This window comes from Musca autumnalis, unplaced genomic scaffold (genome assembly GCF_047663935.1).
Source record: "Musca autumnalis isolate F117 unplaced genomic scaffold, ASM4766393v1 scaffold_2, whole genome shotgun sequence".
Classification (NCBI taxonomy): Eukaryota; Metazoa; Arthropoda; class Insecta; order Diptera; family Muscidae; genus Musca; species Musca autumnalis.
In genome coordinates this window covers 253,748,310-254,036,667 of record NW_027411755.1, presented here as the reverse complement: position 1 = coordinate 254,036,667, position 288,358 = coordinate 253,748,310, and the positions used below count along the sequence as shown (strand labels likewise).

The 288,358-nt window shown below is 36.5% G+C and overlaps 12 protein-coding genes across 29 annotated transcripts in view; 6 read left to right on the top strand and 6 right to left on the bottom strand.

Moving 5' to 3' along the window:
• fusl (transmembrane protein fuseless) overlaps positions 1-25,410 on the top strand; it is a 53,370-nt gene extending 27,960 nt beyond the window's left edge. For all 5 annotated transcript variants that reach the window (XM_073971500.1, XM_073971501.1, XM_073971498.1 and 2 more), the window contains 4 exons: positions 19,023-20,820; positions 24,063-24,215; positions 24,284-24,467; positions 24,531-25,410. In XM_073971500.1, the coding sequence (XP_073827601.1) occupies positions 20,125-20,820; positions 24,063-24,215; positions 24,284-24,467; positions 24,531-24,874 (1,377 nt within the window). In that variant the 5' untranslated portion in view covers positions 19,023-20,124 and the 3' untranslated portion in view covers positions 24,875-25,410. The remainder of the gene's footprint in view (positions 1-19,022; positions 20,821-24,062; positions 24,216-24,283; positions 24,468-24,530) is intronic.
• Positions 25,411-39,154: 13,744 nt separating this feature from the next.
• LOC141395508 (acylphosphatase-2) lies at positions 39,155-56,486 on the top strand. Its single transcript, XM_073971505.1, has 3 exons — positions 39,155-39,719; positions 55,979-56,105; positions 56,177-56,486. The coding sequence occupies exons 1-3, from the start codon at positions 39,656-39,658 to the stop codon at positions 56,289-56,291; spliced, it is 306 nt and encodes a 101-aa protein (XP_073827606.1). The 5' UTR covers positions 39,155-39,655; the 3' UTR covers positions 56,292-56,486.
• A 5,979-nt stretch (positions 56,487-62,465) lies between these two features.
• cype (cytochrome c oxidase subunit cyclope) lies at positions 62,466-63,281 on the bottom strand. Its single transcript, XM_073971506.1, has 3 exons — positions 63,152-63,281; positions 62,726-62,919; positions 62,466-62,647 (listed from the first exon to the last, which is right to left on the bottom strand). The coding sequence occupies exons 2-3, from the start codon at positions 62,893-62,895 to the stop codon at positions 62,584-62,586; spliced, it is 234 nt and encodes a 77-aa protein (XP_073827607.1). The 5' UTR covers positions 62,896-62,919; positions 63,152-63,281; the 3' UTR covers positions 62,466-62,583.
• A 9,767-nt stretch (positions 63,282-73,048) lies between these two features.
• Positions 73,049-96,531, top strand: Ncoa6 (Nuclear receptor coactivator 6). Of its 3 annotated transcripts, XM_073971490.1 has the most exons (7): positions 73,049-73,361; positions 73,466-73,930; positions 74,015-74,707; positions 81,977-82,160; positions 82,233-90,146; positions 92,003-92,602; positions 92,670-96,531. In XM_073971490.1, the coding sequence occupies exons 3-7, from the start codon at positions 74,693-74,695 to the stop codon at positions 92,729-92,731; spliced, it is 8,775 nt and encodes a 2,924-aa protein (XP_073827591.1). In that variant the 5' UTR covers positions 73,049-73,361; positions 73,466-73,930; positions 74,015-74,692; the 3' UTR covers positions 92,732-96,531. The 3 variants fall into 3 exon arrangements, with proteins under 3 accessions (XP_073827591.1, XP_073827590.1, XP_073827592.1); XM_073971489.1 differs by lacking the exons at positions 73,049-73,361; positions 73,466-73,930; positions 74,015-74,707 and adding an exon at positions 76,299-76,601; XM_073971491.1 differs by lacking the exons at positions 73,049-73,361; positions 73,466-73,930; positions 74,015-74,707 and adding an exon at positions 76,798-76,956.
• A 14,611-nt stretch (positions 96,532-111,142) lies between these two features.
• On the bottom strand, positions 111,143-117,498 carry PolrMT (mitochondrial RNA polymerase). The gene is made up of 11 exons (XM_073971488.1): positions 116,894-117,498; positions 116,698-116,829; positions 116,224-116,635; positions 116,027-116,167; positions 115,213-115,966; positions 114,893-115,155; positions 114,316-114,832; positions 114,149-114,256; positions 113,854-114,084; positions 111,597-112,819; positions 111,143-111,523 (listed from the first exon to the last, which is right to left on the bottom strand). The coding sequence occupies exons 1-11, from the start codon at positions 117,168-117,170 to the stop codon at positions 111,394-111,396; spliced, it is 4,188 nt and encodes a 1,395-aa protein (XP_073827589.1). The 5' UTR covers positions 117,171-117,498; the 3' UTR covers positions 111,143-111,393.
• A 9,915-nt stretch (positions 117,499-127,413) lies between these two features.
• LOC141395492 (uncharacterized) lies at positions 127,414-155,527 on the top strand. Its single transcript, XM_073971479.1, has 5 exons — positions 127,414-127,704; positions 135,746-135,932; positions 147,361-147,580; positions 147,782-148,373; positions 154,309-155,527. The coding sequence occupies exons 2-5, from the start codon at positions 135,853-135,855 to the stop codon at positions 155,082-155,084; spliced, it is 1,668 nt and encodes a 555-aa protein (XP_073827580.1). The 5' UTR covers positions 127,414-127,704; positions 135,746-135,852; the 3' UTR covers positions 155,085-155,527.
• Positions 155,528-162,965: 7,438 nt separating this feature from the next.
• Tango14 (transport and golgi organization 14) lies at positions 162,966-216,402 on the bottom strand. Its single transcript, XM_073971385.1, has 4 exons — positions 216,077-216,402; positions 164,985-165,172; positions 164,191-164,925; positions 162,966-163,824 (listed from the first exon to the last, which is right to left on the bottom strand). Exons 3-4 carry the CDS (start codon positions 164,767-164,769, stop codon positions 163,486-163,488), a joined length of 918 nt encoding a protein of 305 aa, XP_073827486.1. The 5' UTR covers positions 164,770-164,925; positions 164,985-165,172; positions 216,077-216,402; the 3' UTR covers positions 162,966-163,485.
• Positions 171,242-230,335, top strand: capt (adenylyl cyclase-associated protein 1). Of its 12 annotated transcripts, none has more exons than XM_073971374.1 (9): positions 194,844-194,940; positions 207,034-207,606; positions 208,368-209,100; positions 212,020-212,228; positions 225,486-226,029; positions 226,110-226,305; positions 228,888-229,248; positions 229,320-229,846; positions 229,911-230,335. In XM_073971374.1, the coding sequence occupies exons 2-9, from the start codon at positions 207,123-207,125 to the stop codon at positions 229,992-229,994; spliced, it is 3,138 nt and encodes a 1,045-aa protein (XP_073827475.1). In that variant the 5' UTR covers positions 194,844-194,940; positions 207,034-207,122; the 3' UTR covers positions 229,995-230,335. The 12 variants fall into 12 exon arrangements, with proteins under 12 accessions (XP_073827480.1, XP_073827476.1, XP_073827475.1 ...); XM_073971372.1 differs by having other exon boundaries at positions 194,844-194,974; XM_073971373.1 differs by lacking the exon at positions 194,844-194,940 and adding an exon at positions 195,301-195,617.
• A 4,634-nt stretch (positions 230,336-234,969) lies between these two features.
• Vps29 (vacuolar protein sorting 29) lies at positions 234,970-236,420 on the bottom strand. The gene is made up of 2 exons (XM_073966408.1): positions 236,202-236,420; positions 234,970-235,725 (listed from the first exon to the last, which is right to left on the bottom strand). Exons 1-2 carry the CDS (start codon positions 236,270-236,272, stop codon positions 235,248-235,250), a joined length of 549 nt encoding a protein of 182 aa, XP_073822509.1. The 5' UTR covers positions 236,273-236,420; the 3' UTR covers positions 234,970-235,247.
• A 564-nt stretch (positions 236,421-236,984) lies between these two features.
• Tfb4 (transcription factor B4) lies at positions 236,985-240,045 on the top strand. The gene is made up of 6 exons (XM_073971484.1): positions 236,985-237,087; positions 237,155-237,335; positions 237,391-237,586; positions 238,054-238,435; positions 239,740-239,776; positions 239,842-240,045. The coding sequence occupies exons 1-6, from the start codon at positions 237,060-237,062 to the stop codon at positions 239,900-239,902; spliced, it is 885 nt and encodes a 294-aa protein (XP_073827585.1). The 5' UTR covers positions 236,985-237,059; the 3' UTR covers positions 239,903-240,045.
• On the bottom strand, positions 239,898-241,907 carry l(2)10685 (5-methylcytosine rRNA methyltransferase l(2)10685). The gene is made up of 3 exons (XM_073971483.1): positions 241,563-241,907; positions 240,714-241,250; positions 239,898-240,648 (listed from the first exon to the last, which is right to left on the bottom strand). The coding sequence occupies exons 1-3, from the start codon at positions 241,810-241,812 to the stop codon at positions 239,936-239,938; spliced, it is 1,500 nt and encodes a 499-aa protein (XP_073827584.1). The 5' UTR covers positions 241,813-241,907; the 3' UTR covers positions 239,898-239,935.
• Positions 241,908-252,338: 10,431 nt separating this feature from the next.
• MFS3 (major facilitator superfamily transporter 3) lies at positions 252,339-277,882 on the bottom strand. The gene is made up of 5 exons (XM_073971371.1): positions 277,548-277,882; positions 254,291-254,538; positions 253,340-254,132; positions 252,990-253,276; positions 252,339-252,924 (listed from the first exon to the last, which is right to left on the bottom strand). The coding sequence occupies exons 1-5, from the start codon at positions 277,585-277,587 to the stop codon at positions 252,718-252,720; spliced, it is 1,575 nt and encodes a 524-aa protein (XP_073827472.1). The 5' UTR covers positions 277,588-277,882; the 3' UTR covers positions 252,339-252,717.
• Positions 277,883-288,358: the final 10,476 nt, after the last annotated feature.

Below are 288,358 nucleotides of genomic sequence, written 5' to 3'. Positions count from 1 at the left end.
CCCGCTACTTTCAAAGGTATTCCAAGCCATGTCTGAATTTGGTATCCCCGCAAAGCTCATTCGGCTTTGTAAAATGACTCTAACTGACACAAGATTTTCAGTTAAAATAGGAAAGAACCTCGCCGAAGAGTTTTCTACCAAAAGAGATTTCAGGCAAGGAGACAGCCTTTCGTGTGATCTTTTCAACATCCTGCCAGAAAAGGTTATACGAGAGGCAAACGTCAAAAAAAAGTGGCACAATCTACACCAATAGCCACATATTACTTGCTTATGCTGATGATATAGACATCATGGGTCGATCAGTAAAAGAAGTAACCGATAAGTGGGTCTGGTGGTAAACGGCGAGAAGACCAGGTTGATGGTGTCGACGCGCAATGCGTCCATTGAGATCGTACCAACTGTTGAAGTTGGTTCCTATAATTTTGAGGTAGTAAAAGACTTCTTATACCTCGACAACGCCGTAAACACAACAAACGACATCAGGTGTGAAATAACAAGTAAGAAAAGCGTTAAGTTCGGCCGGGCCGAACTTTTTATACCCTCCACCACGAACTGTATTGAAGTGAATAGGAGCAATTAGTTTTATTTCGTTTATGAAAGTACTTAACTCTTCCTTTTATTGCAGGAGTAGTATATATATATATATCAACTGATAATATTCCCTTCAAAACAGTTAATATGGGGCGACATTTTTGTTCTTTCCAAAACATGGACCAATATTTAAAATTTTCCGAATTCGTTCTATGGGGGCTATATGAAGACATAGACCTATACCGACAAATTTCATATGGAATGTTTTATACCCCAAATGAAGATTAACCACCAAATTTCAGCCATTTCGGTGGAATATTGAGGCCACATCCTTCAAAATACCTAAAATCGGGAGGTACCGTCCTATGGGGGCTACATGAAGGCATGGACCTATACCTAAAAAATTCCGGGGGAAAGTTTTATACACCCAACGAAGACCAAATACCAAATTTCAGCAATTTCGTTGCGATAATGAGGCTAAAACCTTCAAAATACCGAAAATCGGGAGATATCAAATCTGGACCTATATAAACATTTTATGGTAGAAATATTTCTTAGCCTGTGGAAACACAAATTACAAACTTTCAACCGATTCTGTGGTCAAATGGGACTAATACATTCAAAATATCTTAAAGTGACGCGTGCTATATATGGGGCCTTATATGGGGGCTATACTAAAACGTGGACCTATATAAACAAAATTTGGTAGAAATATTTGTTAGCCTCTGGAGACACAAAATACCAAATTACAACCAATTCGGTGGTCAAATGGGGCAAATATCCTAAAATTTCTTTAAAACGACAACGCCGTCACTTTTTATGGGGGCTATACGAAAACGTGGACCTACATAACCCGCTTTCAATACCAAAAGTCCTACATACATACAATAGATTTTACCAAAATTTCATCCACCAACTTCAATCCGTTCGGAAGCTAGAGTGATTTCCACAGACGGACGGACATGGATATATCGATGTAGAATTGCAAGCTGATCAAGAATATATATACTTTGGGGGTCTAAAATGATTATTTCAAGTAGTTACAAACGGAATGACAAACTTAATATACCCCCCATCCTATGGTGGAGGGTATAAAAAGAAGAATTGTATTGGCCAACAGATGCTACTTTGGCTTAAGTAAGCACTTCAAAAACAAAGCCACAAAGCCTCGTCAAACAAAAATAACGCTTTACAAAACACTGACACTACCCGTGCTGATGTATGGTTCCGAAGCCTGGGTACTTGCGCAAGCAGATAAGGCAGGCCTTGGGGTGTTTGAGAGAAAAATTCTTCAATCTGCGTTGACTGTGAAAATATGTGCCGTCGTATGAACCACAAGCTGTATCTGCTATACAACGACATCAATATATTTAAACGTATCGAGATGCAGCGATTGCGTTGGCTAGGCCATATAATAAGAACGAGCTCTGATGAACCCGCTAAAAAGGCGTATAAATTCGGGCCACATGGCGGTGCACGCAGAATTGGCAGGCCAAAGAATAGATGGCGCAGAATCAAAGCACTAAACAGAGAGAATTGGAGATATTTTCTTAGTTCGGTCTATGGAACAAATGTTCTGTAAGTAAGTAATATGTTGTCCAAACTTAGTTTAAGTTCCAAGATATGTCATATCGGTCCACTCCTTCCGGTACCTCAACCACAAAAGTTCAAAAAAATTCGCTAAAATGGTGCGCACGATAACTCTCTATGGTAGAAACCGATTTGGTCCAAACTTTGTACATCGTAATATTTTTACGAGACATATATCACGTTCGAATATGGACTATATCGATCCACTCCTTCGGGTAGCTCCCACGCAAAATTTCAAAAAACTGCAGTTCCTGCTCTGGAATCGGTTTGATTCTTTATGCAGCAACTAGTATTCGCTGCCCTCATTACGACGGTACAAGTTTTTAGGGACTTATTTTATCTGAAAACCACCTAAATTATTGCAGAAAAGGAAAAGGTTTTTTTTCTCGATTCTTCATACCTCTTCCGACAAAACCGACTGATACTTTTTTATACCCTCAGCATTTATGCTAACGAGGGTATATACACTTTCATACGGGCAAAATGTGTCTCATCGAAATAATGGTTTTAGACCCCAAGTATGTTTGGACGAAATGTATTTCAGACAATTTGGAGTTGATTTAGCCATGTCCGTCCGTCTGTCTGTCTGGCTGGTGAGCACGATAACTCTCGAACGGAGCAACCGATTCGGTTCAAGATTTGTCTTTTGTAATATTTTGCCCAAACTTAGTTTAAGTTCGAAGATGGGTTATATCGGTCCACTCCTTTTGGTACCTCCCCCACAAAAGTTCGAGAATGTTCGGAAAATTTGTGCGCACGATAACTCTTGGAGGGAGTAACCGATTTGGCCCACACTTTGTACATCGTGAAGGTTCTACCAGACTTAGATGAAGTTTAAATATGGACTCAATCGGTCCACTCCTTCGGGTACCTCCCACACATAATTTCGGAAAAGTTCAGTTTAGGACCTGCTCTCGAATCGCTTTGATTTTTGTTGTAACAACTTGTATTCGCTGTCCCCCATACGACGGTACAAGTTTCATAAGGGGCAAGTCCATACTTCCTGAGAAAATAGCCTGAAAGGTGCCAAAAAAAAAACCCTATGACACCGTGTGTAGTGGTTGGAGCGCAAGATAAATCTCGAACGGATCTGCCAATTCGGTCCAAAATTTGGCCTTCGTAATATGAACCATGTCGGTCCACTCCTTCAGGTACCGCCCTCACAAAAATTCAAAAATCTTCGGAAAAAATATGCACACGACAACTCTTGAAGGTAGTGACTGATGTAATCCATACTCTGCACATCATAATATATCTCCCAGATATAGACCAGGTTCGAATATGGACTATATTTGTCCACTCCTTTGGGTACTTCCCACACAAAATTTCGGATAAGTTCACTTTAAGACCTGCTCTCGAATCACTTTGATTTTTGTTGAAGCGATTTGCATTCGCTACCTCCATTACGACGGTAAAAGTTTTTTTAGGAGCAGGTCCATATTTTTTGGGAAAACATGCCGAAAGGTGTAAAAAGCCCTATCCCACCATATGTGGCTCTCGAACTGTTCTACCGATTTGGTGCAACATTTGGTCTTCGTCATATTTTATCCCCACTTAGTTTCATGGGGCAATAACGGTCCCCAACTTCCGGTACTTCTCCTCAATATTTAAAAAATGTCACTAAAATGTTAGGACGATATCACTTGAATGTTGCAACCAATTTGGTCCAAACTTTGGATCTCCTAATATTTTGTCAAAATTTAGTTTAACTTCTAAAATGGCCCATATCGGTCCTCCCTAAGGGTACCTCCCCCACAAAAGTTCAACATTTGTGTTAATTCCTAATCCACATTTTTGTCGGCAAGTTCAAGTTTTATAAAGGGCTACAAAATTCTGAAGAGACGCTAAATACATTCAATCTGTCCGTAGATGAAAGTTTCAATTCACATTGGCTGAGGGTATACCTCTGTCGGCAAAGCCGACTGACACTTTTTTACTTGTTATTTGTACTTTATATGCAATTGGGAGAACGGGATATACCTGTCTCTAATTGGAACACACGGTCTTGTCGACTTTTTTGTGAGCGAATCATAGAATAATTGGTTTTCGATTATTCGGTATGTATTTATCTTGTCAGATGGTGCTCGGCTGGTAACCCATTAGTTATACCAACCTTACTGCGCTTCAGTCGGTTTTTAAGATTATCTTCGATGGAGAAACCACCGACTTTCGTAGGTTATGTTTGCCCCCACCAGCCGTACCTCTTTTTCAAAAATGTTAAAAATATTAATTACAAAGTAATAAATAACTGATGTGTTAAAAATTAATGGTACCGGTAATAAAAAATAATTTATACACCGGCAACTAATCACAATTACACACTTAGGTACATACCAGTACTTACATATTCAGGAAGACTGAAGAATTTACATTTAGAACAAACAACGTTTCACAAATGTAATTCGATTAGAAATAAAACGTTGTCGTTTTAATCGTTGACAGTTGTTGCATTGACGCGATGGGGAGGGGAGATACGACACGAGTTTAGACACCAGAAAACATGTCGGGTGCTGCTGCCGCTGTCCTCATATTTGTTTATAAATGCAAATGCATCCAGTCGTCTCTGGGCGATTTGATTACAACGCATTTCCATCCATCAGAAATTTCCATTTTTATTACAAAGACATTTTACCTTAACGCGAACACCTTTATTTGTTTACTTCAACATGGTTTACCTTGAGCAGGCAAGTGGATGGATGGACGGCGGTTGGGTAAGGCGATTGTCATTGTTGTTGATTTGGTTAAATCAAAGTTATCATAATTTGCCATTATTCTTAAAGTGTTATGGGCAGGGAATTTGTCAATTATAATGAAGTTTAAGGTTGCGCAGGTGTACCGACGCGAAGTTATTTCCAATCAAGTAGTTTTCCATGCTTACCAAACTATCGCATTTCCTAATTGTTTTCTTTATTTACATCTGTGAGCCAATTATTGTCAAATAATACACAAATTATAATAATCACAGACTACTTTGATGATCCAGTACAGTGGTGTACAAAGTAAAAAAATCTGCCCCCAAAGTTAGCCTTTCTTTCAACCTTATTTCAGATTTTATTGATTCAAAGACTTAAACAATGAGTTGATAACTTACAAGAGCTCGTTAAATTACTTAGCCTATTTCGATGTTTCTCATTAAAGTGAAGGCATTATGTCCACTTAGGCGTAGTTGGAAATTAAACATCGAACCTCGAAACATTCCACAAATTCCACTGTTCCGCATTGTCACACTTTAAAAATATTTTTTTTTATATAAATGTAGGCACCACTGAAGTGACAGTAAGAGTCATTGTTAAGTCGTTAAGTGTGTTCTCTCAAGTGTTATGTTGTGATGTTATTGCTCCTTTTGTTGTTGTTTTCCATTCCATATCATTTGTTTAATCAGATGGATTTTGTCCGAGAACACTTTCAGAAATGCATCGGCATTTATCTCTCGGCTAATCTGCAATATTTATTCATTTGTCAAATTTTTAATTTTTATCAACAGCGCAGCCTAGCTTAGCTGGCTGATTGTTTGGTTGGCTAATGGGAAATTAAACGAAAACAAACATTTCATTATCAGAAATGTTTAAAAACAAATAACAGGAAAGGGCATTGAATGTGAGTAAATGCATCGATTGGGTTTTACCAATCATCATTTGTTTGTAGCTGTTTTTTTTTGTTCATTTTGCACTTGAATTGATTTCGATTCAACAGACACTCAGAAGAACAAATAATTGAAAATGATAATTGTTACAACAACAACAACCGTAGCAACAATCATAATTATGTTAATCAAACAAAGAAAAAATCTGCTGTTGTTGTTTTTTTCTTTACATTGCCGATGTCTACAGTCACACGAATTATATCAGCAACGTTGTTGTTTTTTTTTTCTAGCCAAAGGAATGCAGTTTCAGTCAGTTTGAATGAGAGTGGGCGAGATAATCAGTTAAAAAAAAAAATATAATATAAATTAATTATTATGAATAAAATGTCAATGCATATATAAAATGAAGAAAGTTTGCTAGAACTATTGCATCACACGTGCACATCATCTGACTATAGGTATTCGTGGGCAATAGACCAAGAGGTCTAATAAATGCCGATTTTTAGAAAAAGAAATACATATTTAAAAAATGCTTTCTTGATAACCTTACAATATAAATAAACCCCATCATTAACTTCAACCCCACATCAAAAAAAAAAATACTTTCCACATTAATCCCGTAGGAACTAGAAATGAGCGCGTGCCAAAATCGTGACACTAAACAACAACTAAGCCCATAGTTATTTATGTGCAATTTAGTCACGACTAAGTACGACAGTACCGTACGCCGTAAGAGTACCTTTCTTCGTAGGGTGGGAATGGTTTTTTTTGACTCCAGATAGTATTTACATGATTCTTTGAATCTCATTTTGTCGCTGTAATTCCAAAATTATGGATTTAATGCATTCACTTACTTCCAATTATGTGGGGACTTCAGCATTAGGTTAGGTTAGGGTTTAGGATGCATAGCTGCTGTGATGGCAGCCACTCCACTCGGAGACCTTGGGGTCCATTGTGATCATCCTGCATGTTGAAACGGATTATAGATGTGGTTGTGATATAAAGGAGATGTAGATGTGTGATGGTAGTTGTGGGTAGATGAAGATTGTGAATGATGTGGTTGCAGATGCGTAGAAACCAATGGTTCAGGTGTGGTGGTGATGTGAAGGTGATGACGGGTGAGATGTAATGATGTATAGGCGATGTCTGTAGATTGGATGTAATTTTCCGATGCAACTGTAAGAGTAGAAAGAGGGTGTAGATGTGGTAGTTAGATATAGACGTAGTGAAGATTATAGTTGTGAAGATTAAGTTAGTTGTAGCTGGGACGTGTTTGACAATACTACCGTGTAGAGATGGTGCTTATCGTGTTCTCAACACGTTGGAGCCATTTCAGGCCTTTTGCAATGTTTAGTAGATCCGCCGGCTCTGTTTGGCAAAATGCTGTTAAAGATTGGATGGTGTGCACACCCATGGTGCGTTGTCTTCTAGAAAGGAGCATAGGGCAACGACATAATAGGTGGTCGATCGTCTGCAGTAGTCAGCCGTGTCCTCTTCTTCCCATTTGCTCGTCATGGATCCTATTCTGCAGTGACCCGTGATGATCCCTACTGCTAGTTTCAGGTCTAATTTCCTCATTGAGAGCAGTGAGGCGGTTCTTGACTTGGACGGGATTGGCCAGATTGCCCTTGATGTGCTGCAGTTTGGCGTGTTTTGCCAATGTTGGCAGAATTTCTCTCGAAATTTTTGGTCTATTGTTTTCTTGAAGTGGCACAGTGGTGGCTTGATGGAGTAGTCGATTTCAATGGTTTGTGACTCCGATCCACAGCGTGCCAGTTCGTCGGCTGCCTCGTTTCCTTCGATGTTGCAATGCCCTGGGACCCAACACAAGGTGACGATTGATTTTAGTGGCTCCAAAGCGTGTTTGCAGTCTAGAACAGCCGCGGACTTGATGTAATGGGACTTGAGTGATTTTAGGGCCGCTTGACTATCGACGTAGATAGTCACTGGTCCAACTATTTCCCCTCTCATGTTGTTAATCAGTTCCGCGGCCTTTCTGATCGCAAAAACTTCGGCTTGGAGGACACTACAATATTCCTTCAGCTTGTATGGTTGTCGTAGACCAAGGGATTTGCTTTAGACGCCTGCTCCTGTGCCTGTTTCCATCTTAGAGCTATCAGTATAGATCTCTATACCGCCTAGAGGTTGGCTGCTGTGTGTCGATTCATCCATGTGGGGTATGTGCACCTTCGTTGCCTCGAAACACATTTGTGGTGATATATAATCACTAATGTTCCCCGAGGCCGTTGATAGTCCGAATCGACGTAGAATTGCAGTTCTTCCGTGTTAGGAACTGCGCCATGAACCTAGCTCCTTAAGACGAAGTGCACTCATTGCTGTCAGTTCCTGTACTACTAGGTCTAGCGGGTGTAGATCCAGTAGCACATTCAGGGCTGCTTGTGGAGTGCTCATCATGGCACCAGTGATTAGGACTGATGCCGCTCTTTGGACGCTGTTCAGTTTGTTTAGATATGTCGCTTTGTTGAGAGCATTTCACCATACCAGAGAGCCATATGTAAGAATTGGACGTACAATGGTCGTGTATATCCAGTATATGATCGTTGGTCTCAGACCCCAGCTCTTGCCAATGGAAGACTTCAGCATTAACTGAATTATCGTTTCCACATTTATTGACCTACCAATTTGCCACTAAGCTCATATTTTCCTCATTAACCCAGATATGCCCAATGACCTATATGTGTTGGCATGGTACTTTACTGTTATAGAAGTACCGTTTTTATGTTGACACACTTAGTACTCATCAATACCCACTGGGAGATTTATTGATCGCCTCATTTCTTCTACTATTGTTGAGTTATTGAAAAATTAATTAGTGATATTTTCAAAATGAGTGAATATGGGGTACGTAATTTTGGATACATTTACAAGTGAATAAATATTATATCCGCTGCTTCGTCGTCTTTAGCCTAAAGGCTGAGGATATAAAATTGGACTCTTCCAAATAATGGTTTTGGACCTCAAGTATATGGACAAAATTTGAACGAAATTAGTTTCAGACAATTTGGAGTCGATATTACAATGTACAAAGTTTGGACCAAAATGGTGCGGTCCATCTGTATGGGTGGCTGAAGCGCACCATTACAATCCAACGGATCAAATGATTTTGCCCAAACTTTGCACACCACAAAATGTTATACTGACTTAGACTCCTAATTTTTCAATGTACCTCTTAGGTCCAACTCGAAAGAAAATTAATTCAAATATCACTATAAAACAAGTAAAAAAGTATCAGTCGGCTTTGCCGACAGAGATATACCCTCAGCCTGTACAAATTGAAACACTTTTTTTCACAAAAAACTTATGTATTTATGGGGTTTCAAAATTTTGGTCTCGTATGAACCGACAAAAATGTTGATTAGGATTAAAGTTCAAAAATTTTGCTGAAAAGGTAAAATAAGTTTGGAAACAATATAACGAAGGCCAAATTTTGGCCGGATCCGGCATTTCCGTTTGAGAATTATCATGCGCTTCCACTCATAAACATGGTGTCATAGGGTTTGTTTTTCAACTTTCAGGCTATTTTTTCAGGAAGTATGGACTTGCCCCTGAGGAAACTTGTACCTTCGTATAGAGGACAGTAAATACAAGATGGTACAACAAAAACCAAGGCGATTCGAGAGCAGGTCCTAAACTGAACTTTTCCGAAATTTTGTGTGGGAGGTACTCGAAGGAATTTACCGATTGAGTCCATATTGGAACCTCATCTAAGTCTGGTAGAAATTTCATAATGTGCAAAGTATGGACCACATCGGTTACTCCCTTCAAGAGTTATCGTAAGCACAAATTTTCCGAACATTTTCGAACTTCTGTGAGGGAGGTACCGGAAGGAGTGGACCGATATAATCCATCTTCGAACTTGAACTAAGTTTGGTCAAAATATTACGAAAGCCAAATTTTGGACCGAATCGGCAGATCCGTTCGAGAGTTATCTTGCGCTCCAACCACTACACACGGTGTCATAGGGTTTTTTGTAACTTTCAGGCTATTTTCTCAGGAAGTATGGACTTGCCCCTAATGAAACTTACAGCGTCGTATAGAGGACAGCGAATACAACTTGCGTAAACAAAAATCAAAGCGATTCGAGACCATGTCCTAAACTGAACTTTTCCGAAATTTTGTGTGGGATGTACCCGAAGGAGTGGATCGATTGAGTCCATATTGGAACCTAATCTAAGTTTGGTAGAAATTACACGATGTGCAAAGTATGGACCAAATCGGTTATTCCCTACAAGAGTTATCTTGCGCACAAGTTTTCCGACAATTTTTGAACATTTGTGGGGGAGGTACTTGAAGGAGTGGACCTATATGGCCCATCTTCGAACTTAAATCGAATCTGGACAAAATATTTCGATTGATCCGTTCGAGAGTTATCGTGCGCACCAGCCAGCCAGACAGACCGACAGACAGACAGACGGACGGACGGACGGACATTGCTAGATCTACTCAAAATTGTCTGAAACGGATATCGTACAAACATACTTGGGGTCTAAAACCATTATTTCGATGAGGCACATTTTTGGTCGTATCAAAGTGTAAATACCCTCTTTAGCCTAAAGGCTGAGGGTATAATGACCTTTACCTTAATAAGGCAAAAATGAAATTATTTCAGCATGAGCCAGACTGGGATTCGAATCTGGATTTCCAACAATCAAGTTGCCGACGTCTCAGCGTTCTAAGCCACCATCATGTTGTCAAAGCTTCCGATGACAAATATTGGTGATCAAATCTTCTGATACAGAAGGACAAATACAAATAAAGGTGGAAAAAGCTGTCATAGTATTTGTGATAAACTTTAAAAAATAGGGTTACCAGCCAAGTCGGAAAAGTTTCTCTTGTGCCAGACTATGAAAATTTTTTGAACTAATAGGTAAGAAGGGAGCGCCTTCACTTCCGCTCTCTCCTAAAAGCTAAACTAATATCATGTGTTATTTTCAATGTCTGGCACAAGAGTTTGGAATTAAATAACTGAAATTGATTCGTATGTACAATTTTAGAATGATTTACGTATAAATGCTAGTTTTCAAGCTTTGCCTTCGTCTATTCACTAAAATAACATTCGATCCACTCCTTTGAATACCTCCAATATAAAATATAATTTTTTTCACAAAAGTACACGGATCGTGTTGAAATTTTAATAGAGGGTAGTCGTTGTGTTAACGACTATATTTTTTTTTTTTTTGCAAGCACAGGCCAATACTTCCCAAGACATCTGCCCTTAATATCTTAATATTTAGGGCCACTGCTTCATACACCTCTCGCAAAGTTATAAGTCTTTGTTGCTGCGCTATGATTTTATTACCCGTACTTTACTCGATAATGGTCTGAATGCAATCAGTATAAGAAGGATTATTTTTATTTGAAAATGTTGCCTATTAGGGCTAATATAATTTTTAATATTAATTTTAATTAATTTCTCGTTGGAGTCGTGCTTAATGACCAATGATGCAAGTAAAAAGGGAAAGCCGAATGTTTAATATTGGCAAATATAATTTGCTAATATTTAATAAAAGAAAAAGATTGCAAAAACTTTTATTTGTGACAGACTGTCATTTGTACTTTACTTGTTTTTTCTTATGACAACAATGGCGTTGCCATCAGGTTTTACTTTGTTTTAATGTTGATGATGTTACCATCAGTTTATGCTAATAACGATCAGCTGCAATTTATGGTAATGTTGAGTCAGCTGTCGTTGATTCAACACCGAAGATTCGAACCCACAAACCACCACTATGTGACATGCATGTTTCGCCTTTGGTAGAGGCTTTTCAGACATATCAAATGCAATTTGTTTTTTACAACGCTGAATATTTGTTCAATTATTGTATGGCTTTCCTCAAAAACGCTTAGCGTAGTCTTTGAAAGTTATGAGTTTTGCTCTGAACTCTAACACGCCGTGACAACACTTTTTTGTTTCATGTGTTTTTCAAGGTGAGAATCGGTTCAGACTTGGATGTAGCTCCAACATGTATATTTTCGGAAGATTTGAGGTATTTGACGTACCAAACATGGTACACCTGTAAAATTTTTATAAAAATAGGAATATGTGACGAAATTTCTTGTAGATATAAGTTCTACGAATTATTATATTTTCGGCCGATTTGACGCATTAAACACATGTCTTTTTAATTTTGAAGACATTTACGCAACGTGACAGAATTTGGATCGTTTCAGATTTGAATATAGCTTCCACTTATATTTTTGTCCGATGTCATCTATTCGATGAACCTCATGTCAATCAAAATTGACGAAATTTAAAAAATTTTTACCGATTTTGGACTAGAAAAAAGTTCGCCAAATTATATTGAAACGATATATATTTTCGCCCGATTTCATGTATTTGCCGCACCACCCACATAAATGTATAGACATATTCGTGAAATTTCGAAAATATGACGAAATTTGGTCTAGAATAAATTTCGCCAAATTATATTGAAATCGTGGACCCGACTTTGATTTTTTTTCTTACAGGCTATTATTATAAATTAATACTGTATATCGCTTTTGTGCCTAATATTAAGCGTGTTGCCTTATTTTTATACCCTCAGCATTTATGCTAACGAGGGTATATACACTTTCATACGGGCAAAATGTGACTCATCGAAATATTGGTTTTAGACCCCAAGTATGTTTGGATGAAATACGTTTCAGACAATTTGGAGTCGATTTAGCAATGTCCGCCAGTCTGTCTGGCTGGCCGGTGCGCACGATAACTCTCGAACGGATTAACCAAACAGGTCCAAAATTGTCCTTCGTCATATTTTCTCCAAACTTAGTTCAAGTTCGAAGATGGGTTATATCTCGAACGGACCGATTCGGTCCATATTTTGGACTTCGTAATATTGTGTCCAAACTTAGTTTAAGTTGGAAGATAAGCCATATCGGTCCACTCCTTCATGTACCTCCCCTACAAAAGTTCAAAAATGTTCTGAAAAATTGTGCGCACGATAACTCTTGAAGAGAGTAACCGATTTGGTCCATACTTTACACATCCTAATATACCTACCAGATATAAATCGAACATGGATTATATTTGTCCACTTTTTCGGGTACCATCACACAAAATATTGAATAAATTCACTTTAAGACCTGCTCTCGAATCACGTTGATTTCTGTTGATGCAGCTTGCATTCGCTGCCTCAATTACGACGGTAAAAGTTTTTTAGGGGCAAGTCCATACTTCTTGAGAAAACAGCCCGAAAGGTGTAAAACAAACCCCTATGACACCATATGTAGTGGCTGGAGAGCACGATATCTCTAAACTAACCGATTTGGTCCAATATTTGGCCTTCCTGATATTTTGTCATACTTTCAGTTCGAAGATAGGCAATACCGGTCTACAACTTCTGGTACTTCCCCCGAATATTTAAAAATGTCACTTAAATGGTATGCACGATATCTTTTGAACAAATTTTGTCCAAATTTAGTTTAACTTCTAAAATGGAGGTACCTTAGGGTACTTCCTCCACAAAAGTTCAACATTTGTGTCTAAGTGCAGTTTAAAGTCTGTTCGAAGATCCGTTGGAAATGTATGCCGATGCTGTTTGTTGTTGTCCTGCTGACAACGGTTTTATGTTTTCCGTGGACAAGTCCATGCTTCCTGGCATACTGTTCTATAAGATATACTAAATGAGTGGGCGCGATATCTTTCGAAAAAATATGACTCCCAAAATAAGATCCGTTTCCATAATGGTCCATTCCTTTAAGTACCTCCTCTTCAACACTTTTGAACTTTAATCCTAATCCATATTTTCGTCTGCATGTTCAAATGTCCAAAAAAAGGCCACAAAATAATGAAAAACCATAAATACTTTCGATCTGACCGTACATGAAAGTTTCAATTCACATATGCTGAGGGTATATCTCTGTCGGCAAAGCTGACTGATACCTTTTTACTTGTTATTTCTTACTTTCAACCTAAAACACAAATAAATACAATTGATTATAATTAAAAATGCAAAATATTCGGTTTTGTTGATTTTTTTCTATAAAAAGGGTCCATTTTTTTTTGTGTTCAACTCTCCTTGATTTTTGTAGTGAGAGAAAATTTCCTCAAATTCTCACTTTTTTACATTTATGATAGCTAGTTTTCTCACGAGCGTGAGTTTTGTTCTCCCTTATGATGTTTATAATAAGGGAGGAGGTGAGAGTGAGAAAACTCATGGTGACATGTTATGAATGGGCTGTTAGTTGATTTTAAGTTTTCTTGTTGTGACTCCTTACAGTTTGGTGTCCTATATGTAGGACATTGGGCATATAATATGCTATGTATTTGACGTATTTTCCATAGAGGATTCTCTAAATATACCTGAAATGCTTACTTGGTGTAATTTTTCATGGTGGATACGTTCATCTGCGTCTTGGGAGTGCTCGAAATGGATAGAGCGGATCATTTTGAGCAGAACTATTAGAGAAAAATTTTGTATTTCCCCAATCATAGCACACTGTGTGGTTCTGGGGGCACATAATGCTTGGCAGATTCAGAAGCATAATGGGAGAACTATAGATCATCTTTTAGAAGAAGTATCGCTAATGCTCTACTTTTTGAAACCAAAAATGTTCCGATACTCCAAAGGTGTCATCCATCGCTTAGTCTAAATCAGGGATGTACAAAACAATATGTGTGACTGTAGTGGTAAGAGTACCAAAATTACTCTCCGATTGAGCACAACATTTAAAAATGTTTCTCGGCAAACATCCGTGCCCTCTAAATAATTGCGTTAGGTAGAAGTGTAAATCGCCGTCTTGTCTGCTGCACCAAGTATCAACATTTGGGATTAGTTTTTACGTCGATATGCTTTTTGTTGGTTCACCCATAAGAACTTTAAATACTTGGGTTGGAATTGTAGCCCTTCCCTCCAAAAAGCAACATATCGTCACCTTAAATGCCCAAAGACGTAACCCTAAACGTAACCCTTTGAGGGTTACGTCTTTGGGCATTTCAGGTGTCGATATGTACTATGAAACAAGTAAAAAAGTATCAGTCGACCTCGCCGACAGAGATATACCCTCAGCCTGTGTTGATTGAAATACTTTTTTCCCAAAAAAAACTTATGGATTTAGGGGGGGTTTTCAAAATTTTGGGCGTATGAACCGACAAAAGTATGGATAGGATTAAAGCTCAAATATTTGCAGGGATATCGATAGATAGGGCTTTTTTATCACACTATCCAACGAAAAACATAATATCGCTGTAAACAGGGCCACTAAAAAACCTTCGGTAAAAATATCCAAAGGATCCTCGAACGTACCCTTAACCACACAAAAATGTTGAATATTTGTGTGGGTGGCACCACAAGGATTGGACAGATAGGCCCTAAATTTGAAAATAAACTAAGTTTCGGCAATATTTAAAGATCCAAAGTTTGGACCAAATTGGTTGCTACGTCTATGAGAAATCGCGCATACCATTTTAGCGAATATTTTCGAACTTTAGTGGGGGAGGAACCGGAAGGAGTGGACCTATAAGCAACACCTTCGAATTTCATCTTATATTCGAGAAATATTACAATATCCAAAGTGTGGACGAACGCGGTTTTCGGTTCGAGCTCTCCAGTCACTACATATGGTGCCATAGGGTTTTTTTTACAACTTTCGGGCTGTTTTCTCAAGAAGTATGGATTTGCCCCTGAAAAAACTTTTACTGTCGTAATTGAGGCAGCAAATGCAATTTGCTTCAACAAAAATCAAAGTGATTCGAGAGCAGGTCTTAAAGTGAATTTATCCAAAATTTTGTATGGGAGGTACCCGAAGGAGTGGACAAATATAGTCCATATTCGAACCTGATCTATATCTGGTAGATATATTACGATGTGTAAAGTATGGACCAAATCGGTCACTCCCATCACGAGTTATCGTGCTCAAAATTTTTCCAAACATTTTTGAACTTTTGTGGGGGAGGTACCTGAAGGAGTGGACCGATATGGCTTATCTTCGAACTTAAACTAAGTTTGCACAAAGTATTACGAAGGCCACATTTTGGACCGAATCGGCAGATCCGTTCGAGAGTTATTTTGCGCTCCAACCACTACACACGGGGTCATAGGGGTTTTTTGTAACTTTCAGGCTATTTTCTCAGGAAGTATGGACTTGCCCCTGATGAAACTTATACCGTCGTATGAGGGGCAATGAATACAAGTTGCTACAACAAAAATCAAAGCGATTCGAGAGCAGGTCCTAAACTGAATTTTTCAGACAGACAGGCGGACGGACGGACATTGCTAAATCTACTCCAAACTGTCTGAAACAATGACCATTATTATGCACATAACATTAAAATTATTCTAGGCGATTTTAATTGGAAAGGGGAATATCTTTGGCCCAACAGTCAGGAAACAAGACAATGGTGTGAGGCTGATAAACTTTGCAGTGGCAAAAACATGGTAGTTAGCAGTGTCAGATTTAAGCATCACAACATTCATAAGGGCATCTGGCTGTTACCAGACCAAAAAAATAAATCAAATTGATCACATTATGATAGATGGAAGATAAAAGCAAACATAAACTCGGATCACCACCTTGTTGCAGCATCCGATTAAACGTTGCAAATAAAGTATGAAAACACAACACTGAAGTTGGACATCGGCAAGGGGTAGTTTACACTATACGTAAATGTCATATGACACGAAATAAAAATATTCCATATCTACCCACGGAGGCAATGTGGAAACGTAGTTTTTTACATTTTTGCTGGTGTGGACGCACAGAGTAAATGGCGTAAGGAAATTCTCCAATATTGCACATATTAGCGAATATACAACGATGGGAAATTTCATTTCATACATATGACATTTACATATAGTGTAAACTACCCCTAAGCTACAATCCCCACAGATATAATAATAATAATTGTTCCACAAACATCCCAGGCGGGACAGGGGAGACTTCTCTCATATCAATGAGTGCACCCCGATTCATATTAGCTCAATGATATGGGATCTACTGTTTATCGCCGAGTCCGAACGGCGTGTCTAAGACACCACTTGTAGAGAAGTTTTACATGGCTGAAATACTCAGAAAACGTCGCCAACACTACTGAGGGGTATTTTGCCACCGTTGAAAAGTGTTTGATGTTGACTGGCCGGGGAATCGAACCCACGACCTTAAGCGTGCAAGGCGGGCGTGCATACCATTGCACCACGGTGGTACCCACAGATAGCCACATCATTTTCCACTCAACTGGCCCAACTGCTCAATTAAAGCTCTCCTCGTCCCGATAACATATCAGCACAATGGCAAAATATTGCCCACTCCAGGCAAACAGCTGCAAAATCCATACTTGGATACCAGAGACCTCCACCAAGGAACTCATGGTATGTCGTGCTGCTACCGAAGAGAAAAATGCGGCATACAGAGCTAATCTACAATCAGTTGAAACGGGTAGCGCAAGAGAGAGGTATCGGGAGAAAAGGAGAAATGTCTTTTCGAGGAAAAAGAGAGAAATGGAAATGCGGGAGTATGAAACAATCGAGATGTACAAGAGCCAGAATGAAGTCCAAAAATTCTACCAAAGTGTAAATCATGGCTTTGTTACAGACATATCCTCCTGTAGAAACCAGACATGTAATTTTGTATAGATACAGATAGTGTGCTTAGGATATGGAAAGAGCCCTTGCTGAACTATTCAATACTATCATAGATAACGAAGATGCCACAGATCCAATCATAGAAGATGGTATTGGATGTATACCACAGGAACCGATGGTTTACCAGCCGAGCTCTTTAAAACCGGAGTCGACACACTGATAAGGTGTATGCATCAGCTGATTAGCACAATCTGCCAGGAAGAAAGCGTACCCTGTGTCTCGCCTTGGACAGCCCCTTAGGTTCAAATGTAGTCCAAACCATGTCTGAATTTGGTATCCCCGAAAAATTCACTCGGCTTTGTAAGTTTCTCAGTTAAAATAGGAAAGAACCTCTCCGAACAGTTCAGTACCCAAGGAGGTTTCAGACAAGGAGGCAGCCATAAGTGTGACCTATTCAACATTTTGCTGGAAAAGGTTATACGAGATGCAAAGGTCAAAAGAAATGACACAATTTATACTGTGGCTATTGGTGTTACTTGCTTATGCTGATGATTTAGACATCATGGGACGATTAGTAAGGGGTGTACCTGATACCTTTAAGGTTTGAAGGAGAATCTGCTAAAGTGGGATCTGGCAGTAAACGATGACAATACCAAGTTGATGGTATCGACGCGCAATGCGTCCATAGAACTCGGACTAACTGTGAATGTTTTCGCCTATAATTTTGAGGTACCCCCATAAGCACAGCAGACAATATCTGTTGTGAAATAAGAAGAAGAGTAGTGCTGGCTAACAGATGCAACTTTGGCTTAAGTAAGCAGTTTAATACAAAGTCACATCTCGTCAAACAAAGAGCTAATGTATGGTTCCGAAACCTGCTTATTTGCACAGGCAGATAAGGCAGTGCTTGGTGTGTTTGCCTAGGCCATGTCATAAGAATGAGCAATGATGAACTCGCTAAAAAGGCATATAAACACGGCCCGCATGATACACACAGAACTGGAAGGTCAAGACTTCGATGGACGATATGTTGGAGTAAGTTCTACACTAAACATGACATGGCACGTGTCCACTTCAAACCCGAACACGACCATTAAAAAAACTCGAGCAAGCACGAAACATGTTGTACACGCGTGACCCGAATTCTATAGAACAGATTTAACAGGAAGTCCGCAATAAAACAAGGCACGACATGTTAACACTATAAATAGTGTCTTTAAAAGAACAATTGTTGAGAGCGGGCTCCATATTTAAGGAAGCATGCTGTAATACAGGGACGTAGCCAGAAATATATCACGAGATCAAATCGGGCACCCAACAAATGTCTAAAATTTTGGACAACCGCAAGCACTACCTGTGTAAAACGATGTCTTCATAGCTCTTAAACTGACCTTAAGCAAACATTTTGGAGCTTTTGTGAGGGAGGTACCGGAAGGATTGATATAGGTCTCTTTCAAACTTTATATGAGTTTGGAATAAATATTACGATGTGCAAAGTTTTGACAGAACTTCGTACTCCCTTCAAGAGTTATAGGGCTCTCCAGTCATTTGACTGTAGGATTTTTAAGCGCTTAAAATCTAAAAACGTTCGAGCATCTTCCTTAGTTAGAATATTTCACAAAGCAGATATCTGTAGATAGAAGAAGGTATATATAACAGCTTTCTAACATTTGTTCGCCAGAGTAGGTTTACAAATTATTTCTATTTTAATTGTAACAACATCTTTAATAAATTATCGTTTTTAATTTGCTTTCTATTTCTGTTTCTAATTACAGATTATCGGATAATTGGCCCGCAACTGAATGTTACAAATAGCGATAGACGTAAATGCCTAACATGTGCTGATGATGCCCTACTGTCATCAACTTATCTTCGACAAATAGCAGATATTATTCCAAGTGGAGAGTTGTGTACAAATATTGGAAATTTTTGAGATTGAAATACAAAGATTCACAAAAGCAAATAAATATAACAACAACAAACAAACCCAATCACCCCTCCTCCTCCAACATTTATGCAGCATATTTGAGGAAGTCATTATAAAACAAGGCAAAATCGTGGCAGCAATTAGCACATCATTTAATAATCTATGGTCCCATAGATAGGTGGAGGTAAAGACAACTCGTGGGTTGAGGAGGCAAGACGTCCTCGGCAAATTAGTGATTGCAACATCAGTGATTCGATTGGATTGAATGGTTGGTTGGTTGCAAGGAGGTGGTTATGACGTGTGGTCAAATTTACACCACAACTAAAGAGAGGGCATAAGAAGAAGAAGATCAGCAGCATACACCAACATTCCTACTGTTGTTGTAGTTGCTGTAGAATTGAGACAGAAAACGACAGACGTTGGCCGTCATCGTGATAATTGTACCTGATAATTGCCATAAATTGTGTTAGAATTGCTGTGTGGCTGCTGTCGTCCGTCTATCTATCATTTAAAACGGCAAATTTCTCATTGTCCCCAAAACAATTTGACAACAACAACAACTACAAACCAACACATAAGACCGTCGGCAGCGAATACCATCATCTGCACTAATTACCCTCAAAATTCAGACAAACAACAGCAACAAAGTGACCACCCTCCTACCACCACCACCGCCGCCATCTTTGCTGCCATTGATTGGTCCCTCATCCATGAAAATGTTTCCCTATGATGCCGGCTTGAGATGATATTTGTTGCAGAAATCGTCAAGCTCAAGGTCAAGGCTGGTCGAAGCTTTTAAAGTTTACAAAAACAAAGGGGCTGCCGTTTAAGCTAAGCTAAGCTATTTTTCTTCACACAAAAATCCCTCAAAATATTCTTTTCTCTTGAAACAGAGGAGACTAGTTTAAGGTCAGAAGACACACGCACACACCGAAAGACGGACAGACACTATGATGCTAAACAATGAGGCAGATCACAAAAATGAAGATTCTGAGCCATGTCTACCACCACCCACCAGCTGCCAGAAACCACAAATAGTAGCCACAACAAATGACACGACAAACACATCACCCCCACCACCACCAACAACAATAACGCACTCCACAACACTACCCTTACCCGCGGTCACATCGAAAAAGAAGAAACCTCGAAAAAACTCACACGATCTACTACTCGAAACTCTAGACATCATCTTATCCTGCTTCGTTGTGGCACCCTGTGTCATTGCCTATTGGCGCGGCACATGGGAACTGATCGGTGTCCTGCTGTTTCCCCATAACACACCCTTATCCGCCCTATGCTCATTTCTAATCGGCGGCGTTGGACATTTTGTATTCACACTGTCACAGCGATTTTTTGTCGATCACGTACATCCCGACAAACATCGCCTCACCTATTATGTAATCTCACGTTGTTACACCTTTGTGTTCGGCATTGTCTGTGTGAATATGTGGCGAGGGTCATGGGTGCTGTGCGATTGGTTAACCAGTGCCAGTTCATTGATAATAATTGCTGTCGTAACCTCGGTGGCTATACTGTTTTTAATTGCCACACGAACTGTACGGAATTTGGGAGCTGCCCCCTATTCAGTGATTATGGATCATAAGAGTGATTATTTCGAGGTGGAGACAATGTTTAAGATATCGGTAAGTGAAGAAGGAAGGATTGTAAAGTAGTCATCTACTGATAGAAGGCCTCGTAAAGGGGTATATCGATGGAGTCTTCTACTGATAGAAGACTTCACAGAGAGATCTTCTACTGATAGGATATAGAAGACCTCCTAAAGGTGTCTTCCGTAGACAAAGGATCTTCTAGCGACATGTTGTATAGAAAGAACACCTCCGGCGAAGACCACCTAAATATGTAGATAGAAAACCTCCTAAAGAGATCCCCGACAGATAGAAGACTTCCAAAAGCGGTTTTCCAGAATTAGAAAAGCTCTAAAAGGGGTCCCTTAGAGTTAGAAGACCTCCGCAAGAGGACTTCTAGAGTTAGATGACCTACGAAAGGGTCTTCTAGAGGTTGATGACCTCCGAAGGGGGTCTTCTGTGATAGAAGACTCCTAAAAGGATTTTCTAGAGTTATAAAACCTCCGAAAGTGGTCTAATAATGAAATAAAACTTCCGAAAGGGGTTTTCTAGACTTGGGAAACATCAGAAAAGGTCTTATAGAGTTAAAAGACTTTCGAAAGGGGTATTCCAGAATTTTAAAACCTCCGGAAGAGGTTCTCAAGCGTAAAAATACCTCAGAGAGGGGTTTCTAGAGTTAGAATACCTCTTAAAGGAGTCTTCTAGAATTAAGAAACATCCGAAAGGGGTCTTACAGAGTTAGAAGACCTCCGAAAGAGGTGTTCTAGAATTAGATGGCCTCCGAAAGGAGTTTTCCAATTAGATGACTTCCGAAGGGGGTGTTATAGAGTTAGACGACCTCCAAAAAGGGTCTTCTAGAATTATATGGCCTCCGAAAGGGGTTTCCCAGTTAGATGACTTCCGAAGGCGGTGTTATAGAGTTAGAAGACCTCCAGAAACCTCCGAAAGTGGTCTAATAATGATATAAAACTTCCGAAAGGGGTTTTCTAGACTTGGGAAACATCAGAAAAGGTCTTATAGAGTTAAAAGACTTTCGAAAGGGGTATTCCAGAATTTTAAAACCTCCGGAAGAGGTTCTCAAGCGTAAAAATACCTCAGAGAGGGGTTTCTAGAGTTAGAATACCTCTTAAAGGAGTCTTCTAGAATTAAGAAACATCCGAAAGGGGTCTTATAGAGTTAGAAGACCTCCGAAAGAGGTGTTCTAGAATTAGATGGCCTCCGAAAGGAGTTTTCCAATTAGATGACTTCCGAAGGGGGTGTTATAGAGTTAGACGACCTCCAAAAAGGGTCTTCTAGAATTATATGGCCTCCGAAAGGGGTTTCCCAGTTAGATGACTTCCGAAGGCGGTGTTATAGACGTAAAAATATCTCCGAGAGGGTCTTCTAGAGTTAGAAGACCTCTTAAAGGAGTCTTCTAGAATTAGGAAACCTCCGAAAGGGGTTTTATAGAGTTAGCTGAAATCCGAAATGGGTCTCCCCAAAGTTAGAAGACCTCCGAAAGAGGACTTCTAGAGTTAGATGTCCTCCGAATCCGACCTTATAGAGTTAGAAGACCTCCGAAAGAGATCCTCAAACGTAAAAATACCTCCAAGAGGGTCTTCTAGAGTTAGAAGACCTCTGAAAGCAGTCTTCTGGAATTAGGAAACCTCCGAAAGGTGTCTTATAGAGTTAGACGACCTCCGAATGAGGACTTCTAGAGTTAGATGTCCTCCAAAAGGGTTCTTCTAGAGTTAGATGACCTCCGAAACGGGTCTTCTAAAGTGAGAAGACTCCGAAACGGGTTTTCTAGACTTATACGACCTCCGAAAGGGGTCTTCTAGACTAAGAAAACATGAGAAAGGGTCTTATAGAGTTAAACAACCTTGGAAAGGGTCTTCCAGAATTTCAAATCCTCCGAAAGAGGTCCTCAAAGGTAAAAATACCTCCGAGGGTCTTCTAAAGTTAGGAGAACTCCGAAAAGAATCCTTCAGAGATAGAAAAAGTCCTGAAGGGGTCTTCTAGAGTTAAAAGACATCCTATAAAGGTCTTCTAAAGATAGAAGACGTCCTAAAGGGGTCTTCTGGGTTAAGAAAATCACCGAAAGGTGTCTTTTAGAGTTAGAAGACCTCCGAAAAAGGTTTGACATAGGTGACTTCTGCAGTTAGATGACCTCTGATCATCTACAAGGGTCATCAAATATAGAAGACATCCTATGGATGTCTTCTGCAGATAGAAGACCTCGGAAAGGGGTCTTCTAGAGTTAGAAGACCTCCGAAAGAAATATTCTAGGGTTCAAAAAACTTCTAGGACGATTATTTACAGCTGGTAGACCTCCGAAAGTAGTTTTTTAGAGTTATAAAACTTCGGCAAGGGTTGATTTAGAGTTAAAAACCTCCGAAAGGCGTATTCCAGAGTTAGAAGAACTCTGAAAATGGGTGTTTAGGGTTCAAAACCTCCGAAAAGTGTCTTTCAGAGTAAGAAGACCTGCGAAATGGGTCTTATAGTGTTACTACACCTCCGAAAGGGGTCTTCCAGAGTTAGGATACCTCTGGAAGAGGTATTATAGAAGACCCTTTGAAGGGGTCTTATAGAGTTAGTCTTCTTATTTTAGAAGACACACGAGAGGGGTATTTTAGACTTAGAAAACCTCGTAAAGATGCCTTCTTGAGTTAGAAGACCTAAGAAAAGGGTCTTCCAGATTATGAAAACCTATCAATCTAGAGTTAGAAGACCTCCGAGAGTGTTTTCTAGAGTTAACAAAACTTCGAGGGGATCTTATAGGGTTAGAAAACCTACAAAAAGGGTCTCTTAATATTTCGAAAAGAATCTTTTATAGTTTGAAGACCTCTTAAAGGGGACTGCTTGAGTTAGAAGATCTCCGATAGGAGTCTTCTAAAATTAGGAATCCTCCGAAGGGGGTCTTATAGAGTTACAACACATCCGATAAAGGTCTTCCAGAGTTAGATGACCTCTGAAATGGGTCTTCAAGAGTAAAAAAGCCTCCGAAAGAGATATTATAGGTTAGAAGATATCCGAATATTTCATCTATAGTTAGAAATCCTCCGAAAGGGATCTTATAGAGTTAGAAGACTCTCGAAAAGGGTTTTATGTAGTTAGAAAAGCTCCTTATAGAGGCCTTATAGAGTTAGAAAATCTCTGAGTTGTCAAATATAGAAAGAAGAACTCATAGAGAGGATTTCATAGATAGAAGACTTCATAAATGGTGTATTCTATTCAAATAAGGCCTCTTAAAGTGGTCTTCTATAGAAAGAAGATTTCACTGCAATTCTAATTAATTTTGTTTTGCCTTTTCTCTACAGGGTTTCCAACAACCCGGCTTGTATGTCATGGATACATTATTTTCGATATTTGTTATTGGTACCCTGGTGGTAATAGCATGGAGAGGTTTATGGGGCATCATGGATTTAACGGTATTTCCAGGTGAAAAAGCCAAATCAGCATGGTCATCATTGGTAAGTTGAAGAATTTAGCAGCATAGTGGCATACCTTGAGCTAATCTCTGACTCACTCTCCTTCCCAGATTATGGGTTATGTTACAGTGGGTTTTACATTTATCCTTCATCCCTTTGTGCGTTGGGTGTGCAAACGCATCGATGGCATCTTCAAGTTGATATTTTGCGATATTTATTATTTTGCCGAATTCTTCGGAGCTGTCAATGCATGGCGTGGCATTTGGAATCTATTGGATGTGTATGTTTATCCCGGTAAGTATGGCGGCAGAGAGTGGTGAAGTCCTTTCGATTTAACCCCACCATTCTTTTTTGCAGATAATCTCATTCTGAGCTACTGGTTAACGCACGTCATTCCCTTTTTGATTTTGGCTGCCCTGAAATGTTCCAATTCGATATTGGTGCGTGGTGTATATTTGGATGCTGACGGGGTGGGTGGTGAATGTGTCGATATACCCATACACTATGTGCGCCTACATTTTGAACGGGAGCGGAAGAAACGCTCCTCCGGCTTTGGGTATGGCCACCACACCAAACCAACGACGAATCTTTTAGTTAAGACACCTAACGATAAGAGTGCCCAAAGAGTTCTAATTGAAAAACCCATGAAATCTGAGATTAAAATCCAATCCGGTATGGATGCTGCCACGCAATTGGTTTGAAACGCTCTAAATTGCACTGACTAACCAACCAACCAACCCTGTGCCGCCTCCACATTCTCATCATTGTAGAAAGAAAGTATCTCTTCAGCACTTCTCAACATTTCCCACAAACTACATTCCACTTACAACAACAACACTATTACTCATAAGAGATTATGGAAAAGAACCACCAGCAACAACAACGATTCCCTAGACTACATTCCGCATTTTTTGTATTAGACCTTATTATCCTGAAAAACTATATCTCTCCCCCTCTCTCTCTTTGATAAGACAAAAAATTCACAAAAAAATACTTAAAGTTTTTTGTAATTGTTGTTTTAGATTTGTTGTTTAATATTAAGTTAATTATTTTTATTTGTTATCGATAATTATTGCTATTATTATTAAATAATACTGTTGTTATTAAACAAAAACAAACAAAAAAAAACAAATTGTAAAATTGTACAAATCTTTCGTTTTTAAGTAGCAAAAGTTCCAAACGATCAAAAATCCTAAGAAAAATGACAATAAAAATGATATTGAAAAGTTTTAAACAAGTTGAAGTTGTTGTTCTTCGAAAAAATACCCCCTGTTTATGTATTTCGAAACGAAAATGTGTGCGCTTGAAACACACCCAAACTTTAGTTTTGGAAATATTATTTCCTTTGCCTTTGCTTCAAAGCAAAAACAAATTTGAAAAACACACTCAAATTTGGTAGTTTTCCTTACGTATTCATTTTCTTATCGACATACATAAACAGGTCCATAGTTTCTAGCCCTAGGCTGCATCTAAATAGGCTTTATTATTTACGTTTGTTGTATTTCCATGGTCTTTGATCTATAGAGTGCCTGTTTCTGTCAATAAAAGACCACTTTAAGAAGTGTTTTATCTTCAATCTATGGAAGACCCCGTTGTGATCAGTAGTAAACCCTTCATAAAGTCTTTCATCAATACTTATACTTAGCTGGCCCATTACAGAACATTTGTTCCATAGGCCGAACTAAGAAAAGATCTCCATTTCTCTCTATTTGCTGCTTCGCACTATGGAATACCTCGCCTTTTCATCACTTCATCTACTTGTTTGCGCCATCTATTCCTTGGCCTGCCAATTCTGCGTGCACCGCCAAGCGGTCCGTATTTATACGCCTTTTTAGCGGGTTCATCTTCGCCCATTCTTATGATATGGCCTAGCCAGCCAACGCAATCGCTTCATCTCGATACGTTTAACTATATTCATGTCGTTGTACAGCAGATACAGCTCGCGGTTCATGCGACGTCGATATTCACCGTCAACGCAGATTGATCCGTAGATCTTTCGAAGAATTTTTCTCTCAAACACACCAAGCACTGTCATTTCTGCTTGCGCAAGTACTCAGGCTTCGGAGCCATACATCAGCACGGGTGGTATCAGTGTTTTGAAGAGCGTTATTTTTGTTTGACGAGATGTGGCTTGGTTTTTAAACCGCTTACTTAAGCCAAAGTAGCATCTGTTAGCCAATACAAGTCTTCTTTTTATTTCACAACTGATGTCGTTAGTTGTGTTTACGGCGGTGCCGAGGTAGACGAAGTCTTTTACTACCTCAAAATGATAGGAACCAACTTCCACAGTTGGTCCGAGCCGAATGGACGCATTGTGCGTCGACACTATTAACTTTGTCTTCTCACCGTTTACCGCCAGACTAAAGTGGGTCTAGCGGTAAACGGTGATGTCCACGATGTCTATATCATCAGCAAAAGCAAGTAACATGTGGCTATTGGTGTAGATTGTGCCACTTCTTTTGACGTTTGCCTCTCGTATAACATTTTCCAGCAGGATGTTGAAGAGATCACGCGAAAGGCTGTCTCCTTGTCTTCGGAGAGGTTCTTTCCTAGTTTTACTGAGGACCTCGTGTCAGTTAAAGTCAGTTTACAAAGCCGGAATCATTTTACAAGCCAAATTCAGACATGGCTTGGAATACCTTTGAACGTAGCGGGCTGTCGAAGGCTGCTTTATAATCGATCTGCATCTCTTGGGTCTTCTCCAGGATTTGCCGCAGGGTAAATATCTGGTCAATGGTGGACTTGCAAGGTCTAAAGCGGCATTGGTATGGTCCAATTATCTCGTTGGCCATAGGCTTTAGTCGTTCGCACAATATCCCTGACACGATCTTGTGGGCAATAAGGAGTAGACTTATTCCACTATAGTTAGAGCATACATTCTTATCTCCCTTCTTGTGGACGGGGCACAGGATACTCAGATTCCAATCGTCGGGTACTCGTTCTTCCTGCCAGATGGTGCTAACTAGCTGATGAGTACACCTTATTAGCGTTTCGCCTCCGGTTTTGAACTGCTCGGCTGGTAAGACATCGGCTCCTGCTGCCTTATTATTCTTCAGCCGATTTATTGCTGTATTTACCTCATCTTGGCTGGGCGGTATACATTCAATACCATCTTCTGGGATTGGGTCTGTGGTATCTTCGTCGTCTTCGCTGCTATTGGATACCAACTGTTTTGAAAAGTGTTCTTTCCATACCCTGAGCACACTATCTGTATCAGTTACTAAATTACCTTGCTGGTCTCTACAGGAGGATGTGCCTGTACCAAAGCCATCAGTTTGATGCTTTACTCTTTGGTAGAATTTTCGGACTTCATTCTGGTTCCTGTACATCTCGATTTTTTCACACTCCCGCTTTTCGATCTCTCTCTTTTTCCTGCGGAAAAGACGTTTCTTCTCTCTCCTTTTCAACCGATATCTCTATCGTGCGCTACGCGTTGCTACAGATTGTAAAGTATCCCTATCTGCCGCATTTTTCTCTTCGGTAGCAGCACGACACTCCTGGTCATACCATGGATTCCTTGATGGAGGTCTCTGGTATCCAAGTATGCGCTGATATTTTATCGGGATGAGGAGCGATTTGATTAAGCAATTGGGCCAGTTGAGTATAATATGCTGTGGCTATCTGTTGTGTTTGCAGCCTATCGATGTCCAACTTCCGCGTTGTGCCTGTTCGTGCTTTATTTGCAACGTTTAGACGGGTACGTACCTTTGCTGGAACAAAGTAGTGGTCCGAGTCTAAGTCAATAGAAAAAGTTTTTTATATATAGAATTTATCTTAGGATTTGTTCTTTAAAAGGTATTCCTTCCACTGAGGACCCCTTGATGAGACTTTATAACCACAGAAGATCCCCTTGTATTTAAATACCATCACTGTTAGAGATGTTTACCTGGGAGGTTATATACTTATAAAACACCTTATATACTTATAAAACACCTTCTATACATTTAAAATACCCCAATGGAAAGCATCTACGCACAGGACGAATACCCCTCTACCTATAGAATAAGAATACCCTTTTTAGTGACATTACACCTACAAACAACCCCGTTAGGGATTTACAGAAGTCTGCTTTAGGTGTTCTTCAGTAAGATTTCTATCTCTAAAGATCCATTTCGAAGGACTTCTATCTGTAGATGACACATTTCGGATACATTCTAACCGTGGAAGACCCTCTGTCTTCGATTTCTAGATCTTTTATCTCTTAAACACCCCTTTCGTAGGTCTTTTATCTCTAGAAGAACTCTTTTGGAGATCTCGTAGGGCGAGATTCGAACATACATTCGGAGAGGGAGGTCCACCTCATCAGGGTAAGCTGAAATTTATAAGGAAGTTCGAGAGAACTTACCCACGTGAATTTCATCGCGAACTCCAGGTGGAAAGGATCTTCCTCCCGAATAAAGTAGTAGAGCCAACTAAGCCAACTGCCTCTGGCAAATGTGCTGAGCCGAACTCCGTCCCGAAGCCTAACCCGAGCCGAAAGGTAAACATTGTCTTCTGGTGGAACGATGCCCACAGCATAAATCTGTGAAACGCGTTCGTTCCTCCGAGGGTCCACAGCCTTCACCTAAAAAGACGATGACTTCTCAGCTGGTTGAACCATCAACCTCGTATGCGGCAGCCGTTGAACGTACAACCAAGGAGAAGCAACTGAGTACGGAAAAGTCATCCACCTCCTCTGGAAAAGTTAGCTCCGAGGCGCACGGTCAAGGACGCAAGAAGCCATACGTAAGACCGGCCACAGTCAAGTGACAATCATCGACAGAGCTGACCCTAATGTGAGAATCAGCGACAGTCACTGGTTGTTATTTGAAATCGGTCTTCGGTCTAACATAGTATCTGGACCGGAAGATCAGGAGGATCGTCAGTTTGGCAGCGCCTTCTTGCGAAAGGGTGTCAAGGTGATTAACTGTCTGAACTGTCTGAAAAGAAAACTATATTTCCTCGTTCGGACAGTGGATAACTTTGGTGCACTTCGGATCTGATCTTGCGGCGGTCTCCTTATCTAATATTCCGTCCAGGAAAATTCTCTGAGCCTGGGTTCCCCCACCTACTGTGGACAAAGAACTCTTGCTGAGGATGTTAAGATTGCAAAATCCCAACCTCGCTACATCGGGCTGGACTGTTATCAGTCTAGCACCCTGTAACGAGGACGGTGGGATGCTTACAAGAGTGGCGGTTGACCCCCCTGGGGAGTTATATGTCAGAGAACGTGAAGGAAAACTGAATTGCGGTTCAGGATTGGTTCGGTTTCGACTGAATCCACCCCACTGAACTCAGTAAGATTAGGGAAGCGGCAAAGGCTGCGCATCTTGCAGATTAATCTGCATCACTTCAAATCCGCAGCCGCTGAATCACTCTTGTCCCTCCCGACCTCTGAAGTAGACATTGTCTTAGTCCAGGAGTCTTATATCTATAAGAATAAGGTTTCAGGGCTAAGCAATGCCAATTTCGACATCTTCGCCCCGTCCGAGGGTGACAACGTGAGAACTTGTATAGTAAGTAACAAGTAAAAAGTCGTTAAGTTCGGCCGGGCCGCACTTTTTATACCCTCCACCATAAAATAGTCTTAATTAAAAAGGAATAATTAGGATCCTTTCACAATTTTAGGTGGAACAACTTTTCGACAATGGATAGACTCCTACTGCCTCCCACTATTGCTTAAATTACACTGTGAACACAAATGTTGGGGCAGAGATTATTCCTTTTGGAGGTGAAAGCCCTTGGTGTGTGTATATTAAAAACCCCGATGGACAGATGCGCCGTGAGTCGATCTTCCGCGTTATGGCGTGATGAAGTTTTTGCAAGAGACCCTGTAAGCCATCATGAATTAGCATTATATCTTTGTTTGTTGTTTTTGTAGAGCACTTAAGCAACAGTGAACAAAGATATAACGCTAATTCCTGATGGCCTCCAGGGTCTCTAACAAAAATTTCATCACGCCATAACGCGAAAGTTCGACTCACGGCGGATCTGTCCTTCGGGGTTCATAATATACTCACCAAAGCCTTTCTTCCCCAAGAGGATTTTTCCGTGCCCCAGACTTTCACCTCCATTTTGTTGCACAGTGTTATCTAATCTAATCTAAAAAAATGTGTTAAGCTAGGTGAAAGGTACCAACTACGGGGCTATATCAAAGAGTCAACCTATCTTTAAAATTTTTGGCGGAAAAGTTTTATAGCTGCAGGGAACTTCAAGAGTCAAATTGAGGGAAGTTTCATCGAAACAATGGAGACCCTCAAACATGGACCCATGTTGACGAATTTTAGTGAAGAAATTTCGTGACCACTGAAAATTCCCGAAAATCGGGAGGTACAGTTACGAGTATATGGGGGGATATACCGAAACATGGACCTATATTGACGATTATTTTTGAATAGACAAAATTGTAGCTAAAATTCTCAAAATACCGATCATTACAGCTAGTTCAGTTAAAAATTTCAGCTAAAATTCTCAAAATACCGAAAATCGGGAGATACCGTTATATGGGGGCTATACCAAAACACGGATCTATGTTGACGATGTTTGGTGGAGATGTTTCATGACCACTGAGAACTTCAAATGGCAAATTACAGCTAGTTCGGTTAAAAATTGTAGATAAAATCCTCAAAATACCGAAAATCGGGAGGTACCGATATATGGGGGCTATACCAAAACATGGACCTATGTTGACGATGTTTCATGACCACTGAGAACTTCAAATGTCAAATTACATCTAGTTCGGTTAAAAATTGCAACTAAAATGCTCAAAATACCGAAAATCGGGAGGTACGGTTATAAGGGGGCCATACCAAAACATGGACCTATGTTGACGATGTTTGGTGGAGATTTTTCATGACAACTGAGAACCTCAAATGTCAAATTGCAGATAGTTCGGTTACAAATTGTGGCTAAAATTCTCAAAATACCGAAAATCGGGAGGTACCGTTATATGGGGGCTATACCAAAACATGGACCCATGTTGACGATGTTTGGTGGAGATATTTCATGACCACTGAGAACCTCAAATGGCAAATTACAGCTAGTTCAGTTAAAAATTGTAGCTAAAATTCTCAAAATACCGAAAATCGGGAGGTACCGATATATGGGGGCTATACCAAAACATGGACCTATGCCCATATCCTTTGGGATATGAGGCGAAGAACGTCAAAATACCTCAAATCCGGAGGTACCGTTATATGGGGGCTATACGAAAGAGTGGACCGATATAGCCCATCTTCGAACTTGACCTGCCTATGGAAAAAATACTTTCGGGTGCAAAATTTCAGCACTCTATCTCAATTATTGCGGACGCTAGAGTGATTACAACAGACGGACAGACGGACAGACAGACGGACATGGCTAGATCGTCTTAGAATTTTATCCTGATCAAGAATATATATACTTTATAGGGTCGCAATTGATTAGTTCGATGTGTTACAAACGGAATGACAAACTTAATATACCCTCCATACTATGGTGGAGGGTATAAAAAGAACATAAATCTAATATTTCTATCTAATTACAGCAACGTGACATGTGCACGGTCAGGCTGGAGCATGGTACGGGGATGGCCACGCTACTGTCATCCGTATACATGCCTTATGAGGAGCCGGACCCATCAAACCTGGATGTCCGACGATTGCTCGATGATATGATGGGTTCCTGCAATGTGGTCCTAGGATGCGACACAAACGCTCACCATATTCAATGGGACAGCAAGGACACCAACAAAATGGGTGAGTCTATATTTGATTTTATTTCATTAGAACTTTTAAAATTAGGGATAGAGAATGTTCCTTCTCGGATCATATGAAGATATTTTTCGAGGTCTTTTTGACGGAAGTCGCCAAACTCCTTATATGAGCCCGGGAAGAACAAACTGGGATAAATACACGGAATTAACGAGTTCTCAACTGACTCTTAATATTAATATAGAAACAGCTAAGGAACTTAATGGGACTGTAAATAATCTTACAGACGTTCTTCTCCGTTGCCATAAGGGATCCTGTCCACTAACCTATGCTTGAGAGAAATCTCAGCCGGTGTGGTGGAACAAGGAACTTGGCGAGCTTAGAAAAACCACCAGCCGCTTGTGTAACAGGTCGCATGAGACTAAACTCGACATTGATTGGGACTCCTACAAGATGAGTTTAGTCTCATGCGACCTGTTATACAGGCGCCTAGTGGTTTTTCTAAGCTCGAACCCACTTCCCAGGCTGTAAGGATGGGGACACCGTCAACAGTGAGTGTGACGACTTCCAAATTCAAGAGGCTGTGGATTTGGATCTCATTGGCAAGGTGGTTAGCATAAATAAGATTAAATGGGCTGTCAACACTTTCAAGCCATATAAGTCACCTGGACCTGATGGTATAACGCCGGCGATGCTTCAATTTGCATCAAATCCTGGAGGAAATCTATATAAATCACTCTGCACCAAAGGACTACAGACCCTTTCTCCTTAAGACTCTCAAACGACTGATCGATCTGGAGATAAGGAGTCTCTCTAAGCAACTCACAGCACGCCTATATCAAAGGCAAATCTGTGGAGTCTTCTTTGCATGAGGTGTTAGGTTTTATTGAGAGGAACATGGAAAACTCAAACTTTCCTTGGCTGCCTTTCTAGACATCGAAGAAGCTTTCAACAATGTAGAACTTGAATCCATAAACCTCTCACTTAGAAAAGTTAACACACCTGAAACCCTAACTTGTTGGATAAATAATATGCTAAAAAGCAGAATTATAAACTCCAATATTGGGGAGACAAAAATTAGGGAAAAAAAGTAACTAAAGGCACTCCCCAGGGTGGAGTGCTCTCATCGTTACTGTGGCTACTTGTTATAAACAATTTTCTGACGGAGCTTGATAATCAAAGTATCAAAGTTGTAGCTTATGCGGACGACATAGTATTACTGATTTCCTGTAAGTTTCCGTCCACTATTTCGGAGCTTATGCAAGGAGCCTTATCGACGCTGTCGCGCTGGGCCAAGGCTAACGGCCTTGGAGTAAACCCAACTAAGACAGAACTGGTAATGTTCACGAGTACGCGTAAGCTCGGCGTCTTTGTTCCACCAACACTGGATGGAGTGCAGATTCAGCTCTCGCCCGAGGCAAAGTACCTTGGTACAATCCTGGACTGTCAATTACGATGGAGTAGGAATGCTGAGAAGCGGGCGAAGAGAGGACTGATTGCACTTTATTCATGCAAGAATTCTATTGGGAAAAGTTGGGGTCTAAACCCATCGATTATACACTGGTTGTATAACACCGTGGTGAGATCCATCTTATCCTATGGTTCTCTTGTTTAGTGTCACTCACTGCGCCAAAAATCGACATCCAGCAAAATAGACAAAGTGGAAAGAGCTGCCGCGATTCTTATAACTGGAGCCACCAGGAGCACACCCCAAGCTGCTCTGAACGCCTCAGCATTAGGTGTCAGGCAACTCGTGGTGCCCTAAGGCTGCATGAACAGAATCTCTGGCGCTATTGTGCCTATGGGCATGGATATATCCTGAATGAATCAGGTATCAATGTGAACCAACGTGGAAAACTAAGCGACTATATATCACCAGTCATGAGATTTGATGATATAGATGTCGTTATAGTAGAGACTGGAACTGCAGTAACCCCCTCTGGACGGTCTGGATTTTTATACAGACGGTTCCAAGATGGTGGAAGGTACGGGGGCTGGCGTCTACTGTGAAAGGCTATGTCTTGAGTACGCTTACAGGTTAGATAGAAAATGTAGAGTTTTCCAGGCTGAAATCTTCACGATTTGGAAGGCAGCTGAAAATTTGGATGCAGAAATCTTTGAACCGATGACTATATTTGTGGATAGTCAAGCGGCTCTTAAAGCCATCAAATCCTGAAACATCAAGTCCGATGTCGTCCTTAAATATAGATCAGCCTTGGGGACGCTAACTAACAGCTATCGGCTATGCTGGGTACCAGGACACTGCGACTATATGGGTAATGAAAGAACAGATGAATTAGCTAGACGAGGATCGCAGTCTACAGATCTAGCAATCGCTGACTCCATCAAACCACTCATTTGTCACTTTTTCCAAAGATTTTCAGGCCTGCCTCGTAGGCGGCATAGATTAGTGGGTGTTCACTTTCCACCGTGCCTAACCTTCTATTCAAATGTGGAACCTCCTGTAATCTACAACAACAACAACCTGAACACGTGAACCGTATTTCAAATATTCTACCAACCATCACCACCCAAACTTTTTTTCCATTAAAACTATTTTTCGTTTCTAAAATTTTCTACTCAATTACTTCTTTTACACTTGCATAGCTTCCTTTTTATTGTTTGCCTCTTTTCTCTATCATTTCTTTTCTTTACAGTACATTCCTCGTTTTTCGCCCGGATGATAACAATGGACCGGAAGGTCTCCGAGTGACGCAGTCACAAATTGATGGCTGCACATCCCCAAACCTAACCTATGTCTTCTATTACTAGCTTATCCCTTTAAGAGACCATTTGAGAGGTCTTCTAAATTCAGAAGACTGTTTTAGGGGATCTTCTGATATTAGAATAACCCTTTTGGGAGGTGTTCCATCGGGAGGTTTCTATCTCTAGAAGGCCCTTATAGGAAGATCTTGAACTTTAGAAGACTTAAAGTTTTCTGACTCTTTATAAGACCTTCTATCTCTAAAAGATACCTTTAGGAGAACTTTGATATCTAGAAGACCCATTTGGGAGGTCTTCTAACCCTAGAAAATTTGGGAGGAGGTCTAGAGGACCGCTTCAGAAGGCATTCTAATTATATTAGATTCCTTTCAACGTCGTCTATCCCTGGAAGGATTTTTCTGAGGTCTTCTAACTTCTGAGGACGCCTTTATGAGATCTTCTATCTTTCATAGACCCCAATTAGGGAGTCTGGTATCTCTAGAAACCTGTACTAGAAGGTATTCTATCTCTAGATAACCCTTTTAGGACGTCTTCTGCATGGTTAGGTCTAACAGACCCTTTTATTAGGTCTTTGATGTTTGGAAGACTTCTTTATGAAATATTCTATCTTCTAAAAAATCGTATAAAAAATCTTCCAAAAGTTTTATAGTACGTCTCCGATCTACAAAAGACACCACAGTGCTCTTGAATCAAATTTAAATGGAAGGTGCTTACACCTGGGAAGTTTTTGCGGATTCTGAAACTACAATGTTCATAGATGAGAAAAATCAAAAAACAAAAAAAAATCGCCGAAGCGCTTTTTAAATAAATCGCGATTCAAGTTGACATTCTTAGGAGTTGTTTAGGTTTTCACTATTTTGCTTAGAAACCGCAAGTTTTATCAAAATGAGACTGAAGAAACTGTTGTAGTTATGAAAATTCTCTGCAAGATTCACCTTTACGGTATTTTCGTAGGATTTACTATTTTCGAGATATTGAAGTTCAAATTGGGACAATGCACTGACTGTATCGCCCCCTTATAAAACAATGACATGAAGGGTGCGCCTTAACTAACGTTTAATGAAAACAACTTACACAGGGGAAGTTTTTGTGAATTCTGAAACAGCAATGTTCATAGATGAGAAAAATCCAAAAACAAGAAAAAATCGTTGTAGGGATTTTTAAATAAATTGCGGCCAAAATTCACATTTTTAGGTGTTTTTAGGTTTTCCCGATTTTGCTCGGAAACCGCAAGTCCAATCGAAATGGACCTAAAGAAAATGTTGTAGCTGTGAAAATTCTCTACAGGATTGACGTTTATGATCTGTTCTCAGGCTGTACCATTTTTGAGATAAAGAAGCTCAATTTTCATTTTTAGGTTTTTTTGTTAGGGTTTCGCGATATTGCTTGAATACGGCAAGTCTTATCGGCATGGGACCTGAGAAAATCTTATAGCTGTGAAAATTCTCTACAAGTCTGGATTATGTAATTTTTCCTAGGTTCTACCATTTTTTTAGATATATAAGTTTATGTTGGGAAATTGCAGTCATGACATTGTTTATAAGGAGACGATACAGAATTGAATTGAATTTGAATTGCCCCAATTTCAACTTCTATATCTCAAAAGTTGTACAACCTACGAAAATATCACTAAGGTCAATCTTGTAGAGAATTTTGATAGCTACAACATTTTCTTTATTTCCATTTTGATAGGGCTTGTGGTTTCCACGCAAAATCGCAAAAACCTAAACAACCCCTAAAAATGTGAACTTGAATCGCGAGTTATTTAAAAAGCGCTCCAGCGATTTTTTTTGTTTTTTGATTTTTCTCATCTATGAACATTGTAGTTTCAGAATCCGCAAAAACTTCCCAGGTGTAAGCACCTTCCATTTAAATTTGATTCAAGAGCACCGTGACACCTTAAGAAGGTCTACTATCAATAAAGGGCGCGTTTATGATCTATAGAAGTCTCCTCACTATAAAAAATATTCTACCACTAGATGACTCCGTTAGAAGGACTTTTAGATGATGATTAACAAGAGATTTCCCTTATAGGGGACGTCTTTTGGACCTGGAAGAGTTATTTACGAGATCTTCTATATATAGAAAAACAGCTTATAAACGATTCTATATACAGAAGTCTCCTTTAGTAGATCTTCTGCCCACAGAAGAACGCTTTATCATATCTCCTCTATCTAAAAATGCACCCAAAGTAGATCTGTAGGAGACTCCTTTAGTAGTTTGAAAAAATAGGGTATATCTGAACACCCCATTAGGTATATCTTTCCATAGAAGACCGCCTTTCGAGTTACTCCATCCGCAGAAGAATCTTTATGAGGTCATCCATCTACGGAAGGGTTTTCAAAAGGTCCGATATCCGTAGAAGAAAACTGTTATTCTATGGAATATCCCTTTAGAGTGTCCTTTTCCCAAGCTCATTGAATGTCGATGAAAATCTTTAAAAAAAATAGTCCACGTTTATTTTCCCCTCTTGTTATTTCTCTATTAGATTTTCCACCCTATAATGACCCCTTGGCTTGTGGCAATGATTGACACAAATTCATTTTTTATAATAAAGGAATGACAAACTTGACATTTGGCAGGACGTGACCATTTAAAACAAATAAAAATAGTTGGCCCAAAATAAGTTGCTGGCACCTGCAATTAATTTATTTTTGAAGCCAAAACTGATGCCAAAGAATATGACGTTTTTTATTTTTAAATAACAAAAATAATATAAATATGTATATATGTATATGTTTGTACAAAAGTAAGCGGAAAAGTAAACAATTTTCTATTCATTGTCAGCCAAATATTGACTTCCGTATCAAAATATGAAATTGAAACAATGTAAATTAGATGCACCAGCCCCTCTATATTATCCGTTAAGAAATTTGAAAAATCTCCCTTCCTATTTGTCGTCAAATTTCGCATTGTGCGGTCTGTAAAATATTTAAAATTTCGTTTGTTTTGTTTATTGTTGAAGTTCAATCTCATTTTCGATTGTTTGAGTGGAGTATTCCCCCATTGGCTCAACTTCATTTATTACCCTCTATTACAGAGAGTAATGTTTTTCAAAACGAACTGACAGTGTTGCAAAATTTTACTGATCGCTACCAATATCATGATTTCATCCCGGCGAAGGGAATTATCAATTGGCTTCTCAGTTTTTGAAATGATGCCTTTTTAGCGAAAAACCGAACTCTTTAAGTGTCTAGTATTCTCATATGAATGAGAATCACACTCACTTTTCAGCTTTTCCAAAGAAACACCAAAATCAAAATATTTTGCAACATGTCAGCACGTATCAACTAAGAATTCTTCGAATTCTGTGAGTTGAAAAGAACACCAACACAGTTGCCTGTGAGGTTGTTATTGGAATGAATGAAATGAAGTTGAGCCAATGGGGGAATACTCCACTCAAACAATCGAAAATGAGATTGAACTTCAACAATAAACAAAACAAACAAAAAACAGCCGAGGCACGGGCGAATGAATGGAGCTTTGTTAAAAAACAAAAAAACAAAATTCCAATAACAACCTCACAGGCAACTGTGTTGGTGTTCTTTTCAACTCACAGAATTCGAAGAATTCTTAGTTGATACGTGCTGACATGTTGCAAAATATTTTGATTTTGGTGTTTCTTTGGAAAAGCTGAAAAGTGAGTGTGATTCTCATTCATATGAGAATACTAGACACTTAAAGAGTTCGGTTTTTCGCTAAAAAGGCATCATTTCAAAAACTGAGAAGCCAATTGATAATTCCCTTCGCCGGGATGAAATCATGATATTGGTAGCGATCAGTAAAATTTTGCAACACTGTCAGTTCGTTTTGAAAAACATTACTCTCTGTAATAGAGGGTAATAAATGAAGTTGAGCCAATGGGGGAATACTCCACTCAAACAATCGAAAATATTTAAAATTTCTTTTTTTGTTGAAATGTGTTGAATTTGGGCACCAAGGTGTTTACAAAAATATTCAAGCCATCATTTTCAATTTAATGCAAGACAAACCGACACAAGATGATCCACATAAATCAGTTTTTTCGGTTTGTTTATCATATCAAGAAGAGCGATGACGTCACAATGATTTGGTTTAACCCATTGGAGGGGTGGTAGGGAGATATGTTAAGAAATTTAAGTAATAATAACTAAAAACTAGAAGTAATTCTTTAAACCCTAAAATATATTATCTGCACTCGAAAAAGAGATATTATTGCTCTCCTTGAGCCCTCCAACAAATTGTTTCAAAATTCACATTAATTGTCTAATAGGAGTTCTCCTTAGAAGCCTTTACAAATCCCACTGTAAAAAATTAAAACTGTCATAAAATCCACATTACCGTCTTCTGCAAATCCTCCAAATATGCCTTTTAAAAGCAGTTAATGCTCCACTCACAAAAATCTGCAAACAATCAATTTTATTATCCTCCCAAAAAGTGTTAAATTTTTGTTTGTTGTTTGTTCAACAAACCGTAAAAGAAAATTCTTATAGAAAGTACTGGCAAAAATACGACAACAAGACAAATAGATTTGAATTGAAAATATCATGAGTGAGCGGCTAATGTAAATCAATCGGGGACAATATCAGCAGCATCAGAAACAGCAACAATAACACTTTGCTTTTGGTCGTATGTATTTCATTTAAACTTTGGGTTTTCGGATATTCAGTGGTGCAGGCAGCCAACCAGCCAGTCAGTAGTCTGTCAGTTAGTCTTTTGCCAACATTTACTCATTTACTTAAGGGAAGCTACAAAAATACAATCGATCGGTGAATCGCAAAGCGAAAAAACGTTTTCACTTTAGTTGAAATCGAAAGAGCAAAGAATTTGGGAATCGCGAAAATCAAGAAAAGCAAAGAAAATCAGAAGTTGTGGCCTCTGTCAAAATTACGAAATAGGGGAACAGTGAAATTTTACTTTGAGTTTCCATTCATTTTTGGAAATAATTACTGTGTGTGGCCTAAAAGTGGCATGATCAACTATTTGAAATTTTAAACGTTAAAAGAACTCAAATAAATCGAATACTAAAACTGAATCGCTGCTACAAGTTTATATAATCCTTTGTGTGGGTGTGTTTGTGTGACAGAATAAAAACTCTATCCTAAAGTTATGGGTATTCCAGATATTCGTCATTTAATCTCTGTGGAATTTGAAGTATTTGGTCATGTACAGGGTAAGAAGATACTATTTCAAATCAAAAAAAAGAAAATATTTTTCGTACAAGTTCTAGAACATTACGATGCACAGTGTAACAAACTTGAACAAAAAAATCTACATAAATTTACAGTAGGACCCAACTGTGGGACATGTTAAGCTAAGTGGAAAATATAAATTTTGATACTTATGGAGTTTAAATAAACAATTTTAAATAAATCGGTTTGATAACAAAGTCGTATCAATCTTCGCTACCCTGTGAGTTGTTTGGAGCCTTATATACTGAAGTTTGCTGTATTTGTGTGTGAATTTCGTTTATGGCCTGTTTCACTAAGACGATTCGAATTCAAATTTGTTCGAATTACTACCAAACTCCTTTGTTGAGAAAATGTTTTTTGATTGAAAACAAAAAAGAATGAAATATTTTTTTCAAAAACATACGTTTGTTTGGTAGTAGTTCGAACGAATTTGGATTCGAATCGTCTTAGTGAAACAGGCTATTAGTCCTGCCCGATAACCAAAATATAAAGAAGCTACTTATCTACTCTGTCAATGTAATAAGTTAAAAAGCAGAGAAGTGTGGCCGTGCCGAACCTTTTATATCCTTCAACACGAATAGGGTATATACCAAAACGCGGTCTTATGACTTCTGATGGAGAAGTTTTTTGACCACAGGGAATCCTAAATACCAAATTACAGCTAATTCGGCAGGGAAACTTTGCTAAAATCCTCAAAATACCACAAATCGAGGTACAGTTATATGGGGACTATACCAAAACATGGACATGGACACACCACACAGCTATTTTGTCGTCATATGCAGGTCCACGTTTTGGTATAGCCCCTATATAAGGGTTCCTCCTGAGGATTTTTAGCTACATTTTCCTGACGAATTGACTGACATCCAATCCAATAATTGTAGACAAAGTTCCACACGGTACTCTTAAAACAACTTTAAATGGAAGGTGCTTACACCTGGGAAGTTTTTGCAGATTCTGAAACTACAATGTTCATATAGATGAGAAAAATCAAAAACCAAAAAAGAATCGCCGTAGAGCTTTTTAAATAAATTGCGATTCAAGTTGACCTTTTTAGGTTTTTTTTTAGATTTTCACGATTTTGCTTGGAAACCGCAAGTCTTATTGAAACGGCACTAAAGAAAATGTTGTAGCTATGAAAATTCTCTACAAGATTGGCCTTTATGACAATTTCGTAGGTTTTACCGTTATTGAGATATAGAAGTTCAAATTAGGACACTGGATTGACTGTATCGCCTTCTTATAAAACAAGTTCATGACTGCAATTTCCCAACTTAAACTTATATATCTCGAAAATGGTACAACCTAGGAAAAAAATACGAAAACCAATCTTGTAGAGAATTTTCACAGCTAAAAGATTCTCTCTAGTCCAATTTCGATAAGACTTACCGTTTTCAAGCAAATCGTGAAAATCTAACAAAAAAGCTTAAATAGTGACTTGAACATATACATATGTATGTCAAAAATGGTAAAACCTAGGAACAAATCATAACAGTCAATCCTCTCGAGAATTTTCATGGCTACAACATTTTCTGTAGCCCTATTTCGATAGGACTTACGGTTTCCAAGCAAAATCGCTAAAACCTAAAATAAATCTAAAAATGTGAATATTGAACGCGATTAATTAAAAAATTCCTCCAGCGATTTTTATACCCTCAGCCTTTAGGCTAAGGAGGGTATATACACTTTGATACGATGAAAATGTGCCTCATCGAAATAATGGTTTTAGACCCCAAGTATGTTTGGACCAAATGTGTTTCAGACAATTTGGAGTCGACCTAGCCATGTCCGTCCGTCTGTCTGTCTGTCTGTCCTGCTAGCTGGAGCGCACGATAACTCTCGAACGGATGAACCGATTCGGTTCAAATTTTGGCTTTCGTAATATTTTGTCCAAACTTAGTTTAAGTTCGAAGATGAGCTACATCGGTCCACTCCTTCCGGTACCTCCCCCACAAAAGCTCGAAAATGTTCGGAAAGTTTGTGCGCACGATAACTCTTGAAGGGAGTGACCGATTTGGTCCATACTATGTATAGCGTAAACTTTCTACCAGATTAATATGAAGTTTCAATATGGTCTCAATAGGTCCACTTCTTCGGGTACCACCCACACAAAATTTCGGAAAAGTTCAGTTTAGGGTCATCTCTCGAATCGCTTTGATTTTTGTTTTAGCAGCTTGTATTCACTGCCCTCTATACGACAGTACAAGTTTCATCAGGGGCAAGTCCATACTTCCTGAGAAAATATCATGAAAGTTGCAAAAAACCCCTATGACACCGTGTGAGGTGGTTGGAGCGCAAAATAACTCTCGTACGGATCTGCCGATTCGGTCCAAAATATGGCCTTAGTAATATATTGTCCAAACATAGTTTAAGTTTGAAGATAAGCCATATCGGTCCACTCCTTCGGGTACCTCCCCCACAAAAGTTCAAAAATGTTCGGAAAAAATTTTCGTACAGTAACTCTTGAAGGGAGTGGCCGTTGGTTTATACTTTTCACATCCTAATATATCTACCACATATAGATCAGGATAAAATATGGACTATATTTGTCCACTCCATCTGGTACCTCCCACACAAAATTTCGAAAAAGTTCACTTTAAGACCTAATATCGAATCACTTTGATTTTTGTTGAAGTAACTTTCATTCGCTGCCTCAATTACGATGGTAAAAGTTTTTTTTAGGGGCGAGTCCATACTTCTTGAGCAAACAGCCCAAAGAGTGTAAAAACCCCCTATGGCACCATATGTTGTGGCTGGAGATCCACTTCCATAACGGTCAAAGTCGATCCATTCCTTTTAGTATCTCCCCCGCAAAACTTTTGATCTTTAATCCTAATCAACATTTTTGTCGGTTCAAACGCCCAAGATTTTTAAAACCCCCTGAATACATACGTATTTTGGGAAAAAATTGTTTCAATATACACAGGCTGAGGGTATATCTCTGTCGGCAAAGCCGACTGATACTTTTTTACTTGTTTTCCTTGTTTTTAGATTTTTCTCATCTATGAACATTGCTGTTTCAAAATCCGCAAAAACTTCCCGGTGTAAGCGGTTTCCACTTAAAATTTGTTTAAGGCGCACCATGTATGACATTTGAACTTTTATATCACAATAACGGTTAAACCTACGAAATTATCATAACGATCAATCTTGTAGAGAATTTTCATAGCTACAACATTTTCTTTAGTGCCATTTCGATAGGCCTTGCTGTTTCCAAGCAAAATTGTGAAAATCTAAAAAACCCCTAAAAAGGTCAACTTGAATCGCAATTTGTTTAAAAAAGCGCTCCGGCGATTTGTTTTTTTCTCATCTATGAACATTGTAATTTCAGAATCAACAATAACTTCCCAGGTGTAAGCACCTTCCATTTAAAGTTGCTTTCAGAGTACCGTGTGGAACTAAGCCTACAATTATTGGATTGGATGTCAAATTTCAGTCAATTCGTCAGGAAAGTGTAGCTAAAAATCCTCAAAATAGCTCAAATTAGAAGGACCACTTATATAGGGGCTATACCAAAACGTGGACCTGCGTATGACCACAATTTGGATGTTTTGTGGTCACGGAGAACCTTAAATGTCAAATTTCAGCTACTTCGGTCAGAACACAGTTGTCACAGTTGGTAACATTCTAACAATCCGCTACGAAAGAACCCGCTGTCGTTGGTTTGCCGGTTGGTGGTATTGTCCTATGGAGGTTATGACAAATTGTGGACCTATAGCGACAATTTTCTGCAGGAACGTTGTATATCCCCAATAAAGACTATAAAAGAAAAAAACGAAAATCGGGAGGTATCGTTTAATAGGGGGGTGGGGGTGGGTTTGTGTGCTATATTAAAACGCGAGCCTGTATTGAAAAATTGTTGGCGAAACGTTTTGTAGCCACAACAAAGGCTTAGACTAAATTAATCTGCCTGCAATCAAAAGTTGCATTGTGCTACAATTTTAGCTTCATATCTCAATTCATTCGGAAGTTAGAGTGATAAACACAGACTGACGGAAATGGCTAATTCGACACAGTATGCCATGCTGATCAAGAATATACGTTCTTTATAGGATCTAAAATGGTTACTTCGATGAGTTCCAAACGAATTATGGTGGAGGGTATAAAAAGTATAACTGTTACTTCCTGTGGTACTTAATGGAATTTGGACATTACGCTGGTTGCATATATATCTGGAGAGCCACTATGGTGGATCGAAATTTCTTCTACATATTTTGCGAATGATATGATACATATTTTGTTTGATTTGTTATATTGGACTTAATAAGATCGAAAACAAAGTACATATAACTGCTCTCTCTTTGAGCTGTCGCGCTTAGAGCGTTGCACAAATATTAGGTCGGTCTGGTTACGCTAAAACTTGTAACAATTTGTACCAATTTTTGCTGGATGTCGTCTGTTAACACCAGGGATGGAAAATTCAGTACAATAGTACTTTTTTCAGTACCATTTCACTATAAAAAGTACCGAAGTACCCCCGCGGCCGATTCAGTACCATTTCTATAAAAATTGTATGTAGAAATAAAAATGCAAAATTCACACTTTGCTTCCAAGATTGAAATTTTTATTATTCATACAAATTGCTAGAAATGAAACCTATATTGATCATTTTCTTCGTGGCGTTCTTCCACCTATTGAGAATCCGAAATACCAAGTTACAGTCACTACAGTAGACTAATAATTTAAAATGTTTCGCTTCGGGCGGTATCGTAGCACCTTCCAATCAGAGATTCGCAATACCTCCCCTAAGAGGCCAAATTAGTGCTACCAAAATATCGATATAGTCGGAAAGTTTACATCGGCCACCAAAACATTTTTTTTTTGACTGTCACGAATTATTAAAAAAAATGTTTAGAGTTCAATATAAACAAAGCTTTTCGGCAGGGATCAAAAGGATAGTGACACTATCGATAATTTTCCAGCTCTATGCATACAGTAAAGCGTGCATTTATTCCCATAATTCTTTATAGGAATGTTTAATACCGATATCCAATATAAAATACCTAACTTAAACCTAGAACCTTTAAAATGCCGAAATCGAAATCTACGGTGGCTATATCAGAACGTGGACCTGCACTGACAAATTTCTGGGGAGAATTTTGTAGACCCAACGAAAACTAAATACCAAATTTCAACAATTTCGGTATGATAATTTAACTCAAACCTTCAAAATAAAGAAAATCTGGAGGTATAGCTTTATGAACGTGAACTAATAGAGCCCATTTTCAATACCAAACATCCAAGGAGTTTAATTAAAATATTGCGATTTTATTCCATCAGACGGACGGGCGTGGTTATTTACATTATATGATCTCCGATGAATATTCCGATGTGTTATAAACAACAAATGACTACAGTATGGTATAAAAATATCTGCGATTTTGCAACATTCTTCAGATTTCATAGATATAAGCCTTTGTTGTTGTATTTTTTACTGAAGAACTTTTTTTTTTAAATAATAAAAAAAGTATCTTTTTAATTATTAAAAAAGTACCATTTTTGTACTTTTTTAAATTTTTAATTTTCCATCCCTGGTTAACACACAAAAACCAGCAGAAGAGAGCGAATCGAGAGAGACATTTTGACAGTTTTTTTATTGTGAGAGTTTGCAAAATCTTCTAGCAAGCACATGCAAACTCTTCTTCTTACTGAAAACAATCAGCTGTTTTTAATTGTTAGGTGATTTATGAGTAGTGTCTTTTTACTTTTTCAGTAATAATTATTCAGTAACTTCTTTTCAGAGAGTAAGGGAGATTTTAGGCTTTGATACGAAAATAGAGAAAAATGTAAAAAAGACAACATTTAGTAAACTTTAGCAAGATAACAGTTGATAACAAAAAGAAAAACATTGGCACCAATGCATGAAAGAAAAAATAAAATAATAAATAAACATAGCTAAATCCTAATACTTATAGTATTTTTCCACAAAAATAAGGTAAACATTGAGCAGCTGACCATTATCAGATGATTTTTTAAACAGCTGATCGAACGTGCTAAATGTTGCTGGGAAAAATTCATTCAGCAACTTTTAGCAATTTCTCAGCAAACAACTGTCAAAACTGTTCTCTCAATTCGCTCTCTTTTACTGAACTTTTGTGTAAAAAGACAGCATTTAGTAACATTTCGTAATCACGTAAAAGGCACACCTATGTTTGTGAAAATGAAAAACAATTTTATTGTGGAAATAGCAAGCTTATTGTACCGGTTTTTTTTTTTGGGACAAAGTTGCAAAGTTGACAAAAAATTTTTTTTGGGTCATTTTCTTTTTTATTTTAAATAAAATACAAAATTTTGTGCTTCTTTTGGTTCCTTTATTGGCTTACAAATTGTTCTGTTTTGGAAAGCCAGCTGATTGCTTGCTGGTTTCAGCTGGGAAGATGTCTGTTTACTTTTTACAATATTCTTGCAAAAGAGAATAAAAACTCCTTACTCTCTGAGACTGTTCTTGCTGGGAAAGTAACCAGACAGACCTATTTCTAGGCGGATTGTTGTTTGTTGTAACAACACAAATATGATTCTGGTTAGTCAGTGAAGCTGCGTGAATAAAGAATCGGGAGACAGGCGAGCGGGTTTAGAGAAAACAAAAGAAAACAAGTCGAAAGAAAACAAAAAATAGCCACAACTTCCACGCAAATTAACTTTGGAGGCCAACATTTTCGTAATAAAGTGAAGTTTACCTAGCAAAATGTTCGATGTCATTCAATCATGGGTGCAAGTGAACTAGGATGTCATCTTTTTAGCATTTTCATCGATGAATTTTATATGGGCGTGGACCCCAAATGTTGCTATTCATTTTTGGATCCAAAGCATGTCATTTACACCAATGCTTTGACATGTCATTTTCACCAATGCTTTGGCATGTCATATCCACCAATGCTTTGGCATGTCATTTTCACCAACACTTTGCAATGACATTATCATTACGACGGGAGTTTTAACATTGTTGGTTGTGATTTCGAGTCTCCGACAACACCAAGCCAATTGCAAATAATTAATCTTATATATTTAGAAAAATAAGTATAAATAAAAACACAAAATTCATCTCTATTGGATTGATGGAATGGGTTCAAATGCTGATGAAAAGATCGGATCTTTCACAACTTCCTTTGCATGGGTTCAAATGCGGATGAAACGATCGGATCTTCCACGACTTCCTTTGCATTGGTTTAAATGCTAACGAAAAGATCGGATCTTTCACGACTTCGTTTGAACCAATGCAAAAGATGCCATGAAATCACGTCATCGTATGGAACCCCTTCCTTAAAATTGTGCTGGGTTAAGAACTCCTCTCGGATCGGGTACCATTTTATGGAAGCCGTGGACCTGCACTGGCAAATTTCTGGAACAGAGTTTTGTAGCCCCAAGAAAGACTAATTACCAAATTTCAAGAGTTTTGTTATGATAATGATAACCTTCAAAATACCGAAAATCGGGAGAAATGTGGTTTGCGGCTATATTAAAACGTGGACCGATAGAACCCATTTGCAATGCCAAACATCCTAGCAGTAATTGAAACTTCTGTACCAAATTAAAAAACTCTATCTTGATTTCAACAGACGGACGAACAGTTATACACTTTATAGTGTCTCCGACGAATATTTCGTCTATATATATTATACTATATATGTACGATGCAACATTCTTTAGATTTATAGATATAAGACTTTGTTGTTGTTTTTTCGCTGAATACTTTTTTAATTTAATTTAATAATAAAAAGTACCTTTTGAATGAAAAATGTACCATTTTTTGTAATTTTTGAAGTTTTTAATTTTCCATTCCTGGTCTGATAGGTTTGTTGACATAGCGGTTCTCGCTTGTACCTTTGGACCAATGGTGGGCAAATTGCGAGAGACTCATGTATTTTTTACACTTTTGTGTGTGAGGGAGAGCATTTCTGCCCATCAGTGCTTTGGACCTCTCTCTCTCTCTGTAGATCATAAAGATCTCTCCCGAGGCGCCAGGGTTGGGAAAGTCAGTCCACAACATAGTGGCAGGGATGTGTATTGCAATATCAACCAATGCGCAGGTAAAATCTCCGTCTCCTCATGAAGTTGTTTTAATATCCTTCCACTATTCCTTTGTCAGCAACCCAATTTGCTGAAGCTTTAAACATCATACGGAACGTTGCAATCAATATCTTGTGGTAGTTAGTGATCGAAAACAGGATGCCATAGGCGAATATGTTCAGGGGGAGCCTGATATCAGTGAACATTGTGGCAGCGGATATTGTGTCGGATATGTTCATACTGCTCTGATGGAAGAACAGCAATAAGTCAGCTATGTAGGTATTTAAGCCATATTTATCACATATGTCATAGATAATAGGACCCGAAGCCAAAATCGTACATTCATCCGCATACATTACAATCTTGATGCCGTATGGAGTGTGTGGAATTTCAGAAAGCTTGTGGATAGGATTAAAGCATTAAATAAGTAAACTGCAATTTTAAAATTTATGTTTTTGTTCTGATTGGTTTAAAATATCAAAAGAAACAACAACAAATTTCATACATTTTCGGAAACAGCTGACTTTCTTGCAAGTTTTTGCAAAATGTTGTTAGGTGTGTACGATAACTCAATAATTTGTACAAATTCGTACAAATTTTTGCTGAATGTTGTTCGATAACAAAATTATCCAGCAAAAGAGAGCGAGTTTGGAGAGATTTTTGGAGAGTTTTGTGACTGAGAACTTGCAAATTTTTGCTGGAAAAATTTGTCCCGCAAAAATTTGCAAGTCTGATCAGCTGACTTTTAATCACATGTTCAATGTAAACAAATCGAAATGTTAACATTTTCGACCAAGAAAATTTCACGATTGCACATTTTTTTAGATTCTAAAGCGTTGTGGATAGGATTAAAGCATTAAATAAGTAAAGTGCAATATTAAAATTTATGTTTTTGTTCCGTTTGGTTTAAAATATCAAAAGAAACAAAAACAAATTTCATACATTTTCGGAAACAGCTGACTTTCTTGCAAGTTTTTGCAAAGTGCTGTTCGATAACTTTCTGCAATTTTTCTTGCTTGAGAGAGTAAAATTCACTGAGAGATGTTGCTGGAACTGACTGAGTAATTATTGCTGGGAAAGTTATCGTACACACCTGTTGTTCGATAACTTTCTGCAATTTTTTCTTGCTTGAGAGAGTCAAGTTCATTAAGAGAGGTTGCTGGAACTTTGCTGAGTAATTATTGCGGGGAAAGTTATCGTACACACCTATTAGTAGTCTGCTAGTAATTCGAACGAATTTGAATTCGAATCGTCTTAGAGAAACAGTCCATTAATTTTTACGAGCAATCCTTGAGGTCGAAGGATTTAGATTTTTTAAGGATATTTTTGGATTAAAAAAAAGATTTTTAGGATCACACAAATCGTATGAAACTCGCCGATTTTTTACAAAGAATTTTAAAGGGATCTCTATAGAAGTATTTTTAGAAGTACCCCTAGCTGAATTTCAAAACGTCAGTTGCTTTGTTGTCATGAAACAAATTTCATGAAATTTGAAATAGCAGTATAGAACGCCTAATTTCATGACAAAAAAAGCAACTGACCTTTCGGAAGTCAGCTTATTAGATTTTTAAGAGAACCCCAAGCGGACCACAATGACCATTAAGAGTGCCACTAATGAAAAATAATTTTCGGAGCAACACTAGATGACAAAAGCGGTGAACTTTTAAAAAATGTTGTGATCTTTTCAGGATTTGTATAGAAGTATAGGTGGACAACAACATGAACAAATAACGTGGAATTTTTAATGACTTTGAAGGGGACTCTGGATGATAAAAGTCGTGGATTTTTAAAGAGCACACACCTAAACGACAAACCAAGTGTTTTCCATGGAAACAACGAAAAAAAAATCCACTAACGATGTTTAGAACAGCGTCGCCCATAATATTTCCATCCATACTACAGCATATGTGTATGCATGGGTGAAAAAAACAACAACCACATGATATTCATCGTTTGTTTATTTACACGTACACTGTACGTGAGAGAGAGAAGCAAATGCAAAAACAACTCAGTGGGCGCCCTCACTATACTTCTTTGCAAAGACAGCGCGACCCTGGTTTAGAAGCACCCCAGTGGAATATAAATATGTAGAATTTATTACATATTTTTAGGAGCACCCTGCTAAAGACTTGACAATAAACGGGGACCTATCCTGATTACATCTGTTAAGCTGGGTACACATTGTCAGTTTTGAATGACAGCTTTGTTGTTTCTTGCTATTGTGGCCGTTCATGTTTGTCATTCATCATGCAACCACAAAATGTTTTGTTTGCGAAATATCGACATTCAAAACTGACAATGTGTACCCAGCTTTAGAGACTGAACCTTTTTCCATTCGTGGAATATGCAGATATCCACGACAAAATCAACAGCCGATCTGTTCACCACATGGACAGCGCAGTTTGGAAGAGAATTGAATGTCGCGGTCGACGGTAGCAGAATTCGGACCACAAACTGCCCCAAAATTTTAGGGATCTCATTCGACACTACTTTCACGTCGTCCGGGCACCCCACAACTATCTGCGACAAACTGAAAAGTAGGAACAAAGTCCTCAAGTCCCTAGCCGGCAGCTTGGGGTGCAGATAAAAAGAATCCTTGTTGACCACATATAACGCGATAGGTCGGTCTGTGGTAAGCTATGCGGCGCCAGTTTGGTCTCCGAGATTATGTGATACGAATTGGAAAAAGATTCAAACCTGCCAGAATGCCTGAGAACAGCAACAGGGTGTCTCCTCAAGTCTTCAGTGGACCATCTACATGAGGAGGCAAAGGTTCTTCCAGTAAAGCAACACAATGAGATGCTTTCGTTGCAGTACTTGCTTGGGTGTTACCGTGAGAACCATCCCAATCACCATCATGCTCTAGAGAGGGAGGTCAAGCAATAAAGGAGAGAACCCATAGATCAACAGGTATATCAAGCAGGTTTAAAAAGTATTCACACTAGATTGTGAATCGTTCGTTCGTTGATCGTTCTTCGTGGATCTTTCGGTTGGCGCTCAGTGATCTATTGAACTATAATGAACTATATTGACTGATCTAGTTCATACACTCTTTTCGATGAATCGTTCAATTGAACTAGTTCGTTCATGAACTATACAACTCTAAAATATATCCATCTAGGAGCTGAGGAGCGTCAGCTGCCACGACAATCTAGATTAGTATTGGCTCAACTGCGCTCGGGATATTGCAGCAGTGTTGTCGAATTTGACGATTTATCGTAATTTTGACGATTTTTTGGCCCAAAAATTGAAAAATTACGATTTGACGATTTTATGGTCCAAAATGACGATTTTTCACGTAATCCAAAATTGCATTAAATAAAACACGATAACTATATTTTGACCAAAATTTCATGAAAGACTTTAAGGAGAGCAATGTTCCAAACTCGATTTTATGAAATTTTTTCATAATGTTTTATAGCAATTTCCAGACGGATTGGCTATATTTAGGCATATATCTAGAATACAGGTATTTTCAGAGTTTTTGCCTCATCATCGATTTACATCAGCTGAAATTTTTAATTTGGGATTGTTAATGGATGAAAATCTTCCTTGAAAAGTTTTCGAGATAAAATACTTCTTACCGATGCCCACTTTAATTGCTATTTTTGTCGCTTTCCGACTGCCCATCAAACAAAATGTATGTATACCCAGCAAAATTTGACGGAAGTGGTTCTTTGCGATGACGTGATTTCATGTCATCTTTTGCATTGGTTCAAAGGAAGTCGTGAAAGATCCGATCTTTTCATTAGGATTTGAACCAATGCCAAGGAAGTCGTGAAAGATCCGATCTTTTCATCAGCATTTGTACCCATTCCATCGATCCAATAGAGATGATGTTTGTGTTTTTATTTACACACCTGTTTATTTTCATTTTGGTATGTTCCAGTACTGCAAAAATCTACTAATTTTTACTATTTTTTTTTTTTCGATAACATAAAGGAAAAATTGTTATCGTAGTAAAAATAAGTAGATTCTTGCAGTTTCTGGAACAGACCAAAGTTGTTAGAACTGTCGTCGTGATGTTGTCTTACATTTCCTGCATATCAAACAACTAAAATTTCTAAACAATTGGTATTATATAAAGTCCCAACCATCGAGCTAAAAATAGAATCGGACTGCACACATTGCTATTTTAAAAGTTCCCTTGTCTGTTCTAAATCTGACATAGAATGAAATCAATAAAATCTCGCTTCTTGGAATTTAAAAAAAAAAGTCCGAAACGAAAAGGAACAAGAATCTGAAAATAAAGAAGAAACTACTTTTGGAAAGAAACAATTAAAAATAAATTAATTAAGCATAAATGGTATTTTCCATAAAAAGTCTCTCCTCCCCGTTCGTTACATTTTGTTCTTAGAGATCCCTAAAGCAAGCCGGGTTGTAGATCCCTACATATTTCCGTCACTAAACAAAAGTCCCAATTTACATTAGGCGAGTTTACTTGCGGCAATTGTCAGTTTGTAGGTGAGAGAGGGGGCTGAGAGGCAAAGGGTTACCATATGCCTCACCTCCCTCTCCATCAAACGGACAATTGCCGCAAGTAAACTCGCCTAATGTAAATTGGGACATAGAGTATAAATTACCAAAATGTTGTTATAAAATAACAAAATTATAAAATAAAAGTAATTTACGAAATAAAAATACCTAAAGGAGTGCATTTGGAGTCCATGTTGAAATCTGAACTGGTGATGGGAAGATACTTGAAAAAACCTTTTGTAAGATGAAAGAATATCAGTTGCGGAGAACGGAGGAAGTAATCTTTTGCGTTGCAGCGGTGGTGATTACATTGCAATTTTGGATGTAAACTTTTGAAAAACTAAACTAATAAATTAATTGTAGCTATTTCATGAATTCGTTTGAATTAATAAAGAGTTTTGTTTTTCATGAAAACCATATTTCAATACAGCATTTCCATTTTCCAAACAAGACATGAAAATTTCATGCCAAGGGGTTGGTGAAAATGACATGCGAAAGCATTGGTTAAAATGACATGTCAAAGCATGGGTGGAAATGACATGCTTAGGATCCAGAAAAGAACGTCATCTTTTGGGGTCCACGCTCATATAAAATTCATCGATGAAGATGCTAAAAAGATGACATGCTAGATCACTTGCACCCATGATTGAATGTCATCTTTGGCATCGAACATTTTGCTGGGTATCGACGAACATAGACGATCACAGTGTCAAGCAAGCGACATTTGAGCTAATCTGTCATTCAAAACTGGCAATGTGAACCCAGCTTTACCTTGCTACATTTCTGCAAACTCGATAACCATAGCGAAAACTATAATCTTCAGAAAGCTGTTTTTATAGCGGTATTTAAGTGAGATTGGGTTAGATTTATTTCTGTGGGTTTAATATTTTGCGTTGTCAGTGAAAAAGTCGCACTAAACGGTAACCCAACCTAGTTTTGGACCATGTTGACGATTTCCGACCAAAAACTGTCGGCAACGCTGTATTGCAGTCGCCTGAATTCTTATTGGGCGGAAATCCACCGCGCCGTGCAAGACATCTGCCCAGTATGCGGCATGGGCCCGCACGACACAAAACACCTTTTCAACTGCCCAGCCAAACCTACTCATCTAACTCCAGTGGATCTGTGGTTACATCCCATCGAAGCAGCCACATTTCTGGAACTGGAGATAGACCCAAAGCCAGATTGAACAGAAGAACGAACATACAAACATTATAGCTTCGTTCCCGTACTTTTTAATAGTAAAACTCGTAAAAGAGAGAATTGCCAAACATTTGTTCGCACACACAAGTTTTTTGAAAAACTGGAACAAATGTCAAAGTCGGCGTATCAGCCAATCAGACGCCGGCAACCATGTTACTATTTCTGTACTCGGCCAAATTTGTCGTGTTAAAAATTTTAAAAAGAGAGCGTCATTCAGCGCCATTTTTGTTTAAAGAGAAGTGAACATTTTACAACTTTTTTGTGTACGGGAACGGTTTTTCGAGTAAAATGTGTAAAAGTTGTAAAAATTGTAAAAACTTTTTAGTTCTGGAACACAGCTTATAATAAACACTGTTACAACAACAACAACATAAGCGGAGACTTTTTTAACCTATAGGACAAAAGGGATTCATTTTTAGAGACAAACCTGGATTTTTAAGATTTTAAGAAGAGGAAAACAAGTGGATTTTTTTTTTAATTTGTTAAATGCACCTCATGATGACAACAAAAATTAAATTTATAAAGAATTGTAAAAGTGACTGTAGAGGACAAAATAATCGTATTCTTTAGATTTTTAGCTGCGGCACTGGGGGACAATACACGGTGTATTGATTACATTTTTATAAGCACCTCTTAAGCAGATTTTTAGAAGTATCCTTAGATTTTCTTTTAAAAGGTATACTTTACAGGTAGTAAGTAACGTCTCTATACGCTGGCAAAAGTGGTGTTATCTACAGATTTGAAGAAACAACCATAAGAGTACAAAGTGGAGTTTTAAGAGTCTATTTATAGGACAAAATGTATTGTTTATATAAAAATCTCGACAATGGACTCTAAAAAGTATATACCGTGTTTTTTTTTAGATTTTTGGAGGCTCCCATTTGTATAAAATACTTTCATTTTATTGCAATGCTGCCAAGTTAACAAGAGAGGTGGATGGGGTGGGATAGGATTTTATGAGTCTACCTATAACAAAATACATGAGTTTATAAAAATGGCGGGTCTGTAGAAAACAAACTACATATGTTTGTTTAACGATTTTTTAGACCCATATGGAAACAAAACTACGTGACAAAATAGGTTCATGTTTGAATATTTTCCGTCGATGATATGAGATGACAAACGGCTTGTCCACATGCAATTGCTTTGTTAAAATTAATGCCTATAATCATTTTGGACCCATTTTGTTTTAATTAGACTTTTCCGCCGAGATTTAAGATTGCCTTATGTCCATACAAATCTAAAAGAAATATGTTTAATGAGCTCAAGTTTATTTTTAAAAAATAGCAAAAAGCTGACTTTAAGTTCGAATTACTTCCACGCAAATCCTGCAAATACTACCAAATTGGATTTCAGGGACATCCAAGATATTCCTCAATGACAATAAAGTATTATATTCCTTCTGTTTCTATCTCGTATCTGCTTGTAGCTGTCTGTTCTGCAAAAGACATTTGATATTTAAAATAAATTCAACAGTTAGCATATTGTTTAACAAAAAAAAAAAAAAACATATACATACGTACACATGTCTATCTAATATTCTTTAGAAATATCTTAAAAATATGGCACAATAAAGTTGTTGGCAAAGTTCACAACGCAAGTCAAAAGAAAAAATGCTCTTTTGTCAGACATTGAAAACATCACATGATGTTTTTTTAGATTTTAGGAGAGAGCGACGGAGCTCCCTTTTTACCCATAAACTAAAAACTTTGTCAAGCATGTTGACTTAATATGCCTCAACATTCAATTAATGACAACTTAAATTTGTCTAGCTTTACGAAATTTAATTATTTCAAAATCATATTTTAGTTTGACTCCACTTTCCATTACTTATAACTTTGTCTAACTCTACAAAATGAAAATATTCCAAGATTCCTTATAGTGCCAAATTAATGTACAAAAACTTCTTTGGTCCACTGTTGTGTGCTTATATTTATTTTCAATTGTTCTAGAGAAATTTTGTTTCAAAAGTAGTGAATTAAATTATATTTAGATCTTCTTAAATGACATCCATTGTCCGCCTTTATGGTTGCTCAGTACTTTTTTTCTTTAACATTTTGCTAAATGATGTCTGTCTGTCTTTCGATTGTTCTACAGGCGCAACTAAGTGTCAACAAATAGAATTTGCCACGGTCAGCGAATGAATAAATGTGGTTGGTGTGTGGTCGACGTTCTATGCGTAAGTGAAGCCATGCAATAAAGGGGCGAACGGACGAGCGAACAAACACCCATGAAATGATTAAAACCCTACCTTGACATTTAAAGAAAAATATTTATAAAAAAAGAGATAATTTGGAGTAAGAAGAAACCAATTCTTAACATCAAAAATTCTTGCTTTAGAGTGCAATAAAAATATGTTAAAGAAGGTAAAAAGGAAAACATAGGAGATAAGGGTATTCAGTAAGTTCAATAAGTCACTCTAAGTAATGAACTGTTAGAAGGAAATTAGCTTGTTCAAATTAATTATCCACAACTTGTTTCCTTTAAAGATCAACAAATATTGTAGAAAAATGTCATAATAAAATTGCTATAAATATCTTTCACTATCTTCCAGGTTGCTATTTTACAAAATACACACGAGATTTGTGCAAAAAAGCTGGCATTACAGGCTGGGTAAAGAACTCCAAACAAGGTACGATTGTTGGTAAAATGCAAGGACCCAAAGAAGAAGTGGATAAAATGTAAGTTACTCACAGTAAACCATCTGAATTCGTATTTAACGCCAACATATATTTCTTCAATTTCTTCACAGGATTGATTGGCTATCCACAAAGGGGTCACCAGGTTGTCAAATTGAAAAATGTGATTTAAGAAATATGGGCACATTAAACCGTCTCGATTATAAGACATTCGATATACGATTTTAGTGTTGTATTATTTTTTTTATTTAATTATTTATCTTTGTTAGTAATTATTTTTAGCTTAAGCTTAAGTTTTTGATGATATTAATTAATTTATTATCATTATTTTGTTATAACAACCATACTTTGTGAAAAAGAAGAGAGTAATAATAATAATTATTTGACATGTTTTGTAACAATAAAATTTGTAAAATTAATAAACGATTTATTTTGGGGAATAATTTCAAAGTAAAATGTTGATATGCCTAAAAGTATGCTGTAAAAATAATGTATACCAAAGTTGCAAACTTTATTTTTTTTTTAATTTTCAAATTTACAAAGAATAGGCAGACCGACCCGACCGGTCGTCGGTCAATATATAATATATTTTTTATTCGGAATGAAAATAAAATATACCATATAAAGGACAAGATTATTGAAGTTCTTCCAACAAAATAAATAGATCTAGGAAACAAAAACAAAAAAGCCTATCAACAAAAACCAAACAAAAACATTTCATAATAACATCCAATCAATTGCAAATTTGTGGCTAAAATATTGAGCAAATTAACCTAATCTATGATCAATTTCTTATAAATGTGTACCCAGGATTATAGGTGACAGCTATAACCATTGGACATCGTATACGTCTTCTATTAGAATTATTTTTACCGTCTCTTGGCTGAGATCAGACCTACATTCCATATCACATTGATATCAACCACTTAGAATTGATTTGTCGTTTTCATAAACTGGGAAATAACAATCGATTTAAACAACTTCTCCCACGAAAATGCATAAGAAGTAAGGGAAGGCTTCTTTCATATAATGAGAGCATGCTGTTGCTATATTTTGCTCAATGATATGGGATATACTTGGCTAGCGGCTGGCCGAAACACTATGGTTTCGGGTCAATCCGGTACGAAAGAACCCGCTGTGGTATTGGTGACGATATTGTTGTTTGGAGCCTTTGGAAAATTATCTCAGAAGGTATGGACTTGCGTCCGCAAATGGTACTTTTGCGAAATGTCTTCAAACTTCACTTTTGTCATAAATTTTGTGCGGAAGGTACCGGAAGGATTGGAACGAAATAGTCCATATTCGAACCTGGATGTAATATTTTTGACCAAATCGGTTATCCGTTCGAGAGTTATCGTGCGCTCCAGCTAGCAAACCAAATGGACGGAAATGGCTAAATATACTCCAAATTATTACGATTTGCAAAGTACGGACCAAATCGGTTACTTCCTTCGCACCATTTTAGCGAATTTTTTAGCACTTTTTCAGAGAAGTATTGGACCAATAGGCACCAGAAATATTACGATATGCACGATATGCTAAGTTTGGACCAACACAGTATCCAGTTCGAATATTGTCGTGGTGGCCGTAGGGGTTTTAACAGCTTTCGTGCAATTTTCGCATGAAGTATGGGCTTGCTCCTAAACAAGTAAAAAAGTATCAGTCGGCTTTGCCGACAGAGATATACCCTCAGCCTGTATATATTGAAACATTTTTTTTCCCAAAAAACGTATATATTTAGGGGTTTTTAAAAATTTTGGGAATTTGAACCGACAAAAATGTTCATTAGGATTAGAGATCAAAAGTATTGCGGAGGAGATACTAAAAGGAATGGATCGCCATTGACCGTTATGGAAGTGGATCTCCAGCCAAAACATATGGTGCCATAGGGGGTTTTTACGCTCTTCGGACTTGCCCCTAAACAACTTTTAACATCGTAATTGAGGCAGCGAATGCAAGTTGCTTCAACAAGAATCAAAGTGATTCGATAGCAGGTCTTAAAGTGAACTTATCCGAAATTTTGTGTGGGAGGTACCGGATGGAGTGGACTAATATGGTCCATATTTGAACCTGATCTATATCTAGTAGATATATCAGGATGTGTAATGTATGGACCAATTCGGCCACTCCCTTCAAGATTTACCGTTTGAACAAATTTTCCGCACATTTTTGAACTTTTGTAGGGGAGGTACCTGAAGGAGTAGACCGATATGGCTTATCTTCGAACTTAAGCTATTTTTGGACAAAATATTACTAAGGCCAAATTTTGGACCGAATCGGCAGATCCGTTCTAGAGTTATCTATCGCTCCAACCACCTCACACGGTGTCATAGCGGTTTTTTTGCAACTCTCAAGCTATTTTCTCAGGAAGTATGGACTTGCCCCTAAGGAAACTTGTACCGTCGTGTGGGGGCAGTGAATACAAGTAGCTAAAACAAAAATCAAAGCGATTCGAGAGATGGCCCTAAACTGAACTTTTCCGAAATTTTGTGTGGGAGGTACCCGAAGGAGTGTGTGATTGAGTCTATATTGAAACATTGTGTAAGTCTGGTACACATTTTACGATAGGCAAAGTATGGACCAAATCGGTTACTCCCTTCAAGAGTTATCGAACTTTTGTGGGGGAGATACCGGAAGTAGTGGACCGATATAGCCCATCTTCGAACTTAAACTAAGTTTGGACAAAATATTACGAAAGCCATAATTTGAACCGAATCGGTTCATCCGTTCGAGAGTTATCGTGCGCTCCAGCCAGCAAGACAGACAGACGGACGGACATTTCTTCAAACTTACTTGGGGTCTAAAACCATTATTTCGATGAGGCACATTTTGCAGACTACTTTCTAAAAAACAAGAAAAAAAGTATCAGTCGGCTTTGCCAATAAAGATATACCCTCAGCCTATGTGAATTGGAACTTTCATCTACGGACAGATCGAATGTACAAGGTGGCGCAAAAGTAATCTTCCTATCAGAAAATGCTATAATTTTTGCGATTGGCCCCTAATGTCAGTTCTGTTTTGACATTTGTGTAGTAAGCACATGTAAAATACACGTTAATAAACAATGTTACGCTACACTGCTCCAGAACGCGGAATATTGGTGACTATTTATTTGGCCAATAATCGGTCGGTGACTTTGGCACAACGTGAATTTCGTCGCAGACGTTTAGCCGCTCGCCTCGAAGAGACTGGCACAACACGTGATGCTGTCATGCATGGCAGACCCCGGAGTATCCGTTCTGCAGAGAATATTGCTGCTGTAGCCGAGGATGTCATGGAAGCGCCGTCGACATAGACCAGACGACGTGCCACGCAAATGGGTATCAGTTGACGGTCTTTACAGCGAATTTTGGTACGATATTGAAGATGTTTCCGTACAAAGTCCAGACGGTGCATCAGCTGTTAGATGCTAACCGCCAATCGCGTCTAACATACGATCAAGCCATCCTTAATCACCACCAACAGGAAGATGATTTTTCATCAAAAGTAATCATGAGTGATGAGGCGCTCCAGACTTCTTTTTGTGGGGCTTTTGAAGTCGCCGGTTTATGTCAACAAGCCTTAGACTCTTTCAGCTCTTAAAGACAATATCCGACAAGAATGTGAGGACCTATCGCCGGAAGTTTTGGCCAAAGTGATGTAAAATGGCATAAAAAGGTCTCAAAAGACTATAAACTGTGGCGGCTGCCATTTATCTGATATCATATTCTCGACTTGATGTAAAAAAATTAAAAGACCAACTAATAATAATCCACAAGAAAAATCAAAGTTTTTCATTTTTTTTTTAATTACAGCCAAAATACTTCGGAAGATTACTTTTGCGCCACCTTGTATATAGTGTCTTTTCAGAACTTTGTGGAACTTTTTGTACATTTGAACTTGCCGAATAAAAAGTGGATTAGGATTAAAGTTCAAAAGTTATGAGGAGGAGGGAATGGACCGACATAGTGCATTACGGTAGTGGATCTTATTTTGAGAGTCATATCTTTTCGATAAATATCGAACCCACTAGTCATTTCAGTGGGTAATCGTACACCTGTTGGACCAGTATGCCAGGAAACATGGACTTGTCCAAGGAAAACATAATATGGCTGTAAACAGGACCACAAAGAACATAGTCGGTATAAATTTCCAAAGGATCGCCGAACAGACCCTAAACTGCACTTGGACATAAATGTTGAACTTTTGTGGAGGAGGTATCCTAAGGAGAATATCGATATGGGCCATTTAGAAGTTAGTTCGGACAAAATATGGCGAAGGCCAAAGTTATCGTGCGCACAAATTTTCCGAACATTTTTGAACTTTTGTGGGGGAGGTACCTGAAGGAGTGAACCGATATGGCTTATCTTCGAACTTAAACTAACTTTGGACAAAATATTATGAAGACCAAATTTTGGATCGAATCGGCAGATCCGTTTGAGAGTTATCTTGCGCTCCAACCACTGCACACGCTGTCATAGAGGTTTTTTGAAACTTTCAGGCTATTTTCTCAGGATGTATGGTTTTGCCCCTGATGAAACTTGTACCGTCGTATTGGGGGCAGTGAATACAAGTTGCTACAACAAAAACCAAAACGATTCGAGAACAGCCCTCCTATTCAGTAACTTTTTAACAACTTTACTCATTGTTTATTTTACAACAATTTCATTTGTTTGTTTTGTAGTTGTTACAAAAACAAATGAAATTTTAACAACTTTTCAATCGATAAAAGTTACAGAATAGGCCTACAGGTCCTAAACTGAACTTTTTCGAAATTTTGTGTGGGAGTCTATATTGGAAATTTCACGATGTGCAAAGTATGGACCAAATCAGTTACTCCCTTCAAGAGTTATCGTGCGCACGATTTTTCCGAACATTTCCAAACTTTCGTGGGGGAGGTACCCGAAGGAGTGGACCGATATAACCCATCTTCGAACTTAAACTAAGTTTCGACAAAATATTGCGAAAGCCAAAATTTGGACCAAATCGATTGATCCATTCGAAAGTTATCGCGCGCTCCAGCCAGACAAACAGACAGACGGACGGACATTGCTAAATCAACTCCGAATTGTCTGAAACGGATTTCGTCCAAACATACTTGGGGTCTAAAACCATTATTTCGATGAGGCACATTTTGCCCGTATGAAAGTGTATACCACCTGGTTAGCATAAATGCTGAGGGTATAAATATTCATGCTCGAAAAAATCCATGAAGAAATAAACCACCAGTTTTGTAAATAAGAGTTGTTGAGCTTAAGGTCAGTGTTTTGATTTCACATTTTTGTTAAAAGTTAGATTTTAGGCACGATGACAATATAACGGGTATCATCAACGTGTCACTAAAGGTTGGTCTGAAGCATAAAGATCTATCGACCGATATGCATCATTACATTGTGGGATTATATGAAGATACCGTGGAGCAGCGGAACAAACATTTTCAGTGTAATTAATATTGGCTAACATTTCTTGGGTATATCAGCCATGAAAAACTTCTCTACAAGTGGTGTCGTAAGATTCGCCGTTCGGACTCGGCGATAAAAAGTAGGTCCCATATCATTGAACAAATATGAATCGGCGTGCACTCACTGATATGAAAGAAGTCTCCCTTGTCCCTTTGGGACAAGACACTAACACACTAAACACCATCAATGTTGCTAATGTGCCGTTTAGGCGCATATGTTGTATTGGTTTAAAATGTTTATCTAAATTACTCACTTTTATCCTTATCACAACGGAATATAGGCAGGATAACTACGTATTATAAAATTTAAATCAATCCCAAGTGTGCCCCCAAACAATGTAATTGTAAAACATTTCCGAAAAAATCAAGACCCATAACTCGGGAAGTATGGACTTCCAAAAAAAAAAAAATGCAGGGTTTCAGGGAATATCTATGATAAAATTTTCAAAAGGATTGAAGAGGTACTCTTTCAATATTTTCAAAGGTAATTAAACCCTCTAGTGTAATACTTTTTTGTTCTTCAAATAAAAACTCATTCAAATTAACACAGAATTGAGAGACCAAGAAGATGTTGGGTTTGACTTGCAAAACATTTACATTAAATATTAACCCTAATCCTAATTGTTTTTCCAGAAATTTCTCAACTTTGACAAATAATTGAGCTTCTTCCGATAATAACCGGACGAAACTCAAACTGTTTCTCAATATGAAGCAATAAGGAACTTTTTTTAATAGTAAAATTATTTTTCCAACTACAATACAAAGGGGAAAAAATAGAAATACACTACAGAAGTAAAAAGATCTTACCGCTACGGCAGAACAACAATAGGTTTCTTGCTCTAATTGAAATTTGCTTTTCATTCTTGCGATTTCGATTCTTGATTCTTGTAACACATTCACTTCAACGCTTAATTATGCTAATTAATAAAGTTCTCTTTGCCCATTAAACACTTACAAACGTATTTTTCTTTCACAGATTTCTTGTTTTTCTTTTATTTGATATAAATCATACTGTTTTTAAAGCTACGAACTAGCAATAATTAGCTAAAATGCTTCCCCCAACATAAAACAAAAAACTGTTTAGCAGGATTGGAAGCGACCGTTGGCCTTCATGCGTTCGAAAGATTTCTGCGCATCGTAATTCCTGGAAAACAACAAAAGGCCATTATATTATAATTGATGTCAAAGGGACTGAAACCAACATATTCCAAAGAAAACTTACTTGTAGAATTCAGCGTAGGCTTCTTTTTTGGGATTATTCACAAAGAGTTTGAAAGCTGTGGTGATGACGGCAGTCAAACCAATGGCAATAGCCAAACCACGTTTTGTTTGGGCATTATGCAAGCCACGCATAAGGGGAGCGTTGTTGGAAACAGCAGGAGCGTTAGTCATTTTGGTAATTCAAATTGTGAACTCCTGAGGATGAAAGGACATAAAATCAATCAAAAATTATAGGTTACGTAACATGTAAAAAAGATTGCAAAGAGAAAAATTCAATGTTGTCAAAATGCCACCGTTGTTTAATCAATAAATCAATTATTCATGTCCCATCAATGCAAAGCGTTTACTTTTATATTTAATTTACATTTTTCTTTTGCAATTTCACTATTTTTATTTTTTTCTTATAATTTTTCCATTTTTTCCTTACTTTTTCGTTCTCAAAATCTGTGTGACACCTGAATTTGTAACTCTCAACTCGAGTATTTTTTCGTTCTCTACAGCTGTAAAACTGATTTTCCAATCAGAGCTGTATATTTTGGTACTTTTTTACTCATCACCGTTTAAACTAAATGAACGAAGGCGTAGCGTATGTCGTTGAGTTGTTCCTGTATTAACCCAGCTAAAAGTTTGCATCCGCGGATGCAGTTAAATCACTAGAACAATTGCCGCTGGAGTATATCTTTTCCTATGAATTTTACAAGAGAGCGCGCAGCTAGGATGCACTCCATGTTGCTTCCACGGCACACAGCTAGGATGCACTCCATTTTCGATCCAAATCGCAGCCTTTGATGTAGTGTTTTGGATTGAATTTAAATGCAGTCTAAAGATGTTATAAAATGCAAGCCATTGCAAATATCCCAAAATAAATAAAATACATTGCTTATTCGTGTAAAACAAGAATATTAACTTTATTACATTAACACAAATTACAAAAACTCTCAATTATATTTGATCGTAACTAAGTTTACTTCCTCTACTCTGCTTTTTATGACATCGAAATTGATATTGCTTCATCATCCAAATGGTTTTTCATTTTTATACCCTCCACCATAGGATGGGGGTATATTAAGTTTGTCACTACGTTTGTAACTACTCGAAATAATCATTGTAGACCCCACAACGAATATATATTCTTGATCAGCGTGCAATTCTACATCGATATAGCCATGTCCGTCCGTCTGTCCGTCTGTGGAAATCACTCTAGCGTCCGAACGGATTGACGTAGGTTTATGAAATTTTGGGAAAATATGTTATATTTACGTAGGACTTTTGGTATTGAAAGTGGGCTATGTAGGTCCACGCTTTCGTATAGCCCCCATACAAAATGACGCGTGACGCGTCGTCGTCGATATTTGGCCCATTTTACCACCGAATTGGTTGTAATTTGGTATTTTGTGTCTCCAGAGGCCAAAAAATGTTCCTACCAAAGTTGGGTTATATAGGTCCACGTATTGGTATAGCCCCCATATAAGGCCCCATATAAAGTACGCGTCATTTTAATATATTTTGAATGTATTAGACCCATTTGACCACATAATTGGTTGTAATTTGGTATTTTGTGTCTGCAGAGGCCAGAAAACATTCCTACCAAAGTTGGGTTATATAGGTCCACGTTTTGGTATAGCCCCCACATAAGGCCCCTTATAAAGTACGCGTCATTTTAATATATTTTGAATGTATTAGACCCACTTAACCAAAGAATCGGTTGTAACTTTGTATTTTGTGTTTCTAGAGGCTAAGAAACATTTCTACCATAAAATGTTTATATAGGTCCACGTGTTGATATAGTCCCCATAATACAATATCTCCCGATTTTCTATATTTTGAACGTTTTAGCCTCATTATCACACCGAGATGGCTGAAATTTGGTATTTAGTCTTCTTTAGGCGTATAAAACTTTCCCCCAGAAATTTGTAGGTATAGGTCCACGCCAGCATATAGCTCCCATAGAACGGTACCTTCCGAATTTCGGTATTTTGAAGGTTGTGGCCACATTAATCCACCCATGGTACAATAAAGTAGAGGTAGGCCAGGTATGAAAATCACTGAGAAATGCCACCATGCAGCCATGGCTTAAAACGTCAAATGGCATGGTACAATAATAATGGTAGATGTACCTGCATAGCTATCCCGTATTACAAAAACATATGGAACTTAAAGCTTCACTTTTTATATGTTAAAAGTGCCATATAGTGTAAAAACATTTCTTTAGCTAGGCTCCAGAATATTCTTGTTGGAAAAGTGTTCCAAAAATAGCAAAAGTTCTTCCCAAACTTATGACAGTGAAAAAATGTCATTCACTTATTTTCTACTTGACAAGTTTGGCTAATCTGACATCGTGATTGCTGGTATCCGATTTGCAGATAAATGTCAGCAGAATTATTACAAAAATTGTAATTTTTACATTCTCATACTTTTGGAACAAATTTAAATTAATATCAATATTTGATAAATTGTTCATTCGTAAGTTTTGCTAAAAAAATCAGCAATTTTATTTGCCACGCGAATACCTTTTTTTGTCCTTGTTTTCAATTTTAAGATATAGTGTTACAGCAGAAGTTTTTTGTTGGAACAATTCAGCGATACATCTACCTTTATGATTGCATAATGTCAAAAATAGAGTTGTACAATCTAGTTCATTTGAAAGATCTAGTTCAATAGTTCAGCTCTTTTAACTGAACTAGTTCAGTAATCTAGTTCATAGTTCACTATCCAGTTCATTCGGATCATAATCGGTCAATCAAACGCACACATACACCAAATACATAGAAACAAACAATAGAATAATATAATTTAACTACACCAGAACAAAAATATTACATTTACGTGTTTTATTCCATTTATAAAGAAAGATTAAGTTGGTATTAATTTAGGAAAACACGTCCTTCATTTAGGTGGCTGGCAAAAATCTAATACCCTAGACAGACGGCAGAGTTAATTTGCATTAAAAATGTCCTAATTTGAATTAATTTTTTACCCTGACAGACAATAGTATCTGCATTTATGAAACAGCTGTTTGTGTTGTTTGTTTGTACCCAGCAGACCATTTCATAAAGCTTTATGAAAAGTTCGACAAAATATGCGAAACAAATACACTTTCTACCTTTGACCTTTTCACCACGATGAAGCAAAAATAAATTTAATTTATTCGCGATATTTTTGAGTCTTTTTAATATTATAAAACTTTAAAAAACATTTGAGGAAGATATAATTTTCGATAGAATTGGTATGGTGGGTAATGACATTTTTTGTGAAAATAAAAATTTGAAAAAGAGATTTGTTAGAAGGCGTGAAAAACGATTAGCTGCTATTCTACTAGCGAAAGACCACTAGTTATTTGGAAGAAACGCGAAAATTGCTGATTTGCTTTCCATTTTTATTTTCTTAAACATGGAAATTTGACAAAAGACAATTAATTTTCAACAGCATTGCCATATTGAAATTGCTAAATTCAGTTTAAATTTCCTTTGATTTTGTGCATTAAGAATGTGGATAATGCACGAAATTATTTGAATTAAGGCAGTTAATGCAAATTAACGCTGCCGTCTGTCTAGGGTATTATGTTGTGTGTGTGTAGAAACTATCAATTCGAAAAAGCTTTGTGCGTGTTTTCTTTTTATTTATTTTTTCTATCCAGAACAAGGCACATTCAATATGGAAATATGTGGAATTTGTTGTGTTTTTGAAGAAATCTTCACTTTCGAACAACTATTCATTGTACCTTGATCAAAAGCGTAAACAAACTCATCACATTACGAAGGCATCACTTAATACTGCCGACGGTAGAGCTGGCAAACCATCGATATTCCCAACATTAGATATTTTCGATATAATGTTTTAAAATATCGATTGCTATCGATATTATCGTTAAGTTGTCATCGCCATTAATTTGGAGATGAAAATGGCGCAAATGTCAATGATTTTCTTGAAATTATGCAAAAGTAGTTCACAGAAATGTAAAGGAGAATAAACAACTGCCATCATTTTATAAAAAATGTAAAAAAATAAATTTTATTTTACCAAAAAATGTGTACGTGTGACTACGGACTTACTTTCTTACAAAAACATAACCGAAAAGCAGCGAAATTTCTATTTATTTCAATGGATTTCAGGTTAGGGGTTTTTATTCCGATAATATCGATAGGAAAAACTATCTATCGATATTGAATTTTTAAATAATAATCGATATTATCGATAGTGCCATCGATTTTTTGCCAGCTCTAGCCGACGGCGTAACTTTATGCATATGTGAACGACATGTGAACTAGATTGTGAATCGTTCGTTCGTTGATCGAACGGTCGCCGACTGATTATAGTTCAGTGAACTATATCGACTGATCTAGTTCATACGCTCTATTCAATGAATCGTTCAATTGAACTAGTTCGTTCATGAACTATACAACTCTAGTCAAAAACAGTACAAACATGGTACAAATACACAGGTAGCCGCATCGGCAATTGTTGGTAACATAAGATGTCAAAATTTGACATCAATTCAAAGCAATTGACACATTATGTTACCATCAGCTGGCTTGATAATGCTACCTGTATGATTGTACCATGAGTACAAAATGTCCATGAAATGTACCATGAAAATGTCCACCCTGCTTTTGACAGATTAGGCCATAAAAAGAAAAAAATTGTAATCAGCTGTTAGCTGTGGCCTACTTTTACTTTATTCTACCATGAATCCACCGAAATGGCTGAAATTTGTGGTGGAGGGTATAAAAAGTTCGGCCCGACCGAACTTAACGCTTTTCTTACTTGTTCCTCCTACTTCTGTTCAGATTTCCAAAAAACTCCAACTCCTCTTCAAAAATCATTTGCGTCTCGTGAATTACAGCAATGTTCATAACTTTACTTTGTATTTCTTTATTTTTTATAAAACAAATTCTTAGAATTTTAACACTCTTTCTTGTGTTCAGAAAAAAAGACTGCGATTGTAGGGATCAAAAAATTGGCTTGCTTGGCTAGGGATCTATAAGCGAGTGCTTCCAAAATGTATCGAGCGCAGTGCATTTTCATAACTCCGTGTGGACTGCATCGAAAGATGTATTGAAATCATAACTCAGCATTGCACTACTTCCAAACTTTTTTGCTGGGACGATAAATGCAATTTACAAGAGTTGTGTTCGAAGCAAAAAGTTAGCATCCGTGAATGCAGTCCCAGCAAAACCTAGTAAAAAGTTTGCATCCGCGGATGCAGTTGAATCACTACAAGTGTACAGTACATTTGCCGTTGGAGTACATCTTTTCCTATGAATTCACTTAGTCGAAGGTCACACTAGAGTGGTTTCATTGAAGGTATTTATAGATCGAGTTCCCCACTACAGCAACTTCATGATATCACTCTACTGTGAAACTTGACCTAGGAACCCTTGTTTTCATGAAATTGTTTCAATGAAACACTCTAGTGTGACCAAGGACATATGAAATTTTATGCTACGTTTACATTTACGAAATCCACTCGATTTCAACTGTCAATTCCATAGCTCAAACGTCAAATGAAATCTCACCTGGATTTCATTTGACGTTTAACCTATGGATTTGACAGTTGAAATCGAATGGATTTCGTAAATGTAAACCAAGCATTACAAGCGAGCGCGCAGCTAGTATGCGCTCCATTTTGTTTCACAGCACACAGCTAGAATGCATTCCATTTTTTATCCAAGTCACAGCTTTTGATTTACTGTTTTGGATTGAATTTATGTTTGGTTTACATTCGGCGTCTTTTCGTGATTTCGAAGGCGTTTCGTGATTTCGCGCGGAATCAAGCAAAAATTATCATGATTTCGCATACAAAAATGAAATCATCTCAATTCGTGATTTCAGCGAAATCAACATCGAAATCACAGTACACATGATATACAACCCTGCTTTTGCCTGAAAAAGTACCAAAAGTTGCAACACTTTTCACGTATCACAATAAACAAGGTAGATGGTCAGTTGCTGCAACAAAAAAATTTATTGTCAAAATTTGTAAGCAATGTGAAAAAATATGAAATTACTTTGTTAAAATGCTGTTTTTCATTGTGTTCCCGTACTTTTTAGTGGTTATGTTAGAAAAAAGAGCGAATTTTCATAAATTGCTTCCCCATACAAATTTCTTAAAAAAGACGGGAACGGAAAAATGACGGAAATTGCAAAAACTCAAGCAGAAATGTCAAAATAAACGTATCAGCTATCGTAGTTAGATGCCGACGAACATGCTGCTAGTTTCTAATAGGCCAAAATTGTATGGCAGAAAATAGGAGAATAGAGTGTTATTCGGCGCTGTTATTGTTTAAAGAGAAGTGCAAGTCTTGCTAGATTTCGGAGTACGGAAAATCATTTTTAGCACTGAACGGGCAAACTACTTCAAGTAATAATATTTTGCAGGTTCTGAGCACAAATTTTATCTATCAAAATTTATTATTATGATGTCTCAACGATAAAATAATTTTTTATTTTTTTATTTGTTAGTACTATACACAATTAATACGATATATAGATAATTTTACGGTAATTTTCGAAATAAAGTTGTAAAGTTCTATATTGTCGTATATTTTTGATGACTAATTAAATATACAACAACTTGTTTTGAAAATTCATGTTCGATCAGCTGTGCATATGCATCTACCTTGATAATTGTGATATGTTTGAAATCAACAAAAAAATAAGTATAAACACCGGGGTGTATTTCAGGATTTCGTAAAATCCAGTGGATTTTGGAGCGCAAGTGTAAACTTGGCATTAAAGGTACTATTTGGATTACATTTTTAGTCAGTCTAAAGATGCAATAAAAATGCAAGCCATTGCGAAATATCCCAGAATAAATAAAATGCATTTATTATTGGTGTAAAACAAGTATACAAAGAACTTTATTATGTAAACACAAATTAAAAAAAGTTTACATTATATTCAATCACATTTGAGTTTACTTCCTCCGTTCTCCATTTAATCCAAGCGCATCTGATTTTGCATCATCATCCTAAAGGTTTTTATTTTGCTTTCCCATTACTAGTTCAGCTTTCGACATTGACTTCACTCCATTAAAAATTTCCGTCTCGTGAATTACCGCAAAAATGTTCACAACTTAAGTTTTTATTTCTTTATTTTATAAGTCCGGTCCACACTAGAGTTATTTCATTGGAAAAATTGCATGAAATTATGCGTCTCTAGATCGACCTCCATAGTAAAGTAAAATCATAAAATTGCTGTAGTGGGGAATTCGATTTAAGAACACCTAATTTCTTGAAAATTCACGCTAGTGTGGACCGGGACTAACAAATTGTAAGAAATGTATACACTCTTTTTTATTTGTGGTAGAAATTATTTCGCCAGCGGCGGATAGGGATCAACCAACTGTTTTTTTTTTTGTAGGGTTCTCTAAAGCGCCTGCTTATACATTGGATCCAAATAATTGCATTTTTCATAACTCCGTGTGGACTGCATCGAAGGATGTTGTGAAAACATAACTCCACATGCATCACTTTCAAAATTTTTTGCTGGATATCGATTTTTTAGGATTTGTTCCGAAAATTTTCAGAATCTCAAAACAAATATCCGAAAAGAATTCTTTTTTCTACAAGTTTTGGAATATTTCTTCAGAGTGTTGTCCGAGATTCAAAATATCCCTCAGAATTTTTTACAAAAATTCCTTTCGAACTCTAAACGTATTCGTGTGGAAACTCGAATGTACTCAAAGTACATTTCCCTCGACAAAATGTTGCGAATTCTGTGACACGCTTCACACAAAAAGGTACATGTTTTGCATGCGAATACGGAATCAGAGATGGAAACTTGTGCAGAGATTTCTTCCGAATTCGATACGGTTGTTTAGTGGGTTTCTACTTTCTCCTACTCTGCATTTTATACAAACCCAACTGATTTTGCTTCATCATGAAAATGGTTTTTTATGTTGCTTTCCCATACAGCTTTCGACATGGACTCCAGCTCCACTCCATTAAGAATTTCCGTCTCGTGAATTACCGCAAAAATATTAAGCGGGGTACACACGATCAGTTTTGACTGTCGATTTTTCGGAATTATCGATAACTGTCAAACAATCCAGCAACCACAAAATATTTTGTGGTTGCCTGATGACTGACAAAAGTATACGGCCACACTGGCAAGCAACCGATTATTTGAGCAAAACTGACAGTCAAAACTGATCGTGTGTACCCCACTTTAGTGTTTAGCTTGCATTTATTTATTTTAGACTGTCTGCAAATACAACTCTGATTTACTAACACAAACATATGCTAAGTTTACATTTACGAAATCCACTCGATTTCAACTGTCAATTTCATAGCTCAAACGTCAAATGAAATCTCTTCTGGATTTCATTTGACGTTTAACCTATGGATTTGACAGTTGAAATCGAGTGGATTTCGTAAATGTAAACCAAGCATTACATTTGTCGGCTGTCGTCTACCAGCTGTCTATCATTTTTTCACAGACAGTCGGGTTAACAAATTTTTTGACATTTTTGTAAAAATAAGTGAGATAATAATTGAAATGTTTTGAAAACAAAAGAACATGAACAAAAACAAAATATGTGAACGGAAAACAAAAAGAAATCGACGATTTTCATTCATAATTTTACATTTTTTTGCAGTTGTCTGGACGCCTACATCACACAGGCAAGTTTTGGGGTTTTGACAATCAATACATGTACTCAACTGCATGGTACAAATACACAGGTAGCCGCATCGGCAATTGTTGGCAACATAAGATGTCAACATTTGACATCAATTCAATGCAATTGACACATTATGTTACCATCAGCTGGCATGATAATGCTACCTGTATTATTGTACCATGCTCAACTGTCCTGTCATGTCCCAGCAAAAAATTTTGGAAGTTGTGCAATTGGAGTTATGATTTCACAACATCTTTCGATGTAGTCCAACCGAGTTATGAAAAATGCACTCGGTTCGATACATTTTTGGCCTGTTCCCGTACTTTATAAAGTTGTAAAAGTCGTAAAAGTTGTAAAAGTCGTAAACGATTTTCATATAAATTTTGTGTACGGGAACGCAAAATGTGTAAAAGTGGTAAAAATTGTAAAAACTTTTTAGTTCTGGAACAGAGCTTTTATAAGCAGTTGCTGTAGAGATCCCAACACTTAAAAACAGTTGGTTGATCCCTACACATTTCTTCAAAAGATAAAGAAGAGGGTATACATTTCGAAGAATTTTTTATAAAATAAAGAAATAACAACTTAAGTTGCGAACATATTTACGGTAATTCACGAGACGGAAATTTTTAATGGAGTGGAGTTGGAGTCCATGTCGAAAGCTGAACTAGTGATGGGAAGGCAACATAAAACATCTTTACGATGATAAAAGAAAATCAGATGCGCTTGGATTAAATCGAGAACGGAGGAAGTAAGCTCAAATGTTATTGAATTTAATGGAAACTTTTTTAGTTTGTGTTTATATAATAAAATTCTTTGTGTTTTTGTTTTACACAAATAATAAATGTATTTTATTTATTTTGGGATATTTCGCAATGGCTTGAATTTTTATTGCATCTTTAGACCGATTAAAAATGCAATCCGAAGAATGATTATAAATTCAATCCAAAACACTGCCTCTTAAGCCGTGATTTGGATCGAAAATAGAATGCATCCTAGCTGTGTGCTGTGGAAGCAAAATTGAGTGCATCCTAGCTGCGCGCTCTCTTGTAAAATTCATAAGTGAATTCATAGGAAAAGATGTACTCCAACGGCAAATGTACCGTACACTTGTAGTGATTCAACTGCATCCGCGGATGCAAACTTTTTGCTGGGTTATCTCACTTATTTTTACAAAAATGTCAAAAAATTGTCTTCTCTAGTGTCTGTGAAAAAATGATGGACATCTGGAAGACAAACGACAAATGTATGTATGTGTTAGTAAATCGGAGTTGTATTTGAAGACAAACTGTCTGGTGTAAACGCCAATAAGGTCGAAAGACTGGGCATATGTGAATTGAAATAAATAAAATAAAAAAATAATTGGTCTGTTCCTTTACTTCTGAAAATGGTAAAACCGGCAAAAGTAGTAAAAGTTGAAAACTGCTCCCATATGAATTGTATTGTGTCTGAAGTAAAGGAACGCTTTTCGAGTTAAAAGTTGTAAAACTTGAAGATTCTTGAACGTAAAGGAACAGGGCTAATGAAATGTTACCATGTACCTTAATTAAACAAAAAGCTGAATGCTGTGAAACCCTTAACAGTTTTGATAACCACTACACAATATTTACCGATTACCAAATAACAAACGGGAAAAAACTTCTCCCCATTAAATAACCGGTTATTCGGAGAGAAGAGTGGAGAGTGGAAGTGACTCAAATGCAAGAAAATGGCGGCTTCTTGTTATTGTTGGTCGGAAATTTTTACAGCACGAATTTTTTTTACAAATTTCATCTAGAATATACAATCTAATTGTAATAAATTTATGAAATTAATCAAATTTAACTACTTTAAATGAAGTGTGTATAGAAATTGTGATGAAAAGTGCAAAAGGAAAAGTGAAAAAGTTCAATTGAAATTCGGTCTTAACGAGGAGAAGAAAGAAAATTTTGTCGTCAATCATATTTTTTGTGGCCCCTCTTGCTTTGCTACCAACCAATACAACAACACCAGAAACCAACCAGCAGCAACAACAAGAGTAAAGAAAAAAAGTTGATACTTCGTATTTTCTACGCCTGTGAATTTTGTATTTTTGCTGCTGCCTCAGATTACCAAATTAGTTATTTTTCCGTTTTTTCTCAGATGGTTTTTGGTGAAAACATTTGTGGACCATAACAATAGAAGAATTAACAATATTTCCAAAATAAAAAAGAGACATGCTGTACTATTATTGCATGTTTGGTGGCCTGAAAGAACCTCCTCTATAAAATCGTAGACGAATTACATCAAAGCATCATCATCAGCAACGCAACGTCGTTTAAGTGAAGTGAAACGACAGTACGAAAAAGGCAACAAAAAGTGAATGATTCGTGGAACACAAGCTGATTTTATAAAACAAATCAAAGGAATTATTATAATACAAGTTCCAAACTCATTGGAGTAGGAAGTCCAATAAAAAATTCTCGTTCCGTGTGTGCGTCGTGTGCCCGTAGTGCCGAAATCCACAGAGGAGTTTCTATTAGGAAGAAAATCTAAAAATTAGTAGAAAGAAAAAAAACTACACAACAACATTCGGCATGCACCTCCTCGGTAACACATTTGTGCAAGGCAAGTGCGGCAAATCGTAGTGGTGGTAACGTGATATATGAGTTGCCTAATGATCGTTTATTGTTTTTACTGTGTATTGAATAGAAAAAATAAAGCAAAAGTGTAAAAAATCAGCAGCAGCAAACAGAGGAAGAAAACAGCTTAAAAATAACCTGCAATAATACACAATCCCCATTCAGAGTTGCCATAGTGTAAACTTTCTGTGTGCGCAAAAATAAACAAAAAGCCAAAGTGTGGAGATTACGTGTGTGTAAACAAGGGAGAAAACGTGAAATTATACCCCAATGTGTACATTAAAAGTAAATAAATTAACAACTGCACATTCTTCTTGGTTAATAAAACCTCTATTAACAAATGTTTCCATGCAAAAATGGATGCAAAATTGTGGTCATAGATTTAAAATCTAAAACTTTATTGGGGTTTCTGCATAAAGAGAAAGGAGTATTCTCCCCCAAATCATCATTTTAAAATTATTCATTTCTTGTTGGCTTGTAAAGCTACAGAAAAAAGGAATAGAAAAGTAACAAAAATAATATTTATAAGCAAATGCCTAATTCACATGGTTTCATGTGAAAGAAAATCGTAGAGCGTTTTTACTAATTATAAAATTAGTATTTATACGCCCCACTCTCTCTAATAAGCAATTTAATTTAAAAACAAAAAAGAAATTAAAAATTTAAGCAAACAAAAAAAGTTAATCATTGTCGCAAGGAGTCAAACCAGAGAGATCCCCGTTAAACGTGATTGGTGTCGTGTGATGATATGCAACTTAAACAGGTAAATTTTGAACATTTTAGATATTAAACTCAAAATCCAACATTATAATTTAAACTAAATACATTGTAACTTCCAACTATTACAAGTTCTAGCTGATGGCCACAGCAGCCAATGCTATATCTTGTCTTTTACTAACTCTGTATTTACTACATTGTTAATAATAAATAAATAAATAAATAATAGATATTAAAAGAAGTACTGATATGTAATATTTATGTTCTGTTCCAGAACCTGCAATTATCTACTATTTTTGAATTTTTGGACAAATTTTTAAAAATTGCCAAAATTTCAAAAATTGTTGGGGGTTATTCTTAACGAAAATTTTCCGTGAGAAAACTCACGGGGAATTTACGTTGAGAATAATTCTTCCAATTTGTGGAACAGAGCATTAGTTTGTATACAAAATCGTTAACATAAGCTACATTTTGATAGCGTAGCCGAGTATTGCTCCTGTCAATTGAAGAAAATCTCAAACACTTCCCAAAAAGCCGACTACTTTCACTAAAAATTGCCAATCTCTAGTGGGAATCTCAAACGCATTTACTGACAAAAATCTGTCAATCCCACGGCAGTGGATTCTTACGTACCGGATTGACCCCAAACCATAGTGTTTCGCCAGCGGCAGCCAACCCAGCATCAAACAACGTAGGTTTCATGCTGATACAACAAAAATCGGTAAAATTAAAACACAAAACTATGAATGAAAAGTATGAATAAAAGTTGGCAACACTGTTGCTATCGGTAGACTTATCGACAACTTTATTTTGGTTGCTAACTTACCGACACATTTCGTTAATTACCGAAATTATAAAGATTTTAATTTTGCCGATTTTTGTCGTTAACCAAAAAATTCGTCTACACATCGTAGTTTCGTCCGTAAAACCATCTGTAATCTTGTGTAGATCTTCTTTCAAAGAGAGGTTTAACACGGCAGAATGCTCCAATGTAAACATTTTTACTTGCAGTTTCATGTATAAAAATGTGCCCAATAAAGATAAATGTGCTTCATGCTTGACAAAATTTATCTATTATGCTGGTTGCTAATTATTCGATCGATAATCCGTGAAAATATATTTCAAATGAATCAATATAGAGCGATTTTTATGCCAACATGCCCTAATGTAAACATAGTGTTAGGGCTTTTTGCCGGGTTAATACGGCGTTTATATTATAGTTTTTTGCAGGGTTAACCTTCTTTATGAGGATTTATTTGAAGTATACACAATGGAAATGGCATTTGAAACCCAGACCCACTGGGTTAACCCGGTTATATGTAAACGGCCTATAACCTTCCATATGAGGATTTATTTTGACATATACGCTATGGAATTGACATTTGAAACATAGTGGGTTTATTAAATTCGGTTATTTAATCCTTTAAATGTGTTCATTTTTGCACAATCTTGAATCATTCGAATGCAAATTAATATCTACTGATTGACAATTAGACCACTGCCAGCCAGCAATCCCCTTCGGCTACGTGATCATAACAACGAATTTTAATTATTAATACAATGGCAACCCTGCTCTCTTAGTTTATTTTCAATCAAGTTTTCACTCGCTACTCGGCAATTGTCACTCTCTTCGTTTTGTTTTATTCTTTTTCTTCCCGTCGTTGTCGTCGTCGCGTAGAGTGTAGTAACAAGTAACTTGTGACGAGTTTTTTTGTGTAGAGTTTCATCAAAATGGCGGACAATTATTTAATATTAAACACAAAATAAATAAATTAAATTGCCAATCAAGTGGATATATAATTCTATATTTTGTTGTGCATGGCAAATCGAGAGAAAATTGTACAATTCTGCTGTACTTTTTTATAATATCATTAATTCAGCAGTGTATGTGTGTGTTTGTGTGTGTTCCAATTATTCCAATGCGAAGTTTCCAACCAAACGTGAGTCACTATATTTGTCTCATTCTAATGCATGCAATTTTCTATATGATGTATTGGAATGCTGTTTTGTGCTGGTGTATGGAAGAGGATGGATTGGCCTGTAATCGTTGAAAAAATAAATTACTTGTTTCTCCCTAAAAAAATAACATTTATTAGAAATGTGCATAGAATATAACAAATTGGAGAAATTTCTTGGAAATTGCCATGCATTTGCATTGTAAAACATTAAAATCAATCGGAAAATTGCAATTAAAAGAATGTAACAACTTGTCAAAAAAGAACAATTAATTTGCTCCGTCAACTCGTTACTCTCTTGACAGTGTTGCCACTTCTCGTTTATTTTGTATAGTCAGATGCAAGTGTTGCCAATACATTGTCATAACAAGGCGGATTTTTTTTTTATTATTAACCCACTAAAGTAAACAACTAAATAAAGTAGTGGTGCATCAGAAACAAAAAAAATGTCTAATGTGAAATGTTAAAAAAGTTAACAGTGAAATTTTAATAAATTGGCGGTAAAACTATGTATGTAAATCGAAATTTTGTTGTTGTTTTATGTGATAAGTAGAAATCAATCGGAATTTGACAGCTTTTTATAAATGATTTGTCACACATAGAGAGGGTGACAACCTAGCTAAAGATTGTTAGCCCTACCCATCGTAAAGTGCACCAACTCAAAAAAAAAAAAAAATATATGAATATTTTTATAAAGAATTCAGTCTATAGGATTTTGATGCCATCATCCAACATTGCGTAAATTGTGATTATTTTACTTTGTGTGTTGTGTAAAATGAAGAGAAAAAATATCATACCATAAATTTATAAAGTTTAATTTAAGGTCTACCCCATATGATGCAATGCAATTACCAAGTGAATATTGTATTTAACATTTTTAATAATAAATTGTGCGCTTTTTATAGCTGAACATGTGTAAAACTGTTCTGAAGCTGATTTAAAAATAAATCATACTTGTGATTGCTGCAGTTCAAGATCGTTAACAATTTGCGGATTACAAAAATATACATTTTTACTTTTTGGATCTTCTCTTAGGGAAATTTTAAGGCTAACTAACCATAAAACTGGGTAAGAACGAAGGAAGACTGTGAACTCAAATACACGACTTCCTACTTATAGCGTAGACCGACCCAACCACCACGTGTCGTCCGTAGTACGACACCACTTGTAGAGAAGTTTTACATGACTGAAATATTTCGAAAATGGAGGAAAATATATGTTGTGACAGAGAAGGTGCCTTCAGGCTTAACTCCATCCATAATTCATTCAGAAACGTTGGTGTTTCCTCGACACTAATGAATTGATTGCATGCTTAGCAGAGAATATTCAATTCAATACAAACAGAGGTACACTACAACTCACGATTTTGTTTGCCAACGGCGGGAATTTCCCCGACACTGATCACGAAAAAGGTTCCCTGACTACAAACTTCCTTAGGAAAGTCTGCGATCTTCTGAATCCAATTCTTTTTTGATTCAAGGGTGTGGCAGCGTTTGGCGGTTGTGGGAGGACTGTTGGTGGACTCGACCGCCTTTTGCCTGGGGAGTCCGAATCTATCGGCTTTGGCTGACGAAGGGCTCTTATCGATAGTCTCCGTTGCAGGATCGGTGAGGTCAGAAGTCACGCAATTGCTTATCGAAGACTCATGCCCATCCGATGACATTTGAATGGCAGTCACGCCCATTTTATCATCGGATGTGGACGGGTATTCAATGTTGTCGGCGCAAGAGCTGCCCTGACTTAGTCGCAGATTCAGAGTCTTATCACGAAGAGCTAGTTGTTGTTGTAACAGTTTTATTATTGTATGCTGGTGTGTTTGTTCTTCTGCTCAATATGGCTCTGGGTCTATTTCCAGTTTCAGGAAAGTGGCTGTTTCGATGGGATGTAACCACAGGTCCACAGGTAAGAATTTAGGCGACTACAATGTCCTGAGTGAAGTTGAGCCAAAACTACTCTGGTTTTTTGTGGCAGCTGACGGTCCTCAGCTACGATTGAAGGGGGACGTACTCCGATGCCTTTATTCACACTGTAGTTGCTTATGGTCATAGCAATTGCGTCCTTATGCATGCTATTCAAACCTGCTTGATACGCTTGCTGATCTAAGGGTTCTCTCCTGTATCATTGGACCTCTCTCTAGATCGTGAAGACCTTCTTGACGTGCCTGAGTGTGTCGGGCCTACCCACCCTGCACTTCCTGGTTAGCATTCCTCGAAGTAACCGAGGGGATGCGATAACCGTGGTATCCATCTCAGCATCCGAAGGAGAATATCCTCCCAGTTGCTAACAGGAGAGCTTTCCCGGCTCAAATTCGGGGCCGCACTTTCCCTCAAGAGATTGAGTAATTCCCTACTCTGTGAGTTGATGGAGTCGCTAACTCTGTCCAGAGTTGGAGTGGAACAGTCGTCCCCGCCCATATTTTCGATTGCTGCACAAGGTGCAGCGATGTCCGTGGTCGTAGCAGTGATCGTTATCAAGGGGATTTTGTTTTTATTTTTGTATTTTTGTTCATCCATAAGAAGATTTGTGACTGCGGGAGCTGAGGACAATCATGGCATAGCCCTCCACTACCATGATTAGGGCTTGACAACTAAGCCTGCTACTTGTTGAGCCGCCCAGGTATCAACGAGGCACCGTTTTAATACAGTCAGTACCCTGACTGCAAACCTAAACCACCGATAGACACGAGGTCACTTAACAGCCGGATCGCTACCAAATCTATGTCGCTTGACCAAGAATACACTGTGATGTTTCAGTGCATTATGTCGGTTCGCGATAAGAAAACGTGGATAACCTTTGGTCGGTCACAACCCCCCAATTCAACACTAAAAGAAATTGAATGATCAGATTGTGACTTCAAGCCCCCGCATAGCGCCAAGATTGTTATCCCCGCCGGGGATAGCTTACCTATCGCGTTATATGTGGTCAACAAGGTTTCTTTATCTGCAACCCTAGTGCTGCCGGCTAGGAACTTAAGGACCTTTTTCCCACATTTCACTTTGTCGCAGATAGCTGCGGCATCCACGGACGGCGAGAACATGCTGTCGAATATGACCCCTAGAATTTTTGGGACAGTTTGTGGTAGAAATTCTGCTATCATCGATCACGACATTCAACTCTCTTCCAATCTGCGCCGTACATGTGATGAACAGAGTGGCCGTAGATTTAGTGGCGGAAAATTGCATATTCCTCGCATGGAAAATGTGGTAAGATTGGTTAAATTAAGGGTTCAGTCTCTCACAGATGTCACCAGGGAAGGTACCTGACGCCAGGATTGTGCAATAATCCGCATACGTTAAGATATCAATGCCGGAATACAGGAGAAGGAACTCCCTGCTTCACTCTGCAGTGTTTGGACATCTTGTTCCTGAATTCCACGTACGATGGCGTACACACAAAAATAAAATGGATTATCCAACAGCGTGGAGTGCCTGACAGTATTAAAGGCTTTTGATAAGTCAAGCGCCAACATCACTGTTCTATCACACGATGGCCTCTGCGTGAGTCCTCGACAAATATGTGTGGTGCTTACGGAATCCATGCTGATGATCGGCAAATGGATAGCTTTTTTGACGCTTTGGAGAACTGAGGCCTCAATTGTCTTTGTTACGGGCGACAAAAGGGAAAATGAAAGATTCACTTTTACTGGAATCCTTGCTTGGCTTCAGTAGCGGGACCACCCTGCCAATTTCCAGACTTCGGGAACAATGAGGGTGGCTAGCGATAAGTTGAGAACTTTAGTGAGATACTCCACTCTCGGCTCATGCAGCTGTTTCGGCATTACCGTGGAGATTACATTAGGGCTCAACGATTTAGATGAATTAGAGTTCCTGATGGCATTCGCAACATCATCCACTGTAAACTGTGGTGGTTCATTCTCGGCAGAAAGAGATCGGATGCGACGCAGTACTCTTCTCTTCGCCCTGTCACTCCCGGGGTGCTCGACAATCTGTCGATTGAAATAACTTGCGCACATCTACGAGTCAGTCAACGTAACGTCGCCAAACATGGCAGAGGTCCCTATCATCCTTCTTTCCAGGGTTCGAGAGTGACTTAACCGTTGCCCACAATTCACTTATTCCGGCTCCAACCTGTTAACTTCTAGTGTCAGTTCCCTGAGTCTGGGGTTTACACGAGAAAGCTCATTTGCTAATCCCGTCGCCTCTGCTGGAAAGCTTGGTTTCACTTCGGGTATTGGACCAGCAGTGATGATGTATCAGAAAGTCCCTTCCTCTACCCGAACATCAGAAGTATTTGGCAGATCTCTGAACGGTGATTGGTGAACTCTCTGAAACTCGGCAAATCAGTTTTTCACTGATTTACGAAAGTGCGGCGTTTAGAGGTGTTGAGTGCGAGTTTGTCGTTTCTTTTAGTGATGTTCGTTATCAAGGCTGAATTCTAGAAGTTCTGAAGCTCTTCTATTGCGTTGCATACATTGACTGCACTGGCTGCGACCTATTAATTCGGGTCAAACGACCATGAAAGTGGTCGTTGCGACAAGTACTCATAGTGGAACCTACACTAATTTGGTGTTTTTAGGTTGCTGCTTTTACACATGACAACGATTTTATCCCTGCAAAAACTATTCCATCCTGAATTGATCTAGGAGCTCTTTGGACCACGTTGAAAGTTTGGACTGGATTCGGATCGATATGAAATTTTTACCACAGTTTTTTTTTTTACAGTGCTGATTACGCCTATGTATATTATGGGCAGGAAGTTATACTAGTCCCGGTCCACACTAGTATGAATTTCATTACAAAATTTCATGATATTAGGCGTTCTTAGCTCAAATTCCCCACTACAGCATTTTTATGATTTTACTCTACTATGGAAATCGATCTAGAGACGCATAATTTCGTGTCAAAATTTCATTGAAATTACTGTAGTGTGGCCCGGGACCTACCGCCGGCTTTTGGCCGGGGATTTAAAACTTTCTCCTAGACATGAATAAATCTCGGCTAACGCGAACAAAATTTTCGGTTAGATCGAACATTTTTTTATGCCCGATCTGAATCCAGTCCAAACAACTTATACCGGCTCGTTTTATTAAAACAAGTTATTATATTGAAGTATTGTGGCATCCTGACATGTCTGGATATTCATTTTCCTTTGTAATTTCTTGAAGAATGGACTTTTCTACAAAAAAGCATGCACATCATCAAAATCTGGACAACTATGACGTAGTTTCAATTGATGCCCCAAAACAGTAAAAAACTAAGCATCTTCAACTGTATATACCCATATTTTTTGCCATAAATTGATTCTCTCAATGATGAATCACACACATTGTAATTGTTGTTATAGCATTCCTACTATTTTTACTCCTTTAAGGCTAATTTATCTTTATTCTCCTTTTGCAGCAGCTTGAACCGTACATGCGGATAACAGTGCAAATCCCTAAGGATGCGGCGCAGAGGTTACGCCAATTGGCTACCGAGAGCAATGCAACTTTACGGGCTCTCGGCATTAGCTCCGTGCAGTTAGAAGGAGATTCTGTGATATCACTAAATGTTGGTGGACAACAAATCGATGTGAAATCGTCAGGTACGTATAGCCGTTATAACTTATCAACAACAACACAATCAAATTGTTTTAAAATGTGGTCTTCTTTTTTAGATATTTCATCGATTTTAAGCCATGAGACGTCAGGAACGTCTTTGGCCGGTGGTGGTGGCGGTGCCGTCAGTGGCGGTGATATTGGCGATTTATCACAATTACTCAATGTTGGTAACAGCGGCGGCGGAGATCTTGCAGTTGGCGGAGGTGGTGGTGGTAGCAGTAGTGGTGTGGTCGGTGGTGTTGGTACAAACAGTGCATTTGTACAAATGCCACAAACACAACAACACCAACTATCTCAATCATCACCGTCATCAATACTTCAACAACAGCAACAACAGAGATCAACAATTGTTCCAGGTGGTAGTGTTGGTTTCGGACAGAACATGGTGGCTCCATGTGACACCAACACCTCTATGTCCATGCAACAGCAACAACAAATTATGCAGCAGCGTAGAAATATAATGCTCGGTGGTCCCAGCACGAGTAATGCCGCAATCAAACAACAGCATACAACATATGGTGGTCCGCCGCCTGGTGGACCCCAACAACAACAACAGCAGGGAGTTTTCAAGTCGCCAAATACTGTTTGTCCAATGGATGGCAAAGTACCGGTACCACCATTACCTGTGGGTTCGGGTGGATTTGGCAACAATTCGCGTGAATTTCCCTTCGAAAGTATGCGTCAGGCTCGTGTGCTACAGGGTCGTGATAATGCCCTCAATGCTCCTGGAGGTCAGACAGTACCAACACCTGGTGGCATACCTTTGGCCGGTGCTGGTGGTAAACCGACAGCTGTTACTGGTTTACAAGGAAACAGTGGTATGCAGCAGCCCATGATGGGTGGTGCTGGCACATTGGGACCACCCCCCAATGTGGCACTGAAGGTAATAAAAAATCCACAAAGCGGAGAAATGTTAACCACAACTATCGGTTCTACGGCGGCGGGCAAGGGACAGTTCTTGCAACCACCACCGCCGCCCTATCCTGGTGTGGGCAATGTAAATTCCCCCAATTCTCCGGTAGCAAGTCCCCAAATTGCAAAACAAGCTCCAAGTTATTTGCATTCGAGAGTTGTTGCCGCCTCCTCCGCAACTGGAGCTACACCCAATGCCATGCTGTCGGCTGCAAGTGGCGGTGGTGGTTGCAACAACAGCAACAACATTGCCATGTCATCACCACTCCTGGTTAATTTGCTGCAAAATGATAGCAGTTCCATATCATCTCAAAATGGAAATCAGCACATGAAACAATCACCGTTGACTTCACCCCAACAACAATCACAACAGCAAGCCTTAATGCATCAACAGCAACAGTCCCCAATGATGGCAGCAATGAATAGCCCTCAGCAGCATATCATGAATTCACCCATGAGAACAAGTACTCCGGGCATGGATTTCATGATGACGCAGCAGCAGCAACAACTTCAACCTCAGGTACAGCAACAGATGTTGGCCGCACCAGGAACACCTGATAATATTTTAAATGTGCCTTCTTCACCCACTGCAACAAATGCCATGCGTAACATGCCAGGAGGACCTACCCAGCAACAACAGCAAGTTATGGTCAGTCCCAGCAGTAGTCTTTATGCTCAGCAGCAGCAACAACGTTTCCAACAACAGCAACAAATGTCGCCACAACAGGCAGCCTTGTTGCGCCAGCAGCAACTGCAAAGACAACAACAGCTACAAGCTGCTGCCGCTGCTGGTGTTGGTCTACAGCAGCAGCAGCAACAGCAACGTTTTATGCAGCAGCAATCGCCGCAACAGCAGCAGCTGCTGCAACAATCTATGGGTGCGAACCCAATGATGGTAGCCCAACAACAACAGCAGCAGCAACAAATGCGGCAAGTGCGTGTAGGAAACTTGTCGCAGCAAACTCCTCCATCTCCATTGCAACAACAACATCAGCATCAGCGTTTAATGGGCATGGCACCAGGACAGCAACAACAATACATGTCCATAAATGCCGGCAATATGTCACCAGTAACAGCACATTCACCTGCCTCCAGCCATCATTCGTTGCACAGTCCCCATATGACACCGCATGCCCACGCCCAGCAGCAGCAACTAGCATCGCCTTCAACCACACCCGCCCAGTCCCCCCTTAATACGTCACAAATTTCACAACAACTGTTGCCACCTCCGCCTTGTCCATCGCCAGCAATAGCGCACAATGTCAATGCTGCTCCACCCCCTCCGCCGCCAGTTCCTGCATCTACACAACACACAGTACCTTCTTCACCTTCTGCCACCAATACAGGAATAAATGCTGTTCCCCCACCGCCTGATTACAATCAAGTAACAGGGGTGGGTAACGCAGCTTCCTCCTCATCCTCCGTCTCCAGATGGCCTGCGGCACTAAACAAACCCATGGACTCCGAGACGAAGAGTAGTTTTCAAGAGTTTGATCGTTACCAAATGCAATACAATTTGCAACGACAACAGACCCAACAACAAGAACAACAAATTATTTCCAATATTGCGAATTCTTTGCCCGGTGCTACACCAACTCCCACAAAAACAGGGGAAACAGCAGCGACAAATAATGCCGGCAATAGTGTTAATATGATGGGTTCGACGGGTCAAATGTCATCAACGACTGGCACTGTGTCAGCTGGCAGCAACAATGCCTTGGTGGATCCGAACAACGTTGATGATTTGGCAGAACATCTGATATCGTTGACAGGTCTGGATGCATTGACCACAAATGATTTGGATGCCTTGCTGCCAACCTTAAGCTGTGATATCGATTCATCATTGAGTTTTGATGATAAAAATGAGTTGGAATCTTTGCTGCAGGATGCAAAGGATTTAGATTTGGATTTAATCGAAGGCATGGATATTGATGAAACGGCAGCTGCTGCGTCATCGCTATTAGTGGGGGATGACCAAATACCGCCCAATGTTACATTGGCGATGGAACAAATGCAACAATCCCAGCAACAACAGAATATAACAACACAGCAAGTGCTGCAGCAACAGGGACAAGTAATGCAACAGCAGCAACAACAACAGCAAAGAATAATTGCACAGCAACAGCAGTCCCAACAAATTCTACAGCAACGTCTCCAACATCAGCAGCCTAATATGCAACAGCAGCAACATTCACATCTTCATCAGCAATCACAAACCATTAACCAAAATCCAGTGCCTCAACAACAACAACAATTTCTTATGAATTCAAGTCAACAACAACAGCTTCAAAGACAACAATTTGCAATGCAGCAACAACACTTAGGCAATCTTAATAATGTATCGGCATCCTCATCTACAACATCCTTATCGAACACTCCCAACAGCACCAGACCCCAATCGCAACAGAAACAATTCCTTATAAATCCATTAACCGGAGAATTGGAACCTAGTCCAAGTGATGACAGTGAAACGGAAGCGGAACAGGAGACCATTAACACTCCTCACCACCAACACCATCAGCAGCAGCAGCACCAACTCCACCAACAGCAGCAACATAACCTTAATACATCACTGAATACAAGTTTTACTCCAAATAACAGCGCCAACTCAAGCAGCATTTACGACCTCTTACCGAATTCTGTTAATTTTTCTGAAGACTCAAATTCAAACTCCTGCAGTACAGCACTGTCGAAACTTTCTGCTTTGGATCACAATAATAGTGGTACCTTAACGCCACTACCCATGGGTGCTGGTTCGGATACAGAACGTTCAAGGGACTCGTTGATATCGAATAAATCGCAAAAGAATAAAAAATCGAGGAATGGTGGTGCGGCGGCAGCGACAAGTGGAACAATGTGCAATAAGCCTGGTGGTGGTGATATTATGGGCTCACCAAGATCTGCATCTTCATCACCTTCAGTGGGTGCTATGATGATGGGTGGTAATGCCAATATTGTTGTCACGCCCACAAGTGGCAGTAAAAAGGCCAAAAATAATTTGTTAAGAGAAAAACTGCAACAGGGTGTTAGGGAGAAGAAGAGCAAAGAGGCCAATGCCACCGGTACACCAAAACCTAAAAAGGAACGAGCCAAAGCGGGCAGTAAGTCAAAGGCGGCCCTTGCAGCGGCAGCTCAAATGGCAAAGAATGTAAACATGTCCACAGCGAGTGGTGGTGTTGGTGCGGCAAATGCAATGACTGCAATCTATAACACTTCAATTATGCAATCCTCAACCAGCAGCGGTGGTAGTAACCAAATGATTAATAGTAACCAAATGGAAGGTTCTGGTAATTCCCAATCACAGTCTGGAAACACTCCGAATATGGTAACAACAGAAAAAATTAAATTGCGGCTGAAACTAGAAAAATCAGAACCAGTTTCACCTGCCTACAAAGTGGATGTTTCATTTGGTAGTGAAAACGTAACACAACAACAACAACAGCAGCAGCAGTCTCAATTAAATGCTCAACTTTTGTCCAATAGTGTTATGCAGCAGCAGCAGCAACAACAGGGTTCTCATTCCCATTTTCAACAAAATCTAAATTTTAGTAGTTCACAACAACAGCAACACCACATGCAACAGCAGCAACAACAGATACCCACAAACCCGCCACCCCAATATCCAATGCATCAACACCAGCAGCAGCAACAACAACAAGGTGAGAACATGTTTCACCAACCCTCTTCGTCTGGTGTAAGCACAAGTAGTACAAACACCACACCCAGCAGCACAGCGGCAACAACACCGGCAACCACACCAACAGAGGAACCTCGGGTACCACCTTTGCATATCAGCTTGCGGGGTGGCAAGAATTCCATTGTTATAAAGAACTCACGCAAGGAACGGAAAAAAGCCCAGAACAACCATGATCAGGATGGCAATAATGGGGAAAAATTAAAGACACCATCGCAACTGAAAAGGCCACACAACGCAATACCACCCCCATCACAAGATTCTACATCTTCAGCAACTGCTGAAGATCAAAGTCCTGTAAGTGGAGGGGGTGCCAGTGAGGCCAAACAGCCTAAAATTGTACAACATATTATAAAATCTACATCTCAAATGAATGGAGCTTCTCCAAGTTCCTCCTCCTCCTCATCATCATCGTCATCATCATCTAGCTCCACCTCTTCCGCCTCCAATGAAACGAACAAAATGTTGGGTCAACAGCCATCAGCTGCTTCTTTGCTGTCGGGTAAAAATGGTCTTACCATAAGTGCAATGCAAAGTTTGGACAACAACAAGTCGCAATCCTCATCTTCTGCCATGACACTTATGGGGGACAGTCAAGGTCTGGGCTCCAACAATATCGGTACCATAAGTCATTTACCACCCCAGCAGTTGTTGCAACCATCAACACAACAACAATTGGCCAAAATAACATCACTACCAAATAGCATTACTCTGAGTACCATTGCCAATCCAAATACCAGTGGTAATGGTGGCGGTGGTAGTAGTGGCAGCAGCAGCGGTATTGGCATAACAGCTAGTGGTCTGAAACATAACCTCAAGACAACAATAACACCGATACAAGGCAAGCCCCTAACAAAAAACCATAAGCCGCCGTCGTACATTACGGCGGTACAACAATTGCAATTGCAGAAACAACAACAACAGCAACAATTAGCTGCATTGGCCGAGAAGCAGACCCAGCAACAAATGATAGCAGCTGCAGTGACAATGCTGCCAAGTGCTACGACCTTGAAAAGGGTGGAAATCACCAAAGTGGAACGCAAAGATGCATCGGGAAACGTAATTGAACATGTGCTGGTAAAGTCGAATGAACCAGTGGCAGTGACTTCATCCATTCCATCTGCACAGCTTGGTTCGAACAATGCCACCAGTTATAGTACATCAAAACCCGCTACATTACTGCAAGGTACCAGCACAACTATAAAGGCCACCCAGGTGGTAGCAGTATCATCGGCAACATCATCATCGTCCTCAGTTTCTCCTGCCTCAACAACTACGACCCAGGCTCAATCGTCATTAATATCCACCAAGGCAACGGATATAACGACTTCCACAAACAACACAGCAACAAATTTAGGAGCGACAGTATCAGGAGGCAACAACACTCCGGAAAGTAGCGGCCAACAGAATTCCATAACGGTTGCAACATCTGCTAATTCGTCATCAGCTGCTAACGGGAACATCAGCAACAGTATGAATTATACTTCCTCCTCATCGTCGTCCTCTTCATCGGTATCTCTGGCTACAACTTTAAGAAATTCTCCGGCAAGTACCGGAGGCGGTACCCCAGCTCATGCCAACAGCACTGGTGGTGAAGATAGTGGTATAGAGTCCATGGACGCTTTGTCAGAAAAATCACCCCATCAATTGACATCTTGCAGTCCACAATCCTTACAGCCACAGATGCCAATGGATAAACTACCAGTACAAATTATGGCAAAATCCAATACAAACTCCTCCACCACGTTGACATCCTCTTCAGTAGCTGGGATACCAAAGACAAATGAAGACATAAGCATAGCCGATGATGAAATTGAAAAGGCTTTGGCAAAAATGGAAGGTTTTAGCGAAGATGATCATTTGTTAACACCAAATGCAACATCAGAATCTTCTAATCGTGACAAATTAGAGGGTGGTGAATCTCCGCCAAAAGTTAATGGTGATCATTCATCGATTTTTGGAGAAGACGACAGTAACTCTATGAGAAAGGATGGTTATCATCATCATCACCACCATCATCAGCAGCATGGAGATGACGATGATGATGACGAAGAACTAATAAAAAATCTAACAGCCAGTATAATGGAGGAGGAAAATGCAGCCAAAGAAAAACTAGAAAATGAACTCAAAGAGCAGGAAAAGAAGGAACAAGAAAAACGTCAAGAAGAGGAGGCTAAGCTGCTTGCCAACAAAGAGAGTGGTGGTATTAAAGAGTCAACAACAACATCAGCGGCCAAATCTAAACCATCTAACCAAAGCCAGTCGTCTAGCAGTGAGCAGCAAACGGGGAAAATCAATGAACAAACAAAAAATGATGGTGGTGGTATCCTAAAGACGGAAGTTAATTATAACAATAATTATGACAAACATGCGGCGGTAACTCAGGAGAAGAACAAAGAAAAGGATTCAACTGGTTCCTCCACAAAAGTAGAAGAGGTTGGTGCAACACACAAGGAAGGATCTTCTTCAGTACAAAAACCAAATCCAGCAGACACTAATGCCAATGCCAAAGTAGACACCACCTCCAAGGCATCAGAGTTATCTATAAATCTAACACCCATATCTATAGAAATTCCCTTGCACTCGACTGACATTGATTCACCACGTATACGAACAAGGGCTAGCAGTCGCCTTGGTAGTCCAATGGATACGGTCAAGTCCAGTCCCTCCTTGGCGGCGGATGGAACAGCAGCGAATGCTCAAAATACTACAGCTAAAAATAAACATGTTATGTCAGCAAAAACTCATGAACGTGTAAGTGTTAGTCCCAGAAATACATCCAATAACAACAACAGTTTATCAAGCGGTGGTGGAGGAGCTACATCACATAGTCAACAGCAATCGCATCAGGCCAAACGTAAACGTTTGGAATCGGATAGCAGTACAGCTAGTGTTAACAATGAACCAGAAGCAAAACGTTCACGTAGTGGTAGTAATAGTACAACAAGTAGCAGCAGTGCTGCCATGTCTTCTTCAACATCTTCGTCAGCAGTTGTTGGTGGTAGTGGTGGAGGTAGTGAAAAGAAATCGGACAGCCTAGATAAAAATAATACTGCCAATAATAGCACAGGTGCTACAGCTGCTGCTACAACGACGTCAACCACAAAGAAATTGGAAGAATCTTCAGATTCGGATGAACCTTTAATTGAGGTTGCTGGTAAAGTAAGAAATTCCAAAGCAGCAGCTGCTGGCAGCAATGAATCAACAACATCATCCACCTCGTCGTTATCCGGTAATCAGCAAAATTCCAACACCAATGCCAGTCCAACAGCACATTTGATGGAAAACAACAGTGAAAAGACTACCAGAAATAGCCGTTCTCATCACCACCACCATCATCAGCAGCAGCAGCATCCGCATAATAGTAAGTATTTTATATAACAGAAACAAGTAAGAAAGTATCAATACCCTCGGTCTCTGGCCAAAAAAGGAACAAGCATAATAATTATGCCGATAACAAAATAAAGTTTGGGAGTTTTCTTGCATACTACCAATTTTAGTATGTGCGGCGTGTCACATTGGGTCTGTCTGGTTACCTTAAAATTTGCAACAATTTGTACAAATTGTTCCTGGAAGTCGTCTGTTAACACAAAAATCCAGCAAAAGAGACCGGATCGAGAGACATTTTGACACTTCTTTTACTGAGAGTTTGCAAGTTCTTGGTGGGCAAATTTCTTCTTGCAACCACTTGCAAATCTTCTTCCTGAAAACAAGCAATCATCTGTTATTTGTTTGATGATTTAAACTCTTTACTCTCCGAGAAAGTTCTTGCTGGACAATACTTGCTGGGAAAGTAACCAGACAGACCTATTATCTCAAAAAGTATGGATTTCCCTGCAAAAATTTGTACCGTTGTAATAGGGACCGTGAAAAAGAACGAAAAAATGGATCCGAGAAGAGATATAAATTAAACTTTCCCAAATTTTGTGTGGGAGGTACCCGAAGGACGGGACCGATATAGTCCTTCTTGCCTGGATGAAATAATACGATGTACAAAGTTTGAACCAATCTGAAACTCCCTGCGACAGCTATCTTGCGGATTTGTCAGTTTAGTTGGTGCCTGCCGTCAGGGTTTCTTGAAGCTTTTTGGCCATTATCTCAGGAAGTATGGACTTGCCCCCGAACAAAATTGTACCGTCGTAAAGGCGGCCGCAAGAACAACCTGCTGACAAAATTTCAAAACGATCCGAGAGGAGGTCTTAAATTTCACTTTTTCCGAATTTTGTGTGGGAGGTACACGAAGTGGACTTATGTAGTAGACATTCGAACCCGATATACATCTGGAAGGAACAGTACGATGTGCAAAGTTTAGACCAAATATTCAAACGTAACGCACCAGCCTGACGGGCGGATATGCCAAAAACGACTCAAAATTGTCTGAAACTAATTTCGTCAAAACATACGTGGGGTCTAAAACCATTAAGGCCTCGACACATAAGAAGCATGGCATTCTTTCGTAAATGATTAAAGACCAAGTTTAACCTAGTTCAAATGTAATTCTGAAATCTTTTTATTAGGTCGAACTTGGTCTTTAGTCTTTTATCAGATATGACTTGAGCTACAATACCAAGCTTCTTATGTGTCGAGGCCTTTATTTCGTTCGGGGAAATTTTTTGGTTGTGTCAAAGTGTAGCCTAAAGGCTGAGGGTATAATTAAATAAAATAAGCCTTGGGAAATAACGAATTTAAAGCGGTGTGAAATTAATATGGGGATAATTCGCTGAATGTAATTTCCAGTGTAATTTCCACACTAGAACCCATTAATTATTTGAGCTTTTAAATCCTCCATCAAGGCGTTATTAGGGTTATCTCTTCTTACAGTCAATTTGCTTAATACCCTAGACAGAGGGCAGCGTTAATTTGCATTAACTGCCTTAATTCAAATTAATTCGTGCATTATCCACATTCTTAATGCACAAAATCGAGCTGCATTTAAAAGGCATTTAGGTATTTCAATATGGCAATGCCGTAGAAGAGAGCCCATATTCATATGGAGGAGAGAGCATATTCATGCTCTGAGACACAAGGAAAACAAAAAATACATTGCAAATAACAACAAAACAGCAATCAGCTGTTTCGTAAATGCAGAAACTGTCGTCTGTCAGGCCAAAATTAAATACAGTTATTAATGCAAATTAACGCTGCCGTCTGTCTAGGGTATAAGCCTTCTCCACAAACATTGATATATATATAATTTAATTTTACATATCTTTCCCCCAGAATCGTCAAGCAATGCGACAAACAACTCTGCTGCTACTAACAACAACAACAATAACGAATCCGGTGGTAATAGTTCATCAAAAACTCAAAAACATCATTCGAGTACAAATGCAACAAGTGGTACAACACCATCTACAGCTAGCAGCAACAACAACAACAATACTGCAGGAACAACAACATCGAACACAACAAATTCCACTCATGCTACACGTGGTGCTACCCAAGGGGCAACAAATGCCAATACCACCAACATAACACCAAACAATGCAACAACAAATAATGCACACCACAATACCACTGCAGCAAATGCAACCAACACCTCAAGTGGCAATAGCCCAAGTGATAGTGAAAAAATTGGTACGCGTCGTAGTGTCAGGGCATCAGCTGCTGCAAATAAAATGATTTATACCCGTGGAAGTAGTGGTGGTAACAACAACAATATAAATGCCTCAGCTGGTGGTGCGGCGGCGACAGCAAATAGTGGTAGTGGCAATGAGGTACATGCTAAAACAACCGGCCACACAAAAGCCTCTACTGCTGGCGGCAGTGTTACCAATTCCGAAAGTGTGGCGGAAGCCCGACGAAAAACTCGCAGTGCTGGTAAGTATTTTCAAGGTTTGTCATGGGGTGTTGTTCTTCAATCAATCCTTTTTTCCCCTCTTTTTAGTTATTGGAGAATCTTTGTTGACCGAAGGACGCCGAAGAAGAGGGTCCAGAGACTACAAGTGACCATTGTCTTGCGCCTCGGATATCGGAACTGAGGATGATAATTACGACTTTTATGTATTCCAAGATGATGATAATGATGATGCGGAAGTACATGGTGATCAAGAACATTCCCAAAGTATCAAATTTAGCACAATTTTGCACATGTCCGAGGCGCAGGATCAACAACAGCATAACGAAAAGTCAGATAGATCGTTGTTAGTGTTAGTGGAAGAGGAGGAAGATGGCCAAGAATCATTTGGTGGTGGCTACAATGATGTTGTTGGCATGGTTGATGGTGATGATGTCGTAGCAATCAGGGAACCAGATGAGTTAATGGATTTGGCCAATGATGTCACCGCTGCAGAAACGGCAAATTTATTGCTAACCGACGAAGAACGTCAAACAAATTTTGTGGATTTCGATGAATTCAATATTTGTTTGAATAACATTCTCAATGATGATGATGTTGATGTTCAGGCGGAACTATCACCCTCCATTGTTATGGGTGATGCTTTATCGAACAATGATACGGAACACATGTTTAAGATGATAAATAGTAACACTAAGAATTCGTCAACTCCTCCCAATCTAATGGATGGTGATATGTACAGCAGCAGCAGCAACAACGTCATAAATACTGGAAGCTGCAGTACAAATAGTGCAGCTGGGAATAGCAAGATCTTCGACAATCATCGTAATGACATATTAAATATGGTGCAGTTTGAGCATATGGAATTTTGTTTTGACTCCGAATTAAGTGGACATGCCGAGACAACAACAACAACACTCAATCATAATGATGAGGGTGTGGAAACAAATTACAACATTACTTCTAGGAAATTACATTATATGGAATTCCTAAAGGAAGATAATTTGGTGGATAATGGAAGAAATCCTCTTCAAACTTCCGGTACTACATCAGTATCGGCTTCTGTAACCACATCAACCACTGCTAAATCAACTAAGGTCGTCAACATTAAACGTGATGATGTTGATGATAACGACGAGGACGATGATAATGTAAATATGGTCGCTGGTGATGATACCCGAAGAGCCTTAAATGTCATTAAACGCAATAATCATAGTATTGTAAATATATTTCAATAATATCTAAACTCATTCTTATATATTTATAAATTACACATTTTATCATAACACATATATTATTTTCATCTCGATCCCCCCCAATATTACACACCCCCTCCAACCGCATAATCTGTCACCATATTTCACAATGAATGCCATGTCCATAGAAAATTTGTCTATATTTTATTTTTCCCCCCACATTATAATTTTCTAGTCAATTTTTTTAAAACAACAACAGCAACAACATTTGGAGCGTATGTTTTTGTTTTTTGGTTATCATTTTGTTTTCTTATAAAAGGCAACAAGTTATGTTTGGAAACAGTAAATGTTTTTCCTACGCCAAGCTTTTCTGTTTCTTAGACATTGTCTCTTTTTGACCCTGGCAATAAACTGCATTTCCTTAAATCAAACTACTAGATGAAACAATTTTACCTATAGTCCCCGCCCACAAACCTGAAACTATAATATGTATTTTCTTTAATGTTTTGGGACCTTTTGTTCCATATGTCTTTCAAATCGATTTTCACCCCACAACTCACTGAGGCACATTTTTGGGATCGCATATTTCTGTTATATGTATAGAAGTTATAAATGTTTTCTTGTATAGATAACCGCAAGGAGATCTCATTAAATTGTTCTATGTATAATAGATTTCATAGATGTCATCCCTCCACATAAAACCTCTTTATATTGAAGAATTCGAGAAGGTATGGAAGACATTAAAAAATTGCATCCTGGTCTTATACTTACAGAAGAACTTTAAATGGAAAAATTTACAATGATCTTCTGTGTGTGGAAGGCATTTCAAATGTCATCCTGATCTTACATAGAGATGTTCTTTTTGTGGAAGAATTTTTAAAAATTAAAATTGTCTTTGCTTGGATGTCTCCATATACAGGGTAATCATGAATGTCAACTCACCGTTAGTTTTGTCTTTCTGCCGTTTCAATTTAAGGGGGAAGGTGAGAAAACTCACAGGGAGTTTATATTCATGATTGGGCTGATAGTTTTTCCGTGCATACATATAAAGCACTTCACAAAGATCACCAATTATTTAAAGAACTCATAAGAACTTCTATCTAAAAAAGGTCTTACAAAGAGCTTCTACGAATTGAAGTCCTCATTCTTGTATGGAAGACTTCACAAAGATCTTTTATATGTAACATTATGTATATATAGCTCTTTGTATTGAAAACTTCATAAGGGCTTCCTTCTATGTATAGAACACATCATAAACCTCTTCTATGTGTAGAAGGTCTCATAAATATCTTCTATGTATAGAAGACCTCATAATGGTTTTGTATCTAAAGCAGATCTCATAAGGATCTTCTCTGCATAGTTAAATTAATGAAACATTTTTTTATGTATAGAAGACCACGTATAGGTATGGCCTTCTGTAGGTAGAAGGTTTAATAAATATATTCTATGTATAGAAGGCTTCATATAAGTCTTGTAGGTAAAGAAGACCCACATAAGGACCTTTCTCTGTGTAGTAAAATTTATGAAAATTTTCTATAAGAATGCCATGCGAGGGTTTTTTTTTGTTCTATGGATGGAAGACCTCGGCACATAATTTTCGAATAGAAGATCTCATATTGCTCTATGATCCCAAATACGTCAAGCTGAATAATTTGTCTCTCAAAGTACTTGTAATTTTTAAAGTGATTTATTCCTAAACTTTGCCTCATGTGAGAACTTCTTGGGGATCAAGTCCCCCCACCACAACTTGAAACAATTTCTTAATAGAAAATACATTTCCTAGTAGATATAACTTGTAACATTTTAAAAAATTGTTTTCAAATATTTTTTTTTTGTAAATATCTATTATTTACACCAAACTACACGCGCCACCCATCATATATTTATGTGACAAATAAAAGAAAATAGAAAAAATAATAAATACACCAAAATCTGTCCCAAAACCCAAATAAAAAAAGCAAACACGTATACAATAAATAAACGAAATGCAATAACAAATACATAATTAGTTAGTTATATTTATGTTTTAAGTTAACAAAAAAAAATCTCCCCCTACTCCTCAGAAAGAAAGAAAAAAAAAACTACAACAACAAAATAGAAACACGCATCATATTTTAAACCCTAAACGAATGAACGTTATTTAATTTAAATTGACCTTTTTATTATTTAAAAACAAAAACAAAAAACCAACCGTAAAAATGTAATTTGATTGTAAGGAGTAATGTATATATTGTAAAATGCTATATTTTTTTAGATACACTTTAATTTTATTCTTTATTTTTTGTATTTCAATTACAAAACAAACAACAACTTATACTTTAAATAATATTATTAATGAGCGCATTACGATGCCCCTTGCTACATTTATATCCTTAAGTTTTTGAATATTTAATAATATATATTAAAACAAAACAGAAAAAAACAACAACAACATTATTTTTAAAAAGTAATATCACTTAGGTTGTTTACATAGTTTTTAATTGTATTCTATCTCTTCTTCTTATCATTATTATTATTATATTGTACATTTAGTTTTCTTTTTTATTATTTTACATTAAGGAACAATGTTATGTATGTATCTCTGGTTTGGAGTTTGTAAGCGCACCCTCTTTGCCAGACACGAATACTGTTCTTTTATTGTTACACATTACACATCCCCCCAAACCACATAAATACAATAATTCTTTATAAAACATCATATTTTTAGAAAAAGAAAAGGCTTAGGTATTAAATACTTTAATGTTTCCTTAACAAAATCAATGATTTTTTATTTAACTTTGAAAATATGGGAATTGCTTATTTCCTGTAGTGGTGGTAATTTTTCAAAAAAAAAAAAAAAAAAAACTTTTCAATTTGTTTTTCTTACAAAAAAGAGGATTTTTGTATTTTCTTTGAGTGTGAGGATTTATTAAAAATAGTAAAGATTTTTATAAATAAACAAAATAAGAAATCGGTTTCTTATAGAAGAAGTATTTAAAATATTTATTTCTTTTCATTTGTTTAGTTTCTTTAATTGGATTCTTTTCAGTTTTAAATTTGCTAAACATGGCGAAGAGTTGATTTAATATAAAAAGACACATTTCCCGGAATTTTGAGCCTGAAAAAATAATCCCTTGTGACATCATGGCTTCCTCAAGTCTGTAGGTGGGGGCCCATAACCGCGAAAGTGCATGTGATGGAGCAAAACACAGGGACACTTGTCTTCTTATTTTTTGTCTTCTATCACGCTGCGGTATCAGAATACGATTAATTTTCCAATCAATAGTGTTTAAAAAACGAGGGTTCGCCTAAAGAAAATGTTGAGCATTTATCAGTACATGGCATTAAAAGAAGGTAGTGCAATGTTGGATTTATAAAATCAAGATTTCTACAGTGTCGACTTTGAAGTGTCGTTTCTGTTTCCTTTATATATAAAAGCTTCGTTCCCGTACAAATTTGTGAAAAAAGTAAGGGAACAAAAAACAAGCGTAAAAAACTGTACAAAATTTGTCAAAATCAACTTACCAGTCAACCAGATGCAAACAGACAGCCGAATTCGTGGTGTAGAATAAGGCTGACTTCCGAACGTCATAAAACTGCTTTGTTTCAATTACTCCTCGTGCATTGTAAAAGTATTTTAAAATGCACACCGTTGCAAAGTCTGCCTAATGAATCAGTTTTCTACTTGATGCCGATTTTGTGTGTATTCTACGATTCAAATGCGCATTAGTATTATGGAATAGAATGCGATATGGATTAGTATGTTTGATATAATAACAAAGCAACTGACGTTTTGAAGTCAGCCACTTTCTGTTCAGAGGCGGAAGTGAATATTTTGGAGTACGGAACTTTTTTTTTTGAAAGGGGTGAAAATTGTAGAAAACTTTAATTATCGATAGCAATTATCGTTGAGTGGAGTTGCCAGTTGTCAACATTACTTTATGTATGGCAACCTTCAACTGAAGTTGCGAATCTCAGTTTCAGTTGCAGTGAATATTTTCGAAGAAACAAGAAGTAAAATTGAAATGAATAACATTTTCTTAAGGGGTTACCCCTACTTGTACAGGCCAAAAAAACTCATTTTCATGAAGTCTAGAATTTTGTTGAAAAATATTGCATAGTCTTGTGATAAATGGCTACCTCCGAAACTCTTCGGATATTTTTGTGTTCGTTTAAAAAACCTATTAATCTTGTCTTTATGCGAAACAGAATTTTAAAAAAATCGATTTAAAAAAATCTTGGGCTGGCAAAGTCAAAATTTTGATTTTAACCAAAAAAAAAAAAAAATGAGCGTTCTTTGTCCAAAAATTAAGCAAATTTTTTTTTGTAAAAATTTGTCTCGCTTGAGGACAAGCTTTTTGTGTATATAATAGGCTCACCAAACCATATGAATAATTCGTTTTAGAGCTATCGTTGGCACCGACTTCAAAAATGCCATTTCGAGAAACACGCGTTTAAAGTTTCCACGCTACATACAAATCACAATAAATTGTTCCCTTCCAATACTCATATCCCAGGCAATTTTGCTCCGATCAAGTTGAAATTTGTTGGGGCATACTCTATACTACGTGTACTTCAAAATAAGCCAATAATATTTTTTTTTTTTTCGATTTTTTGAAAGTGACAATCAGAGGTAACCCCTTAACAAGTTGATTATTTGCATAATTAAAATATTGCATAAATAACAACAAAACAACAGTTTGAAATATTAATTGATAAATTGAGTGCAAATCCAATGTGCACATTGGTTCCATCTATACAGCCGAGAACACCAGGGAATTTCGTTTTTGAATAAGAATGATTTTTGTTTTGTCTTTTTTCTTCATACGTCAACTCGAAACGATACAATTTGTCCTCTATCAAGTAAAAAACTTCCTTCAAAACGTTTGACAATGTAGATTGAGCCATGCAATGGTTGTAATCATTGCCATGGAACTTTTGGAAACGCAAAAAATCTCAACGCAGCGCAGCGGTATTGCGGTTGATCTGTAACTTACTTTGAAGTCATCTTTTAACGTTTCCACAATGTAAACTGCGGCATCTTTTTCAATCGAAAATACGCCTTAAATCTAAACTAATTTACTGTTTATACTGATCTCTCCAACATGAGCTCCAACTTACTGTGTAGATGGCAATTCAAATGGATTCGACTTGTCCCTCAAATTTCTTCTAATAGATGTCATGTCCTGTACATTTTCTTCATCATCAAAAAATAATTCCACTGAACTTATCACTTTTTAAATAGCTTTTTTGGCGAATTGTGCGTTTTGGATTAATATAGAGTTCACAAGTTTGAAAAAACACTGATCGATAACACGTTTATCGACAACCCAGTTAGGTTGACACCAATAATACAACAGTTCATCTCTGTTGTTCTGACAATTGACAACGCAACTCAAGTTTAGTGGCAATGCATAATCGACCCATAAGTTCTGGAAGACAAGTTATGTTACTTATATTACCTTCCTCCTATTCATGGTGGGTCTCGATTACACTGCTCAACAAAATTGAAAAAGTTGAATGTTTCAGACCAAGTTGCAGTTGTTTCTAGATGAAATCGGCGAGTTATTTTCAAATCCGGTCCCGGCTTATCTCCATCAGCTCTTGTTTTTGAGATATAGCTCAAAATCGTAATTACAGCTTAAAGTACTCAAAATATGGAATTTTTACAAGGTCCGTCGTATATTTTCTATATTTTTTTGATATATACTCACCATAACTATTTCAAAAACGATTTGTATCGAGCGTACATCTCCTTAATATATTAATGTCGAAAAACCCACAAAAAAGTATTTGTTTGTATCCGAAAATAACGAAAGTCTGGGTTAAACTCGTAAAAACCGATTTTGAGCTATATCTCAAAAACAAGAGCTGATGGAGAAAAACCGGGACCGGATTTGAAAATAACTCGCCGATTTCATCTAGAAACAACTGCAACTTCGGTTGAAACAAAAGTCCTGTTGACCAGTGTTATAAATATGAGGGTTATTCTGAACGAAAATTTGGTCTTTCCGCCGTTTAAACTTAAAGAAGAAAGTGAGAAATCTCACGTGGAATTCACGTTTAGAAAACCCTCCCATATACTTTTTAAGTCCATTCGTTCCACGATTTGTTTTTCTTTTTCTAACACCTCCAAAAAGAAAACACAATATGGCGATCAATGACCTTCTCTTTAAAAATCTAGCAGTATGTAATACGTGCATTTTGACATTTATGATAGATTATAAGGGTTTTGGTCCACCGCGAAGGTCCTATGGTGCGTAGGGCAACAAAAAATTGTAGAAAGATGGGAAAACACATTTGCGCATGTTCTGGAATTCACCGTGCATCCATTTCACATCACACATGCACTTCACCTGTGAAAGCAATTGCGTTTCTGTATTTCACGTGAAAAGAGCTTTCATATTTCACGAAAGAACTTTGGAAAGCTTTATTACGGCTTTCAAACTTTATCATTAATAATGAAAAAAATATCAGTCTTTGTTGGCGCATCAACGAATACACATGCGTGTGTGGGTATGATTGTTTAAGAAAACGACGTAAACAAAGAAACTAACTTCTACAAGAGCGCGTAAATGTTGAATTTGGTACATATTCATATTTTGTTAAGAAAATTAAATTTTTTTAATGCTCATGAGAACACATTAAATTTTAGTCCTATGCAGTTTTTTGTAGAAATTTTCAATTAGTTTCTTTAAAAAGTAAGGATTCGCTCAGCTCTCGCCATCAAAATTACAGTGTGTGGAATACACCCCAACTAGGAGTAAAGTGTGTTGCAGAACAGCTTTATGGCTATTCTACAAGATATGTTTTTTAATGTTTTACATATCGACGCCTCCAAATAATAGTATGCTAAGTCGTCTTAGCATGCTTTCAAGTTCTTTACATTTTTATATTTAACGTCCTTTAACTTAAATTCTGTCAAATTTTGGTAATGATCGGACAATCCGAACAGAAGTTATTAACAAATATTTACTTAGCATAGTACTGAAGGTCAAAGAAATTTCCAAACTTTTAGAGCTTGTCCTGCAAAACTCGCTTTTCAGAATTAGCAAACTATAATTTGGTGGTGTCGAACGTCCTTTAACTTAAATTCTGTATAATTTTGGTAATGATCGGTCAATCCGAACAGAAGTTATAAACAAATATTGGCTTAGCATAGTAATGAAGTTAAAAAAAATTTCCAAACTTTGAGAGCTTTTCCTGCAAAACTCACTTTTTAGACTTAGCATACCATTATTTGGAGGTGTCGATATGTGTTGTCACTTTGGGTATAAATAGTATATACACAAAGTGACAACACATATAAAAAGCGTATCGTGTAGAATACACGTGAGGTGCAGAGGTGAATGCCAGAACATGCCCGATTAATTTGTTTTTATTTTAAGTTTCATATAAAAATTAATGCCCACTCGAAAGATATAAACAAAATAATAGGCGATTTTTTGAAGAAATACCATTTCAAGTGCTTTTTATAGCAATTTTCTTCACATATGCATCAATTTTGGATTTAAAATTATAGCTGGCATTAATACAGACCAATCTGCAAAAAACCCCTTATAAATATCTCATTTTTTCAACGAGTTATAGCGTTATTTTTAAATGGGTACAAATGTACCCGGTTATTGATCTACGTATACTTTTTTGGTTATTGACTGTAGGGTTAAAATAAAAATACATATTTTTGGAGGCAAGGATTTTTGTTGTGTAGCCGGTATGCAATCTGTCCATAGATAAAAGTTTCAATTCACACGTGTATTCGGTGTTTGGAGGTAGTTATTCGGCGAGATAGTTAAAGTGAGATATCTCCCGAAAGTGACCTTTTATAACTGGGCTGTTAATAAATAGGCTGACTTCCGTGTCATCAGTTCCTTTACAAATGATTGCATATCTGCGAAGTATTATGTTTCTTAAAGCCGTTGTACTTAACAACTGCGAAGCTACGTGTTTTAAAAAGTCAAAAATACCCATTTTTAACGCAGGTAAAAATCAAACATTTATCATTTTTATTTCTAATGCATTTAGTTGCTTTTTCGAGGAACAATGTATGCGTGTGCAACTGAAATATTTTGACAAAGTTTAAACAACACAAAGCAACTAACGATACGGAAGTCAGCCATACTAATTGAAATCAGAAAATTCTCTTATTGTCCTTTAAGTAATGTCTGTGGGAAATATTTTTGTGGCGTACCACTTTGAGGGATGTGATGCTTCTAATTGTAAATTTGCTTCTTTAGTGAGCTATATGCAATGTTTTACTTCCTAGGTGTAGCTGCGTTGCGAAGTAGAGTTATGCAGGGGGAACATTAGAGAACATTGAGAGAATTATTACAATGCGGACAAAAAAAAGGGACGAAACCCGTGTTGGATTTTTGGGTTTTAAAGAAGTATTGCCAATTTGGGTTTATTAATTCAAACTCAATTTATTATACCCTGAACAGACGGCATCGTTAATTTGCATTAAGAATGGTATTTAATTTTACAGTGACAGACGACAGTTTCTGCATTTACGAAACAGCTGATTGCTGGTAAACAACTGTTTTGTTGTTTGCCATGTAAATTGTGTCTCAGAGTATGAATTACCCAGCGAAAAGTTTGCCTCCAAAGAGGCAGTTAAATGATATGTACAAGTGATTTGGAAGTGCATCAAATTATGCATTTTCACTCATGATTTTTACAAGGGAGTGACCCCGGAAAGAGGCACTCCATTGCATCGCATTTTAACTGACCCTTTGGCATTGCATTTGAACTGAACCTTTGGCACTGCATTTTAACTGACCCTTTGGGGTAGAATGGGAGGCAGTCCAGAGCACGTGTTTTGAATAACAAAATAAAATTCATTTAATATTTGTTTAAAACAAATACCTTTATTAAATTAACACAAATTATGAAAATACTCTACTGAATTCAATCGCAAACATGTGTGTTTCCGCCGCTCTTCATTTAATCCAAGCGTAAGTGCTTTTGCTTCATCTGCTAAATGGGTTTGATATTGTCTTCCCATCACCAGTTAAGATTTCGACATGTACTCCAACAGCACTCCATTGGGAAATTTCCTTCTCGTGAGTTACCGGAACAATGTTCACAAATTAAATATTATTTAGTTTGTATTAACAAATGTTTGGAAATATTAACACGATTATCTCTTTTTGGAAATGTATTCCGCTGCCTGTAGAGATGTACAAACTGATTTATGTACATGTAGGGATCTCTAACAACTGCTAATAAAATGTAGTGAACGGAGTGCCTTTTTCACTACTCCGTTTGCACTGCACCCGGATGCTGTTAAATTGTGAGGAATTGGTGTGCCTTTTTCACGACTCCGTTGAACTGCTTCCGGATGTTGTTAAAATGTGACAAATGGATGTGATTCTTTGGATTGCATCCAAATGCGGTTAAAATGTGAGGAATGGAGTGCCTTTTTCACGACTCCGTTTGAACTGCATAAAAACATGCCGTGAAAGAACTAGTCTACATTGCACTACTTCCAATTTATTTTGCTGGGTAGAGTTGTTAAATCTAGTGAACTAGTTCAGTACCATAGTTCGTTTGCGTATGATTTATTTTATTAAAACAAAGAGATAATATAACTCATTCGCAGTTCGTTCATGGAAACAACCGGTGTCCACTGAACTATATTTTGAACTAGGTCGTTCAAACGAACTAGATTTTAACAACTCTAGCATGAATATGCTCTCTCTCCTACTTGAATATGGGCTCTCTTTTACAGCATTGCCATATTGAAATACCTAAATTCAGTTCAAATTCCATTTGATTTTGTGCATTAAGAATGCGGTTAATGCACGAATTAATTTGAATTAAGGCAGTTAATGCAAATTAACGCTGCCGTCTGTCTAGGGTATTAAGTTCCAAAATTGTGTAATGAAAGCTTTTTATATATATATATATATATATATATATAAAGGATATATTTTTCATTTCAAATTTTTTAGAACAACTTTCGATATTGTTTAAATTTCTTTTGTTTTTGTAACAACAATAAAACAAACAAATGAAATTGTTGTAAAATAAACATTGAATAAAGTTGTTAAAAAGTTACAGAATAAGCCTACAGACCATCCTTCTTCTCCAAAAACCCCCTGCTTCAAGAGTAAGTTCTCCTTTTCCTTTGTTTTTAAGCGCTATACCCTCAGGTGAGACCACACTGTTCATTTTGGAAATGTGGGAAACCGGCATGCTAAATGGCCTTTGGTAAACCGAGATTTTTATTAATGAACATGCTAAAGGGTTTTAACATACTCGTATAGGGGGTTATTCTGAAATTTTCATTCAGAACAACCCTATATATAATACATTCTTACAGATACATTTAACTGAAGGCATATATCCATTTCAATATCGGCGATTTTGATGGGAATATACAAATTACTTATTGAACAATAGGTAGGATAGGATACCGCATTTCGGAGAACGCCTCAAAACCTAACGCTGTGCTTCGAAAAGGGGAAGTAAATTATGTTAGCATCAAATAATATACTGGCAAAATCGAAAGGCCTTAGGTAGGGCGGTGGTCTACCACATTAAATGTTTTAATGGTGGCCATGTTGGTAACTATTGAATAGGACTTCGATGAAATGAAAAGCCGTCTTCCGTCAATTGTCAAGTATAATGATTTTTTGTGGGACATTTGTCACTTTCACCATTTCGCCCTATTATAAAATATTTTTCACTTTCAAAATTAAAAAAAAATATATAAATTAATACTATACACGGTGCTCTTTAATCAAATTTAAATGGAAGGTGTTTACACTTGGGAAGTTTTTGCAGATTCTGAAATTGCAATGTTCATAGATGAGAAAAATCAAAAAACAAAAAAATCGCCGGAGCGCTTTTTAAATAAATCGCGATTCAAGTTGACATTTTTAGGGGTTGTTTAGGTTTTCGCGATTTTGCTTAGAAACCGCAAGTCCTATCAAAATGGGAATAAAGAAAATGTTGTAGCTATTAAAATTCTCTACAAGATTGACCTTAAAGATATTTTCGTAGGTTTTACAAATTTTGAGATAGAGAAGTTGAAATTGGGACAATTCATATTCAATTCTGTATCGTCTCCTTATAAAACAATGTCATAACTGCAATTTTCCAACTTAAATTATATATCAAAAAAATGGTACAACCTAGGACAAATTACATAACCCAGTTTTGTAGAGAATTTTCACAGCTATAAGATTTTCTCAGGTCCCATGCCGATAAGACTTGCCGTATTCAAGCAAAATCGTGAAACCCTAACAAAAAAACCTAAAAATATAAACTGAGCTTCTTTATCTCAAAACTGGTACAGCTTGAGAACAAATCATAAACGTCAATCCTGTAGAGAATTTTCACAGCTACAACATTTTCTTTAGCTCCATTTCGATTGGACTTGCGGTTTCCAAGCAAAATCGTGAAAACCTAAAAAACACCCAAAAATGTGAGTTTTGACCGCGATTTATTTAAAAATCCCTACATCGATTTTTCTTGTTTTTGGATTTTTCTCATATATAAACATTGCTGTTTCAGAATTCAATAAAACTTCGCCTGTGTAAGCGGTTTTCATTAAAAGTTTGTTAACGCACACCCTTCATGACATTGTTTAATAGGGGGCGATACAGTCAGTGCATTGTCCCAATTTGAACTTAAATATCTCAAAAGTGGTAAAACCTACGAAAATACAGTAAAGGTCAATCTTGTAGAGAATTTTCATAGCTACAACATTTTTTTCAGTCTCATTTTGATAGGATTTGCGGTTTCTAAGCAAAATTGTGAAAACCTAAACAACCCATAAAAATGTCAACTTGAATCGCGATTTATTTAAAAAGCGCTCCGGCCATCTTTTTTGTTTTTTGATTTTTCTCATCTATGAACATTGTAGTTTCAGAATCCGCAAAAACTTTTCAGGTGTAATCACCTTCCATTTAAATTTGATTCAAGAGCACCGTGTATAGGGTATTATTATTCCATATTTTAATTTCAAAAATTTTCATTAATAATAGGGCGAGAAATCTCCCGCAAGTGAACATTTATAATTGAGTTATTCTTTTTTTAAATCATCCTATTTTTATTTCGTGTGTTCCAACTGGTTTTCTTTTAGGTCAATGTGTGTGGAAGATCTCTAACATTCTCTATCTCGTCCTATTATAAATGGACAGGGAAAACCCAAAATAAGAACCATAACTTTGAATATTGGAATAATAACGTTCTTTTTGACTCACCCTTACTATTAATAATAGGACGAAATATTTAAAGTGAGAAATCTGCGAGAGAAATGGCTGCTATATCGACGTCTAAGCCTCCTTAAACCTAACCCGTGGAAATAAAATGTGGGTTTTTGTTGCTTCGTGCAGATTACACGGCCTCGTGTCAAATTCTTAAAACATAAACAGAAGTTAAATAAACAGAAGTTACTTGTGTTGATTCTAAGGTATGATGCCACTTTGATCAACAATTTCCTCACCATGAAACAGACAAATTAAGCAGCCCAATCATGAATATCAACTCCCCGTGAGTTGTTCCATTTTCTTCTTTAAGTTGAAACGGTACGAAGACAAAACTCACGGGGAGTTTCTATTCATAATCAACCTGAAAGTAATTTTTGAAATCGCAATTTTGGAGGCAAAATTCATTCTTAATTCCCATTTGTTTTCCAACGCCCCGCATCTACTTAAGCCTCACCTTATTTGTACATAAAAAAGAACATATTTTTAAGAAAAGGTTTTCAAAGCCCGCTTTATAAACAGCAAAAAAAGATTAAAAAACAAAGTAACTAACCCTATATAATACGCCATGCGTTTGTTCTTTTGTACATATTAATTTCGATTTAAACAAAAACAAATAGAAAATAGAAATTCTATAGACGAAAGCCCGAGACTTTCTGACATGAAATGCAATAAATTGTGAATACGATTTTCAATGAAAACAAAAACAACAAAACAATGTAAATAAAACTAAATACTATTTTTGCTAAGTATTTATAAAAAAACAATAACGCAAAAAGTTTCTTGGAAAAAATTAATATTTTTGCAAATAATAAAAAAAAACAAATAACATAACCTACACATACCCCCACACGTACATATAGGTATAAAAAGCCCTCCACAAATAAAAACATTGTTTGTAATTTCGTTTTGTTTGTATCAAATAATTAAAATGGCTTTTATATTATAATTACATGTGTAGTTAATAATAATACAACTAACAACAATAAACTTACATATATACCAATATGCTATATATAAATATTAAATAAAAAAACCCCCCCCATTTGTAAACGTATAAGCAATTAGTTGTTAAGCTTAAGCAAAGGTATATTATTATTAATAATTCTATATAAAACTCTCCCACTCCAACACCATCCACTGTGTATGATTACCCCCTTCATCGACTCTCTCTCCTTTATTGTGAAAAATTAGTAATACTTTAAACACAAGAGATGAAAAAAAAAATAATAATAAACAAACAACAACCATAAAAATAGTAATATTTAATATGGAAACAAAACAAAGTGTCTTAAACAAATCGTAGCATTAGTTTCTCGTATATATATTATTATATATTATTAATTTATATTTAAAAAAAACAAAATAATGAATACCACAAAAAAACAAATGAAAAACAAACAAACATAATTCACGTAATAAACAAAAACAGCAAAATACCAACAAAAAATTTAAACAAAAATGTACTTTTAATTATACTTCGTAGACAAAGAAAAGGAGGAGGAGAAAGTTATGGACACACCAGTGATCCATGTCTCCACCACAAGACAAGATTCTTCACCACAAATCGCAGGAAAGGATACCGACATGTTCCAGAAAGCAAAAAGCATTGGAAGAGGAAGTTGGTAAAGGATAATAATCTGGTACCTTCGATCCCCAATTCCATTTGAATTTCGAATTATTCTATTTGTAATTCGAATTATTCCATTTGAATTTCGAATTATTTCATTTGTAATTCGAATTATTCTATTTGTAATTTGAATTATTTTATTTGTAATTTACACACACATTCCAAATTTCATCAAAATCGGACGTACATAGCGTGTTTGGTGCAGCAAATACGTCAATTCGGCCGAAAATATATATGGGAGCTATATACAAATCAGAACCGATTTCGATGTAATTTGGCACATTTATTTTTAGACCGAATTCAGTCACACATTCCAAATTTCATCAAAATTGGACGTACATAGCGTGTTTGGTGCAGGAAATACATCAAATCGACCGAAAATATATATGGGAGCTATATACAAATCTGAACCGATTTCAATGTAGTTTGGCACATTCATTTTTAGACCGAATTCAGTCCCACATGTCAAATTTCATCAAAATTGAACGTATGTAGCGTGTTTGGCGCAGCAAATACGTCAAATCGGCCGAAAATATATATGGGAGCTATATACAAATCAGAACCGATTTCGATGTAATTTGGCACATTTATTTTTAGACCGAATTCAGTCACACATGTCAAATTTCATCGAAATCGGACTTACATAGCGTGTTTGGTGCAGGAAATACATCAAATCGGCCGAAAATATATAAGGGAGCTATATCCAAATCTGAACCTATTTTGATATAATTTGGCACACTTATTTCTAGACCAAATTCCGTCACATATTCCAAATTTCATTGAGATCGGACATATATAACGTCTTTCGTGCACCAAATACTTCAAATCGGCAGAAAATATATATGGGAGCTATATCCAAATCTGAACCGATTTCGATATAATTTGGCACATTCATTTTTAGTACGAATTCAGTCACACATTCCACATTTCATCAAAATTGGACGTACATAGCGTGTTTGGTGCAGGAAATACATCAAATCGACCGAAAATATATATGGGAGCTATATACAAAACTGAACCGATTTCGATGTAATTTGGCACATTTATTTTTAGACCGAATTCAGTCACACATGTCAAATTTCATCGAAATCGGACTTACATAGCGTGTTTGGTGCAGGAAATATATCAAATCGGCCGAAAATATATAAGGGAGCTATATCCAAATCTGAACCTATTTTGATATAATTTGGCACACTTATTTCTAGACCAAATTCCGTCACATATTCCAAATTTCATTGAGATCGGACATATATAACGTCTTTCGTGCACCAAATACTTCAAATCGGCAGAAAATATATATGGGAGCTATATCCAAATCTGAACCGATTTCGATATAATTTGGCACATTCATTTTTAGTAGGAATTCAGTCACACATTCCACATTTCATCAAAATTGGACGTACATAGCGTGTTTGGTGCAGGAAATACATCAAATCGACCGAAAATATATATGGGAGCTATATACAAATCTAAACCGGTTTCGATATAATTTTGCACACTTATTTCTAGACCGAATTCAGTCACACATTCCAAATTTCATCGAAATCAAACATATATAGCGTGTTTGGTGCAGGAAATACATCAAATCGGCCGAAAATATATATGGGAGCTATATCCAAATCTGAACCGATGTCGATGTAATTTGGCACATTCATTTTTAGACCGAATTCAGTCACACATGTCAAATTTCATCAAAATCGAAGGCATGTAGCGTGTTTGGTGCAGTAAATACGTCAAATCGGCCGAAAATATATATGGGAGCTATATCCAAATCTGAACCGATTTTGATATAATTTGCACACTTATTTCTAGACCAAATTCCGTCACATATTCCAAATTTCATTGATATCGGACATATATAACGTCTTTCGTGCACCAAATACGTCAAATCGGCCGAAAATATACATGGGAGCTATATCCAAATCTGAACCGATTTCGATGTAATTTGGCACATTCATTTTTAGACCGAATTCAGTCCCACATGTCAAATTTCATCAAAATCGAACATATGTAGCGTGTTTGGTGCAGCAAATACGTCAAATCGGCCGAAAATATATATGGGAGCTATATCCAAATCTGAACCGATTTCGATGTAATTTGGCACATTCATTTATAGACCGAATTCAGTCACACATGTCAAATTTCATCAAAATCGAACGTCTGTAGCGTGTTTGGTGCAGCAAATACGTCAAATCGAAAATATATATGGGAGCTATATCCAAATCTGAACCAATTTTCACCAAAAGCAATAGCTTTCCCAATTTTCAGTTGAATCGGATAACAAATGCGACCTGTACGTTGCGAACAAAAATACATGGACAGACGGACGGACGGACATGCATGAATCGACTCAGAAAGTGATTATATGTATATCCCACAGTGTGGTGTATGGTATAAAAATTTGAATTACAAATTAAATGTCACGAATTACAAATAGAATTCTCAAATTACAATAAAAATAATTCCAATTACATCTGAAAAAGGTGTAGTCGTTGTGAAAAGTATGAGGTCTCCGAAGAACAGCAGCCTGCCTCGAATAAGTCGATACTGTCACATCCTGTCCATCCGTCTGTTTCGTATGCCTAGGTGGCGAAGAAAGGTAGTGAGAAAATCATTACTGAATAAACTAAATTCCCTTCAGTCAGTGCATCTTTGCAGGAACCTTGTACGTCTGTGAAGACAGGCAAGGTTAGTGGTAAGCCAAGTTCTTCGCAGAAACCTTGCTAGTCATACCCGAAGCAAGTCATTTGTTGCTAATCGAGAGTCATCTCAGGCTATACTCACCTCAACAGCTGTGGATTAGAGCAACATACGGCTCGGGCAGTCAGCCCTATACAAAGGAGTCGAGGAACAAGTGTCGTTTAGGGGCACCTCTCGGATCGGTCCGAAAATTTTACCATAGGTAGCCCATGGGACCCTGATTCCAACGATATATAATTTTCCGGGGGAAGTCCATACTTCCCGAGATATGGGTCTTGACATTTCGGAAATTTCGTACTTTCACACCTTTAGGTTGTTTAGGGGCACCTCTCGGATCGGGCTGAAATTTACAGTAGATAGCCCTTGGCATCCTAAATACAACGATATATAATTTTCCGGGGGGAAGTCCATACTTCCCGAGATATGGGTCTTGACATTTCGGGAATTTCGTACTTTCACACCTTTAGGTTGTTTAGGGGCACCTCTCGGATCGGAATATCGCAATGTATCACGAATGATTGGATAATGTACTGTACCATAGCGAATGAATTTGGGTCATGCTTCGGCAATATAAACTTCATAACCGTGGTGCTTGAAATGAATCGATATGAATTTTTATGCTGCAAAGTTTGTTGACATACGGGATTATTCAGAACGAAAACTTCCCGTGAGTTTTGTCTCTCTGCCGTTCAAACTTAACGGAGGAAGTGAGAAAACTCACGGGAAGTTTTCATTCAGAATAATCCCCATAATTTCAAAGAGAAATCCGATATATTTCGTTCCTAATTGGTTAGAAACGATAGGTTATTTTTAAAATAAAACAAGAAAAACTGAAAATATTCATTTGTTTTTGTTTTTATTTCTTATAACTTTCTTTAAAACTAAAAATTCTTACAAAGAACATTGTATAAATCATTTGTTTTTCTAATTCAACTAATTACTTTTTAAGCCAATTGTTTTGTTTTTTCTCTTATTTTTTTTTTTTTTTTTTTTTTGGTTAAGGACTACAATGTTAAGGAACCTGGGTAAACCCACTCCCTAATTCTAACAATAATAAAATAAAAATACAACAACAAGCGTAGTTATTTTTTTTTTTAACTGAAAAAGTATACAGAGTCCAGGACATTTCGCAAGTCGAAATCGCCTTTTTCAGGCATTTGGCAAAGCACACGATTCAAGTTTCGTTTCGATAAATCTTCAGCTGAATTGTCATTACTAAATTCTCTGTAACGTAAAAAAAGAAAATCAAATTTAAAACTTATTTAAAACAAAAAAACATATTCAACACTGCACTTACCCCTCTCTAAAACTATATTTTTCCTTTAAGAATTCGGATAAATCTTCCAAAATTGGCTGTGAATGCAGTGCCACAAATTGTTGTCGGCATATGCGATTTAATTCGGGCACTGTACAGGCATGGGTCCAAAAACAATCATGCACCGAAACGAACGTGAGACCGGCACGTTCACAATGCAATGATGTCAACATCATGTGCGATGAATCCAGCGAGTGAATAAAATTCGGAGGAAAGGCATTCTTTTGTTTCATAACATTGGGTTTTTCATACATATCGGTGGCCGTAAACTCTGAGACACGTACATTTGCTTTAGGAATTTGTTTATTATCTTGGCGATTATATGGTTGCACCACTGGCAAACCCAACGGCGTTACCCATTCCACATTTTTACCACAAACCCCTGATATGAGGCGGGCACATTCGGTGAACCAATCTTGAATTTCTCTTGTCGATGTAAACATTTCTCGAATACTTTCGAATGTCTTGGTGGTCAAATATGTAGAGGCTGGCCAAACCCAATCTTTGGGGAATTCATCGATGTCTTTTAATTGGCGGGCAATTTGTAATCGCGCACCATAACGAGTAACCCCGTACACAGTGGTCATGACAGTTTGTTTAATAACTTTGCGCTTAACAAAGCCATCGAGAGCTTCGGCCACATGCAGACCATTGTCGGCATCACGTTTGCGTGACTTCTCCACTAAAGCAGCCACTGCACTGTACACATCATTTGGTGTCTCTGAAGGTGCCAAATTTACACTTATAGCTCCAGCCTTGTCACGACCCAAAGCGGCATAATGCTGCAACCCGTTGCAGGAACCATCTTGGTGAATGGGAAAACGACTTAAGTATTCTGCCGGGTTGGGTGAACGATAGACTTTTGCAATTTCTATACAGCACGCCAGCGTTTGCCATGGTTCATCAGATTTTGCCCACCATCGTCTGCCAGTCAGAGGATTATCTGCAGAATCTAATATTTCGGGCATAACTTCTTCGGCATAAAGTAAACGTTCTCTAACGGAATCACGTTTCTTTAGACCAGTGAGATTTATACAATGTAGCTTCAACCAACTGAAACCGTCTACACCCAATGGTTGTGGTTGATCGAATATCAGCATAGAACGAGCCAAGTCAGAACCCAAATGATTGAGATGTGGCGGTACGGGATAGACACGTCCTCTAAAGTCCATGTTGTGTGGTAACCAGAAAACTTTATCGCGGAACTAAAAAAAAGAAATACCAAATATTACTAGGTCTCAAATAGTAGTGGATGGAAGACCTCCCAAAGAGAGTTTCCATAGGTACAAGAACTCTCAAAGAGGCCGTCCATAGCTAGAAGAACTATATTCTATTGAAATAGGTTTTCTATAGGTACAAGACTCATAAATGGTCGACCTTCCGAAGGGGTTTTCCATAGAAAGATCTCCCAAAGGGATCTTCTACAGAAAGAAGAAATCCTTCTATAGATAGAAGACCTCTCAAAGGGGTCATCTATATATAAAAGACCACCCAAAGATGCTTTTATTGACGAAAGACCTCCCAACGATATAATTTATAGATAGAATACCTCCCAAAGGGGTCTTCTATAAATATAAAACCTCCCAAAGGGATCTTCTATAGAAAGAAGACCTCCCCAAAGAGTCTTTTAAAGGAAGAAGGCCTCCCCAAAGGTGTCTTCGCTAGATAGAATGCTCCCAAAAAGAGGTTTTCTATAGGTACAATAACTTTCAAAGGGGCCTTCTATAATAATATATAAAATATAAAACCTCCAAAAGGAACGCTTAATAAATATAAGACCTTTCAAAGGGGGGATTTTATAAAAAGAAAATTTGTCCAATGGGTCTATTATAAATAAGACACATTTCTGTAATAAACTCTCTTGCAAGAACTCTGATTTTTATTTTGTCCTAAAAGGCGGGTACTTCTTGGAAGACAACAAAAAGTTTATTCATAGAAAACTAGCCTGTATATGAGTTTTTCACTGATTGAAGCCATCAACCATTCGCAGATAAATGAGATAAAATTACATTAGTAAAGTTCTAAACCAATTATATATTCATTCAGCTGTGGCATCAACCCTATGCACTCAACTTATTTACGCTTACCAACACTGGCAACAAACTAATCTCCAAACATTGTATATGCAGATAAGACTGCAACTTTCCAAAGATGGTAAGATAATTGATGACTTCATTACCTATCAATATGACAACACTAATGCGTAGTATCCAATACATCCAATACACTATTTACTCACATGATTAGCCAAAGACAATCTGTACAGTGTGTCACACCATAAACTGTACATCTCCGCCTGTTTGCGTCTATGCATCATTTTATCTTTGAATAATTTAGCACGATCTGCATTCGATATGGAGGCATCATTCTTAGGTATTGCTGGAAGGGCAGGCAAAGAGCTAGGCGGTTGGGGAACATCAAGTTTGTCATCGCCACCATTTTGAAACACTTCAATGATGACATCTAAAATCTATACAAAATAGGTGATAACAATTAAATTGTTTATAAAACAAAATAGCAACTTTAAATATTACATCTGTATTAACACGCCATGGCACACTGGCTAATTGATTTAGAGAATCTAAGGCAGGATATATATTTTGTGGATTCATGGAATTAATACGTTCCCATTGTTGTATGGCCTGTAAAAAGAAAGTAGATTAAGATGTTCCGTTTCCTTTTCGCTTTGTGTTTTACTTACCTGCAGCGGCAAACGTATCAAATCGGATTTATTTAATAAATAGCCTCCATTGTGCGGTGTACTCCAGGGTTGTGGTGGACATAACATTGGCACCAAATTTGAATCAAATGTCAAAGTTTGACGACGTGATGCACGCAATAACCGTGCCAATACAGGATGTGGTTTAACTTCCTCTTTGACCAAACGTCCCTGATTACGAAACAGTGTATAAAAGGCTGGTAGTAAATGTTGTTGTGTTGATTTTTGATTTTGACGCATACAGTTGGAGTCAATTTTTATATCACGCATTAAAATGTTATAAAGGAAACGGCCAACACCGGTTAAAACATTTGTGGGCCAGGCAACTTCTTTTATGTCCATGCTTGGACCAGTCGCACGCTCTTTGTGTACCAAACGCTGCCACATTTGACGTGTGTTATCGTTGCTATTCGCATGATCCCATATATCACAGTATGAACTATAAATATCACCTATTTTTTCTAATATACCATTTTTCTTTTTCTGTTCAATTTGGAAACTGCAATAAAAACAAGCATGTGAAACATTTATGTATATGTCTTGTTGTTGTACTACTTACCGTTGTTGTACTTTTTGCCCCAGTTCTTTATACAATTGGCCAACAGTGGGACTAAATGTTTCTGAACCTTCAGCAAGTTTGTATATTTCACGTATTAAAATGTCTGCATATTGGGAACTATCCAGGGTATTCAAATAGGTGTAATAGTTCATATATCCATTCGGTTTATACCGTACTTGAGCTTTGAGGGTATTCAGATCACGGGCAATGGCACTGCAAATCTGGCTACGCCACTGAGTTTCCATTTCCTTAAGTTTTTCACGCTAAAAGAAACATAAATTTTGTTATTAGAACTTCATCTCAAAATCCCTTCAACTTACACAAAACTCTGTATTCATAAACTCCTTAGTTTTCTCAATGGATTTTATGGTAATACTGCCCTCTAGCTCAATTCTCAATTGTTCTCGAGCCATTTCCTCAAGTTGATCCTTACTATAGCCCAATTTCGAATTCATTATTTCCGAACCAGGAACCTTTTGTTCAGAATTCACATTAACATTCATATCATCGGCTGGTTGTATTTGCTCATTGAATGTATTCAAAAGATTATTATTGTATTCTAAAACGGGTGGTGTATAAACTGGTTGGAAATCGGGTAAAACTCTTTGTATGGCATCCAAGGCAATATCACGTTGATCAGCTATAAAGTAGGATTTATCCATAATTTCATTTAAGGTAAATCCCATTTTTTCTGCCTTTTTAACGGCCTTTTGTATATTCAGCACATTGGCTTCGGATGATTCGAGTCGACCCAAACATTCAAATATCGCAGCAAAGGTTTGGGTATTAAACTGCAAGCCATCCTCTTCAATTAGTTTGAAAATATCACGAAATCTTTCAAAGTTTCCTTTTTCAGCATAACCGTGCAGAAGAATGTTATACAAGTCAATTGTTATTAAATTGTTGGAGTTGTTCTTTAGGGCTTTTTGGCGATAGGTTAGCAGGGTGGATAATGCTCGATTTAGTAGACCCACCGAAACGCATACATTCAAATATGTGTTGAGATTCAAACGTAAAGCTCGTTCCTTGGCTAAACGTTCTTGGGTCTCATTCAAGTGGATTTTTGATTTGAACCTGGAACGAAAAAATAATTCCATCAGTTTACAAGAAAACCGGCAATATTCATTATTTTACCTTGGTTTTGATTTCTCTGTTACATTCACAGTTTTACTAACTTTTGTTGATTCATCTATGATATCAGGATGTACATAGGGTTCAGATGAGTCCAATGGATCAATAACTTCTTCTGGCAAAGGGTGTTTGGTTGCATTAAGGCTATAAGGACGAAGTTGTATTATAGGCATTTCCACATTATGCACATTTATGCTTACCTAAAACTTTCATGTTCCTGTTCCTGTTCCAAACTTTCAATGATATCTCTGAAATTTTGAAAACTCTTTGAAATCCGATCGATTTGTTCGGGATTTGTTAGAATTTTTCTCGTTACTAAATCTTCATCATCTTTGCCGAAAAATATCATTGGTTTATCATCATAACTACCAGCTTCCAATAGCGATGTATCCAAAACTTCCATATTGATTTTTTGATATTCAATGGGTTGCATAGTTATGGCCGGTTTAGTTTTACTCTTTTTCTTGCTTCCTTCTTCGGTGGCGGCTTTTTCTTTTTTACTCACAATTTTCTTGATAATTTCCTGTTGTGTCTTCGCAACAAAATCCTGTAATTTCTTTGCTCTCAAGCGCTGAACTTTTGATTTGCGTACACTGGCGGCACCATTCGTAACTAGAAATGGAACATTCATTCAAACACATTACCCAACAATAAAATATTGTTTAGTGACCCACCTTCCAAGAGCTCAACATATTTTGCATAACGCAATTTACGTTTTTTCTTCTTTTTCTTTTCCATTGTTTCTGCATTGGTAGGTGTTGTTGATTGTTCACGCACACTCGTAATAGGTCCCACTGTGCCGGACTCTAAAAAGATAGATGTTCTAAAATGTCCACATTCCTGCATCACTCACAAATAACCGTTACTTACTTTGCCCCGCAATTAAAGGTGCTTCTTGGAGTGATGGTGATTTTAAAAATGTTGGATTTACATTGTTTTGTAGATGAGAGTAGACAACTCTTGGAGGTTCTTGTTTCACAAATTGTTGTCTTGTTGCAGATAAACAAACCCTTTGACCATCCTTTTGTTGTTGTCTGCCGCCAGTCAAACCCACAAAATTCCTCCCAATTACCGCATGCTTTCGGCCATACAAAGCCAATTTACAATTTTCTATAGCAACACGATTAATCGTTAATAAACGGTACATTTTTCTCCAATTTATTGGAATTTATATTGTATTTTAGTATTATTAATTTGAAACAGCCATTAATTTATTATTTATTCTTAATTTTTTGTTTTATTTGCTTGCATAACTGCGTTTTTTTCTTTTTTGTTTGAAAAACTATTCTACTTGCATCGCCACTGGGGAGTTTGACAACTGACAAACACATGGAACGAAAATAGTAGGCATCTATAAAACGAGTATTTGCAATCAGCTGTTTGAATTTCCCTCCTATAAAGGGTCTGTTTTGTTCAAGGTATATTTATTATAAGGTATATGCATGAATTACAACAACTAACGAATTTACAAAAACAACATTGTTGTTATTGAAAATTAATTGTCAAAGAAAATATTGAATAATAGGGTCGTTCCAAAATTTTTTTCAGGAAAAACATAAATGCATTTTGAAAATCCTCTAGAATAGAACAAATTTGAAGCAAAATGTAAATATAAATCATTCATAACTCTCGTAGGTCATTTTTATTACACGTTTAGGATAAAAAGCAGTATTTTATGGTAGCAGATTTCGAAGTTTCAAATTTCATGAGTAGACCCTATTACATTTTAAAGACTAAATTTACAAAAAAAAAAGTAAGAATACAGCTGATTGTCACTTCTACCTTACATGAATATGCCTTGCATGGTACAATAATACAGGTAGCATTATCAAGCCAGCTGATGGTAACATAATGTGTCAATTGCATTGAATTGATGTCAAATTTTGACATCTTATGTTACCAACAATTGCCGATGCGGCTACCTGTGTATTTGTACCATGATGCCTTGGTTTTGTTTATGTTTTTTATACATGGTAGCTCTGTTCCTTTACGTGCAAGAATCTTACATTTTTACCACTTTTTACTCGAAAAGCGTTCCTTTACTTCAGACACCATACAATTCATATGGGAGCAGTTTACAACTTTTGCTACTTTTGCCGGTTTTACCACTTTTAAAAGTAAAGGAACAGACCAGGTATTTCTATTAATTACTAAGGCCTTCATCAGACCATCTGCTTTTTCGCATGTATGACATCAGCTGTTCTGTATATTAGTATACCCAAAGTGACAACATACATGTGGAAAAGCAGATAGTCTGATGGCCGCTTAAGGTAGTGGTTTCACACCAACTGTTCGAATATGAAATGTCGAATCCATGGTATAAATAGAAAGGTATAACACATGGTTTAATAAGAAAGGTTAGCCAAAGCTTAATGTCAATTAATTTTTTTTCATTTCAGTATTCCTAAAACTTCAAAACAATAGACACAAACTGTGTATGTGTGTGTGGTGTTTGAATAATATGCCAAACAATTTTAAAAACAATCGAATTCAATGATTTTTAAAATTGTTTTTAGACCATTTGTATGGAATAAATTCGTCAGATTTGCATTGAAACAATCATTTTATCATATTAACAACTCGATTATGTGGAGAAAACTTAACACTTCATTCATTTTTCGCTTTTTTATAAAATGCTCAAAAACTGCATTGTAAACAAACCCACTTGTTGCTTTTATTTTGAAGTTTTAGGAATTCAAGAAAAACAAGGGTTCTATAGATTTTTTTCATTTAAATCTACCTCTTTACTTATACCATGGTATAACAGAGCTCACATCTGATTTCAATTTTTTTTTCTGAGTGTGACCGACTTTTGTCAATGTGAAGTTTTTATTTTGTGTGTATGTGTTTGTTTTGAAAAATATTAAACATTTTTTCAAAATAGATCCAAAATAAATTGCAATGAAATCGTTAATTACAGAGCCGTTGTAGAATATATTTATCAAACTTAATTTGAAAATAAGTTTTTGACCGTGTTTCGATGTATATGTGAAAACAAATATTTATGTTTCATTCATGTTCGCGCTGTTTTAACGAATTGGATAAAATGACAAAAAATATCAAACAAACAAAGGCAACCTGTTGCATATGCCAAAATAACAATTCTGACAGGAAGCGGGCATACGTGTAGGGTTGAATTTCTATCGTTTTTTCGAACCTGTTCTACATTTCTTATTGTACCATGGTCGAATCCCTTTATAAAAAAATATTTTTGTTGTAAGTCCCTATTTACATTAGGCGAGTTTACTTGCGGCAATTGTCAGTTTGTAGGTGAGAGAGGGTGCTGAGAGGCAAAGGGTTACCATATGCCTCACCTCTCTCTCCTACAAAATGACAATTGCCGCAAGTAAACTCGCCCAATGTAAATTGGGACTAATTTCCCCAACAACATAAAGAAAATTTTGACATGACATATTCGAAATTTTACGACACCACTACCTGGGTAATTGTGCCATGCTATAAAAATTCAAATAGGACTTGTCGTACTTCCTTTCGCCAAGACGTAATGTCGCACTTAAGCTCAACGGCATTTCGTTGTGAATAAACAAATTACAACTTAAATTTCTTGATCGATTTAAAATAATAGTGAAATAAAATTTTAAAATTTGACAACTGAAAAAATTTGGTCCACTTCATTAGATATCTTTGATATCTTTTGCTTATGCAAAAATCGAATTAAAAATTATAAGAAGAAAATGAAAAAGAAAAGATCGGTGACAATTTAGACGGGAAAGATCCCGTTGTTTTTCTTTCTCTTATAGTAATTTTTGTCTATGAATAAAAAATAAGCACAAATACAAGTGAAAATATAACAGTGATTGTTTCGGTGCCAATATGAAGGAGGACGAAGTCCTACCTCCACCACCCCCGTCGCCCCGTGGGCCAACTAATAGGAGACATAATCGAGATAGAAGCAGAAACGGTTCCAGAATGGAAACCAATCGAGACAGAAGCAGAGGCGGCCCCAGAATTAAGCCAAGCAGAAATGGCAATATAATACCCCGGTTACACTATTGATGGTTAACCCACTGGGTTTAATAGATCCAGTGGGTTAATCTTTGCTGGTTACACATTGCTTTTCGAGGATATAAACTGTCAGCTGATGTTTGTTTACGTATACATACAAAATAACTAATAAAGTCGTGTTTTACACTTTTACAATTTTTCGTATGAGATATCGTCCCCTCTTTGCTCATATTGGTATATTTTACACACAGGGATACATTTTTGTATCATGGTATCAAGCGTACTTTTTGTTAAAAAGTGTCTAATGTAAAAAAATAAATAATTTTATGATTTTCAAATAACTTGAGATTTATTAATTCCATAAAATCTCATGTGACCAATCGTAAACGTGTAAAACACGACTAACTCTGTTGCAAAAACAGTTGCAACTTTTGGTACTTTTTGTGTAGAGTTGGATTTTTTTGCACAAATACCGAATACAACACTGTATTTTTGGTGGATTTGTGCCGGATTTAAAATAAACCCAGTCGTGAGAGGATTTAATTTTTGTATGGCAAATCTGGTCAGATTTGACCAGATTAAGCAATAAATCCTCATGAAGTGGGTTAACCCGGCAAAAAGCTGTAGTGTAACCGTGCAATAAATGAGGCTGCAAAGAAAAAAAGGTTTGAAGACAATAATAAGTCCCGGTCCACACTAGAGTGAATTTCATTAAAAAATTTCCTGAAATTAGGTGTTCTTAGGTTGAATTCCCCACTACAGCAACTTCATGATTTTACTCTTATATGGAACTCGATCTATAAACGCATAATTTCATGTCAAAATTTCAATGAAATTACTCTAGTGTGGCCCGGGACTAAGGAATCAACAGCTACGAATATGGAAACAACAGTCTCACCTTGTGAAGATCCACAAGCTAGCCTTAGTAAACAAAATAAAGAAACTTCTGGAAGCACCTCCTCAGGTAAGGTTAACAAATCGAATGAGTACAATTTATGTTATGATGAAGATCATAAAGGCATTATTTTGTCTCTGTAGACAATATTCAGAAAGATAATAATGACCGCACAATGCTAAATTCTGTGAATTTAACTAGGTTAATTCATAACTTAAGAATTCAAGGTGTTCTTGACGTTAAAAAAAAATTGGCTTTGCACGCGCCAAAGTTTTATTAAAAAGCGCATCAACAGGCTGCCCATTTTATAGCAAAAATAGGGCTTATATTCGGCATACCAACTGATATTTCGGACGAGGAATTGAAAAGTGAAGTAGTCCAATCTGATGTTCAAATAATCAAAATAAGTAGAGTTACAAGAATGCAAGAAGGAATACGTGTGCCAACACAACGTGTCAAAATATTGTTTAAGGGTTGGTTTAGAAAAGAATTTCGAAATTATATTCAATTTGGACGCTGCTTTAGGTGTTTCCGTTTTGAACACACAGTGGACCACTGCAAAGAGAGGATTGAGACCTGTAAAAAAATTTTTCTCTCCACATGAAGAAAATCAGCCATGTGCTGAAAAAATAATTTGTGTTATGGGTACTTTACACGATTAGGGATACGCAGTGGAATGCAATAATCGGTTTTTCGATTATACGGTTTTCGTGAAAAACTTAAAACTCGATTTTCGGTTAGTCGATTATTTGAGAATGTACTAAAAGTCGACTTTCGATTATTCCTTAACCGCCGAAAACCGATTATAATCGAATATAATCGACCATTTCCATTGATGCGATCCGTGATGTATATATGTATAAAAAAGTACAGTTCATTACGCGGTTTTAGCACGCCCAATAGTCAACTACGACTAAAAGTCGTCCAAGATGAATAGTCGACTACGAATAATAATAGACTACGACTAATGGTCGACTACGAATAATAGTTGACTCCGTCTTTCGAAAGACGATTAAGAATAATCGATTATCCGGTTTTCGCACAGCCAATAATCGACTACGACTTTCAGAAATTTTGCGGCTAATAATCGATTAATCGATTAACCGAAATCGATTTTACGTATCCCTATACACGATATGTTTTTTACACTTTGCATTTACATTTTGTACGGGAGAAGTGACAACTCATATGTAAAAAACATATCGTGTAAAGTTCCCATTAATTGCAAAGGAGACCTCATTCCCCTTGAGAGACCTTGTCCAGCAAGACAACGAGCATATAAAGTCAAACGTATTATGACAATAGAGAATCTTTCAAGAAAAGATTCTGGTGGAAGACATTGACACCACTTTCCCTACCATAGATACAACTAGAGGTAAACGGGCAGGACCTAATCAGAGCAACGCGCAAGGCAAAACTATAGACAACAGAAAGGAATCAGCCAGCTACATACACTCTATAAGCTCATACACTAAGGTGGTTAAAAACAATAAAGCTGAAAACACATCCAACGTTTGGGTAAAGTTTTGGGTTGGCCGTTGAAAAAAAAACAGCAACAACAGGGCGACGCCGACACCAAAGCCCAGCGTTGATATGTTTGCCGGCATATATTTCAAATGAATTTGAATTTTTCGGCATCATGCCCAACAGTGTAAAAACGACCAAAACGCCACAAAACTTTACCCAAACGTTCGATGTGTTTACAGCTTAAAAGCAGAATTAGAGAGCAAGAGAACGCAAGGAAGAACATGCAAGGGAAGCTCTGGCGGAAGGTGAAACGTATGTCTCCCCAAATGGCTCGCAAATATTGAAAACCCAATCTGATTTGGACTCGTTATTAGAAAACATTAATGAAAACGGAGAAGAAAGGTAAACTTATTGTTGATCTAGCTACAACACTCAAAAAATGAAATCCAAATTAATAAATGAAATATTAAACATAGACGTATCTTTAGTAAATCCAGACCGTAAAACGAAAGTATTAATATTCTCAGACCCACAACTCTTATAAGTATCATCATGGCGTTAGAAATACTACAATATAACAGTCAAAGTGTGAAAAAGAAAGAAAATAAAGACCTCCTCGAACTCTTCTTAGAGAACGAGAAGGTCGACGTTGTACTTTTGACAGAAACATGGATTAGGAATACCACTACAACAAATATTGCCAATTACAATTTCTATGGAAAGGGAAGATGGCTAAGGAGGTGTAGGCACCTACATAAAAAGAAATTTCAAATATTCATTGATCAAATTTGAACAGAACTGTCCTCAACATCAAAAAACCCTTTAACATCGTGGTAACATAAATACCGCCGAACATTAATAGATCTATTTATATCGATACTGTCACAAAAATATTTCAAAAAATCAGTAGTCTAAAGGTAGAAACACAATGAAATAAGCCGCTTTATCACGTTCAGTTTAATGTAAAAGACTAAAGGCAAAGTACTACCTAATTCAAATTAATTAGGCAGCATTTGACTTAGGTGGTACTTGGCCTTTATTCATTTACATAAAATTGAGCGTGAAGCAAGCAACAAAGTTCAATGTATTTTAAACTTAAGGGCCTGTTTCAATATGAAAAAATGAATGCGAACGAAAAACACCTAACCTTTGCTTTTCATTGTAATTTTGACTTTGTTTTTGTCTCGACACAACTAGAAAATTTGAAAATTATGCAAGAGTTTAGAAGTTTTTCTTTCGTTTTCATTTTCGTTCGATATAGTGAAACAGGCTGTGAAGGCCTGGGTACATAAGCTGCTTCGCCTGGTTGCCTTGCTTTCCTGCTTCATTTCTAACATAATAAAAGAATAAAGTCTGCCGAGCAAATTTCGGACTGGGTTGCCCTTTTCTTTTTTATTCTTTTATCAGAAGCAAGCAAGGTAAGCAGGCAAGGCAGCTTATGGACTCACCCCTTTAAGGCCTGGGTACATAAGCTGCCTTGCCTGATTGTCTTGCTTTCCAGCTTCATTTCTGACATAATAAATATAAAAGAACAGAAGGCCGAGCCTATTTCGAACTGGGTTGCCCTTTTCTTTTTTATTCTTTTACCCTGCGTTTACACATGACAGGAAAGTTGAGTACATGTATTGATTGTCAAAAACCCAAGACTTGCCTGTGTAACGCAGGCGTCCAGACAACTGTCTTTTTTGTTTAACGACTTTATTTTATGACGTTATTTTTGTTTGACGAGATGTGGCTTTGTTTTTAAACTGCTTACTTAAACCAAAGTGTTTAGCACACGAAAGGCTGTCTCCTTGCCTGAAACCTCTTTTGGTACCAAACTCTTCGGGGAGGTTCTTTCCTATTTTAACTGAGGACCTCGTGTCAGTTAAAGTCATTTTACAAAGCCGGATGAGCTTTGCGGGGATACCAAATTCAGACATGGCTTGGAATACCTTTGAACGCAGCGGGCTGTCGAAGGCTGCTTTATAATCGACAAAAAGATGGTAGTTGTCGATCTGCATCTCTTGGGTCTTCTCCAGGATTTACCGCAGGGTAAATATCTGGACTTGCCAGGTCTAAAGCCGCATTGGTAAGGTCCAATTATGTCATTGACCATGGGCTTTAGTCGTTCGCACAATATCCCTGACACTATCTTGTATGCGATAGGTGTAATAAGAAGGTGTTACATCAAATCATACCAAACGTCAAATTTGATCACAATAATGTATTATTGTGAATTGCTTGTTTACATTTTGTATGTGTTTTTATTCAAAATAATGAATTTTGACAACTAGTGTGATAACTAGCTGTTTTTGCCGCTGTACCTGTATTATTGTGCCATGGACGGGACACAGTATGTTCAGGTTCCAATCGTCGGGTACGCGTTCTTCCTGCCAGGTGGAGCTAACTAGCGTGTCGCCTCCGGCTTTAAACAGCTCGGCTGGTAGTCAATCTGCTCCTGCTGTCTTATTATTATACAGCTGTCTTTACCTAATCTTGGACGGGTGGTATACATTCAATACCTTCTTCTGGGATTGGATCTGTGGTATCTTCGTCGACTTCGCTACTATTGGATACCAACAGTTTGGAAAAATGCTCTTTCCGTATACATAGCACACTATCTGTATCAGTTACCAAATTTCACTCTTTGCTAGAATTTTCGGACTTCATTCTGTCTCCTGTACATCTCGATTTGTTCACACTCCCGCTTTTCCATCTCTCTCCTGCGGAAAAGACGTTTCTCCTCTCTCCTTTTCTCCCGATACCTCTCTCGTGCGCTACGCGTTGCTACTGATTGTAAAGTAGCCCTATATGCCGCATTTTCCGTGTTGTGTCTGTTTGGTACGGACCTTTGCTGCAACGAGGTAATGGTCCGAGTCTATGTTTTACTGGGCTTCAAACGTCAATTCCATTGGCTATATGCCAAAAAATTATCACAAAGATGGTTAACCTGTCAAAAAAAGCTATAATGTGTATGGTGTGTTAAAGAAAAAAATCAATTAGTCCCGGTTCACATTAGAGCAATTTCATTGAAAAAATTCATGAAATTATCGAACAGCATTTTGTAAAAGTTTGTACAAACTTTTGGGTTATCGAACAGACCTATTGTATTTCTATTGCCAGTTCCGATTTCGACACTGCAATTCTATTAAGAATTTTCTTCGCGTGAATTATATATATAAAATTTTTTATTTTTTTGTTTTTGGAAGAAATGATGTCGCTGATTGTTAGGATTCAAAATAATATATTTTTTTTCTAATTCCCGGTCTAGAGCGATTTCATTAAATTATTTCATTAAAATATCTCTAGTGTGGACCGGGACAAACATTTCATGAAATAGGGTGTTCTAGGTCGAGTTCCATACTAAAGTAATTTTATGAAATTGGTGTAGTGGGAAACTCGATTTAAGAACGCCTAGTCCCGATCCACACTGGAGCGATTTCAATAAAATTAAATCATGAAATAAGAAGTTTTTAGATCGACTTCCCCACTACAGCAATTTCATAAAATTACTTTAGTAAGGAACTCGATCTAAGAACGCCTAATTTCATGATATGTATTTTTTCAATAAAATCGCTCTATCGTGGACCGAGACCTAATTTCATGAAATTACACTAGTTCGTTTTACGAAATCCTAGAATCAAATGAAGTGTATTTACATCTGTTTTTTGCGTCATTTGCTTACGCACACAATCGCACATACACACTTATACAATAACACAAACACACGCACACAATATATTTATTCAGAAAAACAGGAATTTCACAACACAAATGTGTATCAAATAACTTAAATTAATTCCAAAAACAAAAAAACATAATTTTTGCAAGTTTTTTAACCATTTATTTTCACTTTTGTCATCGTTTGAGTATCTTTGTTTTTCTACAACACACACAAACAAACAAAGACATCATAAAACAGTTGCATTTTTTGGTAGTTTATGACGAAAAAGCAGGGTTGCGTATAAAAGTATGGTGTTTTCGTGCGTTGTTTAGAATAAATGACGTAGCTATCGTCATTTATTTTTGTATGGTAAATGACGCAAAATGATGCCTGTTTTAGCAAATAAATAACGAAACAGCTCTAAATGACGAAAAAGTTGCTAATGTAAATTGGACATAAGGCCATGTTTATATTATAGCCTTTTGCAGGGTTAACCTTCTTTATGAGGATTTATTTGAAATATAAGCAATGGAATTGACATTTGAAACCCAGTGGGTTTGTTAAATCCGGTTATATATAAACGTACTATAAGATAATAAGTATATTTATTTTAAAATTTCTATTTCTCAAATACAATTGAAAATGCTCTATAAAGCTATTAGGCGCAGAGGCTTAATATAAACTATGAATTTTTAACTTTCATGAATATAAATATAAAAAATGTTATTCAGAATTCCTAACCTAAAATAAATTAATATAAATTGTTATAAGAACCCACATACAAATGTATAAAACTAAAAAATTATTTGTGTCAAATGTGTGTTACAAGATGATGGATAGGTTGATATTGACAGATGCCGTCTTCATTAATTTATGTTTTTACAGGGTGTGACAAAAGAAAATGACGTGTTTTAATGAAACAAAAATCTTCAATTATAAAATATTAGACGACATTTTAGGGAGTATTATATACTTAATTTAGAGTGATATTTGTGAAAAGAGGAATTAAAGACTTCGGTACCAAAGTTCTAAATGCATAGAATATATTTTTTGTTTGAAAACATCAAGTTTAAACTTGATGATAATGATGGATTTCTTTTTATTTCAAATAGCATTTGATGTTTCTCTTTAATGCCATTTTTTTCAATGTGCGTTTATAGATTCTTTTATTTTTAGATGACATGTGTCGGTTGAAGACGAAGAAGTGTCATTTCTCTTTATGCCGGCATGCCAGGGAAAAACAAATGAGATGAACTCCCACATTTTTTTCTGTTTTGTAGATCACACAACATGCGAAAGTATGAGTGTATGAGTAGAGTGCGTGCATCGTTGCTTGTTGCAGCTTTCAACAACTGAAATGCATTGTTGTTCATGGCATGGTAGTAATAAAGAAATCCGGCAAATGGAATCTACTTCCACCATTTCTTTTAGAGAAATAAACACACACAGTAGTCTCGTCTTCTCCTACCACCATACAAACTTGGAGAATCTCACGAAGGGATATACACATTTCTAAATCATCCGTCGTGTATAAGCTTCAGCAGCTTTGCAAAAGTATGATCTCTCTTTTATAAGCAAACAACATTTTGAAAAATATTTCATTCGTATTCGAGTTTCGGTGCCGTTAAGTTGAAGAAAAATATAATTATACGAAAATCGCGATAAGAAAAAAAGTTCTCGCTTAGAATAGTGAACAAGAAAAATCAAGTAAGATTCAATTGTTTTGCGTACAATAGAAAACGACAAAAAAACTGTATTATTAAAAAAACAACATTAAAATTAAAGTGCCAATTTGTTAAAATATTGAAAAAAAAATTATTATTATTAAAATATAAAACAATTGTCTCCATGCTATTATCAAGTATTTTGACTCTAGAAACGTTTTTGTGCAATTTAGAAAAAAAAAATATAGAATTAGCACAATTTATTAAACTTCGACCCAATTAAATGTGTTCATCTGAAACAAGTCTACAAACACAAAGATTTTGCAAAGACTTATCAATAAGGTGTTTTATACAAATTCAAAATCTAATTTAAAATTTAAAACATAAACATTTTTATACATACATATATTTCATGTAATATTTATTACTAGACCTCTGTAAGTTTATACAGATAACATTCAAATACTTTAAGCTTCGTTCAAATCTCAGTTCGCCAAATCAGCCTTTTCATTCATTCTTCATGGCTCTTATCGACAATGTTTAGAAATTGTATACAATAAGCAAAAAAATAAATGAACTTATTTCAAACAATTGAAAGTTTATCGCTATTTTTGTTATTTATACAACACAATTTATTATTACACAATTGTGGAAACAAAAAACAAAATTTGCAAAAACAAAACTATGCGCAAAGTAAGAGATTGTGATTCCAAGAAACAATATCCAATTAGCAATATATTTTTTAATGCAGGATTAATTTGAACGAAAAATCATAATTTAATTACAACGTAATTTTACGTTTTTGTTGGTTCAGTGAAAAATTGCTAAAATCCTTATAAAAAAATAAATGATTGTTTCGTATCCTTTTTTCTTTACGGCGGACAGACGAATTTTTTAATAGTACGCTAATGGTATGTTAGTTCACTGGATTTCATATATCAATTCCATTCAGTATACGTCAAATAAATCCTCGTCACAATTCGAAGGCTTTTTATTAGTAGTATGTACCTATACGCTATTGAATTGACATTTGAAATCCAGTGGATTTTGTAAATTTAAGAGTACTTTAAGAATAGAGTTGATTATCGTTTTCACACATTTTTTTTGTGAAAGTTCCCACGCCACTCACACCCGCCTCAGCCGGAACCCCAGATGTGAAATAATTATCGTTGGAAAGAGCTTCATTGAAAGTAGGATGAAATCCAATTGAGGAGAACTGTTGGGAAACCCATAATGTTTGTATATTAATATTTTATGTACTAGCGTATCAAACGCTTTGCTAAAATCAGTTTAAAGCTTGTTTGCAAAACCATTGTGTGTATGACAGGTTAACTCAAATAGATTTGTTATTGTTGATCTTCCTTGATTAAAGTCATGTTGATGAGGTGAGACAATGGATAATACAAAATCGGTATAACTTCTCAGTCAATAGGCCGTTTAGGGCATGTTTTGCTTCATCTGGCGACAACCAAAAGCCTTATGTACATACAGTGACAGTCACTCAAAATGATGTAAACGATGAAAACTTTGAAACGAGTTAAGATTTTTTAACAATTCAAAAAACAATTTTGTAGGCTTGAACATGGTATAAGTAAAGAGGTAGATTTAAATGAAAAAAATCTATAGAACCCTTGTTTTTCTTGAATTCCTAAAACTTCAAAATAAAAGCAACAATTGGGTTTGTTTACAATGCGTTTTTTGAGCATTTTATTAAAAACGCGAAAAATGAATGAAGAGTTAAGTTTTCTCCACATAATCGAGTTGTGAATATGATAAACTGATTGTTTCAATGCAAATCTCACCAATTTCTTCCATACAAATGGTCTAAAAACAATTTTAAAAATCATTGAATTCGATTGATTTCAAAATTGTTTGGCATATTATTCAAACACCACACACACATACACAGTTTGTTTATATTGTTTTGAAGTTTTAGGCATACTCGAATGAAAAAAATTTAAATTGACATAAAGCTTTGGCTAATGGGTACTTTACACGATATGTATTTTACATATGGGTTGTCACTTTTTATATACAAAATGTATACGCAAAGTGACAACCCATATGTAAAATACATATCGTGTAAAGTACCCATAACCCATGGTACAAGTACACAGGTAGCCGCATCGGCAATTGTTGGTAACATAAGATGTCAAAATTTGACATAAATTGAATGCAATTGACACATTATGTTACCATCAGCTGGCATGATAATGCTACCTGTATTATTGTACCATGGGCTAACCTTTTTTATTAAACCATGGGCTTGAAAGTTGTCTTTAAAATGGCATACAAAAATATTACGTTTACAAGTACAGTAGTTTTGACTTAGCTGCCAAAACAAGTTTTGTACGCATTTTATGGCAGCAAAACGAATTTCGCACTTATCTTTAGTATTTTTAGCTGCCAAAAAGTGGCAGATATCCGATTCACCCACCAAAGAAAATGCCATAGAATTGACTCTTAAATGTGATATTCAGCTTTACCTTTCCTAAGATCCGAGAACTATTTTGGAAAGGAATGTTGAAATACATTGAAACACATCGTCAAAAAAGTCTTTATTTTGCATCAATTCATAAATAAATTTCCAATTATTAACATTTGCTTCCACCTCTTTCATTCAATTTCTTTTCGAAAGAAAGGATTGTTAACTTTTCTTTGTGTTTTGCAACAACCTGCAGAAGTAAACTTAAGGAAACATAATTCTCACCATATGTGTTCAAAATCTTGTTATTGTTCTAATGAGGAATTTACTCAAGGAATTCAGGTGAGGTAAGTTCGTAGAAAGAGCTTCGACTCATAATATCATCGATTGTATAAAAATTATCACGTCAACATTTTTCTTCTGTTTCGTAAAAAAATCTAAAAAAATCAGTTGTCGTATGACGTGATATAGTTTTTGGCTGGTAAATACAAAATTCTCAATGAAATTGGGTTATTCTTTCCAAATATTATTGGTAGTTAAATACAATTCGCAGTTATAGGATTGGCAGTTAAAAGTGAAATTTGCATTAAAAATTTGACAAAAGTGCAAATATTTTAATTTTTTGGCAGAAAAATCTAATTCGCACTAAAACGATTGGCAGCAAAATCAAAACTACTGTATACTAAATGCAGCACTTTGTCTTTTATTCATCTACCAGAAATGACACAAAACTTTACTCAAACGTTGGATGTGTTTAGGGCATTATGCCGTAAACACATCCAATGTCTCAGTAAAGTTGGGCGCCATTTCAGATAAAATAATAATGAGAAAATCGATCTATGTTGCCCTTGCTCTATTATTCTCAAAGACGTAAAGTAATAAAGACCCGAACAAATGCATTTTCCAAAAACATATGATAATAGTTTCACATTTTGGTTTCAGATGGCTACACAACTCATTGGAAATGATAACAGCAATGTCAATAGTTTTTGATTCCCATTTCTCGCGGCAGAAAACATTAACGTTGTGTTTTGTGGCTGAAATTTATTTCTTCACTATTTCTTATTTTTTATTTAATAAAAAAACAAAAGTCAACGCCTTAAAATTTGAGTTTTATTGTTTTTCTTGTCAATATTCCAATGAGTAACAGTTTTCATTTAACAGAATGTTGCTATGATGTCGTAGCAACAGAGGTTAACTCCCTCTACAGTTAATTTTTAACAATTGACTTTTCCTATCTTGTAATATTGACATCTTTGTTATTCTTTTATCAGAAATGAGCCCAACTTTACTGAAATGTTGGATGTGTTTACGGCTTTAATCCTTCAGAAAGCAACGGAACAATCCTATATCGTAATCATGGCAGAACTACCAGGTAGTGGTATCACACCAGCTGATCGAATATGAAAAGTCAAATCCCTTTATAAAAAATTATTTTTGTTGTAATTTCTCCAACAACATAAAGAAAGTTTTGACATAACATATTCAAAATTTTACGATGCCACTACCTGGGTAATTGTGCCATGATCGTAATTCTATCGTAAACCATACAAGAACAAACAAATCACAGTCGAACTAAACGGCTGAGTACATAATCTGCCTCGCCTGCTTGCCTTGCTTGCTTCTGATAAAATAAAGGCCTGGGTACATAAGCTGCCTCGCCTGCTTGCCTTGCTTTCCTGCTTCATTTCTGACATAACAAAAATAAAAGAAAGAGTCCTGATCAAATTTAGTTTTGGGAAGAGAAAGAAGTCAACGGCAACCAACGGTGGTTGAGACATGATATCGGTGGTTGAGACATGATAACGGTTTTATTTTTGGCAATTCCATAGAATTTCAAAAAACTTGTTCTATATACAAATGTAAAATGCGTTTATATTTTTGCTCTATTTCCCCAAAAATATTCTTCTTTCTTATAACAAGACGGGAACACTTACTTGTGAGACCTTGAAAATTATCATAGTATGCGTTTGTGCATATTTACATTTCATTGACGTGAAATAAAACTTAATTTTTGCCTTAAGTGATGTTGTTATTACGGAAGAATAAACATACAATATTTTTATATGTATAAACAAAAATATTGGTTTGATTGCATCCATGCAAATCTTAGTAAACAAATTCCAGATGCCATGGAAGTGAAACAAATATATATAAACATGCATTTATTTTTATATGTAAATAATATAGTGTGTTTTGTGGAATATATTTTATTGCCTTTACAAACAAAACGGACAAAAACGAAAAACCCATAATGGTACGTTTACATATAACCGAATTTATTAAATACACTGGTTTTCTCATAAAAAAGGTTAGTCAAAAAGCTCCAATCAAGGTAAATTTATAGAAGGTATGTGCATGAATTACAACAACTAACAAATTTACAAAAACAACATTGTTGGTATCATGGCAGAACTACCAGGTAGTGGTATCACACCAGCTGATCGAATATGAAAAGTCAAATCCCTTTATAAAAAAATATTTTTGTTGTAATTTTCCCAACAACATAAAGAAAGTTTTGACATAACATATTCAAAATTTTACGATGCCACTACCTGGGTAATTGTGCCATGGTTGGTATTGAAAATTAATTGTCAAAGAAAATATTGAATAATAGGGTCGTTCCAAAAAATTTCTCAGGAAAAAATAAATACATTTTGAAAATCCTCCAAAATAGAACAAATTTGAGTGACAATGTAAAAATAAAGCATTCAGAACTGTCGTAGGTCATTTTTATTACACGTTTAGGAAGAAAAACAGTATTTTATGGTAGCAAATTTCGAAGTTTCAAATTTCATGACTAGACCCAATTACATTTTGAAAACTAAATTTACAAAAAAAGTAAGAATACAGCTGATTGTCACTTCTACTTTGTATAAATGTACCTTGGCTCCAATAAAAACATTTGCGTACTAGATACTTTACTTGTTTATTCCTTATAACCATGGTAGAATAAGAAAAGGTAGCAGCAATACACAGCTGACTAAACTGGGTTGTAACGTTAGTGTCAAATTTCATATGACATTTTATACATTTATTTCTATTTCGATGTACATTAGGGACATATATTTTTTGAGAAAAAAAATATAATGCGGAAAAAACCATTTCCCAGAAAGACTTCTTCATATCAATGATATGTAACTTCCTCCAAGTTCGAACGATAAGCCGCGCAGTAAATCCTTGCTTGTAGAGGCGATACAACGTTTGTTAATATGTGAGGTATTTTGTAAAAATTTAAAAAAATAAAGCCCTCATAAACATGTGCTTCTTTGATTTCTAAAACAAAACATTGAAACAGCTTCTCCTTTTTCTATGAATTTCCAGCGACCCCAAACTTTTCTGCAAGAATTCTACTTTCTGCGAGAATTTATGCATTTAGTGGAATGATGTGGAAACATAAAAATTGAAAATGTAACGAATTTTCATTCATGTTTTCCAAAATATTCAACCAAATGTGAAAAAGTATTAGTTTTTTAAACTCCAATAATTTATAGACATTTCCTTGTTTTGTTTACAAATACAACTGGCAGTAACGTTACAAACAAAAACAAATTCCTTTGTGGTTGTTGTTCGAGTTGTATTTGTTGTAGTATTAACTTTACCTTATATTTGTTCTACCATGCCTTATAACGGAGGTTAACGTCATGTTTACATTATAGATTTTGCCGGGTTAACATCTTTTGTGAGAATTTATTTGACGTATACGCCATGAATTTGACAATTGAAACGCAAAAAGCAAAACCGGCAAAAAGATCGAATGCAAACATGGCGATATGGGATCCCTATTTGACATTAGGTCTGTCTGGTTACCCTAAAATTTGTAACAATTTGTACCAATTGTTGCTGGAAGTCGTCTGTTAACACAAAAAACCAGCAAAAGAGAGCAATTCGAGAGAGACATTTTGACAGTTCTTTCACTGAGAGTTTGCAAATTCTTGCTGGACAAATTTCTTCTAGCAAACATTTGCAACTCTTCTTCTTCCTGAAAACAATCAATCATTTGTTTTTAATTTTTCGTTGATTTATGTTTGTAAATATAAAAAACAATTTTATTGCGGAAATAGCAAGTCCAATGGTATTATTTTTTGTAGAACAAAGTTACGAGGTTGAAAAATACATGTTTGGGTCATTTTATTTTTTTATTTTTAATAAAATACACATTTTTGCTTCCATTGGTTCCTTCATTGGCCGACAAATTGTTCTGCTTTGGCAAGTCAGCTGATTGCCTGCTGGTTTTTGCTGGGAAGGTGTCTGTTTACTTTTTATAATTTTCTAGCAAAAGGGAATAAAAACTCCTTACTCTCTGAGAAAGTTCTTGCAGGACAATTCTTGCTGGAAATGTAAGCAGACAGACTTATTAACGTGCGTTTATACGATGATGATAAATTGTTTGATGATAAATTGCATTATTTGGAATTATTTGAAAAATAACTGGATTTCAAATATTAATTCTATAGCGTATACGTCAAATAAATCATTATAAGGAAAAAAAGCTCTAATGGGCCAAATACATACGGTCCGTTGTGTGACACGTTGCGCGTTGAAAACAACAACCACATGAAAAATGTGTAAGTGATGCCAAGTTTGTTCTTGAAGTTTTCATGTGGTTGTTGTAACGAAACGCTCCACGCGCCGTATGTGCCGAGCGCTTAATGCAAACGCCGTTTGGAATTTTACGTATGTATGTGCCGAGGCCTTATTAAGCCCCCGGCACATACGGTACGTTGTGCGACGCGTTGAGCGTTGAAAACAACAACCACATGAAAAATGTGTAAGTGATGCCAAGTTTGTTCTTGAAGTTTTCATGTGGTTGTTGTAACACAACGCTCAACGCGCCGTATGTGCCGAGGCCTTTAAGCGCTCGGCACATACGGTGCGTTGTGCGTTGCGTTACAACAACCACATGAAAAAAGTATAAGTGATGCCAAGTTTTTTGAAAAACAACAATGTGGCTGGCGCATTAAAGTTAAACATAATTTAACTGTTTTGGGACAACGCGTGTCCCAACTTGTCACTAAACGGACCGTATGTGCCGAGGGCTTTAGAACGTGCCTAGCACACTTGCACTTGACGTTGTCAAATGACGTATTCTTGTGGCTTATTTCTAAATTTTAAAATCATTTCGGTTACTTATTCCATGCACAAAATATTTATTTAATAAACAATAAAGTAATTTATACAAAAGAAACGTGAGAAAAACATAAAAATTCAAGAAATCTGCATCCACTCAAACAAAGAAATTTCAATCTTTGATTTTTTTTTTGCTTGGAATATAAAGAAAACCATTTCTGCTAACAACAATGATGTGTACAACAAATTATGCACTAATTACACAAAATATACAAAACGTATATGCATTTATATATAAACAAATTAATATGTGTGTGCGTGTTTTTCGAATAAATGTTTTGGCATAACATTTTGCCATAAACCAGAACATCTAATAAAAGCATTGATGTTATGTGTGTTCGTTCCAGTTTTTGTGGTAATCAACGATTTTTTGGGTTAGGATGATTTTTAGATTATTTGGATTCGTAACCGAAAAATTTATAAAATACAAATTAAATGTTTAAATATTTCAAGCAATAGTCAATCAAATTTCTTTCAATTATTTCCTAATTTATGACAAATTATGTATGTTTTTTCTATATTTTTCCAGATCATATTTTATGCTGAGATCTCATCAAAATATTTGTATTATTGTATGCTGAAATCATAATATTACTTGCCTTACGATCATCAGAAAAAAACTACTTGTCAATAATCATGGGGCGACAAATTTTAAACATGTTGCTATTGGCGGTCATTGCAATGCAATTTGTTGGACGAGCTTCAGCACAAGTCACGTAAGTACACTTTAAAAAGTATGAAAAATGCTGTCGATGGTTTTTAGTGGCGTAAAGTCTGTTTATATTAAAGAAATGCGTGGTTAAAAAGTTCAATTTCACGGGGAATACGTCACATGAAAACTTATCTGGAATCCAGTGGATTCACCTTTAAGGCATAATCGGTATGGCATTCTTGTTTACGTCATTGGGGGTAAAGGAATAAACCAGGTATGACGGTTTCTTTATTCCTTTAACATAAATGACTTATGCTTGGTTTACATTTACGAAATCCACTAGATTTCAACTGTAAATTCCACTACACAAACGTCAAATGAAATCCAATTCGTTTGACGCAAAGAAATTGACAGTTGAAATCGAGTGGACTTCGTAATTGTAAACCAATAGTACGTTTAGACTCGATTTCTAATGTCAATTCCATAGTATATATGTACGTCAAATAAATCGTAGTTCTAAATCCACTGGATTTTATTTGACGTATATTCTATGGGATTGACAGTTTTAATCATAGTATAAGTTCATAGTCTAACAGGCGTTCAAGCATTACAGCACTTTACTGAAACGTTGGATGTATTTTCGCCTTTAGACTTATGCTTAGTTTACATTACGAAATCCAGTCGATTTAACTTTATTTCCTTTGCATATAAAAAAACATTGTTCCACAACATCCCATATGGGACAAGGGAGACTTCTCTCATATCAATGAGTGCACCCCGATTCATATTTAGCTCAATGATATGGGACCTACTGTTTTTATCGCCGAGTCCGAACGGCGTGTCTTAGGACACCACTTGTGGAGAAGTTTTTCAAGGCTGAAATACTCAGGAAATGTCGCCAACATTACTGAGGGGTATTTTGCCACCGTTGAAAAATGTTTGATGTTGCCTGGCCGGGGAATCGAACCCCCGACATTCTGCGTGCAAGGCGGGCGTGCATACCATTGGACCACGGTGGCACCCATTTTCCTTTGCATATACGTCCAATTAAAACTCATCTGAAATCCATTCAATTTCATTTGACGTTTAAGCAATGGAATTGACAGTTGAAATCGAGTGGATTTCGTAAATGTAAACCAAGCATTAAGCAAAAAAGTCAGCCGCTTACCCTGCGTTTACAAATGCCAGTATTGGCAAGACAATAGCAAAAATACTAACCTTTTTCACAAATACATTTATAATTTTTTAAATATGTATAGAGAAAAATATGAATGTATTGGTGAAAATGGTTTGTTACTTTGCTATTGTCTTGCCAATACTGTCTGTGTGTAAACGCCTAGTTATGTACTGAATAAGCTTATAAAACGTTTACATATAACAGAATTTAATAAACCCACATACCCCCTTATGTTAACCCGACAAAAAGCTATAAAACAAACACTATTATGCTTGGTTTACATTTACGAAATCCACTCGTTTTCAACTGTCAAATCCATAGGTTAAAAGTCAAATGAAATCCAGATGAGAGCATTAAACACATTTTACATTTGTACTTAAAACAGGTGTTTTGTGAGTTTACGTCATTTATTTGACAGATATTGTATGGAATTGACAACTTAAATGATGCATGTTTTATAAAACATGTTAAGTGTAAAATGCGTTTTAGGCTAAAGACCTGTAGTGGAATTCTGTAACTAATTTTTCAAGTTACCGACACATATCGGTAAAATTAAAATGATTATAATTTCGGTAATTAACGAAATTTGTCGGTAAGTTAACAACCAAAATATAGTTATCGTTAAGTTATACCTATAGCAACAGTGTTGTCAACTCTTATTGATATTTTTAATTCATAATTTGGCGTTTTAATTTTACCGATTTTTGTCGGTAACTCGAAAAATGAGTTACAGAATTCCACTACTGGGTACATAAGCTGCTTTGCCTGGTTGCCTTGCTTTCCTGCTTCATTTTTGACATAATAAAAATAAAAGAATAAAGGAGGCTAAGCAAATTTCGAACTGGGTTGTCCTTTTCTTTGTTATTCTTTTATCAGAAGCAAGCAAGGCAACCAGGCGAGGCAGCTTATGTACGTAGTCCTTAATAGCTCGTTTCCACGGTACGTCGTTCGTTCTCTATTCGTTGTTCGACCCATAACTACGAAAAAATTACTTATTATAGAAACATATAAAAATATGTTGAAAATACAAAATTATTCAGAATTTATGGAAAAAATGAATGAAATGTGTGTAGTTAAATATAGAAGAATCATTTGAAGGAAAGTCTATTGCTTTTCCTATTCATTTAATGTATATTTTATGTGTTTTCGGTTCAAATTTTCGTGAAAACAAGGAAACAAAAATTAAGGAAATTTTGTTTATGTTTCTGTTAATTACGAATGGTGTCGTGGAAACGGGTTAATTCGTGTACGTCGTTCGACAGGCGAACAACGTAATTGAAACGCTCGTGTGAACATGACATAAGAGTATTCCAAAACATTAGGTGTGTTCGTTTACTCAATAATTTTTGCAAGTCCAGTAACTTCTTGCAAACGACTAACTAGGCGTTTACACAAGACAGTCTGTCTGCAAATACAACTCTGATTACTAACACATACATACATTTGTCGGCTGTCTCCTAGCTGTCCATCATTCTTTCACAGACAGCCTAGTTAACAAATGTTTTACATTTTTGTAGAAATAAGTGAGGTAATAATTGAAATGTGTTGAAAACAGAAGATCGTGAACAAAAACAAAATATGAGAGCGAAAAACAAAAATAAATAGACGATTTTCATTCCTAATTCTACAACTGTTTTTGCAGTTGTCTGGACGCCTACGTCACCCAGGCAAGTTTTGGTGTTTTGACAATCAATACATGTACTCAACTGTCCTGTCATGTGTAAACGCAGGGTAAAGGCCTGGGTACATAAGCAGACTCGTTTACTGGCTTTCTTGTCTTGCTTCATTTCTGACATATGGTCTGTTCCTTTACTTTTAAAAATGGTAACATTGGCTCTCATATAAATGTATGCTTTAAAAAGTAAGGGAACACTTTGCGGGTAAAAAGTGGTAAAAACTGGTAACCTCAGGCACGTAGAGGAACACGACTATAATAAAAATAATATAATAACATGACTCTGCCTTCTTTATTCTTTTATTTTGATTATGTCAGAAATGAAGCAAGGCAAGAAAGCCAGGCGACGAGGTCGCGTTGCAACAACCACATGAAAAAAGTGTTAGTGACGGCAAATTTTTTGAAAAACAATAATACGGCTGCGGCCTTAAAGGTAGAATTAAACGTGACATAACCATAACGCCATAAGGTCATGTTTATATTAAGGCCTTTTGCAGGGTTTACCTTCTTTATGAGGATTTATTTGAAATATAAGCAATGGAATTGACATTTGAAACCCAGTGCGTTTGTTAAATCCGGTTATAAATAAATGTAGTATAAGGCCATATCAATCAGCTGATTAAACCAATCCTATGGAAATCAATGTATTCGATTAGTAGTAACATGCCATAGCCATAACTATAAGAAACCAATTGGGTTTTGGTTTTCTATGGTTATGGCGTTATGGCTATTTCACGTCTAATTCCACCTTAAAGAAGTGTCCGGCAAAAAGGGGCACACGTGCCCTTGATGAGAGTAACAACAAAACAACCACCATTTAGTCTTCACTCAGAAGTCAATGAAGAAAGTTGTACGCTTTTTTCAGTGATTTTTAATTTTAGCAATGCATTAAGTTAATGCCATTAACCCACACGATGTTTGTGGAGAGAGCAAAATTTACGCTCTCGATGTCGTATGCGTGTGACCGCACATACTTCATTTGTATTGGTACCGATACCTGCATTAAAGTTAAACGTAATAGCTTTGTTCCTTTACTTTTTTAATGGTAAGGGTTGGAAAAGAGAAAAGTGTCAAAGTTGCTCAAAATTGCTCTCTCATTAACATTGTGGTATATCTGGCAGCAATGTCAAAAAGAAACATAAAAAATCAATTTTCGTCTTTTATTTCACAGTTTTTAATTTGGTTTTGTCAGCTTTCGACTTTTTCTTCTGTTTATCGTCTATTTATGAAATAATCGTCAAACAAAAGTCGAAAAATCAGTTCTGCCATTTTTTACCTGCCGAAATTTTGCTGGTAGCCTGTGGTAGAAGAGAAAGCCATTTTCGCTCTCTCTCCACTCTCACTCTCTTAAAAATTGCTTCCAGTTTTGCCACTTTTCGGGGTTATGGAACGCTTTGCAGGTTAAAAATGGTAACTAATGGGAAAAATGGTAACCTCAGGTAAGTAAAGGAACACAGCTAATTTAACTTTTTGGGACAACGCGTGTCACAAAGCCCTCGGCACATACGGTCCGTTTAGTGACACGTTGGGTTGTTCATGTGGTTGTTGTAACGCGACGCTCAACGGACCGTATGTGCCGGGGCCTTTAAGGCAGCTGCACATACGGCGCGTTGAGCGTCGAGTTACAACAACCACATAAAAAGTTCAAGAACAAACTTGGCATCACTCACATATTTTTCATGTGGTTGTTGTTTTCAACGCTCAACGCATGACACAACGGATCGTATGTGCCGGGGCCACATAGTACAAATACACAGGTAGCCACATCGGCAATTGTTGGCAACATAAGATGTCAAAATTTGACATCAATTCAATGCAATTGACACATTATGTTACCATCAGCTGGCATGATAATGCTACCTGTATTATTGTACCATGCGGGGCCATTCCATTGATTAGTCCCGGTCCACACTAGAGTGATTTCATTGCAAAAATTGCATGAAATTATGCGTCTCTAGAACGACTTCCATAGTAGAGTAAAATCATAAAATTGCTATAGTGGGGAATTCGATTTAAGAACTCCTAATTTCATGAAGTTTTTTAATGAAATTCAGGCTAGTGTGGACCGGTACTGGGTATTTTTCGAACTGTCACTTGCATGTGTAAACGGGGGTAAACGAACATCCAGTACAAATTTGGTGTAAACGAACACACATATTTTTCAGTGCATTCTCAGTAAGTTGACTGCAGAAGTGTGCATAATTGCTAATGAATGATCCATAGCAGCCAAGATCACCCATATACGTTAACGTGACTGCAACAACAACATATGTTCTCTTTATTCTTATTTGTCGTGGTTTAGCAAAGGAAAGACTCCCTCAGAGGGAATAATGCACAAAATATTTTGAGCACCACCGATCCATAGACATCGCCACATACAAAAAACTGCATTACAGTCCTCATTTATGAACGTAGTATTTATACTTTATAATGGAATGAATGAAAATTTTGTTTTAGTATTTTTATTGAAGAATTTTTCCATCTAAACATTCACACACGCACACCACTCAATTCTACAACGAAGTGGCGTTAGTTTGATCCATTATCATATTTCATTACATCATAGCGCCACTTCCGCACATGGACCATTAAGAAGAGTGTGTACCAACCAGCAGGAAAGAAATGCAACAGGGACTTACTTGATCGATCATGATCATCGCCACCATGCAATTGGTATTTTTATTTACATAATAATTTGTATACACTAGTTTTTTTGTTTTTGTCCATATGGGTATTGGGGATTATAAGGAAGGGCAATAGTCATTAAAGATCACAAAAAGAATACAGGCAGACAGACAAGATATTAAAGAACAAAGCCCATCATGACATTGTGCCCATATAAATATTCAAAACAAAATAAAATGCTCATCTTTGTTTGTTGCGAAGAAGAGGGAGGGGGGGATGGTAATAAAACAAAATGCATCTAAGTTCAGACTTTATTGGTGCGGAAATATATAGTTTGTGTTTCTTCTATCAATAGCAATTCGTTGTCTACTATACTTCATAAACATACTGTTCCCCTACTTGTTTTTCTAAAGCCAAACAAGGGAGGAAAACTTTCTAGGCAACGCAAAGTGTCACATCAAGATGTCGAAGAAAATGTTATTTTTAGTAACAACATTTGATGCAGGCGGTTGTGCCTGCCTGCATGTAAATGCATCATCGTCATAATTATTAAAAGGTGATGATGAACATAAGAATTTCTTTCATGACCATGTTGATCGTGTTTTACAAAAGTGTTGACATGTAAATGGCTTTTGTCATTAGGCAAGGCAACATCAATAAACATTGTTATAGTCAAGAGAATTATATAATTGATTTATGATGAAAGTGGATACTCTTGACTATAAAGAAGGGGAAAGCAATAAGAAAACAAGGCAAACCAGGAAATAGTATTTAAAATATAAATTTGAATAAACGTTGCAATTTGTTCGAACACCATTGAGCGATACGCACAATCAACGTTTGAGTAAAGTTCTGCGTAATATTTAATAAAGGAATAAAAGGCCAAGGGCAATAATGTTTGTAAACGCTGAATATGCTTTCGGCTTTAATCCTACGGAACTTAAGTCATCTTTACACTAATTTTTGCTATCATGATAACTGTGTAGGAATTCTGTACAACTACAAAACAAACAAATGAAATTGTTGTAAAATAAACAATGAGTAAAGTTGTTAAAAAGTTACTGAATAGGGGGGCTGGGCTATCTCGATTTCAATTGAAGTAAAAACAAGTAAAAAAGTATCCGTCGGCTTTGCCGACAGAGATATACCCTCAGCCTGTGCAAATTGAAACACTTTTTTCACAAAAACGTATGTATTTAGGGGGTTTCAAAATGTTGGTCGTATGAACCGACAAAAATGTTGATTAGGATTAAAGTTCAAAATTTTTGCGGTAAAGGTACTTAAAGGAATGAACCGACATAGACCATGGGGGTGCCATAGGGGGTTTTTACACCCTTCGTCCTGTTTTCTCAAGAAGTATGGACTTGCCCCTGAAACAACTTTTACCATCGTAATTGAGGCACCGAATGTAAGCTACTTCAACAAAAATCATAGTGATTCAATAGCAGTAGTGCGATTCTGTAACTCTCTACCGATGGAATTAACGACAAACGTCGATAGTTAACGATATTTGTCGGTAAGTGCTATTCTGTATACAAATTTTACCGATTTTTATGTCGGTAATTATCGAAAATCATCGGTCAGTTACCGACGAAAAAAAAGCAGTCGTTAAGTCTACCGATATAAAAGAATTTTCATATTTTAAACAAAAAAATCAACGAAAATCAATTTTTTAAGAAATGATTTGGCAAATAAAAGGATAAGCTGATATACGTTTCTTTACGCATAAAAAAGAAAATTCTGCGACATATGGAGGATCCTTTCAATCTAAATAATAGGAAGCTTATGACAAATTGGAAATGGATACATTTTATAAAATAATGGATGAAATTGGGGGTCATTTGGAAACCTCCAGAATTGCGGGAAAAATCTCTGAGGAAATAATAACTATTTTCAGTTTGAACAAAATATTTTGGAGGATATATTCCGTAACTCTTATGTTACACGCTGAAACTTTCATACGAAACTTTCCCATTATTTTGGCGTTCTTAAGTCGAGTTCCCCATTACAGTAATTTCATAAAATTACTTTTGCATGGAACTCGATCTATGAACGCCAAAATAATGGGAAACTTTCGTATGAAAGTTTCTGCGTGTAACATAAGAATAACAGTTACTACCCATATAAAAATGTATTGGTGGGTTTGATTAGCATCAACATTAAAATAAAGAAAAATATCACCATGGTCGTCATATTCCCTGATAATACGTAATTTTGATATAACAGATCAATATACACAATTTAAATATTCCTGTTCAAAATATACATATTAAATGATAAAAATGTATTGGTGGGTTTGATTAGCATCAACATTAAAATAAAGAAAAATATCACCATGGTCGTCATATTCCCTGATAATACGTAATTTTGATATAACAGATCAATATACACAATTTAAATATTCCTGTTCAAAATATACATATTAAATGTTTGGATTTTAGAACTTGCCGGGTTATGAGAATTTATACGTATATCCAATGGATTTGACAATTAAAATCCACCGGAATAATTAAAAAATAAAATAAATATAGTTATATGTATGTAAACGTAGTTTTATAGTGCGGTTACACTACAGTTTTTTGCCGGGTTAACCCACTTTATGAGGATTTATTGCTTAATCTGGTCAAATCTGACCAGATTTGCCATACAAAAATTAAATCCTCTCACGACTGGGTTTATTTTAAATCCGGCACAAATCCACCAAAAATACAGTGTTGTATTCGGTATTTGTGCAAAAAAATCCAACTCTACTCAAAAAGTACCAAAAGTTGCAACTGTTTTTGCAACAGAGTTTGTCGTGTTTTACACGTTTACGATTGGTCGCATGAGATTTTATGGAGTTAACAAATCTAAAGTTATTTGAAAATCATAAAATTATTTATTTTTTTACATTAGACACTTTTTTAACAAAAAGTACGCTTGATACCTTGATACAAAAATGTATCCCTGTGTGTAAAATATACCAATATGAGCAAAGAGGGGACGATATCTCATGCGAGAAATTGTAAAAGTGTTAAACACGACTTTATTAGTTATTTTGTATGTAGACGTAAACAAACATCAGCTGACAGTTTATATCCTCGAAAAGCTAAGTGTAACCAGCAAAGATTAACCCACTGGATCTATTAAACCCAGTGGGTTAACCTTCAATAGTGTAACCGGGGTATTAACTACGATTTTTAATATTTAATAAACCCACTGGGTTTCAAATGTCAATTCCATTGCTTATATTTCAAATAAATCTTTTTAGAGAAGGTTAACCCTGCAAAAGGCTATAATATAAACATATCCTAAAGTTGAATTTTTCTACATGTAATCTGAAACATACTTATTTTAAATACAATAGTGATTTAAATAATTTCATTAGAATTTTGAATTATGTTAACTTTGAATGAGCATTATTTCGATTAAGGTGTGCTTTTTCTTATTTCTCCTAAAAAACAAGAAACGTTTAAAAATTAATACGCTTTTCATATTGAAATGACGTGCATCTTCTTTTAAATTCCGTCATTCTACCGATATTCGTCGCTAAAATTTTTGTATCGATAACATTGAGTTACAGAATAGCACTTTCGGTAATTCAACCGAAAATTTTCGTTAATTATCAATATCGGTTCGGTAGAAAAAAGTTACAGAATCCCACTACAGGTCTTAAGGCCTGCGTACATAAGCTGCCTTGCCTGCTTACCATATGAAAACTTCAAGAACAAACTTGGCATCACTTACACTTTTTTCATGTGGTTGTTATTCCTAACGTGTGACGCGACGCACAAGGGAACGTATGTGCCGCGACCTTTAAATTATGTTTAACTTTAATGCGTCAGCCATATTGTTGTTTTTCAAAAAACTTGGCCTCACTTACACTTTTTTCATGTAGTTGTTAAGAACGCATAAGTTCATGAAATTTTTTCAATGACATAGCTGTAATGTGGACGGGGACATAGTAGAGTAAAATCATAAAATTGCTGTAGTGGGGAATTCGATTTAAGAACGCCCAAGTTCATAATTTTTTTAATGAAAATCACGCTAGTGTGGACCGGGACAAAGCAATTGACAGTTGAAATACACTTTATTTCGTAAATGTAAACCCAGCAAAAAGTTTGCCTCCAAAGAGGCAGTTAAATGATATGTACAAGTGATCTGGAAGTACATCAAATTATGCATTTTCACTCATGATTTTTACAAGACCGTGACTACTGAAAGAGGCACTCCATTGCACAGCATTTTAACTGACCATTTGGCACTGCATTTAAACTGACCCTCTGGCACTGCATTTTAACTGACCCTTTGGCATAGCATTTTAACTAACCCTTTGGGGTAGAATAGGAGGCAGTCCAAAGCACGTGTTGTGATACAGGCATTCTGCGGAAATTGTGCAAGCTATTACAAAATATCCCAGAACAAAAAAATGCATTTATTATTTGTGTAAAACAAAAATATTAAGAACTTTATTACATTAACACAAATTATAAAAATTCTCCATTGAATTCAATCGCAAACATGCGTGTTTCCTCCGCTCTCCATTAAATCCAAGCTGAACTGTTTTTGTTTCATCTGCTAAATTGGTTGTCTTCCCATCACCAGTTAAGTTTTCGACATGTACTCCAACAGCACTCCATTCGGAAACTCGAGAGTAATGCTTGGTTTACTTTTACGAAATCCACTCGATTTCAACTGTCAAATCCATAGGTTAAACGTCAAATGAAATCCACATGAGATTTCATTTGACGTTTGAGCTATGGAATTGACAGTGGATTTCGTAAATGTAAACCAAGCATTACCGGAAAAATGTTCACAAATTAAATATTAGCTGTGTTCCTTTACTTACCTAAGGTTACCATTTTTACCATTTGTTACTATTTTTAACCTGCAAAGCGTTCCTTAACCCCGAAAAGTTGCAAAACTGGAAGCAATTTTTAAGAGAGTGAGAGAGGAGAGAGAGCGAAAATGGCTTTCTCTTCTACCACAGGCTCCCAGCAAAGTTTCTGCAGGTAAAAAATGGCAGAACTGATTTTTCGACTTTTGTTTTACGATTATTTCACAATGAAGAAGAAAATGGACGAATAACAGAAGAAAAAGTCGAACGATGACAAAACTAAATTAAAAACTGAGAAATAAAAGACGAAAATTGATTTTTTATGTTTCTTTTTGACATTGCTGCCAGATCTTCCAGCTTTCCGTTCCTTTACTTTTCTGGTAAAAATGTTCATGAGAGAGCAATTTTGAGAAATTTTGACAATTTTCTCTTTTACCACCCTTACCATTAAAAAAGTAAAGGAACAAAGGTATTATTTAGTTTGTATTAACAAATGTTTGGAAATGTTAACACGCTTATCTCTTTTGGTAAAATGTATACCGCTGCCTGCAGAGATGTACAAACTGATTTATGTACATGTAGGGATTTCTAACAACTGCTAATAAAATGTAGCTTACGGAGTGCCTTTTTCACGACTCCGCTGAACTGCATCCGGATTTTGTTAAAAAGTGACAAGTGGATGTGATTCTTTGGATTGCATCCAAATGCAGTTAAAATGTGAGGACTGGAGTGCCTTTTTCACGACTCCGTTTGAACTGCATCAAAACATGCCGTGGCAGAACTAGTCCACATTGCACCACTTCCAATCTATTTTGCTGGGAACGTATTACTAGCTTATACTTTATACCCCGTATGCATTTAACCGCAATTAATAAACCAACTGGGTTTCAAATGTCAATTCCATAGGTCAAACGTCAAATAAATCATCATCAAGAATGTTAATAGTACGGTTACATTAGAGCTTTTTGCCGGGTTAACCCACTTTATAAGGATTTATTTGACAGTTGCACTATGGGTATAATGCAAACGCCGTTTTAAATAAAATCCACTGAACTTTTGACGTGCGTATACGCAAAGTACTTTATTTGGTTTTCAACCCATGGCAGTGATCGACCCCTAGATTTATATATTCTGTGCGACAAATTCAAACACTCAGTTTCGTATAAGAAAACTATTTTTGTCTTTGTACTTTTTTATAGCATGGGAGATATTCGCGGCACGCTACAATCTCTGATATACTCCTACAACCAATTGGATAACAAACTGGAAAGACATGAACATCGAGAGCGAGCCTTGGGTGATCTTTTGAAGAAGGGTATTATGCAGCTGCAAAAAGGACAAAACAATTTGCAACCTCTCAATGGAATCTTTTCACGTTTGGATGATAGGGTTAGCCAAATAGAAACCATGTTAATGGCGGTAAGTTAAAAAAATGTTATTAGGTCTGTACGATAACCCAAAACTTTTACAAATGTTATTCTATAACAAACTTGTTCAGTAAAAGAGAAGTATTGCAAGTTGTTGCAAGAACTGGCAAATACTTTTTACTTGCGAAGTTATCGAACAGTTATATTATTTAAAAGATTTTTTAATTGAAAAATCCAACACTTTCTCCTCTAGCAAGAAGAAAAATACAATATACAAACGGATAAAATGAGTGAAACATTGCAGAAGATTGTCAAATGGATGCAAGAGAATGATGAATGTCATAAGCGACCCCCAGTTTTACCGGTAGCCGTAACTCCTGCACCACCCGCCGAACCATCTATTGCACCAGCCTTTGTTAAGGCACAAGAAGAATTCAACAAGAAAATGACAAACGATATCGAAAAGTTATCTTCGAATATTGTCAAATTATTGGATATATCACAAAATGTTGTGGAACAAACCGAGGTGGTATTAAAGAGTAACCCTGCCACACAAGATATGTTATCGACAATTAAGGAGCAGCTTGTTAGTTATACTGTGGTAACACCAGCACCACCACCACCGGCTCCCATTATTGTCCAGGCACCAAATAATACTGAATTTGAAAATAAAATTGTTCAAATGATCGAAGGTGTCAATACGGGCATAGAGGAACTAAAATCGTTGCCAAAACCAGTTGAAGGATTGACACCGACTGATCGCGAATTTATACAAACTTTAAATAATGAAACTCTCAACGTATTGGAAAATATTAAAGCTGGCGTTGCGGAAACTGGTGATAAAGGTAAGAAAAACAAATATTAATGTTCCTATGTAAATTGGTTAAAAACCCCTATTTTCTCAAGTCCCCATGAGTCCGAGTTACATATGTAATTATACGGGTAGTATCATTGACTATTTGCCTATTATTCCGCTTAATATGATAATGATTGAGGAATAGAGATAGGGCGAGGCTCTGATAGATTATAAATTTGCTCTATGCTATTGAGATTAAATCCGGTTAAGTGCAAACGGGGTTATAATATAAATTTTGGGGGGTTAACCTTCCATATGAGCATTTATTTGACGTATACACAGTGGAATTGACATTTGAATCCCCGTGGTTTTATTAAATCCGGTTATATGTATAAGAACTATAAAGTGACGTTTATATAGCCAGATTTAACAAACCCACTGTGTTTCAATAGTCAATTCCATTGCCCATACGTCAAATAAATTCTTATAAAGAAAGTTAACCCGACAAAAATCTATAATATGCCTGTCCGTGTGGTCGAATTTGTAATAATTATTCAAATGTTTCTAAAATTGACAGTTGTACTATGGGAAAGTTGCTGAAGAATATGTTCGAATATGGACAAACCTATTATAAACAGACTATTAAGGCCTGAGTACATTAGCTGTCTCGCCTGCTTGCCTTGCTTGCTTCTGATAAAAGAATAAAAAAGTTCCAAGTTTACTCGGCCTTCTTTAAGGCGTGCGTACATAAGCTGCTCTGCCTGATTGCCTTGCTTTCCTGCTTCATTTTTGACATAATAAAAATAAAAGAATAAAGAAGGCCGAGGAAATTTCGAACTGGGTTGCCCTTTTCTTTTTTATTCTTTTATCAGAAGTAAGCAAGGTAAGCAGGTAAGGCAGCTTATGTACGCAGGCCTTTATTCATTTATTTTTATTATGTCAGAAATGAAGCAGGAAAGCAAGGCAAGCATGCGAGACAGCTTATGTACCCAGGCCTTAAGGTATTAAAGGTGTGGACCACACTTTTAAACCCATAAAAAAAATCAATTTTTCATGATTTTTTTCCAAGAAAACTACCAAACTTTTTTGGTAAATTTTTTATTTATCTGTAAGCCCCAATTTACATTAGGCCATTTTCCTTGCGGCAATTGTCAGTTTGATGTAGAGAGAGGTGAGGCATATGGTAACCCTTTTGCCTCTCAATACCCTCTCTCACCGTGGTGCAATGGTATGCACACCCGCCTTGCACGTAGAAGGTCGGGGGTTCGATTCCCCGGCCAGGCAACATCAAACATTTTTCAACGGTGGCAAAATACCCCTCAGTAATGTTGGTGACATTTCCTGAGTATTTCAGCCTTGAAAAACTTCTCCAAAAGTGGTGTCTTAAGACACGCCGTTCGGACTCGGCGATAAACAGTAGGTCCCATATCATTGAGCTAAATATGAATCGGGGTGCACTCATTGATATGAGAGAAGTCTGCCTTGTCCCGTATGGGATGTTGTGGAACAATGTTTGTTTGTTACCCTCTCTCACCTACAAACTGACCATTGCCGCAAGGAAAATTGCCTAATGTAAATATGGACATAGAACAGATCTTAATGTATTGCATGGTACAATAATACAGGTAGCATTATCATGCCAGCTGATGGTAACATAATGTGTCAACTGCATTGAATTGATGTCAAATTTTGACACCTTATGTTACCAACAATTGCCGATGCGGCTACCTGTGTATTTGTACCATGATGTATTGCCTAATTTTTTTATTGTTGAAAAATATTAGCTCTTTTCCAGAACTAAAAAGTTTTTACAATTTTTACTACTATTACACATTATGCGTTCTTGTACACAAAATTTATATGAAAATCGTTTACGACTTTTACCACTTTATGAAGTACGGGAACAGGCCAATTATGTGGTTTTCTAGCAAATGCCCGTGCCAACTCTAACTCGAAAACAAATTAACCGATCGTCATATGTTTTTGTGTGGTAATTTAGAACATGAAGATCTAGTCCTTCATCGATCGATTTTTTATACCCTCAGAATTTATGCTAACGAGGGTATATACACTTTCATACGGGCAAAATGTGCCTCATCTAAATAATGGTTTTAGACCCCAAGTATGTTTGGACGAAATGTGTTTCAGACAATTTGGAGTCGATTGAGCAATGTCCGTCCGTCTGTCTGTCTGTCTGGCTGGCTGGAGCGCACGATAACTCTCGAACGGATCAACCGATTCGATCCAAAATTTGGATTTCGTAATATTTTGTCCAAACTTATAGTACGTTTATATATAACCAGATTTAACAAACCCACTGGGTTTCAAATGTCAATTCCATTGCTTATATTTCAAATAAATCCTCATAAAGAAGGTTAACCCTGCAAAAGGCTATAATATAAACATGGCCTTAGTTTAAGTTCGAAGATGGGTTATAGTACGTTTATATATAACCGGATTTAATAAACCCACTGGGTTTCAAGTGTCAATTCCATTGGCTATATGTCAAACAAATCCTCATAGTGAAGGTTAACCCGGCAAAATACCTCTAATGTGTACGGCGTTTAATATCGGTTCACTCCTTCCGGTACCTCCCCCACAAAAGTTCGGAAAATTTGTACGTACGATAACTCTTGAAGGAAGCAACCGATTTGGTCCATAATTTACAACTCTTGAAATGTCTACCAGACATAGATGAGGTTCCAATATGGACTCAATCGGTCACTCCTTCGGGTACCTCCCACTCAAAATTTCGGATAAGTTCAGTTTAGGACCTGCTCTCGAATCGCTTTAATTTTTGTTTTAGCAACTTGTGTTTACTGCCCCCCAAACGACGGTACATGTTTCATCAGGGGCAAGTCCATACTTCCTGAGAAAATAGCCTGAAACTTGCACAAAACCCCTATGACACCGTGTGAGGTGGTTGGAGCGCAAGATAAGTCTCGAACGGACCTGCCGATTGGGTCCAAAATTTGGTCTTAGTAATATGTTGTCCAAACATAGTTTAAGTTCGAAGGTAAGCCATATCGGTTCACTCCTTCAGGTACCTTCCCCACCAAATTTCAAAAATGTTCGGAAAAATTGTTCGTACGGTAACTTTTGAAAGGAGTGGCCGAATTGGTCCATACTTTACACATCCTAATATATCTACCAGATATAGATCAGGTTCAAATATGGACTATATTTGTCCACTTCATCCAGTACCTCCCAGACAAAATTTTGGATAAGTTCACTTTAAGACCTGCTATCGAATCACTTTGATTTTTGTTGAAGCAACTTGCATTCGCTGCCTCAATTACGAAGGTTTTTTTTCAGGGGCAAATCCACACTTCTTGAGCAAACAGCCCGAAGGTTGTAAAAACCCCCTATGGCACCATATGTAGTGGCTGGATATGTCGATCCATTCCTTTAAGTATTTTCTCCGCAAAACTTTTACTCTTTAATCCTAATCAACATTTTTGTCGTTATATACGCCCAAAATTTTTAAAACCCTCTAAATACATACGTTTTTTGGGAAAAAAATTGTTTCAATATACACAGGCTGAGGGTATATCTCTGTCGGCCAAGCCGACTGATACTTTTTACTTGTTTAAAAATATTAGATTTTACTGAAATGGTGGACCAAAAAAGTCAAAACATTTCAATTTTTGGCCTACAAATGACGTTCTCTGGTCACAAGACGGGCAAAAACAATTTTAAAAATAAAATCGATCGATGATGGACTAGTTTTTGATGTGCTTGATAACCCCACAAAATAGTTTTCGAACGAGAGTTAGAACCAATTTCAAAATAGCATTTCGAGAAAAACGCGCTTTTAATTTCTATGCTACAATAAATTTATTTTATCTCCGGCAATATTGTTCGGATCTACTTGACCACACATTCAATTATATTTATACTTTAAAATAACACTGTGCAACACGAAAATTATTAACCATATTCTGACACCGCATTGTGATAGAACACCAAAAATTAGAAGACACGTGTCTCGCCTTTTTTTCCTATCTCATCAACATTCGCGGTTATAGGCCTCCAAAGGTTTGAGGCTTTGATGTAGAAAGGGTCATTTAGTCAGGACTATATCTTCCAAACCGTTAAGAAATTTGAATTTATCTCGGAGGCAAAGTTGTAACTCTTGTCTTAAATAACAAAAATTGTGAACACATATAATCCATCAAGCTTCATCTGCAAGGTCAAAATCGCCATGCTCAAATTTCTTTTAAAATTGTTCTCAATTTTTGTTATACAGCTATCAAACCGATCAAATTTCAAGCAAACAACCAATTACAAAAATGTACCTCAGATCTCAATAAACATCTTTCTAGAATATACGAACCCTGAAGGAACAGGTCTTAACGGTCAAAATAGCAAAACATTTGAGATTTTTATCCTCTTTTCTAGGATTTTGTTCCATAGATATTAAACCGTTCAAAATTCAAGAAAACAATCAACCACAATAGCGTGGCAAAGGCATCAATAAACAACTTTCTGGAATATCCGAAACGTCTATGAACGGTTCTTAATTGTAAAAATAGCAAAAATCGTTTGAAAATATTAAATTTTCATACTTTTTTCTCTGACTCTGGTCCAAAGATACGCAACCGCCCAAAAATTAAGGATACAGTCAACTACAGAAATGTACCTTAGACTTCAACAAACAAGTTTCTAGAACAAATGAAGATTCTAGGAACGATTCTTCAAGCTAAAAAATTCGATTATTTTAGATCATTCTTTCCTGTTCAGGTCCGTAAACAACAAACCTTTCATATTTCCTTGAGTTTTTAACAGTTTGTTATTTCCAAACCTGAGCAGGGGGAATGTTAAAACAATTTAATTGTTCGTGAATTTCAGCCCTAAGAATCATTCCTAGAATCTTCATATGTTCTAAAATGTTGTTTATTGAAATCTTAGCTACATTTTTGTGGTTGACGGTATCCTTAATTTTTGGGCGGTTGCGTATCTTTGGACCAGAGTCGGAGAAAAAAGTATAAAAATTGGATATTTTCAAAAGATTTTTGCTATTTTTACCATTAAGAACCGTTCATAGACATTTCGCATATTCCAGAAAATTGTTTATTGATGCCTTTGCTACGCTATTGTGGTTGATTGTTTTCTTGAAATTTGGACTAGTTAATATCTATGGAGCAGAAGCCGAGAAAAGAGGATAAAAATCGCAATTGTTTTGCTATTTTGACCATTAAGACCTGTTCCTTCAGAGTTCGTATATTCTAGAAAGATGTTTATTGAGATCTGAGGTACATTTTTGTAGTTGGTTCTTTGATTCAAATTTGATCGGTTTGATAGCTGTATAACAAAACTTGAGAAAAATTTTAAAATAAATTTTACCATGGCGATTTTGACCTTGCAGATGAAGTTTGATGGGTTATATGTGTTTACAATTTTTGTTCTTTAAGACAAGAGCTACAACTTTGCCTCTGAGTTAAATTCAAATTTCCTAACGGTTTGGAAGTTATAGTCCTGACTAAATGACCATTTTACATCAAAGCCTCAAACTATTGGAGGCCTATAACCGCGAAAGTTGATGAGATAGGGAAAAACGGCGAGACACGTGTCTTCTCATTTTTGGTGTTCTATCACACTGTGGAGTCAGAATATGGTTAATAAAACATGACTCAAAAAATTACACACAGTGTAAGCCAATATTTTTTTTCGATTTTATGAAATTTGCAAGTGGGTGTCACCCCTTAACAACACATTAAAAAGCCACATTTTTGTTGTATTGCCTCTTTTCATTTCTCTCTCAGCAATAAAAGTTATTCTCAACACTACAAAATTCTAGCATGCGATATTTTGCATTAAATCAAAAATCATTATCATGTCGCCATGTCTCCTTATATATTTAACGACAGTCGTCGTAGCATACTTTCAGGCGTCAAATAATTCGCTTATTTTATATTTAGCCAAACCATCACCAACAGAAAATTAAATAACCTTTTATAAACCATCCTTCTTCCTCTTTTCAGTGATAACCGAAACAACGGAAAACATACAACAGGTCAAGAAACACATAGATACCACTATCAACCCACTACAAACAAAAGTCGACGATTCATCTGCTCTTTTGGAACAATTCTACCATGAAATGAATCGCAGCTATACCAAATTTAATGAAGGTCTGGAAATTTTCGATAAATTCAATAATATCTTAATGACAAATTCGGAATATGTGCTGGATACACAGCGTAAAGTTGAATTTGGAACTGTACAGATTATACAAAAGCTTACCGATCATATGGAAAAACAACGTGAAGCCATTTTTGAAACTTTCAAAGAACGTTTCGATAATGTTGATGAATTAATGATTACCAATCAATTGGAGACCATGCACAACTTCTCTTCACTTATTGAATCGGAAATAACACAAGTATGGCATCAAATCTCTATAATGCATGAAGAAATAATGGATACCAAAGATATACTAAAGGCCATAGATGCTCGCAATGAAGCCTCAGTGAATAATACCTATAGCAGTGTTAATGCCATGGGTGTTAAGGTTGAAGACGTTAAATCACGTATGCTTAATATAGATGAGAATTTAAATTTCCTCTTGGGTAAATTATCGATTATATCGCAGGAGTTTATTAACATTAAGCAGGGATTGGGTGAATCACTAAATGATTTGCGTAAAACTTTTGATGCAATTCAAGGTAAATTACCGGAAATAGCCAATGTTAATAATAATTTGGCTAAATATGAAACTGAATTGAAATTATTTTCAAAGCGAAATATTTTAACATAAAGATTTAAAATTAAGTTTGTAATAGAATGCGAAATAAGTGCTAGAATGTTTTAAGGAAGATGTGTAATTGAGTTTTTAAATGCCAAACATAAATGTAATTAAAAAAATGTTCTTATTTTATGTATGCCTAATGTAGTCGATAAAAAAAAAACGAAGAAGAATGTGAGGATGATTAGTTAATAGAATATTGCCAGCAATATGTACTCTACAACTACTACTACTACTACTTATTAATGTCGCTTTTAATAATATATGGTCTGTTCCAGAACTGCAAGAATCTTCTAATTTTTACTATTTTTTCCGATAACATAAAGGAAAAAATGGTATCGTAGTAAAAACTAGTAGATTCTTGCAGGTTCTGGAACAGAGCAATATGTATTTAAATGTACTCATGCCATGTTAAATGTGAACAATATAAATAAAAAAACTATTTTCATAAAAAACGACTATTTTTCTTTTTAATTTAGGAAGTCCACATTTCCAGATAAGTCCACAAAAAACTACTATTTGTTGAGTGATTTCATCGGAAATTTGTCATGAAATGATATACAGTCAAAGAATAAAGTCTACATACACCAAAGCTCCGAAATACTCGCTCGAATTCTACTCGCGAGTAAAGTTGAGATGGGGGAAGTTGACGATACGGAAGTCAGCCTAACTGTCAAATCAGTAGAGTTGGGTCATCTAGTTCCTAGTTCCTGGTACTAGTTCCAAAGCGTATGAGTAACATCATTAAATATAACGTGTGATAGTAAGTATACGCAGTTTGTTCAAAGAAAAAAGGTGGGCCATTGGAACTGCGAAGTGAACTAGATAGTTCCATATAGTTCCTTTGGCACAACTCTACAAATCAGCAGTTTGACAGATTTTCCACTTTTTACACCACGAAATTTGTCGAGCAGAAAGTAGTAAAAGAGAAAGATATTTTGACATACCCTTTCTTAAAAGCTTTCCGAGTTAAAAATTGTAAAACTTAAAAAAAAACTTTGACATAAATGAACAGAGCTTTTATGAAATTGCTGTAGTTGCGAACTCGATCCAATAGTACATTTATGAAATCGAGTGGATTACAACAGTCAATTCCTTTATGTGTACGTCAAATGAAATCTCACCTGAAATCCATTGGATTTCATTTGACGTTTAAACAATGGAATTGACAGTTGAAATCGAGTGGATTTCGTCAATGTAAACCAAGCATATGTACATATGTATGTCCCTGTCCACACTAAAGTGATTTCAATGAAATCATTTTATGAATATAGGCGTTCTTAGATCAAGTTCCTCACTACAGCCAAATCATAAAATTACTTTAGTATGGAACTCGATTTAAGAACGCATAATTTTATGAAATTATTCCTTTGAAATCGCTCTAGTGCGTACCGGGACTAATATAAATTAAATTATGCCAATGGCACAATTATTATAGGTCCTCTCTCAATAAGTCTGTCTGGTTACTTTCCCAGCAAGAACTTTTCTTTTGCTAGAAAATTGTAAAAAGTAAACAGACACCTTCCCAGCAAGCAATCAGCTGACTTACCAAAACAGAACAATTTGTCCGCCAATAAAGAAACCAAAGGAACCAAACATGTTGTATTTTATTAAAAATAAAAACGAAAATGGACTAAAAAATGATTTTTCCACTTGGCAAATTTGTTCTTTAAAACACAATACAATTAGGCTTTGCTAATTTGACAATAAAATTGTTTTTCATTTTCACAAACATAAATCAACGAAAAATTAAAAACATATGTTTGATTGTTTTCAGGAAGAAGAAGAGTTGCAAATGTTTGCTAGAAGAAATTTGTCCAGCACATGATACAATTAGGAAGGTAGATGCATCGGCGAATTGCTACAACAAAGCAACTTTTTTTGTAATGTAAACTGTCAAAATTTTCGCCGAATGGTCTCTGGTTGTCTCTTTTTATCGCTTGTGTTTGTCTTTAAAGTGATGACATGCTATCTCTTACTTACCCAATCATATGGTTATTTGTTTTGATTTTTCATGGCGAATTCCTAGTTTTTTGACGTTTTAGATTCGATCAGCTGGGCTGATGCATCTACCTTCCTAATTGTGCCATGGTCCAGCAAGAATTTGCAAACTCTCAGTGAAAGAACTGTCAAAATGTCTCTCTCGAATTGCTCTCTTTTGCTGGTTTTTTGTGTTACGACTTCCAGTAACAATTGGTACAAATTGTTACACATTTTAGGGTAACCAGACAGACCTAATAACAGCTGATTTCCATTTAAGCCATGGTACAATTAAAAAGGTAGAAACAACGGCGAATTGCTACAACAAAGCAACTTTTTTTGTAATGCAAAATGTCAAAATTTTCGCCAAATGATCTCTTGTTGTCTCTTTTTATCGCTTGTGTTTGTCTACAAAGCATGGTACAATTAGAAAGGTAAATGCCTCAGCCCAGCTGATCGAATCTAAAACGTCAAAAAACTATGAATTCGCCATGAAAAATCAAAACAAAAAACCATATGATTCGGTAAGAAAGAAATAGCATGTCTACACTTTTATAGACAAACACAAGCGATAAAAAGAGACAACAAGAGACCATTTGGCGAAAATTTTGACAGTTTACATTACAAAAAAAGTTGCTTTGTTGTAGCAATTCGCCGATGCATCTACCTTTCTTATTGTACCATGCTATAACCGAATCATATGGTTTTTTGTTTTGATTTTTCATGGCGAATTCCATGGCCCAATTATAAAGGTCCTCTCTCAAAAACAAATGATTTTGATTTGAGCTGTCAAAATTCATATATGTCATTTGAATTCGCTGTGAAGTAGAGAAATGCCAAACTGTAGAGAAGCAGGTAGATGTATATAAAAAAAACAAATCAACTTTATGTTGTACACGTAAAATGTCAAAATTTGTTGTGTTTTGTATTAGAATTTAGTTTACAATAACTTATTTTGGCAGTTAAAGATCGATCAGCTGGTATTTTCTGTTACGCCAAACAAAAATAACTGCGTCAACAACTTTTTCTTGGAAAATGTTATGTATGCATCATGGTACAATTACTTAGGTAGATGCCTCAGCCCAGCTGATCGAATCTAAAACGTCAAAAAACTAGAAATTCGCCGAGAAAAATCAAAACAAAAACCATATGATTCGGTAAGTAAGAGATAGCATGTGTTCACTTCACTGTACAAACACAAGCGATAAAAAGAGACAACAAGAAACCATTTGGCGAAAATTTTGACAGTTTACATTACAAAAAAAGTTGCTTTGTTGTAGCAATTCGCCGATGCATCTACCTTTGTAATTTTACCATGGTATGCATCTACCTTAATTCACAATAAAGAAATTCGCCTCAAACATATTCCGTGTCGGCGAAAACAATTTTTTCGCCTTTGTTTATGAATTTTGACATTCCAAATCTTTGTTTTTGTTTGAATTCGCTTGAGAGAGGACCTGTTTTATTGGGCCATGGGCGAATTCCTAGTTTTTTGACGTTTTAGATTCGGTCAGCTGGGCTGAGGCATCTACCTTTCTTATTGTACCATGTTTCCTAGCAAAAATTTTCCAGCAAGAACTTTCTCAGAGAGTAAGGGGTTTTTGTTCTCTTTTGCTAGAAAATTGTAAAAAGTAAACAGACACCTTCTTAGCAAAAACCAGCAAGCAATCAGCTGGCTTGCCAAAACAGACAATTTGTCCGCCAATAAAGGAAGCAAACACGTTGTATTTTATTAAAAATAAAAAAGAAAATGAAACAAAAAAGTATTTTTCCACTTTACAAATTTTTTCCATAAAACAATACAATTAGACTACCTATGTTATTTCCACAATAAAATGGTTTTTAATTTTCACAAACATAAATCAACAACAAATTAAAAACAGATGATTGATTGTTTTCAGGTAGAAGAAGAGCTTGCAAGTGCTTGCTAGAAGAAATTTGTCCAGCAAGAATTTGCAAGCTCTCAGTGAAAAAACTGTCAAAATGTCTCTCTCGAATCGCTCCATTTTGCTGGTTTTTTGTGTTAACAGACGACTTCCAGCAACAATTGGTACAAATTGTTACAAGTTTTAGGGTAACCAGACACAACTTTAAGCTGTCAAAATTCATATTTGTCATTTGAATTCGCTGTGAGGTAGTTATGCAGGTAGATGCATCGCGAAAAACAATTTATTGGTGTACATTTAAAAGTTCAGTATTTGTTGTGTTCAAGGTAAATTTATAGAAGGTATGTGCATGAATTACAACAACTAACAAAAACAACATTTGGCGAAAATTTTGACAGTTTACATTACAAAAAAAGTTGCTTTGTTGTAGCAATTCGCCGATGCATCTACCTTTCTTATTGTACCATGCTATAACCGAATCATATGGTTTTTTGTTTTGATTTTTCATGGCGAATTCCATGGCCCAATTATAAAGGTCCTCTCTCAAAAACAAATGATTTTGATTTGAGCTGTCAAAATTCATATATGTCATTTGAATTCGCTGTGAAGTAGAGAAATGCCAAACTGTAGAGAAGCAGGTAGATGTATATAAAAAAAACAAATCAACTTTATGTTGTACACGTAAAATGTCAAAATTTGTTGTGTTTTGTATTAGAATTTAGTTTACAATAACTTATTTTGGCAGTTAAAGATCGATCAGCTGGTATTTTCTGTTACGCCAAACAAAAATAACTGCGTCAACAACTTTTTCTTGGAAAATGTTATGTATGCATCATGGTACAATTACTTAGGTAGATGCCTCAGCCCAGCTGATCGAATCTAAAACGTCAAAAAACTAGAAATTCGCCGAGAAAAATCAAAACAAAAACCATATGATTCGGTAAGTAAGAGATAGCATGTGTTCACTTCACTGTACAAACACAAGCGATAAAAAGAGACAACAAGAAACCATTTGGCGAAAATTTTGACAGTTTACATTACAAAAAAAGTTGCTTTGTTGTAGCAATTCGCCGATGCATCTACCTTTGTAATTTTACCATGGTATGCATCTACCTTAATTCACAATAAAGAAATTCGCCTCAAACATATTCCGTGTCGGCGAAAACAATTTTTTCGCCTTTGTTTATGAATTTTGACATTCCAAATCTTTGTTTTTGTTTGAATTCGCTTGAGAGAGGACCTGTTTTATTGGGCCATGGGCGAATTCCTAGTTTTTTGACGTTTTAGATTCGGTCAGCTGGGCTGAGGCATCTACCTTTCTTATTGTACCATGTTTCCTAGCAAAAATTTTCCAGCAAGAACTTTCTCAGAGAGTAAGGGGTTTTTGTTCTCTTTTGCTAGAAAATTGTAAAAAGTAAACAGACACCTTCTTAGCAAAAACCAGCAAGCAATCAGCTGGCTTGCCAAAACAGACAATTTGTCCGCCAATAAAGGAAGCAAACACGTTGTATTTTATTAAAAATAAAAAAGAAAATGAAACAAAAAAGTATTTTTCCACTTTACAAATTTTTTCCATAAAACAATACAATTAGACTACCTATGTTATTTCCACAATAAAATGGTTTTTAATTTTCACAAACATAAATCAACAACAAATTAAAAACAGATGATTGATTGTTTTCAGGTAGAAGAAGAGCTTGCAAGTGCTTGCTAGAAGAAATTTGTCCAGCAAGAATTTGCAAGCTCTCAGTGAAAAAACTGTCAAAATGTCTCTCTCGAATCGCTCCATTTTGCTGGTTTTTTGTGTTAACAGACGACTTCCAGCAACAATTGGTACAAATTGTTACAAGTTTTAGGGTAACCAGACACAACTTTAAGCTGTCAAAATTCATATTTGTCATTTGAATTCGATGTGAGGTAGTTATGCAGGTAGATGCATCGCGAAAAACAATTTATTGGTGTACATTTAAAAGTTCAGTATTTGTTGTGTTCAAGGTAAATTTATAGAAGGTATGTGCATGAATTACAACAACTAACAAAAACAACATTGTTGGTATTGAAAATTAATTGTCAAAGAAAATATTGAATAATAGGGTCGTTCCAAAAATTTTCTCAGGAAAAACCAGAGTACGTAAAAATACTTTAAATAAAATTTCCAATCGTTTCGTTTCGTATTTTCCATAGGAACAATACAAAACGAAACATAACCCTCGTTGGCCGAGCTCGCTGTTTAGTTTCGTTTTGTTTACATTCGTGAGTACGAACAAAACGAAAAGCGAAAAGTACTCAACTCCACAACAACAGATAGAAAACTAAATAGTACTTAACACATGTGAATAAATCAAAAACGTTTGGTGGTTGATAAAATTCACTGTGGTATGCTGATGCTAACTTATAGGGTTGTTAAGCAATCACATGTGTGTGTGTGTGTCTGAGTGTGTCATTGACCAAAACACACGGCAAACGTTTCCCAAAAATACTTGTCGTTTCGGTGGTGAATGAAACAACTCGACAAAGTATAGCCGAAGTTACATTTCACCAATCGTACGGTTTCCATCTTTTTACGTTGAAAAGTTTGTGTTTTTGTTTCGGTTGTGAGAATGAAACGATTCAGAGAAGCTGAAAAGTTTGTGGCGTTGTGTGATTGGTACGGGAATCGTTTTGTTTCTTTCCGTTCATTGGGAAAAACATATACACATTTTGAAAGTCCTTCAAAATAGAACAAATTTTAAGGACAATGTCAATATAAAGCATTCAGAACTGTCGTAGGTCATTTTTATTACACGTTTAGGAAGAAAAACAGTATTTTATGGTAGCAAATTTCGAAGTTTCGATTTTCATGAGTAGACCCTATTACATTTTTAAAACTAAATTTACAAAAAAAGTAAGAATACAGCTGATTGTCTCTTCTACCTTGGATACATGTACCTTGGTTGTGTTTTTCATGGTACAATTAGAAAGGTAGATGCCTCAGCCCAGCTGATCGAATCTAAAACGTCAAAAAACTAGGAATTCGCCATGAAAAATCAAAACAAAAAACCATATGATTCGGTAAGAAAGAGATAGCATGTCTACACTTTATAGACAAACACAAGCGATAAAAAGAGACAAGAGACCATTTGGCGAAAATTTTGACAGTTTACATTACAAAAAAAGTTGCTTTGTTGTAGCAATTCGCCGATGCATCTACCTTTCTAATTGTACCATGCAATCAATACATGAATTCAACTGTCGTGTCATGTGTAAACGCAGGGTAATAGATAAAATGGGGTTCATGTATTGATTGTCAAAAACCCCAAAATTGCCTGTGTGACGCGACGTATGCGTCACGACAACTTAGAAATAGTTGTAAAATTATGAATAAAAACCATCCATTTCTTTATACCCTCAGGCTTTTAGGCTAGAAAGGATATATACAATTTGATACGAAATAACGGTTTTAGACCCCACGTATGTTTGGACGTTCGTTTCAGCCAATTTGGAGTCGATTCAGCCATGTCCGTCCGTCCAAATTGTCTTGTGTAAACGCCTAGTAAGTGCAACCAAGCTATTATAGGTCTGTTCCAGAACTGCAAGAATCTATTTGTTTTTTTGTTTATATATCATAAAGGGAATTTTGTTTGTTGGTAGTAAAAATTAATAGCTTCTTACAAGTTCTGGAACATACATAATTATGCCCCGCTATTATATTGTCTGACTTAGGGGTCGATTTTGGATAGCAACTCAACTGTAGTTGCTTTGCCAGAAGAGAAAATCATTCTATTAAAATGACCAAAAAGACAGAAATTTTTGTCAAATTCAATTAATATCAGTGTTTTGAAACTTCAGCTATTAATTTAATTGTAAAAAAGTATAAATTTTAATGCGGAAATAGAAAATTCTATTACTAAATTTGCTGTGGGCAACGCAACTGGAGTTGGGTTGCTATCCATAATCGACCCCTTACACACTATCCTTAAACCCCCACTGGATAAAGAAAGCTTTATTTACATTTATGATTTTATGTCCGACAAATACATACATACGATTTTTTCCTTAATAAACATTCTTTATTATTACAATATGTACATAAGTATTTCTTAATATAACTCTTGTTATTTTAAATGGTAGAGTAAGTCGTATATAATTCCATTTTTCTTTTCATTCTTTTTTCTTTCAATTTGGATGACCTTAATTAAAAAATAACGCAGTTCTTTTTAACACAACATTGCTTACATACTTTCTTATGTTTATGCTTGCTTGATGCAATTGGCTAGAAAATTGTCTTTAAGTTAACAAAACACATTATTAACAAAACTAATTGGCTAACATAAACTCTCAAATGCCAACTTATATGTAATGGAGTAATCCTAAAAAAATGAAAACTTTCCAAAATAATGAAAATGACTATTTAAAATTAAACTGTGTTGTGTTTTGATGTGGTGTTTGTAATTACATTTACAATATTATTACACATTCAATTTATGCCTTAGAGTAAAAAAACACTTTTCTTTATATAAATAATAAACCTCCAGCTTAAATCTAAACAATGTTTCTAGTATAGGAAACTATTTACCCCATCTTTGTTCGCAACGTGAATACGTATAAAGTATTTTGGCAAATGATTCAGCATCAAAATATTTACCACTTGGGTAGCGTTGAAATTCGGTGAAACGTGTATGCCACGGCAATGTTCCATAGATACAAAGCGTTTCACTGAAAACTATACTCAGTTCGGGTTCGCTTAGATTTTCCAATTTTTGTTTGAGTTCTGCATCTATGCGTTCGGTGAGTTGTGTTCTATGCTGCAGTAATTGTTTTATTTCATCTGTTTGCCGTTGACGGAATAAATCCCGACACACATCTGCTATTAGGGAATGGTTGTCTTTAGATTGTATTTGGTAGATCTGCAAAGGAAATGAAGAGAATAAATTAGAAATTTTAAAATTGTTGGAATAACAAATGACAGCGAAAACTAAGAGAAGCCTTCTTCTTCTATGGTATCAAATTAAAAATATCATGTCTTTTCACATCAGACAGTGTTGAAGTATGTTCTGCCTACAAAACATGAAAACTTGATAACAAATTGCCAAATAAACTATTTAATGGTTCATGCACGAACATACATATGTACATACATTCATACAAATAGTTTAAAGGTTGTTATATTTGTTATATTGTTTCCCAAACAAAATACATTAACTACTGATAAATCAACAATGATTGCAACAACAATATATGTCACAATTTATGATGTATTTCAATTTACTTACCAATAATGATGTATTTTCATGTTTAGAACCGTTAGCTGTTGTTATGTGGCCATTGGTTGTTTTGGAACATCCATTTGCAAGAGCGGTGGGTATACAACCATTTGAATGATTAACACCATTTGATATTTCATTGCTAGCACTAATCCAAATTGTTCGATGATCATCCAAACTTTTACTTTTCCAAGCACCATTTGGACACTTCAGTTTACCCAGACTAATGGCTTTTGTATTTTTATCGCTGCTTGAAGAACGCGTATCATAAAAGCTAACACATTCTATATTCACATAGAGAGCATAGGTAAACAGTCTGGTTAACAGCTCCTCATTTATCTCGCCATTGGCATCGGGTCCAATTATTAAATTAAGATGTTTGGGAATTTTACTCAGCTGCCGTTTACATTTCTTTAGAAAATCATGCTCCTTTTGTTGTCGTTTTGTTTGTGTTTGACATAGATCATATGACCACAAAGCAAACGCAATAATTCGTAAGCGCACCCACTGACAAACTTCATACAGTGAAAATAGAAAGTGCAATATTTGCCACAAGTATCGACATATTTGTTTCACCAAATTGTCCATTATTAATTTATGACGACGTTGTTGCGTTAATTATGTGGTGGGGGAATGTGATGATGAATTCTAATAACAAATTACATGTTCCACAGAAACTTGTGTTATCTAGACTGTGACTTTTTCTTATCTTCTTTTTCCACCAATGTTGTCTGTAGTTTTAGCCTAATTTGAAGTAAATTATGAATTATTTTAAGGACTGCACAATAGTAGTATGGACTTACCTTATAGATAATCCTTTAATGAATATTACTTAAACTAAATCTATGGCAAAACAACAAAATCAACCATTATAAATGTATATTTGTTACAGAAATCATCCTATTGAGACCGGTTGAGAGATCCATTCACAACAAGCAATGACAGCTGAGAAACAAAACGTCAGTTTTGGCAGCATTTTACAGTGCATGCCCTGGAAGAAGAAGCAGCAATCAATTCACTTTGCACACAAGAAAGCTTAAATGCATTTTACACTAGCAATTAAAACAGGTGTTTCGGCCATTTACGTCATTTATTTGACATTTATTGTATGTATCATGATGAAATTATAAGGTGGCGTAAAACGGCCAGCTGATTGGTTTCAATCTGTCAAATATTTTGTTATTGTGAATAAATTGTATGAAAACGTAAACAAACATTTTGACATATTGAAGAATTTTCGGCCAAAATAGAGTTGTTGTTGTGCTACTTACGTGACCTTTTAAATAGATCTTGGTATGTATCCGTGAATGCAAACTTTTTGCTGGGTACCAAAAAAAAAAAAAATAAATAAATATTCGATGCAAATAATGGCCATAAGTCCCGGTCCACACTAGAGTGATTTCATTAAAAAAAAATTGAATGAAATTATGCGTCTGTAGATCGACTTCCATAGTAGAGTAAAATCATAAAATTGCTGTAGTGGGGAATTCGATTTAAAAACGCCTAATTTCATGAAATTTTTTAATGAAATTCACGCTAGTGTGGACCGGGACTAAGCAACAAGCTGTATAAGAAAATAGACAAAGTAAGATACAAATAAGTGACTCCCAGTATCCTGGACACATAGTATCCACAAAAAATTTCTGGCGCACGGACAGTCACATTAAATATGCATAGCTACAAGCCCGCCATAAGAAAAAAATTGTATTCTTCAATAGTACTTTCACGTGTAGTTATAACAGTTCCCAATCGATTATCTAGGATCGAGACCCAAAATGGCTTAACAGTTTCAAGCGAAACGCATTATTTTACTATGTTTACATTTACCATGGTACAAATACACAGGTAGCCGCATCGGCAACTGTTGGTAACATAAGATGTCAAAATTTGACATCAATTCAATGCAGTTGACACCTTATGTTACCATCAGCTGGCTTGATAATGCTACCTGTATTATTGTACCATGACATTTACGAAATCAACTCGATTTCAGCTGTCAATTCCTTTGCGTATACGTCAATTGAAAACTCATCTTTCATTTGACGCATGGTACAATAAAGTAGAGGTAGGCCAGGTATGAAAATCGTTGAGAAATGTCACCCTGCAGCCATGGCTTAAAACGTCAAATGGCATGGTACAATAATAATGGTGGATGTACCTGCATAGCTATCCCGTATTACAAAAACATATGGAACTTAGAGCTTCACTTTTTATATGTCAAAAGTGTCGTATACATTTCTTTAGCTAGGCTCCAGAATATTCTTGTTGGAAAAGTGTTCCAAAAATAGCAAAAGTTCTTCCCAAACCTATAACAGTGAAAAAATGTCATTCACTTATTTTCTACTTGACAAGTTTGGCTAATTTGACATCGTGATTGCTGGTATCCGATTAGCAGATAAATGTCAGCAGAATTTTTACAGAAATTGTAATTTTTACATTCCCATACTTTTGGAACAAATTTAAATTTAAATTAATATCTATATTTGATAAATTGTTCATTTGTAAGTTTTGCTAAAAAGTCAACAATTTTATTTTGCCACGCGAATACACATTTCTTGTCCTTGTTTTCAATTTTAAGATATAGTGTTACACCAGAAGTTTTTTGTTGGAACAATTCTGCGATACATCTACCTTTATGATTGCATAATGTCAAAAACAGTACAAAATGTCAACCCTGCTTTTGACAGATTAGGCCATAAAAAGAAAAAAATGTAATCAGCTGTTAGATGTGGCCTATCGTAGTAAAAAATAGTAGCTCCTTGCAGGTTCTGGAACAGAGCATATATCTTAGAATTGAAAACAAGGACAAAAAATGTGTATTCGCGTGGCAAAATAAAATTGTTGATTTTTTTTAGCAAAACTTAGGAATGAACATCGGATGCCAGCAATCACGATGTCAGATTAGCCAAACTTGTCAAGTAGAAAATAAGTGAATGACAGTTTTTCACTGTCATAAATTTGGGAAGAACTTTTGCTATTTTTGGAACACTTTTCCAACAAGAATATTCTGGAGCCTAGCTAAAGAAATGTTTTTACACTATATGGCACTTTTAACATATAAAAAGTGAAGCTCTAAGTTCCATATGTTTTTGTAATACGGGATAGCCATGCAGATAATCTACCATTATTATTGTACCATGCCATTTGACGTTTTAAGCCATGGCTGCAGGGTGGCATTTCTCAGTGATTTTCATACCTGGCCTACCTCTACTTTATTTTACAATGGCACACACCTTGTTAAAAATAATAATAATAATAACCCAGCAAAAAGTTTGCATCCACGGAAGCAGTTAAATCACTGGTGCAAGTGTCACGAAGTGCTTCTTTTTCTATGAATTCCTCAGTGAATTTTACAAGGGAGCGCGCAGAAAGGAAGCACTCCATTTTGCTTCCGCAGCACGCAGTTAGGAAGCACTCCATTTTGCTTCCGCAGCACGCAGCTAGGAAGCACTCCATTTTTACAATTTTTACCACTTTTACGAGTTTTGCGTTCCCGTACACAAAATTTGTATGAAAATCGTTTACGACTTTTACCACTTTGTAAAGTACGGGAACAGGCCATTAATAAGACATTTTAATTTTATTCTTATAGGCCGTTTATATATAACAAGGTTAACCCAGTTTCAAATGTCATTTCCATTGTATATACTTCAAACAAATCCTCATAAAGAAGGTTAACCCTGCAAAAAACTATAATATAAACGCCGTATTACTTTAATTTCATTTGTTGAATGAAAATTGAATTTTTTATCGTTTATACATAAAAGTGCTTGTTGGATGTAATCAAAATGTGAGGAAAAGGATTGCCTTTTTCATTAGTCCACTGGAAGCGCATCCATGCATGTAATGAAATCCTCACTCCAACTTGCACCACTTCCATTTTTTTTTTTGCTGGGAACACAATAATTGTTCCACAAACATCCCAGGCGGGACAGGAGAGACTTCTCTCATATCAATGAATGCACCCCGATTCATATTAGCTCAATGATATGGGATCTACAGTTTACCGCCGAGTCCGAACGGCGTGTCTAAGACACCACTTTTGTAGAGAAGTTGTACAAGGCTGAAATACTCAGAAAATGTCGCCAACATTACTGAGGGGTATTTTGCCACCGTTGAAAAGTGTTTGAAGTTGGCTGGCCGGGAAATCGAACCCACGACCTTTAGCGTGCAAGGCCGGTGTGCATCAGAGGTTCGCAAAATGCATATAAAAGGCACACTCTATTGCCTTTTCCCAAAAGCGAATAGTGCAGTGCCTTGCATATAAAAAATATGAATGTGCAAAAAGCAGATTCACCCCAAAAAATGATTCACTGCTTTAGTGCATGCTTGCTTGCTTTTACATTTGTATTCACACGATTCGCAAATGCAGTATGCACAATACTGCATACCACCACACAGTATCGTACCATCTTCTGTTTGAATAAATGAATACATTTGCCAAATTTCGCTTTTTCTTTAATAATAGGATAAACTAAACTAGTAATTGTTTTTATTGACTCAACATTAATTTTTTTATGTTTATTAACATGTAAATTTGACCGGAAATATCTACTGCTTTTTGTAATGGAACGTGCTTTTTCGAAGGAAGCGTGCAAAAAAGCACACACTCATGAAAGTAAAAGCAAAGCAAGCAATAACATTAAACAGAGATTGCAATAGCAAGCAATGAAAAAAGCACGAAATCGCGAATATGCATTAAAAGCGAGTGGCATTTTGCGGACCTCTGGTGTGCACCACGGTGGCAAAAATACTTAATGTAAAAAGAAGGTATTTTATAAAGATATGTTATAAAAATTTTAATATGCTTAGTCCCAATTTACATTAGGCGAGTTTACTTGCGGCAATTGTCAGTTTGTAGGTGAGGGAGGGGGCTGAGAGGCAAAGGGTTACCATATGCCTCACCTCTCTCTCCATCAATCTGACAATTGCCGCAAGTAAACTCGCCTAATGTAAATTGGGACTTATAAAAAATAATCATATATGCAAAACTAAATTTTGTTTCAATTTCTCTTACTATGTTTTGCAACTCTGCTTAACAAGAATAACCACCACAAAGAGGAGACAAAATCTCGTACGAGCAATCGTATAAATGTTGACACCTCCAAATAATAGTATGCTAAGTCTAAAAAGTGAGTTTTGCAGGAAAAGCTCTCAAAGTTTGGAAATTTTTTTGAACTTCAGTACTACGCTAAGGCAATATTTGTTTATAACTTCTGTTCGGATTGGCCGTAATGATCGTAAATTAGACAGAATTTAAGTTAAAGGACGTTCGACACCTCCAGATAATAGTTTGCTAATTCTGAAAAGCAGGTTTAGCAAGACGTATTTGGGTACAGTAGTTTTGACTTAGCTGCCAAAACAAGTTTTGCACGCATTTTGTGGCAGCAAAGCGAATTTCGCACTTATCTTTAATATTTTTAGCTGCCAAAAAGTGGCAGTTATCCGATTCTTTCACCTGCCAAAGAATTGGCTCTTCATATAATCTTCAGCTTCAGATTTCTTGATATCCGAAAACTATTTGAAGAGGAATAGTGAAAAAATAAAAACATATAATCAAAAAGCTTATTTTGCATCAGCTGAAAGAACAAAAAAGAAATTATATAATAATTATTATCGTAATATTTGCTTCCATATTTGTCATTTAATTTCTGTTTCAAAGGAGTGATCTTAACTTTTTCTTTGTATTATTGCAACAACCTGCAGGTGACACAATAAATATGCCTTGAACCTGCAGATGTGATATGAGAGAAGTCTCCCTTTTCCCTACTGGGATGATTGTGGAATAACTAATAATTATTATTAATTATTATTATAAGTTCGTAGAAAGAGTTCCCACGACTAAAAAAGCCTAACTATTTTTTCCATAATATCATAGGTTATCTACAAATGATCAACATAAAACAGTTTTCTTCTGTACAAAAGACCCTGTACATGAGTTAACTGTCGCATGACGTGAGTTTGGTTTTGGCTGGTAAATACAAATTTCTCAGTGAAAATGCGTCAATTTTTCCAAATATTACTGGTAGTTAAATAAAATTCGCACTTAGATGATTAGCAGTTAAAAGTGTAATTTGCATTGAAAATTTGACAAAAATGCAAATATTTTAGTTTTTTGGCAGGAAAATCAAATTCGCACTAAAACGATTGGCAGCAAAATCAAAACTACTGTAATACGGACGCTCAGAGAGCGTTGTTTTGGTAGGTTGGTGAAATATTTGTGTACCCGTCGTTATTTAAGTTTAGCAGTCATACGGCATTGATGGCACGTCTGAACTCACCTTTATGGGTACTTTACACGATATGTTTTTTACATATGAGTTGTCACTTTGCATATACATTTTGTATGGGAGAAGTGACAACTCATATGCAAAAAACATATCGTGTAAAGTACCCATTAGTCTTATGCCAGACTATGAAAATTTTCAATAGAAAATTCTTTATTCTCTTTTAAATTTTCATTGACGTCCACACACATATATGAAATCATATGAACATTTTGATATTTTCATTGCTTTGCATTGGTTTGAGAGTTACAAAGAGTTTCAGCCCCTTCACACCTCTTCCCTATAAACTCATTTTCATGAAAATTTTCTGGCATAAGACAAAGACATAAAGTAATAAATACCTGACAAAATGCATGCAACAAAAAAATGTTTACGAAACTTTGTATAGAAACATTACCCTTAACAGGTTGCAGTTAATTCAAAATCGCAACCAAGGAGGAACATTTCATGTAATGGTATCAGAAACGAAATTTATGAATTCAAGGATCTATTCAAGAATAATTCTATGTCAAATGGATCGGTAAATTCGGTTAAATACGTAAAAATGTATACAAGAAAAAAATGTTATATCCCCATATCGTGATATAACATTATGTTAAATTCAAAATCCATTCACTGAAGAATGATAGCAAACAAAATGTCTTATCTTGTTGTATTTATGTCTTTGCATAAGACATAGTTGGTCTGTTCCAGTACTGCACATTTCTACACATTTTTACTATTTTTTCGATAACATAAAGGAAAATTCGGTTATCGGAGTAAAAATGTGTAGTACGGGAACAGACCAAGTATCGACCGTGCTATCATTTTTCTTTGATTAGCCGTCTTCGATTTTTTCATAGCAAAAAAAAAAAAAATAACCGAAAATCGACTTACGTATCCCTAGTCGCCAGCCATCAGTTTCATTTGCTCATAGTTGTCGTGTTGCAAGTGCAGTGCATTTTATCGATCCAAGAAAAGTATAATCCACTTATTAATACATATTTTTTGTTTGAGAAGACCGGTGAGTTGTTTTTTATATTTTCTTTTAATGTTAAAAACAATGGTAATGAAATATTTTGAAAAAAACTGCAGTGAAAAGATTGAAATGGAGACCAAAAATGTATGGAAAAAAGGTCCGAAAATAGATTGGACAAGGAATGATTAAAAGCCGGCTATTTTGTGTGTGTGTGTTGTATGTATAGGTGAGCGGGGGAAGGTATCCATTATTCGCAATGAAATTATTAATGGGTGGTGGCTGGTGATTTTGATTTTGCAGCATTTCAAAGGAGAACATTTTTAGATATTAACGAACCAAAGATGAATAGAATAATTTTCAAAGAGATAAGTAATATGTAAAAATGTATTTTTATAAATTTTGTATCTCATCAACCCGACCGGCTCGGCTATTTGGTTGTGTATCTATTTGTGACAAAAATGGTATAATTTGCAATAAAATAATGATGGGAAAACAAGAAACACAACTAAAAGGAAATGAAAAACATTAACACGTAGGCGTGTTGCTTTTGTTGAGGAAGATGAAAATTAATGTTGGTTCCGTAGAGCTTAGTTGTTGTTCGTCCGTACCCCCTTTCATATCTTAATGTTGTTATACTATTTGTGGGCCAGCATATATACTACACACAGATACGTTAAAATACATACTTAGGTGTCTGTCACAGATTATGTTTGTAGAATTGTGTATATGGGCCACCAGCCCAGCTGTTATTGTGCTTCTTTCTGCGAAATAGAAAATAAAAGAAGTGCTTGTACCACCATGTCATCGTTGTGGTTGTTTTTGTTGTTCGTTCTTGTGGTATTATTTGCAAGGTACATATAACACTTTTTTTTGCCATGTTTCTCCATTATTTATTTCTTCTTCAGTTGTTTGGCCCTTTCACACAGTCCAAACATAAACACAAGAAGATGTGCGCTTCGCTTAATGATCGTTATATGCAGTGTTTTCTAGTTCAATGACGATGATGACGGCGATGTTTCTCACAGTCATAATGATGATGGCGATAATGAGGTTGTGGTGATGTTGATGAAGATGTGAAATTGTAGTTGTTGCTGGGTTGTTTTTTTGTTTATAATATCTTATGACTTGGCATTGTTATGGGTTGGTTTCAGCTTCGGGCTGTTGTTTAATTCATACTCACTGGACAGAAAACCTTCTGTGACTCATACCCAGTTTTGGGTTGAATTTTGTTTTATTATTTATTTATTAATTGGAACTTAGTATAGTTTAACCAGTAAAGTGAGATAAGTTTCTTATTAAAAATGATTCCAGAACTGTGCTAGATATCTGGTCATTTTTGTATTTTTATGACAAACGTCACGATAGGTATTAGGTTAAAATGTTTAACATTTGTTCAATTCAAGAAATCTTAAGTTTCTGCCGAAAAACGCATTGAAATTCAACAGAAAATTAAAATGGACCAAAATATCCTTCATACAAGGGAACAGTACACGGAACGAATATGTCCACGAATCTTCTAAAATTTTCAGTGATTTCTGTGATCCCATTATTGGTTTGCTGGGTTCTACATAATAACTCGCAAGTTTTGGCAAAAGGAATAGCATTTTTTTGGCTTAAAAGTGGTTTAGGGGCACCTCTCGGATTGGGTTCAATTTTTTACCATAGGTAGTCCTTTAAACCCCACCCATAAAGTTTTCACGGGCAAGTCTATACTTCCCTTGTTAATGTACACCTCTCTGATCGGGATGAAATTCTTACCATAGATAGTCCTTGTTGCCCTGATCACAACGACATATCCTAGGGGTGCCTAGTAACAATGTAATTGTGTTAAATTAAGACATGTCTCGGGAAGAATGAACTTCCCCGGGAAAATTTTATATCGTTGTGATCAGTGTCCCAGGAACTATTCTATTAAAAACTATTAAAAACTTCAGCCCGGTCCGATCTGTGGCCCTAAACGACCCATGTTCCTATTCAGCCTTATCAAAACTGACAAATGACTCACTAGGAGATCATAAAATGAAAACAAATCTTCATAATAATATGCTATCTTTGCAGGACCTGGTTAGTAGTTATCGCCTGGTATTCAAGCCGTCAACACATGTTGTTGTAGCAGGCTTTTCTTAATCGAGATGCGTTTCTAGGTTCTATAAGAATGTTACCTCAACTGGGTGCATCCATAGAGATCTGGCTGTCTGATGAATGGGCGTAGCTGAGGCAGTTTGGGCGGATGTTTTGGGTCATATTGTCTATTCTACCACAGTATGGATTGGGACGACTACACCATCCAGAGCCCAATTGCTCTAATACGACTCTTGTCTGCCTTGGTAGTCGTACTCCCTCAAATGAAATGGATGGTGAATGGGCTCCAGTACATTATTCACACTGTAATTTAAGATGAAGCTGTCTACTGTATATGTGTGTTAAATTAGAGTTTCTCACTTGTACCTCTCAGTCTCTCTCTTTAGATCATGAAAATCTCGCCTTACTCGCCTGACAATAAGTTGGTGGCATGGATGACTAGCGCGATAACACCCAAACAGGTGATTCATCTGTAATCAGAACAAGAAGGCATGAATAGAATAAACCCAATATATGTGTTCCGCCTGCGCGACTGCATCAGTATAAATGCTATCCAAGCCTGCCTGATAGGATCGCAGTCTAGAGGTTTAAGACTGTTTTGTAATGCTATGAAGTATGATTTTGTAGTAGTTTGAGCGTTGCGATACATATAGGCTTGCTAGCTTCTTCATCGCAATACACATTATAAATAAATAAATAATGTTACCCCTAAAATTGAGGTAATTTGTGTTCGGAATAGAGTTTTTTTCATTCAAGGTTCTACCTATGTCTACTGTTCGTGTAGTTGTTGTTGTAGTTGTTAGATATCTGGTTCCTCTGTATGCATACTCAACAAATCTGCAACCTGGACTGGTTGCGTCCATAAAAAATTAGGAGACAAAAAATGCAGCGTGTCGTGTGGTCTCTATGCACATGCAGGGCTGTGTTGGGTGTCGTGGCATCAATTCGGGCCCAATATGAATGGAGACGGCTGCATCGTCCGGATTTTAACTGGGCTAAAACCACTCGTGTTTGCCTTGGCAGCTGGCGTTCTTCTGCTGAGATGGATGGGGGATGGTCTCCGAGTACGGCATTCCACGGTGCCCCTTACTCTGTTCGAAAAATCCCCGTGAGTTTTGTCTTTCCGCTTTCAAGTTAAAGGAAGGAGTGAGAAAACTCACGGGGAGTTCACGTACAGAATAACCCCCGATATCTCTGTAAAGCCTGCCCGACTTCATCGGTATGAATGCTATCCAAGCCTGCCTGATAGGCTCGATGGTCTAATGAAGTTCTCTCCTGACGTGCCTGGATGGGAGAAGCCTGTCCACTGCGATAACACCCAAGCAGGTACTGCTTCTATAGTGGCTGTGGATTTGCTAGCTTATAGGTTCCTTGAGTGGAACTCGCATGTATCATCTATAATTGAACCAGATGACATTATTGTGCAACCATTTCGGATTAGACATGATTTTTATGACGTCCGGTGGGATAGAGGTTGAACAATTGCGGAGATATAACCCCAACTTGAGAAACTCCGACATTCACTGAACGGGGATTTGACTTTGCCTTCGTAGTTTACGCACACGTAGTTTACGATCCAACGTTTCGAACTTGCCTGCACGCTGGTAGCATTAATGTCCTCAAGCTGGATGGTCACGGGTTGTACTGGTTGAGTCCTCTGCTTACATGTGTGGATACGACGTGAAGGGCAGTCGTTGAACTATACTGCCTTCGGAGACTTGATAATTTCCTCCATAAGATTCCCCGCAAAGGAGAATCACTCACTCATTTCATTAGTTCACCGTATATTTTAGAGCTTTTGGACCATTATATCAGTAGTGGGATTCTCTAACGCATTTTTATTGGTTACCGACGAAAATCGGTAAAATTAAATTGATTACAATTTCGGTAATTAACGAAATTTGTCGGCAAAACCAAAATGAAGGTACTACCGACAGCAATAGTGTTGCCAACTTTTATCGCTACTTTTAATTCATAATTTTGCGTTTTGAATTTACAGATTTTTGCCGGTAACCAAATAATACGTTAGAGAATCCCACTACAGGAAGCATGGACTTGCCCACGAAAAACATAATATCGCTGTAAATCGGACCCCAAAGAGTACCTTCAGTAACAATTATTAAAGGATCGTCGAACAGTGCGTAAACCAAAATGTTGAAATTTTGTGAGGAAGGTTCCCTAAACCATCATTTTTTCAAAGACAGTAGTGTTAACAAATTTTTGACATTTTTTGTAAAAATGTGTGAGATAATCGGGTGTGGGTTTTATTTATTTATTTATTTATTTAATTCATTTTGTAATACAAGCCATCAAGGCCAAAAACATTACAAAGTATAATTCAACTGAGTAAGATAATAAAATAAAAGAGTAAGATAATAAAATTAAACATCAAAGAATATAAGTAAATATGAGTAAAATATGGTTCCCCAACCATAAAATTTGAGAAAGAATTTATTAATCAAATAATAAGTCCTAGTCAGCAGTAGTCATAAAAATCAAAGTGCCTAGCCCGGCTAGTTTGGCCACAAAAGAACTGGAGAAGTTTTAACTTAAAAAGATTGTTAGAATGAGAGAAAACCCGTAACTCTGACGGCAAACGATTCCAGCTTCGAGCTATTCGTACTAAAAATGATCTTCTAAATACGTTTTTCCAAATTCTTGGGATAGGAATTTGCGGGTTTCTGAACGAGCGACCAAAGCTAAAACCACTATATAAAGAGACTGGCTTAGCAGTCTTTATTATTTTATGGAATGAAATCAAATTCCTAAAATGCACATATCTGTTGAACGTACATCCAAGAAATCTTATGACGTAACTTGACACATGATTTCTTCTAGGAATGTTGTAGACGAACCGGGTTATTGTATTTACTAGCCGCTTTATCCTATTCAGGTGGATACCCACAGTACCTGTAAAAACTTCAAATCCATAGTTAATGTGTGACATAAGTAAGGCATGGCCAATCTTATATTTTATATGGAAAGGTAAGTGCATGTTGCAACCATAAATCCTACGCAACGAAGATACAACTTTACCTGATAACGCATCAATGTGATGTTTGAAAGAAAGTTCACTGTCGATTATTATGCCTAGACATTTGTGTCGGTCCAGAACCTGCACCCTGTCATGCTGTATAAAAATATCAAACTGTGGAATAACGCGATTTGATGCAGGAAACAAAATGGCTTTGCTCTTAGCAGAATTAATAGACAATGAGTTGCAGCTGGTCCAACTAACTACATTCCTCAGGCAGTCATTAATGTTGGTTTGACATACATCAGGTAAATCCGGACAACCACTAAAGAGCAGAAACATGTCATCTGCGAACATAAAGGTATCACAATCATTAGAACTTGTGTGAATTGGCAAGTCATTTACATATAATATAAACAATAGGGGCCCCAAAACTGATCCTTGGGGAACTCCCGAAAAAATGGATACAACATCCGATTGAAGTCCATTATAAGTCACATATTGTGTCCTTCCAGACAGGTAAGAATATATAAGTTTACAAGCAGTATAGCAAAACCCAAACTGTTGGTTCAACTTAGCAATCAATCGATTATAGTTAATTGAATTAAACGCTTTGGATAAGTCCAGAGAAATCAGCATGCTTAGTTTTCCAACATTGGCATTTTCCCGAATTTTGTCAGTAAGACTCAGTAGCAAATGTGTTGTGCTGTGCCCAGGTCTAAAAGCATATTGTGAATGACAAATCAAACTAGAACAGTGTTGAACTATTTGATTTCTCATAACGTGCTCAATAATTTTAGAGATTGCAGGAAGAATCGAAATCGGCCGAAAGTCATCAGGTCCACTTACGTTCTTGGTTTTTGGAATGGGAACAACCCGACCTATCTTCCAAGCCTGAGGAAAAGATGATGTCATTAGAATACCATTAACCAAATCTGTTATAACATTTGACAAATAAGGAAACATTATTTTGATGAAGGTAATCGGAATACAGTCTACTCCCAAAGATTTTGACTTCACTTTTTGCAATGCCGCAAAAACATCAACCTCATTAACACAAGAAAAGGAGAACTGATTTTCAGATACCAAAAAGTTTTCAAGACTACTCATCTCATCAGAAGAACCATAATCACCTGCAAACGATTCATTTAACTCATTTGGGTCAATTTCAAAATCACTAGAATCACCACCAATACACCCAGAGCTCCTTAGAATTCTCCACATGTCAGATGGGTCAACACCATTAAATATTTTGGAAAAATGTTTCCTACGCACCCTTCTCATTACGCTCTTAGCCTTGTTGCGATAACGACAGTATTTTTTTTCAATTCTGGTCAGACCTGTTATTCAAAAATGCTGAGAATGACAAATCCCTTATCGACCTAGCAAAACGAATCTCCTGCGCTTTCATCCAATTTTCAGCACAAGGTCTAACTGTTTTCCTAACAATGGGAACATGTGCATATAGTCTGCCTAACAAACTAGAAATGTGAAAACACTTTGAATCAATAGTAGTGGAGTTAAACACATTGCCAAAGTCATACTCATTTAAGAGGGAAAATATGCCCATCCAATCTATCTCAGCATAATTTCGATACTCAACGAATTCTTCTTGCGATTCATAGTTAAAAGAAAGAGAAGCAAATATCAAAGAATGATCCGAAATTGTAGGACTTTGGACTTGATCAGAAAATTTAACAAATGACGAATCACTACAGAGTATAAAGTCAATTAATGATGTACTCCTTCTTCTCAAGTTAAAATGCGTTGGTTTGGAATTATGCACAACAGATAGATTGAATCGAGAGCAAAGAGAACGAAACGTGTCAGATCTTGCTACGTTAAACAAATTGTAATTGAAGTCGCCCACAGTAATTATGTTTGGTTCAAGTGAAAAATAATTCCGGTGATAAGACTCAAAATCACCTATACTGCCGAAAGGCAGGTAGACAACACCGAATATAATCTTAGTATTATTCAGATCTAATTTCACAAAAAGAGACTCACAACTTGCAACAGAGACAGCAAAACTACGCTCAAATCGAAGTCCATTCGAAACATAAATGGCCACACCGCCTCCTCTCCTAGAGGTAGAGCGATCATTACGAATTAGTCTGTAGCCTGGAATAGATACAGAAGAGTCAGGAATATCATCCGTAAGCCAGGTTTCAGATACAGCAAAAAGATCTAAAACATTGTCATTTATAATAGACCTTATCTCATCCATTTTCATGGATGGTTTAACACTCCTGCAGTTCCAGTGCCCTATTTTTAATTGGTTCTGGAAAGGCATTAAAGCCGATTTCAGATATGTGCTGCTGCTAACTATAGGACCTAAGTTGTCATTAAAAGACATCAAAATGTTTAAAAAAATATGTGATGGGGAACCAAAGAAAATGTATTATTAGTATGAAATTCAATAAAAATGTATACAAAAACATATAATCAATCTATAATACTGTTTACTGCTTTACAGCTGATCATGAGATTATTGAGATCATAAAAGTAATTAAATTCATAAAAAAAATTAACGTGATGGCAAATGCTACTGAGCAGGTGAAATTTCGGATTGCTGCAACAATGAATTACAGTAGTTCATATCTCGCTTAGACTTTACACCACTAGGATCCGTTATCTCAACCAGTACATTGTCTCTATTCAAAATTTTAAACTTTGATATAATATTTAACTTGCGAAGTTTACTGCATATCACACTCAGATTAGCAGCAGCTGGAGTGTAATGGTCATTAAGATACACACGGCTTATAACTTCACTGCCAGGACCATCAGTAATGATATCACACACACGCAAGGTACGGGTTTTGAAATATTGTTTCATTAATTCATCTCGCAGTGCTACATTATTTAGTTTGACCAGAATTTGCTTCCTTCCATGGATATAACAAACATGGTTTACATCACTTCTATTTAAGCTGACCTTGTAGAATGTAGCCAGCGAAATAACAGGCAGAATAAGATCCTGAAGACCATCCGGTAAACCACCAATAACAAAATCACCACGATTAATACGTCTATGCAGGATATTGTTTTCAACTTCCAATTTTGATATCTTGGATTTCGCCATCTCTTCAACATCATGAACACGGTCGTTGCATTTAATGATGTCAGCTTTGATCTCCGCCAAACATGAACTCAAATCTGCTTTCATACCCTGAATTGCACTTGTAATAGTATTGAGTTCAGATTGGTGGACTCCAACAAATGATTCTAGTTGCTTTTTAACATCTCGAATATCACGGGCAACAGCATTGTTATCACGTATGTTCCCGAGATTACATTCACAAGCTGAACAGATAAAAGAGGCTGCACTAGATGATTTAAAGTATGACAGATCTTTTTCTGTAAGTTTCGCACAAGACACATGAATCCACTTGCAGCATATTCTACATTCTATGCTCCCTTGTTTGGTTATAGGATTTGAGCACAATCCACATTTATCATTCGTTTTATTAGCTTTAGAAGCCGGCATTTTCAACAACAACAACAGCAGCAATTTACAGGCGGCACCAACAAAATATTCACGTCAACGGTATTCTTTACCAAATGTCAAAAAAAGAATGCAAAAGATGATGCAACACCACGCCAAAAAGTTTTTTTCCGAATTATCCGAGAATTAAACTAGGTTTCAGCAAATCTCCAATTTTATACAGCATAAATTTTACTTCCGAATGTACTACAGCAAAAATTCTCACAAGACAACAGCGAAAAAGTAAATAAATCAGCACACGATCAGCTGCGATATAAACAAACGTTTACTCAGCCATAGGGTTGCCAAGTTTTTGTGGGTTTTTACACCCTTCGGGCTGTTTGAGGCAGTGAATGCAAGTTGCTTCAACAAAAATCAAAGTGATTAGATATCAGGTCTTAAAGTGAACTTATCCGAAATTTGTGTGGGAGGTACCTGAAGGAATTGACAAATATTGTCCATATTTGAACCTGATCTATATCTGGTAGATATATTAGGATGTGTAAAGTATGGACCAATTCGGCCACTCCCTTCAAGAGTTACCGTACGAACAATTTGTCCGAACATGAACATGAACTTTTGTGGGGGAGGTACCTGAAGGAGTGGACCGATATGGTTTATCTTCGAACTTAAACTATGTTTGGACAAAATATTACTAAGGCCAAATGTTGGACCGAATCGGCAGAACCATTCTAGAGTTATCTTGCGCTCCAGGGGGTCTTTTGCATCTTTCATGCTATTTTCTCAGGAAGTATGGACTTGCCGCTAATGAAACTTGTACCTTCGTATGGGGGGCAGTGAATACAAATTGCTAAAACAAAAATCAAAGCGATTCGAGATATTGCCCTAAACTGCACTTTTCCGAAATTTTGTGTGGGAGGTACACGAAGGAGTGGACCGATTGAGTCCATATTGAAACCTTATCTAAGTCTGGTACACATTTCAGGATGTGCAAAGTATGGACCAAGTCGGTTACTCCCTTCAAGAGTTATCGTGCGCACGAATTTTCCAAACATTTTCGAACTTTTGTGTGGGAGGTACCGGAAGGAATGGACCGATGTAGCCCATCTTCGAACTTAAACTAAGTTTGGGCAAAATATTACGAAAGCTAAAATTTGAACCGAATCGGTTCATCCGTTCGAGAGTTATCGTGCGCTCCAGCCAGACAGACGGACGGACATTGCGGGGATATCGATAGATCGAGCTTTTTTATGACACTAGCCTACGAAAAACATAATATCGCTGTAAACAGGGCCACTAGAAAAATCTTCGGTAAAAATTTCCAAAAGATCCTCGAACATACATACCCTTAACCACACAAAAATTTTAAACATTTGTGCGGGTGGCACTACAAGGATTGGACAGATAGGGCCCAAATTTTAACATAAACTACATTTCGACAATATGTAGAGATCCAAAGTTTGGACCAAATGAGAAATCGCGTGCACCATTTTAGCGAATATTTTCGAACTTTTGTGGGGGAGGTACCGGAAGGAGTGGACCTATAAGCACAACCTTCGAATTTCATCTAATATTCATAGAAATATTACAATATCGAAAGTGTGCCGCTACATATGGTGCCATAGGTGTTTTTTACAACTTTCGGGCTATTTTCTTAAGAAGTATGGACGTGCCCCTGAAAAAACTTTTAATGCCGTAATTTAGACAACGAATGCAAGTTGCTTCAACAAAAATCAAAGTGATGCGAGTGCAGTTCTTAAAGTGAATTTATCCAAAATTTTGTGTGGGAGGTACCCGAAGGAGTGAACAAATATAGTCCATATTCGAACCTGATCAATATCTGGTAGATATTTTAGGACGTGTAAAGTATGGACCAAATCGGTCACTCCCATCAAGAGTTATCGTGCGAACAATTTTTCCGAACATTTTTGAACTTTCGTGGGGGAGGTACCTGAAGGAGTGAACCGATATGGCTTATCTTCGAACTTAAACTATGTTTGGACAAAATATTACTAAGGCCAAATGTTGGACCGAATCGGCAGATACGTTCTAGAGTTATCTTGCGCTCCAACCACTACACACGGTGTCATAGGGCTTTTTTGTACCTTTCAGGCTGTTTTCTCAGGAAGTATGGACTTGCCCCTGATGAAACTTATATCGTTATATGGGGGAAGTGAATACAAGTTGCCACAACAAAAATCAAAGCGATTCGTGAACAGGTCCTAAACTGAACTTTTCCGAAATTTTGTGTGGGAGGTACCCGAAGGAGGGGGCCGATTGAGAAGAGTTACCTTGCGCACAAATTTTTCGAAAATTTTCCGAACTTTTGTTCTTCGAAGTTAAACTAAGTTTGGACAAAATTGTTGTTGGCTTTGTATTGTTGGACAGCAAAATAATACTTGTTGTGTATTTATTTCAGCTATAGTCCATATTTTGTTGCTTCAAAATTTGAAGAAACAAAATGTTTAACAGTGGATAATGAAATTGATTACTACGAGCGGAGGCAGAGAATACTATAGTTTCGGAAGCAGCCAAACTTCCTCATCAGTTCTCTTAACCGCTGACTCGGTGTCGATAAACAGGTCAATAAGAGTGACCAGGAAATTAAACAGAACGGGAAATTTTCTGTATCCTCCTAAATCTGTTGACCGCACAATTGAGTCAGAATAATCAAAATCATATACCCACTACTGTTTTTTTCTCTGCCTCCGCTCGTAGTAATCAATTTCATTATCCACTGTTAAACATTTTGTTTCTTCAAATTTTGAAGCAACAAAATATGGACTATAGCTGAAATAAATACACAACAAGTATTATTTTGCAGTCCAACAATACAAAGCCAACAACAATAACAGGCAATCAGCACGGCCTTACTTGTTGACTACGCATAAAGCAAAAACAACATTTTGTTGTGATCTCTGCTTACTGCAAACAACACTACTTATGCTTGTCTTCTTTATGCGACAGCATAAAAAACAGTAGTGGGTATATGATTTTGATTATTCTGACTCAATTGTGCGGTCAACAGATTTAGGAGGATACAGAAAATTTCTCGTTCTGTTTAATTTTCTGGTCACTCTTATTGACCTGTTTATCGACACCGAGTCAGCGGTTAAGAGAACTGATGAGGAAGTTTGGCTGCTTCCGAAACTATAGTATTCTCTGCCTCCGCTCGTAGTAATCAATTTCATTATCCACTGTTAAACATTTTGTTTCTTCAAATTTTGAAGCAACAAAATATGGACTATAGCTGAAATAAATACACAACAAATGTTTGGACAAAATATGAAACACATTTCGTCCAAACATATTTGGGGTTTAAAAGCATTATTTCGATGAGGCACATTTTGCTAGTATGAAAGTGTATATCAGGAATATTGTCAATTATTTCATATTCCATTTCAGAAAAAAAGGATAATTTTTTTTCGCGCTACATCAACGATTTTTGATATGTAGGTTAAGAAAAAGATTCCCAGTAGGAATCTGGTCGCGAGCCAATTTTTGGTTGTTGCGGACAAAAGTTATGGCGCTTTTATTTCCCTTTTTAAGAAAGAAAATATTATAAAAACGCTAATTATTTTAATGAGCACAAATGTTACAAAAAAGTTCTCTCGGAGTGACTTCAGCGAGTAGATTTTATAATACCTGCAAAATGTTACACAGAATTCGCGGAATGTACATACAATTGCTAAATTATTGAATATAAGTCTACTTTTTTCAAAATTAAAGCCCATTTAGTGGTCATATAATTACATAAAAAATTGTTGTAGATCCAAACTTCACGGCGTATCAAATGAGACTGCTATCATACAGATTGGTGTTATAGTTTGGATGTTACAGCCAAAACAAGCACATATTTTGGTCAACAAATAATTTTTTGTTTGAAAAAATATTTTTTTCATATGCATTATGTAGTTGAAAATATTGTAAAAATTTACAGGAATACTTCCTTCATTTTGCTTAAATCTCCCAATAAAATAGACGGATTTTGCTTTATTGACATTCATATTAAAGCTTTCCCATTAGGGAAGCTAATTGGGTTAATGAGGATATATGTCAAAGCTTCTGAAATGGAAATAGAGGTCAAATAACCCATTTGTATTTATATGCATTTGAAAATACGTGTAAATCGCGTAATTATCAAAATCATTTTGTCCGCATGTGATTTTCATGTACAGCAAGACCATATCTTGTAATTTGTATATATTTTTCGAAATTTAATTTGGAGGCTAAGATGTAGCATCAGCTGCATCTTAGCATTAAAATACCTATAAAATATCGCTAATTTGCGCAAAGTGCATACAATTTTTGTCCGCATCCGATTTCAATGTCCACCATGAAAATCTACATCGATATATATCTATTTCAAGCGATCAATTAAGAACCGTGGATGTAGCATCACACGCTATTTTTTGGGATAAAATGAATGTAGCTCCTTTATCACTGAAGTTTTCAAAACTCTGTTTCCGCTAAAACGACGATGCTGTATTAGTTGTTTCATTGCAGTGGAAACGAACCGCAGAAAACGCGATAAAATACGCGTTATTTCCAAAAACAATTTTAGGTGATATTTCTACTTTGGACTTTCTTGTAACTCGCGTTTTAGAGGATGGATTTTCACGGGGAATGATTTATTAGATCCGGAACGTAAAAAACTAAAATGTGCAATCAAGTACGAGGAAATCGAATGACAATTGTAAATATTAGGCCCGAAAAATATGATTTTTAGAAAAATGTGCACACAAAATTTCCGTATTTGGATGCAGATTTCTATGAAGCTGTGTAGACTACATTCACGACACATATATCAAATAACTCAGAATCGCGAGTTCTACAATCCTATATACGACTTTTTGTAAAACCTGTTTGCGGAATGAAATTAGAAGAAAATGTCAAAAAAACACTGTAAAACTGGCTTCAAAATGTCAGCATCATTTAATGGTAGAAGCAGTTCAAATTTTGAAAAGTAATACATTAGTGAGATGATCCTTATTTAGTTTGCTTCTACTTTTACTTTGACAGGAAAATCGAAGGAAGTGTGGTTTACTCACAAATCGAGAGAAAACAAAAAAAGACATGGTGGCTTCAACCCATTTTTACCCATTTTTTAACATAAATATAGCCACAGCTTCCACACAAATTATCTTTTAAGGCCAATATTTTTTGCCACGTCCAACAACATTTCATTGTATCCAAAAGTATTTAATTTGTATAGTATAGAACCACAAGTCGCGTATTCTAAAAGGGTAAACCTTGGCTTCATCTATGTTAAATTTTCAAAAATATTGGTGATATACCCTCGTTAGCATAAATGCTGAGGGCAAAAAAATCAAACTATTCGAGAGCAGGACTTAAACTGCACTTTTCCGATATGGACCATATTCGAACTTAAATTAAGTTTGAACAATATATTAAGAAAGGCATATTTTGGACCAAATCGGCTGATACGTCCGAGAGTTATCGTGCGCCCCAGTCATCCAAACAGAGGGACGGACATGGCTAAATCGACTCCAAATTGTCTGAAACGGATTTCATCCAAACATACTTGGGGCACCTTTCGATGAGTCACTTTTTGGTAGTATGAACGTCTTGTATATACCCTCATTAGCCTAAAGGCTGAGGGTAAAAATGACCAAAATTTTAATGTATCAACATTCAAACATTGACCCCTCTATTTTATTCACACTCCCATACAAAAAGAATTCTAATTCGTTTTAAAACTAAACAATGGAAAACTGATTCAAAATTAATATTGTTGCATGCATATCTCTATGATTTCATAATTTTTCTATACTTGGCAGAAAAACAACAAAAAACCGAAATGTTTTCAATTAATATTGCCTGGATAACGGACAAGATCTATCTGGTGTTTTAGCTGTTGCTATGTGATTGCCAAGAAAAAAGAAACATTTAGTTCCTCAAGCATACATTAGAAAACAAAAATGATAATCGTGTTGTGCTGTTGAATAAATTTCAAAACAATATCTGGTATAGTGGATGTGAAGTGCGAAAAGATATTTTTTGATAAAATCTAAAAGAAACGAAAACAGAGAGAACACCAAGCTTAGTTTCACTCCAATTGGAAAATTGTTATGCTTAAGGATTTCTTTAACTATCATCGTCATCATCACCATCACCATCAACGCAACAAAAACCAACACAAAATACAATTTACTAATAATTAAATGCACATTTAAACATAACAAATTCATGGCTAGCAAACAACTGTGGTTTTGAAAATAAGTTACTGCTTTCAATGGGGCATACATGTATTGCATGTTTGGCGGGCAAACAAACGTAGCTTCTTTTTCATGTTTGCGGTTTTTGGTTTGGATTGGCTCAACAAGTTTCCTTATTAAATGACACTTGCCAATATAGCCATTTTTATGTATGAACATTTATAGTAAATACACGAGACACTTGAATTGTAAGTGAAGAGCGGTCAATGCTACCCATAATTAATAACAAATGTCATATAAAAACACGTATTGTCATGGAAGATTTGCTCTATTTTTTTCTTTTTTCCTTCTAGAAGAGAAAGTAATTTTTTGTTGAGGAAAATCGAGAAGGCAAGTGAAAGAATGTTATTAGAATGTGTATGACTACGAATATAAAGCAAAGATTTTTATCCTTTTATATTGTCGGCGTTATATGATATGGAGGAATACAATTTTTATTTCATTTATTAATGATCAATCAATATCCATGATCCTATGTTATATTTTCTGTAACAACTTTACTGTTGTTGCCATATTCAAATTCAGCTATGACTTTGTAATTTAAGTTGATACATATTTCCAATGCTTTTATAGATTTTTCATTAGTCCCGGTCCACACTAAAATAAAATTGCAAGTAAAAGTTTAAAATGAATTCTATTCATTAAATGTGGAATCTGCCGATATTTGTTAAGTTTTTTTTGCAAATACGGGTAAAAATATGCATTGTGGTCACGCTACTCTAGAAATCATTAAAAGTTCACATAAATAAGGATATTCGTATAGAAAAACTACATAAAAGCATGGAATTTTCAAAACAATGGTGGAGGATGAAGTTAAGTGGTCCCCGAGAATGAAACTCCCCTCCAATCACCAACTTCAAATTTTATCCTTTTGCTGATTCTTTCCCGTCTACAAATCTTTAAAGGATACTCCCCGCAAATATTTAAATTAGCAACATATGAGGAAAGCATACTCTAGTTAAACTATGTCACTTTCGAGCTGTCATCGGGCAGCGGCATAAAATATGCTCCATAGTCTCCCTTCCTCCTCATCTTCACAGAGCCTACAATAGTCCACGCCATCATCCTGCCAATTTGTGGTAAATGCTCGGATGTTGCTATGACCGGTAATGACCCCCGTCAATACCCTAATTTCTGATTTGCTCAAATTTAAGAGTGAAGTTGTTCTGTTTGTTGATAGAGTCGGCCAAATTGCCCTTGTAACGTTGCACCTTGATCTATTGTGCCATAGTTCCTTGACTCGTTCTTCAAAGAACGTTTCCAACCTCCGGAAAAAGTGACATATGGGTGGTTTGATAGAATCAGTGGTTGCTAGACTTGTCGATTGCGACCCATGCCTTGCCAGTTCATCAGCCTTCTCGTTTTCCATAATGTCACAGTGTCCCGGAACCCCATCAGAGTCGGACAGTGTTTGTGAAGTTCTCCAAAGCAGTTATACACTCCTCAGACTTGATGTTGGAGGCCTCAGACTTGATGTTGGAGGATTTGATGGCTTTAAGAGCCGGCTGACTATCAACGAAGATAGTCACCGGTTAAAAGATTTCTGCATCCAGACTTTTTATCAACTCTGCAGCCATTCTGATCGCGAAGATTTCAGCTTGGAAAACGCTACAGTCACTGTTTAACCTGTATGAGTGTTCGAGACAAAGCTTTTCGCAGTAGACGCCAGCTCCGGTACCTTTATCCATCTTGGAACAGTCTGTGTAGAAAGCCAGACCGTCCAGAGGAGGGTTACTACGGATGCAGTCATCTCTACTAGGGATAACGACCTCAATATCTTCAAATCTTTGGACTAGTGATATGTAGTCGCTGAATTTCCCCTGTGGATTTAAGCTAAGGTTTGGTCCCAGCTCCTGAAGAATGCATCCATGTCCATAGGTGCTGTCGCGCCAACGATTCAATTCATGTAGCCTTAGGGCACTACGTGCCGCTTGGACTTTGATGCTCATGGGCAAGAGGTTCAACATCGCATTTAGAGCCGCTTGCGGTGTACTTCTAAAAATTCCAGGATCGAGGCTGCCCTCTGCACCTTGTCTATGTTGCCGAAGTTCGATTTATGTCGAAGCGCGTGCCACCAGACAAGGCATCCGTAGGATAAGATGGGTCTGACAACAGCATTATACAACCAGTGTATAATAGCTGGATTCAATCCCCAGCTCTTCCCAATCGAATTCTTGGATGAATAGAGTGCAATCATACCTCTCTTCGTCCGTTCCCATTGTTCCTTTTCCATCTTAATTGCAGGATTGTACCTAGGTATTTAGCCTCAGGAGATAGATGTAATTGTACCATATCCAGTGTTGGTGGCACTAAGTCACCGAGGTTACGCTTTCTGCAGTACCAGTTCTGTCTTTGTTGGATTTACACCAAGGCCATTTGCGGTGGCCCAACGGGACAGCCTTGATATAGCTCTTTGCATAAGCTCCGAGATTGTAGACAAGAATTTGCCTGTTATCAGCATAACCACATCGTCGGCGTACGCGACAACCTTAGTGCCCTGATTGTCGAATTCCGCCAAAATGTTATTTATCACAAGTAGCCGCAGCAGCGGTGAAAAGTCTATGCCTCCGGACATAATGGTCCAGAAGCTCCAGAACAACAACCAAAAAGCCTACTATTTTCGCTTATGATCAGTTTAATAACTGTTCGAGGATTGTTTTGAAATTTTCATCGAAGAAAGTCCTTATGATTCTGATTACATGAATGTAAAGGGTGTTTTTTAAGCCCGATAGAACTTGAAATTGAAAAAAATAACACAAAAAATTAAATTGTAATCAAATTTTTTTTTTTTTATTCGAAAGATCAATACGTGACATTAACATTTGAAAATGATTTCGGGCATATGGGCACCGCGGCTGTTCTTGACGAAGTGCATTCTGGACGTCCAATTTTTGGCCACTTTTTCGAGCACTGCTGGCCGTATGTCACGAATAACACGAACAATGCTGGCTTCCAAGGCATCAATTGTTGCTGGTTTATCAGCATAAACCAGTGACTTCACGTAGCCCCACAGGAAATAATCGAGAGGTGTCAAATCGGAGGCCAATTGACAGGTCCACTTCTCGAAATCAACTTATCGCCAAATTTTGATTTCAATAAGTCGATGGTTGCGTTCGCCGTATGGCACGTAGCGCCATCCTGTTGAAACCACATCTTCTCCGGATCAATGTCATCCATATTTTCAAACAAAAAATCATTGATCATGGTGCGGTAACGATCTCCATTGACCGTAACGCGAGCTCCGGCCTCATTTTTGAAGAAATAAGATCCGATGATGCCACCAGCGTGAAAACCGCACCATCCGGTGCATTTTTCTGGATGTAATGGAGTCTGTAGGGTCTCTTGTAGATTGGTCTCACTCCATATGCGGCAATTTTGCTTATTAACAAACCCGTTAAGCCAAAAATGCGCCTCATCGCTGAACGCCATACAAATGACGAAGTCGTCTATAAGTTGTGCGAATCGACGACTGATTTTCAAAGTAAATTTGGATAATTTCGTAGCGTTGTTCAAGCGTGAGTCTATTCATGATGATTTGTCAGAGTATACTGAAACAAATAAAAAAAAGTTTCATCAAAATTTAATTTTTTGTGTTACTTTTTACAATTTAAAGTTTTATCTAGCTTAAAAAAAACACCCTTTAATAATTTCCTGGCCAATTATATTCTCATTGAAGCTGCGAGTAGTATAATTAGGTCTACAGTTGATGATACCCACCCACATAACCAGGGAACAGCTCACAGGGGCGCAAAAATATGGCTAATAACCATATTTTTCTTACCTTTCTGCAAGGATTTTTTGTGGCCTCTTGAAAAGACGATGGCGAAATGTAGACTAGGCAAGTTGGGAAGGGTCAACATTTAGTTCACACCATGATAACTATTATTGACCTATACCTACCTAAATTCGAATCCGCCAAACAGCTTAATAGATTTTTAAGTTACTGTTTCTTTACCACTCCACCCTACACTTCATACATTAGGGTATTAAATCCCCTGCCTTACCCTTGTCATAACAGATATTGATAACATAACAATTTCATAATTTCTACTCCGTTGCCGCCATAAATAATTTTTCAAAACAAAAAATGGCTATGAAAAGGTTAATGCCACGCCAAGAGTTGTGTGTTTGTTTGCATTTAAAATTCTTGGTTGTCACCAAACATAGCACCATAGACGACAGACACCTATCCCTTTTTGGGCAAGGAGATAGCCTAAGGAATTAGGCATGTTTATGGGGGTATTTATTAATGGCATGTAACAGATTTGTTTCATTTTTTCGTGGGTAGGGTCCGGTCATTAGAGTGGAGAAGGAGAGGGTTTGGGCCAATTTCGTTATGTTGGTTTTGTTGTTGTGTCCATAAGAATTTGTCTGTCTGTTTAACCGTTAGCTGGACAGCCACATGGCGGCTATGACTCGCTCGTTCGGTCCGTTCGTTCGCTCGATAAAAACTTTTGTGCGTATACGGATGATATTTGAATTATTATGGAATTTTGCTTTTCCTGTTTAGAGTCGCCTGCCTCCCACTTCACACACATACGTACATACATATTTACATATACTTGGTGTATTTGTTGGAATGTATGTTTCATGTTACTCGATGAACGGTGAGCGCCGGACATGTGTTTTATTTTATATTTTTGGTGGGGGTATGCTAACTTAGCCAACCAGCCAGCAAACCGCTTAGTAGTGTAGCTACTTTATTAATTTCTTTGGCTATTTTCCTATGATTTGTCTTTAATACTCTGCAAAAAAAAGCAAATGATAAACATTTTAGTTTTTCCAAAAAAGCAAAAAAAAAAAAAAATCATAGAAAATAATTCGGAAATAATGTTTAGTATTTATTTAAACGTGCATGTGAACGGTGGTTTTGCGGTGGCGGATTTTTTCGATTCGATATTTTTCTCTAGCTAATCACAAGAAGGTGTGGTGTGTTTAATTAAGAAGAAGATGATGATGATGATGGGTGGTGGTTGTGATGATAATAGTGATAGAATTGATAAAAATTTGTGCGTAATCATAAGCGAAATTCGGCAAAGAAAGTCTTTCGTTGTGGAAATTATGGATACAGAGATTGAATGATGATTTGTAATAAAGTGGAATAGTTGAAGAAGGAAAGGAGATGAACATGTGATAATCAAACACATTTATGCAACTGCCACAATGAAAGGCCAGTGAGGCTTAGTGATCCACAAGAGTTCCTAAAAACTTTACAATGATGTGCAAAGATGTGTACAACGAATATTATTTGTAAAATATTTCCTAAATCGTATCGAATTTCCCAAAAGGGAAATTTAAGTTACCAATAAATAGACGTTCAATTTTTGATTATATGTGTTATGTTATTATGCAAGCAAACCCGCCGCTCAATGATCCAAATGATTTAGTAAGCCACACGCTCTACGCTATAATTCATACAACTTCTGCTCATATGAATACTAATAATAATGTTCCACAAACATCCCAGGCGGGACAAGGGAGACTTCTCTCATATGAATACTAATGTATATATAATAGATATATCAACCCTGTACAAGGAATCCTCTGCCACAATGGTTCTCGTTTGTTCCTTTGGACTTCTCCCTCTAGATCAGAAGTGAACAAAACCTTGGTTAGCGGTGACAAAGAGGAAGATCGGACGATATGAATATCATTTGATAGCTGATTTGGTTTTGCGCAATTATCCTCGCCATTTTCCAAATATCGGGAAACACTGACCTATTGACCGATATATTCGTTTGCCCTGTTACTGCCCTCAGTGTGTCATTCTTCAAGGTTTGAATATTCTTCCACCAACAAGAGCTAATATTTACCTAACACAATGATGACGCATATCTTCCCAGCAAACCAAATGTCGGATTTCCGACACATCTGAACAATTTCAAAAGCAACGTCGTTCCGATTTCTAAACGATTTTTCGGATCGGAAATAGTTCAGATTTTGTACCGATTTCGGAACGAATGTCGGAAAGAAATTTCCTTTCCGAATTTCCCAAGGATTTTCTTCAGATTTCGTTACGAAATCGGATTGAAATCGATAGGATGTCGCTCCGATATTTTGTTCCTAAATTATGCCAACCACTTCATACAACTTTCGTGAAGATATCGTTATGATTTCGGTTTAGACATCGGACGTATCGTTCGAATTTTGTTCCGATTTTGTTAAGATGTCGGTACGATTGGTTTGCTGGGTTACCACAGGTCAACATATTGCTTTATAGGTGCTGCAGGTCAAGTTGAAGGACCTTGTTGCTTCCTACTTCTGATCTTGTGGCAAATAGCAGCCAGCGGTTGAGTAGAGGACTTAAACATGCTATATATCAAACGCCACACCCAATATCTTCGTGTAGTTTGTGGTCGGATTCAGGACACCATCGGCCAATAAGTTCAGGTGCAGCCTCATGCAGTAAATTTAGCGGTGGGATACTTTCATATACCTCTGATGGACGTACTGTACTAACTCAGCTATTCTTACATATGTCATCGACGATATAATCGGACGCCAGATCGTATAACCATACAGCTATTTCTCCGAGGGATGTATACGTTTAGCACCTCTATCTCGGCAGTTCCACACCTGACTGCTACCCCCATACATTCCATGTACGGGTCATTAGAGACAGGCTCAAGCGAGATAGGTCTGTATTGGACAGACTGGTGCAATAGGAAAGCTAATCCCCCACCTCCACTTCTGGTGCGATCTTTCCTTAGCACATTGTAACCATCACAATGTTGTAAGCTACAGTTGTTATTGAGCTTAGTTTCTTGCACCGCAGCGACCTTGATATTCCTCAGACTCATGAAATCTACTGTTTCCTCGATCTCGGAGTCCATTGCAATTAAACTGCAAAAAGGATGCATTTTCCGGGATTGGGACAATAACGGCTGGTGTTAAAGGCTGCATGTGTGGTTGTTGTCGAGGGGGGGGGACTGCGGGGGAGTCTCATAATCAGACGACGAGGGAGTTTCGTAAACCGATGACGACTCACTGGGGACTGTATTCACACAACATGCAGCAACATAGTCCCTGTCGTAGTCCCTCACGTGGACAAGTCCAGAGCACCCGTTAGATGCACCCACTCTTGACATCTATTGCATCTCAGCGAAGGTTGGATGTGGGTGAAGATGCGGATGTGACAAACTGAACACAGATATATTGGGTTTTCCTCTGTCCCGGCACGGACCAAAAGAATTCGGAGCAGGCATTCCGGGATATGCTGCTCCCAACACAGAAAAACGAAACGAAATACAAGCATATGTACACTAAGGTGGCAGTCGCTGGTCGGAACGATGATGTTGTGTAGTTCCGGGTCAATCCTGTACTAAAGAACCCGCTGCCGTGGGATTCATCGTATAACCGTCGTCATAGTCAATGCCGTCTGGAGGATTTGAAATTTCCTAAAGGTAGGGGTTAAGCAGTTCCGGAAATATCACTCCGTCTTGGAGAATTCCCTCTTTCACTCTACGGGTCATCGACTTCTTATTTTAGAATACCACAAAGGACTGCTTTTCAAACACGGCTAAATGGAATTCTTCCATATGTCCTCGAGCATCTTGGCACTCCACTTCATCACCTCATTATTATACCCTCAGCATTTATGCTAACGAGGGTATATACACTTTCATACGGGCAAAATGTGCCTCATCGAAATAACGGTTTTAGACCCCAAGTATGTTTGGACGAAATGTGTTTCAGACAATTTGGAGTCGATTTAGCAATGTCCGTCCGACTGTCTGTCTGGCTGGCTGGTGCGCACGATAACTCTCGAACGGATGAAACGATTTGATCCAAAATTTTGCTTTCGCAATATTTTGTCCAAACTTAGTTTAAGTTCGAAGATGGGTTATATCGGTCCACTCCTTCCGGTACCTCCCCCACAAAAGTTCGGAAATGTTCGGAAAATTTGTGCGCACGATAACTCTTGAAGGAAGTTACCGATTTAGTCCATACTTTGCACATCGTGAGTTTCTACCAGACTTGATGAGGTTCCAATATGGACTCAATCAGTTCATTCCTTCGGGTACCTCCCACACAAAATTTCGGAAAAGTTCAGTTTAGGACCTGTTCACGAATCGCTTTGATTTTTGTTGTAGCAACTTGCATACACTGTCCCCAATACGAAGGTACAAGTTTCATCAGGGGCAAGTCCATACTTCCTGAGAAAATAGCTTGTGCTCACGATAACTCTTGAAGGGAGTGGCTGATTTGATCCATACTTACTTTACACATCCTAATATATTCACCATATATAGATCACGTTCGGTACCCCCCGCACAAAATTTCCAAACGGTACCTCCCGCACAAAATTTCGGATAAGTTCACTTTAAGACCTGCTCTCGAATCACTTTGATTTTTTTGAAGCAACATGCATTCGTTGCCTCAATTACGATGGTAAAAGTTTTTTCAGGGGCAAGTCCATACTTCTTGAGAAAACATCCCGAAGGGTGTAAAAACCCCCTATGGTATATGTCGGTCCATTCCATTTTAACCAGTCTTAACCATTTTTCGCATTGATTAAAGGGTCAAAAACTCCATATAAGAGATTTTCCTTCATGGGTTATGTTATTTAACATTATTGTAAAAATAAGAGCGAGGAAGAGAGCGCATGTCCTTTCTAGTGACTTCTTAACAGGTATTTTTGCAATTTAGGCCCCGGAAAATTTTGCTTCCGTTTAGTTTGTTTAAGTTAAGCATCGGCTGCGGTACATAACAACGCTGCGTACCGGTCAAAATATACCGTGTTTTAGAATGACAGTTTTGTCAATCAATAGGTTCGGTTGAAGATTAACCAAAAAAATAGATAAAGTAAATGTGTTGTGCTCTGCTAAACCATAATTAAGACCAAAGGGGAGTTTTGGTTATTGTTGGTGGTTTACTATAAAGTTTTAACACTTTCTCTAATTGTTTTATGTTCGCTTTTTTTTCTAAATGAAATGAAACGTAGTTGTTGTGTATATTTATTTCTACACGCAACGCCCAACAAAAGAAGACGAAAACGATGCAAACCTCTCTCTGGCAGCAACTTTGTTTTGGAAGCTTCTCTGCTAGCCTAACTGTTGTTTGTATTAACTAAATTGTAAAGAGCAGTCAGTCAATATATTTTGTGGTGCGTTATGCCTTTTTCTTGCCAAAAACTTGTACCGCAACTTAACGCATCGAAACGCGTTAACAGCAACAACTTCAGCATAAACGTTTTTTTATCATCAGCGCCAACTTCATAGCAACCAATATCAACAGCATCACTAGCTTGGTGGTGTGCCATCCCGTCTAATACATATTGTGCAAAAAATAATAAATAAATGAAATAACAAAACAGCCGCCGACATGGGTTTTCAATGAATTTTTATTTCACTCAGTTTTCAACGTTGGCCCAAAACTAAACAAGTTTTTTTTATTTCTGCATTAAACAAAATCTGATAAAAAATAAATAAAACAACAAAATAGAGTGGTGTGTTAAAAAGTTTAAAACATTTTTGTAATTGTCGTTGAAATAAATTAAAAGTGAAAATTTACTTCCGAATTTCCGAAAACAAATGTGAATGTAAATCAAACCAAATCGTGAAAAATATAATACAAAAAATTAATTTAATATTAAATAATAAACTACAGTGCTCTTTAATAAGCTATTAAATTTATTCCATACCCATTTAAAATATTAAAATATACAAAAGAAACCTTCACAATAACCACTTCAACTTTATTGAATCATGGGTTATCTTGTGGATGGATATATGGATGGAAACAGCCTCCTGTTGTGATAAATATGATGTTCATAAATGTGTGGGGCATTAATGACTCACAAAAAATTTACTTACGCTAGTGCAAGTTTCTAATCCAAAGACGTAATACACAGTGTTAGCAAGTGGCCAGAAATGTTTCATCCCCAGCACACTTAGAACAACCCAGCAATAAATTTGATACCAATGAGCCAAATCAATCATGGGTGTGCAAGCAATGGTGCTCTTGAAGCAATTTTAAATGGAAGGTGCTTGTACCTGGGAAGTTTTGCAGATACTGAAACTACAATGTTCATAGATGAGAAAAATAAAAAAAAAAAAAACCGGATCGCTTTTTAAATAAATCACGATTCAAGTTGACATTTTTAGGGGTTGTTTAGGTTTTTGCGATTTTGCTTGGAAACCGCAAGTCCTATCAAAATGGAACTAAAGAATCTGTAAAAACTTCCCAGGTGTAAGCACCTTCCATTTAAATTTGCTTCAAGAGAACCGTGTACACCTTTATCGGTGAATCCTATCCCCATGACAATTATGGACTGAAATATAATTTTTTTATGAATGACTTTGATCATTTTCAAATTGTGTTGTTTCGGTTTGGTTTTGCTGGGTGTAAAAAATTCCAATGTTCTATAAATTGAATGAATTTCAAATGGAAGATTTCGAAAATTAAACAAACCGTACAAAAATAAAATTTATTCATTATTATTAGGCAACATCATCCATCCATATATGTATGTGTAGTACATATGTATGTATGTTTGTTCATGAGTCAAGGAAAAGTTTGTTTTTGTTAGTGGAGAAAAGGAAATATTCGGAAAATTCGATGTGAATCTCTTCAAGATTAAATGCAAAAAATGGAAAAATAAATTAAAAATTAACATTGACATTAGAAGCCTCTTGAAAATGAAAATCGCACCCTTGATGATTTTTAATAACTGTTTAAAAGATTTTCTTCTTCTTTGAATGTTGTTGTTACGGAATATTTGTTTCTGTGGCATTAACGTAGCAACGACCTTCTTCACTACATTTGCAGGTTATAATATCCGTTGGACTTCTCAATTCAAATGTTGTCCCTTCCTTTTTCAATTAGTTTTTTTTTTTATACCCTACACCATAGTATGGAGCGAGGATATATAAGTTTGTTTTTCTGTTTGTAACACATCGAACTACTCATTTGCGACTATATATTCAATATTCTCGAGCAGGATAAAAATCGAAGACGATCTGTCCGTCTGTAGTAAACACTCTAGCGTCCGCAATAATTAAGATAGAACGCTAAAATTTGCACCCGAGTGTATTTTCATTCATAGTCATGTCAAGTTCGATGATGAGCTATATAGTCCACATTTTGATATAGCCCCCATATAACGGTAACTCCCGACTTAAGGTATTTTGAGGATTTTAGCTACATTTTCCGCCCATGAGGTAAAAAAAACTTCTGCACCAAAAATGGTGGAGATAGGTCCACGTTTTAGTATAGGCCCAACATAATGGTAACTCTCGATTTAAATTATTTTAGCTACATTTTTTGACCGAATTAGCCGAAATTTTACGTTTGATGTTCCCAATGACCAAAAAACTTCTACACAAAAAATTGTCAATATAGGTCTACGTTTTCGTATAGGCCTTATATAACGGTACCTCCCGATTTTAAGTATTTTAGATACATTTGTTTTAGCGAATTAGGCGAAATTTGACATTTGAGGCTCTCAATGACCAAAAAAACTTCTAAACTAAAAATTGTCAAGATAGTCCCCATAACGGTACCTCCCGATTTAAGGTGTTTTAAGAATTTTCTGACCGAATTAGCTGAAATTTAACATCTGATGTTCCCAATGACCAAAAAACTTCTACACTAAAAATTGTCAAGATAGGTCTACGTTTTCTTATAGGCCCCATATAATGGTACCTCGCGATTTGAATATTCGAGATACATTTGTTTGACCAAATTAGACGAAATTTGACATTTGAGGTTCTCAATGACCAAAAAACTTCTACACTAAAATATATATACCAGATATGGATCAGGTTCGAATATGGAATATATTTGTGTCTCCCGCACAAAATTTCGGATAAGTTCACTTTAAGACCTCCTCTCGAATCACTTTGATTTTTGTTGAAGCAACTTGCATTCACTGACTCCCTTTACGATGGTACAAGTTTCATCAGGGGCAAGTCCATACATCCTAAGAAAATAGCACAAAACCCCTATGACACCGTGTGAGGTGGTTGGAGCGCAAGATAAGTATCGAACGGATCTGCCGATTGGGTCCAAAATTTGGTCTTAGCAATATTTTGTCCAAACATAGCTTAATCTCGAAGATAAGCCATATCGGTCCACTCCTTCAGGTACCCCCTCCACAAAATTTCAAAAATGTTCGGAAAAATTTGTCGTTCGGTAACTTTTGAAGGGAGGCGCCAAATTGGTCCATACTTTACACATCCTAATATATCTACCAAATATAGATCAGGTTCAAATATGGACTATATATCTCCACTTCATCCAGTACCTCCCAAATAAAATTTCGGATAAGTTCACTTTCAAACCTGCAATCGAATCACTTTGATTTTTGTTGAAGCAACTTGCATTCGCTGCTTCAATTACGAAGGTAAAAGTTTTTTCAGGGGCAAATCGACACTTCTTGAGGAAACAGCCCAAAGGGTGTAAAACCCTCTATGGCACCATATGTAGTGGCTGGAGATCCACTTCCATAATGGTCAATGTCGATTCCTTTAAGTATTTCCTCCTCAAAACTTTTGCTCTTTAATCCTAATTAACATTTTTTTCATACATACGTTTTTTGGGAAAAATTGTTTCAATATACACAGGTTGAGGGTATATCTCTGTCGGCCAAGGCTACTGATACTTTTTTACTTGTTTTTATTTGTTTTTTCGTTGGAGTATCTTCATTCTGCTTTATCAGTCTGGTAACCTATCTTTTAATAATGAAACTCTTTCCAGACGTATAGAGGTGGGTAGATGTCTGTCGTCAACTAAAGTTAGTCTTACGCTGATGAGCAGATAAGTCGTGAGAGATCAATAAGTGTCGCTTACACAAGAAGTTTCCAAAAAAATTAAAAACGAGTCCTTATACTGCACTCTGTCCAAACTATTTGTGGAAGGTACCCAAAACTTGGTGCCGGCAGACTTGTTTGAGCTTTTGCGTCATCTCAGGAAGTGTGGACTTGCCACAACTTTTATTTATTTACTTACTTTTTCCACATTTTGAATGGGAGGTACACGAAGGAGTATACCGATTTAATCCATATTCAAACATGTAGTATGCTTGGAAGTAAGTTTAAGAGTTATCGTGCGACTAGCCAGACAAACAGTCGGACTGACATGGCTAAATGAACTCCAAATTGTCAGTCCTAAAGGCAGAGGGTATAACAAGGAAGTTCAGATTTTTCATGAAATTGCTTATTGTTACAGGGTCCATGTCAGAGAAATCTCTGTCGGCTCTTTCATCAAAAAAAAAAAATTCAATCGCTCTAACATAGTGACAGCTACTTCAATTCCAGTCATCATTTAACGAACAAATGACGTCGATATCATTAAGTCTCATGATAGTTGCTATGTAGTCACCAGATTTCCCCTGGCGTCTTTGTTCAAATTTCCAATTTCCTGGTGTTGAATAAATTAGTTTGGATTGTTTTTTTTTTTTTTTTTTTTGATGACACCATACCTTTGTTTTATGACTCCCATGTTGTATCTTACTATCCTCATGTAAGTGCTCTACTGGATAAATTACGATGCGTCCATGGTTTTCATGTCTAAAAGGTATCCTTACCCAGCAAAATGTTCGATGCCAAAGATGACATTTAATCATGGGTGCAAGTGATCTAGCATGTCATCTTTTTAGCATCTTCATCGATGAATTTTATATGAGCGTGGACCCCAAAACATGACGTTCTTTTCTGGATCCTAAGCATGTCATTTTAACCAATGCGTTGACATGTCATTTCCACCAATGCTTTGGCATGTCATTTCCACCAATGATTTGGCATGTCATTTCCACTAATGATTTGACATGTCATTTTCACCAATGCTTTGGCATGTCATTTTCATCAACCCCTTGGTATGAAATTTTCATGTCTTGTTTGGAAAATGGAAATGCTGTATTGAAATATGGTTTTCATGAAAAACAAAACTCTTTATTAATTCAAACGAATTCATGAAATAGCTACAATTAATTTATCAGTTTAGTTTTTCAAAAGTTTACATCCAAAATTGCAATGTAATCACCACCGCTGCAACGCCAAAGGTTACTTCCTCCGTTCTCCGCAACTGATATTCTTTCATCTTACAAAAGGTTTTTTCAATTATCTTCCCATCACCAGTTCAGATTTCAACATGGACTCCAAATGCACTCCTTTAAGTATTTTTATTTCGTAAATTACTTTTATTTTATAATTTTGTTATTTTATAACAACATTTTGGTAATTTATACTCTTTTGTTTAGTGACGGAAATATGTAGGGATCTACAACCCGGCTTGCTTTAGGGATCTCTAAGAACAAAATGTAACGAACGGGGAGGAGAGACTTTTTATGGAAAATACCATTTATGCTTAATTAATTTATTTTTAATTGTTTCTTTCCAAAAGTAGTTTCTTCTTTATTTTCAGATTCTTGTTCCTTTTCGTTTCGGACTTTTTTTTTCAAATTCCAAGAAGCGAGATTTGATTGATTTCATTCTATGTCAGATTTAGAACAGACAAGAGAACTTTTAAAATAGCAATGTTGGGACTTCATATAATACCAATTGTTTAGAAGTTTTAGTTGTTTGATATGCAGGAAATGTAAGACAACATCACGACGACAGTTCTAACAACTTTGGTCTGTTCCAGAAACTGCAAGAATCTACTTATTTTTACTACGATAACAATTTTTTCCTTTATGTTATCGGAAAAAATAGTAAAAATTAGTAGATTTTTGCAGTACTGGAACATACCAAAATGAAAATAAACAGGTGTGTAAATAAAAACACAAAAATCATCTCTATTGGATCGATGGAATGCGTACAAATGCTGATGAAAAGATCGGATCTTTCACGACTTCCTTTCCATTGGTTCAAATCCTAATGAAAAGATCGGATCTTCCACGACTTCCTTTGAACCAATGCAAAAGATGACATGAAATCACGTCATCGCAAAGAACCCCTTCCGTCAAATTTTGCTGGGTAATGTCGAATATAGATGCTGGAACAGATCAAGTTATTGGTATTGTTAGAAATATTGAAGGCATTTATCATCTGTAAATTCACTTCTATTCTGAATAATATTTTGTCACATTAATGAAAATTTTGAAAAAAATCTGCTGTGCCAATTATTTTTCTTTAAATTTACTTTACCGTTTTTCTCCAGTAATTTCAAATTTAATATCAAATGTATTTTATTTTTGTTAATAATTTATTAATACTTTATTTTATGTGAAATGATATCATTCTAGCAAAAAAAAATCATTAAATTCATTGAATAGAATTTTTGGGCGAGGTTAAAATAATATCGAAAAAGAAAAAAGGCCATTTGCCCAGTCTCCTTGTTAATATTTGGGCGTGTTGTTCGTTTTAATGGCGCCCAGCTAGCTACTAGAGCAAGCTACACAGTTTGGTCTCTTACTCTGCTACTGCTGCTCCACGTGAAAATCCACGTTAAATTGATAACAGAATGAATTTCGGCAATGTTTTCTTGTTTTTCCTTTCCTTTTTCCTACCCGGTGTTTTACTTTTCTTTTGGATTTGCAATACAACATTGCCCGGCTTGACCTAGTTTTCCTTTGTCGTCGTCGTCTTCTAAACCATTATGTGTGTTTATTCTGTCAACCAACATATGGGAGGAGGTTAGGGAGTTATTTACTCTCCTACGGACACAAATTCTCTACAGTATAAGAGAATTAGGATACTGTTACTGAGTTGTAACTTCAATGTTTATTTTATAATCTATTGAAAACAGCAGCAGTATTAACCAAAGTTGTTGTCCCGCTTTTCACACTCTCTGTTAAGGACGAGTTTGTCCAGTCGTTCAAACACAGTCAGTCAGCCATTCATTCAGTCCTTGTATTTTTTTGCAATCGTCATTAAGTCTGTTTGATAGGTTTTTTTTCTTTGTGGCGGTTTTCCCATTTAAAGAGTAAATACAGCAGCAACAACAAAATGCAATTCATAACAAATTGTGTTTTTGTAAATTGAAATTTTGTGTAGCTCAGGAGTAAATGGCACAGTTGAATCCTGTTACGCTACGCTGTATGATGGTATGACCCACTCACTCGTTAAAAGTTCAACGACACATTCACCCTCCCAGATAGAAAGACGGAAGTTGAAATTTATGTTAAGTGGCAGTACAAAGCCCGCCACACAAAGGAATACCAGAAAAAGGGCATTTCAATTGCCCTGCTTTGTAGTCATAATTTTCAAATGAAGTAAATGAAAAAGGGTTTACGCATGGATTCGAAAGTCTCAGGCACGAAGGAAAGAAATCAATCCAAGTCGAACTAGGCTTTAAAGAGGGAATATGTTTATTTTAATCAGTTTACAGGATACTTGAACTTTTCGAGAAATAGATCAACAATGTTATCAATTCTCAGTGAGTGAGAATACGAGAAGAAAAAGAGGAATACAAGTGTTTTGTTTACATCGAAAATGTAATTTCTTAGTGACACCATTGTTTGAATTGATGCAATTGAAGCGATGTCCTGAACGCAGTTGAACCAAAAGTCCCTGGTTTGATGTGGCAGTTCACGTTCATCTGCTGCCATAGATGGGGGATTAACTCGGAGGACAGTATTCACACAATATGACATTAGCGATTGTATTTGTATCAATGCTGTTTTATTCTGTGTTGTTGATTTATCAGCTTTCGTACCTTTAACCCTCTCATTCTAAACTATAAGGATCCATCCTGACAAGTCTGGGTGGGATGCCATATTCTTCGTAGGATGATTAGGATAGCTCCCAACAGGTATTTTTAAGAAACCATAATATTATGCCGACGTAGGTAAGGCTCCTCGTCTCTTCATTTATATGATCCATTGAGTCATGAGGATGAACCCTGCTACATCTCTCAGGTTGGCGTTATGACAGGTCTGAATACCCTCCCATCACGTTGCACTTTTATTCGCTCACCACTCTGGTACCAAATTTATTGAATTATAAGAGATAAATATCCTCAGCCCATTAAAATGGAAAGAAAAAACAACGAATAGGAGTGTTCTGGGGACCCCAGGGACTGCAAGAACTTTTGTGCGGGAAATTTAGGAAGTATTGGGCCTAGATAATTCGTCGAAAATAATAAAATATATCAGAATTAAAAAATGCCATTTATTTGGGTGACTTCAGGGCTATGAGAAATTTCGAGGTCCTTTCTGAGACCCGCGGCAAAAATTGCAACTTGATGCGGATGGATTTAACACACTATAGAATGTGATCCGAAGTACCTTGAGGTGGGTAGTTGATTATTGGAATTGTTCTATTGTAGATTTGTGGAATATGACGGTAAGAACGAATAGGAGTTCAAACTTTTTAATCTCCGAATACGTAACGCCGGGAATGGGCGAAACATGGGATAGATGTATTTTTAATCAATGCCGGAGATATCGCTCCTTCTTGAGGGACTATCTTTTTACTCTACGTAGGGTGCGTTTTTAATGTCCTCAAACAGTGTAACGTCGTCTACGTTATCATGGGGTTTGCTGCTTGTGGAATCCTCTATAACCCTCTGCAAAAGACCTTTCCGGAAATGGGGTGCTTTTATTGACCTTTTCGGAAGAAAGGGTGCTTCCAAAGACTTTTCGGGAAAGAAAGGGTGCTTCTATACACCTTTTTCAGATGTAATTCGAATTATTTTAATTGTAATTCGAGAATTCTATTTGTAATTCGTAACATTTCATTTGTAATTCGAGAATTTCATTTGTAATTCGAATTATTCCATTTGTAATTCGAATTATTCCATTTGTAATTCGAAATATTCCATTTGTAATTTGAATTATTCCATTTGAAATTTGAATTATTCCATATGTAATTCGAATTATTCCATTTGTAATTCGAATTACTCCATTTGTAATTCGAATTATTCCATTTGAAATTCGAATTATTCCATTTGTAATTCGAATTATTCCATTTGTAATTCGAATGATTTCCTTTGTAATTTCAAATAAAATAATTCGAATTACAAATGAAATAATTCGAATTACAAATGGAATAATTCGAATTACAAATGGAATAATTCGAATTTCAAATGGAATAATTCGAATTACAAATGGAATGATTCGAATTTCAAATAGAATAATTCGAATTACAAATAGAATAATTCGAATTTCAAATAGAATAATTCGAATTACAAATGGAATAATTCGAATTACAAATGGAATGTTACGAATTACAAATAGAATTCTCGAATTACAAATGAAATGTTACGAATTTCAACTAAAAAGTTTCGAATTACATCTGAAAAAGGTGTAGACCTTTCCAAAAAGGAAGGGTGCTTCTATAGACCTTTCCAGAAAGGGAGGGTGCTTTTATAGACCTTTCCAGAAAGAAAGGGTGCTTCTATAGACCTTTCCAGAAAGAAAGGGTGCCTCTATAGACCTTTTCAGAAAGAATGGGTGCCTCTATAGACCTTTCCACAAAGAAAGGGTGCTACTATAGACCTTTCCAGAAAGAAAGGGTGCTTCTATAGACGTTTCCAGAATGAAAGGGTGCTTCTATAAACATTTCGAGAAAGAAAGGGTGCTTCTATAGACCTTTCCAGAAAGAAAGGGTGCTTCTATAGACCTTTCCAGAAAGAAAGGCTGCTTCTATAGACCTTTTCGGAAAGAAAGGGTGCTTCTATAGACCTTTTCGGAAAGAAAGGGTGCTTCTATAGACCTTTTCGGAAAGAAAGGGTGCTTCTATAGACCTTTTCGAAAGGAAAGGGTACTTCTATAGACCTTTTATGAAAGAAAGGGTGCTTCTATAGACCTTTTCGGAAGGAAAGGGTACTTCTATAGACCTTTTATGAAAGAAAGGGTGCTTCTATAGACCTTTTATGAAAGTAAGGGTGCTTCTATAGACCTTTCCAGAAAGAATGGGTGCTTCTATAGACCTTTCCAGAAAGAAAGGGTGCTTATATAGACCTTTCCACAAAGAAAGGGTGCTTCTATAGACCTTTCACAAAGAAAGGGTGCTTCTATAGACCTTTCCACAAAGAAAGGGTGCTTCTATAGACCTTTCCACAAAGAAAGGGTGCTTCTATAGACCTTTCCACAAAGAAAGGGTGCTTCTATAGACCTTTCCACAAAGAAAGGGTGCTTCTATAGACCTTTCCAGAAAGAAAGGGTGCTTCTATAGACCTTTCCAGAAAGAAAGGGTGCTTCTATAGACCTTTCCAGAAAGAAAGGGTGCTTCTATAGACCTTTCCAGAAAGAAAGGGTGCTTCTATAGACCTTTCCAGAACGAAAGGGTGCTTCTATAGACCTTTCCAGAAAGAAAGGGTGCTTCTATAGACCTTTCCAGAAAGAAAGGGTGCTTCTATAGACCTTTCCAGAAAGAAAGGGTGCTTCTATAGACCTTTCCAGAAAGAAAGGGTGCTTCTATAGACCTTTCCAGAAAGAAAGGGTGCTTCTATAGACCTTTCCAGAAAGAAAGGGTGCTTCTATAGACCTTTCCAGAAAGAAAGGGTGCTTCTATAGACATTTCCAGAAAGAAAGGGTGCTTCTATAGACCTTTCCAGAAAGAAAGGGTGCTTCTATAGACATTTCCAGAAAGAAAGGGTGCTTCTATAGACATTTCCAGAAAGAAAGGGTGCTTCTATAGACATTTCCAGAAAGAAAGGGTGCTTCTATAGACCTTTCCAGAAAGAAAGGGTGCTTCTATAGACCTTTCTATAGAACTTTCCGGTAATGGGGTGCTTCTATAGACCTTTCTGGAAATGGGGTGCTTCTATAGAACTTTCCGGTAATGGGGTGCTTCTATAGAACTTTCCGGTAATGGGGTGCTTCTATAGAACTTTCCGGTAATGGGGTGCTTCTATAGAACTTTCCGGTAATGGGGTGCTTCTATAGAACTTTCCGGTAATGGGGTGCTTCTATAGAACTTTCCGGTAATGGGGTGCTTCTATAGAACTTTCCGCTAATGGGGTGCTTCTATAGAACTTTCCGGTAATGGGGTGCTTCTATAGAACTTTCCGGTAATGGGGTGCTTCTATAGAGCTTTCCGGTAATGGGGTGCTTCTATAGAACTTTCCGGTAATGTGGTGCTTCTATAGAACTTTCCGGTAATGGGGTGCTTCTATAGAACTTTCAAAGTTTCAAAATGATTCTGGTTTGTACAATTCCCCTTATCTGACATCCTTGCTTTACCACAGTAGGAGGACCACGCTGATCATTTTCCTGGCATCGCCAATGGGTTACTATCTACAACTTTAGGACATAATCAGGAAGATTTTGTCAGAGCACATAGTTTTGGACGAAACCCGAACTTGATTTAGGTCTTCAATTCTATTTCCTTTGGGTTCGAAAGTGATTTAAGTGTTGGGAACAATTTACTTTTTCAATGTGCTTCAATGTTTAAGGTGATCTAGCCATTCTATCTGCTTATACTCATCACATTAGGGAATTAGGGTTCGATACTGCGAAGCTCATTGGGAACAAGTCTAGTTTAAGGGCACCTCTCGGATCGGGAAGTGTGGACTTCCCCCGGAAAAGGTATATATCGTTGTGTTCAGGGTCCCAAGGACTGACTACCAAGGTTAAAAATTTCAACCCGATCCGAGTTGTGGCCATAAACAAAATAATGTTAAGGTAAGACATTTACGAAATGTCAAGAGCTACATCTCAGGAAATATAAACTTCCTCCGGGAATGTTTCATATCGTTGTCATGAGAGTCCAACGGACTACATATGGAAAAAATTTCAATTCGATCCGTGAGGTGCCTCTAAACGAGACGTAAGTCGCTCATTGCGCTTATTTGGTTTCCCCTTCGGGTATTTTAGGATAAAAAACGTTAGTGTAAATGACGTTTAAGAATACATTTGCAAATGTATGTGTTAGGTTGTCACTTTTATCGGCAATTTACTACCTACGATTATTATCGGCGACTGTTTGCATATTCCAAATACCTATAATGTGTGTGTTTTTCTCTGGATCCTTTAGTAGCTTTTAGAACCTTAACGTAAAAAAAAACTTTTTACTCAAAACCTAAAAAAAAGAAGAAAGAAAATTAAAATTTACAAAAACCAAAAATGTTTTCCTGTTGCCGCGCAAATCCTAAAAAATCGAAAAAATCAAACGAAGATAAAAGTACAAGCCAACAACAACAAAATGAGAACACAACATCCGTGGAATCAACAACAGCGGATAATAAACAACTTATAATACCCACAATAACCATTGAAAATGGTAAAACAAAAGATGACACAACGATAACAACAACAAATACAACGAATTCAACGAGTACGACAACGGTAAACAACAAAAATGACAACAATGATAAAGTAGAAGTGAATGAAAATCAAACTGAAAATGTCAATAATAACGAAAATGAGAGTGTTGTGCAGTCACCACCACCTCCACCCACAACATCAACAACGGTAGCCATTACGGATATTAATAAGGAATCATTGACGGAAAATGAATCTGTCGGTGGTAATGATGTTGAAAAAACTGCAACATCATCACCTGCAACTGCAGCATCAGCATCACCTGCAAAGGAAATCACTGGCAATGGTATTGTTTTACTTTTTGTATAAATATTTGTTCGTAACATGGTATAAGTAAAGAGGTAGATTTAAATGAAAAAAATCTATAGAACCCTTGTTTTTCTTGAATTCCTAAAACTTCAAAATTAAGCAACAAGTGGGTTTGTTAAAACACCAATTTTGAGCATTTTATAAAAATCGCGAAAAATGAATGAAGAGTTAAGTTTTCTCCGCATAATCAAGTTGTGGATATGATAAAATGTTTGTTTCAATGATAACCTGACGAATTATTTCCATACAAATGTTCCAAAAATAATTTTAAAAATCATTGAATTCGATTGTTTTTAAAATTGTTTGGCATTTTATTCAAACACCACACATACATACACAGTTTGTGTACATTGTTTTGAAGTTTTAGGAATACTCGATTGAAAAAATTTAAATTGACATAAAGCTTTGGCTAACCTTTCTTATTAAACCATGGTTCGTAATAATTAAAAAAAAAAATTAATTTTTATGTATTTTTTGTAAAAAATTATCATTTGTTTTGTTATAAGATTTTTTTCAATATATGGGGCTTGATTTTTTAAATATATCGGGCTTTCTTCTATGATTTATCTTTCATATTAATTTTTGCTTTGAGCTGTGTTATTAGCAGTCTTCTAAAATCATTTTTCATTCTAAAATATCGCAGTTCTTTTAATTGTTTTATTTTTTTATTTATTTTTTGTTAATTATATTTATATGTAAAGATATTTGAGGTATCTTTCAATAGCATTCATTTTACAGTTCTTGCAAATGATGAACCACAAAATCATCCAAAAGACGATGAAAATAATGTTGAAGAACTTGAGCAACAGTTGGCAAATGACACCAACACAACAGCAACAACAAATGATATTGAAATTGTTCATAATGAGGAGGCAACATTAAGCAATGATACAAAGGATAACAGCACTAATGAAATTGCTGAAACCTGTCAGTCAACACAAATTGCCAAGGATTCTGATCCTGTAACTGTATCAGCATCCTCCACAGGGGGGGCTATCACAGATGAAGAAAGTTCATCAAATGAAACTGCAATGCCGGTTACAAACAATACCAACTCCAGTGATACCACTGCTACTACCACCACCAGTACAACAAATACAGTAATTAACAATAACAACAACAACGGTAGCAGCACCAATGCTCCTGCACCACAACCAAAATCATGTCTATCACGTCACAATTCGACACACACCTCATTCAAAAAGAAACGTGTCAATATCAGTGTTCATGCTGAAATTATAGAACCGGAACCTATACCATTATTATCAGCAGCACATACTGCCGCCGCCTCGTCTTCTGTGGCTGATGAGGAAGATGATGTGTTTTCCGATTCATTGCCACCACCGAAACGTGATAGCATGTGTGCACCGTATATTGAGCGCGACGATGATAATGATGACAGTGTATCGGAGACATTAGCTTATGCCCATGGTTTACCGGAATGGTTTAATGATGAAAGAATTAATGACATGTAATGTTATTTGATTGTTTGTGTGTGTGTGTGTTTTCCCCCACATTATTTTTTTGTTTTGTTTGAAACACTACTCTCTTCCCCGAGATATTCAATTCCAATTGTTGAGGCTATGAGGAGAGATATTTAAATTTGTAAGGAAGCAAAATATACCCATAGTTCCTTTTAGGAAAAAACATAGGTTCACTTTCTGATTCGCTTTATGCATGTCCGTCCGTTAGAGTCGGGAAATGAATCTAGTTCCTAGTTCACTGTACTACACCATTCAAAGAAATCAATTCAAAGAAATTCAATTGTAATTTGATTATTTCATTTGAAATTCAAAACATTTCAATTTTTATTTGAGAATTCCAATTGAAATTCGAACCATTTTATTTATAATTTGAATTTTTTCATTTGTAATTCGAATTATTTCATCTATAATTTGAATATTTTTATTTGTAAGTTGAAATATTTCATTTGAAATTCGAACGAGTTTGATTTCAAATCATCTTAGAGAAAAAGGTTACAATTTTGTTATTTTTTTCATTACACTTGAAGTCAAAATGCCTTCTGTTGCCGAGTTGCAGCACTACTACACATAATTTCGGTCCTTAGCTGGCTTTCGGTATTAGCACTGGACTGATAAAAAGTAAGTTGTACTTAAATATACCTAAAGCCACATTATGTAAGTCAAAACGCCAAAAACGTTATCATCATCCCAATGAGATAATTACCACTGTGGGGGGTATCCACGTGCTATATTTAACTTGTATGTATATTGCATTCAATATCTTTATTGAACTTTATGTCCGCTTGAAGTATCAATTACCAAGGGTGCCTAGAATGTAACACCCCACCACCACCAATTTGAAAGAATGACCTTCATGTTACTTTTTAAAAATAACAACATCTCCCTCCCCGCATAGCCAACAACAAAACACTTTTCACACAATTGGAATTGATAATAAAACACTTTCTATGTTTATTTTGAAACCTCTTCACATTACAAAAAGAAACCATAACATGGTCATTAGGGTTATGACTTTTTTACAACCTCATATCCCTGTATCATAGCGTGATGAGTTTTGCCATAAGATTACATAAAATCATAATTATAAGGTGATTCGGTGAAAAAACCTCACGCACAAAATGATTTTAAAATTTGAATTTATCAAAATTATGGACAATTTTTGGAAGTCACTGTAAGCAGATACCACGGTGCTCTTGAAACCATTTTAAATGGAAGGTGCTTACACCTCGGAAGTTTTTGCGGATTTTGAAACAACAATGTTTATAGATGAGAAAAATCAAAAAACAAAAAAAATCGCCGGAGCGCTTTTTAAATAAATCGCGATTTAAGTTGACATTTTTAGGGGTTGTTTAGGTTTTCACGATTTTGCTTAGAAACCGCAAGTCCAATCATAATGTGACTAAAGAAAATGGTGTAGCTATGAAAATTCTCTACAGGATTGACCTTTAAGGTATTCTCGTCGGTTTTACCGTTTTTGAGATATAGAAGTTCAAATTAGGACAATTCAAATTCAATTCAATTCTGTATCGCCCCCTTATAAAACAATATCGTGACTGCAAATTTCCAACTTAAACTTATATATCTAAAAAAATGTTACAAATTAGGATAAGTTACTTATGACAGTCTTGTAGAGAATTTTCACAGCTATAAGATTTTCTCAGGTCCCATGCCGATAAGACTTACCGTATTCAAGCAAAATCGCGAAACCATAACAAAAAAACCTAAAAATGTAAACTGAGCTTCTTTATCTCAAGAATGGTACAGGCTGGGAACAATTGGTAAACGTCAATCCTCTAGAGAATTTTCACAGCTACAACATTTTCTTTAGCTCCATTCCGATTGGACTTGCGGTTTCCACGCAAAATCGTGAAAACCTAAAAAACACCTAAAAATGTGAATTTTGACCGCGATTTTTAAAAAAATCCCTACAGCGATTTTTTCTTGTTTTTGGATTTTTCTCATCTATGAACACTGCTATTTCAGAATTCACAAAAACTTTCCCTGTGTAAGCGGTTTTCATCAAAAGTTAGTTAAGGCGCACCCTTTATAAGGGGGCGATACAGTCTGTGCATTGTCCCAATTTGAACTTCTATATCTCAAAAATGGTAAGAACTACGAAAATACCATAAAGGTCGATCTTGTAGGGAATTTGCATAGCTTCAACATTTTCTTTAGTCCCATTTTGATAGGACTTGCGGTTTCTAAGCAAAATCGTGAAAACCTAAACAATCCCTAAAAATGTCAACTTAAATCGCGATTTATTTAAAAAGCGCTCCGGCGATTTTTTTTGTTTTTTGATTTTTCTCATCTATGAACATTGTAGTTTCAGAATCCGCAAAAACTTCCAAGGTGTAAGCACCTTCCATTTAAAATTCTTTCAAGAGCACCGTGATACACAATTGAAAATAAATTAAGAGTCACATGAGATAATTAAACTGACATAACATTTATTTCTCACTAATTTTCTTCAATTCTGAGAATCGTAAAAATGTCGTAAACGCTTTTATTTAAAGATATAATTTTTTAACAAAAACAAAAGATTTAAAATTTTTTCAAAGTGGTTTGTGCATGACCTTTTTCAATATTTGAATGAAATAAACATTAATATAGTTATTAGTAGGCTTATATTTATTCATTCGTGCAACAAAAAATAATTTTTGAAAAAAAATTTTTTTTTTCATTTCATACATTTTTTTCAAAAAATTATATTTTTAAAATCGATTTGTGCGTGAACTTTTTTTATATTTCAATGGAATAAACGATAGCGTAGTGATTATTAGGCAAAAGTTCATTCATCCCTGCTACAGGGAATCATTTTTGAGAAAAAATGTCAAAAAGTCATAACCCTAATGGTCATGCTATAAATATACTTTTCCCCCCTAAATTACATACGTGTTTTTTTATAGAGGTTGCATTGAACCACCTGTAACACCAGTGGGACGTGATGAGTTAGAACTAAAACGACAACGCCTCTATGAGGATTTATTGCGTGCAGCACAGGCTGCAGTTGGTCATAGTACAAGGTTTCAACCATTTGCATTTGCCAGTGGCGGTGGATCGTCATCGTTGATACAACCACCACCGCCACCACCACCACAACTTCAACGTGGGGGAGGTGATTATAAAGAAACAACGCACAAACACACTCACACATATTTTAGAATCGTAAAGATTTTCAAATGCATTACTTTTTCTTGTAGAAAATGTTTTATTTTTAAACCCCCTTCCTTTCACCCGTAGCATCATCATCATCACTTTCTCCCCAAACTATTGTTGCAAGTGGTGCATGTGTTGCTTTGTTTTGGTTTCCCCCCACATCTTAGTTTCGTCGTTTTTGCTCGATTTAAGATTTGAAATAAATTTACTTTTATTTAACATGGCATGTATTATATTTTGTGGTTCACCACTCTATGTGAGGGGGGTATATTTTCAGCAGTGCTGTCCCCACATTGTTTTCTTCAAAAATCGTTAAATTAATAAAACAAAGGGGTTATCATGAACGGCAATTCCCTGTGAATTTTTTCACTTTCTCCCTTAAGTTGCAACGGCGGAAAGACAAAACTCACGGGGAAATTTCATTCATGATAACCCTCAGCTATACCCTCAGCTTTTTTGGCTGACTTTTCATACGACCAAAAGGTGCCTCATCGAAATAATGGTTTTAGATTCCAAGTATGTTTGGACGAAATACCTTTAAACTTCTTCCGAATCACTGCCCTCATTACGACGGTACAAGTTTCATCACGGGCAAGTCCATACTTCCTATGAAAATACCCTGAAAGGTGCAAAAAATCCCTGTGACACCGTGTGTAGTGGTTGAAGCGCAAGATGACACTCGAACGGATCTGCAGAAGCGGTCCAAAATTTGGACTTCGTAATATTTTGTCTAAACTTAGTTTGCGCTTGAAGATAAGCCATATCGGTCCACAACAAAAGTTCAAAAATGTTCGGAAAAAATGTCACACAAAATTTCGGAAAAGTTCACTTTAAGACCTGCTCTCGAATCACTTTGATTTTTGTTGAAGCAACTTGCATTCACAGCCTCAATTACGATTGTAAAAGGTTTTTTAGGGGCAAGTCCATACTTCTTGAGAAAACAGCCCAAGGTGTAACAAACCCTTATGGCACCATATGTAGTGGCTGGTGAGCACGATAACTCTCGAACTGATCAAATGATTTGGTCCTCTCACTAGCCTTCCTCGTCATCGAAGCAAACGATGCCGACAGATAGACCGGCTGTGACAACGTAGACTTCTTCGCAGAAGGAGTTGATTCCTCAGACGACCTCATCCTCTTCACAACCATTGGTTGTGATTTTGGATCGGTCCCCCTAGGTCAATGCCGTCACTGACCCATCACAGTTCCGCCCGCTCGTATTCCCACTTGTGTCGGATGGTATCTTCTTTTTCATCAGCCGACTCACCTCCATCACCCTTTGTTGGGGTTTAGAAGTTGGGCCAGATGCAGAATCAGTTGATACCTTCCCAGCGGATTTGGATCCCTCCTTCTTCCTTTTTGACTTCTTCTCAGCCTTCTTTGAGGGCTGCGACGTTGCCGCATTGGAAGAAAGGGTGTCCTTATCAGAGCTGAAGTCTTCTCCCTTCGAAACCTCTTCGGAGGTTTCAATGGGTCTTACTCCAGCTCTTGACGTAGGGATTTCACTGATATGCACTGTTTGGTTTGTGACAGTGGAGATGGATAACCTTTGGTCGGTCACAATCCCCAGATCAACACTCTAAGAAGCTGAGTGGAAGATTGTGGCGTCTAGCCCCCGCATCGCGTTAAGATCGTTATCCCGGTCTTCCTGGCATACTGGTCCAAAAGTTATACGATGACTAGTGGGCGCTATATCTATCGAAAAGATCTTCCATAATGGAACATGTCGGTCCATTCCTTTAAGTACCTCCTACGCAACACTTTTGAAGTTGAATTCATTCGATCTGTCTGTAGATCAAAGTTTCAATTCAGATAGGTATATCTCTGTCGGCAAGGCTGATACTTTTTTTACATGTTTTGTCAATAATTGTCAATTTAAGGTTATCCTCATGTTGGCTTCCCATTTCGTCATTTGAATTTATATAGAGAAAATGTTTAAACTTTTGTGGAGGAGGTACTGGAAGTAGTGGACCGATATGGCCTATCTTCGAACCTAAACTAAATTTGGACAAAACATTAAGATACCCGAAATTTTAAACAAATCGGTATAGAGCGCACCAGCCAGGCAGACAGACGGACATGGCAAAATCAAGCGTATATACTAGGGCGATCGAAATTTGTATGAAATTTTATGGCAATCAGTTAATGTTAATCCGTGCCAACGCACAGTGGTGGCACTTTTAATATAACTATTTTTTTTCTCATATCAATGAGTGCACCCCGATTCACATTAGCTCAATGATATGGACCTACTGTTTATCGCCGAGTCCGAACGGCGTGTCTTATGACACCACTTTGTAGAGAAGTTTTACATGGCTGAAATACTCAGGAAATGTCGCCAACATTGCTGAGGGGTATTTTGCCACCGGTGAAAAATGTTTGATGTTGCCTGGCCGATTGCCATCTTTCAAATCATAAATTGATGACATGATTTTTTTGATTTTTTTTGTTGGGCGCATCCACTGTGCACCATGGGATTAAAGGTGCATTTTCACGAAAATTCTCTAAAGGCCAAAATCATGGTCCAGTCGATGAAGAAACTGTACCATTTCATTGTTGTGCCTAAAACACCAATCCTAAAAACATTTGTGAACATCGGATCGGACTTTAATATAGCTTCAGTATGCATATTTGGCCGATTTTGGGCCCATATAGCTATATTGAAATCCGTTCCAATTTTCAAACATTTTTGTAAGATTTGTTTTTTAGCCACAACAATGAACTGGTGAAGTTTTTTCATCGATTGGACCATAATATTGGCTTTTAGAGAATTTTCGTGAAATTACACCTTTAACCCCATACAAATTACTTACTATGGAAACAAAGACCTCTCAGGTGGGTTAACGTTATCCGCTCGCCATAAAATTTCATATATAAGGTTTTGGATCAATAGGGGGTAGGAGTTCCAAACAAAAAATTTAAAAAAGTACTTGTCTTTGGACTCTTGGCCTTCTCTTGAAATTTTATTAATTTTTTTATTTATTTTATTTAAAAGAACATTGGTAACACAAAAAATTTTGCAATTTACTTGAAGACTATATGTTCATCACTGTTTTAATTGTGAAAGACCATTCCAGTCTAAATAGCTTCAAAGAAAATCCTTTATTCCTCTTCCTTTAAAAAAAAAATCGTTAAAATCGGTGTAAAAACGCCACCTGTGACAGCATTGTTAGCATTGTTGTGAAAAACAACATAACCCCCACCCCCTCTATTCACCCATTTCACATTTGTTTATTACAATACAGATTGTCATCTCACAAAGAAAAAAACACAAAAGCTTGAGAGAGACAATAACAAATCACTTCTAAAATATAAATAGATTTCCAAATTGTAAGAGAATGTAGAAGAATAAGATACAAGATGTTATTTTTAATCTTTGACACAGATGCAATACAAAGCTTTTGTTTTGGCTATTGACATTTATGTATGTTATCTTAAATATCTAGCCGGTACTTTTGTCATTCCCTTTAACCTTTGTTGTGTTAAACTCTTTGCTCTTCTCACATTAAATTTTATACTCTCCCAACTTGAATCACACACACCTTTTTGTTTGTTGTGACTCATTTCAATTTTATTTTTTGCAATACAATTCAATTATTTTGCATGTTCGTCGTCTTCTTCATCATCAACGTCAACGTCGTTCTTTTTTCTTGCTATTAATCACATAAATATCGTTTATCTTATCGCCATTCAGCAACATTCTGTCTTTTAAGTATTTGTTTCAAGTTTTATACCGATATTTTTTTCCTTTAAATTCTAAGCAAAGAAATTGCCGGTCGTTTTGTTCAAAATTAGTTGTATACTTACCACCCAACCCAGCGTGTCAGCGATTGCAGAGCAGCCAACACACACTACTGCTTGCTTTGAAATAAGTTGGTTTTATAGAATTTTAAGTGTTTTTTGTATATAGAATTGTTTAAAAGTAAGTTTTGTATATAAAACGATTATTTACAACATATTTAAGTAAGTATGTTGTGTGAATGTTAAAAATTTTTTTATTTGGTGGTTAACAACTGTGAGAATAGTTAGTTGTTTAAATCGAATCTATTAATTTTTCATTTGAAATCCAATACACACTCTACTCTGTGCACCGCGCTAGTAGTGCTTTGAAATTTTCAATTTTATTTGTGACTATTTTTATGTATGAATTCATCAACAAACTGATCCATGTATGTACGTATGTATGTATATATGGCTGTTTTTGTTTGAATTATATGAAGGCGGTGTAATAAGTTTTGTGATCAGCTATAATTACTCAAGTAGGGAGTCATTCCTTAAGAGCAGCCATTTAAGTTGGTCGCCTTAGGATTTTTTGAGCTTATGGGTAATTATTGTCTACAAAAACTATTGTCAGGGCAGTCATGAATATTTCCCTCAGAATTTTCCGCCCGTAAAAGAATTTTAAAAAGTGAAATTCTTTTGAAATGTATATTTTGAAACGTTGAAAACTACTAGAATCACTTAGGCCGCCATCAGACTATCTGCTTTTTCACATGTATGAATCAGCTGTTCTGTATATTAGTATACCCAAAGTGACAACATACATATGAAAAAGCAGATGGTCTGATGGCCGTCTTAGGGCCTGTTTCACTATGGCGAAAAGAATATGATTGCGAACAAAAAACACCTAAACTTTGGTTTTCATGGCAATATTGACTTTGTGTTTGCTTTAAACAACTACAAAATTTAAAAATCATACACGAGTTTAATTGTTTTCGTTTTCATTTTCGTTCAACATATTGAAGCAGGCTGTTAATTATCGAACATTCTAGCCGAAGATATTCCCTTTTCGGACATAAATATGGAAAATTGGGAAAAGAGAACAAATTCCGCACGGAATCTTTATTCATGATTGCCCTGTATATCTCTGTAAGCAGAACCTTCGGTAAAAATTTCAAAACGATCCTCGAACAGACCTTAAACTGGACTTAGCTAAAATTTTGAACTTTTGTTAGTACCCGAGTACCCGACACATGTCCCTTAACTGCACATGTGCGACAAAATTTGTGGAAGGAGATACTGAAGGAGTGGAATGATCGAGTCCGAGTGATAGGAAGAAATATTAAGAGGGTCAAATGTTGGATCAAATCAGTTCATCCGTTCGAAAGTTATGGTACGCACCATTTTAGCGAAAAACTTCGAACATTTGTGGGAGTAGAGGAGTTGACCGATATATGACCCCTCTTCTAACTTGCTCCAACCCCCATTATTATAAATAAGTCTTCTTTTATTATACCCTCAGCATTTATGCTAACGAGGGTATATACACTTTCATAGGGCAAAATGTGCCTCATCGAAATAATGGTTTTAGACCCCAAGTATGTTTGGACGAAATGTGTTTCAGACAATTTAGAGTTGATTTAGCCATGTCCGTCCGTCTGGCTGGCTGGCTGGTGCGCACGATAACTCTCGAACGAATGAACAGATTCGGTTCAAATGTTGGCTTTCGTAATATTTTGTCCAAACTTAGTTTAAGTTCGAAGATGGGTACCTCCCCCACAAAAGTTCGGATATGTTCGGAAATTTGTGCGCACGATAACTCTTGAAGGAAATAACCGATTTGGTCCATGCTTTGCACATCGTGAAGTTTCTACAAGACTTAGATGAGGTTCCAATATGGACTCAATCGGTCCGCTCCTTCGGGTACCTCCCACACAAAATTTCGGAAAAGTTCAGTTTAGGACCTGTTCACGAATCGCTTTGATTTTTGTTGCAGCAACTTGTATTCACTGGCAAGTCCATATTTCAGGGGCAAGTCCATATTTCTTGGGAAAAGAGCCCGAAAGGTGTAAAAACCCCTATGTCACCATATGTGGCGGTCGGAGAGCACGATAACTCTCGAACTGTTCAAGCGATTTGATCCAACATTTGGTCTTCGTCATATTATATCCAAACTTAGTTTCATGGGGCAATACCGGTCCACAACTTTCGGTACTTCTCCCCAATATTTAAAAAAAGTCACTAAAATGCTAGGACGATATCACTTGAATATGGCAACCAAATTGGTCCAAACTTTGGATCTCCTAATATTTTATCAAAATTTAGTTAAACTACTAAAATGGCCCATATCGGTTCTCCCTAAGGGTACCTGCCCTACAAAAGTTCAACATTTGTGTCTTAGTGCAGTTAATTCCTAATCCACATTTTTTTTAGGCAAGTTCAAATATCCAAAAACGGCCACAAAATTCTGAAGATACCTTAAATACATTCGATCTGTCCGGTGGTTAAATCTAAGGGCTACTCTCAAAGTTTACTCTATTTATACACTTTGATTATGACCAAAATGGGTGCGACCGTGATGCAATGGCATGCACACCCGCTTTGTACGCTGAAGGTCGTGGGTTCGATTCCCCGGCCAAGCAACATCAAACAATTTTCAAAGTTGGCAAAATACCCCTCAGTAATGTTTGGCGACATTTCCTGAGTATTTCAGCCCTGCAAAACTTCTCTACAAGTAAACTGTAGGTCCCATATCATTGAGCTAATATGAATCGGGGTGCACTCATTGATATGAGAGCAGTCTCCCTTGTCCCATCTGGGATGTTTGTGGAACAATTATTATATATGACCAAAATCGTGCCTTATAGAAATAATCGGTTTAGACCTATGTCTGAACGAAAACTGTTTCATACAATTTGGAGTTGATTCAGCCTTTTCCGTCCGTGTGTCTGGCCGGCTGGTGCCCGCGATAACTCCGAAACGGGTCAACCGATTTGGTTAAAATTTTTGAGCGTTATCGGTCCACTCATTTCCGTACCTACAGCACAAAAGTTAAACATTTTTTCTTTAAAAAGATGCACACGATAACTCTCCACAGCTCATCTCGGATCGTTTTAAAATTTTGTGCAATAAGTTCGCATTGCGGGAACTTTAACAACGGAGCAATTTGTTTCAATTTCAAAACGGAGGCAATTTCATTCTTCCTCAGAAATTGGCCGAAAAAAATTCAAAGAACCCATATTGACATCAGTAGTCTTAAATGTCCATCGAGAGCTACTTATATTATAAAATTTCTAAGTAATTATAGTAAAAAAGCTAATAAAAATGTCTTACCAAGCCGATCGGTGCTCCTAAATTAAACCTTTTTCTTAGGGAAGTTTATAAAGATTATAAGATCCTTTTTAGATCCAATTGGGTGCCGAAAAAACATAATCGGTAGCTAATATCGCTGAACAAAATTTTCGTTTGATACAGAATCATGAATTCCGGATATGTGTCATCATTCACTTCAAATTCAAGGAATGGCATTAACGAATACCGTTCCCACGACAGTTGATGGGCCTACAAGCCAAATCCTCCTCGTCCAAGGACCGCCACATCATGTTATTCTGTAAGATAAACTAATTAATCTCTCAAAAATTTTAAAAATAACACATGAATACACAACTTAAGGCCTCGACACATAAGAAGCATGGCATTCTTGCTTAAGTCATATCTGGTAAATGACTAAAGACCAAGTTGGACCTAATTCAAATGTGATTCTGAAATCTTTTTATTAGGTCGAACTTGGTCTTTAGTCTTTTATCAGATATGATCTCAGCAAGAATGCCATGCTTCTTATGTGTCGAGGCCTTTACACCCGGTTAAAATAAAGCAAATCATTTATTAGGAATTTTTATTACACCCCAAACTTCTAAGCTAAAATAAGTTAACTAAATAGGTATAAATAATTAAAATACATACCTAGTAAACATACCAACAAATTCCCTAAGTCGTCGTTGTAAAAGGCAGAAACGACTTTTGACATCCAATAAGAATTTGCAAGACTTTTCTAAAAGTTATTTGTTTATTTTTTGTAACATTTAGGGAGTACAATAATATATCTTGCTCTCTGAGTAAATCTTATTGGGAAATAATAATCAATGACATATGATTAAAAACAGCTGATCGAAATTGCCAAATTGCAATTAATTGACAAAGGTCTTCTTTTATTAATTACTCTTTGTCATTTTGGCCAACAACTAAACCTTATTGGCCAACCTTCGTACTACCAAAAATAAATGAGAAGGTTTTTTGTTTGTGTTTTATTATTGTCCATAATAATTACTGCTGAGAAAAGTCACAGTAGAACGAAGCAGCAGAAGCCGCATTCGGATAATGTTTGTAATAACACAAATGAAGAAGCAATAAACACACATATGCCAGCCACCGCTATGTACAAAATTATAATACATTCCTATTTGTATCTCTCTCCGCGTTTGTATGAAAGAAACATTGTCATTAATTGAATGTATTAGTATTATATATTTTTTTATAAAACAAAACAAAAAAAAAAAAAAAAACAAACACACATATTTGTAATGAATCAGCCACCCAGTGACACGGTTGTCAAGTGTTGTAGGTAGTGAAAAGTTTTTTTCGTTTTTTATTTTATTGAAATGAACAAGATTTGTTTTTTGTTTTCAGAGTATCTCTCGTTGTCGCAGCCGTCCATCGCGTCGCCATTGTGCGGCTCAAAAGAGTTTACAATTTCACTTCAAAAACACAGAAATTTTATTCACATTTCATCTTAATTAATTTCGCAAAGGTGAAATATAACAAGTGTTGTGTTGTGGTGGCCTTTAAAGTACATATTTTCATACAGTCCTTCTTCTATCTACTACTTCTTCAAATGCAATTCTAAAGGTGTATTCTCAATTCACTTGTTTATCAAAGTTTGTGTTAATGGGTCAAACACTTAGTTCTTGCTATGGCAGAACTTTAATTATTCACGACATAAAGAATTGCAATAATCCAGGTACGAAACAAATAAGCAAGCAGCATACATAACAAAATGCCAACGACCAGCAAATCTCTTTTAAATAGAAATTTGTGAAAGTTGTTACCAAAATGGATTAAAAATTGTGAAATCCACAGATCATTGTAATGTGCTTATTGTAAAGAATAACAAAGTTTTGTTGAGGTTTAAGTGGAAAATTTGTTTTGTAACGTGAATGAAACATGAATGAAAGAAACTGATTCATCTTTTGAGCAGAAGAGAGATGTAAAGCTAAGCTATGCTAAGCTATTGGACATCATCTTGATTGATATGAAATTATTACCAGAGGTTGTCCCTGTTGTCTTGATTACATATATGCTCAATCTAATTTACCAAAAAATCATAAAATTGAAAACAAATTGTTAAATCTTGTGAAAGTGAAGAATTGAAAGCAACGGAAATTGAATTCCTTCTGTGGAATTTGTTTACGCCAAGTTAGGGGCAACTACTGGAGTTCAGTGAAACTTTTACTAGAAGAATGTATTGTTGTTCCGATTACGATTACACATGTAGGTCTTTGGAATGTCAAAATTCCATCTAAAATTCTAGTCCATTTGTTAGAACCGCTCTTGGCCCTATGGGCTAGGTTCCCATTTATGAAAATAAATTGAATTGAATTGAGATGTTAGAACGATATTACTTTTTTATGTCCTTAGCCTTTAGGCTACACTTTGATACGACCAAAATTGTGTCTCGTCGAAATAATGCTTTAGGACAATTTGGAGTTAATTTAGCTATATCTGTACGTCTAATGGCGGTACTATAGCTCTCGAACGGATCAACCAATTTGGTCCAAATTTTGCGTATCGTAATATAATGTAATATTTTGTTTAAGTTCGAAGATAGTTCATATAGGTCCCCTCCTTCCGGTTCAATGTTCAATGTTCGCTAAAATGGTGCGCACGATAAGTCTCGAAGGGAGTAATCGAATTGGTCATAACAATGCATATGGAGATCAGTTTGAATATAGACTAAATCGGTTACTCCCTCGTATACCTCCCACACAAAAGTCTAACAAATCGTCTCGGATCGTTTTGTATTTCTTTGCAAATAGTTTTTTGTGGGCCCTACACTTAATGAAATAGTGACCCAAAAGCCCAAAAAGCATGCCGACACCAACTAAATAGAGTAGTACGTAAGATAAACCACGAAGAGAGAAACCGAGTCGGTACAAATGATGTACATTCCATTATTTTTTAAAGACTCGGATTATGTCCGAATATTAACTACACCGGACCACTCTTTCGGATATTTCACACACAAAGTTCGGAAAAAATAGTGTTTAGCAGCTCTTCTGATATCGTATTTAATTTTTTCGCAACATTTTTGTTTCTTTCGAGCACAAGGGAGATGTCAACCGCGATTGGTAGTTTAAATTACGGAACAATACTTGCATTGTCATGACATTTTTAGCAGAGTTGCTACCTTTTGTCCTGATAACATTGATATGCATCTTTTGTGGCGGAAGACCCTGTAATGTACCAAAAATTATACAATTGGAAAGAAAAGGACTAAATCTGGTTTAAGCCATGCTGGCTGATACTTTTGACTCATCTACCGTCAATAGCCCCTTCGGATCCTGATTACAACGATACACATTTTGTGTTGTGGCAGTCCATACTTCCCAAGTTATGGATTTTCAAAGATCCCGAAATACCCCTAATTTATTTTTATACCCTCAACCTTTAGGCTAGAAAGGGTATATAAACTTTCATGCGGGCAAAATGTGCCTCATCGAAATAATGGTTTTAGACCCCAAGTATGTTTGGACGAAATGTGTTTTAGACAATTTGGAGTTGATTTAGCAATTTCCGTCCGTCTGTCTGGCTGGCTGGTGCGCACGATAACTCTCGAACGGATGAACCGATTCGGTTCAAATTTTGGCTTTCGTAATATTTTGTTCAAGCTTAGTTTAAGTTCGAAGATGAGCTATATCGATCCACTCCTTCCGGTACCTCCCCCACAAAAGTTCCAAAATGTTCGGAAAATTTATGGGCATGATAACTCCCTGACACATCGCGAAATTTCTACCAGACTTAGATGAGGTTCCAATATGGTCTCAATCGGCCCATTCCTTCGAGTACCTTCCACACAAAATTTCGGAAAAGTTCAGTTTAGGGCCATCTCTCGAATGACTGTGATTTTTGTTTTAGCAACTTGTATTCACTGCCCTCCATACGACGGTACAAGTTTCATTGGGGGCAAGTCCATACTTCCTGAGAAAATGGCCGGAAAGGTGCAAAAAGCCCCTATGACACCTTGTGTGGTGGTTGGAGCGCAAGATAACTCTCGAACGGATCTGTCGATTCGGTCCAAAATTTGGCCTTAGTAATATTTTGTCCAAACATAGTCTAAGTTTGAAGATAAGCCATATCGGTCCACTCCTTCATGTACTTCCCCCACAAAAGTTCAAAAATGTTCGGAAAATTTGTTCATACGGTAACTCTTAAAGGGAGTGACAGATGCTATCCATACTTTGCACATCCAAATATATCTACCAGATATATATCAGCTTGGAATATGGACTATACTTGTCTACTCCTTCTGGTACCTCTCACACAAAATTTCGGAAAAGTTCACTTTAAGACCTGCTCTCGAATCACTTTGATTTTTGTTGAAGCGATTTGTATTCGCTACCTCCATTACGATGGTAAAAGTTTTTTCAGGGGCAAGTCCATATTTCTTGGGAAAACAGCCCGAAAGGTGTAAAAACCCCTATGTCACCATATGTGGCGGTCGGAGAGCACGATAACTCTCGAACTCTTCAATCGAGTTGGTCCAACATTTGGTCTAAGTCATATTATATCCAAACTTAGTTTCATGGGCAATATCGGTCCACAACTTTCGGTACTTTTCCCCAAAATTTAAAAAAGGTCACTAAAATGCTAGGAAGATAACACTTGAATGGGGCAACCAATTTGGTCCAAACTTTGGATCTCCTAATATTTTATCAAAATTTAGTTTATCTTCTAAAATGGCCCATATCGGTCCTCCCTAAGGGTACGTGCCCTACAAGAGTTCAACATTTGTGTCTCAATGCAGTTAATTCCTAATCCACATTTTTGTCGGCAAGTTCAAATATTCAAAAACGGGCACAAAATTCTGAAGAGATCTTACCCAGCAAACCAAATGTCTGATGTCCGACACGTCTGAACAATTTCGGAAGCAAAGTCGTTCAGATTTAGTTCCGATTTCTAAACGATTTTTCGGATAGGAAATAGTTCAGATTTTTTACCGATTTCGTTCCGTTTTCGGAACGAATGTCGGAAAGGAATTTCCTATCCGAATTTCCCAAGGATATTCTTCATATTTCGTCACGAAATCGGACCGAAATCGATCCGATGCCGCTAAGACATTTCGTTCCGAAATTATGTCAACCACTTCATACAACTTTCGTTAAGATATCGTTACGATTTCGGATCAGATATCGGACGTATCGTCCGAATTTTGTTCCGATTTCGTTACGATGTCGGTACGATTGGTTTGCTGGGTAAATACATTCGATCTGTCCGGAAGTGAAAGTTTCGCTTCACATTGGCTGAGGGTATATATCTGTCGGCAAAGCTGACTGACACTTTTTTACTTGTTTGTTTTTAAAGCCAACCATGGCAGTACTGGCATAATTTTAAAGATTGTGAAGATTAGTTTCTTTGACCGGAATTTAGTGACTTTCATCTATGGACAGAGTCCAACATTTCTCTGAAAAATCTTCGGTCGGGATTTTAAGACTTTCTCGTATGGACAGTGCCCAACATCTACACGATAAAATTTCCTTTCAAAAATTCAAGTTTTCTTGCAGACTTACGGAACTTTGAAGACTCACAACCCCGCGAAGTATGTATGGACATCCGCCACAAAACTTGTGTATTATTGGTTATCATGGCCCCAGAGGCTTAATCTGACTTAAGCCAAAGAAATTGTGAGATCTTTTGAAAGTTAGGAATTGAAAGCAGCGAAAACAGAAAGGAATGCTTCTCCAAACGATATAAAATTGTTCAGCAATCTAAAGTTTGGAGTGGGGCACTAAAATTGGAGTTCACAGAAGAATTTCAGTTGTAATTTGATTATTTAATTTGAAATTCGAAAACATTTCACTCGTTATTGGAGAATTACAATTAAATTTCGAATTATTTCATTTGTAATTTGAGAATTCCAATTTAAATTGAGTTCAAATTTGTCCGATTTTTTCCAATACTTAATTCACCATTAATATGTATATTGTATAAACATTTATATATTTCAAACTCTCTTATTTCCCCAAAATATTTAGTCTATATATTATTCTGCATGTCTTGATAATTGTTATTTAAATACAAACGTTTTTTTTTAAGATGTTATTCCCCTTTCAATCTTTTCAAACGGCACATTTTTTCAATAAATTTTCTCTTCAATCCACAAAAAAAAATCAAATGTTTCGATTTTACTAACAGTTTCCTTTTTTTTCTTCCCCGAATTCAGATTGTGATCCCTCTCTAAAACCCTCAGTTGCTGAAAATCTAGAGACATTGGTTAATCGTCTGGAAAAGTTGGTTGAACGTTTGGAACGTTCGATAAGTGCACGTGAATTGGATATAGCCAATCGTACCTTTGATACTGTACAAAAACGTGCAAGTTTATCCCCCCCTGTAACTGCTTCAGTTATAGCCGAAGACCAAGAAGCGAACAATATCTTGAGTGGTGTAGATTTTCAAACGGAACAATTAAATCAACGTATTGGACGCATTGAAGAATCCTTAAGTCGTATAAACGAACGTCACAGCCTTAGCAGTAACAGTGATAGTCAGGAACAACAAGCCAAAAACGACGGTAGTCTTGAAAATATACCAACGGTATTAGACGATTTCTCCTCACTACCACCACCACCGCCACCACTAGAACTCAGTATGAGTGTTTTGGGTTATCAGGATATTATCAATGGTCCATTAAGTCAATATTTGACTTTGTCAGCCAAAATTGGTGGAGATGTTGCCCAACATGCTGAATTTGTTAAAAAGGCTTTTGAGTATGTTTTTGGCATTCGAATTTAACAACGTATTTGGAAATTTTTTAATAAATATATTGTCTCCTCTTTTATTATTACAGCGCCCAATTGCAATATGTCACTTTGGCCACGCAATGCTCGAAACCAGATCAGAACAAACAAATGGAACTGTTGAAACCAACATCAGATCAAATTACCGCCATTCAAGATTTCCGTGAAAAGCATCGTGCTTCTCCATTCTTTAATCATTTGTCAGCCATTAGTGAGAGTATACCAGCATTGGGATGGGTTTGTGTGGTAAGTAAAATCAACTTAAAACAAGTAAAAAAGTATCAGTCGACTTTGCCGACAGAGATATACCCTCAGCCTGTGTGGATTGAAACACTTTTTTCCAAAAAAAAAAATAAAAAAAAACTAAAGTAGGGGTGGTGCAATGCACACCCGCCTTGCACGCTTAAGGTCGTGGGTTCGATTCTCCGGCCATGCAACATCAAAACACTTTTCAACGGTGGCAAAATACCCTCAGTAATGTTGGCGACATTTCCTGAGTATTTCAGCCATGTAAAACTTCTCTACAAAAGTGGTGTCTTAGACACGCCGTTCGGACTCGGCGGGGTACACTGATTGATATGAGAGAAGTCTCCCTTGTCCCTTAGGGATGTTTGTGGAACAATTATATTATAAAGTATTTAGGGGGTTTTCAAAATTTTGGGCGTATGAACAGACAAAAGTATGGATAGGACTAAAGCTCAAAAATTTGCGGGGATTCGATACACTAGCCTACGAAAAACATAATATCGCTGTCAACAGGACCACTAGGAAAACCTTCGGTAAAAATGTCCAAAGGATCCTCGAACCACACAAAAACATGTTGAACATTTGTGTCCACAAGGATTGGACAGATAGGACAGATAGTTTCGACAATATTTAGAGATCAAAAGTTTGAACCAAATCGGTTGCTACGTCTATGAGAAATCGCGCGTACCATTTTAGCGAATATTTTCGAACTTTTGTGGGGGAGATACCAGAAGGAGTGGACCTATAAGCACCACCTTCGAATTTCATCTAATATTGGAACAATATCCAAAGTGCGGACGAACGCAGTGTGCGGTTCGAGCTCTCCAGCCACTACATGTGGTGCCATAGGGGGTTTTAACAACTTTCGGGCTGTTTTCTCAAGACGCATGGACTTGCCCCTGAAAAAACTTTTACCGTCGTAATGGAGGCAGCGAATGCAAGTTGTTTCAACAAAAATCAAAGTGATTCGGCAGCAGGTCTTATAGTGAATTTATCCAAAATTTTGTGTGGGAGGTACCCGAAGGAGTGGTCAAATATAGCCCTTTATCGAACCCGATCTATATGTGGTAGATATATTAGAATGTGTAAAGTATGGACCAAATCGGTCACTCCCATCAAGAGTTATCGTGCGCACAATTTGTCCGAACATTTTTGAACTTTTGTGGGGGGGTACCGATATGGCTTACCTTCGAACTTAAACTAAGTTTGCACAAAATATTGGGAAGGCCACATTTTGAACCGAATCGGCAGATCCCTTCGAGAGTAATATTGCGCTCCAACCACTACACATGGTGTCATAGGAGTTTTTTGTACCTTTCAGGCTATTTTCTCAGGAAGTATGGACTTGCCCCTCATGAAAGTTATAGCGTCGTATGGGGGGCAGTGAATACAAGTTGCTGCAACAAAAATCAAAGAGATTCGAGAGCAGTTCCTAAACTGAACTTTTCCGAAATTTTGTGTGGGAGGTACCCGAAGGAGTGGACCGACCGATTGAGTCTATATTGGAACCTCATCTAAGTCTGGTAGAAAATTCACGATGTGCAAAGTATAGACCAAATCGGTTACTTCCTTTAAGAGTTATCGTGCGCACAAATTTTCCGAACATTTCCGAACTTTTGTGGGGGAGGTACCGGAAGGAGTGGACCGATATAACCCATCTTCGAAATTAAACTAAGTTTGGACAAAATATTACGAAAGCCAATTTATTTGAAAATCTAGTAATTATACCCTCCACCATATGGAGGGTACAATTAAATTTGTCATACCGTTTGCAACACATCGAAATATTCGTCGGAGACCCTATAAAGTATATATATTATTGATCAGCATAAAATTCTATGTCGATTTAACCATGTCCGTCTGTCCGTCCGTCTGTCTGTTGAAATCAAGATAGAGAGTTAATATTTGGTACAGAAGTTTTTATTACTTGCAGGATGGTTGGTATTGAAAATGGGATATATCGGTCCACGTTTTGATATAGCCCCCATAGAACGGTACCTCCCGATTTTCGGTATTTTTAAGGTTTTAGCTTCATTATCCTACCAAAATGGCTGAAATTTGGTACGTAGTCTTCTTTAGGGGTATAAAACTTTCCCCCAGAAATTTATCGGTATCGGTCCACACCTTCATATAGCCTACATAGAACGGTACCTCCCGATTTTCGGTATTTTGAAGGCTTTAGTTTCATTATCACACCGAAATGGCTGAAATTTGCTACTTAGTCTACGTTGGTGGTATAAAACTTTCCCCCAGAACTTTGTCGGTATCGGTCCATGCCTTTATATAGCCCCCATAGAACGGTACCTCCCGATTTTCGGTGTTTTGAACGTTATGGCCTCAATATTCCACCGAAATGACTCAAATTTGGTATTTAGACTTCGTTGGGGTACTCAAACTTCCCCTTTAAATTTCTCGGTATAGGTCCCCTTTGTTCTTTAGTCACCATAAACAACTGCGTTCTAGTTGCCTTTAAAAGAACATTTGACACAATACTCCTCCCCCACCCCTTGAGAGTTCATAAGCTAACTTAAAATCCAACATTTTACGTTTAACGCCAATGTCTCTTTTTTTTTTTCTTACAGTCTCCCACACCTGGTCCCCATGTCAAGGAAATGAATGATGCCGGTCAATTCTATACCAATCGTGTATTGAAGGAATGGAAAGAAAAGGACGCCACTCACGTGGAATGGGCTCGTGCATGGGTACAAACATTGACAGAGCTGCAACAGTATATTAAACAAAATCATACTACTGGTTTAGTATGGTCTGGCAAGGGTGCAGCTCCAGCCTCGGGCGCTGTGCCACCACCACCACCCATGGGTGGATGTCCTCCACCACCACCTCCACCAACCTTTGACATGTCCAACATGTCATTGGACGGAGGTGCCGATGAGCGCAGTGCACTGTTTGCTGAAATCAATCAGGGCGAGAATATCACCAAAAGTAAGGAAAATAACATTTTCAATCCTAACATTGCGAACTAATATTTTCTTTGTTCAACTTTTTTCCCTTAGATTTGAAAAAGGTCACTGCCGACATGCAAACACACAAAAATCCAACCCTACGCACTGGCCCCGCACCCTTTAAGGCACCCACCACCCAATTGGGTGGTTCCGTTTCCAAGGGACCGGTTGTTGAGGTAGCCAAGCCACCAGTATTTACCCGTGACGGCAAGAAATGGTTGATTGAATATCAAAAGAATAATCCCAATTTAATTGTTGAAAATGCCGAAATGAACAATGTTGTTTACGTGTTCAGATGTGAAGGTTCCACCTTGACTGTTAAGGGCAAGGTTAATAATGTTGTCTTTGATTCCTGCAAGAAATGTTCTCTACTCTTTGATTCGGTTGTTGCCTCCGTGGAGTTTGTCAACTGTCAATCTGTGCAAATGCAGGTGTTGGGTAATGTGCCTACAATTTCCATCGACAAAACCGATGGTTGCCAAATGTATTTGTCCAAGGACTCATTGGGCGTTGAAATTGTTAGCTCTAAATCTTCCGAAATGAATGTGATGTTGCCTGTCGATGACAATGGAGATTATGTAAGTTTTGCAATTTATTTAATTTGACCCTATTGTTACTAAAGTATTTCCTTTTCTCTTTTAGACGGAATTGCCTTTGCCTGAACAGTTTAAGACCACCATTAGTGGCAAGACCTTGAAGACTATTTGTGTTGATAGCCTTGGTTAAAAGAAGTTTCATTTGTAGTATGCCAGTTATGCATCTATTGCACATGTGCACCACCACCACCATGTCCCCAAACAAACATCATATTCATCACCAAGCGAAAGAAGAAGCAGAAGACACATTTATATTACTCTGTCTTTGAAGAAAGTAAACCCAGAAGAGATGCCAATAAATCAAAAACATTTGCTAAAAAACAACAACAACATATATTCATACAATTGCATATAAGAAACAAAACATACTAAAACAACAACAACACACTTTTGATAGCAACAAGAAAATCTTTTAAAATATTTATTCTAAACTAAAAATAATAAATTATAAACAAATTCTACAAAACATAACAATTTCAATCTTTTTAATTCTTTCTTCTAAACTGTGGTCCACAACAAAATTAAGTATTTGAAAAAATATATAAATATTTTTTTGTTTTTAAATATTTATTTAGACTTTATTTTTTATGATTTTTTTATATTATTACATTTTATTTTTTACACTTAATATTTTAAATAATTTATCTTATTTGTACTATTTAACTTTTCATTTAATTTTTGGCAAATAAAATATAAACGAAAAGTATTAAAATATTTGGTGTTGATAATGTTTTATAAAATCCATGGTTAGAGGTCTCGAAAATCTATGAAAAATTCACGATGCTACGTCTATAAGTTCGAGAGCCCATGAAAAACATGTTTTAGAGGCCTCGAAAATCGATGAAAAATTCACGTCTATAAGTTCGGGAGCCCATAAAAAATATTTTAAAAATCCACGCTTAGAGGACTCGAAAATCGATGAAAAATTCACTATTCTACGCCTATAGAGACCATAGAAAATGTTTTAAAATCCACACATACAGGTTACATAAACAATATTTTAAAAATTCAAGCTTACATGTTCTAGAGCCCATAAAAATATTTAAAAATCCAGGCTTAGAGGTTCGAGAACCTAAAAAGAAATAATTTAAAAACTCACGCTTAGAGATCAGAGCCCAAAACAAAATATTGTAAAAATCCACGCATCGTGGTTCGAAAGTCCATAAAATATATTTTCAAAATCCACGCATCGTGGTTCGAAAGTCCATAAAATATATTTTCAAAATCCACGCTGCGTGGTTCGAAAGTCCATAAAAAATATTTTAAAAATCCACGCTTCGTGGTTCGAGAGCCCATAAAAAATATTTTAAAAATCCACGCTTAGAAGTTCGAAAGCCCATAAAAAATATTTTAAAAATCCACGCTTAGAAGTTCGAAAGCCCATAAAAAATATTTTAAAAATCCACGCTTAGAGGTTCGAGAGCCCATAAAAAATATTTTAAAAATCCACGCTTAGAGGTTTGAGAGCCCATAAAAAATATTTTAAAAATCCACGTAAAAAATATTTTAAAATCCACGCTTACAGGTTACATAAAAATATTTAAAAAAATTAAGCTTACAGGTTCGAGAGCCCGTAAAAAATATTTAAAATCCACGCTTAGAGGTTCGAGAGTCCATAAAAAATATTTTAAAAATCCACGCTTAGAGGTTCGAATGTCAATAAAAAATATTTTAAAAATCCACTTTTAGAGGTTGGGGAGACCATAAAAATATTTTCAAAATCCACGCTTCGTGGTTCGAAAGACGATAAAAAATATTTTAAAAATCCACGCTTCGTGGTTCGAAAGACGATAAAAAATATTTTAAAAATCCACGCTTCGTGGTTCGAAAGACGATAAAAAATATTTTAAAAATCCACGCTTAGAGGTTCGAATGTCAATAAAAAATATTTAAAATTCACGCTTAGAGGTTCTAGAGTCAATAAAATATATTTTAAAAATCCACTTTTAGAGGTTCGAGAGACCATAAAAAATATTTTAAAAATCCACTTTTAGAGGTTCAAGAGTCCATAAAAAATGGGTGACTTCCGAAACGTGAGTTGCTGTGAATTCGTGCATGAAACTAGGGGTTCTTAGATCGAGTTGCATACTAGAGTAATTTTATGAAACTCATGCACGAATACGAAGCAACTGACTTTTCGGAAGTCAGCCTATATTTGAAAAATCGACGCTTAGAGGTTCGAATGTCAATAAAAAGTATTTTAAAATCCACTTTTAGAGGTTGGGGAGACCATAAAAAATATTTTCAAAATCCACGCTTCGTGGTTCGAAAGACGATAAAAAATATTTTCAAAATCCACGCTTCGTGGTTCGAAAGACGATAAAAAATATTTTCAAAATCCACGCTTCGTAGTTCGAAAGTCCATAAAAAATATTTTAAAAATCCACGCTTCGTGGTTCGAAAGACGATAAAAAATATTTTCAAAATCCACGCTTCGTGGTTCGAAAGACGATAAAAAATATTTTCAAAATCCACGCTTCGTAGTTCGAAAGTCCATAAAAAATATTTTAAAAATCCACGCTTCGTGGTTCGAAAGACGATAAAAAATATTTTCAAAATCCACGCTTCGTAGTTCGAAAGTCCATAAAAAATATTTTAAAAATCCACGCTTAGAGGTTCGAGAGCCCATAAAAAATATTTAAAAATGCACGCTTAGAGGTCGGGGGCCTATAAAAAATATTTTAAAAATCCACGCTTAGAGGTTCTAGAGCCTATAAAAAATATTTAAAAATACACGCTTAGAGGTCGGGGGCCTATAAAAAATATTTAAAAATGCACGCTTAGAGGTCGGGGGCCTATAAAAAATATTTAAAAATCCACGCTTAGAGGTTCGAGAGCCCATAAAAAATATTTAAAAATCCACGCTTAGAGGTTCGAGAGCCCATAAAAAATATTTTAAAAATCCACGCTTAGAGGTTCGAGAGCCCATAAAAAATATTTTAAAAATCCACGCTTAGAGGTTCGAGAGCCCATAAAAAATATTTTAAAAATCCTCGCTTAGAGGTTCGAGAGCCCATAAAAAATATTTTAAAAATCCACGCTTAGAGGTTCGAGAGCCCATAAAAAATATTTTAAAAATCCACGCTTAGAGGTTCGAGAGCCCATAAAAAATATTTTAAAAATCCACGCTTAGAGGTTCGAGAGCCCATAAAAAATATTTTAAAAATCCACGCTTAGAGAATTCGAGATTCCATAAAAAATATTTTAAAAATCCACGCTTAGAGAATTCGAGATTCCATAAAAAATATTTTAAAAATCCACGCTTAGAGAATTCGAGATTCCATAAAAAATATTTTAAAAGTCCACGCTTAGAGAATTCGAGATTCCATAAAAAATATTTTAAAAATCCACGCTTAGAGAATTCGAGATTCCATTAAAAATATTTTAAAAATCCACGCTTAGAGAATTCGGGATTCCATAAAAAATATTTTAAAAATCCACGCTTAGAGAATTCGAGATTCCATAAAAAATATTTTAAAAATCCACGCTTAGAGAATTCGAGATTCCATAAAAAATATTTTAAAAATCCACGCTTAGAGAATTCGAGATTCCATAAAAAATATTTTAAAAATCCACGCTTAGAGAATTCGAGATTCCATAAAAATATTTTAAAAATCCACGCTTAGAGAATTCGAGATTCCATAAAAAATATTTTAAAAATCCACGCTTAGAGAATTCGAGATTCCATAAAAAATATTTTAAAAATCCACGCTTAGAGAATTCGAGATTCCATAAAAAATATTTTAAAAATCGACGCTTAGAGAATTCGAGATTCCATAAAAAATATTTTAAAAATCGACGCTTAGAGCATTCGAGATTCCATAAAAAATATTTTAAAAATCGACGCTTAGAGAATTCGAGATTCCATAAAAAATATTTTAAAAATCGACGCTTAGAGAATTCGAGATTCCATAAAAAATATTTTAAAAATCGACGCTTAGAGAATTCGAGATTCCATAAAAAATATTTTAAAAATCGACGCTTAGAGAATTCGAGATTCCATAAAAAATATTTTAAAAATCCACGCTTAGAGGTTCGAGAGCCCATAAAAAATATTTAAAAATCCACGCTTAGAAGTTCGAGAGCCCGTAAAAAATATTTAAAAATCCACACTTAGAGGTTCGAGAGCCAGTAAAAAATATTTAAAAATCCACACTTAGAGGTCCTTAAGCCCATAAAAAAAAATTTCCAAAATTCAAGCTTCGTGATTCGAGAGTCCATATAAATATTTTAAAAATCCACTTTTAGAGGATCGAGAGTCCATACAAAATATTTTAAAAATCCACGCTTAGAGGTTCGAGAGACCATAAAAAATATTTGAAAAATCCACGCCTAGAGGTATCGGAAATCTATAAAAAAACGGAACTGGAGTTGGGTTGCTATCCATAATCAACCCCTAAGAATCCATGCGGTAACGGAAGTCCATGAAAAAATATTTTTAAAAATCCACGCAAATATAGTGTGAATAAAGACCCCGGAGTACATTCCACCTTCTATCGTAGCTGAGGAGCATCAGCTGCTACGAAAAACCAGAGTAGTTTTGGCTCAACTTCGCTCAGGATATTGCAGTCGCCTAAATTCTTATAGCGCAAAGATCGATCGCACCGTGCAAAACATCTGCCCAGCATGCGGCGACTGCCCTGTCAAACCTACTCATCAAACCCATGGACCTGTGGTTGCATCCCATCGAAACATCCACAGCACCTATTCAACTGCTTTGCCAAACATACTCATCTAAATCCAGTGGATCTGTGGCAACATCCCATCGAAACAGCCATTTTCCTGGAAATGGAGATAGACCCTGAGCCAGATTGAGCAGAAGATCGAACATACAATAAAGAACACTGCTACAACAATAACTAAAGCACCTGTTCCGCAACGAATATTTGGGCCGCACTGGAGTCGTGGAGAATCAGCAGTTCTCCTGCTAATAATATTTCTTTATTTGCACCCCAAGTTCTGTCGAATTTTAAAACTTTGTTCTTCTTATCGTATATTGTAACCCCGAAGATTTTGCTGGGGCAACTGATTTGAGTTTTATTACCACCGAGCTACATTTTGAATTTCTTTCTATAACCTTAAAAAATAAATAAGCACTCAATTCGTTTATAGTTTGAAACTATAGATGAACATTATTATTATTAAAAATACTATTAATTATCAATATTAAATACATCATATAAACGTATATATTCACATAGATATACTTCCTTGATGGGTATATCCAATGCTGTATTATACAACGTCATACAGAGCGAGCAGTTTAGAAAAAACATAACATTTTTTATATTACGAGTTTGTTGTTATCCATTACACCCTTCTTCATACCGACGAACCATCATTAAACCAATCTGTCATACTCCCCCTCACCGGAAACTTCGCCTCACATTTTCTTATATTCGATACGTTCAACCTTAACTTCATCACCAATCAATTGATAGACATAAGTCACCACAGTTGAACTTTGAATGTCCATTAAGACAAATGATGGTATTACATTTGTGTCCAAGGGATTGAAGGCTCCAGTAGCTGAACCCGGATTAATGTAGAACTTGTTACCATGTTCATAGGCTTCAAATTTGTATGTATGGCCTGTGATGAGAATATCAACATCTAGTTGGCGTTGCACCAAAGCCAATGCTTCAGGATCTCCACGAGGTACAACTTGATGACCGTGGCACAGACCAATACGGAACTGTCCAACAGTTACAACTTTTTGTTCTGGATACGAGAGATTATCATCGAAATCGCCACGTACTATGTGCACATCATTGGCCAATGTTTTGAGATAATCATGGGATTCCTTGGTACACAGATTGCCGGTAACCAATATGTGATGTATGCGTCCGGGAACAAGGAGTCTGGAAAGGAAAAGCAAAGGCTTTAGTTGAAAGTTTTCATTAAACTCGGGACCAACTTTTTTTCACAGATAGTTCTCGTCAACCTGATTACAAATATATACAATATCTATATGGGCATCGTGAAGATGTAAAAATTCCCTTGTAAAGGTCGGTTATTTAGAGAAAAAATGTGATTTTAAAGAAAATGTTGTTCCCGAGATCTGCACCTGTCTATAGAAGTAAGTCTTTAAAGGCCGGTTATTTACAATAAAATGTATAATTATGATAGTATATTCCGTAAGCTTACAATGGTAATCATATTATCATTATCCGTTCAAAAATACCGAAGTTACATATAAAAGAATTTTGAACTTCAGAGACCCATATCTCGGGAAGTAAACAATATTTGGTACTCCGAGCTTAATGAAAACATTCAACTTGCTCCAAAGTAAATTAGTCACTATCAAATCAGGAAGTCAACAACGTCCAATACAAACTTTTTAAATTTTGCTGGCAGACTGCTGCATCGATAGGGTATGTGTAAATCTCCCAATACTAGAACCAACATTTTATGACTTGGCGAGGTTTAGGAATGTTTTATAAAGAGAAAATGTTATTATTTCTAATATTTTTCTTGTGAAAAAACGCCCTGTTTGTTTTTATCAGACTCAGTTTAGGGTTATGTAGTCCGAGACGAAATGGTTCAATGAAACTATTCTGTGAAAACTCAGGAACTGTATCACTTCATGGCACAATACGGAAGGGTGACGGAAAGTTGATTTTAATGAAGCATCTACCTTATGGGTACTTTACACGATATGTTTTTTACATATGAGTTGTCACTTTGCATATACATTTTATATTGGAGAAGTGACAACTCATATGTAAAAAAACATATCGTGTAAAGTACCCATTAGTTATTGCTCCATAATCCTATGTTTACATTTACGAAATCCACTCGATTTCAACTGTCAATTCCATCTCATCTGGATTTCATTTGACGTTTAACCTATTCATTTGAAAGTTGATATCGAGTGGATTTCGTAAATGTAAACCAAGCATAATCCAGGTACAGTCCGATATCAATCCAATCGAGTGATTTAATGATTGAACTAGGAGATCGAAAGGAAGAGTCAAAACGTGTCAGATTGCAGGCACGATAGCGGGTTCTCTTTTACCGGATTGACCCGGCTGCCAACCCAGCATTATATGGTGCTACAACAACAACAACAACTATTTTTTACTATTTCGTTGCATAACTATACAACTCTGGTTTAGAGCTTTGATTTTACTGTCATTGTTATTGACAATACAATGTGAACCACCCTATTGACAACAACTGATCGTTGTTGAAAATGGAAAAGCCGGCAGGAGAGAATGATGGTTGGTATTTAATTTGGAAGTTTTAATGGATATTTTCAGTTAAAACGCATTCTTATTGTTCTTTCAGACAGTGGAAGCGTTAGCCTCTTGGTTATCGTTTTGGACACCAACCCATCGCAACGCATTGTACGTCAAAACCCCGATAATCTATCACAATGTTTGGATGCATGTTTGGCCTTTGGAAATGCCCATCTAATGCAAAAAGCGCAAAATAAATTGGCGGTAATCTCCTGTCATCATCATGCTACGTAAGCTATAAAAGTTTGAAATGTTTCCATTATTGTAATGATTGTTTTTCCCTAGAGATTTCTTGTATCCCATGCCCGTGAAACAGTTAGAGGTGCGCCAAGTCGATGGTCAATATGAGGTATTTAGTTTGGTGGAGAAAACTGTGAAACAACGTCTCAGTCACATTATCACAAATGCTCCCAAAATAACACAACCCAATGAAAGCCTTTTGGCGGGCAGTATGTCCATGGCTTTGTGTTATGTTGCAAGGGTAAGTTGTACAATATGGCATTTTTGGGCATAAGTTGAGTTTAAGGCCCGGTCCTGGATCTTTATAGTCCTTGTGGCCCTGAGTATAATGATATACATTTTGTCTTGAACAAGTCCATATTTCCCGAGAAATGGGCCTCTGAAATTACGAAAATTCTGTTGTTTCAAGGCCGACTACTCAAAAAATGTATAATTTGAAAGAAAATTTTCCCATTCCCGAGATGTGCACCTGACCGTAGAAGAAAGTCTGCTATTCGGAAAAAATGTAATTTAAAAGAAAAATTTTTTTCCCGTTCTCGGAACTTTGAAGGCCCATATTTCCAGAAGTATGGACTTGTGCAAGACAATATGTATATCATTATACTCAGGGCCACAAGCACTCCGGGACCAGGCCCTAAACTCGTCTTGTTCCCATTTTTGTAGTAATGAAATCTCGTAAAAAGTATTTCTATTGAACTTCCTCCACAGGTGCAACGAAATGCCCAGCCAGGAGTTAAAATACAATCCCGCATCTTGGTACTGACGGGCAGCAATGAATGTGCCTCCCAATACATGACCTACATGAATGTTTTCTTTACTGCACAAAAATTGGGTATCGTTATTGATGTTTGTGCTCTGGACAAGTCATTGAGTTTATTACAGCAGGGCTGTGACATTACGGGTGGACAATATTTACGTCTAACACAATTGGATGGTTTGCTTCAGTATTTGTTGTGGGTATTCTTGCCAGATCCTAAAACAAGACAAATGCTTGTGTTACCACCGCCAACTAAAGTGGATTATCGGGCAGCCTGTTTTTGTCACCGGGAAATGATTGACATTGGATATGTTTGCTCAGTGTGCCTGTCAAGTAAGTTGAAGAAAAAAATGTACTCAAAATTAACTCCATAAGAAAGTCGTCTAGTGGGCGAGAAGAGGAGAGAGGATGTTCGTCGGATTTTTATGAGAAAATGGCTGATAAAATTTTTTATGTTTTTAGCAAATGTGGAAAATTTTCTCCGATGACATCTTCTATAGCAGTTAACTCCGATAACTTCTTTTTATGGGAAAACTCATCTCCGAAGACCTTTAATAGGGAAAACTCACACCGGAGACACTTTCTATGGGAAAAGTCGTCACGGATGACATTTGACTATGTGAGAAGTCATCTAGGATGACAATTTCTATGGTAAAAGTCATCTTAGACGTCCAATTCTATGACAAAAGTGATCTCCGATAAACTTAGCTATGGGAGAAGTCATATCGGATGACCTTTTCTATGGGAAAAGGTAATCTTCGATGGACTCTTCTTTGGAGAAACCATCTCCGAAGACCTTTTCTTTGGGAGAAAACATCTCCGAAGACTTTTTCTATGGGAGAAGTCATCTCCGAAGACCTTTTCTAGATGATAAATCATATCCGATGACCTCTTTTATGGGAAAAGTAATCTCCAATGACCTTTCCTACAAGAGAAATCATCTCCGGTGACTTTTTATATGGGAGAAGTCATCTCTGATTACCTTTTCTATGGGAAAAGGAAATCTTTGATGGACTCTCCTTTGGAGAAACCATCTCCGAAGACCTTTTCTATGGGAGAAGTCATCTCCGAAGACCTTTTCTATGGGAAAAGTCATCTCCAATTATCTTTTCTAGATGAGAAATCATATCCGATGACCTCTTTTATGGGAAAACACATCTTCAATGACCTTTCCTACAAGAGAAATCATCTCCGGTGACTTTTTATACGGGAGAAGTCATCTCCGATGACCTTTTCTATGGAAAAACTCATCTCTGATTACCATTACGATGTCATTTTCTATGGGAGAAGCCATCTGCGGTGACCATTTTAATGAGAAAAATCATCTTCGGTCAGCATTTCTATGCTCATATCCAACCTTTTCTGTGGGAGAGGTCATCTCCGATGAAATTTTCTATGAGAGAAGTCATCTCCGATGACCTTTTCTATGGAAGAAGTCATCTACGAAAAACTTTTCCAGTCAACTCCTATGTCCCTTTTAAGGGAAAACTAAACTCCGATTACCTCTTCTATGGGAAAAGTTGTCCTCTTTGTAGGAAGTTTTCTTTAAGAGAAGCCAACTTTAATTAACTCTATTAATACTGAACGTTACTATTCAAATTTCTAAATCGATGTTGTTTTTTCCGTTTTATTTCCAGTATTCTGTAAATTTAGTCCCATCTGTACCACATGCCAGTAAGTATAACGATTGTGGTTTGATTTAATTCATTGCACTAATGTTTGCTCATTTTCCTTTTTAGCACCGTCTTCAAAGTTCCCGGTCCGCTACCACCCAAACCCAAGAAAAAGAAAAAAGTTTAATTTCCAAATAAGTTCTTTTAGAAGATTGAAGTTTTATTCAGTTCTTGTGATTTTACTAAAATACATTGGTCCAAAATTTGCTGGCAAATATGGCAAAACCATTTGTCCATATTTAAGACTTTTTGGATATTCAAAACGATAAATATCACTAAACAGTTGTGTTACAAAACTCAAATCTTTAACTATAAAAGTTAGGCCATCTTCGTTGAAGGCCTTCTGCAAAGCCATATGGACAACACCATCATTTTGCACTGGTGACAGCGAGCATGTGGAGTACATTAAACTACCACCTGGTTTTAGAAGGCGCAAACAATTTGCCAATATGCCTGCCTGTAATTCAGGTATCCTCAGCCTTTCCTTTACCCGCGTTGGCTTAAATATATTATTGTCATTCTCCATAAGGGAATGGCGATCATTTGTACATGGTACATCAACCAATATCTTATCATAGCTACCATAATCATCTAAATTACGGGCATCACATTGATTCAAAATCAATCTTTGTTGGTCCAGCCAACGTTCATCAAAATCGAATAAATATTCCTTCATAACTTTGCGTATACGATTTACACGTGATTCCATAACGTCGTTGCACACTAATTGTTCGGGATATAAGGTTTGCAACATTAGCAATGACTTGCCGCCGGGGGCGGCACACGCATCAAGCACTCGTTCTCCTGGTTTAACATTTAACAAAAGCGGTGGCAAAATTGATGCACCATCCATTAGATAATGTGACAAAACACCTGTAAAATTGAGGGGTAAGTAAGAAAAAATTTCAATTTTTGTTACTCAATAAACACGAACATACCTGTTAAACATTTATTTGGTGGCCGAAACTCGGAACAATTTCCCATCTCATATGTATACAAGGCAAGATTTTCGGGAAATGTAAAATCTTGTTCCAATTCAAATTGTAGCGGGAAATCAGCATTGGTTTGATAGTATTTATAATGGTCTGATTCGGGTATCCAATCTTCCATGCCCTTAATACTAGAAGCTGGTATAAAATCATATAAAGCTCCGGTACCATGTTCGGGATCAACAATACGTGTGTGATCAATGCTTACAGCAGCTTGGGTCACATTTGTTAGGGGAGCTTCCTTGTTTTGTTCTGGGCCAGTGGAGGTATTCGTTGTATTATAATCCAAATTTTCTGGTACTTGGGTTTCATTGGCATTTACGGGATAAATTGAATGAATTTCTTTATCCTTTTGTTTTTTGGTTATGGCATCCATTTTATCACCCACTTGGGAGTGTGTGATTTTTGCAGTTTCTAGCTGTTGTTGCGTCCCATTCTGTTGCCTTTCTTTGGCCAATTGTACCAATGCCCTTACATTGATGGCTCCTATTAAAGGCAAAAGAAGGCATGAATAGGGGAAGGTAAATTCTGAAAATGTGTCATGACGATGACTTTTCCTTATAGAAAAAAACATCGAAGATTAGATCTTCTATAAAAAATCCATCTTAGATTACTTTTCCTTTAGAAAAGTTCATGGACTTTTCCTGTTCAAGAGTTAACACTTGAGACTATAAACACATGCTTGTATTGGGAATAGTAATGTCTAATTCATATAACCCTTCTCGATTTATCTCCGAGAAAGTTGTCCTTACTTTCTTCGTTCTTTTTCTAGTTTCCCATTTAGAAACTTTTGCTTACCATCCATTTCCAAACGGCTACAGGTCTTCTCGTTGTCTCCAAAATTATTAACCATGGCAATGTATTTGTTTTCTGTCAACAATGCCGCTCGTATGTTTCTCCATCGTACACCAAATACTGACCCGTAGAAATCGTCAAAGTTTTCCAATGCTCTGTCGGTGTTATTTTTCTTTTTCTGTTGTATTGACCAACGCGTCTTACCACCTTTCCATCTTTGCGGCACTAGTAATAGATTTCGCGCTTTTAACATTGCTTCCAAATCGGCTTTAAAATAAAGTTGGCCAGTTTTATAACAAGTGCAGGCTCGTTTTCAGTGAAATGAGTCTCGTCAATTGATAAATGGGAACAGCTGATTTTTTGTTTAGAATGAGTAAGAAGAGGAATGTAAAATTTGAGAATGAGGTGAAAGAAGGAATGACATAGGCTGAGTACACACACTGCATCAAAAGATACATGCATCACAATTTTTTAGCGGTGTTGCAAAAAATAGTAGTGATAGAGGGAAAGAAAATGTACGAGAGCACTTTCAGATGAAATCGTACATTAATTGGTACTGTTGGTGCTTAGGTTTAAATAATTTAAAAAAATTACTAGAATTTTATATATGGTGAAAGGATAGAATTGGGATTTTGAAATTTGGTGTGAGTGTCACTGTTGATGTGTTTGGTATTAATATGAACGAATTTGAATTCGAATCGTCTTACAGGAACCCATATGCACCATTAGTTTTAGGCATGTTAGGAATCGAATTTTGTAATTTGAACAAAATTTTTATATTTTGCTTTATAAATTTTCAAAATATGAACGGGGTAAATAAAAAGTCTGTTTGCATCCCATTTTCTATATATAGCTTGAAATTCGATAAAAAAAAACTTTGTTTCCGACCATGGTAGAATCATTACAAGGTAGGGCATAGCAAACAGCTGATTACAATTTTTTCTATTGGTTTGCTTATTCTTTCAAATCAGTATACACAAATTGTGTATGTATGTTTATGGGTTTGAAAAATATGACAAAATATTGTATACATATTAAAATTCAGTCGAAATGAAAATGGTCGGAAACATGGTACAATAATTTGGAAGGTAGGTCAGGTTCGAACAAATTGTGAAAAACAAGGCCTGGGTGTGTTTGCTTATTCTGTCAGAATTACCATACTGAATATGCAACAGGTTGTACTGTTTATTTGATATTTTGGATCATTAACTAAAAACGCGTAAAATGAATGGGAGACTAAGTTTTCTTTATAGAGTTAGCTTCTGTATATGTTCAAAAGTTTGTTTCATCACAATGTTGTAATAAATACAAATAAAAAAATGTTGTAATAACAATTTTCATTTCGACTGAATTTTAATATGTATATAATATTTTGTCATATTTTTCAAAACCATAAACATACAGTGTTGTGCATATCAAAAGCAACAAATCTAGGATTTTGCAGTAATTCAATTTTTGGATCCGTTACAATTTTTAAAACTGTAATATATTGTGGCCAGTTGTTCTTTATTATGTACAGAGAGCTTCCAACAAGTTGTTTTTGTACTTTGTCGTTGGATGGGATAACAACAACAATAATAATGGCTGATCCTCGAGAACGGGGATTGCAAAACAAAAGCAACAATAGAATATTATTAATAATGGCAGTGTCATCGGTGTAAATTAGCTGTACATTTGACTGAAATTTGTCTTTTGGGCATGGTAGTGTCATTTTAGAAAGGATTTGCATTTGTTATCCTAACAGGGTTGCCACTTTCTACCACTTTTCCCATGGTCTGGGGAAAATCTCATAATACCCTCAAATGAAACATTTTTTCCCTCATACAAGCATTTAAATTTTAAAATATTCATTCGGAAAGTGCATTAATATCAACCGTTCTTTTGTTTGCCGCATAATAAAAAAGTTAAACAACCGAATAGTGGTAAATACGATACATCCTGGTGTAAACCCCTTGAGGCCATTGGCACGTTGTGGCTAGAAACGTTGGGGAATGAATATTTTAAAATTTAAATGTTTGTATGAGGGAAAAAATGTTTCATTTGAGGGTATTATGAGATTTTCCCCAGACCATGGGAAAAGTGGTAGAAAGTGGCAACCCTGTTAGGATAACAAATGCAAATCCTTTCTAAAATGACACTACCATGCCCCAAAAGACAAATTTCAGTCAAATGTACAGCTAATTTACACCGATGACACTGCCATTATTAATAATATTCTATTGTTGCTTTTGTTTTGCAATCCCCGTTCTCGAGGATCGGCCAATATTATTGTTGTTGTTATCCCATCCAACGACAAAGTACAAAAACAACTTGTTGGAAGCTCTCTGTACATAATAAAGAAAAACTGGCCACAATATATTACATTTTTAAAAATTGTAACGGATCCAAAAATTAAAGTACTGCAAAATCCTAGATTTGTTGCTTTTGATATGCACAACACTGTACATACACAATTTGTGTATACTGATTTGAAAGAATAAGCAAACCAATAGAAAAAATTGTAATCAGCTGTATGCTATGCCCTTCCTTGTAATGATTCTACCATGGTTTCCGACAGCAATGAAAACGATAGGCAGGCCATCCAACCCTACCAACCCTATTATGTTCTTTAAAAGAAGAAACAAAATAACAATTTTACATAGATTTCTTTGATAAAATTAGATGACTTCATCATACCAACGACTTTTTGAGAAAATTCCTTTTATTGTGGTAAAGTAGCGACAACCTTAAACAATGGAAAATGTAATAAAAACAAATTTAATTAATACATGGTTTAAAATATCCTGCTTCATATTGCGGACTTTTTCGAAGGTTCTTCATTTTAGCTTTTTGTAGATGGTTCCGTATGGTTCTTTCTGGAGCTTTATAATACACTGCAGCACTTTTTACTGTCATGTCATTCTTTTTACACGTTTCAAAAGCCATTTCGAGGGCTTTTTTTCTTTTTCAGCACCTGCTCCACCGGCTGCGGCTCCAGTACCGACGGCTCAGTTATCACCTGTTTGGCTTCTGATTAACGCAAAAGTTACACATGCCAGTAAATTGGTGCCAATTGAGTACATGTATTATACTCGAAAATGCCGAAAAAGTGTTCGACTGGCATGCAGTTTTCTTGTGTGTTTACACATGCCAGTGCAAGTTCAATTCCAAAATTATTTTAAGCCGCATATAACACACAAAATTGCATTATATTGCAGATTAAAAACACAATTCACAACATATTTTACTATTTTTATTTTATTTCGTTTTAAAAAGATTGTTTTCAGTCATGGTAGAACAAGAAAAGGTAGCAGCAATACCCAGCTGACTGAAGTGGGTTGTAGTGTTAGTGTCAAATTCCATTCGACATTTTATGTATTTATTTCTATGTTCGATGTATATTAGGGATATATATTTTTGAAGAACAAATTTATTCATCAGAAAAAAAAAAACTATTTCCCATAAAGACGGCTTCATATCATTGACATGTAACCTCCTCCAGGTCCGAACGACATGCCGCACACTAAAACACCGCTTATAGAGGCGGTACAATATTTGTTAATATGTGTGGTATTTTGTTAAACTTGAAAAGAATAAAGCCCTAATAAACATGTGCTTTTTTGTTTTCAAAAGCAAATGATTGAAACAGCTCCTCTTTTTTCAATGAATTACCAGCGACCCTAAACATTTTTGCAAGTATTCTACTTTCTGCGAGAAATTATGCATTTAGTGGAATGATATGGAAACATTCAAATTGAAAATCTAACGAGTTTTCATTCATGTTTTCCAAAATATTCAATCAAATGAGAAAAATTATTAGTTTTTTAAATTCCAATAATTTATAGACATTTCCTTGTTTTGTTTACATTTACGTTGACACTAAGGTTTACAAACAAAAACAAATTCCTTTGTGGTTGTTGTTCGAGTTGTATTTGTTGTAGTATTAACTTTACCTTGTATTTGTTCTACCATGGTTTTCAGTCATAAACATAATGAATCTGGTATTGCCGCCTTTTCAATATCGTATAATCCCAGAGGGGAAATTATTTATCAACCTATATTTGCATGAAAAACATCAAAATTATGTCTTTACTAACCACTAATATATTGCAGCTGCCAAGACGTATTATTTGTGTTTCCTAATCTTTTTGAAAATATGCATTAAATCTTTGCATTCTTAAAAGAAACAAAAATGTACATGGATTAAAAAAATAGTCTCGGCAACTCTATTTTTATTTTCGACATATCATTGGCAGCCAGCTCAAAATTTTGCTGGCATGAAAAATCTAGTGCCAGTGGAGTCGACAATTCAAAAAATGTAATTGTGGTAGTAAAATATTGTGTATGTATTGAATTTTTCGAACTGTCACTGGCATGTGTAACCCCCCGTTTACACATGCAAGTGACAGTTCGAAAAATACCAATACACTCACACATATTCACTGCCACACCAACTAACAACCTCACTGCCGACAAAATGTCCTTGTCAGTAATCAATGTAAGTGCTTTGAAAGTAACTTCAATTTTTTTCCGAACGTTTACACATGCAAGTGTCAGTTCGAAAAAATTTAAGTTTCGACTATAATATGTATACAGAACTGTCTGCAACTTACTTGCATGTGTAATCCTTGGGTAAAGGTTGGGTAAATTACAATCGAAGCATATGACATATGCATTTTACATATTTTCAATGCAAAAAAATATTTCGTATTATTGAAAGCTAATCGAAAAAGCAAAATTTAATCAAAAAATATAAATTTATTGTTACAATGATAGAATAGGAACGTAAAGGAGTCAAAAAAGATAAAATTTTCACTTTATGCGGGCCATACACTATGGGCATGCACGACAGCATTTGTAATAGTATTAGTAAATTTTGAAGTTTTTGTCAATGTATGTAGGAGTATTTTTAGCAGGATTGAAATCAAAATAGTTTTGATTTTGGAAATGAACCCCTTTCAATCCAATGAATTTTGTTTATTTTCCAAGTTACCAACAAAAAATTTTTGAAAACAACAAATATTATTTGTGAGGAAATTAAAGAAATTGGAAAACTTCAACCCAAAATCTAGTTTTTGAGGAAAATTCATCATTTTTGGAATATGGATTGAAGGAATGCCACACACTATTCAATCACACACGTACACAAGGGTTCATCGGTTGCTGTCCTGCATGCCCATAGTGTATGCCCGGCATTATTTTATTTTAATTTTCATTGTTTCTAAAAATGACACGTGGCAAGCCTATTTGCGAAGAAATTTGAATTTTACCCCCAGTTTTTGTAAAAATTTTTATTCTTCTCACACGAATTGTCAAATTTTGTAGATCGATTTACTCGCTTTAGCGCAAATGTAGAGCGCTGATTTTTAAATGAGGAATCCTTAACGATATATGGAACGGGTATACGAAAAATTAGATGTGTATATGATCTGGGGGCTGAGCTATGAATGCCTAAATTATTACGAATATAGACGAACGAACAAGAATATGTTACAAAAACAGGGGGTTAATCGTCGATAAATTCAAATCTGGAACGACATATGGACAGATTTCGACTGATCTTAAAACTCGAAGATCTACAATACAAAGTAAATATGAGAAAATAGAATATGAAAAATGATAATATGAAAAATGTGAAAATATTAAGAAATTTCAGCAATAATATTTCAAACCGAGGCCGGAATTCCAAAATAAGTTCTTGCGATGAAAGAGCTTAGGCAAATGTCATTAAACTAAACCGTAGAAACACTGTTCGAGATATAGCCATAAAGTGGTCTGAAGCAATAGGAAAGCCCTTACAACGTGAGTGGACCCACCTGCAAATGAAAAGGTTATAAGTTATATAAAGTAGGTTAAAGATTAAGCCGGTATTTCGAAGTCAACTTGATATTTTATATAATTTTTTGGGCCAAGGAAAAACCATTGCTTACAGCGCTTAAAATGAAATAAACTCCTATTATGGACTAAAAAGATACGATTTTGAGTACAATGGCAATGGTGATGTAAAAAAAAGCGTAGTACGTAAAAGCGCCGAGGCATACAGTAAAGTTTTCAGCTAGCGTTATGGTAAAGGGATGTATTTCTTCCAAAGGTGTTGGTCAGCTCTATTTCATAGATGGAGTCGTAAATGCAGAAAATATATAAAAATCCTGGAAGAAAATCTGATCGAAATTAGCAGACTGTGGGGAATATATATTTTAACAGGATGGTGTTTTTTCCGGTACTACTAAAAATACGAAATAGTGGCTTGAAGAAAATGGGATCGAGGTCCTGGATTGGCCATCCTCTTGTCCAGACCTTAATCCAATAGAAAATTTTTGGGCTAGTATGAAAAGAAAACTTCGAAATGAACCCAAAATGACTGTAACGGGTTAAAGTCCAAAATTCAGAAAATTTGGTACTCGATAACCCCAAAAGATTGTCAAAAGCTAGTCAGTACCACGCCAAAGTGGGACGAGACCGTTTTAAAAAACAGAGATGGCGTAACATAATTCTAACAGTGGTAATTAGTGACTGTACGAATTAATAGTGGTCGCAATATTTTGGTTTAAAGTAATGAACTTTCGTTTTTGTTTGGACCTTTTCTTTATATGTATTTTTATTAATATATGTCTAAAGAGAATAAAATTACCTTTAAGAATAATAAAAATTTGTTTGTGTAGTCATTATAGTTCTGAAGATATGCATATTTTAATATCACATTGTTGAAAAATGTTATGTGTACGAATTAATAGTGGTTAGGGCTCGTATAAGGAAAATCAAAGCTAAGACTCATGCTACCTTGTTTAAAGATAAAACTGGCAAAGAATTATGGACGGTGTTAAATGAATATGGCTTAGGCAAGAGTAAGACCGTGGTTGTTGCGGATGTTAATGAGTTAAATAATATGTTTTCGTCGTTTCAAGCCCCAGCTTCTGATACTTCGTCTAGGATGGATTATGGCAGTTTCAGTTTTCGATCCGTCACGCTGAGTGAAATGTTTGATGCATTTTCTGCAATAAAATCTAAGGCTGTGGAATCTGATGGTTTATCTTTGCGATTTCTTCGTCTTGTCTTTCCCTTTGTTGGCGTGCATATTTTGCGTCTTGTTAATACAATAATTATAACCTCAGCCTTCCCGGCCCTGTGGAAAATTGGGAAAATTATACCCATACAAAATGACGCTACAGGTAGTTATAGGCCAATTTCCATAATGCCTATTTTGTCAAAAATGGTGGAACGACTCCTAAAGGTTCAGATGATGGAACACATTACTGCTTCTAATTTACTTCATGACTGCCAAACAGGATTTCGACGAAATCGCAGTGCTACATCTTTGTTGGCAGGACTAACAGACTCTATAAGAACTGCAGTTAGTAATGGTGATTTATGTGTGCTTCTATCCCTAGATGTTGAGAAAGCTTTTGACCGGCTAAATCACTCGCTGCTGGTAAGAAAGCTCAATTCCTTCTATGGTTTCTCTAGTTCTGACTGTGGTCTTGTCGCATCCTATTTGCATTCTAGGTTTCAATATGTATCTTCAAATGGCGTTACTTCTAGTATGTATGTTGTCTGTCACAAGTGGTCTTCCTCAAGGTTCCGTCCTGGGTCCGTTATTGTTTATACTTTTTACAAATGACCTTTTTGAAGACATTTCCTCGTCTAATTGTAAACCATATGCGTTTGCGGACGATATACAACTATTGTTCAAATGTAACTCGATTTTCCTGATGTTTTCCAATCGGTTATTACTCACTCAACTTCAGTTTTACATGACTGGATGGTATTGAATAATCTGACCCTTAACACAGCTAAGACCAAAGCAATAAAATTTAGCCCTGATATGCCTGTTTCTATTCGGATAAGCAATATAGACATTGAGTTTGTTGATCATGTTAAGTGTTTGGGGGTTATAGTTGATAGAAGTTTAAAATTTTCTCAGCATATTAATTCAATTGTGTCTAAAGTAAATTTTCTCTTAAGAAAACTTTATAATGCAGAGCTTTCCCTGTCTTTAGAGCTTAAGAAGAAGTTGGCGCATGCTTTGGTCATGCCTGTCATTTTGTATTGTGTTGAGGTCTATTCAGGAACATTAGCATGTGTATTCAGGAAAATTCAGTTGGTGTTTAATCGTTTGATTCGTTTCGTTTATGCTTTGAATGTTCGTCAGCATGTAACGCCCTATATTTGTGATTTTATTGGTTGCAAGTTTTTAGATTTCGTATCTTTGCGTTGTATGCTTCACTTTTTTAAAGTAATGAAATGTCAAACTCCATTGTTTTCGAGATCAGTAAGGAATCCACAAATAGGATTACCAAAATTAAACTCGTTGCTTGAGAGGTCGTTTCTAGTAAGAGTTGCAAGAACGTTCAATTCATTGCCTATCGGGTTAAGATACTTTCATTTATTGCCAAGTACATACAAACGTAAGCTCTGTGTGTATTTTGAAACAGCCCCACCTATAATGTAATTAGTTATTCATCTCCCTATTTACATGATTGTGATTCTGCCTGTTGCAGTTTCCTTAGTAGTCTTCCATTCTGTCAGTGTGTTTTTATACTATGTTTTATTTATTTTATTTTTTTTCTATTTTTTACATTAATAACTTTTAAATTAATATTTCTATTTTATGAATTTAATTGAGTAGTCCTTTTAATCCTTTTCCCTGTTCAAAATTGTATTTATACATAATTTTAATTGTTAGGATTTATGCTCAAATTCCGTAATTTTATTGTTATTTATATGTAATGATGTGAGCTATTGCTGCTTGTTGTGTTTTATTAATTATATACCGATACTTTCACTAGTGGAAAGTAGTTGTGTATTGAAGTTTCTATATGTTTTTTTTATTGTGCCTATCTTGAGCATCTCTCTGATTAGTTTTTTTTCTGTTAAGTTAAATATGCTGTTGTTTTGTCAATTTCTTAAATGAGGTCTTCGGACTTGGAATTGGAAAGAATAAATAAATATTAAAATGTTACTGAACAAAATTCCTTCAGTAAAAATTATAGGTTCTCAGTAATAAAAATTTAAAAAAATTAAAAAAAAACTTCAGCAAAAATTTGTGTAAAAAAACAACATTCAGTAATAATTTGTAATAATTATTACAAATTATCGAGTACGCAGACACACTTAACGTTTTTGCTTACAATTTGTCTGTTTAAAATTCTCTTCAGACAAGTCAATAAAATAGAGAAATGTATAACCACAGCCACAACATTCAAAATACCGGAAATCGGGAGGTACCGTTCTATGGGGGCTATATGGAGACGTGGACCTATACCGACAAATTTAAGATGGATTGCCTCCCGGAAATCGGGAGGTACCGTTGTATGGGCGCTATATGAAGACGTGGACATATACCGACAAATTTCAGATGGATTGCTTTACACCCTCAAGGAAGTCCTTATACCAAATTTCAGCCATTTCGAAGGGATATTGAGGCCACAACCTTCAAAATACCGGAAATCGGGAGGTACCATTCTATGGGGGCTATATGAATACGTGGACCTATACCGACAAATTTCAACTGGAAAGTTTTATATACCCAACGAAGACTTAATAACAAATTTCAACCATTTCGGTAGGATACTGAGGGCACACCCTTCAAAATACCGGAAATCGGGAGGTACTGTTCTATGGGAGCTATATGAAGATCTATACCGACAAATTTCAGGTAGAAAGTTATATACTCTCAAGGAAGACTAAATACCAAGTTTCGTTAATTTCGGTGGGATATTAAGGCCAAAAACTTCAAAATACAGGAGCTACCGTACTATGGGGGCTATATGAAGACTTGGACCTGTACCCACAAATTTCAAGTCAAAAGTTTTATACCCCAACGAAGACTAAATACCAAATTTCAGACATTTCGGTGGGATACTTAGGCCACAAATCCTTGAATATGGTTTTGCATATGCTCATTTTATGCAAATATGTCAAAATATGCAAGATATGCAAAAATGTCTGGGCCTAGTTCGTTTTATTTTGTGATAAAACTAGTTTCTGTCTAATCACATTTTCTGGACGACCATCTACCTTCGAAGCCACTGTCGTCATTTTAAGTGGTGACGGTGGTGAAATGTTTAGTTCGCTAGATTGTGAGATTATGCCACTGTCGTCATTGTTAAGTGGTGGTGGTGAAACGTTTAGCAAGCTAGGTTCGGACCTGTTGGTATCATCCAATCCATTCAACCCATCACAATTGGAACCATCAAAAGCAAGTTTTCGTGATGTTGAGGAGGGTATGGAGGGTCTTTCTCCTTCAAACATTTGAAGTTGAGAAAAAGAGCAGCTTTCTGTTGAAACATTAGCTTTATTGACAAATTTCAATAAATAGCCGGTTTCAGTTGAAACTCTCGCTTTATTATCGAGTTTCAATAAGGAGCAGGCTTGTGTTGCAACATCATGATCCAAATCTGAAAAGTGGGCAGAGTATTAGTTCGATTGGTCAACTGCAGCGTGTTAAAAATAGTCCTGTTCCTTTACGTGCCTCAGGTTACCAGTTTTTGTTCCAATTTTTACCCGCAAAGTGTTCCATTACTTTAAGAAGCGTACAATTTATATGATAACAGTTCGCCCCTTTTGCCATTTTTTGCCACTGTTACCATTTTTAAAAGTAAAGGAACAGACCATTTGCAAATGTCTAGAAAGTAAACAGTGAATGACGTATCGTAAAACAAAATTTTACATAATGTTGCATATTTTAAGGCGGAAGTTGAAATTTCTCCTTTTAAGCATTGAAAAATTATTGTTTTTTAGATTACCTTTTGAAATCAATTCAAAAGGATAAAACCCAAAATTTCCAATAAAAACAACATCTTTTTATTATATTTTACATATATTTATATTTAAAAGAACTTAAAATAAGTACATTATATTTGTTTCGTTTATGTGTATTTAAGTACAAAGGCGGCAGATTCACTCTATTTTTGTGTGTAAATACAGTTGTATAAATTAATATTGGAGGTAGTATCTAAGCTTAACCTTAGTTAACAAACAGCGTTGGGATAGTATAAAAAAATAAAATAAATCGACAATAAAAAAATACTTTTAAGAATCTCGTTTTACAAGCTAACTGAGTCACATACATACATAAATATATGATTATGTAATAGGAGATAACATCAACATGTTTTGTTCCTCTAAGCAACAACTTAAATTGAGTAAAACTAACTGCTCCTGGCTCTCCTGTGTTCATTTAGGCTGTTGTGCCATTAGCACTTTTCGCCCCATTCAATGGTGTACTTTCATCGGTGACAGCTGGTTTTTCGGGATCATTTGTCTTTTGAGCGGTTTTATTCCAGGGTTGTTCCTCACCCGAACCAAAGATGGTGTAAATCAAGAATTCAATGGTAAACAAGGCAATGGTAACGAAGAATATAATACGCCAAGCTCCAATGTTTTGCTAAAATAAAATAATTTATGAAAAGGTGAGAAGGTGATGGGGTTAGGCATGGAAGCTTTACTTACATTTCCCTTGGTAATATAACCAACAAAAAGTGGTACAATAATACCGGGCAAGGTGGCCACAGTATTGGTTAAAGCCACCAAGGTACCGGCATAGTTGGGAGCAATATCAATGTGATTTGAAAGGAAACCAGAGAACATACCACCCATACCAACAATGCCCACAGCCATAACAACCACAGCAGCGGTGTGTTTGCAGCCAATGTAACACAAGATCAATAGGCAAATTCCAGGAATAATGGTGCAAATGCTGGTGGCAATTTTACGGGCAATTGTGGTGTTGATTTTTTCTGTAAGAAAATTGAGAAATTAATAACATATTTAATTTAAAGAATCTCTCTTAGGATACTCACGTTTTGCCTTTAGGCTATCCAAGGATTTACCCAAAATCATGCTGAAAATTAACATGGGGAAATAGGGCAGAGCACTGGCAACAGCATTACTGGATACATTAAAGGCCAAAACTTGTTTCATGTAGAAGGGAATTTCAATGAGGAACATGTACCAGCCCCAATTGTTGCAGCAATGAGCCACCAAAATAGCCCAGAATGGTACCGACGTGAATACTTTCTTCCATGGTACTGGTGGATGTTCTTCCTTGGCGGCACCATGTTGCTGATCATTGCCCAATGAAGATGTAATCATTTGTCTTTCTTCGGCGCTAATGAATCGCTGCTTATTGGGATTATCTTGTACCAAAATAACCCACAGGAACATCCAAATACAACTTAGGCCACCCATAACATAGAACACCGATTCCCAACCCAAACCAGCCGAAAGCACACCAGCCAATAATATCGAAATTGCAGTACCAAATGAGGTGCCCACATAAATAATGGTTGACATAACGGAACGTTCATTTGGTGGAGCCCAGGCAGCAATCATACAATGCATAGCAGGGAAAGTGGCACCACCACCAACACCTTCCAAGACACGCATAGCAATGAGGCCGGCATAATGTAATTCCGTTAGCACTGGAGTGAGGAGGGTACACACCACATTAATGCCCACCGAAAACAGCATTACCCATTTGGCTGAGAAATTTTCTGCTACACGAGCGCCGGGTATTTGCGACACCAAGTAGCCCCAGAAATAGCAACTCAGCAAAGTACCCTGCAAGGGTTCACTCCATATAAAGGGACCATCCTAAAAAATTACATAAAAAATTTTAATTAATAATTAAAAATTAATAACACTTTTATAATTTGAATTTATGTTGTTGTTGTAACAGTTTTTACAAATGAGAAACTGGGTTTAAAATTAATAAAAATGTAATGTACAACAAAATCTGAATATATAATTACCGCTGCTGTTGTTGCCGTTGCATTAGTATCTGCTCCACCAGGTGGGGAGCAAATTTCTACATCGCTATGACCTCCTGTAACATTGGATAGTGTGTGGTCTCCTGCTCCTCCTCCATGTGAGCCGTGGCCAACAGCTGTGTGATTTAACATAGCCACCATGGCAACACTAAGATTCACTTTGAGGCCATAAACAATTGCCATACCAATGGAACCCAACACAGCCAGGATATAACGAGCCGGCACACATTCTGTAAACAAGAGAGAGAGAGAGAAGGACAAGAAATAACAAATTAGATAATAAATTTGACAATTCGGGGTTGGGTTAAATGCTTTTCAAATCCTACAACAAAGAGTAGCAGGGATGGGTCACATGTTTCTCCGTCGTCTCATTTAATGACAGTCCTTTAATTGACATTCAAGATTTCCTTTTTCCGTTTAGTTATTTTTATACACAAAATGAATTGGATTGGTTATAAATAGGGTCTTTTATACACAAAACACTTTGCATGGTGAGGAGTATTGAAGGCTTTGTTTTGGCGCCAAATTTGAATAGCGTGTTTATGGAAGATTTTATTTTCAGATGTCTAACAATTGCTTCTCAATATTTTGAATGTCTGTTTATGGACTTCTTCGTGAGCTTTAACATCCACATAACGTAATTGCTTGTCATGTTTATATTGGGATATCTTTATGTCACATAAATAATCACATCATCTGTGTTTTATCTGACAATAATTCTTTGCATGAAATAGAATCTAACCTTTTGGGTGTTAAACAGACCACTGTAACCCATTAAAAAATAACCTCTAATTTTAATTTTAATTATATTAATTAAAAACCTTTTGTGTTAATTTTACTTGTTAAACAATGAAAGTAGTAGAGCAAATCAAACTAATACACATGCATAAAACATCCGATCATAGAACACCATAATTGTTTTAGTTAAACTAAACTATAATTAACTTGGTGATAATTATTTCGAACTAAAATTGATTTAAGACTCATTATTTAGAATTTTTGTTTTGATGATAATTGAAACTGGTAAAATTAAACCCAGTCTAAACATGGGACACCTCTTCTTCTTCGATCTAGAATATATTTATTATGGCAAATATGATCGGGATAGATGATCATATTAGGAAGACTTCATTGTCTTTTACTATACCAACAGCCAATTTTAATAGACTTATTAGTATTTTCCCTCCGTTGGCAGTATTCCAAAATATAAATAATAAAATGTTTCTAAATTATATGTATTTTCGGTTGGATATAAAACATTAGAAAATATTTGTTGTTTTAGCACGTGCTTCATCAAAATGCTTCTCGTTTTGTCGGTGTTTTTTATGGGAAACAGTAAAAAGAATCATTTGTCTTTGTCCATAGCTATTTACCCTCAGTCAATGACTGTATAAAAACAGGAGTGGTGGACCAAAATGTCCCAAATTTTAACAACAAATATCATTTTCGGTGTTCCGAAAAACTAGACAGCGGAATCCTATGCAGGATTCTCATAGAGAAAATCTGATTAGACAGAAACTCGTTTTATCACAAAATAAAACGAAGCCGTCTCACATCCGATATGTCTGAGGAGCCTTCATTACCAAAGGCGAAACATGTCATGTCACATAATGGTGGGTGTGTGGGTTCGAGTCGTCGGCTTTCCTTTTTCAGATGCATTATTGATCATCAAGCTCGATTTCCAACGATAAATTAATTAATTAAAAATTAAAACGAATTAGGCCCAGAAATTTTTGCATATTTTTACATATTTGCATAAAATGAGCATATGCAAAACCAATGTGCAAGGATTTGTGGCCGGAATATCCCACCGAAATGTCTGAAATTGGGTATAATTATGTCCTCGTTGGAGGTATGAAACTTTACACCTGAAATTTGTCTGCATAGGTCCACGTCTTCATATAGCTCCCACTGAACAGTGCCTCGCCATTTGCGTTATTTTGAAGGTTGTGGCCTCAATATAACACTGAAATGGCTGAAATTTTGTATTAAGTTTTCGTTGGGGGTATGAAACTTTCCAACTGAAATTTGTCGGTATAGGTCCACGTCTTCATATAGCCCCCATAGAACGATACCTCCCGATTTTCGGTATTTTGAAGGTGTTGGCCTCAATATCCCGCCGAAATGGCTGACATTTTGTATTAAGTTTTCGTTTGGGGGTATAAAACTTCCGACCTGAAATTTGTTGGTATAGGTCCACGTATTCATAAAGCCCCCATAGAACGGTACCTCCCAATTGCCGGTATTTTAAAGGTTGTGGCCTCAATTTCCCTCCGAAATGGCTGAAATTTGGTATTAAGTCTTTCTAGGGGATATACAACTTTTCATCTGAAATTTTTTTGTGGAGGTCCAGGCCTCCATATAGCCCCCGTAGAACGATCCCTACCGATTTTCGGTATTTTGAAGGCTATGACTGTGATTATACTTTTCACTCTTTAATTGAAGAGAATTTTGAACAGAAAAATTTTATACACAAACAGTTTCGTACCTTTTAATGTAATATTTGTTGCATAAAATGCATAAATTTTGCACATGCAAAAAGTATTGGCTTCCCCAAGCAAAAAATATAATGCTGTAGCCATGATCATAACCACTACACGTTCGTGCCAAGTAAGATCGTAGGATTTTTTAGAGCTCATGGAGCCCACAACAAATATCACATCGGTACCGTGTCATAAATTCGGGCCCAATATGAATTGAGACGACAGCATCGTGGATTATTAAAAAAATGTTTTTCAATAATCGTGGATAATAAAAAAAAAACAAAAATTTTCCAATAATCGTGGATTCTTAAAATTATTTTTTAGTAATCGTCGATTTTTAAAAATTATTTTTAATAACCGTGGATTTTTTTAAAATTAAATTTCAATAATTTTGGATGTTCTAAAAATATTTTTCAATAATCTTGGATATTCTAAAAAACATTTTTCAATAATCTTGGATGTTCTAAAAAATTTTTTTCGATAATCGTGGTTTTTTAATAATTATTTTCAATAAAAGTTGAATTTTAAAAAGAAAAACATTCTTCAATAATCGCTGAGTTTTTTAAAATTATTATTCAATATTCTTAGATTTTTTAAAAAATTGTTTTCAATAATCGTGGATTTTTTAAAATTATCATTAATATTCGTGAATTTGTTCAAATTATTTTTAAAAATTGTGGATTTTTTATCGTGGATTTTTTAATTATCGTGGATTTTTATAAAAAGTATTTTTAAATAATCGTGGATTTTTACAAACAATATTGTTTAATTATCGTGAATTTTTTTATAAAAAAATTAATTAGCGTGGATTTTTATAAAAATATTTTTTAATTCGTGAATTTTTATAAAAAATATTTTTTTTTTAATTATCGTGGATTTTTATAAAAAATATTTTTTTAATTATCGTGGATTGACCCGGGACCACACAACATCAGCGTTCCGGCCAGCGGCTGTCACCTCACTGTACATGTGTTTGTAGTGTTTCCTTTTTCTGTGCTGGGAGCGGCATATCCCGGAATGTCTGCTCCGGATTCTTTTGGTCCTTGCCGGGACGGAGGAAAACCCAGGACCAATATATTTGTGCTCGGTTTGTCACATCCGCATCTTCACCCATATCCAATCTTCGGTGAGATGCAATAGATGCCAGGAGTGGGTGCATTTAAAGGGTTGCTCTGGACTTGCCCACGCGAGGGACTACGATAGGGACTATGTTGCTGCATGCTGTGCGAACACAGCCCCCAGTGAGTAGTCGTCAGATTACGAAACTCCTTCGTCATCGGATTACGAAACTCCTTCGTCATCGGATTACGAAACTCCCCGCAGTCCCCCCAACAGATGTGGAGGTGGGGGATTAGCTTTCCTTTTGCACCAGTCTGTTCAATACAGACCTATCTCGCTTGAGCCTGCCTCTAATGACCCGTACATGGAATGTATGGGGGTAGCAGTCAGGTGTGGAACTGCCGAGATAGAGTTGCTGAACGTATACATCCCGCCGAGAAATAGCTGTATCTCAGATTATAAGCCTGACATTAGCCCGCTTTTGGAAGGTCATAATCGTGTGGTCCTGGGGGACTTAAATGCGTATCATGAGATGTGGCATTCGGCCCTCGGAAACGACCAGAGAGGTACAGCGCTGGCTGAGCAGATTGATAGCTCTACGTTTTGCACGGTCAATGAGGACGCCCCTACCAGAATTAGAGGAGAGTGTCACAGTTCGCCAGACATAACCATCGTGTTACCTGGTCTGACAAATGACGTCACCTGGCAACCCGTCATTTCCCTTGGTTCAGACCATCTCCCCATAATTGTCTTCATCAGCAGACCACCCGATATCATCACCTCTGAACGCCGCACATTCGTCAATCATGGGAAAGCTGTTTGGTCGAGTTTCAGAGAGTTCACCAATCACCGCTTCAGAGAGTTGCCCAATCCTTCTGATGTTTGGCTAGCGGAAAGGACGTTCTGAGACATCATCAATGCTGCAGCTGCTCGCCATATTCCTGTTGGTCGAATACTCGAAGTAAGACCAAACTTTCCAGCAGAGGCGACGGGATTAGCAAATGAGCGTGATGAGCTCCGCCGAACAACCCCAATGACCCCAGAGTCAGGGAGATGACCCTGGAAGTTAACAGGCTGGTCGGCGAGCATAAGCGGAACAAATGGTTAAATCATCTGAAGAGCTGCAACATTGGAGCCGGTATAGGTGAATTGTGGGCAGTCACTCTCAAATCCCGGAAGGAGGGAAGATAGGACCTCAGTGACGTTTGGCGACGTTACCTTGACTGACCCGAAGAGGTGCGCTAGTTATTTCAATCGACAGTTTGTCGAGCACCCCGAGAGTGACAGGGCGAAGAGAAGAGTATTACGTCGCATTAGATCTCTTCCTGCCGAGGAGGAACCACAACAGTTTACAATGGATGATGTTGCCAATGCCATCAGGAACGCTAAATCATCCAAAGCGTAGGCCCGTAGCTGGAAGAGCCGGGATTGGAGTATCTCACTAAGGTCATAACTTGTCGCTAGCCACCCTCGTTGTTCCCGAAGTCTGGAAAATGGGCAGGGTGGTCCCACTACGGAAGCCAGGCAAGGATGCCAGCAAAAGTGGATCCTACAGGCCGATTTCGCTTTTGTCGCCCGTAGCAAAGACACTTGAGGCCTTACTCCTCCCCAGTATCAGAAATAGCTATCAAGTTGCCGATCATCAGCATGGATTCCGTAAGCAGCACAACACGACAACAGCGCTGCACGCCATTACCACATATATCTGTCAAGGACTCAACCAGAGACGGCCGTGCGATAGAACAGTGATGGTGGCGCTTGACTTATCAAAAGCCTTTGATACAGTCAGACACTCCACGCTGTTTGAGGACATTGAGCAGACAACCCTCCGGCCAAGCTTGAAACGTTGGATATGTGTGGACGCCAGTCGTACGTGGAATTCAGGAACAAGAAGTCCAAACCCCGTAGAGTGAAACAGGGAGTTCTCCAAGGTGGGGCAATATCTCCGGAACTGTTTAACCTCTACCTCTCCTGTATTCCACCCCCTCCAGACGGCATTGAGATCGTGACGTATGCGGATGGTTGCACGATCCTGGCGTCGGGTACCTATCCTGATGACATCTGTGAGAGACTGAACAACTATTTAACCGATCTTTCCACCTTTTTCCATTCGAGGAATATGCAGATATCCGCCACTAAATCGACGGCCACTCTGTTCACCACATGGACGGCGCAGTATAGAAGAGAGTTGAATATCAGGGTCGATGGTAACAGAATTCCGACCACAAACTGCCCCAAAATTCTAGGGGTCACATTCGACACCACTTTCACGTCCTCCGCGCATGCCACAGCTATCTGCGATAAACTGAAATGTAGGAACAAGGTCCTCAAGTCCCTAGCCGGCAGCACTTGGGGTGCAGATAAAGAAACCTTGTTGACCACGTATAAAGCGATAGGTCGGTCTGGGGTAAACTATGCGGCGCCAGTTTGGTCCCCGAATTTATGTGACACGCGGTGGGATAAGATTCAAATTTGTCAGAACGCCGCCCTGAGAGCAGCAACAGGGTGCCTCCTCAAATCTACAGTGGACCATCTACATGAGGAGGCAAAGATTCTTCCAGTACGACAACATAATGAGATGCTATCGTTGCAGTACTTGCTCGGGTGTTACCGTGAGAGCCATTCCAATCGCCATCTGCTGGCCACCGATACACCCAGGCATATCAAGAAGGATATTCATGGTCTAGAGACGACGGTCCAACAATATAGGAGAGAACCTCTAGATCAACGGACATATCAGGCAGGTTTGAACAGCATTCACACGGACACAGTTGCTAAGACGATAAGCAATTATTGTGTGAGTCATCGGAGCACATCCCCCTTCTATCGCAGCTGAAGAGCGTCAGCTGCCACGACAAACCAGAGTAGTTTTGGCTCAATTACGCTCAGGATATTGCAGTCGCCTAAATTCCTATTGGGCGGGAATCGATCGCGCCGTGCAAGACATCTGCCCAGTATGCGGCATGGGCCCGCACGATACTAAGCACCTATTCAACTGCCCCGCCAAGCCTACTCATCTGACTCCAGTGGATCGTGGTTACATCCTATCGAAGTAGCCAACTTCCTGGAACTGAAGATAGACCCAGAGCCAGATTGAACAGGAGAACGAACATACAAACATAATAATAAAACACTGTTACAACAATAACCGAATGGCACATCTTCGAACGTGATTTAAGTTTGGACAAACTTTTTACGATGGTCAAAAGGTGACCAAATTGTTGTTGTATCAGTGTTTTTTATGTTTTTTATACCCTACACCACCCTGTGGTAAGGGTATTATGTGTTAGTGCATTTGTATGTAACATGCCTAAGGAAAAGAGTTAGACCCATAGTTCCTTCTAGGGATATGCATAGAATCACCTTCTGAGTCGATTTATGCATCGCATTTATTGTTCGATTTGGCTGAAGATCATTTTTTTAGCCTAATGAAGAACGCAATTGCTTTTGGTGAAAATCGGTTCAGATTTGGATATAGCTCCCATATATATTTTCGGCCGATTTGAGGTATTTGATGTACCAATCACGCTGTATCTGTCCAATTTTGATGAAATTTGGAATGTGTGATGGAATTAGGTCTATAGATAAATGTGCCAAATTATATTAAAATCGGTTCAGTAAGGGTTCAAATAATCGGGTAGCTGAAAGAACTAGCCGGGACATCATTACTACTTCAGTCATATAGTAAGGATAAAGAACTTCGTCCTATTAACCCGGAAGACTTGAGACTTAGGAAATTTACAACAGTCTCTCTATTGCGCAATAAAGTCACCTTAAATTTGAATCCAACCTGATTGTTACCTTAACATATCATATCCACACATATCAGCCGGGGACTGAACCAGAACCGTGCGTGGAACTTAACAATATGGTGGCTACTGGCATATGGAAGGCTTTCGACAGCTTCGTCAATCATGCCAAGGAGGAGGATACATACAGAGCCTCATATCTATTACTGCATTCCGATTAATATTAGGTAGCTCTATGACAAGGGGCTTACTTTGTGTCTTACGACATCATTTGTAGATAAGTTTTGCACGGCTGAAATACACCGTTGACAATGTGATGCTGCATGGCTTGGAAATCGAATCATGAGGTACAGAATGCAGGATGGGCCTAGGTATTGGGGGTAACGCTATGCGCTGTCAGTGTTTACAAACATTAGCGGTACGCAGTTGAAGAATATTTAAACTTCCTAACGCCAACCTGAGAGCTACAACAGAGTTCCTCTATAAGACACCAGTTGACCATCTTCATGATGAGCAGTATCTATGTGATTGTTATGGCCAAGATCATTCCTGCCAATATCTTATGGACCGGCTTCCCCCATTATTCAAGAACGTCCAGAGACATGGTAATGATGTTGAGAAAAAGGTTACAAAATACAAACGTGAACCTCTAGGTTAGCGTCAACAATAATATTTCCATCAATACTAAAGCATGTGTGTATGCATGGATGAAAAAAAAAAAACACACGATGTTCATCGTTTGTTTATGTACACTGTACGTGTGAGACAGAAGCAAATGCAAAAACAACTCAGTGGGCGCCCTCACTTTACAAAGAAGCAAAGAAGCGCGTCCCTGCTCTAGATCGACGGGCCTATCAAACAGGATTGAATAGCCGTCACATTGATGCTTAGTCACTCAGGCAGTGCAACGATATTATGAAAGTCATAGTCCAACCAAATTTGTTGGCCAATCGTGTTAGAAAATAGGCCATCAATTTCTAATTCAATAGTGAACAAAAAAAGGTTATAAAATTCTAAAAACAAACAATTAAATACCTGCATTCCTGAAAAGAAATCGGTCGCTAGGTCCAAGACAATTACTGTATGTCGTATCAGTAGTGCGATTCTCTAAACCATTTTTTGAGTTACCGACAAAAATCGATAAAATTGGCGTAAGTTATGCGACCAAAAGAAAGTACTCGTAAAGTTCTACCGATAGCAACTGTTTTGTCAATTTGTATTTGACCTTTTCATTCATAATTTTGCGTTTTAGTTTTACCGACATATGTCGATAACTCAAAAAATGAGTTAGAGAATCGCACTACAAACCTTTGATTTGAAATCACCCCATTAAATCTCGTCAACATCGCATTCATTAGCAATTAGAAACTTATTTATCATATTTAGTAAAATTGTTGTTATTGTTTTAGTATTTAATAAAATTATTGTTAAGGGTCGTATTCAATCAAACCCCTTAATAATCCCGGTGGTAATTGATAAACAGAACAAACAGAAAGTAAGTGATAAGATTTCGATGCATCACTAGCTTACGTAGTGAGGAACGCATGCTAGCATACACAATTCCATATCGATTCGTGTGGCCAGAGTTATCCAAAAGAAGCCTACGCACATATATACAAGTGTAAGTTATGAGCGCATTCAACCTAGAAACTATGAGGGAACCGGACATCCAGCCATTCATCATTCTACTATATACACCTCTGTGTCGGCAAAGGGGATTAACAGTTCGGCTTGTTTTAATAATTCGGAATTTATTGCAATATGTGGCCCAATTTTTGTTTATATAAATTATTAACATAGTTCTCAATTTTATTGATAGAACAAGTGTGGTTTTTATTTTTATTGAATGTTTTGTGGTTAGCACTCAACTACAAAACATTCAATAAAAATTAATTTTAATATTAATGGAATTTCTAGTGGCCGATACCACAAGAAAAATCAAAAATAGTTGCAGTTTCAACAGATTTGTGTAAAACAAACATTTAACAAGAAACTTTACAATAAAAAAACCTGAAAATTGCATTTTCTTTCTTTCTCTTTCATTAAAGCGAAGGACACATCAATTGCGCATAAGACCGACGACAAAAAATCATCGGTTTCACTTCAGGGGTGCTCGTTTCTTCACGGTTGCGTAAATTGTTTGGACTGGAACGGATAAACACATTTCCAATTTGAGCTCCCGATCGATAATTTTTCTATCAACCTCATGTGCAGGCGAAGCATATTGGATGTCAGAAACAAACGTAGTGCAGACATTTTATTAACTCGTCGCCTCGTGGCCATATGCTCCTCAAGGAATAAGGCGGAAAAGAAGAAGTCACCTCGATAAAAGGCAGCCATGCACGCGTCTTTACGAACAAGTTAACTACAACTCTCTTTCCCATACAAAAACCCAAAATAGCATTCTCTTCTTGTGCACCATTGCAACAATGCCAAAACGCAGAGCGACGTACGCAGTAAAAAAATACGTAGTAAAATTTTTCTGAAGATCTTCCTCGGAGCTTGCCAAGAGCACAAGATAATCAGCGTATGCGAGTGTGGTTATCCAGACTGAGTTCATTCTTCAGTGACCTAAGTGTAAATCACTGATGATCGTCCACAAACGTTATCGGATGTACAACAACAACATACTTTCTCATTCTCTCTCATCTGCCTGCAAAGGAAACATTCTCTCAGAGAGATTAATGTACAAAATATTATGAACAAATGTAAATTACTACATCTGATTTTCATCGACTTCGAAAAAGTTTTTGACCGCTAAATCATACAAATATGGGAAGCAAGCTCTCCGAAAGGGTGTACCAAATAAAATCGTGAATATTTTCAAAACTATCATGAATACAAACTTAAGGAATTTGACCAACTATGTATAAAAACAATAGCTTATGCTGGTGACATGGTCATAATGATCAGCGTGAAGTTCCCACAAACGCTATCGGAACTCATGCATGGAGCTCTAGTCAATTTATCAAAATGGGCACACAACAATGGACTTGGGGTGAAACCATCTAAGACAGAGCTGGTTCTATTTACGAACAAGAGAAAAGTCAAACCATTGGCCCTAAAGCTCTCTCTAGAGGTCAAGTACCTTGGCATTATCCTGGACCATCAACTAACGTGGAAAAGGAAGAGAGGTCTTATAGCCCTTTATTCATGCAAGAACTCTATTGGTAAGAGTTGTGGATTGAAACCACAGGTCATCCACTGGATTTTTACGACCATAGTTCGCCCTATTCTGACTTATGGTTCATTGGTATGGTGAAATGCATTAAGTAAGACATCCCTTCTCCACAAGATTAATAGCGTTCATAGAGCGGCATCTCTCTTAATTACCGGTGCCATGAAAAGCACTCCACAGGCTGCCCTCAATGTATTACTGGATCTTCATCCGATGAATCTCGTGGTGCAAGAGTTGGCAGCAAAGACAAGGAGATAAGCTCATGGCGCAACTTCGACTATGGCCACGCTGCTATTTTACCTCTACCCGGTATAGAGGTTTATACCGATGGCTCCAAGATGGAAAGGGGAACAGGAGCGGCCGTCTACAATACCTCAACTTACGGATCTCGTACAAGCTAAGCGAAAATTGTAGCGTCTTCCAAGCCGAAATCTTTGCGGTCACGAAAGCAGCAGAGTTGATAAAAAACATGGATGGGGACATACCTGGACCGGTGATTATCAATGTGGATAGTCAATCGGCCCTAAAATCACTTAGATTCCACTCAATCAAGTCTGCTGCGGTCTTGCACTGCAGGAAAGCTTTGGAGGCGCTAGGATCAATCGTTACCTTGGTCCCGGGGCACTGCGATATCGAGGGAAATGAAAAAGCGGATGAAATGGCGCGTCGCGGATCTGAGTCAAACGACATCGAAATCGATAACTCAATCAAGCCACCCTTTTGTCATTTCATGCAGCTCATAGAACAAGTATACAGGGAGAAGGCTGGTCAGATTTGGAACAACAAACCTGGCTGTAAGGTATCAAAGTTAATCTGGCTCAACCTTTCCAAACGGAAGACCTCTTCTCTACTCTCTGTGAGAAAACCCGACCTGAAACTAATGGTAGGAGTAATTACGGGACACTGCAGAATAAGATCAATGACCTGCAAATGGGATAGAGATGACTCCACGGACTACTGCAGATTATGCGAAGATGAAGAAGAAATAGAGACGATTGAGCACTTATTATGACGTTGTCCAATGCTCATGACCAGTAGAATTCAAACAATGGGTGAACATACAATAACATCTCTGACAACATTCTGTCAAGCCGAGCCGACAACACTGCTTCTTCTCGCCAAGGGTCTGAAGTGGCTTCAACTTGAACGAAATACAGCACCTTAATATGGCAAAACCTCCACACTCGCTCTCCTATCTAAAATAATTTTTCAATTGTCTTTCAATCCATAGTACTTACTTAATTATTCTTACTTCTTCTTTCCTCGATACCTTTTATGCAATTTATTTCTTTCTTTTCTCCAACCCACACTATAGGATGAACATAATGGACCATAAGGTCTCCGAGTTGAGTGGCTGTCCAACACGACAGCTGCGCGTCCTTTAACCTAACCTAACCATGACTACAAATTCTATGCGGAATTTGTTCCATTTCGCCAGTTTTTCAATTTTTTATTTCCATATTTATGTACAAAAAGGGAATATTTTTGTCGAAAATATTCCATAACTAACTGCTTCTCCAGCTTCCCAATCGTGAATGAAAGACTTGCTACGATTCGAATAAAAGCAAATTTCTTTAACATCAGCTTTATTTGCGCTCATGCTCCCACTGAAGACAAGGACGAACAGACCAAAGACATATTTTATGAGCGCTTAGAAGAAACATATGACCGTTGTCCTGCTCATGACATTAAAATTATTCCAGGCTATTTTAATGCCAAAATTAGAAAGGAAAATATCTTTGGCCCAAAAGTCGGAAAATTCAGTCTCCACAATGAAACATTTGACAATGGCATGAGGCTGATAGACTTCGCAGCAGCAAAAAACATGGTAGTTAGCAGCACCAGATTTAAACATCTCGACATCCATAAGGGCACCTGGCTGTCTCCAGATCAGAAAACAAGAAATCAAATTGATCACGTTGTGATAGATGGAAGACATTCATTCATTGGATGTGCGCTCGTTCCGAGGCGCAAACACTGATTTGGACCACTACCTTGTTGCAGCAAAGGTACGTACCCGCCTAAACGTTGCAAATAAAGCACGAACAGACACAACACGAAAGTTAGACATTGGTAAGTTGCAATCACAACAGATAGCCACAGCATATTCCCCTCAACTAGCCCAATTGCTTAATCAAAGCACTCCTCATCCCCATAACATATCAGCGCAATTGCAAGTATTGCCCACTCCATGCAAACAGCCGCAAAATACATACTTGGATACCAGAGACCTGCACCAAGGAATCCATGATATGATCAGGAGTGTCGTGCTGCCACCGACGAGAAAAATGCGACATATAGGGCTACTTTACAATCCGTAGCAACGCGTAGCGCACGAGCGAGATATCGGGATAAAAGGAGAGAAGAGAAATGTCTTTTCCGCAGGAAAAAGAGAGAGATGGAAAAGCGGGAGTGTGAAAAAATCGAGATGTACAGGAGCCAGAATGAAGTCCGAAAATTCTACCAAAGAGTGAAGCATCAAACTGATGGCTTTGGTACAGGCCCCTCCTCCTGTAGAGACCAGCAAGGTGATTTGGTAACTGATACAGATAGTGTGCTCAGGATATGGAAAGAACATTTTTCAAACATGGTGGTATCCAGCGAAGACGACGAAGGTACCCCAGATCCAATCCCAGAAAATGGTATTGAATGTATACCGCCCAGCCAAGATGAGGTAAAGACGGCAATAAACCGGCTGAAGAATAATAAGGCAGCAGGAGCCGATGGCTTACCAGCCGAGCTGTTCAAAACTGGAGGCGACACGCTGATAAGGTGTATTCATCAGCTAGTTAGCAACATCTGGCAGGAAGAACGAGTACCTGACGATTGGAACTTGAGTATCCTGTGCCCCGCCCATAAGAAAGGAGATAAGACTATATGCTCTAAGTCTATTCCCGATTGCCTACAAGATCGTGTCAGGGATATTGTGCGAACGACTAAAGCCTATGGTCAACGAGATAATTGGGCCATACCAATGTGGCTTTAGACCTGGCAAGTCCACCATTGACCAGATATTTACCCTGCGCCAAATCCTGGAGAAGACCCAAGAGATGCAGATCAACACCTACCACCTTTTTGTCGATTGTAAAGCAGCCTTCGACAGCCCACTACGTAGGCCATGTCTGAATTTGGTATTCCCGCAAAGCTCATTCGGCTTTGTAAAATGACACTCACTGACACAAGATCTTCAGTTAAAATAGGAAAGAACCTCTCCGAAGAGTTTAGTACCAAAAGAGGTTTAACACAAGGAGAAAGCCTCTCGTGTGATCTCTTCAACATCCTGCTGGAAAAGGTTTTTAGAGAGGCAAACGTCAAAAGAAGTGGCACAATCTACACCATTAGCCACATGTTACTTGCTGATGATATAGACATCATGGGCCGATCAGTAAAAGAAGTAACTGATACCTTCATGAAGGTCGAATGAGAATCTGCTAAAGTGGGTCTGGCGGTAAACGGTGAAAAGACCAAGTTGATGGTGTCGACGCGCAATGCGTCCATTGAGCTCGGACCGACTGTGGAAGTTGGTTCCTATAATATTGAGGTAGTAAAAGACTTCGTCTACCTCGGCACCTCCGTAAACACAACAAACGACATCAGTTGTGAAATAAAAAGAAGAATTGTATTGGCTAACAGATGCTACTTTGGCTTAAGTAAGCAGTTTAAAAACAAAGCCACATCTCGTCAAACAAAAATAACGCTTTACAAAACACTGATACTACCCGTGCTGATGTATGGTTCCGAAGCCTGGGTACTTGCGCAAGCAGATAAGGCAGTACTTGGTGTGTTTGAGAGAAAAATTCTTCGAAAGATCTACGGACCAATCTGCGTTGACGGTGAATATCGACGTCGCATGAACCACGAGCTGTATCTGCTATACAACGACATCAATATAGTTAAAGGTATTGAGATGCAACGATTGCGTTGGCTAGGCCATATCATAAGAATGAGCGATGATGAACCCGCTAAAAAGGCGTATAAATACGGACCGCTTGGCGGTGCTCGCAGAATTGGCAGGCCAAGGAATATATGGCGCAAACAAGTGGATGATGAGATGAAAAGGCACGGTATTTCAGAGTGCGAAGTAACAAATAGAGAGAAATGGAGATCTTTTCTTAGTTCGGCCCATGAAACAAATGTTCTGTAATGGGCCAGCTAAGTAAGTAAGGTTATCCGTTCATCAGCATTGTCTCTGTTATAATGTATTCGTTGACCATTTTCTAAGTGTGCGACAAAATGAAAAACTGACAGATGCCTTTTAACGACTAATTTAAAAATTTCCCTTCCAGTTTTAGGCGTTATCAAGAAGAGACCACATACCACATGTTACTGGAAAACCACGTCATTGAACGCTTCAAATGAAAATAGTTTTAATTTTTTCTGACTCCGAGTTATTAGGATGGTATATAATACTTTACCCATTGTTTCATCATTTCGGAAATTATCCCAACTATTACTCCCCTTTTTCTTGGTTCGAATTTGCTATTTTTCCAAACGTAGTATGATGGAATATCCGGATACAACAGTGTTTTGGCAAATGCGTCCAGTTTGCACAAGACAAAAAATGCAAATATCGTTGTTTTAGGAGCATTGGTTATCTGTTCTTCAGCATTGTCCATTCGTTGACCCTTTTCTAACTGGACAGCAAGATAAACAACTGATCGATGCCTATTAATGACTAATTTAAGAATTTCTCTTCCAGTTTTAAGCGTCATCAAGAAGAGGCAACGGAGTCCCATGTGCCTGAAAAACGCGTCATTGGATGAACTTTCAACGGTGTAATGTTGGCGTCTTTACTGACCATTTCAGAGATGTGAAACATCTTTACAAGTGGTGTCTTAAGACGCCGTTCAGACTTGGCAATAAACAGTAGGTTCCATATCATTGAGCTATAATGAATTGGGGTGAACTCATTGATATGAGAGAATTCTCCCTTGTCCCTTCTGGGATGTTTGTGGAACAATTATATATTGAAAGCGAGAATAATAGTACATTCAATTCCTTTACAAGTGTATGCACTCACATGTGATGGCGACAATCACGAGGTAGAAAAATTTTACAGTGATGTGAAAAAAGTGCTGATAATGACGAAACCCCATGATATCACAATTATGCAGGGGGATTTTAATGCGAAAGTTGGAAAGGAAGAAACAACTGATGTTACAGGTAAATTTGGGTTAGGCCAACGTAACGAAAGAGGAGAAGGCTAATTCAATTTTGCCAAGAACACAAGTTTAAAATTAGTAACACTATGTTCAATCTCCATCCGAGACGATTATATACTTGGAAGTCGCCAGAAGACAGGAATAATAATATAGTCAGAAACCTAATCGAGTACATAATTATAAATAAGCGATATTCTTCCTGTGTGAGTAAATGCCCCACATATCCCGGTGCTGACGTTTCATCAGATCACACCCTCCTAATTTGTAAAATTGGTGTAAAATTGGCTATCACCCGCAGGAAAAACCCCCGGAAAAAAATAGATTTCGAAAGGCTTAGCGACCCCTTTACGAAACAAACAATGAAAGATCAAATAAACGCCAAACTATCCTTGGTTGGGGACAACAATGAACAGCAATGGAACAACGTGTCGAAAGATGTATTAGGTACAAATACAACTAGACGGAAGAAGAGCAACTGGATAACAGAAGAAATACATGCACTTCGAGAAGAACGGAGCAAAAACAGAAATATTAACTATGAAAAATATTGGGAATTGAATCAAGAAATTAAAACCGCAATTCGTTCCGCGAAAAATGCACAAATAAACAAAGAATGCCAGGAAATTTAAAGTCTACAACTTCTCCATGACAATTTCAATCTCCACAAAAAATGAAAGAGGCATCCGGTATATAAACAAAAAGAACGTCCGCGTTTATTTGCGATGATAATAATGTAGCTCACTACGAACGTGAGGATAAGTGTAAACTATGGGAAAGATATATCAGAAATTTATTTACTGACGAGAGTCGAACCCAGTTCCTAACCAATACACACCAAATCCGTATTTCAGGAAGACTAATCAATGAGGTAGAATTGGAATCGGCAATAAAATCTATGAAAGACAAAAAGGCACCAGGGCCAGATGATATACCTGTCGAAGTACTCAAATTAATAGAAGGAAACCAAATTTATATTACAGAGGAATATCCGCAAGATTGGCTCCAATCGACATTTATACCTATACCCAAGAAAAATAATGCGAATACGTGTGGTGACTTCAGGTTAATTAGTTTAATGAGCCATGCCCTGAAAATATTTCTTAAAATAATACACAGAAGAATATACCCACTATGTGAGGCACACATGGGGCAGACGCAATTTGGATTTAATGAAGGTATGGGAACGCGAGAAGCACTACTTGGCCTTAACTTATTAATACAAAAATGTCGAGAAGTTCAAAAATACGTATTTATCTGCTTCGTGGATTATGAGAAAGCATTTGATACGGTGAAACATGATAAACTGATGAATATCTTGACTTCCATTGGGATAGACGAATGGGATATAAGATGCATTAAAAATTTATCCTGGAATCAAGTAGCAAATATTAATGTAGATGGTGAATTAACAGACAATGTTCAAATTTCAAAGGGCGTAAGACAAGGATGTGTTTTGTCTATCTTCTATTCAACATATATTCAGAACAAATATTCGTAGAATCCATTGCTAGAAAGAACATTGGTATTGCTATAAACAATACGCTAATTAATAACATCCGTTACGCCGACTATACTACGCTATTAGCAAGCAGTTTTGCGGGGCTACAACGATTATTAGATGTACTTGTGAAAACAAGCGAAATATATGGATTACGTATTAACATTAAAAATACCAAATATATGATAGTGAGCAGAAAGTCTGTGGAAACAACTGCACCTATGTTAATAAGTAATACCGAAATAGAAAGAGTTAAAACGTTTAAATACCTGGGAGTCCAGATTAATGATCAGTGGGATATGTCGAAAGAAATCAAGTGCAGAATTGAAATGGCACGAAATTCATTTTTTAAATATAAAAAAACGCTTACAAGTCATGATATAAGCCTAGCAACAAAAATGCGCTTTGTTAAATGTTACAGTACTATTATACTCAGCCGAAACCTGGTAAAAGTAACAGATCAGAAAAGATTAAATTCGTTTGAAATGTGGATATATCGCCGTATTTTAAAAATTCGTTGGACTGAACGTATCTTAAATGAAGAAGTGCTTAGACGCATGAATACCGAACTCCATGTTACAAGTATGATAAAAACCAGAAAAACTGCCTATTTGGGCCATTTAATGAGGAATGAAAAATATAAGCTGCTTCAAGCCATTATACAGACCGATATCGAAGGAAAAAGACCCAGAGGAAGAAAAGAAACAACATGGATAAGTAACATTAAAGGATGGACGGGTGCGCAAAACGAACGAATTGTTTTAAATGCCGCCAGAAACCGAAGCCTTTCGATAATTGAATAGAACATATCATTTAATTTTACTATAATATTAACAATTAGTTAAGTTAAATTATGTAACACTAAATTATAATTGTATGATCGCTAACATCCGAACACGGATTGGCAAATAAAGAAGAAGAAAGAATTCCTTTACGTATACATCAAATGAAAACTCATCTGAAGTCCATTGGATTTCATTTGAAGTTTAAGGAATGGAATTGACAGTTCAAATCGAGTTTATTTCGTAGAAGTAAACGTACCTACAATAAGTTTAAATGTAATTTGAGTAGAAAATAATCTGAAAATGTTGGTAATATATTTATATTTGTAAGCTTGTGATAGATGATGGATCAACCAAATTCGTCCTTACTATGAAGTCTCAAAATGAAGCTCCATTTGAGAACTCAGTCTTAAGTACATACTCGTATTGCGATTTTCATCTCCCTCTTCTCTTACCAATATCTCATTACCCTTTACACCTTTGGTGACTTCTCGTGGCTTAGCAATTGCTTTTAAATTTTTAAATTCATAGAAATACATGATCTGAATATTTTGTTATTTGAATATTAATGAAAATAATGTTCAAACTGTGTATAACATATATCGAACTAGTTTTTGGCATACATATTATGATTTTTCTTAAAGCTTTTTTTGATTATTTCGCGATCTTTGTTGCCAAACTATAACACAAAGGCTACTGACTGAATTTGACAATCAAATTCACAAAGGCTACTGGCTGAATTTGACATTCAAATTCGACTGAATGATTTAGGGGTGATTTATATGAAATAGGCTTACATTATCTTTCAAATTGCGATTCAGGTCATCTTTTGTGTATAAAGTACAGTCGGACCTCGATTATCCGTGATGGTCGGAACCGGAGGCATTACGGATAATCGATTTTCACGGATAATGGAGGCAATGTTTTTATGCAGTTTTTGAACATATTTTTAAGTAAAAATGGCATAGTATTGTACAATAATAATAGAGTCAGTAATTTTTGTTATATTTCTAAAGGTAATCTACAAAATTTTAGAAGGATACATAATACCATCTTCAGATTTATCTGAATTGACTTTGTCCCATGGTTTTTGTAATACCATTAATATACAAATTGTGTAATATGGGAGAATTTCCAGTTTTCTTTTGTTTACCTTTTGTTTGCTTAATCAAATTTATTGGAAAGTGTGCTTTTACTCCCGGATAATAAAGTTTATAACAAAAAATATAGGAAATGGAAAAAAGACCAACATTTCTCATCTATCCCGGATAATGGAGGTTCCCGGATAATCGATTCACGGATAATCGAGGTTCAACTGTATTTGCATAAACTCAAACTCAATCTGTTTCGAATACGAATCCAGAGCCCTTCGAGTGCTTTAGTGAAACATACCACTAATTTGCATTTAATTTTAAATTTAAAATACCTATGTAGTTAAATACTTTTTTCCTTTACAGTAATTTAATATACCAATTTATTTGGAACACACCAAAAATAAGTAAACAAATATTCCAAAACAAATCGATTATTTAGGCCATATGCATTCAGATACTGCAACGTAGTTTCATGCATTTCAATTCTTCTTCTTTATTTGCCAATTCGTTTTCCGAATGTTAGCGACCAATACAATTATAAATAGATTTGTTTTAATAAATACGTATATATACAATATTTGTTTAAAGATTGCTTATTATGTCTGCAAACGCATTTCTATCTCTAGCCTTTGATAATAGGGTTGTAGTATCTCGGATGCCCGTCCATTCTGTAATATTATCCATCCATGTTGTCTCCTTTCTTCCTCTAACAGGTCTTCCTTCTATCTTTATGTGGATTATATTTTGTAGCAATTTATATTTTTGATTTCGCATTATATGCCCCAGGTATGCAGTCTTTCGTCTTTTTATTACTGAGATAAGTTCTCTTTCGCAGTGCATCCTTCTCAGTACATCGGTATTTGTCATATGGGCTGTCCAAGGAATTTTGAGTACTCTCCTATAAATCCATATCTCAAAAGCTTCCAGTCTTCTTATATCAGCACTTTTAATTGTCCATACTTCCGTTGCATATAATAACACTGACCAGACATATGTTTTGATAAAACGAATCTTTGTTTCAAGATTAATGTCATGACTCGTAAGTACTCTCTTATATTTTGAAAATGCTTCTCTGGCCTGTTCAATTCTGCATCTTATTTCTTGCGAGGACTGCCACTGTTCAGTTATTGTAACTCCCAGGTATTTGAAACTTTTAACTCTGTCAACATAGGTATTGTGAATTTTTAATGTTGTATTATTGTGTTCATTCTTCTTGCTTATAACCATGAATTTGGTTTTGCGGATGTTAATTTTCAGACCGTATTTTTCGCTGTGTATTGCGAGTTTATTCACAAGGTTCTGGAGTCCAGATATGCTATGCGCCAGTAAGGTTGTATCATCAGCATATCTTATGTTGTTCAGAAATGTTCCGTTTATATGAATGCCGATTGGGATTTTGTTTATGGATTCATGAAAAATTTTTTCTGAGTAGATATTGAATAGCAAGGGTGACAATATGCACCCTTGTCTCACTCCCTTAGATATGTCAATTCTATCTGTCATTTCCCCGTCCACTTCTATTTGTGCACTTTGATGCCAATATAGACTTTTGATACAATGTACATCTTTCTGGTCTAGGCCAATGGAGATGAGGATGTCAATCAACTTATCATGTAACACTGTATCAAAAGCTTTTTCGTAATCTATGAAGCATAGAAATACGTCTTTTTGTGCGTTTTTACATTTCTGGACCAATGTTTGTATAGAAAAAAGTGCTTCTCGGGTTCCCATACCTTCCTTAAATCCAAACTGAGATGTTCCCATGGCTTTTTCGCACTTTGAGTATATTCTGGAGTGAATTATCCGTAGAAAAATTTTTAGGGCATGGCTCATGAGACTTATAAGTCTGTGTTCGTTACAATATTTTGCGTTGCATTTTTTCGGAATGGTAATAAATGTAGATTTTAACCAGTCTTGTGGGTATCGACCTGTATCATATACATGGTTAAATAATTTTGTTAAAAGTGCGATGTTTTCGTCATCTATTAATTTAAGGATTTCCGAGGGAATCTCGTCAGGGCCACAAGCTTTCCTATCTCTCAGAGTATTTATTGCTGTTTCAACTTCTCTTCGACTGATGGGATTTCCTGTAAGAGATTGTTGAGTCCGTTGTTCAAGAGTTGTTCGATTTTCATCTGTAAAAATTTGTTTTATATAATTTCTCCAAATAGTCTTCTTTTCTTCTGTATCAAACACAGGATCATTATTATCATTATATAGTACTTTTGAATGAGTTTTGCGGTATACACCAGCCATTTCTTTTAACTTTTTATGGAGATTAAAGTCGTCGTGAAGGCTTTTCAATCGTTCAATCTCCTGACATTGCTTATTTATATGATTGTTTTTTGCCATGCGTATAGCGACTTGGATTTCCCTGTTTAGTTCCCAATACAGTTCAAAGTTCTTGTTTTTATGTTTTCGTCTCTCTTCCATCATGTTGAGAATATCCTGTGTCATCCATTCCTTCTGTGTAGATTTTTTGCCGTATCCGAGGGTATTATCTGCTAGGGGTTTGAGCGTAGTCCTTAGTGCGTTCCACAAGTCGTCAATGTTTTCAGTATTTATATTTCTTAGTTCTCGATTTATATTATCTCGAAGATTTGCTTTCAAGGTGGTATTTTCAAGTTTTGCCACATTGAGTTTACGACGGATATTCTTTTTTCTATTTGCAACAATTTTTGTGCGCAGCTGCATCATCAGAAGATTGTGATCTGAAGGAACATCAGCGCCTGGATATGTTGAGCATTTCTTAACCGAGGATCCGAATCTGGCATTAATTAATATAAAATCTATTTGGTTTCTCACAATATTGTCCCTTCGATCCTGTGGCGATTTCCATGTGTATAGTCGTCTTGGGGGAAGGCAGAACATTGTGTTTGTTACCATCATTTTATGTTCTTGACAGAACTGAATTAGTCTATCACCCCTGTCATTTCTTTCGCCTAGGCCATAGTTACCTGTTACGCCTTGGCACTTTTCTGCTCCTATTTTAGCGTTAAAATCGCCTTGAATTATTGTAATTTCGTGCCTCTTTGTCATTCTTAGTAAGTCTTCAATTTCCTCGTAAAAAGCTTCAATTTCATGATTACCTTTGTCCGCAGTAGGTGCGTATACTTGGATTATGTTCATGTCAATTGGTTTACATTTAATTTTAAGTAGCATAGTCCGATCCGATTTGAAGATAGAACCCTTTACGCATTGCGCTATGTTACTTTTTACTATAATCCCGACACCGTTTCTGTGATTTTCGCTGGAGTTGCCAGAGAAGTATATTTTCATGTTTTGGGAGCTAAATTCGCCGCTTTGTGGCCACCAGGTCTCACTTATTCCGAGTATATCGATGTTTAATCTGTTCATTTCCATAATAGTGTTGGCTAGTTTTCCTGCTTCATAGAGACTCCTTACATTCCATGTAGCAATTCTTAAATGTTGTTTTTTACCTCCGGGGATTCTTAGCACCCTTGTGTTGCCGGAGACTAAGGGCCGTGTATTTATTTCATCATTCATAATTGCATTTCAATTAGCAATACGTAATTCTGCTGGAGAATCCATTCGAGAAGAGGATAACATATTTTTGAACAATTAAAAAACATGGCACACAGTCGGCGAAATGACAACATTTTTTTAAATATTTTGTCACAATTGATTGGCATTTAAAATTAAGAGATAGATGATCTAGCCACAAATCCTCTATTGACATACAAATGACCTTTGCTGAAACACACAAAACGAAGATGTCCACATAACATCTTGCTTGAACACACCTACACACAACGAAACGAATAACTTCATTATGATTGTGAAAAAGCATACGCCTTGTTGTGCCCTGAAAGTCCTACAGGATATATGAATGGAGTGGGAGGTGGTGGATTATGCGTGCCTGTATATACATACACACGTTGATGTTGTCTAGTGATTTCTTGATGGTATTTCTTTATGACCTTTAAGTATTTGGAAAAGGTCGCACGTGTATATTGTCATGTTATTTATCCGTTACAATAATCAAACAAATGATGAAATTATGATTTAATTCCATTCACTAATTATGAAATCACACAAAACCGAAAATAGCAAACCAAATAACAACAGATTTGTCTTTAGTATTTCACCAAAAATGTTTTTACGCATTTATTGGAATAATTTCTTCCTCAAACCGCCGTTACTTTTCCTTTTTTTCATACACACTTTTCCCTTATTTGTAGTTGGTGTGAGCTTTTGTTTCAATTTCACTTACTTCCTAAAACACTTCCTCTTGCAGGCACTTCCTCCGTCATAGTTTTTATAGTTATTTTGTTTACTCTTCTTTCACTCAAAACACTATTCAAATGTAAATTATCTGTTTTTTTTTCGTTTGTTGTATTCTTTTTTATTTTCTTTTTTGGAATATTTCACAGCACATAAAAAATTCTTTGACGTTTCTGGATTTAAATTTATTCAACGTTTTTCCTTTTGAAGTTTTTTATATTTTCGCCGCTTTCCGTTGTCGATAGACAACCAGCAACGACGCTTTACTAACAACTGCTACAGATTTCTGGATAACTTGGCGCTTTTTAGTTGTTGACTATTACCAAAAACACCCATACAGCTGTCTCTCTTTTATACTGTTCTCTCACACATACAATCTCTCACTTGGTTTAACATTAATATATCTGGGGCAGTGATGCCAGATTTGCCGATTTATCGGCATTTTGCCGATTTTTAGTCCAAAAAAATAGAAATGCCGATTTGCCGATTTTTACCCCTAAAATGCCGATTTTTAGTTAAGGCAACTTGTTCACATAAAATTTCCATTTTGTATGAAAATTGTGGTTGCTAGAACTAATTTGGTACAATAACAAAGACAACTATATCGTCAAGAGTAGTTTGATTTATAATAATAACATTTTTTTTAACATTTTATAAAAACAGTTTGAATTTTCTTGATTACCATAACGTGTACTTCAGTATATACGTAAAGGAAATTGTTCAAAAAACGAAATTATCGAAAAGTGGGTTAGTGGAAATAATTAAAAACTACACAAACTTTTACATTGAAGTTTGTGGTCAGATTTTGAAGTGGTTTAATTTTGAAAATAAATGTAGGTGCCTAGCTTCAATAAATCAAAGTTTTATAATAAATGGCACACAAGATTAATTTTTCGACATTATAAAGGAATACGAATGCTTTATAAACATAAACGAAAAGCAAGAATCAAATTTCAAAAATTTGTTTAAAGATAAAAACGTAGAGTTGCTAGAATTTTGGAAAATAATATGTGCATTAATTGGCCTGTTCCTTTACTTTTGAAAATGGTAAAACCGGCAAAAGTAGTAAAAGTAGTAAACTGCTCTCATATGAATTGTATTGTGTCAGAAGTAAAGGAACGCTTTTCGAGTAAAAAGTGGTAAAACTTGAAGATTCTTGAACGTGAAGGAACAGAGCTAATATGTGCAAATTCTGAATCATTATATCCTATTTTGTCCAAATTTATTAAACATGTTTTAGTCTTGCCACATTCTTCAGCAAATGTGGAAAGAGTTTCTAGCCAAGTAAATTTAAATAAAAACAAGTGCCGAGATCGATTAGTAAGGCACTCGATGGAAGGAATTCTCTTTACTAAAGACTACTCAGTCGGCTTTGCCGACAGAGATATACCCTCAGCCTGTGTATATTCAAAAAATTGTTTCCCAAAATACGTATGTATTTAAGGGGTTTTAAAAATATTGGGCGTTTGAACGGACAAAAATGTTGATTAGGATTAAAGATCAAAAATTTTGCGGAGGAGATACTAAAACAAATGGATCGACATTGACAGACAGACGGGCGGACATTGCTAAATCGACTCCAAATTGTCTGAAACACATTTCGTGGTTGTTGGTTTATAAATTGTTAATTGTTTTGTTGCACTTAAAATGTTATTTTTAACTTATGTTTATTAAATATAGCATTAATTTGAACTGAAATAAACGTTATTTAATTTGCCGATTTTTTGCCGATTTTGAAAATTTTTTGCCGATTTTGCCGATTTTGGCAACCGAAAAGTGCCGATTTTCGACCAAACTTATCTGGCATCCCTGATCTGGGGCACTGTAAACCTGCCCAAAGAGCTTTCCGAAGCCCTTAATTATTTTTAACGGTTTTATTTCTGTTATTTTTGTAAACAAAAAGAGTGCGTGAGAGCGAGAGAGGTGTAGAAAAAGTGCGTGAGTTTATTTGGTAATGTTACTAACAGAATTCTTTAGAAATGCATTGTTTATATTTTGTGGGTCTGTCAGTTTATTTTTATGTATTTTCCAAACCACGAAACCACAAATGAATATGTTTGATGTCTTGGTTTTGTTGTTGTTACTGTACTGTGACGTCATGTCCAATGCACATTTGATTGGGGAGAAAAGTATATTTGTTTGGTACCTCACACATGCTACGTGTTATCACTCATAGGCAAAGAAATTGGCACAGTGTAACGACATTGATAAAAATTGTAATTTCATAAATAAAAATAGATAGTGAACTATTTGAAAAAATCACACCTAATATAGCCCCCGTTATAGAAATATATTTTCCACAAACTTCCCGAAACAGACAAGATGAGACTTCTATGTCCTAGTAAATGGAACTACAAATTTGAGTGGCAAAGTTATAGGCGATGAAATATTATGCATGGTAGCACGGGACACCTTAGCCAACTTTTTCTGAGTGCTCTTTATTTAATACCGTTCAATTTAAATTTTTTTTATCAAATATTAGTGCCTTAATAGTACTTTTATATATAACCGAATTTAACAAACCGACTGGGTTTCAAATGTCAACTCCTTTGCGTATACTTCAAATAAATCCTCATTAAGAAGGTTAATGCCAAGTTTACACTTGCGCTCCAAAATCCACTGGATTTCACGAAATCCTGAAATACACCCCGGTGTTTACACTTATTTTTTTGTCGATTTCAAACAGATCACAATAATCAAGGTAGATGCATATGCGCAGCTGATCGGCAAAACAAGTTTTTGTAAATTGAATTAGTCATCAAAAATATTTGACATTAAACAACTTTATTTCGAAAATTATCGTAAAATTATCTATATATAGTATTAATTGTGTATAGTACTAACAAATGAAAAAATAAAAAATGATTTTATCGTTAAGACATCATAATAAGCTTCGTTCCCGTACTTTTTAATAGTAAAACTAGTAAAAGAGAGGACTGTAAAAAAATTTTTCTCACATAAGTTTTTTGAAATAGTTCGGGAGCGGAAAATGGAAAATACGTCAAAAAACTGGAAAAAATGTCAAAGCCAGCGTATAAGGCAATCGGACGCCGGCAACCACTACTAGTTCTGGAACAAAGCTATAATAAATTTTGATAGATAAAAGTTGGGTTCAGAATCTGCAAAAATATTACTTATTGCAATAGTTTTTCCGTTTAGTGCTAAAAATGCGTACTCGTACTCCGAAATCTGGCAAAACTTGGACTCCTCTTTAAACAAAAATAGCGCCGAATAACACCCTCTTCTCATGTTTTCTGCCATACAATTTTGGCCTAGTAAAAACTAGCAGCATGTTCATTGGTATTTAAATACGATAACTGATACATTGATTTTGACATTTCTGCTGGATTTTTGCAATTTCCGTCTTTTTCCGTTCCCGTATTTTTTAAGAAATTTGTATGGGGAAGCAATTTTTGACAATTCGCTCTTTTTTCTAATATTACCATTAAAAAAGTACGGGAAACCAATGGAAAATAGCATTGTAATAAATAATTTAATATTTTTTTTACATTATTTACAAGTTTTGATACTAAAATTTTTTGTTGCAGCAATTGACCATCTACCTTGTTTATTGTGATACGTGAAAAGTGTTGCAACTTTTGGTACTTTTTCAGGCAAAGACAGGGTTGTATATTATGTGTACTGTGATTTCGATGTTGATTTCGCTGAAATCACGAAATGAAATGATTTCATTTTTGTATGCGAAATCATGATAAATTTTGCATGATTCCGCGCGAAATCACGAAACGCCTTCGAAATCACGAAACGACGCCGAATGTAAACCAAGTATAACTCTGCAAAAGGCTATAATATAAACATGGCCTTATATTAACAATTTAAAAAAGTGTGATTTATTTTAATTATTTTTCAATAATTTTCAAATTGTCCAAAAGTAGCGAAGTTGTCCTTCGCCTTCCCCTTCGGAATTTAATATAATATGTATGTATAACATAAGCTCAAAAATCCCAGGATTCTGGATTTCGAAAATGTCAAACCCGGGGTTTCGGGATTTTTCGGGACTACTGGATTTTTTCGGGATAACAAAATATTTCTTTGGATTTTTACAATTCATTGGATTTTTATTGCGATTCATAAACAAAACAAAATAACAAAAATAATATTGAATTCAATTCACATCACAAATTATAGATATAAAATCTATATAGTATATAAAAATAAGTAATAAGTAATACTAGATTGTTTACTCTTTTAAATAGTCTTTTAAAAATACTAATGCGTCTTTGGTATCATCCGATAGTCGCGATCTTATTTTGTTACATATATATGCCGCTGAAGAGAAACATCTTTCATAATCGACACTCGTAGGAGAAATTGTTGTCATATAATTGTAAGCTATTTGTAAGTTTATTCCTCTTTCGCCTCCGGCCATATATACATCTATTTCCTTGGATATATTTTGCTCCAAGTTGATATCAGCAGACTTCAATGGACTTGAACATTTCCCTATGGCACTGTGTAATTTATCTTCAAGAGATTGATTATGCTCGTCATCTGACGATTCATTTTCTTCAACAGTGCAAATTTCACCACTTCCTCCCATACAGCGCATATCTCAGTGAGAATTTTTGATTTGTCGTAAGTTAAATGATGAAACTCATATTTTAAATAAGGGTTTTTGAGAAACGTTAAAATTGTGGAATATGTTGTACGTCTTTCAGTAATACGCTTCTTAAGGGAATTATATAGATTACGACTTAAAGCAGTATTTTGGGAAGAAATTTCTTTTAAAAGAAATTCAAAAGCCGCATCAGCTTTGCACAAATTACATCCACTGTTACATAAAAATTGCACAGTTATTTTAGCAGGTTTCAATGAACATATAATGGATCGTACAGTATTAAATTCTTCATCCGAATATGTTACGGACTTTACGTCAATTAATGCCTTCTTATTTGGCAACTCAAGTTCAACAAAACGCTCACACATATCGTACAAAGTATTCCAGCGTGTCTTGCAGTCAAGCATAAGTTTCAGCTCTTTACCCTTATCTGCTTTTACATAGTTTTGTAATATGTCATTCTTCTTCGGAACACTTAAACAATTTTTCGCATTTTATCTATTGTTGATTTTATATTGTATTTACTCGATAGGGTCAATTCCACTCCGCTTTGAGACAAAGAAAATAAACTTAGTTCGTCTTCCTCCTCGGACGAAGATGAATCTGGTTCCGATACGCATGGAAGCAAAGCAATTTTTTTGTAGAGAACATCTGTAATTACCACCGTTGTGCAATGGTTAGCACGTCCGCCTTGCACTCAGAAGGTCTGCGGTTCGAATCCCAGACCAAGCAACTTCAAATTTTCAACGGTGGCAAAATTCCCCCTCAGTAATGCTGGCGACATTTCCTGAGTATTTAAGCCATGAAAAACTTCTCTACAAGTGGTGTCGTAAGACACGCCGTTGGGACTCGGCAATAACATGTAGGTCCCATATCATTGAGCCAATATGAATCGGCGTGCACTCATTGATATGAGAGAAGTCGCCCTTGTCCCATCTGGGATGGAATAAAAAAAATGTGTAATTGCCAAGTGAATCCCGTGAGCTTAACAAAGCTGCTGCTTTGGATTAATAAGCTTACCAATCTTGACCATAGTTGAAGCTCCGTCTGTTGTAAAGCCAACTGTATCGCTCCTTTGAGACAATTTGAAGACATTAAGTCTTTGTTCTATGAGCTCTACACAATCAACAGCTCTTCCTGCGACTTTTATTCTTACAAGCCCCAAGTTAAAGTTTTTTTCATTTGATTTGACAATTACATTAATGTAGCGCTTATTAGAAGTAGATGTCCACTCGTCAAAGAAAATGCTAAATTTTTGTCCATCAGCTTTCATACGGTGAATTTGATTTTTCATTTCTTCTTTACATTTTTCAAAAAACAACATAAATTCGCGTTTTATAGTGTCTCTAGATTTAGGCACATCAAATCCTCTGGCTTCTGTTGATGTTTCGAATATCGAAAAATGTAGCCCGTCCAAAGCAGTAATCCGTGCAATTATAGCACCAAAAGATTCCTCATTTTGTGGATTAAGGAAATTCGTTATTTTTGTTGATTTTGGCACAATGCTTTTGGATGCTTGCTCCAGGTTAATACTGTGAACCAACAAAGAGATTTGTTAAAGTGTTTTGTAATTCTTAATGTTCACAATTCATTGACTTACTTACCTTGAGATGAGTAATCAGTCCCTTGTAGAACCACCGGATGTTCTCAATATTTTCTTGCAAATCTTACATTTAGCTGTTGAAGCGTCGTCTGGGTTTATAAGAAAATGCTACCATACAGAGGATTTGTCGTTGGGTTTTATGATCCACGTAATCCACATTCCAAGCATATATAAATAAGGAACGTTTCTCTAAAAAACTTGCTCGCATGCTCTGTTCACTTATGCTTGGTTTACATTTACGAAATCCACTCGATTTCAACTGTCAAATCTATAGGTTAAACGTCAAATTAAATCCAGATGAGATTTCATTTGACGTTTGAGCTATGGAATTGACAGTTGAAATCGAGTGGATTTCGTAAATGTAAACTTAGCAGTACAGCTGCCAAAAAAATCGCACTTTTTCAGTTACCATTCTTCGTTTGTTTACTTTACACTACGTGAGTCGCGACAATGAAAGCGTAAACGTTTAACGTCTTATGTATGAAAATGCCGATATAAAATTTCAAATATGCACGATTCATGCCTGAATAAAAAAAGAAAAATCCCGGGATTCGGGATTTGACGAATATCTTCAGCAACAAATGCCTTCTGAAAAGGGATGATAGATAACGAGAATATATTGTAAATTGAAATAAATCTTACAGGATTTGATAAATGCAAATCATTAAAGGCCGAATACTGATATATCCAATGAAATGTTATATGAATTGCAGATAGACTGCAGTGGGAGGCATAATTATCAAGGAACAGTATAACTGAACTATAATTTGTGCAATTTGTATTAGCATTCACGTGGTTCATCAGTGCCTCTAAAAACAATTCAGCTGTCATCCATCCGCTTTTTTCTGCCGGTCCTGTATGTATGTCCCGTTATTCGGCATTTTGTAAAAAAATTTACAAACTTTTTGAAAACTTGCAAGGCTTCAAGCTCCAATTCGATGTGTTTTTGATAACTCTAAAAGGTGAGTCGTATGCTAGGTCTACATTAAACGGAAAGCTATATGTTATGCATGAGAAACATATGGTGACGGCGTGTATTCATAATGCAAAAAATCTGGTTGGGATACAATTGGAGATATGCAATTGTAAAAGTAAGTGCGATGTGTGTTTGAAATGGCAGATGATTCAGAAACCATTTCCGAGTGTGCACCAAATAATCACTAATGGATTGGATACAATTGGAGAGAGCAATTGAGAATGTAAATGCGAATCGTGTTTTAAAGAGAAGATGATCTAAAAGTCTGATTATTTGTAAACATGTGTTATTTTGGTTCCTTGTCTTATTTAAAAAGTGATTGAAACATAATTCACCGTTAGAATGACCATTAAAGTTACGTTATATTACGTCAGTTCTAATCACTACCACCTATATAAACTGGTATAAAACTCAATTACGCGCACTAATATTTCAAGTGAAGTGTTTTATCAAATATTGCTTGCTTGAAATTTAGCAAACATTTGTTAATTCCAGAGATGGTCCCATTAGTGAATGTGCTTTGCAGAAATTTCAAGACTTAGGGCTCATATCTCGTAAGGCCCTGTTAAAATGTGAGATAGTGCGCGCTCTTATTGATACACCCTTATTGAGATATTGATAGTTGGATGTGGAGGTAAGTATTTTAACAAAATCAAATTATGTAATCTGTTAATATTTTCTTTTTTATAGGTGTCCAAAAGCCTGTCGTGGTCGCCATCGTGGAGGTGTGTGATTTCAAAAGTTCCATACCATGGTACAATAAGAAAGGTAGATGCATCGGCGAATTGCTACAACAAAGCAACTTTTTTTGTAATGTAAACTGTCAAAATTTTCGCCAAATGGTCTCTTGTTGTCTCTTTTTATCGCTTGTGTTTGTCTATAAAGTGTAGACATGTTATCTCTTACTTGCCGAATAATATGTTTTTTTGTTTTGATTTTTCATGGCGAATTCATAGTTTTTTGACGTTTTAGATTCGATCAGCTGGGCTGAGGCATCTACCTTTCTAATTGTACCATGGTTCCTTACGTAAGACCATCACCCTTATTCTGAACGTAAATTCGCTGTGAAATTTGTCGCTTTCCCCTTTCGACTTATTCCGGACAACATTTCACAGTTAATTTTTTCGCATTCCCTCTTTCACGTTATTCTGATTGATGTTTGAAAGTGAAAAAATTCGCCAACAGTGAATATTCGGTATTCTGAATGAAGAGGAAGAGGGAGATTGTGATAACAATTTGTGAAAAATTTTTCGCCAGTAATTTGAAATTGAGTTGATCAAACAAATGTAAGTAAGAAAAATATTTATATAAAAAATACTAATATTAATGTTTGTTTGCATATTAAATTATTAATGTTTGTTTGCATTTCCAGGTCAAAAAAATAAATAAAAAACAACTGGAAATCCTGTTGTCAACGATGCAGGCTCACCCAGGTATTGCCCGTGGTATGTACTCCTCTTCCCAAAGAAGTGGAAAAGAAAAGTAACCTCCTGAGTTGGCGGACATTGAGAACTACTTTGATGAGATTGACCAGAAAGTTGTTCAAGAACCTACGCCAAAGAAAATGAAACCATCACAGACATATTGAGCGAGGGTCTCTCTCTTCTCTCTCAAAAAAAAAAAAAAAATATCGCGCTATAGAACGTCTTCATAGTTTAAAGAAGGACGAGTTAAAGGAGTAGAAGCGTCATAATATCGCGATGGAGCAACTTCGGATAAGGGAAGTAAAAGATAAAATAGAGAAGAATCGACAACTTTTGGAAATGGAGGGGTTAAAATATGGAAAATAGAAAAATTTTCATTAAGCAAAGTGTATTGAAATAATGGACTGTGATTTTTTTTTTCATTTTTTAATAAATTTAGTGATATTAAAGTATGTTATAAGTATTTGCCATATTGGCTTATTTATATTGGATGTAATATGTGAAGTGAAAAATGAAATAGAATGTAAATTAAATCAAGACAATGTTCTTATAAGGTATTTCCTTTATTATTCTTAACATTTTGGGCAACAGATAAATATTGGGATATGGCTATCGTCTGGAAATTGTCCTCTTGATTATTTGTGTTATTTGAAATAACTAAATTTTTCACTGTTGTGTTCCATTTGAAATGCAAGAAAATGTTGTGCAAAGCACAACAAACATTTGTAATTTTAGCAGCCTTTTTTGGGTTGTAATGCGATTCCCTTGCTCCTAGAAGACACCTCCATCGATTTTTTAAAACATCATTAGTACGTTCGATAACATTTCTGCACTTGAAATGTATTTCATTGAATTTCATATTTACAGATCCTTCTTCTGGACATCTGTGAGGTGTCATCAGGCAGGGCTCGAGAGGATATCCAGCATCTCCTGTAATTATATAGATTTAGTTCTATATTCAGTTATTGTTAAGTTGATATACATATTTACCAAGAAGCCAAAAATTCCTTTCACCTCTCAAGTATTCTTCCTCTAAATGGGTACATAATTCACTAGATCTCCATATAAATGAATCGTGACATGCACCAGGATGGGAGGCATCGACATATAGAATTTTTAAATCATGATCGCAGACCTATAAAGTGTAATCAATATTCCATTATGATTATTTTGGGGGCTTTTAGTCTTAGTCTTACCAACATTACATTCAAGCTGTAATATCCTTTTCTATTGTAGTATAACTAACTATTCAGAGATGGGGCAATAATGCGGACATGCGTACCATCGATACAAACCATGACACCAGGAATACCATGCTTCTGAAAGAGATTTACAGCAATATTCCATTTTTCCGCCTCCGTTTTGCAGAAGTTAATTCATCTGGGACACAGATGCTCTTCGAAAATATTTATAACTTTGGTCAATACTTTGCTTAAACTAGATTGAGCTATTGAAACGTCTAAATCCTTTACAACGCCTTTTTGGTAACCTCCTTCAGCAAAAAAGCGCAACGCCGCGCTTACCTTAATGACGGGGGATATACCAAACGATTTTTGTTGACCTTGAATGTTCGAAGTTAAGGTATCCAACAAGTATTTGAATGCTGGTTTATTTACTCTATAATATTGTTGAAAACTGGAAGTCAATTTGTATAAATAATATTCGTAGTTTCTTTAATAATATACATATGTACTTACAAAGATTCAGGCATCTCAAGTGGATTACTAGCACCTCGAAGCGATCTTCTAATAATTCGTTGTTCCTTTTACATTGTTCAATGTTTACAGTTTCTGCCATCATCCAAAAAGAAATATTAGCAATTTCATTCAATTATTTGATAATTTTTTAAACAAAGTTATTACATTTTTTTATTATGGCACCAAAACAAACAGTTGCTGAACATAAACAGCTGTTACACATGTCGTATATGTTGCCACACAATATAACTAAATTACCTAAATTGCAATATGGAAGTTTTTTTTGAAATGTATTACGAGAGTCTTTGAGTGACAGTCCTCTTAAATGGTATTCCCACAAGGAGTTGTGCTGCGGTTAAATGTATATAAATTATACATATGTCTTTAAGTCCCAATTTACATTGGGCGAGTTTACTTGCGGCAATTGTCATTTTGTTGGAGAGGGTGGTGAGTCATATGGTAACCCTTTGCCTCTCAGCACCCTCTCTCACCTACAAACTGACAATTGTCGCAAGTAAACT

Coding starts and splice junctions, on each gene's coding strand:
- LOC141395508 (XM_073971505.1), top strand. CDS start 39,656: ATGGGTATTCCAGATATTCGTCATTTAATCTCTGTGGAATTTGAAGTA. Junction 39,720..55,978: donor AGTATTTGGTCATGTACAGG/GTAAGAAGATAC, acceptor ACTATCTTCCAG/GTTGCTATTTTACAAAATAC. Junction 56,106..56,176: donor AAAGAAGAAGTGGATAAAAT/GTAAGTTACTCA, acceptor ATTTCTTCACAG/GATTGATTGGCTATCCACAA.
- cype (XM_073971506.1), bottom strand. CDS start 62,895: ATGACTAACGCTCCTGCTGTTTCCAACAACGCTCCCCTTATGCGTGGC. Junction 62,648..62,725: donor GCCTACGCTGAATTCTACAA/GTAAGTTTTCTT, acceptor GTTGTTTTCCAG/GAATTACGATGCGCAGAAAT.
- Ncoa6 (XM_073971489.1), top strand. CDS start 76,548: ATGTGTGTGTTTGTGTGTGTTCCAATTATTCCAATGCGAAGTTTCCAA. Junction 82,161..82,232: donor AATCGATGTGAAATCGTCAG/GTACGTATAGCC, acceptor CTTCTTTTTTAG/ATATTTCATCGATTTTAAGC. Junction 90,147..92,002: donor GCAGCAGCATCCGCATAATA/GTAAGTATTTTA, acceptor TCTTTCCCCCAG/AATCGTCAAGCAATGCGACA.
- PolrMT (XM_073971488.1), bottom strand. CDS start 117,170: ATGTACCGTTTATTAACGATTAATCGTGTTGCTATAGAAAATTGTAAA. Junction 116,830..116,893: donor ACCTTTAATTGCGGGGCAAA/GTAAGTAACGGT, acceptor CTATCTTTTTAG/AGTCCGGCACAGTGGGACCT. Junction 114,257..114,315: donor TGATACGTTTGCCGCTGCAG/GTAAGTAAAACA, acceptor TTCTTTTTACAG/GCCATACAACAATGGGAACG.
- LOC141395492 (XM_073971479.1), top strand. CDS start 135,853: ATGGGGCGACAAATTTTAAACATGTTGCTATTGGCGGTCATTGCAATG. Junction 135,933..147,360: donor CGAGCTTCAGCACAAGTCAC/GTAAGTACACTT, acceptor ACTTTTTTATAG/CATGGGAGATATTCGCGGCA. Junction 148,374..154,308: donor TGCGGAAACTGGTGATAAAG/GTAAGAAAAACA, acceptor TCCTCTTTTCAG/TGATAACCGAAACAACGGAA.
- Tango14 (XM_073971385.1), bottom strand. CDS start 164,769: ATGGACAATTTGGTGAAACAAATATGTCGATACTTGTGGCAAATATTG. Junction 163,825..164,190: donor ATGAAAATACATCATTATTG/GTAAGTAAATTG, acceptor TTTCCTTTGCAG/ATCTACCAAATACAATCTAA.
- capt (XM_073971374.1), top strand. CDS start 207,123: ATGTTTTCCTGTTGCCGCGCAAATCCTAAAAAATCGAAAAAATCAAAC. Junction 212,229..225,485: donor ACAACTTCAACGTGGGGGAG/GTGATTATAAAG, acceptor CCCCGAATTCAG/ATTGTGATCCCTCTCTAAAA. Junction 229,249..229,319: donor GGGCGAGAATATCACCAAAA/GTAAGGAAAATA, acceptor TTTTTCCCTTAG/ATTTGAAAAAGGTCACTGCC.
- Vps29 (XM_073966408.1), bottom strand. CDS start 236,272: ATGTTGGTTCTAGTATTGGGAGATTTACACATACCCTATCGATGCAGC. Junction 235,726..236,201: donor CTGCCAGCAAAATTTAAAAA/GTTTGTATTGGA, acceptor TTTCCTTTCCAG/ACTCCTTGTTCCCGGACGCA.
- Tfb4 (XM_073971484.1), top strand. CDS start 237,060: ATGGAAAAGCCGGCAGGAGAGAATGATG. Junction 237,587..238,053: donor CTTTGTGTTATGTTGCAAGG/GTAAGTTGTACA, acceptor CTTCCTCCACAG/GTGCAACGAAATGCCCAGCC. Junction 238,436..239,739: donor TTGCTCAGTGTGCCTGTCAA/GTAAGTTGAAGA, acceptor TTTTATTTCCAG/TATTCTGTAAATTTAGTCCC.
- MFS3 (XM_073971371.1), bottom strand. CDS start 277,587: ATGACGGAGGAAGTGCCTGCAAGAGGAAGTGTTTTAGGAA. Junction 254,133..254,290: donor CAACGGCAACAACAGCAGCG/GTAATTATATAT, acceptor GTAATTTTTTAG/GATGGTCCCTTTATATGGAG. Junction 252,925..252,989: donor GTTATATTACCAAGGGAAAT/GTAAGTAAAGCT, acceptor ATTTTATTTTAG/CAAAACATTGGAGCTTGGCG.